Genomic DNA, 253,296 nt, shown 5'->3' with positions numbered 1-253,296 from the left:
GTCACAGAGCAGGTGTTTGCTTAAATCCCATTACACTCCCTACCACCCCCACCTCCATTGTAACCGGAAATATATTTCATTAAAGTCAGCAGGATTTCTCATTTCCTGGATCTCATTCCCTTGACTTTCTTGTTTTAAAAAAAAATTCAGAGTGTCTCTAGAAACAGGTTTGAAACGTCACATCCTTTTTTTTCTCTCTCCAGTGATGCTGCCTGACCTGCTATGCTACTCCAGCACTTTGTGTCTAATATCTGGTATAAACCAGTATCTGCAGTTCTTTGTTTCCTCATTTTTGCCTTAAAGTGCATTGCACTTATTGAAAGATACAGTGGGAATTTTGATCAGGCAGCCGGATTAATCCTTTCATGACAGAAAAAGAAAACAGCAGTGGGGAAACAGGTGCCACCAAGTTCACACCAACCATCAATAACTTGTTCTATTTTATTCCACCTTCTCGTCTACCCCCTAACAAGGGGCAATTTACAGTGGACAATTAACTTGAGGTTCCCTCGCCAAATGTAATCCATGTAGAAATAAGGAACTGCAGACGCTGGTATACAAAAAAAAGACACAAAGTGCTGGAGTAAGCACTCGGGCAGCATCTCTGGAGAACATGGATGGGTGATGTTTCAGGTCGGGATCCTTCTTCAGACTGTCACCTATCCATGTTCTCCAGAGATGCTGGGTTACTTTGTTTTTTTGTAAACCAACACCTGCTGTTCCTTGTGTCTTCAATCTCCAAACCCCACACGTCTTTGGGATGTGGGAAGAAACTAGTGCTCCCGGAGGAAACCCACACAGTCACAGGGAGAACATAAAATATATATTTTTTAATATCTAAAAAAACAACGCATTTTTGCAAACAATTTAAGGTACACAAGAACTGAACTTTAGTGTGAGTCTAATCGTTTAATCTAACATTGTCAACCTATTTACACAGACCATTTTCTACCAGTACCCCACACAGCATGTACATGCATCTCGTCACATCTCATGCTTCACATTCATCTCTTGAATGGAGCATAGTGGGCACGTTGCTAGATTAGTGTTTAGATGCCTAAACCTTTAATCTACAAGCGGAATCAAGGGATATGGGGAGAAAGCAGGAACGAGGTACTGATTTAGGATGATCAACCATGAACATATTGAATGGGCCGAATGGCCTACTCATGCACCTATTTTCTGTGTTTCTAAGCTCAAATCCACCCTCCCCCCCCTGGTTACCCTGTATTACTGATATTTAATTTATTGCATTTGTATTTGTTGTGTTATGAAAATTACCTGTAAAGCTTTACTTTGTTTTACTTTACATTAATTTAGAAATACAGCTCAGAAAAAGGCCCTTCGACCCATCGGGTCCGAGCTGACCAGCGATTACCCCTAACACTAACACTTAGGACAATTTTCTAATTTCCTAAGCCGATTAACCTACAAACTTGTACGTCTTTGAAGTGTGGGAAGAAACTGGAGTACCCTTAGAAAACCCACGCGGTCACAGGGAGAACATACTTATGTCGAACAGGCAGAACCTGTAGTCAGGATCGAACCTGGGTCTCTGGCGCTTTAAGGCAGCAACCAGCACTATTCTGCCATTCTGCAGCAAGTAAGAATTTCATTGTTCTATGCCGGTACATTTGACAATTAAACATTTTTGATTCAATTCAGCCAGGGATGTAAATTTGGAACAAAGCACTGGTATCATTAATCATGACTGCATAATCCATTTGTCCGTCTTGCACAGTAAAACGCTGCTTTTATCCAAATTAGTCTCCATGTGACTCCACACTTTCAGTGCTTTTACTCCAAAACGGACTCTTCAGTTAATGGGTGTGAGCATTGCAAGCAATGTATGCATGCTGGGGATACATTTTTTTTAAATCTTTTGCTTGATTTTAGCAGAGTATTGTTTCACTGACACTAATCCCATTGTAGCTCCCTCAAGTCCTCGTGAGTCACTGGAATGAATTCCTTTGGGTAATTTACCCACATGAAGCTAATCCTGTCTTCATTTAAAGTCCACACACTAACAGCGTTGCCATTAGGAATGGGAATGCTGCCCATTTTATCTCACACCCATTGTCTAATCTTTTGTACTCCAAGATGAACGACAGTTAGCCAACTTGATGGATACGCTCTCCGGGAACTTAAAAACCTTTCTGTACATGCATATGGAGCAACCACTACAACTTATATTTTTACAATGGCATTTCTGTAAATCATCGTTTGATGCCAGAGGAGGTACAGTGCCCTCCATAATGTTTGGGACAAAGACCCATCATTTATTTGCCTCTGTACTACAATTTGAGATTTGTAACAGAAAAATAATCACATGTGGTTAAAGTGCACATTGTCAGATTTTAATAAAGGCCATTTTTATACATTTTGGTTTCTCAATGCCGAAATTACAGCAGTGTTTATACATAGTCCCCCCATTTCAGGGCACCATAATGTTTGGGACACAGCAATGTCATGTAAATGAAAGTAGTCATGTTTAGTACTTTGTTGCATATCCTTTGCATGCAATGACTGCTTGAAGTCTGCGATTCATGGACATCACCCGTTGCTGGGTGTCTTCTTTGGTGATGCTCTGCCAGGCCTGTATTGCAGCCATCGTTAGCTTATGCTTGTTTTGGGGGCTAGTCCCCTTCAGTTTTCTCTTCAACATATTAAAGGCATGCTCAATTGGGTTCAGATCGGGTGATTGACTTGGCCCTTCAAGAATTGACCATTTTTTAGTTTGAAAAACTCCTTTGTTGTTTTAGCAGTATGTTTGGGATCATTGTCTTGCTGTAGAATGAACCGCCGGCCAATGAGTTTTGAGGCATTTGTTTGAACTTGAGCAGATAGGATGTGTCTATACACTTCAGAATTCATTATGCTATTACCATCAGCAGTTGTATCATCAATGAAGATTAGTGAGCCAGTACCTTCAGCGGCCATACATGCCCAGGCCATGACACCCCCACCACCGTGTTTCACAGATGAGGTGGTATGCTTTGGATCTTGGGCAGTTCCTTCTCTCCTCCATACTTTGCTCTTGCCATCACTCTGATATCTTCAACTCATCTGTCCACAAGACCTTTTTCCAGAACTGTGGTTGTTCTTTTAAGTACTTATTGGCAAACTGTAACCCGGCCATCCTATTTTTGTGGCTAACCAGTGGTTTGCATCTTTCAGTGTATCCACTGTATTTCTGTTCATGAAGTCTTCTGCGGACAGTGGTCATTGACAAATCCATACCTGACTCTTGAAGAGTGTTTCTGATCTGTCGGACAGGTGTTTGGGGATATTTCTTTATTATAAAGAGAATTCTGTCATCAGCTGTGGAGGTCTTCCTTGGCCTGCCAGTCCTTTTGCGATTAGTAAGCTCACCAGTGCTCTCTTTCTTCTTAATGATGTTCCTAACAGTTGATTTTGGTAAGCAAGTTTGATTGATGTCTCTAACAGTTTTATTCTTGTTTCTCAGTTTCATAATGGCTTCTTTGACTTTCATTGGCACAACTTTGGTTCTCATGTTGATAAACAGCAATAAAAGTTTCCAAAGGTGATGGAAAGACTGGAGGAAAGACTAGTTACTGAGAGCTCTCTTATACCTGCATTAAGGAGGCATTTAAACACACCTGAGCAATTACAAACACCTGTGAAGCCATGTGTCCCAAACATTATGGTGCCCTGAAATGGGGGGACCATGTATAAACACAGCTGTGATTTCTACGTGGTGAAACCAAAATGGATAAAAATACCTTTTAATAAAATCTGACAATGTGCACTTTAAACACGTGATTTTTTTTCTATTACAAATCTCAAATGTTGGTGTACAGAGGCAAATAAATAAATGATGGGTCTTTGTCCCAAACATTATGGAGGGCACTGTAGTTCAGGCAGGTTCTATAACAGCAGTTAAAGACACTTGGATAGATACATGGATAAGAAAGAAATAGATAGATATGGGCCAAACGCAAGGAAATGGAACTAGCGTAGATGAGTCATCTTGGTCAACAAGGTCCAGTTGGGTAGAAAGGTCTGTTTCTGAGTTGTTTGACTCTATGCCTCTCATACCAATTGAGGGGGGGCCAGTATCGATATTTGTACTGGGACGAATTTTGAATCTTGTGCCTTGGTCTATCATCTATAAGGTGGTACTGCTATGAGTTACTGATTTGAGCCATGTGCCTTGGTCCGCTATCACCTGAGATACAGCTGTGTTAAAGCAAATGCCTAAATCCTTGTTAGTCACTACAATATCAAATATAATGTGTCACTAAGCAATAGAGGTATTCGGGCAAGACATACAAAATCTTTTAAGGAGCATCTTAAAAGCGGAGGAAGATCCAGGTGGAGGTATTTAGGGGTCAGTAAAGGGTGTGTAAGCCAGGCCATTGTTGGAATAGGTGAGTCTAGATTTTACAAATGTGTGAATGGGTTAGAATGCAGACAGGAATTTTAAGATGAGCTCACATTGTCGAACGTGCAAGGGCAGAGCCAGCCAGGTCCCCATTGTGAAGCTCGACGGACATTAACATTACTGGTCGGATTATCCTTGGTTCTGAAAACTACTGTTTACGGTTTTTTTCCCCCAACGAGCCAATGAAATTCACTGGTCAGCACCGGCTACAGCCTACGACAACCTACGACCTCCTGGCAACCCACTACCACTGCGCCTAGGCATGAGAATTCTCGCTATTCTCCACGGCGGCTTCATTCTGGTCTGACCAGAATGAAGCCGTGACTAGTTCCGAGAATGCGGGAACTACTCACGGCCATGAAGGCGACTCCCTGGCAACCACCCGCGAACATGTGGCGACCATGTGGCGACTGCATAGTCTCCTGTAGTCGCCTAAAAAGTCGCCTAAGTGGTCAGGCCCATTACTCAGCAAGAATCTGTCAATCCCTGCATTAACAATACCCAATGACCTGGCATCCACAGCCCATCTGTTTGCAGACATCAACCGATCAATCATCAATGACAACGCACTCGACCCCCTGCAGTGATCAGCGTGCACGGAAGACCTCCAGAGTCCCTGTGGACACTTCATGTTCCTCATCCAGGGACACGCGGGCACAGACGTGATCAGCACTTCAACTCCCCCTCCCATTCCGAATCCGACCTTTCTGTCCTGGGCCTCCTCCATGGCCATAGTGAGCACCACCAGAAATTCGAGGAGCAGTGCCTCATATTTCGCTTGGGCAGTTTATACCCCAGCGGCTTGAAGATTGACATAGAAACATAGAAACATAGAAAGTAGGTGCGAGAGTAGACCACCAGGTCCGTCGAGCCCGCACCGCCATTCGCTCATGGCTGAACACTAAACAGACACACTTACCCACAAACAGTAGACACAAGACACAGAACACAAGACACTACCCTCCCCTTTATACCGCTATCACCCCTCTCCACCCCAAGAACCTCGTGATCTCCTGGGGGAGGCAAAAAAACGGATAAAAACCCAGGTCCAATTCGGGAAAGAAATCCGGGAAATTCCTCTCCGACCCCAATCCAGGCGATCGACACTTGTCCAGGAGATCACTCAGGTCTTACTATACTAACCATACCTAGGTCCATATCCCTGCCCTCTCCCCGTAGCCCCTTATCCCCTTGGCAGCTAAAAAACCATCTATTTTAGTCTTAAATATATTTAACGTTTCTGCTTCCACTGCTCCCTGGGGCAGTGAATTCCATAAATTAACCACCCTCTGGGTGAAGAAGTTCTTCCTCATCTCAGTTTTAAAAGAGCCCCCCCTTATTCTGCAACTATGTCCCCTAGTTCTAGTTTCCCCGATCATTGGGAACATCCTCGGTGCATCCACCCGATCAAGGCCCCTCACGATCTTATATGTTTCAATGAGATCGCCTCTCATTCTTCTAAACTCCAAAGAGTAGAGTTCCAGCCTACTTAACCTTTCCTCATATGTCAATCCCCTCATTGCAGGAATTAATCTTGTAAACCTTCGCTGCACTGCCTCCAGGGCTAGTACATCCTTTCTCCAATTTCCGGTAGCCCTTATTGTCTCCTCCCCTTCTCAGCTCTCCCTCAGCCCACTGGCTCCTCCTCTTCCTTTATTATCCCCCCCCCCCCCCCCCACCCTACATCAGTCTGAAGAAGGGTTTCGGCCCGAAACGTTGCCTATTTCCTTCACTCCATAGATGCTGCTGCACCCGCTGAGTTTCTCCAGCACTTTTGTCTACCAGTGAGGAAAACAGTTGTTTTTGACTGCTGCCATTAAATGTGGTGTTGGTATTCTCACCCACCTGAGCCTGATGTGTCTCAATTTGACTTTAAAGGAACAAAATGTGCAGACGTTGAGAACAACTTGCGGAAAATAGACACAAGGAACTGCAGATGCTGATTTACCAAAGAAAAGACACAAAATGCTGGAGAAACTCAATGGTTCAGGTAGCATCTTCGGACAATACAAATAGATGATATTTTGGGTTGGGACTCTTCAATGGTTTATTTATTATCACGTGTACCATGGTAGAGTGAAATTCCTTTTCAGACATTCTTCACACATTGTGGAGGGGGGGGGGGTGGAATGGGGGATGCTGCAGAGGGAGGAGACAGCTGGAAGAGAGGAGGGACAGGATAAAACATGGTGAGTGATAGGTGGATAGAACTGAGGGGGGGTTTGATAGGTAGATGGTTGGACAAAGGCTAAAGATGAAAAGATATGAGATAAGGATAGAAGAGGTATGAATTGTGTGGCTGATAGACAGTCTTGCACATATTAGCACTGGTGAAAAAGGATCAATTCTTCCAACTCTGTTCACATTCAAAGATCTCTTTCATTTCAATCTTTGCCATTTTGATACCACACTTCAGAGTACTTCAGTTAAGGGCCTGTCCAACTTGGCGATTATTTTCGGCGACTGCCGGCATCATTGACGGACGTATCAGGTCACTGAAAAAGTTGCGGCGTGATGACGTACTGATGCGCGTTGTTTTTTTCAAGTGTGGCTACATTTTGTTTGTTGCCACTGGATTTTGAAATCTTCAAAATCATTTGTCGACCCTGATTTGACGCCGACAGTCGGAATCCTTCTCCAGTTAACAATTTTTTCATCTGATGTCCCTTGCTTTAAATTTCATCAAATATTATTCTGTTTGTTTCCATCAGATCATTTTGTAACTTCTGCTATCAAATTCACTGCAAAGTGTGTGTTATGCCTAGTTTACTCATTTGATATATTTAAAAATTCAATTAATTATCCAAATGGAAATTTCATCTTGGTCACAGTACAATATTCTGGCTCATTTTCCATTCCCAAATTTGATGCAACTATTCTAACAAAAAAAAATGTTTTTTACCATATTGCCAATTTCTTTATTTTCTAAGATTACTTACTCTAACTGCCATTAAAGGGTTGCTGAAGTACCTCTTACTAGTAAACATGTCACAGAATATGCTACAATTTCACTTGCAATGTAGTCAACTCTTGCAAGTAGTCCACTTCGAAGAGTCGGCAGAGCGGCACAGAAGCACTAGAGACCCGAGTTCAATCCCGACCTCAAATGCTGTCTGCATGGAGTCTGCACGATCTCTCTGTGAAACCACGTAGGTTTCCTCCAGCTGCTCTGGTTTCCACCCACATCCTAATGATACCCAGGTTTGTAGGTTAATTGGCTGCTGTAAATTGTCCCTAGTGCTAAGGGAGTGGATATAAAAGCAGAATAACATAAAGCAAGCGTGAACGGGTGACCGATGGTCGGTGTGGACTCCGTGGGTCGAAGGGCCTGTTTCCGTACTGTATCTTTCAATCAAACAACCAGTCCTGTGTACTATTAGAAATTGGTCGGGCAGAATCCTTCTCCCCCACCCCCTCCTCTCCAAACCATTATTGAAAATGATTTGTGTAAGAAGGAACTGCAGATGCTGGTTTAAACCGAAGATAGACACAAAAAGCTGGAGTGATTTACTGCCATTAAACGGCAGATGGGTTTATACTTGATAATCAGACTAATAATGTAATATTAATTCAAATGAACTAAAGAATGAAAAAGTTTATAATTACCCCTTCCTGCTGAGTTAACATGCTGTGCACTATTATGTCATAAAGATATATCACGCCAAAGAATAATAATTAAAGGATCAGTCTGGAGCAGACGTTTACACTTTTGCTGGTTTTGAAGGGATTTTATTTTCTGGCCTGTTCTAACGCTCTAACCTTACTGAAAAAAATTAACAAAAACACTGTTTTATAATTCAGCTCATCTTTTAACTTTATTACCCTTCCCCCACCACTGACTCTGAGTTTTTTAAACTGAGACTCTAGAGGAACAAATATGTCCTCTGAATAATGTTACTATGTCATTGAAGTAAAGACTGCATTTATTCCTCATTCTTCTGAGAAAATACATGCCTGCACTAGTGGACTGTGTTACGGATGAGTCATCAGTCCCTTGCTGTGCTTTTTTTTCCCTGACTGGCAACTCTTAAAAGGTTGAAAAGATTGTTGTACAGTAGTGAATAGTGTCATGCAAACCCACGCGGTCACAGGGAGATCGTGCAAACTCCACACAGACGACCCGAGGTCGGGATCGAACCCGGGTCTCTGGCGCTGTGAGGCAGCAGCTCTACCAGCTGCCTGTGCCACCCACTGCGGAGTAATATAACTCAGTTGTATATAATGCAATTACAGCGAGCATCCAGTTAAACCTTCTCTACAACCTGCACATCTTTTCATTATGTGTCTTAAAGCCGATCACAATATATTGGGGTCTACCAAACGTTAATTATCAAACAAAATAAAAGGTATTAATAAAACCAGCAGTTACTGTAAACCTTTTGAAAAAAAATTCAAGGAATTTATGATTATAATCAGTAACTAGATTATGATCATGAATTGCTTACTGATAGTAGAAACTAAGAACTACATGCTGATTTGTACTAAAGATAGACAAAGTGCTGATTTATACTACACACACACACAAAATGGTGGAGTAACTCAGAGGATCAGGCCAGTAGTTCCCAACCTTTTTTAGTTCATGGCCCCCTTGGGCTCTTTAATTTTTCTGTGCCCCCCCCCCCCTCCCCCCGACATTATTAGCGGGAAAAAGTGGCCCCCTTCATTGAACCTGTGGCCCCCCCAAATATTTCTGTGGCCCCCCTGAAATTTGCCATGGCCCCAGGTTGGGAATCACTGGGTCAGGCAGCATGTATAGAGACGTTTCAGGTCAGGACCCTTCTTCAGGCTGAGCTCGTTTATCCTTTTTCTCCAGAGATGCTGGCCGACCCATTGAGATACTCCAGCACTGTGTGTATCTTTGCTTACTGATAGTGTTGAGAATACAAACACTGGCCATGCATATAGATTAGGCAGTTGCAAACTTATCAATTAGTTTACGATGAAACATCTGACTTTAACCAACTGCCTTGCAGTTCTTGATAAGAAAGGGGAAGTAAAATCACATGATGTTCTGACTCCCATTTATTAGTCTATAATCGCTGTTTAAAAATGAGAACTGTGAATATTATGACAGAAGAGAATTGTGCTTGGCTGTGATAACTTCCAAAGATCATATGCCTCCTATAGTCAGGCAACACAAAAATAATCTGAAGAAGGGTCCTGACCCACAACGTCACACGTCCATGTTCTCCAGAGATGCTTTAGATTTTAGAGATACTGCGTGGAAACAGGCCCTTCGGCCCACCGAGCCCGTACCGACCAGCAATCATCCCATACACCAACACTATCTTACACGCTAGGGAAATTTTACCAAAGCCAATTAACCTACAAACGTGTACATCTTTGGAGTGTAGGAAGAAACCGGAGCACCTGGAGAAAACCCATACAGACACAGGGAGAATGTACAAACTCTGTACAGACAGCACCCGTGGTCAGGATCGAACCAGGGTCTCGAGCTGTAAGGCAGCAACTCTACCGCAGCGCCACTGTGCCGCCCTAAGATGCTGCCTGACCTGCTGAGTTACTCTAGCACTTTATGTCCTTCTTTGTAAACCAGCATCTGCAGTTCCTTGTGTCTACAAGAATAATTACCTGGACGTTTGAAATCCTATGCTGTGGCACCAGGAGAGAAAAATGAGAATAAATTTAAAAATATCGTTACAAACAACATTTAATGAACTATAATAGTAATTGATTGTGGATCAATCTCAGTCGGGATAACGATAGTGGATTTTTTAATGTTGTAATGTAGTCAGAGTTCCATTTCATTTATCACTATCCAGTACTGAGAATTGATTAATTTACAGTACAGTGCAATATTCTTCTTGCCTGTGTCCCAGCTAACTCATTGTGTAAAATACCTGTGAAGAGCAGTCAATTAGAGGAGTGCTGGTGAAAAATATCATCTGCCTCGTCTACACCAGAATTGGTAAGGATCTGAAATCTACAGAAATATTATACATTGATGTTCATTGTACAGGAAAAATTCTATGAATGAAAAAAACTGACATTTATTCCTACAGAACTTTCTTGGGTTTTAGTATTGGATAAATATATTTAATCCAGTGTCAGAGGTTATTGGGAGCAGGAGAATGGGGTTAGGAGGGAGAGATAAATCAGACATGATTGAATGGCGGAATAGATTTGATGGGCCGAATGGCCACATTCTACTCCTATCACCGATATGATCTTTTTATACACATGGTGTGTGGTCACAAATCCCCCTCCTCCATCTCTCCTCCTCCCTTTCCTCTCGTTTCTCCCACCTCCCCCACCCCCCTGCCCCTTCCATTTCCCCTCCCCCCCCCTTCCTTCCTGCTCTCTCACCTCCCTCGCCTTCAAACCTGTGCTCCTGAATTCAATCTGAAACTTTGTCTTCCTCACCCTCTAACATTCACCTTCCCCTACACAGACCCCTTCCCTCTCTGGATACATCTGAATCCATGTCCTTTCTGTTTCTCAACAATACAATTCAATACAATTCAATTTATTGTCATTGTCACAACACGCAAACAATTATTCCAACCTACAAGGTCCATGGCAGTTGCAATCTCAATGTAGACAGGTATCCGGCAAGACTACATCATCGCCCCAAAACTATAGTCAGACTTTCGTACCGCAGTGCGCACCTTGTCTCCCACAAGGCTTCTACCAGGTTGAAACGTATCTGCAAAAATAAACGTCAAAACATTCAACCTACGTCACGTCCACTCCAGAACCAAGGTCAGCCCAACCTCGGGGCTGCTGTATACAATGCCTAGGCTCCAAGTCATTGTTGACCTGTTCATGGAGGTGCACACGGGGTGGGTCCTTACATTCAACATTGGCAAAACAAAAGGCCTACTCCCACATTAACACCACCCTCTGCCAATAAAGGTCAAATGATGAAGCCTGCACAAAACATGGACCACTCTCCCTATAACACGAGTCATACAGCAGACCCTTTGGCCCAACTTGTCCATGCCAACCAAAATACCCCATTTCTGCTAGTCCCACCTGCTTACATTTGGCCCATATGCCTCTGAACCGTTCCTATCCATATACCTGTGCAAATGTATTTTAAATGTTGTAATAGTACCTCCCTCAGCTACCTCCTCTGGCAGCTCATTCCATATACCCATCATCCTCTGTGTGAAAAAGTTGCCTCTCACGTTTCTTTTAAATCTTTCCCCTCTCACCTTACACTTGTGTCCTCTGGTTCATGGTTCCCCCACTCTGGATAAAAGACTGTGATTCACCCCATCTATTCCCCTCATGATTTTATACACCTCTATAAGATCAGCCCTCAGCCTCCTGTGCTCCAAGGAATGAAGTCCTCACCTCCTCAACCTCTGCATACAGCTCAGGCCCTCAGGTCCAGGTAATATCCTCATAAATCTTCTCTGCTTAATGACATCCTTCCTAATGCAGGGGAACCAAAACTGAACACCATATACTCTAAATGTGGCCTTGCCAACATCTTGTACAACATTAACATTACATCTATACTCAATACCCTGACTGATGAAGGTCAATGTACCAAATGTTTTGTTTTTAACCAGACTATTTACCTCAGGGAAAGTGGCCCTATCAGGTCTTGTGAATTTAAACCATGATGATTCTTCAATTTGGGCAGAGAATAAATTATTATCTAATAATAATAATGTACCCAGAGAGAATTGCAATTTTGTGTCGCACATTTATTGCCTCTAACACCATCAGTGGCTCCTGACACGTCTATGTCAGCCAAGTGTGCACATGGAATGTGGAGAGAGGGGGAGAGGGGGGAGGGGGGGAGGGGGAGTGAGGGAGGGGGAGTGAGAGAATGAGAGATAGAGAGAGCTATCAATTGAAAATGGAGAATTCAGTGGGAAGAAGGGTCCTGACCCAAAACATCAATTTTCACTGCTCCATTTGATGTTAACATAAAGATTAACTCAGTTTCTTACTGTGTAAATTCAGCCTGACCGTCTCAGTATTTCCAGTCTCGAGAAAAGAGAGGAGATTGGGCATAAGAATCGGGGCGTGAAGAAATGAAGTGTTTGAATATGAAGAGTTGTTGGACCTAACAATTGCTGACATCTATAAGATTGAAAAATAATGTTTTCTGTTAACCCTCCAGGGCAACAAGAAACTGTAGACTAGTACAATTGGAGAAAGGATCAGTGCTTCTGAGAAAGAGGTCCAGAGCTTATTTATGATATTGGACCTGGAGATGCAATGAGAATACTGATTTCAGGTACATCTTGGGAGGTAGACACAATGCGCTGGAGTAACTCAGTGGGTCAGGCAGCATCTCTGAAGAAAAAGAATGGGTGATGTATCGGGTCAGACCCTTCTTCAGACTGTCTGAAGAAAGGTCCCGATCCGAAACATCACCTATCATTTTTCTCCAGAGATGCTGCCTGACCTGCTCAGTTACTCCAGCGCTTTGTGTCTATCTTTGGTATAAACCAGCATCTGCAGTTCTTTGTTTCCATATGTTGGGGGGTTTTGAAAATACTGGGTGATGCTGCGGTATGAAAGGTGGGATTTCAATTGCAGTTCACGATGGGATAAATCAGAGCCAGGAAGAGAGGGAGAGAAGGAGTGGCTGAGAAAACTGGGGAATTTTGATGAACATATGAGTAAAGAGAAAAAAAGTAATGAAGGTGAAGAAGTAAAACACTCACCAATATCCCTTGAGAAAGAAGAGTAAAACTTCTCCAAGCTGGGCATTGCTGGGAAAGAAATGATCAAAAAGCAACGCACAAGACTAGAACGTCTGGCTTTATTGTGAGAGGGGCTAGGTTTAAAGGATGTGTGTGGGGCAAGTTCTTTACACAGAGAGTGGTGGGTGCCTGGGATGCGCTGCCAGGGGTGGTGGAGGAAGCACCAGTGTGGCATTTAAGAAGCTTTTGGATAGGCACATGGACATGCAGAGAATTGAGGGATATGAATCACATACAGGCAGAGGAGATTAGTTTAACAGCATTGTGTTCGGTCTGGATATTGTGGGCCGAAGGGCCTGTTCCTGTGCTGTATTGTTCCATGTTTTATATATGTGGAAGTGTGCCCCTTCAAAAGCATCTACATTTCCTCAATGTAGATGAGAATACTACATTGAGGAAATATACTTACCTTTTTTTCAATGTCGCTTCAAAATAGTGCAACGTATATCATTCCATCAAAGAGATCGAGTGGGCCCCACAAGGTTCTACAATGGAAAAGATTTCAATAAGCTGTGTCACCTTATAATTTGCAGGTAGACACAAAATGCTGAAGTAACTCAGCGGGACAGGCAGCATCTCTGGAGAGAAGGAATGAAAGTTTTTTGGCATACAGTTCAGTAAAATAAGTGTCAAACAGATTAAGTACAGAATGTATAGAAACAGCCCACTGAGACCATGTGCAAGAGTGCCCAGGTTTTGACGCCAATTTCAAAGTCCCCGCTGCAGGTGGCTATAAATGCCCTTGTGGTCGTCGCCTTAATCTGGATTGTCCCTCTCCTCACCCGCCGACTTCAGCCTTCGTGCCCCAGGGCACCTCCCGCAGCCGACCTTGAGAAGGTAAGTCCCCGAAGATAGACACAAAATGCTGGAATAACTCAGTGGGACAGGCAGCATCTCTGGGGAGAAGGAATGGGTGACGTTTCAGGTCGAGACCCTTATTCATACCCCCGTTCTTCTTATCGGCACCTGTTCTAGCGTCAGCTGTCATCGCCGACTTCGTCCACCCTCCTCACTGGTTCTCGGGGAGAGCAGGGGGCAGGCTCGATGGCTTCCCTCTCCAGGCAGGGTCCAGGCCTGTAGCAGGGTATAGCTGTGGCCCAACGGGTCCTCATGCCACGTGGCCCAACAGGTCCAATTCTACCCGTATGTTATTACATCCCGCAGATAACAAGGATTTTGAAATTGTTAAAGTAATATGCTGCTCATGATAACCATATGGTATTATGGTTGCCATACTTAGCATATGGTAAGGTGCAGAAATATTTAACTGTTTGCTGATTGACAATAGATTGAACTTTACAGCTCTGTTACAGGTTATTCTCCTTGCCAAATTGTTTCTCGACAAATAATATCATAAATGTTCACCAACCACAGAACTTGGCAATATGCAAATAATGGCCTGTTCCCTTTAGAGTAGTTCATATATCCGTCCTAATTGCTAGATTAGAAATGGATAGAAAACCATCGTACACTCACGGGCGATGCAGCGGGTAGTGTTGCTTCCACACAGCGCCAGTGATTTGGGTTCGATCCTGACCATGGCTGCTGTCTGTGTGGAGTTTGTACATTCTCCCCATGACCTCATGGGTTTTCTCCAGGCGCTCTGGTTTCTTCCCACACTCCAAAGATGCACAGGTTTGCAGTAATTGGCTTCGGTAAAGATTGTAAATTGTCCCTAGTCTGTAGGATAGTGCGAGTGTATCGGGATCGCTGGTTGGTGCGGACTCAGTGGGCGTAAGGGCCTGTTTCCGCGCTGTATCTAAACTCAACTAACCTAAACTAAAACACTCATGAACCATGCTTGGGGAAAAAGAGATAGAACAGACGTGATATTTCTGGTCAATGTAAAGCAGCAAAGTACTTGAAAAACCAGTTTCAAGTCAGTGTGATGAATGAATAGGGAAGTTGTCCCTCAGCAAAGTGTAAAGAGGAAGGATGTTTAGTAATAGGATCCACATGTACTGTAAGTTGTAGAATTTTTTTGTTTTGACAAATAAAAAATGAATACATCAAACACTGAATCAACAGGGAAAAATAAATGGAGTTACAAGGAACTGCAGATGCAGTGTTATTAAAATAAAGTGCTGGAGTAACTCAGCCGGTCAGGCACCATCTGTGGAGAACATGACAGGTAATGTTTTGGATCAGGCCCTTTCTTTAGGCTGATTGTAGTGGGGGAAGAGGAAAGCTGGAAGAGAGGTGGGAGTTGGACAAAGATCTTTGGGGGTGGGGGGAGGGAGGGAGAACGCTGGAAGAGAGGTGGGGGAGGACAACTCCAGCCCCCCACTTCTCTTCTACATTTCTCACCACAATCACTGAAGAAGGGTCCCGGCCCCAAACGTCACCTACTCATGTCATCCAGAGATGCTGCCTGACCCGCTGAGTTACACCAGCACCTTGTGTCTATTTTAGGGGGAAAAAGACAAAGCAGCTTTGTGTGTGACAGCTGCAGAAATGATCTTGTGTTGTAACGTTATACAGCATGAAACCATGTGTTATACAGCATGAAACCAAGCCCTTCGGCCCAACTTGTCCATGTCAACCAAGTTAAACCAGTTCCATTTGGCCGTATATGGCTCATATGTCTCTAAACCTTTCCTATCCATGCACCTGTCACAATATGTTTTAATGTTACTATTGTACCTGCCGCAACTACTCCCTCAGGCAGCTTGTTTCATATAACCACTGCTCACTGTGTAAAAAAAGTCGTCTCTTCGGTTCCGATAAATCTTTCCCGTCTCACCTTAAACCTATACCCTCTGTTCTTGATTCTCCTACCCTGAGGAAAAGATTCCATGCATTTACCCTATCCTGCTCATGATTGATAAGATCACCCCTCAGCCTCCTGTGCTGCACAGAATAAAGTCCTAGCCTGCCCAACCACTCCCTGTAGCTCAGACCTTCAAGTCCTGGCAACTTCCTTGTGATGGGATGTGAAAGATTTGATAACATTTGGTAAATATACAATATTTTTAGATGTATTGAGTGCTGATGTAGTGAGAGTTTATACACTATAGATTAACTCACAGAAGATCACCACGTAATTTCTATGTAGAAATTATATTTGGTGATTTTTAACAGATGGACATTTACATTTTATATATAATAATAATTTCTGATATTTTAACAGGCTGTTTATTTTGTGCACTAAAAAGAGGGCGTGAAATAATACCATAAACAAAATTAAATATTTGCTCTGCAATTTCAACAATATATATCTCTGTAACATCAGATTAATCATAGAAACCAGATGCATGTAACTTCCTGGTGTAAATGAGGTGGTTCGTTTTTAAAAACATTAGTACTAGTTTAACTTTTTATTTTGCATAATGGCGATAGAACATTTGTGGACTACAGCTAAATAACTTTGCCAGTCAGTATGACATAGGAGGAGGCCATTTATCCCGTTGAGTCCATGTAGGTCAGCTGATTAAGTTTGCAGAGAACACAGAAACCAATGGAGTTGTGGATCATGAAGAAAGTTGTCAAATGATTCAGCAGGATATGGGGCAGTTGGAAATATAGGTAGGGTTTGGCAGATAAAATTCAATCCTATACACAAAAAAAGACACAAAGTGCTGGAGTAACTCAGTGGGTCAGGCAGCATCTCTGGAGAACATGGATTGGTGACTTTTCAGGTTGGGACCCTTCTTCAGACTGATGTCGAAAAGTGCCAGTTTCAATCCCAACCTCAGATGATGTCTGTGTGGAGTTTGCACGTTCTCCCTGTGACCTCGTGGGTTTCCTCCAGATGCTCCTGTATCTTCCCACATCCCAAAGACGTGCGGGTTTGTAGGTTGATTAGCCTCTGTAAATTGCCTCTGGCGTGTAGGGAGGAGAGGAGAAAGTGGGATAACATAGAACTGGTGAGAACGGGTCGGCATGAACTCGGTGGGCGGAAGGTTTCTTTTTTTTTGTTTATACTTTCTTTTTTTTTTCCACTTAAATTTGTATTGATTTTTCAGAGATATATACAAAACAGTGCAACGCCATCACCATAAATAAAACAAAATAAGAAAAACAGCAATCAAAATAAAAAAATAAGTAGATAAGGGAAAAAAAAAAGAAGTAAATAAATAAAAAATTGGAATAAGACCGTGTGGTTCACTTAACAAATTAAAAAAGAAAAAACATTACATTGATTAGTTATCTGGAGGTTTATATGCTGGTTTTGGTCAATCAATTCAATTGGTTACCTGGAAGATGTTAGGTTGAAGAGAGCAATCAAAACTGACATACACTGTAAGATTGAACCAGAAATTGAATTACTGCCTGCTAGCTGTTTGTGATTAGTTTAGAGGTGCAGCGTGGAAAGAGGCCCTTTGGCCCACTGAGTCTATGCTGACCAATGATCACCCTTACACTGGATCGATCCGACACACGAGGGACTATTTTTTACAGAAGCCAATGAGCCTACAATCCTGCACGTCTTTGGTATGTGGGAGGAAACGGGAGCACCTGGAGAAAACCAACCGTTCACAGGTAGAACGGACAAACTCTGCACAGACAGCACCTGTAGTTAGGATCAAACCTGGGTCAGTGGTGCTGTAAGGCTGCAGTTCTATCGCTGCGACACTGTGCCGCCCCGAGGCATAAATGATTTTACATGATTTTAAAACTGGCCAGAGTTAATGCTTGGTTACAATTCCTGGTATTGGATCACTGTACAAAATTACATCGTGGAGTACAAAGTTCTTTTGATCATGAAAGCGCCAACTATCTTCCATGTTATTATTTTTCCCCTCTTTGGTTCTTTGTACACAGCAGGAAACCAATAGCCACCGTCATTAAAATCCAATCACGTGGGGAGTGGGCTGAACTGGTGACTTCCAATCACACTGATTTTTCTTAAAAATATAAATGCACTTAATCCTGTTTTCACATAGATTTAACTATTCTAGGATTGTACAGATTACATTTTAAAATCTATTCTGAACTAAAGGAACGTATGTGCAAGTGATTTCATTATCTCCGAAACCGAGTGCAAGGTGTTTTATGCGTGACTATCGCACGCCCATTATTTTGTAGTAGGAGGCATGTTTACTTTGTAAACAGGAGGAATGGCAGATACTGCTTTACAAAAAAAACCACACAAACTGCTGGTGTTTAAGAAGGAACTGCAGATGCTGGAAAATCGAAGGTAGACAAAAATGCTGGAGAAACTCAGCGGGTGAGGCAGCATCTATGGAGCGAAGGACGTTTCGGGTCGAGACCCTTCTTCAGACTGATGTGGGGGTGGTGGGGGGGGGGGCAGGAAGAAGAAAGGAAGAGGCGGAAACAGTAGGCTGTGGGAGAGCTGGGAAGGGGAGGGGAAAGAAGGAGAAAGCAGGGACTACCTAAAATTGGAGAAGTCAATGTTCATACCGCTGGGGTGTAAACTGCCCAAGCGAAACACTCCATAGATGCTGCCTCACCCGCTGAGTTTCTCCAACATTTTTGTCTACCCACAACCTGCTGGAGTAACTCAGCAGGTCAAGCAGCATCTCTGGAGAACATGGATAGGTGACGTTTTGGATCGGGACCCTTCTTCAATTCTGACCAGAAACATTGTAAATCTGCGTTGTGTCTGCGGAAGGGTCCCTATCTGAAAGGTTGCTTATCCATGTTCTCTAAAGATGCTGCTTGACTGACTGAGGTATTCCAGCACTTTGTGTCCATGCTAATTTGTGCTGGTTGCTGATTTAAATGATTACAACATGCAATCATCCCATCTGTACTTTTAAAAAGGATGCTTTCCCCTGCTAGTCTGCTCCAGTTAACCTGGACCAATATCATTTAAATGAAGGAATTAACTGTAAAGTTATTCTGATTTGGAAAATAATTACATTGAAAATTCGAAGATTTCATCAGAGTCTCGGCGGAGTGAGTGGGGAGGAGGAAAGATATGCTGGGAAATGCAGGGTGTATCCGTCTTGCGCCAGAGACCCGGGTTCGATCCTGACCTTATAATAATAATGATAATAATGGATGGGATTTATATAGCGCCTTTCTAGAATACTCAAGGCGCTTTACATCGCATTATTCATACACTCCTCAGTCACACTCGGTGGTGGTGAGCTACTTCTGTAGCACAGCTGCCCTGGGGCAGACTGACGGAAGCGTGGCTGCTAATCTGCGCCTACGGCCCCTCCGACCACCACCAATCACTCACACACATTCACGCACAGGCAAAGGTGGGTGAAGTGCCTTGCCCAAGGACACAACGACAGTATGCACTCCAAGCGGGATTCGAACCGGCTACCTTCCGGTCGCCAGCCGAACACTTAGCCCATTGTGCCATCTGTCAAACCTTAGGTGCTATCTGTGTGGAGTTTGCACGTTCCCCCTGTTGTGCATGTGTGGGTTTCCTCTGGGTGCTCCGGTTTTCACCCACACCCCAAAATGGCGCGTGTTTGTTGGGTAATTAGACTGTGTAAATTGTCCCGGGTGTGTAGAGAGTGGATGAGATAGTGGGATAACAGAACTAGTGTGAACGGGTGATCGATGGTCAGCGTGGACTCGCTGGGCCGAAGGGCCTGTTTCCATGCTGTATCTCTAAACTAAAAGGAATGCCATCTAGCTAAACTGAACAAATGCCCCGAGTCAAGCTGTGAAGACAGCGAGATGGTGGTGTGAGGAATTCAGAGACCACACAGGCACTGTACTGTTCAAATAAGCATTTTCACATAGTCCATTTGTCACCTACTACCTTCAGCAACTGCTCAGTCTATCCCAGCCCCAACACTTACACACTGTCATTCACAATAGCCTCCCAACATTCACATCATGCTTGACCCTCACAGAGCCCCACATTATTTGCTCGTAGGTGAGCCACTGAACCATAACACACACTTGCACCTCCTCTAACCTCATCCACTGTATCCGTTGTTCTGGGTGTGGGCTCCTATACATCGTCGAGACCAAGTGCAGACGGGGCAATAGTTTCGCTGAGCACTTATGCATGGCTTATGCCATTCGCCCGGTTGCCAAACATTTCAGTTCCCATTCCCACACTGACCTTTCTGTCTTGGGCCTCCTCCACTGTCAGAACCGGAGGAACACCTCCTCATATTTTGCTTGGGCAGCTTACAACCCAGTGGTATAAATGTTGATTTCTCTCATTTCAAATAACCCCTGCATTTCCTCTCTCCCCCTCCCCCTCCCCCACTCTTGTCATCCTATCAGTTCCACAGTACGCATCCCTTTGGTATCACCTCTTCCCCAGCCAACAATGGCCCATTATGGACTCCACCCTTCCTTGCTCATCTGTTGCCGGCCCTATTTTGTTCTGGCCTTTTCCTACGTCCAGTTGACCCCACCCACACCTTGCCCTCTACTTTCAGTCTGAAGAAGGGTTCCGACCCATTTCTTTTCTCCAGAGATGCTGCCTGACCCGCTGAGCTACTCTGGCACTTTGGTATAAACCAGCATCTGCAGTTCCTTCTGGACCGGACTGAGCTACTACTTGTCCTAACCCAGTGGGGAGGTGCTGATGGCCATATTCCCCTTCCTCCTTGCATGGTAGTTCTGATTCATCCCACAGCTCATATCACTCTACACTCTGAGCTTGAAAGGGTTCAAGATGGAGCCAGAAATGTGGCGACTTTTGTGTACAGATTCAGTGTAATCTTCTATCCTTTCACTCTTGTACTTAAGTATGATTGTGCCAATGTATCGTAAGATTTTTACTGAACTGTATACAACAAACGGTATTTCAGGTACTGTACATTTGACAATAAAGCACCATCAAACCCATTGACTTTGTAAGCTATGCTTTCCATGCCTGCTGTTCTCTGGCAAAAAAAGAATGAAAGGACATGGGCTGCCTTTGAGTAAAGACCACCTGTGAACCTTCTCCTGCATCAGTGGATGGCGGATTGAGAGAGGTTGCAAATATCTCCAGTCCCAGCCTGGAAGGAGCCAGGCACATAGAGGTTCATGACCAAGGCCACTTGTAGTCTGCCTCTGCCCTATTCTGAACCTGCAGTAGTGTTTGGAACAGGTGGCAGATTTCATTGGAGAGATTCTTACTGAAGTCTCATCATTCCTCCCTGTGTAATGTGGCTACCAGCTCAGAGTTTCCCTCGCTCAGTGCGTGAGCTGTGTTGCTGAATGCTCCTGGCTCATTCCCTCAGCCATGTGGGGAAACGCTTGCACTCAGGTCCGAGAGCAACTGGTTTGTGCAGGAGTCAGGCTAAGTCCCCCAGCACCTGCCATACCAATCACCACAGATCTTAACAACGCTGGAGAATTCAACAAAGGGCCAAACACTTGTACCAACAGCCATAGGAATCAATCAACAACCCATCTTAAAGCAATTGAAGATCCCTTTAAAAATAGTGTTGACGGTGGGTTTTCCCTATTATTGAATGTGTTCAGCTGTGCAAGGTTAACGGAGGATGTTAATGGAGCAATAGGTGCCAAAATGGCCTCGCTGATGCTAAATAAGCATTGTATGCTGATTGATGCCATCAAGTGCCATTACGCCTGCTTCTCGTACTGTCTCACCAAGCAGGCATCAGGCTTGACTTGAATCATACATTAACCTCTTTGGAACTGATGCACTACAATGCTGAGAACTGTATTGTCATCAATTGGGCGGGGGAAGGGTGGGGGTGAGGGGGCTGAATGGAAAAAGAAACAGAAGAACACAAGCGGAGCGGCACAGTGACACAGTGGTAGAGTTGCTGCCTTACAGCGCCAGAGACCCGGTTTCAATCCTGTACGGTGTTTGTGCGTTTTCCCTGTGACCGCGTGGGTTTTCTTTGGGTGCTCCGGTTTCCTCCCAAACCCCAAAGACATACAGGTTTGTACATTAAACAGCTTTGGTAAAATTGTAAATTGTCCCTAGTGTGTAGGATCGTGCTAGTGTACGAGGTGATCGCTGTTCGGTGCGCACCCGATGGACCGAAGGGCCTGTTTCCGCACTTTATCTCAACTCTAAAGTATTCTGCGCTCTGTATTATCCCCTTTGCTCTAGCTGTTATACTTGAGTTCAATTTGATTACATTTATATATAGTCTATCTGATCTGTTTGGATAGTAATACAAAGAAAGTTTTTTGCTGTACCTCAGTACATGTGACAATAAGAAACCTAAACTTAAACATGAGCCTACAGATATCAAATGCTGTACTGGTAAAAAATAAACATCCGAATTGCCTTAAAAAGCCCAAAAAGTTGCATCCTTTGTCATTCCATAGTGACCAGCTCACTTCTCCATGGATTGTCACCTTGTCGTGGTGGAGTAGCTTGTGTGTGGACCTGAGATCCTGAGAGCGTTGCCGTCTGGAGCGATGCTCCTGGTAGGGCCCACCCATGGCGGTAAGGTCGAGCGGGAGGTCCCTGACAAAGAGCAATCCAACCAAGACCTCAACGGTGGAACGGGCGGAGGATGATGGCTGACTTTAGTGGAGCATCACAACGGCTGGGAAGGCGGATGAAGGCTGCAGCAGAAAAGGGTCCCCAGTCGTCTTGGACTCCATGCCACTGGATCCTGACCCAGATCTATCGAGAACCGTGTGGAGGCTGTCTGTGCACCAGTCTCCCCACGTTAAACAAAGTCACGCACAGGCGTCCTCCCAAAAGAGGACAGTCACACTCGTTTCGAGTAACCGCCAATGATGATGATGAACCAGCTCAACATGCCTATTGAAAAATATATCATGTAGTTTCTTTCAACATAAAGATCATCTTGCCAACATAATACAATGTAATTTAGTCCTTATTTGGTCCTTATAACGAACATATTTTGTTAAGCTCTTTCAAATAATTAACATTATATTGTGATATTCCGATGTTGAGCATTTTTGTGCATCTGTTGTGCATTTTTGACCGTGGAGTCGATGGTGGCCCCCCATTTAAGGTCCTTGGAGATGATGGTTCCCAGGAGCTTAAAAGACCACAGATGTGACTATGGTGTTGTTGATGGTGAGTGGGGTGAGGGGAGGGGGAGTTCTCCTTAAGCCTGGAAGAGATAACACCAATTTCCCTCAGGCCAAGATGGAGAAACAAGGAACTGCAGATATTGATTTACACCAAAAGACACAATGTGCTGGAGTAACTCGACAGGTCAGGGAATATCTCTGGAGAACATGAACAAGTGATGTTTCAACTCTAGACCCTTCTTCAACCTGAAGGGTCCCAACCCGAAACGTCACCTAGCCATGTTCTCCAGAGATGCTGCCTGACCCACCAAGTTACTCCAGCACTTTGTGCTTTTTTTGTGCATAGGTAATGGGAAAAATTGGTTTATTTCATTAAAAACAACCTGTTTTGCATGAAAACAGTGGCCTGCATTTGTATCTCGATTATTCTGTTTGAATCAGGAAGTTACGCTGATAGGGGCTCAAGTAGAAATTACTGTGTATATTTATATATATATACCTTTCAAATCTGGTAGTTATATGACTCATTGACCTATTTTCTATCACCAGAGCCTTGACTGGTGGTGTCAGCCGGTCTCATTACCAACCCATTGGTAGTTAGATTTATTTTGTTTAGGTAGCTAGTTCATGGGCAAACTGTGAGCTACACCACAAGCTTTCCCTTATTTGTGCTATAAATAAAATGAAGTTTGATTAATTTGTTATCCCAAAACTTCACCTATCCATGTTCTCCAGAGATGATGCTTGACCACTGAATTACTCCAGCACTGCGGGTTTTATTGTAAACCAGCATCTGCAGTTACCTTGCATCTCCAATCTTGTTTTACATAATGCCCAAGAGTATTGTATCTGAGATGTTTATCTAATCTATATCTAAGTGCTATATATATATATAGATATAGATATAGATATAGATATAGATATATAGATATATATATATATATATATAGATATATATATAGATATAGATATATATATAGATATAGATATAGATATATAGATATATATATATATATATATATATATATATATATATATATATATATATATAGATAGATGTATAGTGATACTTGTACTGGACTGTATACAATAATGAATTTAACTGTACCTCAGTATATGTGACAAATACCATGCCATACAATGCAATCTGTTCACTGATTTTTAAGTGGGGAGGTGTTTTTCTGACTGGAGGTCTGTGTTAAGTCGAACTGGGAATCAGTAGGTATGTCAAAGTACAGTAAACCCATGTTATAATGGACCTGAGGGGGGTGGGGGGGGAATGTTATCCACTATTGCCGATTGTCTGCTATAAACAAGTAAGGGATTATCGAGTAATATAGTATCATTGTATAAGTAATAGAAACAAAGAACCACAGATGCTGATTAATACACAAAAGGACACGAAATGCTGGAGTAACTCAACGGGGTGAGGCATCATCTCTGGAGAACATGGGTAGGCGATGTTTCAGGTCGAGACCCTTCATCAGACTCTCGGTCTGAAACTGGGCCTGGAATCCAGGTGAGCTGGCAGCCGGGGGAGAGGCGAGGATCGGCGGATTTGTTGTGGGAGCGGCCCACGGGCGACCGGAGTGCAGGTAGGCAGCAAGCGTTGCCTGGAAGCGGTTGGGGAAGGTGTGAGATGGTGGTGGTGGCAGTAGGTGCGACTGGGGAAGGTGTGAGATGGTGGTGGTGGCAGTAGGTGCGGCTGGGGAAGCAGCGTGGCCTGGCGATGTAGGTTGGGAGCTCTGACCGCTATAACCAAAATCCGTTATAAAGCAGTCCATAACAACGAGAGTTTACTGTATTCCGCCCCTCTACACCACCTCCATTTGGCACCAGCCTTATTCACATGTGGAAATACTCCAGCACTGTGCAGCTGCACTGCCCCCTGTTGAAGCTCCTTTTGTCCACCAAAGTAGAATGAGGAAATTCAATCTAAAAGAAACTGGAGACTCCAGGAATGAAACTCCTCACAACAAGTTGTGTGCATTACAAGAATTGTCATAATTGACATATTCAAATACCTTTGTGCGATTAGTAATGAGATGTTACAGTCGAGTTCATTCTCATTAAATTACAAAAATCCATTTCCAGCTACAAACCAAATAATTTCCTGAACTGCTCTTCATTTGTCCATTTTAGTACAGGTGGTACAGAAAGACAGGTTACCAGTATTTCATTAAAAGAAAAGATACAACATGGAAACCGGCCTTTCAGCCCATCGTCCACGACAACTATTGATCTTACGTGCACACTTTCTCATCCACTCCAGGGACGATTTACAGAGGCATGTTCACCTACAAACCTGCACATCATTGGGATATGGGGGGGAAACTGGAGCACCAGAGAGAGAATGTGCAAACTTCACACAGACAGCAACCGAGATCAGGATCAAAACCTGGTCTCTGGCGCTGTGAGGCAACAGTTCTAACAGCTGCACCGCTGTGCTGCCCCATGCCTAAACAAATAATAACTCTCAATTTGCAAGCAGCAGCATGATCTAAGATGTACAACTGACAAAAAATAATTATTATCCCACAACGCATTAAGCTGCAATGCACTCGCAAAAGAATAACGTGTTGCTCTGGTTTTGAAGCTACAAACAAAAACACATTCCAGTTGTGCTTCACTACTTGTAATGTATATCCATTGAGTTATAAAGTCGCATGCCTTGTATTGCCATAAAAATAGGAAGCAACAGTTGTTATGAAAAATGATCTGCTGTTGATACAAAGGAAATGCACAAAACTTGATTCAGTCAATCCTGGATGAATTGACAAAGAGGATGGTTAAACCTTATGCTGAAAAACACTTTCCATTTATTGCCTTTTATAAATAAATTATTCTCTGAAATCATACTGGAATCTGTATAATTAAAGAATGACACCAGGAAACACAGCATAGAAAACAACCTAAAGAATGATGATGAATTCAAAAATATATTTGTTGTAATTTACTCGCTAAGCTGTTCATTAACAACGTTTCAGCATTTTAAATTGTATGCAAGGAAACATATCAGAAAGTCATTTGCAAGATGCGATAGATTACTGCAGCAGTGTAAATGATATGGGACAATTATTATCTTGTTCCTCCATTGAGCTGCACCAACGATACAGAGATTTTGTTTTCCACACTTTAGTAATTCAACTTTTCCTTTTGCCAACCAGAATTTTCATGGAACAAAAGCAAACACAGATGATTGCTTGTGAGGCAGCCTGCTAGAAAGTCTTTCTGTGCGACTGATCTGATAATCCACTTACATTATTTATGTTGTACTTCATTCCTGTACTTTGGGTGTGGTGAACAAACTTCAGGGTTTTTCCAGTTACAGTATCTCAAATTCTGTCCCTCTGATTGGCCTTGCCTTTCCTTTGTCACCACAGAAAATCCAACTTTTCGGTTGCTGCACAACATAAAGGCAAGTTCTTTTTGAGCCTTAGCTGTTCCATAAACGGGAAACTGTAAAGGTGAGATGTGAAGGTTTTGTGCTGCCCTGAGCAGCTAATTTCATTGACTGAAGCTGGAAGCAATTGTTTGCTTCTCCGAAGACAAGGTGAAGACAAGACCAAGAGAAAGGGAGAGAGAAACATAAATATTAATTACATTTATGACAGCTTGTGAGAATTATTGTAGCACGTTTCAAACTGAATTATAATTAGTCACTGGAAATAATAATCTTTCAACTCAGCAGACCTCGCTGAGGTTTTCTAAGATAATTAACAAAGGTCAAATAATGTTCTTTTTTTATATAATTCTTAAAACCAAGTAATGGAACACATAATGTTATGCTGTTAACATTTTAAAGTGTATCCATTGACTATAATAGATATACTGTCAAACCTTTTTGCAAATTGAAGTAATGAAATGTTTTTTTAAAATCCATTAGGTGGATTAATTTGTTTTCTCAGTTTTACCCTCAGTAGGCATGGGCATGCGTTGTTCGTTTCTATAAGAATTGATGGGGTAAATCTGATATGAAGAGGCACTGCAACCAAATGAAGTCCTAAACTGGAAAAGCTTCTCTGACCAAGGTCATTTTCCTTCTTGTTTCCAAAAATACTTTGATACAAAGGTAATATGAGTACATTATTGAATATTATATGTACGGGGTGTATAGTTTCAAGAAAATACTTCAGGTTGATAGAATTAGATCTGGTTTATATTGCAGATGATGCTGTGTATTGCTGGCAATACATTCTTATTTTCATGTAGCACAAACATTTGCTGTTTGTTTTCAGTTTTTGACTTTAAAAGCTGTACATGAATCTCTTCGACCAGATTAAATATTCATTTGGAATTATTTGTGAGCATTAGTAATGATGATTATCGGGGTGGGAGATTGCAACCTTCACGTGGTCCACCCTGTTTCGACTAATGCAATCAACCTGATGTGCACAAACAAATAGATCAAATAGAACAAGTTGACCTACACCTTTAGGCTGTTTAAGATGATGATTATCAATTTGTCAAGCAAGGGAGCATTCAAAGACAGTTAACGAAATCCAATAAACAGATGAAACAATAAGCAACTGCATTTTGAAACAATATCTCTACACTCCACAGTGGCATCGCACTATATAGGTTCTGACTACAAACTTGTCTTTTTTTTTCCATGAAAGAAGTTTAAAAAGTATATGAAATAACTTATCTCTTTGTAGTATTCCCCATTCCTTAATTTACCCTCTGCATACCAACACTAAGGTCGACATGCCAGCAGGGAGATCACTAGGGATCCCCATCCCTTTAAGGTAATTTTCACGCAGTGCCAAATGACTTCCTCCAATTTTTACACTCTATATATAGAGCTTATTTCCCTTTAAAGCTGGCCTTAGGTCTCTTCTCGGCCAGATGGCAATGAGACAGAAGAACAAAAACTAAAGTTAGCACAAAACAAATTGTTCTTCCTAATGTTTACCATAGAGTCTACTGGAAGAAGATGCCACTCTGGTTGAACCAGACCGTTCTCAAGTTCAAGTTCAAGTGAGTTTATTGTCATGTGTCCCTGTATAGGACAATGAAATTCTTGCTTTGCTTAAGCACACAGAAAATAGTAGGCATTTACTACAAAACAGATAAATGTGTCCATATACCATGATATAAATATATACACACATGAATAAATAAACTGGTAGTGCAAATAACAGAAAGTGGTTGCTAATAATCAGAGTTTTGTCCGAGCCAGGTTTAATAACCTGATGGCTGAGGGGAAGTAGCTATTCCTGAACCTGGTTGTTGCAGTCTTCAGGCTCCTGTACCTTCTACCTGAAGGTAGCAGGGAGATCAGTGTGTGGCCAGGATGGTGTGGGTCTTTGATGATACTGCCAGCCTTTTTGAGGCAGCGACTGCGATAAATCCCCTCGATGGAAGGAAGATCAGAGCCGATGATGGACTGGGCAGTGTTTACTACTTTTTGTAATCTTTTCCTCTCCAGGGCGCTCAAATTTCCGAACCAAGCCACGATGCAACCGGTCAGTATGCTCTCGACTGTGCACCTGTAGAAGTTAGAGAGAGTCTTCCTTGACAATCCGACTCTCCGTAATCTTCTCAGGAAGTAGAGGCGCTGATGAGCTTTTTTGATAATTGCGTTCGTGTTCTCGGACCAGGAAACCCCCACCCCATCCCCCCTTTTCTTCCTTCCTTTCCCGTGCCCCCACCTGAACTCGCACTTGTTTCTCCCCCCTCCATCCCCACCACCCATATTCCTTCCTCTGGCTTCATAATTCACACCTTTAGTTTACCAACAGCCAGCGCTGATGAACACTGGCTGAACTGGAGATGTCTCAAACAACTGCGAACTAGGGTCGTGCGGTCAAGGTGACAATGCACAAACAGGGCTACATCAAGTGCACAACAACCTGTGACTGTGGCACACAGACCCAGCCAATGCAACACCTACTGCAATGCCCATTGCTGGATAATGCATGCACGACTGCAGACTTAACACTCCAATAGCGCAACTGCGTGTACAGCAGTGGCGAGTCACTATATAGCATAGGACATGAAAGAAGAAGCTTTAGTTTAGAAATATAGTGTGCAAACAGGCCATTCGGCCCATTGATTACCTACAAACCCGCACGTCTTTGGAATGTGGGAGGAAACAGGAGCACCCGGAGAAATTTAATACGGTCACAGGAAGAACGTACAAACTCCACACAGACAACACTTTTAGACAGGATCGAACCTGGGCCTCCAGCTTTGTAAGGCAGCAACTGTGCCGCTCCTTCAATGCTTCAGTCCTTTGGTCTCACACCTTTGGTTTTTATCTCTGGCCTTTGTTCGAATTTCCTTGTAACAGTTTTGGTCCCCTAATTTGAGGAAGGACATTCTTGCTATTGAGGGAGTGCAGCGTAGGTTTACAAGGTTAATTCCTGGGATGGCGGGACTGTCAAATGCGGAGAGAATGGAGCGGCTGGGCTTGTACACACTGGAGTTTAGAAGGATGAGAGGATATCTTATTGAAACATATAAGATTGTTAAGGGTTTGGACAAGCTAGAGGCAGGAAACATGTTCCCGATGTTGGGGGAGTCCAGAACCAGGGGCCACAGTTTAAGAATAAGGGGTAAGCCATTTAGAACGGAGATGGGGAAACACTTTTTCTCACAGAGAGTTGCGAGTCTGTGGAATTCTCTGCCTCAGAGGGCGGTGGAGGCTGGTTCTCTGGATACTTTCAAGAGAGAGCTAGATAGGGCTCTTAAAGATAGCGGAGTCAGGGGATATGGGGAGAAGGCAGGAACGGGGTACTGATTGGGGAAGATCAGCCATGATCACATTAAATGGCGGTTCTGGCTCGAAGGGCCGAATGGCCTACTCCTGCACCTATTGTCTATTGAACCATCTGCCTATCAAAATCGTCACTCACCTGTGTCTACCTAGCACCTGCCATGCTTTGTCCTGCCTCTCCTCTCTCCCTGCTTTCTCCCCCCCCCCCCCCCCCCCCCCCCCCCCCCCACTGCCCACAATCAGTCTGTAAATGGGTCCCGACCCGAAAGGTCATCTATCCATATTCTTGAGAGATGCTCTGACCTGCTGAGTTACTCCAGCACGTTGTGTCTTTTTTTGTAGCCCCGCATCTGCTGTTCCTGGTTTCTGCTATTGCAGATAATTGTTTAATTTAGAAATACAACATGGTGACAGGCCATTCGGCCCACTGAGTCCACGCCGACCATCAATCACCCGTTCACATACGTTCTATGTAATTTCTCCTTCTCCCAATTTATAGAGGTCAGTTAACCTACAAAATCGCACGTCTTTGAGATGTGGAAGGTAAACCGGAGCACCCGGAGAAAATCCACACGGTCACAGGGAGAACGTGTAAACTCCACACAGACTGCAGCCTAGGTCACGATCGAACTCGGGTCTCTAGCGCTGCCGCCCTGTGAAGCAGCAGCTCCACCAGCTGTGCCTCTGGATGCCATTGTGATACCGTTCAACTCCAAACCATGGAAACCACACTTTGGAGTTTGCATGTTCTCTCAATGACCATGTGGACTTCTACCTGGTTCCTAATCTGGTTTCCTCTAAAATATCAAAGATATATGTCAATTGGCCAATGTAAATTATACATTGGTGTCCTTGGAAGTCATAGAAAAGAAGCATCCGGAAATTCATGGCATGTGTGGAAAATAATAATTTGCAAGGTATAGGAAATTAAGAGAAGTGAGAAAGGAACTAGTGGGATTGTTTCCAGTGACATTCACAAGGACTTGATGGGTCAAACAACCTCCATCTCCATTTTTATGTGTCAGAACTATTATAACAATGAAGAAAATATAACCTAAACCAGGACAACACAGTGACACAGCTGATTACAGGTTTCTAATGTTTAATTCCTTCTCTCCAAGCGGGTGGCACTGTGGCACAGCTGCTGCCTCGCAGCTCCAGAGACCCAGGTTTGATCCTAGCCTTGAGTGCTATCTGTGTGGAGTTTGCGGGTTCTCCATGTGACCACGTGGGTTTCCCCTGGGTGCTCTAGTTCCCTCCCATATCCCAAAGATGTGTGTGTTTGTAGTTAAGTGGCATCTGTAAATTGATATTTCTATGTTATCCCACTTTACATCCTCTCCCGAATGTGTAGATAGTGGATGCGTAAGTGGGATAACATAGAACTAATGTGAATGGGTGATGAATGGTCAGTGTGGAAGGGTCTGAAGAAGGGTCTCGACCCGAAACGTTGCCTATTTCCTTCCCTCCATAGATGCTGCCTCACCCGCTGAGTTTCTCCAGCATTTTTGTCTACCTTCGATTTTCCAGCATCTGCTATTCCTTCTTAAACACAATGGTCAGTGGTACTTGGTGGGCCGAAGGGCCTGTTTCCATGCTGTATATTTCAATCAATTGGGGAAATTAAAAAATGGTATTTCTGATTAACTATCACATACCCCTCTGACATTTCCACACCCATCTCTCATAGTCATACAGCGTGGAAACAGGGCCTTTGGCCCATGCCGCCCAACATGCTCGCTCTATCTATCTATCTATCTATCTATCTATCTATCTATCTATCTATCTATCTATCTATCTATCTATCTATCTATCACTAAAACTCTCATCTTGTTTGTTTCTATGCGTGCGTGTGTGAGTGCATGCGTGTCTGTTCGTGTGATCCTGGAACTACGCCAAAACGGTACACGATAGCGCTAAAATGTTTGCACCATCTTACTCACAATGGTCCTGTGATGGGTTGTGTCAAGTTTCGTTAAGATTGATGTCATATTTCACAAGTTATTTCACATTCTTAAATTTTTTTAAATCTAAATTTGAGAACAAATCTTCCCTCTGCAGCTATGACTTCACAGTGGGATTGTAACCCCATCAGCTACAATGTTACTATCCTGGGACACTCAGTCCTGCAATATTGCAATCCCTTTTTTTTAAAAATATTCCTGGCAGCAAGTATATTCCTGGCAGCATGGAGGGAGGGTGAATTTTTAAAAAATATTTGAAAGTCATAGCAAACTGAATTTTTTTAAAAGTTTAAAATGAGGGAGGGTGAATAAGGCGAAATAAGCAGCCCCTGCGCAGTTGGGGGCTATGGGTGAGTGGTGGAATATTGCGTTGGGGGAACGGGTTGCATTGGGGGAACGGGTGAGTGGTGGATCTTACGTTGGGGAATGGGTTGCATTGCGGGACCAGGCCTCCCATGTGACAGGGACTCAACGGGTCCCACTTGGTCTATCATATGCTGAGAGAATGGAGCGGCTGGGCTTGTACACTCTGGAGTTTAGAAGGATGAGAGGGTATCTTATTGAAACATATAAAATTCTTAAGAGATTGGACAGGCTAGAATGCAGGAAAAATGTTCCCGATATTGGGGAAATCCTGAACCAGGGGTCACAGTTTAAGAATAAAGGGTAGGCCATTTAGGACTGAGATGAGGAAAAACCTTTCACCCAGAGAGTTATGAATCTGTGGATTTCTCTGCCACGGAAGGCATTGGAGGCCAATTCACTGGATATATTCAAGAGAGAAATAGATATAGCTCTTAGGTCTAACAGAATCAAGGGATATGGGGAGAAAGCAGGAACGGGGGTACTGATTTTGGATGATCAGCCATGACCATATTGAACGGCTCGAAGGGCCGAATGGCCTATTCCTGCACCTATTTTCTATGTTTCTACCCACACTAATCCCATGTGCCTGCGTTTGGCTCGTATCCCTCTAAAACTATCCTATCTTTGTACCTGTCCAAATGTTTCCTAAATGTGGTGATAGTCCCCGCCTCAACTAACTCCTCAGGCAGTTCGTTCCATATACCCATCACACTCAGTGTGAAAAAGTCGCCCCTGAGGTGCCTATTAAATCTTTTCCCCTCTCACCTTAAACGTATAACCTTTCCACCCATGGGCGGAAATCGCTTTTAAAACATGTGGGGTGCACAATGAGGCCTAACATCTAGGACAGGGGTTGGCAACCTACGGCCCACGGGCCGAATCCGGCCCGCAGGAGTATTTTTTTTCCAATTCGTTTTTGCAACCTGGGAACTGCAGCCAGTCCCGGGGCGCCCAGGTCACAAAACATGGGGGTGGGGATTGTCCCCCACCTCCCAAAACATGGGAAGGGGGGGGGGGGAGGTCCCCCGTCTCCCCTCCCTCCCCATCCCCCCCCCTCAGGATTTCCGCACGTCCGACAACTGTAGCCTTGGGGATTTCTTGCATTGCCAGATCTTTTACTTGAAAGTGTTCGCTGAAAGGGTGCCCACCCCATGAGCTGGCAGTCCGTTTCAGAAGTCCGCCATTCTCTGGGGAAAAACAATGACCCTATAAAACCTGACCTACACCTGGCTTTGTGTGGCATCTACAAGAAGCCCCGCTACCTTCGTTCCTGCTTAATTAAAAACCAAACTGTCAACTCAAATCATCCTCCTCATCATCTCACTAAACTCAATCAGATCTGTACAACTTGTAGCTTTCACACTTCAAAGAAGTCTACAAGCTACATTAGATGTGCCCTGTGAACAGGCACAAGGATTGTATTTGTGATTAACCTATGCCTTGCTGTATGCGGTGCATCAAATCAATACTGCCTGTACATGATAATGTTTTTAGCAATCAGCTGGTGTTAAGTGCAGTAGAGATTGCCTTTGTTTTCCTCATTCACCAGCATCAATCCCCATTTGCAGTTGTGGCGTGCACTAGTTGAAGGGAACCTCAACTGTTTAATGCTCATTAGTATCTTTTAAAGGCTTACAGTCCTAGAAATAGAGTAGATAGTGGAAGTTACTGTGGAGCAACTCACCAATATGGAAGACCAAACAACATGGGCGAGGATGGGCTCCTTGGTTTACCACAGAACGAGAAATGTGAACTATTCGCAGATAGATGCACTCTCCAGAGGAGTTCAAAAGGCAGATTGTCAGTGCCAGATCAGCTTCAGTGATCTGGATGCAGTGTTTGATAACCTCACAAATAGTGGAAAGAAGGGTTTAGACCCAAAACATCACCCACTCCTTCCCTCCAGACATGCTGCCAGTCCCACTGAGTTACTCCAGCATTTTGTGTCTATCTTTGGGATACACCTCATCCTGGTATGGCAACTAGTCTGCTTTTAAGTGTCTGGAGCTGCAGAGGGTGGTCATCGCAGCCCATGGGCCTGTCATTTCCTTCCATTCAGTCCATTTTTACGGTGAGTTGCATCAGGAAGGTTAGAGGTATCGTCAAGGATGCCTTTCTCGCTTCTACTTTCTGGGAGAAGGTGCGGGAGCTTGGAAGCTCAGAAATACAGACAGGCACAGCCTCTTCCCTACTGCTATCTAACTCCTGATCAAATCTCCTTTCACACCCCCTCCTGGAGGTCCTGCCATGTACTCTACCTCAGTCACTTATTCTGCGATTGTACTTTAATATTCTTTTGTACTATTTGAATTTTGCATTACAATCTTGCACCGTTCTGCTGTGTGGCATTTGTTGTTGTATCATCACCACACTTACAGTATACTGTTTGCCCTGTGTGCTTCACGTGGACAAGGAATTCGATTGCACGCTGGTGAACATGACATGAAACTAATCTGAATCTGAATAGATATAACCTCATGTAGAGAGCCTTTCTGCATCATCAGTAATCATTCTCATGGTTTACCATAGCTTCGGCTCGTTCTATCTGGGGAAATCTTTATTCAGGCATCCCTGTGACGTGTTTGCACAAACGCAACAAAGGAAGCCAAACATTCAGTTACCTTAAAGGACTTTGAAAGATCCAAACACAAGTTAAATCAAAGCAATAGCTAATAGAAATTATTCACCAGTTAGCTCAAAATTTGTTGATGTTCCCTTTAAACAGTGACGGCAAGATACTTCTTCCTGTTGTTGAACATAACTAGCTGGAGAGGTTTTGTGTAGCATTAGGAAAATGGCAATGCTGGCATCAAATACTAAAAGTCACTCTGTGTCTGAGTTTTTAATTATCTGAATTAATGAATGAATGATGTCTCAAACAAAACCAACATTTGTTACCTGGAAATAGATACAAAATGCTGGAGTAACTCAGCAGGTCAGACAGCATTTCAGGAGGAAAGGAATGGCTGACGTTTCAGGGTCGTAACCCTTCTTCAGACTGTTTCCCTCAAGTAAGTGCTTCTAACGCACACACAGTACAGTATTCTTGCACACCCACACACTCAGTGCTATTGCGTTGTAGTTCCAGGATTCAGATCCAACGAAAATGATGGAAGACCAATCTATTCCCAAGTCAGTATAATGCTTGATTTGAAGTTGAATCTGCAAGCAGCTCTCTCACATACCTGAGGAAGGAATAGGCAGGCGATGTTTCAAGTTGGGACCCTTCTTCAGACTGGCACAGATACTGCCTGACCCATTGAGTTCCTCCGGCACATTGTGCTTTGCTCAAAATTCCAGCATCTGCAGTTTCTAGTGTCTCATTTTACGCATACCAGTTTTCTCTGGGTTTAGGAGATGACAGGTGGATTACTGCAAGCACTTTGTAGATGTTGCAGCCAACATAGTTCATCTAAAATATAAGGCGTGAATATCTGAGACTGAGGTTTGGATTCCTCAGTGGTCTTGAGGGATGTTGAACTTGTTCAGTATTGTTAGAGCTGCACTCATTCAGGCAAAAATAAACTGATGGGTGATTTGTTTCTATCAGAGCCAGGAAGTGCACAAGTCACCTGTCACCTGTCACAGGGTGCCCAGTCTTTGACCTGATCTTGTTTATACACCATTTATGAGGCGGGCCCATTTAAGGTTGATGTCATAGCCTTCTTTTAGGAAGGAGATGAGGAGAAATGTATTTAGTCAGAGGGTAGTGAATCTGTGGAATTCTCTGCCACAGAAGACTGTGGAAGCCAAGTCAGTGGATATTTTTAAGGCAGTGATAGATTCTTGATTAGTACAGGTGTCAGAGGTTATGGGGAGAAGGCAGGAGAATGGGGTTAGGAGGGAGATAGATCAGCCATGAATGAAAGGCAGAGTAGACTTGATGGGCCGAATGGCCTAATTCAACTTCTATTCCTATGACCTTATGAGACTCCCTTGATATCGATGGTGGGAATTCCAGTGTTAATAATGTTGTTGAATGTCGAAAGGAGAAAATTGAAACTGATAAAGAGCCTTAATGCCACTATGAATGAAAAATTTGGTAAGCTGTATATTAAGAAATTCTATATATCAGTATGTAACATAGTTATTAATTGTATGATGTAAACCTAAACGTAACCACAAGTGAATTTCGAATGAGCTGTACAGAGAAAGGAAATTAATTTATTACCCTTCCTTTTCTCTCACACAAGGAAGATAGATCATAATTATCTTTCTTAACTTGCAATCCATGACATGTTAGGCAATTTCTTTGTAAGTATTGTAGGTGCAGTGATAAAGAAGGTACATAATTGCGGTCAAACACGTCTCAAATCTTAAAGACAACCAACCCGAGGGCTTCCTGTTTATTGCGCTATGCTGATTTACCTGAATTAGGATGCACAACTTGCATTTCTGGTTTCCCGCAATGCATTCAATCTAAAGTTGCCAAATTTGAACTTCAAGCATTACCAAACAGGTTGCGGGTGGGCCTTCTTTGTGTAAGATTACAGTGGTCTCTGGAGGTTCTTACTTCAACATGAGAGTGAATTAATGAATCAACTGTGCAACAAATAGTGCCCTGGTGTCATTCGGTTTGGGACTGGATTAGGAATCGATCCTCAATAAAGTGAATGATATTGGAAATATCGATATTGTGTATCCTGTATCAATATTGTGTGAGGCTAGTTTTTAATTGAAATATAGGGAAGCCCATTCACAACTAATAACCCATTCCTTAAAAAGGCACAAAGTACTAGAGTAACTCAGCAGGTCAGGGAGAATCCCTGGAGAACACGGAGAGGCCACGTTTTGGGTCGGAACCCTTCTTCAGACCAGGGCATCCGGTGGCGCTGTTACTAGCTGCCTCTGCCCACGGTCTGGCTGGCTTTTTTAATGTTGTTATGTTTAGAGTGTTTTTTCAGTTTTTTTCAGTATTTTATGTGGGGGGAAGCGGGTAGGGTAAGGGGGGGGAACCGTCCTTCAGTCGCTTCCTGGCGAGGATGCGGCTATTAACCGAGTCGCGTCCTCGCCCCTCCCCCCCCCTGCAGCCTACCAACTGGATTGGCGCGGCCTTTCCTGCCGGGACCAGACCAGAGCTTCAGCAGCTGCGGCGCTGCGCTCGATACATCGCTGAGCAGGCGAGGCCTTACCTGGGATCGCCGCTTGGAGCTCCGGAGTGTTGGGCCGCTACTCCAACATCGCGGAGCTGTGTGTGCGGAGCTCCCAACGAGGGAGGCGCTGACTTTAACATCGCGGAGTGCTGGGACCCTTTGCCGGGGGTCGCCAGCGCGAATCTCCGCCCAGCGCTGCCTGTGGACATCGGGAGCTGCAGACCCCGGTGGAAGGTAGCCGATTCAGAGGTCCAGGCCGCTGAGGATGTTCTCCCGTTCGACGTCGGAGTTCCATCGTTCCTGGTGAGAGGGCCTGAACACCGGGCCGCCTGAGGCGGCGACTACAGGGTGCTCGGGAGACCCCGACCACGGGTGAACATTGGGGAACATCAGCGAGGAGGTTGACTGGACTTTGGTTCCTTCCCTCACAGTGGGGAACTTTGGTGCCGCTGTGGGGATGTTTGTGTTGTGCACTACTGTGTTCTGTGTTTTTGTGGGTTTTTTTTATTTTATTTTTTGTATGACTGTAAGGGAAAGAGAATTTTGTTGTCTCTTAATTGAAGACAATGACAATAAATTAAATCAAATTTTTCTCGAGATACCGCCTGACCCATTGATTTACTCCAGCACTTTGATTTTCTTTGGTATAAACCAGCATCTGCAGTTTCTTGTTATTATATAACTCATTCCTTTCTTGCTTCCCCTCTCCTCTCCCTTCTACTCCCGAAAATACTTTCACTCTCTCGCTCCATCTTCCGGTATCTCTACAGCTCCAGAAATTCAATGTCAGTCTATGCAGGCAGCATGGTCACGGGCAACATGGCCATCTTTCAAGAGATAAGAGTAACATAGAGGCCAGAGACGATTGGCAGGTTTCCTCCCTGAAGGACGTTGGGAACAATTCAGTAGTTTTTGTGGTCATCATGACAGAGACAAGTTGGCGCTTTTGCATAGTTCAGATTATTGACTGAATTCAAATTGCACAGCTGCTAGGGGCAGGATTTAAACTTGCTCTCAGGATTATTCGCCCTGGCTTCTGGAGCAGCGGTTTATATTACTACACCGTCCTCAGCAGGTCCTGGACTCCCACTGGAAGTTGCTGCAAGGTATGTTTTGGTTATCTTTGCAGCCAGCAGGGAGCCGCGTTTTCTCTCCACTGACTGGGTCTCGGACCAGAGGCCGTAGTCTCAGAATAAAAGGATGTAGCTTTAGAAAGGAAATTAGGAATTTCTTTAGTCAGAGGGTGGTGAATCTGTGGAATTTATTGCCACAGATTGCAGTGGAGGCCGTCATTGGGTGTTTAAGGCGGAGATTGACAGATTGGGGTGAAGGCAGGAGAATGGGGTTGAGAGGGAAAGGTGCTGGGCCAGTTATACTCAATATATAAAGCAAACCAACCGCCTACTGCTTGATTATTTTTCTCATTTTGGCCCATGCTCTTACGAACATTCTCAAATGTACCATAGAAACCATAGTCAGGTTGCATCACAGCTTGGTTCGGGAACAGCTTTGCCCAATATGGCAAGGAATTGCAGAGAGTTGCGGATGTAGCCCAGTCCATCACACAGACCAGATTCCAACACCATCGACTCCACCCACGTGAGACACACTGCCTCAGGAAAACAGCCAACATCATCAAAGACTTTTCCTACCCTGGTCATTAATTCTTCTCCCTGTTCCCGTTGGGCAGAAGATACAGAAGTTTGAAAATACACATCACCAGGCTCAGGAACAGCTTCTTCCCCTCTGTTATCAGGCTTCGAGAAGTTAGGGTACTGTCCAATTCACCTCTACCTCATTGTCGACATTGGACTATCTCTGGAACAGTTGCGCTACAATGCTAACTATATTTTGCATTCTATATCTTTTCTTTTGCTGTACCTATTGTACTTGAGTTTGGCTTGATTGTATTTATGTATAGTATCATATGATTTGACTGGATAGCAAGCAAAACAAAGCTTTTTATAGTACATCGTTACATATGACAATAATAAACCTAAACCTATAACTAATATTGGCTGTATACTTCAGTGACATGAGTGGCAAGCTCATTATAGTGGGGTTTTCTTAAATAGGCACCAAATGCTGGAGTAACTCAGTGGGTCAGGCAGCATTTCTCTGGAGAAAATGGATAGGTGACGATCTGAAGGGTCCAGACACGAAACACCACTTATCCATCTTCTCCAGAGATGCTGCCTGACCCGCTAAGTCACTTCAGCATTTTGTGTCTTTCTTTGGTATAAACCAGCATTTGCAGTTCCTTTTTATTACAGCTTTTTTTTAATGCAAGTTATGGGACATCGCTGCAGAAGTTCCTCAAGCAGTGTCCTGGGTTCAATCTCCCTTCCATTACAAGGCCAAAAATGGTGATGTTCGCTAATCATAGCACAATGTGTCAATCCACTTACTGCTCCAAATAAAATGAAGTAGTCTATACAGACAGTATTTGGGTATGGGTTATTTAGTGACAATTAACTTCATGGCACATGAGACCAAGCAAAAACAGTCTCCAACAAAAAAGCCACTATTAGTGACATTATGATAGACGCATCTCCATTGTCAGGTATTCTGTGGTGAGTCACTTACCTCCCGACACCCTGAAGCTTTTCCAATATCTGCAAGGCACAGGTCAGCAGGGTGACTTGTTTAGAATGTGCGCACTGCCCTGACGTCACTGCAGAAACTTAACACCGAGCAGGGCAAAGCAATTCCCTTGATTGGCACTTCATCTGTACGTAAAAATATTTATTCCTAGCATCACTGGCGTGTCCTGGCCACAGTGTATGCCGTTCACAAAATTTATTAGGATTGCTTTTCAAGAATAATTCAATAGCACCTCCCTAACCCTTGACCTTTACCATCATAAAAAGGACAAGAGCAATGAGTTCAGGGAACAAACATCCCCTTTGTAAACAGCCTGATCTTCTGCCACCCAGACGTACTACTGCCTTAAATACAGAACATGCTGGAAAAACTCAGCAGGTCAGGCAGCATGAATCCGGGAATGATTGGGTTCATGCATGAGAAACATTTGACGGTTTTAGGCCTGTACTCGTGGCAACCTAGAAGGCCGAAGGTGGGGGAGGGGTGGATCTCATTGAAACGTACTGTATAGTAACAGGCCTGGATAGAGTGGATGTGGAGAGGATGTTCGACTAGTGGAAGAGTCTAGCACCAGAGAGCAAAGCCTTAGAATAATACTTTTCGAAAGGGGATGAGCAGGAATTTATTTCGTTAGAGGGTCTCAGGATTAAAGAAATCAACACCATTATCCTATATATCAACACTTTCATCAAACAAAATAAAATTTCTTGTCTACATCTAGGTCTATCACTTAAATATCTCATTAATATTTTTAGTAAGTACACAACTGTTCAGCTGACAGGATCCTTGTCTGCTACCCAAGTCGGTCTATCTCGAGGAAGATTTTTTTAATTGCCAAGTAGGACAAGAAAAATGTTTGCAATAACTATCATTGTACTCCAGCAACTTTAGATTGTTTTCAAAAGAATGATATTTCCCAAGAAAGATATCCATAAATTAATATTACTTAAAATGTGTTGAAGTAATTTCTATTCAGGTAAAGTACAAATGAATACTACAACAACACACTGTGGTGGAAACTGCTCAGTTTATTGAGAAATTGGAACATAAAAATAGGAATTGTTGATAATTCATAATCATGCTGCAAAAATGTATGTACTCGATTTAGATTTGTATGTGGCATACATTACAGCCATCTCTAAAACAAATTGTTAGATGGTATTTTCAACGAGCTGCAAAGGGTATCTTTATAAAAATGCATGCTTAAACATTGCATTCTTACTGTGACAGCTTAACAACATCCCAGCATAGTTACCTATCGTTTCTGTGTTGCATACTCATAGATATTCTTATAATAAAATTTAAAAAAATATTCGGCATGTATTAAGCAAATAATTATTATAAGACCATCTGTTATAAATAATTCAGGCAATTCGGTATTTGTGGTAATATTGCTGGCCAGCTCTTACCCTTGTTATTTTTTATTTAAAAATGTATTTCCATTTAAAAAATCTTTTTAAACACAACAGCAAGCAGACGTGGTGGGATTAAGTAATAGGATAGATTAACAATTGCCATCAGGAGTCATACGTCATTTCATTTTGACCTCAGTGGAGTAAGATTGCAAGTGCTTTTTCAATCCTGTCTCTTGTCGCTTAATGTATTTAAATGTAAAAATTGGTGTTGGACAATGAGCTTCCCATTTTGAGAATATATAAAGGAGGAATAGATTTGGGGTTTATTTTTTCCAATGGTAAGCTGATTAAATATTAGAATAGAACTCCATAAATGTAGCTATGGGTTGAAATCAGTATATTCCCTGCAAGGTTTAGTTTCATCTGAAGAATAATTGACACTGACAACTGCACACCATATTAGGCAGAGTCTAAAAATTCTCCAAAAGACTGAGTTCCCTGCTGATTGTTTTATTTTCAGCTGCTAAGAATCTTTACCGATGGCATTAGAGGCTTTTAAATCAATAAATCTGAAAAAAGGCAACAAATGGCTAATTAGCCATTGAGACTTGTTCCCTTACCAACTGTTTTCTCCTACATTTTGATGAAATGTGATTTCAACAATGCAGAAAGGAAATGGCTTCTGGAAATTCTGGAACATTAAAACACTGTCATTATTTGTATTTGAAGTCAAATAAGTATTTTTTAAATATGAGCAACTCCATTTATTGTTACTTACATAACCAAATCAAGGCCATCAGATACATTGATGATATTGAATGTATGGGAATGCCTGCCAGATAGTAATTGCAGCATGGATTTATATGAAGGCATTTACACCCCACAGCTTGCGTTTGAAGAAGAGAAGGGGCTTTTCTGGCTGCGCATGCATTACGAACTTAATTTTCAGAGATGTATGCATTAGGGCTCAAAGCGTCAAAGACTGTCTTACAGCCAAGCTGAGCGGCAACGCTTCAAGAGATATTAAGCTGAAGCCCTTCCTCGTCTATCATTCAGGAACACCACAAGTGACGAAGGGGTTGCCGGTCACCCAGAAATTGAACCAAAAGATCTGGGAGACACAGACATATTTTAACAACAATTTGTTTCTATATTTCGTCCCACAGTGAGGAGATACTATGAAGATACTGTGATGGCATCAAACCCAAAGGCTTGTACCTTCTTGACAATGCCAGAGGGTACTGGGAGAACTTAAATTCACTCTGTACTACACTACCTATGGTACGTGTTCCTCCTGACAAACATCATGTCTCCCCTCCTGCCCATGGATCAATGCATCATAGCCACCTTCATGTAAAACCTCAGCTACATCTTCAGCTAGCTGGTCAAGGAGAATGGTGAGTAACAGCAGTCCATTAAGGACTTCTGGAAGTATTACAACATTAAGCTCATTGACAATATCAGAGTATCCTTCGGGAAAGTCACAACCACCAGTATGACTGTTTAGTGGAAGGCACAACTGGAAACGTCACTGGAAGAGGTGAAGAAACATCACCTCACATGGAAGATGTGACCACCAACTAACTAAACCACCAAGAGAGTCAACCAGGCAGATTCAAGGTCAGTAAGGATACTATGCAGGGCATGGGTAAGAGCTTTCTCACAGGCAGATTACTCACCAATGAAGAAAGTCAGGAATTGGCTCAACAGCAAATTGTAGATGAGGAGGCAGCATCACAACCAAGTATCTGAGAATCCAATATCATAGAAGCTTTCTCAAAGACTGAGGCAGACAGGGAGTGCCATAAGAAGGACTACCCTGGATTAGAGATGCTTGGGGAGAGGAAGGCAGAGAAAAAGTTGTCGACACTCAGCATCTTTACAGGATGAGCCATAGCCGGGTCCATCCAGCTCCTACCAGTGCATCTCTCATGCTGAAAGTCGGAGCAGCAAATGTGCAGCCAGAACAAAGGCAGCAGTGATCAACATAACACAAGCTCTGCAGCATTACTGGCAGGTGTTTATTTTTCCAGTTTAGGAATAGACACAAAGATTTTGCACTGTGGAGGTATGTTCGACTTTGTTAAATTTCACAAGGTTAACAATGATATTTAGTGGATAAAAAGTATTTTTAAATAAGCTGGAACAATAAACACCTGGCAGTAGTTTCAGCATAATGAAGTGCTTTCTAGTACAGAAACAGTACAGAATATCTCTCATTTTAGGTAATAGGTTCAGCAAAAAGGAAATGATTCTTCCCGTGCTTTACCCAATGAAAACTCATAGTTGTAATACAAAAACGGTTGTATTGTTTAAAACAAAGTTACATTAAAGTTAGTAAAATGAATTTCAAGTTAATTAAAATTTCTAATTTAACTGTAATAAATAACTGCTGAAAAAGCTAACATCAGCAAAAAAAAATGTAAATATCACAGAGTCGTTTACAAGATTAATCTGTCCTCCCCACCTTCCTGAATCACCTGTCCAACAGGATTCTGGTTTTGCTGCTTCAGAAAACACTGCTTCTTGCATTCCATCAGTTGTTCAAAATCTCGCCACATTTTAACCTGCTTCATGTTTGGCCCATGGCTCTCTCGCACAGCTTTCTGCTTCTCTCTTAATTTCTACAGGTAAACACAAAACAACCATTACAGCAAAGGTCATTGCAAATGTTCAGAGCAAACAGTCAAATGACACTTTTGAAATACAACATGCAGTTGGTTTTCACATGACAAGTTTCTTTCCCTGAGGTGCAACTATAAGGTAACATGAAACCTTACTTGAAACAATATATAGGTTTCAACAACAAATTTCCTCCTGGAGAAGGGTCCCGACCCAAAACGGAACCTATTCTTTTTCTCCAGAGATGCTGCCTGACCCACTGAGTTACTCCAGCACCTTGTGCCCATCTTTGGTATAAACCAGCATCTGCTTTTCCTTCCTAAACAAATTTCCTGCTCATTTCAATTAGGTGGTGCAGTGCACAGTAAAACATAGCTGTAAAACTAACCTTACTTAAAAATCCAACAAGAAAAATGGAAATATTAACATTAATAGGACCAGGCACTGCAAATTATTTGGCACACTCATTACATGCAAGTCGATGGATTGTTTGAAGTGATGCATGTCGGCAGGGCTAGTGGTAATGATTTAAATTGAACCGGTGGGAGAATAGATGGATATTTAGCAGGTCCATTATTCCCATGGAAGAAGATTACAGAGGATTACAGATGACTGACTCCTTGCTATCTTCCAAGAAGACTTTAACCCTCTTTTATAAGAATTTTAAGCAGAGCAGGCTGGATTATTTACTTAAGTAACCGAAGGATTTAAGTTTCTTTGAAGCCTTATGCCATCATTAAGGATTACAGAGAGTACAGACTTGTTACATTAATGAAAGATCAGCATGTTCTCAAAGTTAGTATGCAGGTATGACAAGTAATTTAGAAGCGTAAATGGGATTATTGCAAGAGGTATGGAGTACAAAAGTAAGGAACGTCTACTGCAACTATGCAGGGCTTCGGTGAATCCATCATGGGAATACAGCATTATATAAGTCTATTTAGGTTAGTTTATTATTGTTACGTGTACAGAGATATATGCTTTTGTTTGCATGCTAGCCTGTAAAAATAAAGACTATACGTGGATGCAATCATGCCCTCCACCGTGTAAATGTAACGGATAAAGGGTTTAGTGCACTTTAATAAATATGCTAGTTTTGGAAGTAGTGCAGAAAAGTTCACAAGATTATCAAAATGAAGGGGTTGTCTGTAAGATTGTATGGACTGGGCCTTTATTCTCTGGAATTTAGAAGAAAGTTGAAACCATAACATTTTGGTACTTGACATGGTAGATGCTGTGAGCGTGTATCCCGGAGGGGGAAAATCTAGAATTGAAAGGCATAATCTCAGGGCAAAGGAACACCCATTTTTAAGACTGAGATCGACAGGAATCCACTAAGACTACAAGAATCAAATGTTATGGGAATCAGCCTCAATGATCAGAACAGTTTAACCTTATAAAATAATATAGCAAGCTTGAGGGACCATGCAGTCCATTTTTCTGTTAACGTAATAAGCAACAGAAATTTCTTGAAGTGGTGTCTCATAGTAGTGTGATTAACATATGAACATGGCACACTTTTTTTTAAACCCTTCTTACACAATGTAACATAATTAAGATAATTCAACAACCTTTCCCTATTTTTCAAGCCTTAATATTTTCAAATGCTTCTTCTACATCAGAGGATCCCAAACTTTCAAATAAGAGGATAATCGCCCTGCCAATACTGCCTTTGCAAAAAGCCCCTTTGCAAATGCTCTGGCAACCAAAGTCAATTGTGCAGGTATGCTCCATTGATAACAGGAATGCCATGTTTGTTGACTGGCCACAAAGTAAGACAGAGAAAAAAGAATGGATAAAGCAATGAAGTCTGCTTTGATGCCATTATTCCGATACAACTTTATAATGCTCCAAACATTGTGGTATTTAAAAAAATATTTTATGGAAAAGATTATTGCTTCTTGTAAACCGCACTCGAGTTGCACTGTGCTTCAAAATCCAGCTGGAGTCAATATAGGTACACTTCCCACTTTGATGATGGCAATCCTTCCCAAACACTTCATGCTGCCTTGGCAAGACCAACAACATAATCAAGGACGAGTCTCACCCCAGACACACCCTCTTCTCCCCTCTCCCATAAGGCAAGGAGTACAGAAGTGTGAAAATGAATACCTCCAGATTCAGGGACAGTTTCTTCTCAGCTGTTATCAGGCAAGTGAACCATCCCATCACCAACTAGAGTGGTCCTGACCTACCATCTACCTCATTGGAGACCCCCGGACTATCTTAAATCAGACTTTATCTTGCACTAAACATTATTCCCTTTATCCTGTATCTGTACCCTGTGGGCAGTTCGATTGTAATTATGTCTAGTCTTTCCGCTGACTGGATAGCATGCAACAAAAAAGCTTTTCACTGTACCTTGATACACGTGACAATAAACTAAACTAGTGTATATAATATTTCTCCTTTTGCACATCACCATTTTTAAAGTGTTGCATACTGTTAAACTTTGTATCATTACATTCATCTCAGCTAAGAGAGAGTATGATAATGCACATTGATATTGTATAGTACGAGACAAGGACATTTACATTCAGGTCCTGGACTTTTCCAGTTGTCTTCAAAGAATCAAGATATAGAATGTTAATTCCAAAAGAATTCCTGGTTTGATAAATCTGAGATTTCTTCACAATACTGAAGAATCATTGATCTGAAACTATAACTGTTTTTTACTCCACAGAATGTTGCCTGACTGGCTGTCCACTTCCAGCACTTCCTGTTTTCATTTGAGATTCCATTTAATACGTGAGAAGATACCAATTAGAATATCAGTGCTCTATCATCCCTTGTTTTCAAAATCATCTATATAATTAAAAGTGTCATCTTGACCACTTCCTGTCTGCGCTGTATATTGATTTTAGACAAAATGCTACCATATATCGCTATGATTTTTGGCCATCTTACTCACAGTCCGCCTCCGCTGAGCAGGCCCCGAGGATTTTTCCCATCGATGAAAAATAAAAAAGTTATGAGTGTTTAAAAAACCTTGAGATCCTCTCGTCTGTCAATCACCGCGATGAAGGTAACACCGCTTCGGGGGGGGGGGGGGGGGGGGGGGGGGGAAGGGGAGGGCTGTAAAGCCCCGGATGTCTGGATGTGACTCAGTCACTCTGCAAGATCGCGAGGGGGAGGCCACAACTCTCATTCTAAGCTGTGAATCAACTGAACTGTGAGTCTGCAATGTACTTGCAATAAATGATTTGTTAGCCCTTAATGACAATGCCATGAATTGTTTGCCCTGCTGCCCTGCCTGTGCTTGAAAGTGCAATGCTTTATTAGGTCCGACTGTGTTTGGAAGGAATTAATACTTTATTAGGTCCGACTATGTTTGGTTCAAAAGTCCCGCTCATTTCGTGACTTCCGCTTAGTGGACAGGTCGCACTGATTGCGTAATTTCCGGGGAGTGCAGAGGCCACGCTGATTGCGTAATTTCCGGTAAGTGCAGAGGTCACGCTGATTGAGGACGTGCTGCTGACTGCGGAAGCCCCAGAGTGAAGAGGCCGCGTTCAGCCGTGTGAGTATTCAAGAAGGTTTACTGCCATATATATGGTGATTCAGAGAGTGTGTGAGAGAGAGTGTGAGGTTTCAGTGACTGAGCTACCAGCCCAAGAACCCATTCGGCTCACAATGTCCATACTAGCCCTCTGGAAACCAGTCCCTTCGGCCCACAACACCATGCCAGTGCTCCAGAAAGCCCCCCCCCCCACTCCCCACTGGCCAGCAATTTTGGAATTGGTGGAGAGGTGGAATATTGTGTTGGAGGACCAGCCCTCCCATGTGAAGCTGGGACACAACGGGTCCCAATTAATCTAGTAAATAATTAAATGTTTCCTCTGTATTTTTGATTGTTTTCTTCGTTCTACAACCAGAGACTGGCAAGAATTTTTTTAAGTTGCTGTGTGCACAATGGACATGCTCCAATGTATGAATTGCAGTAATTGTATATAATGATATGTTTGATATATTGTACTTATCATAATTGTTGGCTATTAATGCCAATCAGTTTTGTCTGTATTCCTGAACTGCAATTTAATTCAGACACTGTTAAGTTTATTGTGTGTTGTATTTATGCTCTATTGATTTGCCCTGTACTGAAAACAGATAAATTTAGCATATATTAATTTTACATTTTGCAATTAATTAACTGGAGGCCATATGACAGGTTTTAACTGGATGAAAGACATTTATAATGGCATTCACTCATCTATGTATAAGCTTACTCATCTATAATTAAATCTCATCGAAGGTGCCTTACTTTTCAAGCTGTTATCCAAAGGACTGAAGCCACATTTTGTACAATTAGGTCATGATTTTACATTTTGTGTGGTAACATCTCAGGCAGTAAACAACACAAATGCTGTATTAAAGTGGATTACTTGCCGCATTAAGTAATCACAACAGGAGATTAGAACATACTATAACTATTCAGTTGGAAGTATACAGATAAAGTATTGTGATCTCTGGAGTATGCACGCACTACATTAATTACCAGGCCTCACTGAATAAATTATATTCAATCAAATTCGTACTTTTAACAAAAAAGAGTAATTTATCACAAATGCAAGTATTGTAGTGGCCGGGTATATTGTATAACAAAATCATCTGAAGAAGGTTATACAAGTCTGTGCATGCACAAATATCCAGTTGAAATTATAGATGCAACTATTATTTTGCAATATTTTAAATTCACCTCCAGAAGAATATTTACCATATCAACCTAAGGAAAAATTATCAGGAAAACAACTATATTATCGTAAAATTGTTCTCCTGCTGCGAAAGAGACTGCCATTCTCAGCCTGTTTATAAAAATGCCACATAAATGCAATAATTGTATCCCATTCCACCGTGTTCACGTTCCAGATATCAAGCGCTCTCTGTAGAAACATTTACTCCCGATCTCCGCGATGATGTGTGAAAGGACGGAAACTATTCTACCAGTGGTAACAACAGGCAGGTCTGTATGCCAAACAGCACAGGGATGGTAGGCCACTTCTTCCGAGTGACCAAAGTATGGAGTCTATCAAACTGGAGGAAGAGTGGTCATGATCTTCACAGGACTAATCGAACAGAAATGCAGGGAGTGGCACCAACCACTAAACATAGCCCTTCTTGACTTCACTAAAGCCTTTATCTCCATTAATCACGAAGAATAGTGGAGCACCCTCCTCAAATCTGGCCACCCACAGAAATTCATCTCAATCTTACTTGCATTTCATGATGTCCTGCAAGACACGATCTTTACCCGCAGACCCACAATGAAACCCCTCTGCAGAATGGTGCCAAGGAAGGAGGCATCATCATCCCAATACCATTCTCAATCTTTCTCATGACATTGCTGCACCTCAAGTCTCAGAAGCTTGCAAAGGAACAAATTTGCAGGACTAATAGGAATAGATTCAACAGTCGTCCAATCCTGTTCCCTAATCATCAATTCAATTGCCCAGTTCATCTCAAGCTGAGATACACTTTGATCCTGAGCAAGCTATTTTACTTTAAGATTATTTCCTTTACCATCTATAGGACAGCGTTACACCAAATTAACCTATGAAAAAAATGATACGTACAAGTACGAAAGTGCAGAACAGTTCAGTTTTGAGATACAGCGTGGAAACAAGCCCTGTGGCCCACCGACCAACAATCGTCAGTACATTAATTCTATCCTAAACACTAGGGTCAATTTACAGAAGATAATTAATCTACAAACAATAGACAATAGGTGCAGGAGTAGGTCATTCAACCCTTCGAGCCATGGCTGATCAGTACCCCGTTCCTGCCTTCTCCCCATATCCCCTGACTCCGCTATCTTTAAGAGCTCTATCTAACTCTCTCTTGAAAGTATCCAGAGAACCGGCCTCCACCGCCCTCTGAGGCAAAGAATTCCACAGACTCGCAACTCTGTGTGAAAAAGTGTTTCCTCATCTCTTCTAAATGGCTTACCCCTTAAACTGTGGCCACTGGATCTGGACTCCCCCAACAACGGGAACATGTTTCCTGCCTCTAGCGTGTCCAAACCCTTAATAATCTTATATGTTTCAATAAGATCCCCTCTCATCCTAAACTCCAGAGTATACAAGCCCAGCCGCTCCATTCTCTCAGCATATGACAGTCCCGCCATCCCGAGAATTAACCTTGTGAACCTATGCCGACTCCTTCAATAGCAAAAATGTCCTTCCTCAAATTAGGGGACCAAAATTGCGCACTATATTCCAGGTGTGGTTTCACTAGGGCCCTATACAACTGCAGCAGGACCTCTTTGCCCCTATACTCAACCCCTCTTGTTATGAAGGCCAACATACCATTCGCTTTCTTCACTGCCTGCTGTACCTGCATGCTTACTTTCATTGACTGATGAACAAGGACCCCCAGATCCCATTGTACTTCCCCTTTTCCCAACTTGACACAATTTAGATAATAATCTGCCTTTCTGTTTTTGCTACCAAAGTGGATAACCTCACATTTATCCTCATTAAACTGCATCTGCCATACATCTGCCCACTCTCCCAACCTGTCCAAGTCGCCCTACATTCTCATAGTATCCCCCTCACAGTTCACACTTGATCCTGTTACTGTTATGACGTCTTTGGAATGTGGGAGGAAACCAGGGCACCCGGAGAAAACCAATGGGGTCACAGGGAGAATGTACAGACAGTACCTATAGTCAAGATCGAACCAGGGTATCTGGAGCTGTAGGGCAGCAACTCTACTGCTGTGCCACTACCTATGTGATAGCATTACACTAAATGATACCAGGATACAAATAATATGTGCAAATTCAAAGTGTAGAATACCTTTTGCAATGCACTCATATCTACAATTTAGGTGAGGAATTATAATCCATGAAGGATTGCTATATAATTTTGAAAAATAAAACGATGCAAATAACTGAAAAAATTACATATTACATTTTAATAAAAATAGGAAAATAATGCGAAAGAAGAAATTTCATTAAAAGAATTGTTGTGAAAGATTAACAAATACTTTGGTAAATCAGCAGAAAATCTTTAAAAATGGGTTTCATGGAACACAAAATACATAGTTGAATCACAAACATAATTTAAAGAATAAACAGAATATTTTGTTACACCTAATAATTATCTTGCATTTTGTTAACCATAATTTTAATCAAGCCACCATTTTAGAATGTTTCTTGCTAATCTAAAACTTAAAATGGTGGCCAGATTAAAATTATAGTTAACAAAATGCAAGATACTTATTAAGAGAAATAAATAATATATGAATATAGAGTAGGAATAGTGTAAAGGCTATTGAGGAACATAAAAGTGTGACAAATAATAATAATAATAATAATAATAAAATGCAAATGATGTACTAAATCCCTAACTGACTAATTAGTTGCGGGTGAATTCAACATGCATACGGAATCAAGAGGTAACCACATTAACTCTAATATCTATGTTCACTTTCATGTTACGCACCTTTCATTGCGGTAATGTAACCTCTTGAACCAATAATGAGGTTCAGTATTTTGCTATCTTAAATGATCTATAAAACATGTCTTTAATCCATCTATCAGATCAGAGCTACACAAGGTGAAGAAAGTGTTCCTCAATAAATATACAACAATTTAAACAGCTTTACAGATGGACTTAATTCATCTAGTACTTAGCTAATTTGCAAAATGATAGAAGTCAAACATGGATCATCAGTGACTGGATTTATGGTACTGGAAACTGACACCATATTATGGCTTTGTACATTGCTTCACACATCAATGACTCTTAGAAACATAGAAAATAGGTGCAGGAGTAGGCCATTTAGCCCTTCGAGCCAGCACCGCCATTCAATATGATCATGGCTAATCATCCAAAATCAGTACCCCGTTCCAGCTTTTTCCCCATATCCATTGATTCCATTAGCCCTATGAGCGATATCTAACGCTCTCTTGAAAACATCCAGTGAATTGGCCTCAACTGTCTTCTGTGGCAGAGAATTCCAAAGATTCACAACTTTCCGGTGAAAATGTGTTTCCTCATCTCAGTCTCCAGCCTGCCCCTTATTCCTAAACTGCGACCCCCTGGTTCTGGGCTCCCCCAACATCAGGAAGATTTTTCCTGCATCTAGCCTGTCCAAACTCTTAAGAATTTTATATGTTTCTATAAGATCGCCTCTCATCCTTCTATGTCTCTTCTAAAAGACAATTTCTGAGATGATTTGCACTGACCATCTCAAGCATATCTTTACTGTCAGAAAGTTTGTGAAGGAACAACCAGAAAATGAATAGTGGAGGAAGGAACTGCAGATGTTGGTTTATACCGAAGATAGCCTCAATGTGCCAGAGTCACTCAGTGGTACAGGCAGCATCTCTCGAGAAAATAGATAACGTTTCGGGTCGGAACCATTCTTCAGTCCATTTGTTATATGTGCTCCAGGACCATCTCTTTAGACCATGTTCTTCAGAGATGCTACCTGATCTGCTGAGTTACTCCAGTACTCTGTGTCTCCCACTTGTTTCTTCCCCTCGAAGGCAACCGTGCAGGGTTATATTATCACATTTTATGAAGAGACAATTGCTTAAAGTTCGGGCCGACAAAGGCATGGAGATGGAAACAGTAGCAGGGCAGTGGCAAGGACATTTCAACAATGTACCTCCTTAAATTATAGGGTCGGTAAAATTACTCAAACCAATGAAAGTGAAGGAGTCATAAATTACAGTGGATGAACTGAATGTAAAGGAACAGAGAGGGAAAGACTGATAACAAGGGATACAAAGCATTACATATTTTAAATTCAATATTTTTAAAGCCTTAAGCAACGATAAATGCTTAAATGAGTAAGATTACAATAGGTTTATTTAGTGCTAAATAGATGGTTGAAGGTAATTAAGTTACCTTCCTTGAAAGGAAGCCTGTGCTTATAATGAATGCTAAAAATTCATGAGTTTGGTTTTAATTACTGGATAAATACAACACATTTATGCAAATCAAAACATTTTGATGGTGAGTTCATGAGAGAGATCCACTTATACAAAAGAACACAAACTGCTGGAGTAATTCAGCCAGTCAGGCAGGATCCACGGAGGACATGGATAGGTGATGTTTTGGGTCAGAACCCGATCCTGACCCAAAACGTCACCCATCCATGTTCCCCAGAGATAGCCACATAATTCAGCGGGACAGGCAGCATTTCTGGATAGAATGAATGGGTGACGTTTCGTGTCGAGACCCTTCTTTAGACTTCCCCAGAGATACTGCCTGACCCACTGAGTTACTCCAGCACGTTGTGTCTCCAGCTAGTTGCGATACAAAAAATGTATCACATTTAAAAAATTCTAAAACTTTTAATTTAGAGCCCGAGTGAAATTCTCCAATATAACTAGAATTAACAAAATAGATGTAATCACCGAATTGTGATTCCCTTAATGAAATATTATACTGTCACTTTTTATTTTAAATAATGGCCGGGATATTCAGTTCCATTTTGCCTTCAGTATACAACTGATTCCTATTTCCCATCCCCAATAATGTAATTTGTTTTTAGATACTTTATCCTACTCGCAGGTTAATCACAAATTGCAAGGCCTTGCCTCAAGTTCCGATTCTTGGATTGGATACATGCCCACTCATTGGATTCTGAGAGAGAATGGAGACAGTCATCAAACCAGCAACGCTTAGAACAATTATTCTCAGAACATTTCTTCTCCAGACATTACTTGAGGAAAAAAATATTTTCTCTCAGACATACATTTGTAAAGATTACCACCTTACACAGTTGTTTTGGTGAATAAGATGTATTTGATGAAAATATTTTTGTAAGGCAATGCTGTCAGAAGAAGAATTGTTCTAAGAATAATACAACTCTGCAGACCTTTGATTCCACTGCACATGCAAACTTGTATTTTTAAATCACGCTTGTGTTTTCTGTAAGTTTAACTCTAACATTGAGAAAGGCGTATTTTCTTTTCCCCGACTATAAAGGCTTTACAAAAAGTTAGATGAGAAATGCCAAACTTGGAATGTAGAACTTTCACTTAAAGGGGCCACAAAGCTAGATACCATTAGGGATGTAAATAATTATTTGGCATTGCGGACAAGGTGTGCATTGGTAATGAGAGGGCTGAAGAAGGGTCCTGACCCCGAAACGTCGTCTATTCATGTTCTCCAGAGATGCTGCCTGACCCGCTGATTTATTCCAGCACTTTGTTTTTTTTAAATGCATTGGTAATGGAGCTTTATTGCATGTAGGACTGAGCCACACCTGACCCCATTTCATCATGATAAGGGGTTTATAAAAAGCAAAGGTTGTGCAATTCCCAGTCCTAATTCATTCCGCATTTATAAAACAAATGCAATAATTTTGTTATTTTATAGTAATCAAGATAAATATTTACCAGACGGGAAATATTTTTTACTTTTACTAAATTTTTGAAGCCAGCATCTCATTGTTGTTAACTGTTTAATCACCTGCCGATAAAACAGCTCACAATGTTCACCATTTTCTTCCTGTTACTTCATGCAGAGAAAATATAGGCCATGGCCCAGTTTGAGCAGATTATAAATATTACATCAAATTTAGAAACACTAGACAAAATAATAGTTTGACCCAATTCCATTTTAACCTCGGAATTTACATATCCCTTTGAATCTATACGAGTATAAACCCAACTTATTTCACAACTAATATTTTGCATTGGTGTTATTTACTATTGATATGAACAGATAGTCACCATTCTAATGTTCAATGAAAATTCTTTCGAGCGATAAGGTAGAGTTTAGTAAGTGATTACTGAAGTATATATGCAAGGTAGACAAAAATGCTGGAGAAACTCAGTGGGTGAGGAGCATCTATGGAGCGAAGGAATAGGTGACGTTTCGGGTCGAGACCCTTCTTCAGACTTTTATAAAAGCATATATACTTCTTCTGAAGTATATATGCAGATCAGTGAACCCCATCTACCGACCTGATTTCCAATGATAAGTACAGATAGATTAGTCATCAGCTTTTCTGCATTGGCACTTAATTGCACCACATTATATTTGCACATGAATTTTGTTAAATAATTGGTTCATAGTTCCATCATAGTTGAGGTGTAATGACACCAACAACATCATGTTTAAGCATGCCCAGCATTTTCTTGAAGGTGAGCTTGTTATGCTTAATATATTTTCAGCTTCTCTGAAGTACAGATTATAAAAAGACTAGATTTGTTTTACTGTGGTTCATCTAGAACAATAAGCTTTGCTGAGGCAGCAAAATACAAAATAAGCAAAATTTCCCAAGAACCCATACGTATTATCTGCCTGAACACACATTCTGTCTGAAGAAGGGTTACGGCCCGAAACGTTGCCCGTTTCCTTCGCTCCATAGATGCTGCCGCACCCGCTGAATTTCTCCAGCACTTTTGTCTACCTTCGATTTTCCAGCATCTGCAGTTCCTTCTAGAACATTTCTTCCCTCCCTGCCCTTAGAAGGAAAATTACTCCAGTCCATTCGTAGGCTTTAAAGAGACTTATTATTGTAAATCTTTAAGTGCAACTTTAAATAGCTTTAAAAAGTTCACAGTGTTACATAGTTCATAACACAATTATGGTATCTGTTTCTTAATACTATAGTTGTAGATTTTAAAGGAACTGTTGCCCATTCTTCAACCTCATGTCGTAATTGAAAACAGGTTTGGCCTCTTTTGTTCTTTCAGCAGCTACAGAGCCCTCCATAATGTTTGGGACAAAGACCCATCATTTATTTATTTGATTCTGTACTCCACAATTTCAGATTTGTAATAGAAAAAAATCACCATGTGGTTAAAGTGCACATTGTCAGATTTGAATAAAGGCAATTCTTATACATTTTGATTTCACCATGTAGAAATTACAGCAGTGTTTATACTTAGTCCACTCATTTCAGGGCATCATAATGTTTGGGACACATTGCTTCACAGGTGTTTGTAATTGCTCAGGTGTGTTTAATGCAGGTATAAGAGCTCTTAGCACCTAGTCTTTCCATCACCTTTGGAAACTTTTATTGCTGTTTATCAACATGAGGACCAAAGTTGTGCCAATGAAAGTCAAAGAAGCCATTATGGGACTGAGAAACAAGAATAAAACTGTTAGAGACATCAGCCAAACCGTAGGCTTACCAAAATCAACTGTTTGGAACATCATTAAGAGGAAAGAGAGCACGGGTGAGCTTACTAATTGCAAAGGGAGTGGCAGGCCAAGGAAGACCTCCACAGCTGATGACAGAAGAATTCTCTCTATAATAAAGAAAAATCCCCAAACACCTGTCTGACAGATCACAAACACTCTTCAGGAGTTAGGTGTGGATTTGTCAATGACCACTGTCTGCTGAAGACCTCATGAGCAGAAATACAGAGGCTACACTGCAAGATGCAAATCACTGGTTAGCTGCAAAAAAGAGGATGGCCAGGTTACAGTTTGCTAAGAGGTACTTAAAAGTGCAACCACAGTTCTGGAAAAAGGTCTTGTTGGCAGATGAGATGAAGATTAACATATCAGAGTGATGGCAAGAGCAAAGTATGGAGGAGAGAAGGAACTGCCCAAGATCCAAAGCGTACCACCTCATCTGTGAAACACGGTAGTGGGGGTGTTATGGCCTGGGCATGTATTGCTATTGAAGGTACTGGCTCATTTAACTTTATTGATGATACAACTGCTGATGGCAGTAGCATAATGAATTCTGAAGTGTATAGACACATCCTATCTGCTCAAGTTCAAACAAATGCCTCAAAACTCATTGGCCGGCGGTTCATTCTACAGCAAGACAATGATCCCAAACATACTGCTAAAGCAACAAAGGAGTTTTCAAAGCTAAAAAATGGTCAATTCCTGAGTGGCCAAGTCAATCACCCGATCTAAACCCAATTGAGCATGCCTTTTATATGCTGAGCAGAAAACTGAAGGGAACTAGCCCCCAAAACAAGCATAAACTAAAGATGGCTGCAATACAGGCCACGACAGAGCATCACCAGAGAAGACACCCAGCAACTGGTGATGTCCATGAATCGCAGACTTCAAGCAGTTATTGCATGCAAAGGGTCATTTCTACATGGTGAAACCAAAATGTATAAAAATGGCCTTTATTAAAATCTGACAATGTGCACTTAGACCACATGTGATTTTCTCTATTACAAATCTTAAATTGTGGAGTAGAGGGGCAAATAAATAAATGATGGGTCTTTGTCCCAAACATTATGGAGGGCACTATATCTTAAACTCGTCAATATTGTTTCAAGCTATTTAATGTGCAGTAAAATGTCAGCAATCTGCTCTTCAGTTATTCAGAAATCCAGATGTTTCGCCATGTGGCACACCACGTGATGATTATCATACTCCCATGAAACTCACGTGTGCTCCCCCGCTCACCAGACCTCTGTACAGCCTTTAAACTTAATGGGTCCCGGTTCCTGCACTCCCATTAAGCTCACAAATTCTCTTTAAATAAACCAAGGTCCCAACTCCCATGCTTTCTCTAAACATACCAGGTTCATTGGAAAATTTATTACAATACTGTGTAATAACTAATTATTGAGAGTGTTAAAATATCATCTAATATTCTGAAAGGTCATTTAGTCCAGCACCGAAATCCCGTGCATGGCACATTACCTACTACATTGACTCTGAAGAAGGATCCTGACCTGAAATGTCACTAATCCATCTCCTCTAGAGACACTTCCTGACCTGCTGAGTTATTCTAGTGCTTTGTGATCTGTGGAAGATGCCAGCATCTGCAATTCCTTGTGTCTGTCAAAGAACTTTCAAATATAATGATCATAGTTATAGATTCTAAGCAGTCATCTATATTACATTAAGGAGTTCCAATAATCTGATTCTCAACCACACGGTAAAAGTAAAATGCACAAGGAGTTGAAGAAAATTTAGTCTGAGGTCCAGAGTGTGTGAATCTGTGCGAGGAAAGCCATGTGGGAATAATGATTGGCTGCCCGAAGCAAACATATCTTAACCCAACTCCTTCCTACACCTTAGAATAAACCCAACGGTGTCAACTATGATTTCTCTAATTCTAGGTAACACTCCCCCACCCTTTTTCCTATGCTCCACCCTGTTGTGTACTCAATTCTACCACTATCCAGCCTCCCTTTCCCCTTCCTCCTGTCCATTTTCACCTATATCCTTCCCTCTGGCTTAACAATTCACTCCTCTCCTGATCTGACCATTTAGTTTCCTTTTAATCTCTAGCTTTTGTCCACACAATTACCAATCTCCCTCCCTCCTCATCTATATCCACCAATCACTTGCCAGGCTTTGTCCCACCTCTCTTCCAGCTTTTTCTCCTCCACTATAATCAGTGTCAAGAAGTGTCCCGACCTGAAACATCAGCAAAACATGTCCCCCAGAGATGTTGACTGACCAAATAAGTTACTCCAACACTTTGTTTTTTTAGGATATTTAAATCCAGTTGACTTTTTTAATTCCTTTATTTAAATATATAACATGCTTATAGCTCCAACTATTTAGCACTTCTGTACAATATTTACCAAAGCAACTTGTACTGCACTATTGTTGTCAATACCAAGCCTGCCCTCATGGGACATGCTGTTCATGCTGCCCCTTAAATTCACAATGGCTGATCTTGCCATTTATCAAGAGATTAGTTACCAATGACAACATCTGCTAAATTTCCCTCTGGTTTCACTGTGCCAGGTCTTCTGGACAGCGGGCAGAATCTGTTGTTATTTCCCAGAAACACCGAGTTAGTTAACACAGATTTTCTGCAGACAATACTTCCAACATGGCCTATTGCATAGGTACTCACCTTCCCTAGATTTTCTTGCTCAAGGATATTACGATTATATTGCTCCCTGAAAGATATAACACATTCATTTTTGTTTATTGTTAATTACTTGTCTGGCACAGCAAACAATTTGTTGCAACACTACAGTATGGTATCAGTAACATACCGAGGAACTGAATGTTCCTATCTGTTTTTATTCGTTGCATTACATGGCTATTTTAAAATTTAAGTTTTTACAACAATTTAAATGCTGGTTGATTGTTCTAGAACGTCAAAATGCATCTTAGCCCCTCCTATTATTTACATGTATAATGTAAAACACTTCCCTTTTTTTGAAATGGTGCAAAGGAGTGCTATTTTGTTTTGGATCACATAATATTATTGAGAGATATTCCATAGGAAATAATATTTTAAAGAAAATAATTGGAATGACTTGCATTCTAAAATGAAGTGCAAATTTGTTATTCAGGGCTAATGCAGCATCAAAGTAGAATCTTTCTGTACTACTCTGATTGCCAGGACTTGAGGGTCTGAGCTAAAGGGAGATGTTGGACAGACTAGGACTTTATTTCTTGGAGCGCAGAAGGATGAGGGGTGATCTTATAGAGGTGTATAAAATCATGAGGGAAATCGATAAGGTAGATGCACAGAGTCTTTTACCCAGAGTAGGAGATTCGAGTACCAGCGGAGATAGGTTTAAGGTTAAAGGGGAAAGATATAATAGGGACCCGAGGGGCAACTTTTTCACACAGATGGTGGTTATATGGAACATGCTGCCAGAGGAGGTAGTTGAGGGAGGTACTATCACAACATTTAACAGACATTTGGACAGGTACATGGATAGGAAAGGTTTAGACGGATATGGGTCAAATGCAAGCAGGTGGGACTGGTGTAGTAGGAATATCATGGTCGGTGTGGGTAAGTTGGGCCAAAGAGCATGTTTCCGTGCTGTATGAATCTAAAAGTACCAGAAAATATTTAAACTAAAAGCTGGCGAATTCCAGAGTTTTGAAAGAGGCAGCTATAGAGGTAGTGAATGCGCTAGTTAACAATGCAAAACCCTAGAGATGCTACGATTATTCTTGTGGCTCAGAGGGTAGCAGGTGAGGTCACACTATTTATGGATGGAGATGAAACAGGAAAGACTGACCTCATGGTCTATCGTCTGTGGTAAACAAAACCCTGAAGTTATAATGAAGGATGTAAACCTTGAGAAAGGCAAGACTTGTAAAAGTAAAATCAGTTTAACTAATGCACTGAAGCTCTTTGACGATGTGATTGCTAGAATAGATAAAGGATTATCTGCAGTCTATTTGGAATTTCAGAAGCCGTTTGATAAGGTTCCACAGAAGAGATTAATAACAAGGTTACAGGGCATGGAGTTAGGGATAATATACTGATGGATTGAGAATTGCTTATCGGACAGAAAGCAAAAAGTAGGATGAATGATTCTTCTTGGGTTGGCAAGGCTGTCATTATAGTACTTGGGTCTTATCTATTCATGATCCAAATCATCAATTTGGCTGGAGGATGGGAGTGCAGGGCAATGTCATATTTCCAAGTTTTCTGATGATACAAAAGTAAGCAGCTTTGAGATTGCAAAGGAGGATGTAATAAGGCTTCAAAGTAATGTAGAAATGCTGAACGAATGGGTAAGAACATGGCAGATGCAATACAATGTGAGAATATTTGAAGTTATCCACTTTGTTTGGTGGACTAAAACTGAAAATCAGTGTGGTTTATTAATAGTAAGAATTGAGAATGTTGATGTTCAAAGTGACCTGGGTATCCATGCATCATTGAAAACTAACAGAGATAAATCAAGTAATAAGGAAAGGAAATAGTATATTGCACTTCATTAGAGGTGGAGATAGTTTGTAACTTACGAAATTCTCACAGGACCTTAAAGAGTAGATGCAGAGTGAAAGTTTAAAGGTGGTGTACGAGGCAACTTTCATTTTGCACAGAGGATGCCTGGAACACGCTCCCGGGGAGGTGGTTGAGGCAGATACAGTTGTGCCATTTAAGAGACTTTTGGATAGATACATGCATATGCATATGCATAGACACATGCATATGAAGGAAATGAGGGGTATAGATTATGTGCAGATAGATAAGGGATGGTCGTGGCATCATGTTCGGCACAGACATTGTGGGCCTGTTCTTGTGCTGTACTGTTCTATGTCAGTTGGCATTAATGGACGAGAAACAAAGCGAGAAACAAAGCTAACATTTCACGCCTCAGACACACTTCCAGGACTGGTGATCATTAAACAGAAGAAAGCACTCCTGGATCTCTTGGGTCATAAGATACACCACACAAATGTCTAAACTGGGCGCATGAGATTGGAAATGGTAGTTTTCAAGGGCAGAAAGGTAACATAATACCAAATCAAATTTCTGTCGACATGAGTCCACACTATGATCTCATTGTCAGGGCTACTGGCATCTTGACTCCTTTTACATCATAAAAACTATTTCTTCTCTGGCCTGAATGCATGGATCTAAAAAAAATATTCACACTAAAATGGCAGGTATCAATAGTGTATTTTAAAAGAGTGTTTCACAGCTCCAATGAATAGTCTTTATTTAAAAAAGAGATTAAACACGACTCTGTTTCTCTGTCACAAATTTTATCAGACCTGCTTAGTGTTTACAGCATTTTCTGTTTCTAATTTAGATTTCCAGCATATGCAGTTTAATTTTTTTATCTATTAATTAATTAATAATACTTTACAAGTTTCTAAATACGAAGCTGTTGCAGAGCCCATAGGTAGAAAAGCAGAAAAGGTTTTCAATGAGGGAAGAGCCTAGAAAGGAGAGCTGCTAATAAAATTTAAGGTGAGAATCTCAAACAGGACAAAGTGAAAAAGCATTGAAACAGAACAGAGGTGGAACATACTCTACCGTCAATGGTGGCTTGGATGGGAAATTTAGTAGATATGCAACTATGCAGAGTCAACTTCCAAGAGTAAAAGTAAAATAATCCATTGGTCGTTATAAAATGGATATCCACAAAAGTGGCTTAAAATGAAAATATGTACATTAAACTTAAATACTTAAACCTGCAGATTTACCTTACAGCTTTTCTTCTTTCTTGTGGATCTGCAGATACGTACAGTTTCATTTCATCAGCAGCACGCTGTATCTGTCTTTCAGTAATCTGGTCAGCAGAAATTAACATGTATTACTGCAATACTGCAAGGTTACTAAAAATCAATATTAAATTACAATAATTTTTTTGTACCCTTCTCAAGCAGTTGGTATAGTGATATCTAGTTTCCTCCTGTCCACATTCTTCTCGGAGCCCTTGAACCTCCTGAAAAGGTTTTCCATTTAAAAATCACTTTTATTTGCAATAAATGTAATCACAAGCTCCATTGTAAGCACTATAAACAATCCATATTACATAATTCATCAATATTTTTGGATGCAATTCACAATTAAAGTAAAAATACAATGACCTTTTAGCCTCTAAAAGTATTTGTAATTTATGTAATTAAGTACCACCCACAAACAATAATTTATTTTATAAAGTAGAGATTTCCTTACAGAATTCATAGAAGCTGTCAATTAAAGCAGAACAAGGGGTCACAGTTTAAGGATAAAGGGGAAATCTTTTAGGACCGAGATGAGGAAAACGTTTTTCACACAGAGAGTGGTGAATCTGTGGAATTCTCTCCCGCAGAAGGTAGTTGAGGCCAGTTCATTGGCTATATTTAAGAGGGAGTTAGATGTGGCCCTTGTGGCTAAAGGGATCAGGGGGTATGGAGAGAAGGTAGGTACAGGATACTGAGTTGGATGATCAGCCATGATCATATTGAATGGCGGTGCAGGCTCGAAGGGCCGAATGGCCTACTCCTGCACCTATTTTCTATGTTTCTATGTTTCTATCCCCTAAGAGCTATTCCGTCAGCTACTTTAAACTGTAGATCAGCTTTGTAAGTGCAATCTTTACTAGAAAGTAAATCTGGGGATTATGTCTTCTGTTCAAAGTCTCCCATCAAGTGATAGACCCAATGGGAAGGAGATTTTAAATGGGTCGTGACCAGGAGCTCTAACGGGCAATGCAATACACAAGGTTGGAAGAGATGCACGTGAACCTCTGTCTCACCAGGAAGTGAGAGTGTACAGGCAATGCTGGGGTCACTAGATGGAAACAGGAGAGATAGTTTAGTTTAGTGATACAGCACGGAAACAGGCCCTTCGGCCCACCGAGTCCGCGCCGACCAGTGATCCCCTCACACGAACACTATCCTACACACGAGGGACAATTTATAATTATACCAAGCCAATTAACCTACAAACCTGCACATCTTTGGAGTGTGGGAAGAAACAGAGATCCTGGAGAAAGCCCACACAGGTCATGGGGAGAACATACAAATTCAATACAGACAAGCATCCGTAGTCAGGATCGAACCCGGGACTCTGGTGCTGAAAGGCAGCAACTCTACCGCTGCACCACCGTGTCGATGTAGGGCCAGGATTAAGGTGTTGGCTATCATTAATCTGTCAAAGCTGGGTCTTGGGTTTACAAATTTCTTGGGATACAGATACACCACCCAAATATCTAGGCAGGGCACATCGAGTTTGTGTTTGAATTTGAGTTTAGGTTATACTCTAGTCACGTGTACCGAGGTACAGTGAAAAGCTATTGTTGCGTGCTAACCAGTTAGCAGAAAGCTATTCCTTTTCCCCAGAAATGCTGAGTTACTCCAGGTTTTTGTGTCTATCTTCAGCAGAAAGACAATACATGATTACAATCGAGCCATCCACAGTGTACTGATACATGATAAAGGGAATAACGCGAATAATGTTTAGTGCAAGAATAACGCAATAATGTCTAGTCCAGTAAAGTCCAATCAAAGATAGTCCAAAGGTCTCTAAGGTAGATAACAGCTCAGACTGCTCTCTAGTTATTGGTTGGATGGTTCAGTTGCCTGATAACAGCTGGGAAGAAACTGGCCCTGAATCTGGAGGCGCGAGTTTTCACACTTCTATACCTGCATACGTGACAATAAAGAACCATTGAAAATGCCAGCAGGAGTTCTGGAGCTAATGGTCTTTTATTCCAAAGAGAGAGAGAAAAAAAAACCCATCTGGGTACTTCTGCATTTTATAATATTAATAAATATATAGATTGTGTTTTCTGAAAACCTTTGGTATTTTGAGATTTTTGCTTTAAAAAAAATCCTCCAAAATTATCTACCTGGCCAAAACAGTTTAAAAAGTGCACGAGCTACTGTATATGTGGAATAAAGCATGACCTTTATTTACCTGTTCGAGTTTAGATCGATTGCTTTCCAAGCCTGCTGCACAGCTGTCATAAAGTGCTTTCTTTTCATCATACTCTTGAGTTAGTTCCTAATGTGAAAGGGCAAACTGTCATGTAAATGAAACAGTGAGCTAGCAGCATGCGACACTCAAACAATGTGTGTCCTTGTCAATCACAAGTCAGGACCTTATATTTTCCGAAATAAATTTACACATCCAAGCTCGTGTAAACCAAACGAAGGTGGCTTCACACCCTTGTACGCACACCGAAATTGTAATACTGCATACCAATTGGTTGGAGTTGATCTGCTGTTCAATATCCATGCTGATTAGATGATGCCAATTATTCTCTAAATAAGTCATTCAAAAACGCTCCTGTAGCTGAATAATGCCAAGGCTGGATGTTGTCTGCCAACTGACACAATGGAAGCTGCTGCAACAACTTAACATTTTGATTTTTGCAGGCAACTGGCCAACAGAAGAATAAGAAGCAACATTTCAACAGTAGTCACTGTTTATTTTTTTAAAGTCCGCCACTTACCTGGCACTTCTGACGCAATGGCCGTAGTTCTTTGATGACTGGGGCCAAAGCAGATTTCTTTTCAGCAATAAGAGTATTAAGTTTCTTTATCTGGAGAAATGTGAGCACAAAAGAAAACAAGATCTCTGCATTATTTATTACTGTGTTTTTCCAATTACTCCCAAGTTTCTAAAAGGTTTAAGTTTAGGTTTATTATTGTTACGTGTACTGAGGTAATGTGAAAAGCTTTGTTGTGTATGCTATCCAATCAAATCAGATGATTGCACATAAATACAATCAAGTGAAACTCAAATACAATAGGTAGAAGGGAAAGATATAGATGGCAGATTTTAAGTTATCAGCATTGTAGCGTAAAGGGGCTGTCCCACTGTACGAGCTAATTCAAGAGTTCTCCCGCGTTTCCCGATTCAAACTCGGAGAATTACCGTAATAGCCGCTCGTAGGTACTCGGGGCTCTCGTGGACATTTTTCAACGTTGAAAAATCTTCACGAGTCTTCACGAGCTTACTGCGTTTCCCGAGTATCTACTGTTAGCATTACGAGCCGCTAAGAGACGTCCCAAGCTCCGACGTACCCGCTACGTACATTCTACGTGCTTACCACGAGTTTGATTTTTTTTTAAACTCCGGAGAGCTCTTGAATTACCTCGTACAGTGGGACAGGCCCTTAACAGTTACAGAGACAAAGTGCAATGTTCACAATGAGGTAGGTTTGAGCTTAGTGAAGGACTGTTTATAAGCCTGATAAGAGGGGAAGAAAATGTTCCTGATTCTGCTACAAACCAGCAAAATTGTCTTTCAAAATAAACATTTACAATGTGGAATTTTACCAATAATGTGCATTTTGCACACAACCTTTTTTCTGTTCTCTTATGAATTGTATGTTCCAGAAATATATTTTATATGGAATCTAGAAAATGGGGATAAAAGAACAGCAATAGTGCCTGCAGTTGCAAATATGGACCAAGTACAAGTGAATACATACCCATTTGATTGGCCTTCTTAAGGAAGGAATATATAGTTAAGATGATAGAGGGGAGAAAGATTTATTTAGATCCTCTTGCACCCATATCATCACCTGGAAATCCAAATCAATTAACGATTAGTGATGTTTAGGTCTGGTTAAGATGTTTAGATCCTCACTACAACATGTCTGGAGAATTGTTTACGGGTCTCTTTAACTAAAGAAAGATATATTTATGAAAAAAGGAATGTAGTGAAGGCCAAATCAATTCCTGGAATGACAAGTTCCGAGGAGATTTGTGTGTTAATATTCTTTGGAGTTTAGAAGAATGAGAGGTCATCTCAGTGAAACATACAAAATTCGTATGGGCTTGATGAGGTGGGGACAGAGTTAATGCTTTCCCTGACCGAAGTGACCAGAACGTGGGGCCACAAATTCAGAGCAACCTTTTTTTCACCCAGCAGGGAATTAAATCTTCAAGATTCGCTGCCAAATAGGGCTGTGGAGGCTCAATCACTTAGAATATTCAACACAGAGATTTTTAACTATTAAGGAAATTGAGGGTACAGGGTTAATGCAGGAAATTGATGCTGAAGTAAAAGATCTTACTGAATAACTGAGCAGGCATGAGGGGCCAAATGGCTTAATCCAGCTTCTGCTTCATATAATGTTCATGACGAATTTAAAAAAGGTGTTTTTACTCATGGCCGAAAACAATAATCATCAATACATTACAAAAAGTTGCCAAATGGCAAAAAACAGTGTTCACGAACCACATACAGATTACCATATATGGTCATCAATCACAGGCTGGCACATTATTGCAAATATGGAGTTTAATCTGCTGTCACTGTCTGAAAGCAAGCTGTTCAACTATCTTTTCTGATTACACATGGCCCCAGTCAATTTGACAGATAAAAATAATATTTTTTAAAAGGGCTCATCTTAACTGAAACGGAAGCATTGTGCAGAATCATATTATTAAATTTAGTTTGATATTCTGAAAAGTTTAGTGCAACAATTTAAAGACATATACACTTGCAACAGTTATACATTTATACATTGCCTGTGATTTAAATGGACATGCAAAAATCAATTCTTGTGCTAGAATAATTATTTTATGCATTCTACATGACCTCCACATTGATGCGAAATATTTTGATAGAACCAAAATTAGAATTTTCAACGTGATTTTATTTTCCTCTCAACTGTGTAACAATAGTATTGCATGATAAATAAGTGCGTGTTTCTTTAAAATTAGAATTCAATAACATTGGCTGACTATTCCTTTTCTTACAGATAGGAACATAAATGTATCACTGTATAATGTGTTAACTGGTAGTCATTTTCACATTCTTCATTCACTGTAATCACCTTGTGTTTAAATTTCTGTGATCTTTGTTCTTTTTTTTCCTCCCCAATTAATAACATTTACTGTGAATGGTGTAATGTACATTAAAAGATGGATAAATGAACAACAATAATCACGAGGACAAGAGAGCATGTGGCTGTGGAGATTTCATCTCAGTAATGAATGGCACCTTATAGAAAGCGTGAGAAAAAAAATATTGCGATGAAAAATAAGCTTTTGCAATATTTTCTAATTATGGTACATGTGATAGAAAAGCATATGGCACGCTTGTTCCTAAATTCTAGACTGATTAATAAAGACTATTTATTAATTGATTACTAATAAATAATTTCAAGCATCCATTGCAACACTTTGATGTAAGATTGATTACTTTAAAACTTGCCTAATTCTTCCACAGGTTCTTATCGCAGTTCTACTTTCAAATAAATATATTTCAGACTGAGGACAGCCAAGTAGTTTTTGCTCGGAGCATAAATATTAATCCAATACCTTCTTTAGTAGGCTACATTATTTATAGACAAATCATGAATGGCACTTCTGTCCAATCTTCTCTCAATGAATTCCACCCAACATTCATTTCATTGGATTGTATCATAGTTGTATAGTAGGTTATTATGGATATATGTTTGTATTGTAGTATGGTGGTGGGTTCTGGCTTGTTTTATTGTAGTGTAATTATTATTTTTTAATAATTGAATAAATGTTTTGATTAAAAAAAACAAAAACATTCATTTCATTACATCAATGGGTATTTTGATACCCATTGATGTAATGTTGTAAGTATTTATTTGTGAAAATGTATTTGAAATCTTAAAATCAAGGACAATTTTAACTGTGATTTAAAAGTAAGCTTTGCCTCTAAAGCCTCAGTCAAATCAAGAAATGTCTATCATCAAGGTGTGGATGCATCTGCTAGCATGGTTTTAGCTACAAATAATTGCATTTGTATAACACTACTACCCACACAAATTATTTTTTAACAATGGCTGCTTTAAAGCGACACAGAGAGGATTGCATTGTGATGTTATTCTCCATTCTATGGAATGTAGCATTTTTAAGTTAGACGCTTGAACTGATCATCCAAAGGCATCAGTTCAAGGGTAATTATAGAATAAATAACGACCTTGCAGATGCCAAAAAATATATTTACAATAAAGATTAACAGCAGCTTTAGAGGTGGCACAGAGGCACAATATTTAGTGCTGCTGCCTCACAGCTCCAGCACCCGAGTCAATCCTGATCACTGTGATGAATGGGTAGAGCTTGCATTGAGAGTGTGGGTTTCTGACAGATGCTCAATATCCTCCCAATCCTAAAGGTGTGCTAATTGTTAGGTTAACGTGCTGCTGTAAATAACTCTTATTGTAAGTAGGTGGCTGGATAATCAGGGTGGAGTTGATGGGCATGTGTGAGAGAACTGGTTAGAGGGCAATGAGGGTGGAATGGGATTGTTCTGAGAGACAGCACAGACTCGATGATGCGAATGGCCATATTCCATATCATGAGAAATTTGGATCACAGAACATAGAACAGTACAGCAGTGAAACAGGCCTTTCGATCCACAATGTCTGTGCCAAACATGATTCCAAGTGCTATCCATAGAAGCTGCCTGATCTGCTGTTAATCCAGCATTTGTGTCTTTTTATGATGCAAAGTTAAACTAATCTTCTTTGCCTGCACATGATTCATAACCCTCATTCCCCTGAAATGTAATAAATGATGAATATTTAATACTAGTGCAAATCCTTTGAACATTAATATCTCTTAATTAACAATGCTCTTGATGACATGCAGAAACATGGTCAGAATATTTCAAGATCAGTTCAGAGGATAGCGACTTTGAAATAAAGTTGCAACTGAAATTGTAGGGATGAGATTACAACATATCAGAGGGCTAATGTTATGACGGACACAATAAATAAATTAAAACAAACCACTTTTCATTGTGTATCTCTAAATCTGAGATGGAGAGAGTGGTGAATAAGAAAATGCTACATAAATGCAAGACAGATCCAGTTCAGAATAAAGTCTAAAACAATACGATAGTCTGGTCTGCAATAAAGCAAGAGCACTCGGCCCTGACATTGAAGAAGCTTGTGCATGAAGCTTAATGGACTTGGTGGTGTAAATGTCCATCTCTGGCACAAACGGGTGCCAGGAGGCTCGTATTGAAGACCTGTTACATGCAGCACAGTTATGCTGTCATGAAGCTGATTGAGCAGCTAATCAAATCCAACTTGTATAATTCTTGCATAATTTACAGAATAAACATTAATTCATACGGTGAATACGTAGAGGCTTAAATACCTTCAACCAAATATAAAATGTTGAAATTATTGTTCTAAGGGGATTTATGCTGTAGTGACCAAACAAAAATGGATGAAATTATATGTACATAAGATATACAGCAATATAAACTAACAATGATACTGTTAGTCAATCAAAACAAGCATTAAAATGCTGAGGTTCAGATCAAAGCAATGATTTTGCTCTGACACCCACAATGAGAACATCGCAGGAAATAGCAAGGCAACTTCTGTATTTAATCACGTGAGAAGACTCCAGAACCTTACGTTAGCATTAATTTCATCCATTGAGCAGAAGGAAATCATTGCTATGTAGATTTTAAAGGGTTAAGAGCAGGCTTGAAACATATGTGGCTATTTTCTCCAGTAACTTTTCTTTATAGAAGGTTATTAATAAAGACTATTTAGATTTGATGAGCAACTATTTTGATGAACAACACATTTTGTACTATAGATATAATGTAATGAATCATATTTCACTGTAATTCAAATCATCATTATTGTTCCCCAGACTGTAAATCCTTAATATATACGTAATCGCAAAATTAATTTCAAATAGGCTTTTAAAAAGATGATCACCATTTCAGACATCTCATCAAGTGTGCGTCCCTTCACTTCATCTAACTCGCTCTTCAAAGCAGATACCCTCTCCAGCTCCTCCTGGGTGTCACTGAAGCCAGTAATACCATGTTTTGCTTCAATTGCTTGCTGCAAAAACAAACAGTTTGACAAAGACTAAGTATGTAAGGAACACAGCTGACAAATTTATATCATAAACGATAAAAGTGCAGGTAAAAATGTAGAAGCAAGCAATTACGGATGCTGGTTTACACAAAAGGACAAAGTGCTGGTGTAACTCAACGGATTAAGCAGCATTTCACGAGATTATGGATAGGTAATGTTTTGGGTTGGGGCTCTTCATAAGAAAGTCATGACCCGAAACATCACCTATCCATGTTCTCCTGTGAGGCCGATTAACCTGCTGAGTTACTCAGCACTTTGTGTCCTATAGTGTAAATCACATATGTTATAACCAAGGATCTTGGCCATTTATTTAAAGGATGCAAAAATTGCAAGCAGTTTGACATAGATGGCATATGCAATATAAAACCATTCATATTCTACCATTCCAGTGGAAATATTATAACCTTTAGGCTTTTTATATAAACTGTGAAAGCACTACTGGAAATACGTAACATCTGTGAAACAGCCTATATGTACCATTTAACAAATTAGATAACAGGATGTATTATTGGAACAGGTAATAAAAGTAAGTAGGTACACAAAAATGCTAGAGAAACTCAGCGGGAGCAGCAGCATCTATGGAGCGAAGGAGATAGGCAACGTTTCGGGCCGAAACCCTTCTTCAGACTGCAGATGCTGGAAAATCGAAGGTACACAAAAATGCTGGAGAAACTCAGCGGATGCAGCAGCATCTATGGAGCGAAGGAGATAGGCAACGTTTCGGGCTGAAACCCTTCTTCAGCGCATCTACAATTTTCAGTTTCAAGTTTTTTGTGAGCCACATTTTACAGGTTAAAGGCTGTTGTGAGGATCAAGTGAGCCTGATTGTTTAATGGAGCTAACATGGGGGTAATTACTAAGCAGATTCAATTCAGCATACCTTGGGTTTTAAAAATATTTCAAATAAAATTCTTCAAAAGAACCCAAGATTACTGTAACAAGGACAAATACGCTAAGTTTGTACTAACCCAATGCTCCTGAAGAGAATACAGCAGCATTAAAAATTAGGTGTAAGAGTTTCTTGCAATATATGAGATATTAACAGTTATTATCGCTTGTATTGGGTATATGTGAATGCATATTCTTTACTCAGAGAGTGGTAGCTGTGTGGAATGAGCTTCCAGTGAAGGTGGTGGAGGCAGGTTCGTTTTTATCATTTAAAAATAAATTGGATAGTTATATGGATGGGAAAGGAATGGAGGGTTATGGTCTGAGCGCAGGTATATGGGACTAGGGGAGATTATGTGTTCGGCACGGACTAGAAGGGTCGAGATGGCCTGTTTCCGTGCTGTAATTGTTATATGGTTATATGGTTATATGGTTATCTCTGATGAAATAATGGGCACATAAAATTATGCTGTTGGCTTTTTAATGTTACTTTTTGAATTTTTCTTTGCCTGTTTGAAATGCGAGTCGTCAGGTTTTTTTTTTAAATCGGTAAACAGAAATAAATAGAACATCAATTCCTTTCGACTATCTTAAATTTTAAAGAGGGCAGAGAATTATGCCAACCAAAATTTATGAATAGGCTTCAAGAAAATATGGTTAAAATATTATACTTAACAATCTGAAACATACTGCATGCTCAAAATATAAAACCTGTAAAATGGGAGCGGATGCTTTTCTAGGTAATCAGTATGCTTTAACTAGAGGCATTGGAACCTGCAGGGTTGACTGAAATGTTTCATGGAAAGTTGTATTGTTTCAGATTCATTATCAGCCATGTCTCAGAATGGTCTGATGTTGAGCAGTGAATGTCCTAAAGCAAGCTTTTCATATTACCAGTTGTTGCTGTATGGCTTCATGCCGCTGTTTAAGAATTTCTTCGGTCCTCTGCAAGACACCATACTCTGCTCTTAATTCTGTCAGTTCTTGACGCTTCTTCTTGTATACTGTACTCTTGCTACGAAGCTTGCTCACGTAGCGCTTGAACTAAAATAATTAATATTAAAAAGTTAACAAGCAATGCTGAAAATAAATTGGGAGGTCTGCTCCCTCCCAGGCCCACAAAATACAGAATTTAAAGGGTGACATTTGTCTCAGAATTGATTATAATCGATGTCTACAGAACAAAGGACAGATTGGCACTGCTAAATATGGCAGTCTCATTTTCTTAGATAACATGGAATAGTCTATAAAAAGTCCTGGGCTGGAAGCCAAAAATAGTGCTGAAACTATCTTGCAGAGCTTCCCCTCCCCCCCCCCCCCCCACCCATTCTCCACCGTATATTCCATTAATTTGGGAACAAAAATGTTTAAACATCTTAAATTAATAATTCATCCAAGAGTTGATCCTTCCTCACCCCCACCAAAAAAGAAGTTTTAAACAAGTTCATTAACCAATAATAATGTAGACAAAATAAATAAAATATGCCACAGAATGGTTGAATGATCTATAATTCATACAGTATATGTTTAAGCAGGTTTAGTACAAAGCTAATTTCTATACACAATCATTATCAGTAGTCCAGAATATCTTCAATATTATTTGTTGAGATTTTGTCACTAAAATATTAATTTAGTAACCTTCCATTTCCAGTATATTAGTCAGTCAGAATGTCATTAATACAAAGAATCCATCTTGCAAACACAATTTATTTAGGAATGTATATTTATTACTTTTATAAGGTGAAATGGACTCAAATTTATAAAATTTGCTAATATTCTGTAACAAAGCATTTGACATTTTCCCAACCACAAATTGTTCAATTTAGACTTGAGGTTAATGATGCAATTTAATCCTAAATAGAATGGAAAATTTCTAACATGCCGTATAAAGTTGTGTAAAGTTTAGATTATGCAAAGCAAATAATCTTTGAAGCATGACATGGTGCCTGTATAAGGAAGTTTTCGTGTTTCGCAAGGACATTGTGGGTCGAAGAGCCTGTTCCTGTTCTGTACTCAATTTGTTTACGTTTCACCCAATGATCTTTTGTTCTTAGAGAAAGATAGATTTTACAAACAGCTCAAATCTGCCTTGAACTTAAACTTATACTCTCTCGTGCAAAAAAAATAATAATTGGACAACTTCACTGGATAACAATTACAGTTCAATTGTGGGGTAATGCGTTAAGATATCAAAAGGGATGTTCAACACAACAATTTATTTCACAACATATTTATCACCAATAATCTGTGTCACTTTCACATTAAAACTAATAGATTTATTTACTGGTGAACTTATCAAGTAGCTGTGGCAAAACACAGTAAGATATTGATATTACAGATGAATGGAAAATAAAGATGACATCACAAATTAAACTATTCCTCTCTGTACATTTTTTCATAACATTCTTGATGAAATGCACCCACACAGAAAAACAATGATCCATAATTTCTATAAGATTTGTTGAACTGTAATGGCACATTTCAGGCATTGGGATGGTTTCCAATGTGAAAATTTCTAGAAATTATAAACGATTAAGCCATTGTTCACACTGAGCAATTATCTCTTGCAACTTTCATGATATTGTCAGCATCCTGTCCAAAGTCATCCAAAATCAATCATAACTATGCTCTGTCATATATCTCACTGTCTCACCCTTGTAAGGGCAATGATGGATGCAAACTTCCTGAATCTATGCTAGTTGTCTCAGCAGCCTCTTAGATTAAAAAAAATAAATGGCATGTGACTTGATTTAAATTCATTGTTGTTAAATTGAAGTAAAATAGTCGCTGCACTCTCTCAATATTGTACTTCTATTAATGTCAACATGGGGATGGGGAGGGTGCGCAACTCTGTAACAGTGCGCAACTCGAGTAATTTAAAGTTTTAGCTAAAGTCTGCTTAGCCCATAAACAAATTAGCAATTCTTCAACAGGAGTAGAACAGAGTAAGGCAAGGCATCATGCCTGTTTTGTTGCCATCTTTCAGCATGCTTAAATTTACTTTGTCCTTATCCTTGGATTAGAACATAGCATGAAGGAGCAGTTCCTTTGATCTACAATGTCTGTACCGACATGATGTCAAGTTAAACTAACTGCGTGCACGCGATCTATATCATTCCATCCATCTGATAGGCTTCCAATTTGTTGGTCAAAATGCTACACTGAATATCTCAATGCTTTATTATTTTCAATCTCAATATCTTGTCTGACCCAGAGCAGAGCTTCAGACTCATATCCCTTCCATCAAAAGGACAGTTTTCCCACATCTCCATTACAATTTATCTGCTATTGAAATCCTGATATTTTCCACATATCTGGACTCCCACAACCTGCTCTGCAACTCATCTTCCATCCACCATAAACTTAAACTCGTCAAAAATGTTGTTGCTACCATGCGTTCAATGCCAAGAACGACACGTCTAGTTGTAATAGCCCTGATTTTTAAATTCCCATTGAGTCTAAATCCCTTCATGTTCTTTCCTTCCCTCAATGTAACCTTCAAATATCTGAATTTTCAGCATCCATTCCGAGTTAGTGCATTCTCCTTCTTGTCACCCAATTTCAGCAACATTCTAAACCCTTCCTTAAGCCCCTCCGTCTACTTTTATCTAATGTTAAATGTGCAAGTAAATCACAAATCATGCAGAGCTAATGTGAAATATTGCTTAATATCATTTATCTAGAATGTGTCATGAGAGTCAAAATGGTTTCACCCAATAATATGAGATGACAGATCCCCAAACAAAAATACATGTCTTCTTTTGAGAGAATTTATCAAGAACATTTTCATGATGGTACAAAACATTTTCTTTGTCAGTTTCTCACTATTGAAAAAAATTATTGTTGGATATAGCTTGAGGAACAAATTCCCTTCTGAGGCTACTCCAACGTGGCCATTTTTTCATGCACAAGTTGCTAAGTCTGGCAGGCTAGCAAACCGTAATAATTTCTCAAAGCTGACCACTAACACCATGGACCTGCATTGTCATCTACTGTAGTGCCTGGAACCTGTCATCTTGTTTGAAATCAGACTTTATTCATTGAAGACCCAACACAGAATCCATCTAAATTACCAGGTTCAATTTGTCCTTTAGACTCATCCTTTGTTGAAGAATCAAAAATTAAGAAACTACAGATGTTGAAATAAAAACAGAGACGGCGAGGGAAAGGATGAGGACTGCAGGGTAGAGAAAAGAAAATGAAATCAAGTGTCTTTCCACAATCCTAATTAATCTTGCTTAAATGGGATCCAGATTTCTAAATTCATGCTGACAAAAACTGGCAATTGCCAATTGCACAGTAAATTCACTCCTAATTACTGCATAATTTCAGTATTAAAAAAAAAAATCCAGCCAATGCAACAAAGAGAAATTCAAATTCTACAGCATATGTTTCAAAGCTGTTCCAGGCAATAAATTTAACCTTACAAAGCCTTATGCGAATGCTTTGATTATACGTCAATTTAAATTCATATAATATAGTTAGATTGTCATTTACATGATCTGAATCACACTGCAAAATTCTTTGATAAGTATAAAAGAGAAAAAAAAATAAAAAATTGTCATCAATTGTAAATCTGGTACCAGCAGCGTGTTTTTTTGGAGAACTAATCAAAAAGCTCCTGAGAAAATAATGATTTGTAGATTTATTAACAAAGATGAGCAACAGAATGATTGAAGCTCGCATGTTAATTACACTTTGATCTTCAAAAGATCCATGGAGCTTATTCAAATACTGTGAAAAGAATGCAACATGTGTGAAATGTATTTGTCATGGGTCACAGCCACCTGTTTTTTGGCAAGCCACAAATGATAATCATAGTTTGGTAACTGGAGCTGTCGCTGGACATACTTAGTAGGTTACAAGCACCCTCCCACCCAACCTCCCTCCTCTGTAGGTTTCAGACTACGCCATAGGTATGCAGCTTCACCTCACGTCAAATCAAAAGAAAAGAATGTTGAAAAGAAAAGATAAGATTATACTACAACATTCATTCGCTGTTAGAAATATAACGAGCAGCAGAATTACTTTTAATTACTGAAAATTGAACACCACCACCAATGTTCACAATAATCACGAACATTAGGTCTAACCGCTGTAATGGAGACTTTAAACAAAAGACCATAAGGGCTATAAATACACACCCATGCAATTCTCCATGGTGAACAACAGTATTAACTTGCGATGTTTTTAGATCAATATGAAACTGGTTTAAGAATATTGTCAGAGCCATATAAAACTGCTCACACATGCACATGCCACTCAGGAATAAAGGCTTCTTATAGTATCGACAGGAGCCAATGAACTGTCAGAAGATGGAAGAAGTATTTGCCACAATAGCATGGATTAAAAATCGCAAGGAAGCTTAACTTTCCTCCATTTTCCCCATTTCACTTCAGAAGCCAGAATTCCATTTTGGCAAATTTCATAAGTTATAAGAGCAGAATTAAGCTATTCAGCCCATCCAGTCGACTCCGCCATTCAATCGTCACTGATCTATCTTTCCCCCTCAACCCCATTCTCCTGCCTTCTTCTCCTCATAACCTTTGACACCATTACTAATCAATCTTTCCCCCTCAACCCCATTCTCCTGCCTTCTTCTCCTCATAACCTTTGACACCATTAGTAATCAATCTCCACTTTAAAAATACACAATGACAGCTTCCACAGCTGTCTGTGGCAATGAATTCCTAAATTCCTCATCACCTTTCTCAAGGTACATCATTTTATTCTGAGGCTGTGCCTCCTGGTCCTAGACACTCCCACCAGTGGAAACATCCTCTCCACAGACACTCTATCCAAGACTTTCACTATTCGGTAAGTTTCAATGAGGAACCCCCTCATCCTTCTGAACTCCAGTGAGTACAGGCCCAGAGCTCCGCAGACCATGGCTTCAGGAAGTGCCAGCGATCGGAGCACTCCTCTCTGGCGACCCCCGGCAAGGGTTCGCCCGCTACACGATGGAAAGTGTCCCGCTGCTGTAGCTCTGGTCCCGAGTCCGGGAAAGGCCGCTCCAATCCATGGTGTTAGGCCTCTCCTTCAAAGAGGCGACCGAAAGCGGTTACCCCCCCCCCCCCTCCCCCCTCACAACGAGAGACACTAAAACAGACATTTGGAGACACTAAAAAAAAAGTCAAAATAACGAACGCGCTGCTGGCAGGGCAGCCGACTCCCAGCGCCCCCACCGACTATATACCCTTTAATAAAATCTGACAATGCACAATCATTCTCATAAAACTCATTGGGTCCCTCTCCAACGCCAAGATGCTTTGCTGCCCATACCCCTCAACCTTCCAAGGTAATGACAATCCTGCTTAATCAATCCCACCTTTGTTTGCTTAACAGTTATGGACCGACACCTAGACCATCCCAAAACACGTAATGCCTTGGTTAAAACTTGGAACAATGCACAATAGTGGAACATAGCGATGTTACTGTTGATGCATGATGTTTTATGATATATTAAAATAACAGGTAATACTTTTTAACCAAATTATTAATCGAGCTTGAGAGTTCGACAGCAGCTTTGTTGCATTCCGCACCTTAAGACAAATACTGAAAAAGTCAGCTAAAGTGCCCTCCATAATGTTTGGGACAAAGACCCATAATTTACTTATTTGCCTCTGTACTCCACAATTTGAGATTTTTAAAAGGATAAAAATCACATGTGATTAAAATACACATTGTCAGATTTTATTAAAGGGTATTTTTATACATTTTAGTTTCACCATGTTGAACTATCAGCTGTGTTTATACAAGGCACCATAATGTTTGGGACACATGGCTTCATAGGTGTTTGTAATTGTTCAGGTGTGTTTAATTGCCTCCTTAATGCTGGTATAAGAGAGCTCTCAGCACCAAGTCTTTCCTCCAGTCTTTCCATCACCTTTGGAAACTTTTATCAACATGAGGACCAAAGTGGTGCCAATGAAAGTCAAAGAAGCCATTATGAGACTGAGAAACAAGAATAAAACTGTTAAGATATCAGCCAAACATTAGACTTACCAAAATCAACTGTTTGGAACATCATTAAGAAGAAAGAGAGCACTGGTAAGCTTACTAATCACAAAGGGACTGGCAAGCCAAGGAAAACCTCAACTGCTGATGACAGAAGAATTCTTTCTATAATAAAGAAAAAAAAACAAACACCTGTCCGACAGATCAGAAACACTTTTCAGAAGTCAGGTGTGGATTTGTCAATGACCAATGTCCGCAGAAGACTTCACGGACAGAAATACAGAGGCTACACTGCAAGATGCAAACCACTGGTGAGCCGCAAAAACAGGATGGCCGGGTTACAGTTTGCCAACAAGTACTTAAAAAAGTAACCACAGACTTGTGGACAGATGAGATGAAGATTAACCTATATCAGAGTGATGGCAAGAGCAAAGTATGGAGGAGAGAAGGAACTGCCCAAGATCCAAAGCATACCACCTCATCTGTGAAACAGTGGTGGGGGTTTTATGGCCTGGGCATGTTTGGCTGCTGAAGGTACTGGCTCACTTATCTTCATTGATGATACAAGTGCTGATGATAGTAACATAATGAATTCTGAAGTGTATATACACATCCTTTCTGTTCAAGTTCAAACAAATGTCTCAAAATTCATTGGCCAGCGGTTCATTCTACAGCAAGACAATGATCCCAAACATACTGTTAAAGCAACAAAGGAGTTTTTCAAAGCCAAAAAATGGTCAATTCTTGAGTGGCCAAGTCTGATCTGAACCCAATTGAACATGCCTTTTATATGCTGAAGAGAAAACTGAAGGAGATTAGCCCCCAAAACAAGCATAAGCTAATGCAATACAGGCCTGGCAGAGCATCACCAGAGAAGCCACCCAGCAACTGGTGATGTCCACAAATCGTAGATTTCAAGCAGTCATTGCATGCAAAGAATATGCAAAAAAATACTAAACATGACTACTTTCATTTACATGACATTGCTGTGTCCCAAACATTATGGTGCCCTGAAATGGTGGGACGGGGACTATGTATAAACACTACTGCAATATCTACATGGTGAAGCCAAAATATATAAAAATGGCCTTTATTAAAATCTGACAATGTGCACTTTAACCACATGTGACTTTTTCTATTACAAATCTCAAAGGCAAGTAGAGTACAGAGGCAAATAAATATACGATGTGTCTTTGTCCCAAACATTATGGAGGGCACTGTATTTAGCAAAAGTACTGTACAAAAGTGGCTTTGAACTAAAACTCTAATCCTTTTATGCAGCAAAAGATTAATTGGTATAAATTTTCTGCAAACACAACCATGGTGTTTACATTAACACTTCCAATGAAATAGGTCCCGATATAATTGAGAAAATTACATTTATTACATTTTATGAGGCAAGGGCAATAATAAGCAAATAATATGCAAACAAGCAATTCAGGTGAATGCAACTCATCAAATTGGAGTCATATATGGTGGCTGCAAAGTGGCAAATTGAGATTTCTGAGTGGTATAAGTACACAGTCACAAATTGCGAAGGCAGATTCTGTTTTCATCTTCATATTTTAATTCTCATTACTGTTATTGGTATTTTCAATATTGATTTCTGCACATTTAACTCCAAATCCATGTCAGTAATACCAGCATGAATTTCCTACCTACGATGATATTTTAAAATAAGCATTCATAAATAACTTTGCTGCAAAAAACAAGTTTTGGAAACACTGCTTTTGCAACCAATTTGCATACATCCTGGGATTCCAATATCTTTAGTAAACTAATAGTATAGGATCATGTACTTATTATTACTTCAGGGCAACTTTGAACAAGGTTAACAATTGCAATATTAGTTTAGTTAGGCGCGGGAAAATCACTTGCTGTTCTGAACAGTTTTTCTGGAAATAAAATGTCCAGTCAATTTTAAAGAAATAGTTCTCAGTTAATAATTATTTGACTTCACTTAACTGACAATTGCATTTTGTTTAAACATTACCTGCTATATACTGTGACAATGCAACTTACAAATGGTTTCAGGCACAATTACCCCATCCGTCAATGATTTTGGTCTCCTTTTCTTTCCTACTGATTCCACATTGCAAACACTAAACAATTCCAAATTTCCTAACCACTCCACAACTGGATAACAAAAACAAAAAAACTAAATAAAGTTATGGACTACTGCTTTAGCTGCTCTTTAGTTTATTATTATTGTCATGTGTACCGAGGTACAGTGGAAAAATTTATTGCGTGCTCTCCAGTCAGACTATACATGATTACAATGAAGTCATCCACGGTGTACAGATAAAGGGTACAACATTTAGTGCAAGATAAAGTCCAATTAAAGCTTTACTATGCGTGGCCTTTTTTCCGACCTCACCTACATAATTTATTTACAAGGCTATGAGTAAATTATCTTAATAAAGTTAGACCCTAGATGAGATGAGAGATTTTTATTGTCGCATGTGACAAGTCATAGTGAGATGCTTTGTTTTACATACCTAGGCATACAAACAACAACTATTAACTGAGTTCTACTTTTAAAAAAATCAATATTGTCACTTCTCACAGGAGGCAAAAGCAGCTCATAATTTCAAGTGTAACAAATAAGCAGAATTACATTTACTCAATCTGCAAGTGGACTTTTGAGATTCATCTATACCAGCAGTGCTCACGGGTTGTTCAGCTCGCTGAGATAAATTATATATTCAGTGCAGCAACTGATCATTAAAGCCTTCTGATTCTTCTACATAATTATCCTTGAAGATTATTAGTAAAATTATAGTCAAGTCAAATGGTATTTGCAAATTTTACATCAACATTATGGATACTTGATATTTTTTCTTTTTCGGTCACAGCAATACGCGAGAGGCCAAGTTTGAACAATAAAGACATCAGTTATCCATAATCAGTATAATATGTTGAGTTCTTATCCACATGCAATGGGAAGAACATCATAAAACCATAAATCATAAAAAGCCACGGAGGAGATTTATGAAAGTGATGCCCGATTTGGACAATTTTGGCTATGAAGATGAAATAGCTCTTCTGGAATTGTTTGTTTGGTAAGAGACTGAAAAGAAACATAACTGAGGTTTACAGGATAATTAGAGGCCTGGATAGAGTAATATTAAGAGCCCAATTTCCTTATCAGAGAGGTCAATGACTATGGGAAACAGATTTAAAGCACTTGCCGAAGTGCTAAAGGAAACTTGGCCTTTTTTCATCTGGAGGTTAGTAAGACTCCAGAACTCACTGCCTGAAATGATAACAGAGGCAGAAACTCTGATAACATTCGGGAAATTAAGACGGATGAGTACTTTATGTGTCCCAGCCTAAGGATTGGAAATGAGATAAGGATGAACAACATTTGTTCAACTTGCTCAACTCAAAGGCTGAATGATTTTGCCGGGATCATAAAAGTCCATGGTCTATCCAGCAAAGTCGCTCATTTCTAGCTTCATTCTAATTAACCCATTTGGTCTCATCTCTTTTATCAAATTCTCTTTGTCCTAACCCTCTCTCCTCCACCTACACTGCAACTTCAAAATAACTTTTTCCCACAATAGCAATGTGTTTTGGACCTTAAACGATAACTCCTCTTCTTTCCACAGATGCTGCCTAACCTCCTGAATGTTCGCAAAATTTAGGATTTTTATTTGCATCTGTAATTTTGTTTATTTTTTGGTTATCATTCCAGGAAATCTGCTCTGCTCAAAAATGAACATGACAGTAAACTAAATCTTAGTAGGCCTACTTTCAACTTCCTCATCAAAATATCTACTATCCCTATCACAAAATTACAGTAGAATTCATTGCAAATGAAGACAGTATTCTGGTTCACCTGCAACTTGTTTGTTAATGAAGCTATCTAAGCCACCTACTAAATGGCAAGTTACACAATACCCACACTCAAGAAAGACTAAAGGGCCTGTCCCACTTTCACGACCTAATTCACAACCTCTGCCGAGTTTGCCCTTGACTCATACTTGCAGCATGGTCGTCACAACGTCGTGATGCTAGTAGGTACTCGTGGCATCAAGTAGGTCGCGGCGTTTTTTCTAGCCTGATGAAAAATGTCTACGAGTAAAAAAAGGTCGTGAATTAGGTCGTGAAAGCGGGACAGGCCCTTAACTGTTTTCCCTTGGCATTGTAAAGTATTATTATTTCCATGTTCCCCATCATTTTGAAGTCTCTATCCCATTATATACACCTGTGGTAACTGGTGCAGTTCGGAGGCTGGATACAGTGGTTGATGGTTTCAGTTACAAAGAGCAAATGAAGTGTGGAAAGCTTAATTCCATTTGTTTGATAGAACCTTGACACCACCCAGAAAAATGTAGTCAGCTTCATCAGTACTCCATTCACGAACATCAATGCCCATCTCTTTCCACCATCATCAGCACTTGTCACTCCACTTTATATCACTTACAGGTGGAACTGCAGCAATTTGACAAGATTTCTTCAGCAAATACTTTGAAAAATGTTATTTTGACTGCTGAGAAAGAAAAGGCTAAAGGTGCACAAGAACATTGCTGCCCCCAAGTTACACATTATGCTGAGATATATCATTAGCCTTTCATTGTCATTGGATAATCCTGGAAAGAATTTACTCATGTTACTATGAGAATATGTTGATACTACAGAAAGCTGACGAGAAAGACCACCACAATGAGGCCTACACAATATTGTCACGTAAATGAACTCAGCAGCAGTGCAATTTTCATCACAGTTAACTTCTTGTTGAATGTAAACTAATACTCTTAATACACACTACCAATTTTGACTTTAGTGATTGGCTTACATGACCAACGATTAATTAGTCAATAAACATATATCAAATTAAAAATATCACATATAACCAATATGCTGTCATTTCTACAACCGATTATACAGAAAAAAAAAAACATTAATAGCCAATAAACCAAAGATACCTTAAATATGCATATTAAACAGTTTCAGTTATCTTACCTCATCACCTTTCAGAACTTCTGTGCCGTCAAAATCACGAGCCTGACTTGATTTCTGAGCCAGTTCCTTCTCCATGCTCAAAAGTTCTTCTCTGCATTCTTGCAACTCTTCAGCCTTTGCTTCTTTTTTTCGGGAAATGATAGAAGCCTGGGTGAAAATTAAATTGTTACATTGGAATTTGATCACTTCTAACAGCATAGGAGTATAATTTCAAAAGCAGACAATGGAAATCAGAAACAATACAAAATATTTATTATATTTTGCAAGCTTGTATTTTCGTTATTCGCTCAAACACAAGTCAAAGTACTGCATACAATTGCTAGAGAAAAGCCTAAAGCTACACATCACTGTACAACATCTGTGTACAGGCTCAAACCCCATGCACAGACTTCTACATGGTTGGTCCCAGTGATTGGCAACCTCCCTCAAGAACCGACTCCAGAATGACATATATAGTTATACCTTGTCCAGACTTGCCTGCCTCTAACATTCCATTACTGTACATTCAAAGAATTATAAATTCTTCAGAAAAGAAATCAATGAGCTTCACGTGAACAAGGAATTTCATGACGATGAACTAATCTGAATCTAGGTTTGTAACAAATCACAACATAAGATGACAAGAAAATAGGAATAAATGTAGGCCACTCTTCTCAAGCCTACCCACTATTTATATTTGATCTGTCTAAAACCTCACCTCTTCATCAGCACTCAAATCACCAATCTTTCAAAAATGTATTGACCCAAGAATTTCCTTTGCATCTCGGTTTTAAATAGCCCACAAGCCCCCAATTTGTAATTCTGTCCCCTCATTCATATTTCCCACACGACTAGAAACGTCTTGATATCATATCTCCTTAGGATATCACATTTCAATAAGATCACCCCTCATCCTTCTAAATGAAAGAAAATATCTATTTTTGATTGCCTCCTGTGCTTCGCTTTAAAAAAAAAAATCATATAAGGAGAACCAAAATTGCTGGCAAAATTACAGATGTCCAGCTAAGAATATTTTCAAAGGAAGAAATGAAAGTCCATTTTTGGTGGGGGTGGTATATAGGGATACATACCGACTGGATGGCATGTTACCAGTATTAAGCTTCATACTAGCAGCTTCTGCAATAGATTACACGTTATTGAGGAATTTAATTCCATACAGTGGTAAACTGTGAGGATTACCATTAGTCATTAATGAAGAATATCACTTTTCTGCCAGAGACAAGTTCCCGGTGTGGTATCAATCCAGAACTTCAGTGGCTCCAGTAGCCAAGCCAATGGGGCTGTATCACATTAATCAACTAACTGCCATACCAAAAATTAGTTCTCCATTTTAGTCCATACAGATACCTACCTAGAAATATATCTAGAGCTCACCTTCTATACTAATGATTACATTTTCATTACCTGTTGGCGGAAGAGGAAAAGTTTGTCATCCATGGGATCATTTCTCATCATCTTCTTTTCAATTAGTTGATTAATTTGTGTATTAATTTCCTGGATCTAAAAAAAAGTAATATCAACAGAGAGATATGCTTTGAGTTTGTAAAAAAGTACTAACAAAATTGAGAGACAGTATAACTTTGCAAGCATATTGCAGTAAAGTTCCAGGTATGGCTATTTCACAACAGCAGCAATATCTTGAAACACTTGGAAGTCAAACAGCATTTGTGGAGAGATAAACAGTTATCACTTCAAGTTAATGTAATAAATATAATAAATGTTTATTGAACTGAAATGTTTGTGAGTAGATCAATATATTGCAGAAAGTTCCTTGAAATGCCACAAGTGGTGAAGTATTCCAATCATAAAATTAAAAAACATGAAAAAATATAAGGTCTAATATTATAAGAAAGTATTCATCATTTAGGTTAATTATGTTTTAATTTGTTTAAGTGTAGGACTAAGGCAAAGGCTTATACCTGCTGTCAAAAAACTTCAAGGATTAAGACCTGCTGTTTTTGACAGTATATTCCTATGCACCATAGAGCCTCACTAATTAGTAGCAGGCTTCAGAGAACTGGTTGTTGATCCTTTCCTCCAACAAATGTATATCAGAGACAAGAGTTTTGAGCTGTGTCATGTGGTGAGGCAAGCACAAGAAGGACCTAGTTCCATTCATTGAATAGAGCTATTACATTTCTTCTTGGTGAGAGTATTATGTAGTTATCTAAAATTGGAGAATTCAATGTTCATACCATTGGTTTGTAAGCTACCCAAGTGAGGTGTTATGTAAAGAAAATATTCCTGACATTTTACCAAATTGTGAGGGCAGAAATTGTCATTTCCCCTTCATTTTTATGTATTATTCTATACAACTTAACAAGCCTAGAATGCTTGCTCTCAAGTTGGACACTATAGTCATCATCCTGTCTAGGAAATGGCTTAGAAAAGGCTACATATTGCACATTTATTATAATCAACATCCAAAGAGACACAAGAACGTTGTCACATCACAGCACCTTAGCTTCAAGTTCGCTGAGATCAGATTGTCCCATTGCAGGTTCCACAACCACTTTTTGTAAAAAATGAACAGTTTTCTTCTTGCTCTCCAATTCCTTAGGAAGCTTGTCAGACACCATATACGTATTAAATTTGATCTCCTCATCCAGCCTTTTCATCAAACCTGAAATGAACATTCAGTTATTACTAGGCATTCATTATTTTAATCACCAAACTAAAACTATGCAGATTAACTGATTGTTTATTTTGAATAGTTTTATTTTTGTTCTATTAAAATAGCACATTGCTCAGGATGGAAACATTTGAAACTTCGTTATTTATAAGCATCGCAATTCAAAAATGCCTAAATCCACCCTCACTTCTGTGGAAAGATTTAAATAATCCTCGAAGTCTCATTGTTCGGCAGATCACCTCAACCTCCTAAAACAGAATGAAATTTTTGTTTCATCATGCAACAACTCTGCCTTCTAGTGGCTGAATGCGAGGTTTCACTTATGGAGAACTATTTATCAGGTACAAATCTTTACAACAAAGTCTGCACTCGCTCAAGGTAGCTCAATACCGCCTTCTTAAGGACAATTAAATGTGAGGCATTACCAGCAATGCCCGTTTCCAATGAAAGAACGTCTATGTGTGTGTCTGTGTCTGTGTGTGGCGCAAGCACATGCAAGCATTCTTCACTGCCTGTGCAGCAGGGCCTTGTCTCCAATCGTTAGGGACCTCCTTGCCACTGAACTAAAACCTTGCTATATCAAAACCATCTAGTAACAAGAGTGCACCAATTAACCCACTTCAGAGGAATTCACAAAAGCCATCATCAATTCCTCAGAATTGGTGCAGAAGCAAGTGATAAACAAACTCAAGGATTTGCCCAAGCAGATAGATAGATATCTTACCACAAGGCAGAGCTGTTTAATGAACAACCTAGTTACTAGCCGATTTTTTGGTACTAATCACAGGCTGTTATCCCTGGCATTTCCATTTGAACACCTTGATTTACATGGTTTGGTCAGCACTTACTTTCAGGCTTTGCATCTGCTGAAGCTTGTCGGAGGTCCTTCAACTGCTGTTGCGCCCTTTGCAGCCTTTGCTCTGCATGGAATAACTGTAAAATTAAAAATACAATGTAAAGTTCAACAGAATAAAAATGGCAAATGATGACAAAAATATTTCCTTTGAATGGATTGTAACCACGTGTGGTTTACTTTCATAACATCAACATGTCAACAGTCTTTCATGTTTCATACATCTCCCCCCAAATGGCCTGTTATAATGAGGGTTTACTGTACAATAAATGTAGTCATTATAATCGTTTTTTTTCAGGGCGAATAAATTATAAGAATTTTGTAGTTTTCCTTCATGATTTACTGATTAAATTAATATGGTAGTACTATTCTAAACCTGTACTAACTCTGTAAACTATTCAGAATAATTCTTCATGGCCTTGCATAACTTGTCATTTCTAATGCATTTCTCACACCTGATTTTTCTGTTCCTGCTTTTGCTGCATTAAAGATTCTTCTCTTTCCTTCTCCACACGAAGCTGCCTAGCCATTTCCAACATCCGCTGGTGATTTGATACTGTGTCCACCTAGTGAAAGCATGCAAACATTGCTTTTTACTATTAACATCTTAAGAAAATATGTTGCTATTAATAAGTAGCTGCATTGACAGAGTGGAATTCACACCATTTACATCAAGTGCATTCATTAAGTATACATCTCCTTGCAGATATTAATTACTCCCGTCTCTGTTTACTCAGATGTGTTATTCAATCTCTCCCCTAAGCATGTTTCTTCAATCCAGATCCATGTTATTTTAACATGTGATAACTACAGCTGAGGAAATAATATCCTTACAATATAACTTAATCATACCCTCTTTTTTAAACGTTCGACCCGCTTAATGAGTTGATCCTTCTCTTCCTCCATTGCATTTATATCCTGCCGATTCAACACAAACATTTATTGCATTTAACTTGCATTTTAAGTTTTAGATATTTTTTATAGGTTGAGTTTCACAATAAATACCAGACATCTCTGGCATTCAGCAACAATTTATACATAACATCTTCTGCATGGTGACACATTAGAAATAATTCTGAAACATAATTCTGTAACGTGATAACATAAATGTATTACACAAAGTTAAACATAAAATGTATTTGCCAGTCTAAGTGGTGACCATTTGAAAAGGATGGACTTGGACTTGCACAGCTCCATTCACAACCTCAGCAGATGCTAGTGTCAATAAATTCTTCTGTAAGAACACCCATGACACTATAAAAAAAAAAGCATCTACTTATGGGATATGGCAAGTACAATAACAACATTTCAAAGACGCTTGGACAGGTCCAGGGATAGGAAAAGTTTAGAGGGATATGGGGCAAATGGGAATAGCTTAGAAGGGGGACCTTGGTCGGCATAGACGAATTGGGCCGAAGGGCCTATTTCTGTGCTATATGACTCTTCCACTTTTATTTTACATTAAATACCTCAGCCTCAAGACTAACAATTTGCCCCTGCTGCAGCACGCAGAGAAAGTACCAAATAAATGAAAATCAGGCAGAGTCAATGTATCTATTTCCACAAAATGCCAAATTTAAAAAACTAGAAAAAAAATGTAATCAAGCACACCAGATGTGAAGAATATCAGCAGTAAAAGATAACGTCAAATCAAGAGTCAAGGAGTCATACAGCTTGGAAACAGACCTTTCGGCCCAACTTGCCCATGCTGACCAAGATGGCTCTATCTACATATTGGTAACTCAATGCACATTAATGCAGGAAATTAACTTTTGGAACACATTTTGACTAACAAATTGGTTTGTGTATCAGTAGAATTTGCAATACCTTGCATGGTTTGGATACTTTGAATATACTCAATGTATTCAAGTTAAAGATTCAAATTCAAACTACGACGGAATCAGGTATGGGGTGAGAGAGAGAAAGTAGTCAAGAATGGATCAGTAACAATCTTATTAAAGGACAAAATAGACTTAAAGGGGCAATTGGCCTAATGCTGCTCTTATTTATTATGCTCTTGTGAGTTCTATTGCCTTTCCGAATGTCCCACCCCGCATCCCAGGAAAGGATCACGAGAGGCAAGTTTCAGTGTCAAATAGGCCTCCACAAGTATAGATATTTATAATTAAATACTTCTAAAAAAAGTGGTTCAAATTTATGGGGTGATAAATACAATTGCTACAATAGATAGACAGATAGGTATAGATGCATGGATAGGAGAGGTTGAGATGGATATGGGACAATAACAGGCAAATAGGACAAACCTAGATGTGGCATCTTGATTGGCGTGGATGATATGTGCCAAAGTTTCTGGGCTATACGACTCTATAACACTACAATATCATATTGGTTTAATAGAACTGATGGATGAATTCATGAAAGAATTTCCCACCCATTTGAAATTCAAAGTTTCTACTATCTTCTGAAACTGTGATTTAAAAATTCTCATACTTGCCTTTGATCCTTGCATGATTTTGTGGGATCCCTATAATATTTCTTATCTGGCATCTTCCACATCTCCAATTTTCATTGCTCCACCTTTAGTAAGTCTGTCCTTAACTGTCCAGCCCCAAGATGTACAATTCCCTTCCTAAACATCTCCACTTTTAATACGATCAAGATAACCTACACGTTTTGGTCACTAGTCCAGTCTACTATTGTAGTTTAAAATTGCTTAGAATTACACTAAGGTTATTAATCACTCCTCTAAAGCACCCAGGTTAAAGGTACTACGTAAATACAAATTGTAGTTGCAAAGATTTTAATTCCACAAACAGGTGAACGCGATTTTCTTTTTAAACAGTTAGGCAAAACACAAGATTTAAATTTTGGCTAAAAGACAACTAAAGGAAAATGTATTACCACAAAACAAGCCACACAAAAAAACAAAAGCAGCAATACTTCCTTATTTACTGTCATGCTAAAACTGTAATTAAAATATTTTAAGTTGAATAAAAATGAAAAGTCAGGAATTTAGAATAAAAGAAATTTTACTGCTACACTAAAAAAAAAATGCATGGAGGAATTTCAATTCTTGTGCATTTAGGCAAATATCCAAGAAATTGTCTTCCCACATCCTGAACTAGGAGCTATTAATGGGCTGGAAGATTCTGGAAAAATAACTTTAAAATGAATTTGTGGGAAATAAACCAAAGGCATTGATATAAATACTTCATATTCAAATCACAAGGAAGTAATTGCAAGCTATGTTGAGTCACTATTTCAGGCGGTTAAAAGAAAAATTTACATTCATATGATCACACCAAGTCACACATAACGTTTGACATATCCATATCCACATGCAAAAAGGTACTTTGAATTGCAGTCATTGGTATAGTATAGAAAATTCCAACAAATCGCAGTTGGAGGAATGAACGTGTTTTCCAAAGAAATCGCCTAATCTCCAATTGATTTCTCCAATGCAGAGTAGAACACACTGAACACCAAATAAGAAGAAATGAAAGTGAATCTCTGCTCCACTTGAAAAGACGTTGGATCCCAGGTTGGTGGGAAGAAAATAAGTGAAAGGGCAGGGTTGCATCTCCTGCAGTTGAATGCAAATACTGTAAGATGGGGATTAGCTAATGAAAATTGAATCACTGACTAGAGTCAAGAAAGGATGGCTGCTTTAAAATGCTGAAAGAGCAGGGGAGTAAAATATGTATCTGGTGGTGTAATCTTGTTAGCAGCAGCAGAAATTGCAACGGTTGATCTGCTGTTTGTAAAGCCTGGTGGGATGAAAGGCAAGAAACAGTGAAACTATCCTCCTCTATCCAGAGGTGTGTACGATGAGATACAGAAATTAAATGAGATGTGGCCAAGAGGTCCCACATCAGATTCAAAAAAATTGTTCTGTGGCTGCAAATGTACAAACATCACTATTTCTGGCCCTTCTTTGACTCTTCCCTTTCTGGATCTTCCCTGTCTCCATCTCAGGGGATACTCTTAGGGCAGTGCAGGGGAGAGAAAAGATTTTGCCTTCCATCACAGTGAGGAGGAGATTCACTGTGATGGATGTTTGCGTGAATTGAATTGTTTGTGTGTCTTGTAGCAATTGTTTTGTTTGTATGGTTGTAGAAACGGTGGTTCATTTGAGCCTCACTGAGGTTCAAATGACATGGAATAAATATTGATTGATTGATTGATATTACAAGCCTAAAGAATCGTGAAGCTATCTCAACTGTACTTCCGAATAGTTCTGAATTACACAAGGACCTCATGCATCCTGTTTAAAACTCTCAGTATTACAAATAGTCCAAAGAAGGGTACCGACCCAAAACGTTATCGATCCTTGTTCTCCAGAGATGCTACCTGACCTGCTGAGTTACTCCAGCAGTGTCATTTTTAGTAAACCAGCATCTGAGGTTCCTTGTATCTCATGTTTAATACATTTGCATGTTGTGGCAGGTTACCCCAAATCACATGACAAAACTTGTGCCTTAGCTGTAATTTATCACTTACCCGTCTTATTTCTGCAGTTGAAAAACCAGAGTTCTTCAGCTGTTCACATTCCTTGTGTAAGGTTTTGAACCCTTCTACTAATTCCTCATACTGCAAACATAAACCAGAATGATTCTTAAACACATTTCTGCCAGCTTCAATATCCCATTAGCCATGATCACAATGAATGGCGGTGCTGGCTCGAAGGGCCGAATGGGCGAATGGCCTCCTCCTTCACCTATTTTCTATGTTTCTATAGATTTAACCAAATCTAGCTTGTTTTATTCTATTAGCGTTTGTAATTAATTATAAAACAAAGGTGAACTAAATATTGTATATGAACAATCAACAGAGTTAAATACAGATTGGAGCAATTGGAGAATATAAATAAATAAGCATCCGTGCTATGTTATAGTAACAATCCATACTCTGAATGACAGGCATAACTACGCACCTGATGATAAGTGTCAGACACCACATCATCCTGCAGAAAGTCGGCAGGGATCTCCACCTTGACGAGGAAGCGTGCCAGATATGCTCTCTTTTTAAGATCATTTGTTCGTTGTAGGAGCCAATGTAAAATGGGATGTATTATAGACTTACTCCCAGTGACCAGACCTGGTCGAAAGGCATTCCTGGAGCAATTAACAATAGCACAATAAGATTTATCAGTCAACCAGCTCTTTGAAGTATACCATCTAACTATCACAACTAGAAATAAGGAACTGCAGATGCTGGTTTACAAAAAGAGGAACAATAGTGCTGGAATAACTCAGCATGTCAGGCAGCATCTCTGGAGAACACGGATAGGCGATGTTTTGGGTCAGGACCGTTCTTCAGACTGATTGGTCTAATTTTGTTTGTAAATCAGCATCCGCAGTTCCTGGTCACAACATTTTAATGCTCCACTGCAAAATCTCCCCAAGGTTTGCCCACTTTGAAATAGTCTCCTCCTCTCCCTGACAAACAGTCTGAAGAAGGGTCCCGACCTGAAATACCACCTATCCAACCATGTTCTCCATGAGATGCTGCCGAACCCCCTGAGTTACTCCAGCACTTTGTGGCTTTCTTTGTGAATTAATTTTGCAATAAGGTTGCAAATAAGATAACATAAAATTACAAGCTGCATTTGAGTATTTTTTTACTTTCCTTTATTTGTCGAAGGTAATTCAAATATTTTATCGTATTAATATTTGCTCTTCATTAAATAATTGGCAAAAGAGACTGTAGATGCTGAATCTGGAGCAAGAAAATGAACTGTTCGAAGAATTCAGTGGGTCAAGCAGAGGTAAAAAGATTGTCTCGAAGCAGGGTCTCAGCCCGAAACAATGAATATTTTGCTTTTGTGCTCCAAAATTATTAAAAATAGTTGTACTTTAAGGGCACATTAGAATTACAAATTAAAACATACATTTTTTAAAATAATATCTTGCTTTAAATTTTAAACAAAGTAGATCTTACTAATGAGAATTATTATTTTTCCAAAATTCTCATGAAGCAAAGTGATCCAACACAGGCTTGCAATCGCCTATATATTGAATATCCTTTGCCAGTTCAGACAAAGACCATGCGGAGAATGTAGGCTGAAATTTGCAGCTCCTGTTACACAGCCAGAATAAACTGGAAGATTTTAGCCAAGTAGCCACTTCAATTATCACACTGGTAGATGTTGACAGCATCCTCTTAATTTCTTTCAACTGCTTGTATACAAGATCTAATCAGTGAGACAAAAATTCCTCTTTTGTTCTTTTCCAAAGATAAGTGAAGAAATAAGTGCACAGTAAAACAACGGAGGAAACTACTGAATACCAATTAGGTAATCAGGAGGAAACATTTGGATGCTTGGTAGAGAATTGGCACTTAAGACGTAGTAAACAGAGCATTCAACTGTAAAAAGCAAATCCAAAACTGCATTCTGATAAAAACTTACATTGAAATAAGTGTGCGTGTGAAGCCGCAGCGCCCCCCCCCCCCCCCCCCCCCACCGTGCGTTGGGGGGGGGAACAGACCCAGCAGGTCTGCACTTGGTCTAGTATACTATTAAAACTCTGTGTGTGTGTGGGTGTATGTCATTATTTTTCATGATTCGTTACTCCGCCAAAACCAGACGCAAAAACGCCGAGATTTTTACCATTTCGGTAGCGATTTTACTTTTACATTCGCTGATCCACTCCTCATTAAATGTAGTCATTTTTCTGTACACATTTTTAATAAAATCCTTCCCCCCACTCACTCATTTTGTCGCATCCTGCTGGCCACCTTCTCATCGCGTCTCCTGCGCGACCATTATGGCTGCTGCCGCCCGGCTCTCCTTATCTCCCCCCCCTCTCCCCCCCCGGCCCGACTCTGTCACGCTGGCTGAAGCCAAAGGTCGGCTGGTCCCCCGCTGCTTTTCGCCGTCCACGCTGGCGGCCCGCAGGCTCACTCGGCATCACGCCCGCCCACTCCACCCTCCCCCCCCTTCCCCTACTCAGGGTCTGAAGCGCCGAGGATACGAGGCCATGGAGCTGACGCTCACTCTGAGGCCGACGGCTGCTGGGCGGCCCCTCCCCTCGCAACCGCGCGTTGTGGGAACAGACCCAATGGGTCTGTGCTTGGTCTAGTATATTCTAAATGCTGAACACACAGCCAGAAGGTTATCTTATGAATTGACAATGCTTCCTCTATGATTGCATGCCCAATTAGTGGATATACGGTAATAAAGAAGAGAGAAGAATAAAAACAGGTGACCTCAGACCTGTCCATTTTTCCCACTGAAGAAAAGGGAAAGAGAACAGCTAAAGAGAAAAATAGTGAAATAAATATTCTTTGCGATAAGAAGGTAAAATACTACCTACAGATCAGAAACATTTCCAGGTGGCTTGTACTTCAGAATTCCCAGAAGGCTAAACATTCGCTTGGCTGTTTGATCTGGTGCTTCCTCTCGTATGTCAATATTGTGCTGCCAGAAAATACAAATATATTGTTAATAATATTTGATGTTAAATTTGGTATTTGCATGTTTAAATTATAGAGAAGTGGGTGAATGGGGACTGAGTGGTGTAAATCATTGGAGATGGGGAGAGTGAAAAGCATTTGGGAGTTTCTATGATTCGCCTTACATACAGTTTTGTACTGTAAAAATGTTATGGGAATTAGATGATTGCTCCTTTAATGGTAAAGACAATGTGTAACTAAATTAAACATGCCAAATAATCCCATATCTAATTCCTGAGTTAATGAGATAATTGATTTAGTGAGGATGCGCCATTAGTTACAGTGCCCCATACCTGGATAATAGCTAGGGGAAACAAAAGCAAAGTATAACGATACTGATTGTAATCCAGCAAAAAGTGTTAAAATGCATTTGTTGATATCAATGAAAATAGGCTGAGGTTATTTGTGGTGGCTCTACAACTGAATACCTTGGCAATATTCAACTGTCCTAACCATGCACAAAGAACAGCCTTATCTAATACAATGGAATCAATGTTTTATACAAGTGAAATGTTTAAAAAAAACATGTTCGTGCAAAGCCTGATACTTCTGACTGCAATGCCTTCCATCAAATGTGTTGAAGGCAAAAGATTCAAAAACACTTAAAAACTATTTAAAGCAAAAGAACAACAAAAATAAAAATGTTTAGAATGAAATCCAAATCTCTTGAGAGTAGTTTTAATTGTTAAGTAAACGATAACGATTTATCTCATATCATCCCTCCAATCACTTGTTTAAAGAATAAGCTCACAAGGTTTAACCTGGTGAAGGATCCAAGATAATATGCCATACTGTAAACACTGAGAAGTCTCAGAAAGTCCCAGTTCATTGCTGAGTAACCACCAGGCAAGAATCCAAAAACAAATTGACATGAGAAATAAAATCCAGGCTACCATTAACTTAATTGTTTTAGCAACCTTCTAAATCATGGACGATTTACAATCAAAGTTGAGGCTGTATGCATGGGTGCTTGCCACAGATCTGAGTGAGGAACAAGACTACAGTTTGAATAAAAAGGATTAGTAAAACCCCTTAGTTCTTAAATATTAACAGGACAATCAGTAAAATTATAATCTTCTGGAATGTTTTGAGGATGCAACTAGGAAAATGGACAAGGGAGAGCCAGTGGATGTAGTGTACCTGGACTTTCAGAAAGCATTTGATAAGGTCCCACATAGGAGATTAGTGGACAAAATTAGGGCACATGGTATTGGGGGTAGAGTGCTGACATGGATAGAAAATTGGTTGGCAGACAAAGAGTAGGGATTAACGGGTCCCTTTCAGAATGGCAGGCAGTGAGTAGTGCGGCACTGCAAGGCTCGGTGCTGGGACCGCAGCTATTTACAATACACATGAATGATTTAGATGAAGGGATTCAAAGTAACATTAGCAAATTTGCAGATGACACAAAGCTGGGTGGCAGTGTGAACTGAGAGGAGGATGCTATGAGAATGCAGGGTGACTTGGACAGGTTGGGTGAGGGCAGAAGCATGGCAGATGCACTTTAATGTGGATAAATGTGAGGTTATACACTTTGGTAGCAAAAACAGGAAGGCAGATTATTATCTAAATGGTGTCAAGTTGGGAAAAGGGGAAGTACAACGGGATCTGAGGGTCCTTGTTCATTAGTCAATGAAAGTAAGCATGCAGGTACAGCAGGCAGTGAAGAAAGCGAATGGCATGTTGGCCTTCATAACAACAGGAGTTGAGTATAGGAGCAAAGAGGTCCTTCTGCAGTTGTATGGGCCCTAGTGAGACCACACCTGGAGTATTGTGTGTAGTTTTGGTCCCCTAATTTGAGGAAGGAAATTCTGGCTATTGAGGAAGTGCAGCGTAGATTTACAAGGTTAATTCCCGGGATGGCGGAACTGTCATATGCTGAAAGAATGGAGCGGCTGGGCTTGTATACTCTGGAGTTTAGAAGGATGAGAGGGAATCTTTATCGAAACATATAAGATTATTAATGGTTTGGACACGCTAGAGGCAGGAAACATGTTCCCGATGTTGGGGGAAATCCAGAACCAGGGGCCACAGTTTAAGAATAAGGGGTAAGCCATTTAGAACGGAGATGAGGAAACACTTCTTCACACAGAGAGTTGTGAGTCTGTGGAATTCTCTGCGTGTTCTCTGAATACTTTCAAGAGAGAGCTAGATAGGGCTCTTAAAGATAGCGGAGTCAGAGGATATCGGGAGAAGGCAGGAACAGGGTACTGAGTAGGGATGATCAACGATGATCACAATGAATGGCGGTACTGGCTCAAAGGGCCAAATGTCCTACTCCTGCACCTATTGTCTATAGTCTATAATTTTCATTGTGGCCAAATTTTGTGGGGCACACATATTTTTGCAGGCTTTTTTGCTGGAACAAAATTACTGTGATAACTAAATCCTTATCAAAATAATGACAATATGAATTCCCTGGCACCCAAAGGTGTTTACAAAAATTACTCTAGATTAATCCAATTTTCAATTTCATATATGAACAAACTTCTGATCCATTTGCTTTTACATGATGTATTACTGCGGATTGACATATTCTGTGAGAAAATGTGATGGAATCCGATATCAATAGTAATTGTAAAACTATATCAAATAATTAGCACATTAGCCATTAAATGTGCTACTATTAAGCAATCCCCAGACTGGCGAGAGCTGTGCAGCCGGGGAGGGGAGGGGAGATAGCAGCTTCCAATACTACCAACAGGTAATGATGAGAAAGATTTAAGGATCCAGGTGGTCTCTCAACATACACCACAGGTGCTTCCCATTCCTCAGCAATACACGTGGTCACCGTGCCTGCTTAAGTGCGGCCCTGAGCATCACATCAGTAGCACTGTCTATAGCACATGTTATATGTTATAATTACCTATTTTAGTGCTAATCCATTAGCACTTGTGTGTCTGGGGAAAGTATCTTGCACCTTAAGCAACATATAAATGCACCAGTTAGGGTATGGCAGCTCCATTATTCATGTTAAACATACCTTTGGATCAATCTCAGCCAGAACCTCATTGAGAACCTGTAGCAACTGCAGTGGCTCTAATGAATCAAAGGTGATCAGGTTGAAATTTTTCTTGAAGGGGTCCTTATTGAGCTGTTCGACAACGAACTTGATCTGTTCACTCATTTTAGTTGGTTCTGAAAGAAAACAAAAGCATGTAATTCATAGGTGGTCAACTCTTTATGTATCAAAATGTAAGTGAACTTTCTAGAGTATGACAGACCTTGAAGAAGCATGCAGATTATTTCATTTTAGATTCCCTCAGCAAACTAATACACGCTAGAAACAGTTCAAATGCACAAATACGAGTATAAAATTTTGAGGGGGAAATAGAATTGATTGGATGACTGGTGCTTAACCTGGCATTAGTTCTGTCTCTCTCACTTTTCCACAGAGGTTGTCAGTAATTTACAAGCAATCTAGACACTGTTAATAATGCAAACAAAACTATCAGATTGTTGTAAAAACCTACGATTCTCACCAATGTCATTCACAAGATGAAATCTGCCATATAAAGATTAAAGTCACACAGAATTAGAACAATAGAATATTGTTAGAATATTGTTATTAGAATAAGGAATAGAAGAACTTGGTCAAATTAGCAATTTACCTCATCCTTGTGATGTCTGTTTAGGAAGGAAAAGCATTCAAGAGTAAATTCACCATCTCATTCATTATGTCAGCACAATCTTTGACAGACTAAGCACCAGTGATTCCTGCATGCTATATGCTTTTGAGACTGGGACTACGTGTATACGTTAATTACTGCAACAAGGCAAGACCTTATGACATTGGATAGAAGATGATTTCACAAAAATCTGAGTGGGGATAAGTAAATAATATTTTAACATCATCAATGACGCCAGCCGTCACCAATTGCAGCTCACTTAGTATTTTTCTATTGGTTTACTTCAACAAGCAACGTTTAACAGTTTCAAACTTATACTAGAATAAAATGTAGGCCAAATTAAATATCCGAGGTCAGAAGGATCTTGACTGGGAAGATAGGTTTGACTTAAAATTGCGAAGTTATTCAACCTTTCGGAATTTTTATTTGCTTGGGTGAATATGACAGGACGACCAAATCTGTCGCGTGTTTACAGATAAACATTCTAAATATGACAAAATAAAATTAACCATCAGATGCTCGCTGGGTGCTTGAGGCCTCCACTACTGGAGCAGGACCGGATATCACGGGTTAGCAGCGCCCACTTTTAATTTACCCACAACATCAACTGTTGTAAGATTAAGTAAATAAATAACAACATACAACTTACAGGGGGGTTTTTGTTCAGGAAAATGTAAAACTCTTTGAACGACACTGCTTGGAAACCGCGAGTTGTTTACCGGAAGTAGCTTTGCTATGAGCGGAAGCGAGCGGTTGCCAGGCAACGAGAGCGCCCAGGCCGGCCGGCGCTCACAGGGCCGTTTAAACGATGCAGTTTAACGGGTTCGCTTGTCCCTGCGCTGTAATATTACTACTGAAGCAACGGGTAAGAAATTAGTGTGTTCCTTTGCAAATAAGGAAGTGAGAAATGTTAGATATAAAGAGGATGGCATATCTATCAGAGTATCAGCACAGAAACAGGCCCTTCGCGCACAATGGTCGTGCAAACAAAACATGATGCCAAAATCAACTAAATCTCCTTTATCTGCACCTGATCCATGTCCCTCCATATCAAAAATTACAGCAGGATCTTGATCAGCTCGGCAATTGTGCTGATGGCTGGTTAATAGAGTTTAATGCAGGTAAGTGTGAGGTGTTGCACTTTGGAAGTCAAATAAGGATAGTACTTTGGGTAGTTGAAGGGTTTCGGCCCGAAACGTTGCCTATTTCCTTCGCTCCATAGATGCTGCTGCACCCGCTGAGTTTCTCCAGCTTTTTTGTGTACCTAAGGATAGTACTTTGGCGGATGTAAGAACGGCAACCAGGTTTTTGTGAACTTATTTATTCCAGAAATAACTCTTTGGTTTACAGGTCCTCACAAACACGTCTGACCACAACGTTGATCAGCTACACAACTATGGCGCGAAAGCAAAACCGCGCGAAAACAGCAGCCCCTCCCGAGTCACGTGACCGCGGCTTCTGAAAGCCGGGTTCGATACCTGCGTGCGCCTGCAGGCGCCGCTACATGACCCCCCCAGAATCCGCGGTACGGAAACGCACGGGTAACCGGACGGTTCGACCGGAACACGTAGTCCGAGGTCACGCGGCGAGCGTAACAGTAGGGGCCGGCAAAACAGAACCAGAGGGACACGACAAACGCGAACGAGGGACGGGCGTAACAGAGGGGACTGGTGAAACATAACCGGGGGTAACAGGTGCAGAGGGCGGCAAAACGGCCGGCGGACGCCCTCTACGCCGCGGAGTGGCCACCGCCACCAGGCTATCCTCGTTGACGTGGGCTGGCTTAAGGCAGCCGACGGAGACGAACTCCTCCCTGCCACCCATGTCCAACGTGAACGTCGAGGTACCAGTCCTCAGCACCCTGTACGGACCTTTGTATATCCGCTGTAACGGCGAGTGGTGAGCATCCCTACGAAGGAAAACATAAGCACAATCCCGTAACATGGTAGGCACATGCACCGCGGACGACCCGTGTCAGGAAGTGGGAACCGGGACCAACGCGCACGCTCGCTCGCGAAGGTCAGCTAGCACCGCTGAAGCCGGGACCTCCTGATCGCGGGTGGCGGGCAGAAAATCCCCAGGTACCCGCAAAACTGAGCCATAAACCAGCTCGGCCGAGGAGGCGTCGAGGTCTTCCTTAGGCGTAGTTCTGATGCCTCGGAGAACCCAGGGCAACTGGTCAACCCAATCGGGGCCGGTGAGCCGGGCCTTCAACGCCGACTTAAGGTGTCTGTGGAACTGCTCGACTAAACCGTTCGACTCCAGATGATACCCGGTGGTCTGGTGCAGCTTTGCGCCGTACAGCTGCGCCATACCACACCACAGGGAGGACGTGAACTGAGCCCCACGATCGGTGGTAATATCGGAAGGGACCCCGAAACGAGCGATCCAATTGGAGACAATAACGCGTGCACAAGCCTCAGCGGAGATATCAGTCAACGGTATTGCCTTTGCCCACCTGGCGAATCTATCTACGATGGTTAGCAAGTGAGTAGCCCCACACGAACACGGCAAGGGACCCACCAGGTCGACATGGCTGCGCAGGAACCTGCCGTCTGGAACAGCGAAATCCTGTACGGGCGGGCGCACATGCCTCTGCATCTTGGAAGTCTGACGGGATACATGCTGCGACCTGTTTTCATAACCCATGCCAGATGAACTTGGACACAACCAGGGCAGAGGTGGCGCGAATGGACGGGTGAGCTAGGCTGTGGATGGGGTTGAATATCCGACGCCTCCAGGCAATCGGGACAATCGGGCGGGCTTGGCCCATCGAGACATCAAAAAGGACCCGCACGCCGGCGGTGCCGCAAGGCACCTCAGCCAACTTGAGGCCCAATTCAGCATTGCGGTAATCCCCCATGCCGGCATCAGCCCGTTGGGCAGCAGCCAGCTCCGCGTAATCCACACCTCGGCTTAAAGCGAAAACCTCAGGGGCTGCTGGATGGGACAACGCGTCGGCCACAACGTTCAGCTTCCCTGCCACATGCCGAATGTCAGAAGTGAACTCGGATATGTAGGCAAGGTGCCGCTGGCGGACCAGGGGTCGGACACCTTATTTAAAACTAACGTGAGTGGCTTGTGGTCCGTGAATGCGGTAAACTCGCGGCCCTCCAGGAAATAACGGAAATGGCGGATCGCAAGGTAAAGCGCGAGCAGCACCCAATCGAAAGCGCTGTACTTGATCTCCGGGGCCCGCAGCTGCCTGCTGAATAACGTCAGCGGCAGCCAGCGGCTACCTACCCGCTGCTCGAGGACAGCACCCACCGCGACGTCAGATGCGTCCGTAGTGAGGGCTGTTAGGGCCGATGCCCTAGGGTGTACCAGCATGGTGGCATTGGCCAACTTAGCCCCCTCGAAAGCTATCCCAGCCTCCTTGGACCAAACCAGGTCCTTAAGCTTGCCTGCTAGACACTGGAACAATGGCCGCATGATGGCGGCTGCTGACGGGCCGAATCGGTGGTAAAAATTGACCATTCCGATGAATTCTTGCAGGCACTTGACGGATAGTGGCCTCGGGAAGTGACGGATTGCGTCGACCTTCTCAGGCAGCGGCTGCTCGCCATGGCAGGTAATGCTGTGACCTAAAAAGGAGATGGAGCGCAATCCGAACTGGCACTTCGCAGGGTTGATCACCAACCCGTGCTTACGCAGCCGTTCGAAGAGCACGTGTTCAGTCTGCGAGCTGCTGGCCACCAGAATATCATCGAGATAGATGAATATGAATGGCAAACCCCGCCCAACATGATCCATTAACCTTTGGAACGCCTGAGCGGCGTTCTTCAAGCCAAAGGGCATTCTAAGCCATTCGAAAGGGCCGAAAGGGGTGATGGTGGCCGCCTTAGCGACGTCATCGGGATGGACCAGAATCTGATTATACCCACGGACAAGGTTGACCTTCGAGAAGAAGGCGGCGCCCTCCAAATGAGCCAAGAAATCTTGGATGTTCGGGACTGGGTACCGATCTGCCGTGGTTACGGCGTTGAGACGCATGTAATCACTGCAAGGTCTCCAACCCCCGGACGCTTTCGGCACCATGTGCAGTGGGGAAGCCCAAGTGCTATCCGACCGCCGGACAATCCCCATGTCCTCCATAAGCTGGAACTCATCTCGTGCGATGCGCAGTTTATCGGGCGGGAGGCGGCGCGCATGGGCGTGAACCAGTGGGCCCTCGGTGGGAATGTGGTGGACCACTCCATGACCGGGTGCGGCCCCGTCGAACCGGGGCGTGAGCAACCCTGGGAATTCAGCGAGAAAGGCTGTGAAAGGTTGCTGGATCTCAGCTACCTCGTCGAGTTGCTGTTGGGGCATGAACAGGTTGTGCGGCTTGGCAGGGCACAGGTCCGACACTGGAACCATTCGCCCGCCTCGCACATCGACAAGCGGGGAGAACACGCGCCCCCAATATCGGCTGGGCGACGTCAGTAATGGTGAACTTCCACCTATACGGGTGGGAGTCAAAATGTAAGTCATGGGTCCGCGTACCGTAAGTGCAAATGTCGCTCCCGTTGACGGCCGAGAGGAGGCGTCCTACCTTACCGACGTGGGTATCTCGGGCAGTCATTGGCAGGATGCTGGCTATGGCACCGGAGTCGACCAGGAAATGGTGGCCGGAGTGGCTATCACGGACGTAGAGGCGTTCATTTGGGCCGATCGTGTTCGCCTCTATGGCCGTCGGCCAAGGCATTTCCCTGAAATGAACAGGGGCTTCGGCATCTTCGGGCTTCCACGTCGTAGCGGAGATGGTAGTAGCATCAACGTCGTCAGCTGTACACCTCCGGCAGCGGCGATGCTTCTTCAGCGCTGGGCTGGTCATGCTCTTTCTCCCGATGTCGTCTCGGTTGCACCTGCGCCGTGGCGGTGGAGCGGATGAAAGCACAAACGTCCCGCTGTCTGTGGGTCCATAACTCATCAACTCTCCTTGCGAGGTGCTGGGGATCACTGAAATCAGCCCCGGCGAGCATCAGAAGGACTTCGTCTGGCATCTGTTCTAAGATCGCCTGTTCGAAAAGCAGACACGGGCGGTGCCCGTCCGTCAGGGCCAGATAGTGGATGGCCGCCGGTCGCCGACACTGTCCATGTGCAGGATCTTCCCCGCCCTGTCTCTACGGCTGAGACCGAAGGTATGGAGCAGCAGGGCCTTCAAACCTTCGTATTTTGCGATCGTTGGCGGGTCTCTGATGTATGGCAACAGCCTCGAGGCACAGTCCTGCGACAGTGCTCCTACCATATGAAAGTACATCGTGTCGTCTGCAATAATGCGTTGTAAATTAAACTGTGCCTCCACGTGGGTGAACCACACCTGAGGTTGGTCTGGTCAAAACGAAGGTAATTTGAAGCCCGGTGAGCCGTGCCTCGTGCCGGCCGATTCTGTGGGAACGTAGTCTTCCTGCATGCTCTTCTTTGTCTAATGACGGCTAGACAGGTCGGGGTCACCAATTTGGCGGATGTTAGAACAGCAACCAAGTTTTTGTGAACTTATTTATTCCAGAAATAACTCTTTGGTTTACAGGTCCTCACAAACATGTCTGACCACAACGGTGGTCAGCAACACAACCGTGGCGGGAAAGCGAAAGTCAAAGACAAGACCGTCAAGCCACCCACAGTGCCCAGTGCTAGATTTGTTTTACTGAGTTTCCATTATTAGATCCTACTTTTAATATTGTTGTACTCCTACTATTGGGAAAGGTAAGTTGGCAATGGAAAAGTGGGTGTCAGCACAGGATCTTGTCAAGCAGAATAGAATAAAATAGAATGCCGTTTATTGTCATTTAAACATACAAGGTTCAAATGAAATTACGTTCCTACAGTCAAAACAGCAAAAAACCAAAACACACAATTAACACAACTCCACACAAACATCCATCACAGTGAATCTCCAAACACCTCCTCACTGTGATGGAAGGCAAAAGTCTTATCTCTTCCCTGTTCTCTGTTCTTTATTCTTCTTCTCCCGCAGTCAAGCAGTCAAACTGCTGCATTAAGCTGATCGAGGCTTTGATGTTAGAGCCCCCGGTGGGTGATGGTAAGTCCCGCGGCCTTTTAAGCCGCGCCGGGCGATGTAAGGCCCCGCTCCGGGTCGATTTAAACTCCTCGATTCAGGCGGGAGAGTTGCCATTGCGGGAGCTCTGAAAAGTGGTCTTCCACCAGGGACCCGCGAGCTCCCGATGTTACCGTCCACAGGGCCTGCAGCCGGAGCCTCCGAAGCTCCGAAGTCAGGTCACAGCCGCGCTCCACCACAGCGCTCCGCACTTTGAAGTCGGCCAGCTCCGCGATGCAGGCTCTGCGACTGGAGCCCAGGTCGATTCCGGTTGGAGGCCGCCGGCTCAACGATGTTAGGCCCCAACGACAACGGAGACTCGACAGAGAAATGTTTGTGTCCCCGTGCAGGGAACAGAGTTCCCCCCCCCCCCCCACATATACACAGCTAAAAATAAAATAAAACTAAAACCAAAAACATACACCTAACAGGACGAAAAGAAAGAAAAGACAAACAGACTGCAGTCAAGCCGCTGCCTCAAGGCGCCGCCTAATTGCTGATGCTGGAGATATGAAATAAAAAAACAGATGGGGCTGCAACTTTGAGGGAAATTGAGTCAAGTTTCCACAAACGCTGCCTAACCTGTTGAGCATTTGTTACTATTATTTTAAATACATTTGGTCCTCTACAATGTTCATGACACTGTTAAATGATACTGACCCAATTCCGCAAGATTTTATGAAAAAACGAGGGAGGGAGGGAAATCAGGTTTTGTGGCTTGCCTAGTGTTGGAGATACAGTGTGGAAACAGGTCCTTTGGCCCTTCGAGTCCATGTCCACCAGCGATCACCCATACACTAATTTACAGAAGCCAATTAATCTACAAACCAGAGATAGACACAAAATGCTGGAGTAACTCAGCGGGACAGGCAGCATCTCCAGATTGAAGGAATGATTGATGTTTCGGGTCAAGGTCCTTCTTCAGACCGAGAGTCAGGGGAAAGGGACACACAGAGATAAGGAAGTGTAAGGTGTGAAAACGAGACATCAAAACAGATGTGGAACAAGGAAAATGTAGAATAGATCATTGTTAGCTAGGAGAAGGTAACAACAAAGCAAACACAGATAAAATGTAATCATGAGGACAGTCAGATTGGTCGAAGAACTGGGAAGGGGGAGGGATGGAGAGAGAGGGAAAGCAAGGGTTACTTGAAGTTAGAGATGAAAATGCTACTTTGTTAACTACTAAACCAGGTTCGCTTCTTAATAAACAGACACCACACAAACTGTTTGGTAGACCAGTTCACAACTTTACTTATTATCGGCCGATGGAAGGGAGGGAGAACTCCAGTCAAGTGACCATTACAGACACTTGACCGTCCTCCGTTCACCTCCTCTGAACAACAGAATTACATTGCCTTAAATAGGGTTTTTTTGTCCCCTTAGCACATTTCACAGACATTAGTCATGGTCAGAGGTACAGGAAAAGGTTTCCACAGAATGCATCACATCAAAGGCCTTTTGTTTACATGTTACAAGATAACATTGGCCATTTGGTCTACGACATTTTATCTTTCCACTTCCCTGTTCCTCTCTCGTCCTTCATAAACATTGGCTATTTGGATAATGCCATTTTATCTTCACAGAGATCACCCTAGCTCTCGCTGCTTCCTCTCTGTCATTTGGTCCCTCATAAACATTGGCCATTTGGTTTATGGCATCTTACTTCAAAGATGTGACTAGCTCTTTCTCTCTGCTTGTCCCTTGGGAGACAATGCTATGGTGTTTATTATCCCACACACTGCAACCTGAGGCAAGCCTAATTTGACACTAAATATAAGCTATAAGCTAGCCCAGAAACCTATTTAATATATTTTTATATTTTAACTAAAATTCAGCTTCATCATTCCATCCTTTTATCAAATTTTTGATAACAACTACAGTCCTTGCTGAGTACATACGAAAGACTCATCAGACAAATTAATAGTACACTAGTAACACAATCATTTCATAGTGGACAATCGTTCCACAAGTCCCTCCAAACATTTTAAATGGCCACCAACCTCCCCCGAACGTGACACTAAGATACTACCATAGGACAGGAAAAGGATCATAAAAATTGCTCAGCCTTTATTCGGCTTCGCTTGGAACTCCCCGTGTGCTGGTGTAACTGGTTCATGCTTCTCTTGTGTGGCACTGCATTTGCAACATAACAATGCCTGTCACAAATATACTGTTTCCTAAAAATACACCAGTGCCTTGGTTGTGGCAAAAACAGGTAGATTTAACTGGCCTTTGCAGACCTCTTACTGTCTGTAGTCAGGTTATCTTTGCTGCGCTTGTCATGTTTGACTTCAATCTTGTTTAAAAGGAGGTGTGTACCATCCTTTAAATGTGGGTTAGTCCACAAGCTTGCCATTCTGAAGAAAGTTCAGTCCATGTGGGCTGGGCCACCCCAGAATAAAGGGAGTATCAATAGCCAATCGTCCTTGTTTCCACAAACTGTTCACAGTCAATCAAATGTATCCAGCGACGATGATCTTCAATCTTTACAGCAGTTCATGTTGTTAGCAACACTTGGTTGTTCTTTTTCAACACAATCTCAATTTCTTCTTGTCCCAGCACCATCATCGTATAGCTTTTATGGCCTTGGTCACTGGCTTCCAGCAAAAACTCCTCCAACCTGGGAATGTAGATCTGGCAAGACATGGGTTAATTGCCGTCCATACATAATTAGTTAATTGCCCAGGGCCTGTAAGTGGCTTCCCCCCACTCTCCAGGGGGTGGACACAGCAGCTTTTCCTGTATCAATCTTGTTCCCAGCTGAGTTTCTCCAGCACTTTTGTCTTCCTTTGATCCTCGTATCTCAGTTCCTTCTTAACACTTCCCTGTGAACTTATTCTTTAATCCAATTATATCCGAAGAGGCTCTCCCCACCTAAATATTCAATTCTCCAAATATGTTCTCTTCCCCAATCTACTTCCCTCAAACCCCCTTTTGTAGGTCATAAGACAATTTTTCATCTACCTTCATTTTCCTCAAACAGCCCATGCTTCAAAATCTTTTTGTTTGCTTGCAAACAGTAATCTTGCTTCATTTGCATTTTAAAAGACAACCTCTGTTATCATATCAAAACAATCTTTCCTAAAAGAACTCACTCAGAATCAGTAATCAATAATACATTTTTTTTTTCTCTGTAATTTTGACATTTCCAATCTCATTTAACACTTTAATCGGGATGAGTCTTTTTTTTAAACTTGGTTCAAAAGATTTATAATCAACCAACACATTTTATCATTCGAGTATAGCTCCGCCCCCCATTCATGCCTGTTTCTTAACAGAGCACACCATAAACTGTCCATTTGCATTTTAAAGGACAAACTTCTTAAAGCGACACACAACTTTGCTCATTGCTTCAAATTTCACACATTCCACATAAAAAACATTGTTTTACAAGCAGTACATATACAAAAACATTGTTTTACAAGCAGTACATATACAAAAACATTGTTTTACCAGCAGTATATAATTTCATCTTCAAAAACGTCTCTTTGTAATTTACTTTACCTTTTTCTGACAAGACTTCTGTTTACCAAAATCCTGGTTACCTAACCCTAATTGGACATTGATCCAGATCATGATTAGTCAGACTCCCCTTGACTTTTCAGTCTCCCTACCTTATCCTCATTTCTCCATCAAATTTTCCTTCATCCCCAATTTTTTTTATAACATAGTTGCCTGTCAGAAAAAGGATTTACCTCCGGGGTAATTTTGTTTTGCAATCCCCATTGACTCTTTCCACCATCCCAGATGCCTGTGGGTGGTGTACACAGTGAAATTGCAGTCGAATATTAAAATGTGCACATTTTTCCTTATTAATAGTGGCAATAAAATGAAGACCATTGTCTGAACTTATGGCAGTAGGTAGGCCAAACCTGGGATTACAACAATGTTACTGTAGTTTCAGCAGTATTATTAGTGGTTGGTAGAGCTTCACTCCACCTGCTAAATAAATCTAAAATCACTAAGCAATATTTATAACACTGGGCCCTTGGCATTTCAACAAAATCAATCTGTATGCATTCAAACGGTCGTGATGGCATTGGCGTCACCGCTGAGGGTATCTTAATTGATTTGCCTGGATTATTTCGTTGGCAAATTTTACATTCAGAGGCCTGCCACCACGTTTCCTTTGTTATCCTATCATTCCCTCCTTACCAGCATGGGTAAGACGAGTAAAAATGTATCGAATACACCAACTTGTCCAAGTGGGGTGTGCTGAATCAATGGCACAGCCCTCTTGTTTCCATAGTTATATGATATATAAGAGGCGTCCCTCTGTAATGTACATACCTCCTTCATGTTTGGCAGGACCGTTCTATTTGCTAGCATCTGTTTACGTGCTGTCACTACGCATTTGGATGTACAGGCTGCTTGCTTGGATACATTATCAGCAACTCATTGCTTTTTGCTATAGGGTCCCCAGCACCAGTGTGTGCAGTACATTTAACAATGACCAGCTGTTCTGGTAGCATCAATGCGTTAAACAAATTACGCACAGAAAGGCATTCCCGTGCTCCCAATCCTGGGGAGCTCTGTAAGGTCAGAACTTCAAGATATAGGGATGTTACTGACGGAACTGTCCCAGGTAAATATGCCATTGCTACTGGTAGGGCATAGGGAGGTGGACATCTCCCAAGATTATCTAACTCCTCATCTTCATTACCAAATAGGGTCGTCGTGCCAGACATGAAGTCTCCTCCAGAGGATTTACCAACACTGGGTTTATTTTTTTCTAACCATCACCTGTTTCTCACCTCCTGTCTGTCTTTTAATTATTTCCACTTGTTCCTCTGCCCACTGGCATTCTAGTTGCAATACGTTCCATCCTTTCATAGTGCTATCCTTGTTTCTTAACTCTATCCCCTTCTTACATACAGTATCCATCCAACGTCGAACTCTATACTCTCCTCATGCTTCTTCACTGCGTCTGCGTCCCATGTTTTAATTCCTTTCTTCCATTCCTTTCCTGCCTTCCTTTCCCATATAAATGTCTCTACATTCCATGTTCCCCTTACTGGCCAGGCTTCATCCCCTAACCGTTTGGTCAACTTGTAACTTAACATTCTAAATTTCTTATTATACTTAGGATTCAAATAACACATATATTGGACTGTTATCCAGAGCATTCCCCATAGATAGATAGAAAGAAAGAGAAAAAGAAAGCAGACTTCTTAATTCCGAATCGTTCCAAATATATCAACCAGGCCGACTCGCTACTCGAGACCCCAGTTTCTCAATTTGGCTGACTTTTTAACTCTTTAATATACGACCCAAGTGTCTCAACGAAGCCGACTCACTAACCAAGACCCCCGTTTCTCAACCTGGCAGACGTTTTATCCCTTAAAATAAGCCCCAAGTGTCTCAACGAAGCAGACCCGCTATCCGTGACCCCCGTTTCTCAACCTGGCAGACTCCTTAACTCTTAAAATAAGCCCCAAGTGTCTCAACGAAGCAGACCCGCTATCCGTGACCCCCGTTTCTCAACCTGGCAGACTTCTTAACTCTTTAATATACAACGCCACTTATTTCTCAATCCGACAACTCTTCGGATGTCTCAATAAGCCAGACGCAAACCTCAACCCCCGTATCTCAACCCGACAAATCACGGATGTCTTAACGAGGCCGATGAGCCCTTAGTAGAGAGAGATAAAAAAGAGAAAACAAAGAGAGATAGAAAGAGAAACCGCTCAAGTCCTTCTTAAAAATACATGCACAATCCTGTCTTAAAAATACATACACAATCTCTTCTCAAAAATACATACATAATTCTGTCTTAAAAATACATACACAATCCCTTCTTAAAAAAAACATATAAAGCCCAACTGGTCTTACCTTTGTCTGTTTCTAAGAACCTCGGCAGGGAACCAATTCAATGTCTGCTGAAGGATCACAGATGTTCCCGGGAGTTTCTAGGGAGTCGGTCTTACAAGGGGGCCGATAGAGCTCAGTTATCTCCCTTCCAATCCCGGCAACCGCTGCAACCTCTTGCACAGTCAGCCGTTGATGTGGTCCCAGCGAGGCCTGCATAACTACGCCAATGAAAATGCTACTTTGTTAACTACTAAACCAGGTTCGCTTCTTAATAAACAGACACCACACAAACTGTTTGGTAGACCAGTTCACAACTTTACTTATTATCGGCCGATGGAAGGGAGGGAGAACTCCAGTCAAGTGACCATTACAGACACTTGACCGTCCTCCGTTCACCTCCTCTGAACAACAGAATTACATTGCCTTAAATAGGGTTTTTTTGTCCCCTTAGCACATTTCACAGACATTAGTCATGGTCAGAGGTACAGGAAAAGGTTTCCACAGAATGCATCACATCAAAGGCCTTTTGTTTACATGTTACAAGATAACATTGGCCATTTGGTTTACGACATTTTATCTTTCCACTTCCCTGTTCCTCTCTCGTCCTTCATAAACATTGGCTATTTGGATAATGCCATTTTATCTTCACAGAGATCACCCTAGCTCTCGCTGCTTCCTCTCTGTCATTTGGTCCCTCATAAACATTGGCCATTTGGTTTATGGCATCTTACTTCAAAGATGTGACTAGCTCTTTCTCTCTGCTTGTCCCTTGGGAGACAATGCTATGGTGTTTATTATCCCACACACTGCAACCTGAGGCAAGCCTAATTTGACACTAAATATAAGCTATAAGCTAGCCCAGAAACCTATTTAATATCTTTTTATATTTTAACTAAAATTCAGCTTCATCATAGAAGTCAATATTCATACCGCTGGGGTGTAAGCTGCCCAAGTGAAATATGAGTTGATGTTCCTCCAATTTGCACTGGGCCTCACTCTGACAATGGAGGAGGCCCAGGACAGAAAGGTTAATGTGGGGGAGTTAAAGTGTTTAGCAACCAGGAAATCAGGTAGGTTTAGGCAGACTGAGCGGAGGTGTTCAGCAAAAACGATTGCCGAGCCTGTGCTTGGTCTCACCAATATATAGGAGTCCACACATGGAACAGCGGATACAGTGAGGGTGGTTTGGGTGGCAAGGAACGAGTTAACCAGGGAGTCTTGTAGCTAACAATGATCTATACTACATTCTCCTTGATATGTATCTCTTTTGATGTCTCGTTTTCACAACTTACACTTCCTTATCTTGGTGTCTCACTTTCCCCTGACTCTCAGTCTGAAGAAGGGTCTCGACCGGAAACGTCACCCATTCCTTCTATCCAGAGATGCTGCCTGTCTTGCTGAGTTTCTCCAGCATTTTGTGTCCATCTTAAAGTAAAGTATCCTTTATTGTCATTCAGACTTTTCAGTCTGAACGAAATGTCATGCCTTGCATTCATAACATAGAATATGATAACAAAACACACAATAAACACAGATTTAACATCCATCACGGTGAGTTCACCGGGTCCTCCTCACTGTAATGGAAGGCAAAAGTCTTAAAGTCCTTGTCTCTTCCCTCCATCTTCGGTGTAAACCAGCATCTGCAGTTCCTTCCTACTCAACATACAAACCGGCACGTCTTTGGAATGTGGGAGGAAACCTAAGGCAGGCGTATGAGAACTCCGTACAGACAGCACCCGTAGTCAGGATCGAACCCGGGTCTGTGGCGCTGTGAGGTAGCAACTCTACCGCTGCATCACAGTGCCGCCCCTTGAGGTATGATTCTGGAAGGTTTAAAACGGCCGATCAAAATTCATAGTCCTCAAGATGTGTAATTCATTGGAGCGGATGTTGATAATTCGATGAGGAACAGAATAGTGGAATCACATGATGAATGGGACCGTACAGTGGGAGGTAGTCACATCCGCAACGTTTAACCGATTCAGATACTTCTTTTAACCAGAGACGGAATGGATAGTTTCTGTGTTTCAGTGTGGGATTCAGTTTGGGATTATGATACTCCCAGGATTTTGATCATCAAAAACAAAACAGTTGGAGTCGTGAACAGGTTTATTCAATGCATAATCATCGCATATATTATCGGGTGAGCTCTAGTTAAAATACGTTATTACTTTTCGGTCGCATACTGTTAGAATTGTGTGGAACTGTGAACATAACGTGTTGCACAATTATTTTCAGTTACGAAATCCAGAAGGAAAAGACCTTCGGCATTAACCAACATTTCATGCCAATCGCCACGGTGTATTTCTATGAAATTTTCATTAAGTAGTTTTGAAAAAAAAATGCTGATGTTAATTGCCAATGGCTTTTGAGATGTTTGCGAGTTAGTCCTATACAGTAATTTTAGTACGGATATGTAGAAATTTATGAGCACGTGTGCTGTAAGCATACTGTGTTATTGCATCGGAACTCCACATTTTTGAGCCATCTCTGAGAAGGAATGATTTTATATTTCAGAGACAGATTGGTTCGTAACTTGGGTAGGATCTTACACATACTGACAGTGGAGGAGCACAATTCTTACGTGGCGGTGGGGTACGAGTGTGTGCAGTGAAGGCGGCGATAATTTTTTTTCAATTTGTCCGAACCCGCTGAGTTACTCCAATACTTTGTATCTTTTTGTAAAGCAGCATCTTCCGTTCCTTGTTTCTACACTTTATTCGATTTTTTATTTCCAAAGTACCCACTTAAATTATAATCATGTACATTTTGTGTAATAAACCTTTTTTTACCATAGGTTTCTTGTATCCGGTTATTAGTGCTGGAGTAACTCAGCGGGTCAGGCAGCATTTCTGCAGAAAAGGAATAGGCGACGTTTCGGGTAGAGACCCTTCATCAGACTAACAGTCTGTGCTGCGTGTTGGCCCGTTTACCCTCCCATGCTGCAATAATCAATGGGAACTGAGTTATTGTGCAACCTTAAGAAAAAAGCAAGTTCTGTTAATGTTTCCAGGAATGAGAAAGGAGGGGGAGAAACGATGGAGCACAATGGGCGGTGGGGAGAGGGATAGTATGCAGAACAGTCAGTACATTTGTGTCTGGGTGGGTGCAGTGCGACGGGGTCAGCATCTGTTAAATAATGGGGAGGGGGGGGGGGGGTGGTGGTACTGATAGACTGTTCACTAAGGGTTTTTGAAGTAATCCACAAACCAATGAGAGGCACCATTGGCATAATGCCACTGTACAGCTGGATTGGGTTGACTGTTGGGGCCATGGCTCATCGATTTCTTCTAAGATTTGGGAATGAAATAGCAGAATCTGGTTCATTAGTGCAGTGTGCTCTGTGGTGGCAGCTGATTCTCAACAGGATCCATTGAGCACTACATTTTTGCAGGTAATGTGGCTTTAGATTTGAATTTTGAAACAGTAATCCATGCCTTCATCACGTCTCGGCTGGATTACTGTAACGCACTTTATTTTGGAGTTAGCCAATCTTCCCTTGCACGTCTCCAGTTGGTTCAGAATGCTGCTGCTCGCCTTTTAACTGGAACACGTAAGAGGGAGCACATAACGCCTATTCTGGCCTCCCTCCACTGGCTGCCTGTGTAATTTAGAGTTCATTTTAAGATTCTTTTATTTGTTTTTAAATCTTTAAATGGTCTCACCCCGCCTTACCTCTCTGAGCTGCTTCATCCCTACGCTCCTGCTCGGTGCCTCAGGTCAGGTCAGCTGATCAGCTGCTCCTGGAGGTACCGAGGTCTAAGCGGAAGCTCAGAGGGGATAGAGCCTTCTCTGTTGCTGCTCCGACATTATGGAACACTCTACCTTTGCACATTAGACAGGCCCCTTCACTGTCCATTTTCAAAACTAGTCTTAAAACCCTTTTCTATTCCTTGGCTTTCGACCCTGCATGAGACTTTGCTCCTGTTTTAGTGTTTCTATTGTTTTTTTTATTGTTTTTACTGTCTTTTAATGTTTTTATTGTTTTGTTTTATGTTTATGATTAGTCATGTACAGCACTTTGTTGCAACAGTGGTTGTTTTTAAAGTGCTCTATAAATAAAGTTCAGTTCAGTTCAGTTTAACAATTATGAAGTAAGTAAGTAAATTTTATTTATATAGCACATTTAAATCAACTCGCGTTGAAACCAAAGTGCTTTACATAAAAGAAATAATTACGTTTCCGTACATCCATAGAAAAATAAAAAATAAGAAAACATGACACAACACGTTATAGAATTCAACATGAACGTCCCCCCACAACAGAATCAAAAATTTCCACTGTGGGGAAAGGCATCAAAAAGTTAAGTCCTCTTCCTCTGTGAATCACCCGAGGTCGGGGTCTATTTGTGGCCTCCGCAGCCAGTCCGATGTTTTCAGGCCCTCTTGCCAGAAAGCTGATACTCCGGCGTCGGGTGAACACTCCTCAGAGTCTTGGAAAATGATGGAGCGGCCGCCCCCTCCCCGATGACTGCGGCATCCGAAGTCGACAGGCCGCGCTGGTTGGAGCTCCGACTGGCGATCTCGGCGAGAGATCCCAGGCTCCGCGGTGTTTTAAATCCATCGCCGCCCGCGACTGGACGCTCCGCAGACCGCAGCTCCTCGATGTAGAGTCGGCGGTCACAGCCCTCCGGAGCTTACCGCAAGGCGACCCGGTAAGGCATCGCCCGCTCCGTGATGGTGTCCCAGCGCTGTGCCGCCGCCGAAGCTGTAGGCCTGGACGGTCCCGACAGGAAACGCCGCTCCAGTCCAATGGTAGGCCGCGAGGAAGGGGAGAAGAAGCAGCTCGGAGGGAAGCATCCTCTCCGACCAGGTAGGGGACTAAGAAATAAAGTTCCCCCCTTCCCCTCCCCCACCCCCCACATAAAAGACCTCCAGCTAACATTTTGTTTTTTAACAGGACAAAAAATAAAAATAAAAAAGGGTGAAAGGGCGGACTGCAGGGAGAGCTGCCATACACAATGGCGTTCCACTCCTGCAGTCCGCCAAGGCAGGAGTTTATGTATTTTAAGGAAACACATTTGCCTACTAACATTTACAAATATTGAGCCAAAGTTGTGTAGCATGGAAATGGGCCCTACGACCCAACTTGTCCATGGTGACCCAAACTAGTCCAGTTTTCCTGCAATTGCCCCCATATATCTCGAAACTTTTCCCATCTATTCCAAATACCTTTTAAGGAATGTAATAGCATAGCTTAAAAGGTTTAATGTTGTAATTCCTCTAAACCTTTCCTTTTCTTGTATCTGTCTAAGTGTTTACCTCTACCACTTCCTCTGGCAGTTTATTCTACATACTCACCACCCTCTAGGTGGAAAAAGATGCCCTTGAATCTCCTTTAAATCTTTCCCAACTCAGCATAAATCTATGCTGGTTAGTTTTAGGCTTCCTTATCCTGGGGAAAAAGGTAGTGAACATTCACCTTAACCATGCCAATTTAGTCCAATATCGAAACTAAAAGTGATTCAACTTCCTTAACTTCAGGCTGGTTTGTGACCATAGACAATAATTTATGCTGCAGTGCTGCTTTTATTTTTGAATTTTATTGCTGTGCAGTTACTTTTAAGTTAGCAAAGCAAACTAAATGGCTACCAGATAACATTAATTGTTGGCTGCATGTCCAATGACTCCAGGGTGTAACCCAAACATAGACTTGCAATATGCATACAATGAACCTGTTTAGCCATGCAAAATCGGTAGATTAGGTCATTGATTGAAGAACCCAATGTCCTGCTCGAGCCATTCTAACTGATTCTCACGTGGCATTCTTGCACGAACCATTGTTATGTGGCAGGGGATGTCAAAATCAGTGGCGTTGTATTGCAGAACCCACTATCATGAGGGCCCCATCCACTATGTGGTAATAAGATGATTGGGTGATAAAGAATTGAACTGAAGAAAAAGAAAGGCGCAACTCTTCTCTATTTGGGACGTACATGAAGAACAATCGAATGCAGTAACCTCCATTCCAATTCTCATTTGGGAACCATTCCTTAACTATTACGCTTTTGGGGCAGAACGTAGTGCAGCGGTAGAATTGCTGCCTTTCAATGCCAGATACCCGGGTTCGATCTTGACCACGGGTGCTGTCTATACGGAGTTTGTACGTTCTCCCCATGACCTGTGTGATTTTCTCCGAGTACTCCGGTTTCCTCCCACACTCCAAAGACTGTACAGGTTTGTAGGTTAATTGGCTTCAGTAAAATTGTAAAATGTCCCTAGATGCACAGTTGGAATTGGGAGTGGAAGCCACAGCATTCTCCTTGTATCTCAGTAGATGCAAGACAAAATTCAAATAACATGCTAACCAATTATTCAAAGATCGTAATGGCTCAGGATCTGGATCACTAGGCTCTTATTCCTCCATTTCTGTTACCAAACTAGGACCACTGCATGTTGAAAGATGTGCAGAGATCCCACATTGATTCCCACATTCCCTTTAACACATCGGAGCCTCTCTTTCCACTCGCTTTTTAATAAACTATGACCCTAGATCCTGCACACACTTTGATCACATCAAGGCTGTGGTTCCGGGGCTGGCCGTAGGAGGCGCGGGGCCCAATTGGGAACAATTTTGGTGAGCCCCAGGTTCCCAGCCAGGGTCTGTAGAATAATAGAAATATAAATAAAGTCTATTATAGTCTTTATATCTCTATGGTAGAATGGAAAGTAATCAAAATGTACGCTTAAAAAGTGCATGCGACTTAATGGACCAAACAGATCTAAGCTACATTTTAATATAAAATTGAATACATGTAAGTCTACAAGTAACAAACAAAATGTGTAGATCATCTCTGAAAAGTACATAGTTACAATACCAATACAAGTTACAATACCACTTGTTTTAGTGACTGTGAAATGAAAAAAAAAAAGTAATTTAATTAACTAGATCCTGAAAAACCAATAACCATTAGCGAAAAACCAGTCCAGGCATTAAATTTTGAGCTTCAGCCCCATCCTACCCTTTGGGCTTCTACCCCATCCTAACTTAGTTGTGTGTTAGTTGTCTGTGCATGATGTGTGTGTTAGTTGTCTATGCGTTATGTGTGTGTGGGAGGGAAGGAGAGAAGGGAGGGAGGGAGGAGAGAAGAGAGGGAGGAAGGAGAGAAGAGAGGGAGGGAAGTAGAGAAAGGAGGGAGGGAAGGAGAGAAGGGAGGGAGAGGGCCGGCGGCAGGAGCGGATGCCGGGGTCTGGGCGGACGGGTGTGAGCTGAGGCCGAGGTTTGTAAACGTTGCTCCAACCCCCGGCCCAGCCCTCCCTGTATTGTTCATCGCGTCTCCCTGGGGAGAGAGAGGGGTGGAGCCGGGGCTGTGTACGTGAAGCACGGCGACTGGAGGGGCGGTAGCGCTGCCCCGGGACCATGATGGAATGACCCACCTCCCCCTTCTCCATTCCCCTTCACACCCTCCCCCCCATCTCCCCCTTTCTTCCCCTTCCACCCCTCTCTCCCCCCTCCACCCGGGGTAGATCTACCCGAGCCGAGAGTAGATTACTCTAGCGCGGGGCCCCCTTAGGCGCGGGGCCCAATTGGGAGCAATTGGTCCAATTGGCTTAAGGCCGGCCATTAAAACCTAAGGGCATAAAGTGTTGGAGTAACTCAGCAGATTGGCCAGCATCTCTGGAGGACATGGACGTTTTGGGTTGGGTCCTTTCTTCAGATTGATGAGCCTGAAAAAAGGTCCTGAACCGAAATGTCCATATTCTCCGGAGATGCTGCCCGACCTGCTGAGTTACCCCAGCACTTTATGTTCTGCGGTGTAAACCACCATCTGCAGTTCCTGGTTTCTCCATGAAAACATACCTGGTTCACTTGAGAATTTATTATATTATCTATAAAATCATAAATACAACTGATTTAAATGTGCTTTTAAATATTAATTTGAATTTAATAGACCAAAAAATCTGTCAATGCAGCACTAAAGTCTCAACAGTGTTGGCTTAAAATTGTTTTACTGTGGACATGACTCATTGGCCTTCGAATGTATTGCAATGCATATGTACATAGCTTAGCATTTCTCTTGGTATTATTAAGCAAATATTATTCTAAGAATATTATCACATAATGACCAGACCAGTTCCATTTGTTGTTGTTATATTCCAGGTGGGTGCTTGTATGGGAGAAAGGCTACCAAGAATTTGACTCTCCCACTGCCTCAGTCACCTCCAAAGTGAAAGGTATTGCCTTTACAAATTCCAGTCTGCTTGAAGAACACCTATGGGATCCAGCTGATTATGTTATTCCTCCACAGGTATAGTTTTCAAATGGCTGGGGGGAAGGGGGGGGGGGGGGGAGGAATACATTGGGGAGGAGCAGGCAAGCTTTTGAACCTGAATATTAACACACAATTTCATTTAATTTCTACAATTTGAGCTTCAAATAGTCCTTTCCAATTATATAATTTCTGATTAGTTGGACACTTGTGAAATAGATTAACTGTCATAATCTTAGATATCCAGATAACAAGAAATACAGCAATTTCTGCATTAACTTTAAACACATTTATGGAGGAAAATGCTGATTAAAGAGGGGCAATTGGGGTGAGAGCCATTTAACACAGGTCTGTCTCCCCCATTAGCTAACTGAACCAAACCCATTTGAAAACTGTCAGCGTGTTCCTGTTCCATAAACCCAGTATGGCTCTGAGGTTGAAATCTTCTCTACTCCTTTTAATGTATCCTCTAAAGTAATTTTGTCAGATATCTTTATTTGACGCTTTTTATTGAAGTTTTTACCTATTTTTTAAAAGCTGCACATTTGATGTAAATACCTTCAATTGTTAGGTGAAGCAAGAAGAAATAAATGTGTATTTTGCTGTACAGCCAAAGAACCCACCTTAAACATAATGCCAATTTAGACAAACAAAACCATAGTTTATAGCTAAGAATCGGTCCGTATCATACAGGGCGGCATGGTGGCGCAGCGGTAGAGCTATTCCCTCACAGCACTAAACACCCAGATTGTGTACCTATCTCTTACACGTAAGCAATACATGCTGTATTTCTACAATATTTGGCCATTCAGGTTGCAAAATGCAGATGGAATGCTCCAAATTTATAAGCAAATTGCAATGGGGTTATTGCCATAATTATAATAGTCAACTTCTGGATTATGTACGTAAGCAGTTGAATGCAAAAATGCAGAAGATGCTGTTGGCAACTTGATAGGAATAATTGTTGCAACTTTCCTGATATCAATCAGAGGAAATAATGTCAACTATTTATACTGTTTTTCTAAAAGGCCATGAAACATTATCTTTAAATTGTGTAAGATATGACTGTTTTTAACACATACGTAACCATATTAACAGCTTGGAACCTCTCAAGCCCCAGATAACTAATATTACATATGTTGACATAAATTCCTTGAATAATGATTTTAAAATTCCATGTTTTTTTACAAGTTGATGTTGCACTTTAGTTTGTTCTCCGCAAATGATTAAAAACAGTTTCAAAAAGGTGGCACAATTGCAGAGCTATTAGAGCCACTGACCAACAGGTTCCATCCAGGACTAAGTGGGGTCCAGGTGAAGATCGAATGTTCTCCCTGTGAATGCGAGGGTTTCCTCCGGGTGTTCTGGTTTCCTCCCACATCCCAAAGATGTGCAGGTCAGTAGGTTAATTGGACACTGTAAATTTCCCCTAAATTGTGTAGCGAGTTATAGAATCTGTGGGGAACTGATGAGGTGATAATATGAGCTGATAATAGAATCTGTGGGTGAATAAACAAATGGAATTAATATAGGGATAAATGTAAGTGGGTGGTTAATGTTTGTTGTGGACTTGATGGAGCTAAAGGTCCTGTTTCACTGCTGTATATCTCTACTGTAAAAGTGCAGCTTTTTATTTCCTGGCTTTCCAGCTGTGGTTTATTCAATATGATTGGTGCTCCTCCAACTTAAAGGCAAAAATGTTGCTGTAACTCTAAATGTTTATGGCCATTGATGATGATAAAGGGGATATTTGTTTCATTGAGACAATTAATATATTATTTATTATCTATCCAGTCAGCTTAGACCGATGTTTTTAACAAACTGTACATCAGAAAATCCAGACAGTTTGTGCTGTGTCAAAAAAATGTGTTTTTCATGAAACATTTGATTTCTCTTTGCCAGTATGTGTTTCCTTTTTGTTTCAATTTGTTGGCAATGATAAACGGAGTACCCTTCTTCTGGTTGCTAAATAAAGACTTCTTCGTCTACTTTGAAATTCTTTAGCTATTTTAGAGAACTTGGTAGGGCAGTCTACATGCATTTAAAGGCATTTGATAAAGCTCCCGGATGATCCAGAAGATTAAAATGCACAGGATTAACAGTGAGTTGATGGAATGGATTTCAAACTAGTTTACTGAAAGGTACTGGATTGTGTTTGAAGGACAGACAATATTCAGGCTGGAGCTTGGTGTTTAGTGGAGTTCCACAGGGATCTGTGCTGGGACCTCTTTTAAAAAAATACTAAAGTGCAGATTACTCCCCAAATGGTGTGCGTTGGGGAGCTGATGAAGCTGTTTTTGAAATGAGGCCCTCCCCCTGACACCACTGGAAGGTGTTGGAATATTCTGTTTCACTGTACCATTGGGGGGGGGGCATTGTGACATCACTGGAAGCTGGTGTTTTTGAAGGTGTTTTGGGCTTTTTTTGAAACAAAAAAGTTTCGGAGATGGGGGTGGAAGGTGTGAATAACCCGGGGGGAGGGGGCGTGGGGGAGTAATCCAGGGGTGGAAGGATGCGGGGGATGTGAATAACCCGTGGGGGGGTATGAATAACCAGGGGGGGAGGGGGCGGAGGGTGTGGTACTCGGCAGCTTGAGAGCCCATTGTGATTATCATCACTGGAAGCTCCTGGAAAAAAGGCTGTCTGAGAAGCCGCGGTTACCGTTGGCAACGCACCATTGTGATGTCATTGTGGCACTCAGCAGCTTGAGAGCCCATTGTGATTGGTGCACTGTGAGTGGCATTTTGACATCATGAGTGGAAAGTCCTGGAAAAACGCTGTGTGTGAGAACTTTTTTTTGCCTTTTTTAAAAACTTGAATCGCCAATAACTTGTGAAATATAGGATGAAATCTTAAGTGAACCTAATTACCGCGTGGAGGGGAAAAATGCAAGTCAGAGTATGAAAACATTTAAGCACTACCGGATAGCGTTTTGACGAAGGTAGAGAAAAACACACACACACACACAATATAGATATAGATCAGCTGCAGAAGTAGATGGAGAAATGGCAAATGGAATTTTATCCAAGCAAGTGTGGGAAGTTGCTTTGGGAGGTTAAATGTAAGGGGAGAAGATACAATTGATGGCAAGATCCTTAACAGCATTGATGTACAGAAGGATCTTGGGGTCCAAGTCCATAACTTCCTGAAAGCAGCATTACAAGAAGATAGAGTGGTACTGGAATGCTCGCCTTCAATGGTTGGGGCATTGAGTACGAGTCAAAAATACATGATTTACAGGACTTTGGTTAGGCAGCAGCTTTGGTCACCCCATTACAGGAAGGATGTGGATGCTTTGGAAGGAGTACAGAAGAGGTTTACCAGAATAATGCCTGGATTAGGGGGTATTCGCTACAGGGAGAGTTTGGACAGACTTAGATTGTTTTCTTTGGAATGCCAGAAGTTGCAGAAGTCCCGATAGAAATGTATAAAATTATGGGAGGCATAGATAGGGTAGACAGTTAGAACATTTTTCCGAGGATATAAATGTCAAGGGCATAGTGAGAACGGCCAGGGACATCGGGCCTCCGTAGAGGCAATTGTGGTGGCCTCAATAGGCCTGACTTTGGGGTGAACATGGGGTGGGGATTGGACATTGTGCCTTCCTCCACAGTGCTATCCACTGTGGGGGGATGATTTTTTTGTCTAATTGTAGTCCTGTAGGTCTGTGTCCAAGATGGCTGCCGTGAAGAGAGAGTGGACGCTGGCGCGCTTTGGCTGCCGCTGCTCTCTTTTCACACTGTGTTTTTGATTTTCTGTTTTTGGATTGAATTCTGTTTTTAATTTGTGTCACTGTGATGTCTTTAATTACTTGTTTTATTCCGATTATATGTTTTATTTCGATTGCTATGTAAGGTGTCCTTGAGATGTATGAAAGGCGCCCATTAAATAAAATTTATTATTATTATTATAGATTTAAGGTGAGAAGGTAAACATTTATAGGAGATGTGCAGTGCTAACGGACTGGTAGTGGAGGCAGAACAATAGTGCCATTGAAGAGACTTTTCGATAGACACATGGATAACGAGGGAATGGGGGGGATATGGATTATGTTCAGGCAGGTAACTAGTAGAACTTTTTTTTCAGTTATAAAACCTGACTAATTTTCCATTGCATTTATTTAATGGAATAAAAATTGAACTTATTCTCTAAAGAGTCTCTGAGCTCAATCTGATTTGACTGTAAACAGAAACACATATTCATGTTGCAGTGAGAGTATATTTCAATACCCATTGAATCACTAACGTTGAACTTGTAGGAAGTAATATTGAAAGTTCAGTTTCACTATTTCCCCCTCGTTCCTGCACTGGTCACGCCCCAAAGCATTGGGAAATTAAAGCATTTTTTGTTGTAGTTATTTGTATCTTCAGTCCTTTGTAATAAAATGTTAATGAAACAAAAAACAACTTTTATTTTAAAACATCCAAATATACAACATGGGATGCATCGCAGTTCCAGTGACTCGGGTGCAATCCAGACTTCTGTGTATGCACTTTCCACATTTTACCTGTAACTGCATGGGTTTCCAGTGGCTGCACCAGTATCCTCCCTCATGGGGACAATGAGTTGTTAATTACCCTCAGTGTGTGGATGAGTGGTCGAGTCTTGGGGAAGGTGATGGGGATGTGGAAGGAATAAAATGTAATGTAGAATTAGTCCAACTGCATCTCAATTGTTGGCACAGACTCAATGGGCTAAAGGTCTTTTGTCGTTTACATACATAATTACGTAATTTACATACATAATTACAGTTAATCAACCATTTTTTCTCTTAACAGGAAGAATCTGCATTTTTTGTTATGACCAATGTCATTGTTACCAGGAATCAGGTGCAAGGCTTGTGTCCTGAGGTAAGAATCCAACAGCTACACCGGATGCTGAATGACTATCTTTTTATTTAAACATACTGTAGATTTGCATCAATCAGCATTTGGAATTCAAATAGATTGTAGCCCATTATCACAGTGTAAGGTTTGACTACCAAGTCGCAAACATTAAATTAATTAATCTTTGTAGTCCCTCAATCCTTTAGTTTGGTTTCATCAACAGAAAGTAATAAGTATACATTAGGCACATTCATTCTTAAGTACAGGAGGATAGGACTATTGCAATCTATGATTGTGCCTATGTATAGTAAGATTTTTACTAAATTGTACACAAAAAAAGGAATTTGATAGTATCAAGGCACAATAAAGTACCATTAACAATAAATATACAAGTTTTCAAAAGACCATTTGAAGTTAGGAATTTAATATTTGATTTAGAGCTTTCATTTTGTGTACATATGGCAAATTTTAATCTCTAGCCTCCTGGTTTGTCATTCTTCTCTTCAATTAACTCTTAAATGATATACACCTCATGTCTTCACACACCTTTACTCCAATTAACAAAAATTCATAAATCTAATTTTACAAATTTCATTTGACAGATGAGGCAATAATTTGCCAACACTATTGAATCTCTCTATCATTTAAGACAATTCAGTTACAGTAGCTTGCATACTGAGTTAATTCCCTTATTTTAACCTTTAAAACCCTCACATAATTCTAAGGACTCTATGCCATATTCTTTCCAAAGCCAAGATACATATCCTGTGGTGTTGTGCCAAACTGTATGATATCTAACGAAGGTTCCGTTCAACTGAAGCCCCATTTATTGTTGAATTTTAATCCTATTCAGCTAATCCCAATGTTTCATTAATTGTTTAGGTTGTAGTTTGTGCCTGTGCATTAGCTTTTAATTGTTACTTGACCCATTGGGTCCCTTCCCCTTGCAGGGGGGGGAGGAGGGGCGAGGGAGGGGGAGAGGGGATGGGGAGAGAGGTGGCCTGACTATCTGGAAACCCGGTACGGGTAGCAGCGGGAGGGAGGGGGTGGGGGAGGGGCGTGACTTCACTTTCTGTGTAGGCCGCGAGGAGAAATGTCTTCAAAAACAAGCTGGAAAGCTCGTGAAAACAGGTGAGCGCCGGAGACCTCCAATGACCTCCGGTGACCTCGGGATCTGCAGAACTTGCTGGTTCTTTCTGCGCCTTTTGAAGAACGGGAGGAGGGTGGTAACATAACATGTGGTAAACAGTGCGCCTGCGTGTTGATAGCAGCTGCTTTAATCCAGAGCCGGGGGGGACTGGGGCATGTGCCAGGTGGGCCATGAGCAAAGGCATTGTGACATCATCAGCTGGCCAGCAGTTAGATTTGAAAAAAAAGTCAGATTGATGAACAATTTTACTAAAAAAACTTGGGAAATAATTAACCAAATTTACAAAGAAGTGGATTTTTGAAATCATAAAGTAAATCTCTACCGGAATATGTAAACATTTTGGAGTCGGGTTTTCGACGTGATGTGAATCAAAGGCGAAAACACGCACGCACGCGCACACACACACACACACACACACACACACACACACACACACACACACACACACGTTTTAACAAGTACTAGACTAAGGGGGACCCGTTACAGATGATGCGATTTTTGAAATCATGAGGTAAATCTCTATCGGAGTGTGTAAATTTCTCACCGTTTCGGCGTCACGTTTTCGTGGAGATGTGAATCAAAGGCGAAATCACACACACACACACACAGTGTTTTAATATGACATCATTATACATTATACATGGAACAATTTTTTCATCTCTATCTCCTCACTACTTACCATTAAGAAAATATCTCAATTTTGTCTTTCTTGGATCTAAAGTAGAGTTCTCCAAATTAAATGTCACCTGTCATAGTTTTATCCTCTCATCTAGTCAATGTCCCTTTGTAACTTTCTGCTCCCATCAACACTACTTACTATGGTTCCTATCTTGTGCCTTTGCAAATTAATTTAAAATATCCTATTTATTTATTTACCGGATCCGACCTTTCTGTCCTGGGTCTCCTCCATGGCCAGAGTGAGGACCACCATGGAGGAGCAACACCTCATATTTCGCTTGGGTAGTTTAAACACCCTAGCGGTATGAACATTGACCTCTAATTTCAGGTAGTCCCTGCTTTCTCCTCCCCTTCTCAGCTCTCCCTCAGGCCACTGGCTCCGCCTCTTCCTTATTTCTTCCCCCCCCCCCCCCCCCCCCACCCTCACATCAGTCTGAAGAAGGGTCTCGACCCGAAACGTTGGCTATTCCTTCGCTCCACAGATGCTGCCTCACCCGCTGAGTTTCTCCAGCATTTTTGTCTACCTTTGATTTTCCAGCATCTGCAGTTCCTTCTTAAACTATTTATTTGTCTAGTCCTTTCAGGTGTACGGGGAAACTCAGACTGATTCCTGGAGAAAACCATTTGTTACATCCCACCTACTCTCTGTCTCCTATTTCCCAACTATACCACCAGATTTCCCCAATTTGTTGCAGTCCCTTTTGCTGATGTGGAACTTTACCTCATGGAAGTATACATAGTCTAAACAAAAAGCCAATCTTGGCATGCACCAATGGTTTATGAATCTCATATGTGCTCAGAAGCTAGTATTATAATGTATCAGTTTACCAATTTTAGACTTTTTCCCAAGGTGATCAGCTCTTTTCATAATGTGGTCATGCAACACTGATCTCATCGGTGCTCTGCGGGTTGTCAGTATTGCTGTGCTGCCATAGTTTTATCTACATACTCAGAGGCTCTATGAGCACTGGTCTATTTGTCTTGGCAGACATTGACAAACAAAGAAACAATGCTTTGAATATTTGACAAACAGTCACACCCAATAACATCCCTATCCCTCTTTGTATAATAATTTACATTGTATAATAATATACAGTAGCAATCTTTCAACACTATAATTTATGTTTGCTGTAAGAAACATGAAAAGGAATTATTGCATGCTCTCAGCTGATCTAGCATTCAGTAGATTAAGGCTGATCACTTCCTTACGTTTTCAATTTATCTCTAAGTTTAAAAAAATATTAATTTTGACAACATGCAACAAATGAGCACTCAAAGCTCTCTGGGATAGTCCCAAATATCAATTTTAACTGGGAGCTTCTGTACCATGTGGACATCAGCAATTTACTGTAATATGATCCTGCCATCACCTCTTCAAATGTAGTCCGTGGTCGCTAAATGTTGGCCTCACTGTAACATCCATATCCTACACAGGTTTACAAAAGAGAATCAATCTAAGCTCTGATGCGATTTGGTTGTGACTCTCTGGCCAGATGAAAAGCAGTTCTTGCCAACAACCCTGTCAAACCATCTTAATATTTTACTTATAACAACAGTAAATGTTGGAAACGCTCTGCAGGTTGGGCAATATTTAAATTCTTTGGAACGAGAAACCGAGTCGTTTCAGAATCCTCCATGTATGCAGTTTAGTTCCAAATACAGAAATGTCTTGATATTTTACAGCCACTTTAAACATATTAGATTGTTATGTAAATTGATTTTAACATCTTAGATTTGGTTACGTAAATGTATTTACTCAAGAAAATTTTTTTGAATAAATTAGTCTTTTTCAGGCTGAATGTCAGTAAGTGCCCCAAGGATCAGTTGTTGGCCCTCAATTATTTACAGTTTATTAATGAACATGATAAAGAAGCAGAGGGAGTAAGGTATCCAGGTTTGTCAATGATACAAGTACAAATGAGAGGGTGTATTATGATTAGGATATTAGGATTCTACAAAGGCAGCAACTCTACCGTTGTGCCATGCCGCCCACAGCTCCTATTTTTGAAAGATTGGGGAATTGAAGTTTTGGGCAAAAAGGCACAGAAGAGAAGATGAGGGTTTGACAGAACTGTCATGATCATATTGAATGGTGAGCTAGGCTTGTGGGGGTGAATCTCCTGCTCACACTTTCCTATGTTTAAATCAATATTGGGCCATATCTTATTTGTGTTCTTTTCACTTATCCCAGTCTTACACTGAGGGCCGATCTCTATGGCTGTCCCACAGCCATGTCCACCAGTGAGATCTGGGAGAGCAGCCCCAACCTAAGTCGTGACCCCACCCTTAAAATCTACCTTTCAGGCTTTGACAAAAGGCAAAGACTGTGATGGAGCTTTTTCTACCTTCAGGGTATCAAGTATTTTTTACAGTTTTTAAATCTCAAACACTAAGATACTTTGAATACATCAAAACGGAATAATTTAAAAATCTATTAAACATTTGTTATGAAATTATATCTTTAATCAAGGACATGTCGGAAATAATTCAACACATTTAACGGTTAAATAACTAAAAGCAAATTACTTTCTCCTCTTCTTTACTTCTCGTGAATTCACAACTCTGGAATTCCTTTCAAAATCCATCTGCTATCTGATCCCAAGTTAGGTCGGACTGAATTGGAGTCCCTCACAATTCAAGACTGGATTCCCTCAGTGAAATTCACATGGAATTGTGCATGGTTCAAGTGTGCATCCAAGTACGTCTCTACCTGCACACTTGTTGCTGAATGCAGAGGTTGGAAGCAATGAGCATTAGCAACTCCAACTAAGGAAGATTCTTCCCATTCTTCCCATTGACCTGTGGAATTTCTGTAAATCTTGGATATTTACCATCATAGGTGAATGTTGTGGCTGAACATGCTGAATGCTTTCAATAAATTTTGCTTTTGCTTTAGATTTTTATATATGCAGTTTTTTGGTGTCGAAGTAATAACAGCAAACTGTCAATATTGCGTAGAATTTCTGCTGGGTCTGAGTTGTGAACTTGTGCTTTGGTAAACCAAATTGAAAAAACAGGACTCTTATGTAAACATCTGTATATAAATTCAGTTTTATATTTACAATATTCACAATACTGTATATGTTAAAACATCATTTTGATCCTAATCTGCGGATTAAACCCAACAGTGTAATTGCAATTTCTTAAATATGCTCTGAATCGATATGTAAATGCTGTAAAAGTATATGCTCTCAGAATACCATTTATTACATTAATTAAAAAATTATTGACAACTTTCCTACATTTTAATCTTCCAGTTACCAAGTCGAGCATCTAGATGCAAATCAGACAGTGATTGTACAGCTGGATATCATGATTCACAGAGCAATGGTATGTTACTGAAGGAGTAATGAAGAGTGAAATGTTGGTCAAAATGCAGGTACATAAGGTACCTGAAAGGTATTTAAAAAAAAAAGTAATTAGGAGGATGAAGAAGGCACAAAGTGGCACAGGTGGGCAGAATAAGGACAATCCCAAATAATTTTCAACTTTGGAAATAAAAATCATATCTGGTTCACTTATCTTCCTCCTGGAGGGATACCTAATTGCAGGAACAGCACCTCGTATTCCACTTGGGTATGAGCTCACGGTATGAACATTGGATTCTCCAATTTTTGCTAAACAAGCTAGGAAGGAAAGCAAATGCAAAGTTGGCATTAATTTCAAGAGGACCAGAATATAAAAGCAAGGATATAACGCTGAGGGTTTATAAGGCACATTTGGAATATTGTGAGCGGTATTGGTCCCCAATCTGAGAAAAGGCTGCGCTGGTATTGGAGGTCCAGCGGAGATTTATGAGAATGATCCTGGGGATGATTGGGTTAAAGTATGAGGAGTGTTTGATGGCTCTGGGCTTGTACTTACTGGAGTTTAGAAGGATGAAGGGCAGATCTCATTGAAACCTATCAAATTATGATAGGCCTAGATAGTGGATGTGGAGAGGGTGTTTTCAATCGTGGGAGAGTCTAGGACCAGAGGTCACAGCCTCAAAATATTAGGACACATGTTTAGAATGGAGATGAGGAGGAATGTCTTTAGTCAGAGGGTGGTAAATCTGTGGAATTCATTGCCACAGACTGCTGTGGAAGCCAAGTCTTTGGAACTTTTAAAGTGGAAATTGAGTGTCAAAAGTTACGGAGAGGAGGCAGGAGAATGGGGTTGAAAGGAAAAGATAGAGCAGCCATGATCGAATGATGGAACAAACCTGATGGCTAAAATGGCCTAATTCTGCTCCTATGCCTGATGATCTTATAAGTTATTGATTCCTTTTTCCATTGATCTCAAGTAGAGCATGTGAAAGATTACCACTCACTGGATGAAAAATAATTATTCTGACTCTTCTGCGGCTCACTCCTTATTTTGAAATTATGATCCTAGTTTGAGGGGACCCACTGAAGGTGGGGGGTGGGGTGGGGACCGAATTGTAGCTGCTTCTACCATCTCAAGCCCTGTTTAAAATCATTGTCTTTCATTGCAATTATCTCCTAAGCGCAAAGGCTCTTTGTTTGATCTCTTATCTTAAGACAACCCCAATACAACAGGAACTGATATAATGAACCTTCTTAACACTCCCTTTATCACAGGTATATTTTTAATAGAAAAAATAGACCAGATCTGAACATAATATTCCAGATGCAGTCTCACAAGGGCCCATATAATGTGAGCAAGACATTTCTACTTTTGTACTCCAATGCTCTTGCAATTAAGATCAATGGTGCAATTGATACAAAGTCTTTCAACGTTGCTTTTTAGTGATGGTTCACAGTGGTACAGCATACCAGCACCTCTAAAAAAATGCACATCATTATTTTGTTTTTCAGCCATGTGGCACATATGTTTATTAATCGTGCAGACTGGCATATTTTTGGTGACAAATAAAGCAATGCCTTTCAATGATTTATGAATGAATCCTAGGTCCCTTTCTACACCTTCAATCGCTTGCCATTAAAAAAACCCCCACTTCTTTGACAAATGAATGAAGAATGCAATTGAAGAGAATGTGATTTTCTTCAACAAATCGCAGTAAAGTCTACCTGTCATGGTTTTGCCCATTTGGTTAACCTGAAAATCTTCTAGGGGAAGCTTCTGAATTCTTCTCTAGATTGTCAGCAGAAAACCTGGATGTACTGTAGTTTAGTTCAGAGGTACAGTGCGGAAACAGGCCCTTCGGCCCACCGGGTCCGTGCCAACCAGCGATCCGCGCATATTAACACTATCCTACACCCACTAGAGACAATTTACATTTATACCAAGCCAAATAACCTACAAACCTGTACTTCTTTGGAGTATGGGAGCAAACCGAAGATCTCGGAGAAAACCCACGCAGGTCACGGGGGAGAACATACAAACTCCGTACAGACAGCACCCGTAGTTGGGATCGAACCTGGGTCTTCTTGCGCTTCATTTGCTTCAAGGCAGCAACTGTACCGCTGCGCCACTGTGCCGCTGTGTGCTGTACTTGAGTTCCTTATCCAAACCATTGATATAGATCGTGAACAGCTGGGTCCCAAGGGTCAATGTCTGCAACACCCACAAGTCACTGCCTCCTAATCCAAAAATGACCAATTCTCTGTCCACAAATTTATCCCAATTCATGTTAGCAAATTATCCCCAGTATTGGGGATAGTATACTGACATGAATTGGGATATGTTCATCTCAGTATAATTTTTGTTGTCTATGGTAGCTTCGTACCATGAAACAACTTGTTTTATGAATAAAGTCCTGTCTAGATGTTAATTGTTGGATCATATTATTTTTCTTTATTCAGGTTTAGTAGTGTATTTGTACATGCCCAGTCCAATTTGGTAAAATTATATTGTTGATGTTGATTGTTGTCAGAGATAGTTTTGGATTTCACTTGGTAAAAATTACTGTCAGTACAGGAGAAATTCACGTTAAAAAAATCACAAGATCTATACAGCAGCTTTGTTCAATGCTAAGCAATGTTGCTTCCCTGCTAACCACAGATTCAGAATATGTTTAATGAAGAAGTTTGTGGGAACATCAGTCTAACAGGATGAATGAAAATTAAAAGAACCCAAGTCCATTTGTTTTTCCAGTCAAAAGTTTTTTAATTAAAGATCATGAACAGCGGCTGAATGGGAGATGCCAGAGAGTAATGGTGGATGGTTGTTTGTCAGGTTGGAGGCCAGTGACTAGTGGGGTGCCACAGGGATCTGTGTTGGGTCCACTGTTGTTTGTCATGTACATCAATGATCTGGATGATGGTGTGGTAAATTGGATTAGTAAATATGCAGATGATACTAAGATAGGTGGGGTTGTGGATAATGAAGTAGATTTTCAAAGTCTACAGAGAGATTTATGCCAGTTGGAAGAGTGGGCTGAAAGATGGCAGATGGAGTTTAATGCTGATAAGTGTGAGGTGCTACATCTTGGCAGGACAAATCAAAATAGGACGTACATGGTAAATGGTAGGGAATTGAAGAATGCAGGTGAACAGAGGGATCTGGGAATAACTGTGCACAGTTCCCTGAAAGTGGAATCTCATGTAGATAGGGTGGTAAAGAAAGCTTTTGGTGTGCTGGCCTTTATAAATCAGAGCATTGAGTATAGAAGTTGGGATGTAATGTTAAAATTGTACAAGGCATTGGTGAGGCCAATTCTGGAGTATGGTGTACAATTTTGGTCGCCTAATTATAGGAAGGATGTCAACAAAATAGAGAGAGTACAGAGGAGATTTACTAGAATGTTGCCTGGGTTTCAGCAACTAAGTTACAGAGAAAGGTTGAACAAGTTAGGGCTTTATTCTTTGGAGCACAGAAGGTTAAGGGGGGACTTGATAGAGGTCTTTAAAATGATGAGAGGGATAGACAGAGTTGACGTGGATAAGCTTTTCCCACTGAGAGTAGGGAAGATTCAAACAAGGGGACATGACTTGAGAATTAAGGGACAGAAGTTTAGGGGTAACATGAGGGGGAACTTCTTTACTCAGAGAGTGGTGGCTGTGTGGAATGAGCTTCCAGTGAAGGTGGTGGAGGCAGGTTAGTTTTTATCATTTAAAAATAAATTGGATAGTTATATGGACGGGAAAGGAATGGAGGGTTATGGTCTGAGCGCAGGTATATGGGACTAGGGGAGAATACGTGTTCGGCACGGACTAGAAGGGTCGAGATGGCCTGTTTCCGTGCTGTAATTGTTATATGGTTATTTAATGTCAATCTCTCGTCACATTTTGTAATTTAAATCACAAGGGCTCTTTGCTTAATATGCGGGGATCGCTGATTGATTTAACCAGCGATCTAAATTTCTAACCAGAAATTAATTGCAAATCCCATTTTCATTGCTTGACAATATAGGAATAGATAGAGCGATACAGTATGGAAACAAGCCCTTCGGCTCAACATGTCCCAGCTACACTAGTCCCACCTGCTAACATTTGATCCATATCCCTCCATACCTGTCCTATCCATGTACCTCTCTGTTTCTTAACTGTTGGGATAGTCCCTGCCTCAGCTACCTCCTCTGGCAGCTTATTCCATAGACCCACCACCCTTTGTATGAAAAAAGTACCACTCAGATTCCTATTGAATCTTTTCCCCTTCACCTTAAATCTATGTCCTCTGGTCCTCAATTCGCCTACTCTAGGCAAGAGACTCTGTGCATCTACCCGATCTATCCTTCTCATGATTTTATACACCTCAATAAGATCACCCCTCATTCTCCTGCACTCCAAAGAATAGTCCTAGCCTACTTAACCTCTCCCTATAGCTCAGATCCTCTAGTCCTGGCAACATCCTTGTAAATCTTCTCTGTACTCTTTTCAGCTTGACAACATCTTTCCTATAACATGGTGCCCAGAACTGAACACAAAACTCTAAATGTGGCCTTACCAACCTCTTAAACAACTGCAACATAATCTTCCTTCATCTATACTCAATACTCTGACTGATGAAGGCCAATATGCCAAACACCTTTTGACCACACTATCTACCTACAGCTCCACCTTCAAGGAACCATGCACCTGCACTCCTAGATCCCTTTGCTCTACAATACTCCCCAAAGCCCTAACAATCATTGTGTAGATCCTGCCCATGTTAGACTTCCCAAAATGCAACACCTCACATTTCTCTCTATTAAATTCCATCAACCATTCCTCAGGCCACCTGGCCAACCAATCAAGATCCTGCCGCAATTTTTCACAACCATCTTCACTATCTGCAAAACCACCCACTTTTGTATCATTGTATTTTGTACCTGGATGTTGCCAGGACTAGAGTGTCTGAGCTATAGGGAGAGGTTGAGTGGGCTGGGCCTGTATTCCTTGGAGTGCAGGAGGATGAGCGGTGATCTTATCAAGGTGTATAAAATCATGAGAGGAATAAATCGGGTAGATGCACATAATCTTTTGCCCAGAGTGGGGGAATCAAGGACCAGAGGACATAGGTTCAAGGTGAAGGGGAAAAGATTTAATAGGAATCTGAGGGGTGACTTTTTCTCACAAAGGGTGGTGGGTGTATGGAATAAGCTGCTAGAAGAGTTAGTTGAGGCTGGTATTAAACCAACGTGTAAGAAACAGACAGGGACAAGTTTGGAGGGAGATGGACCAAACGCAGGCAGGTGGGACTAAGTGTAACTGGAACATGTTGGCCAGTGTAGGGAAGTTGGGCCGACGGGCCTGTTTCCACACCGTACCACTCTATGACTCTATCTGCAAATTTGCTAATCTTGCAGTGTATGTTCTCATGTGAATAATTGATATTAATGACAAAAAGTAACGGGCCCAGCACCGAACCCTGACGCACACCACAGGTCGCAGGCCTCCAGTCCGAGAAACAATCTTTCACCATCACCCTCTGCTTCCTTCCGCCATCACCCTCTGCTTCCTTCCATGATCAATTTTCTATCCATTCAGCTATCTCTCCTTGGATCCCATGTGATCTAACCTTCCAGAGCAGCCTACCATGCGGAACCTTTGTTGAATGCTTTGCTGATGTCCATATAGACAACATCTACAGCACTGCCCGCATTGTCCTTTTTGGTCACGTCTTCAAAAAACTCAATCAGGTTTGTGAGATACGACCTCCCATGTACAAACCCATGCTGACTGCCTAATCAGCCCTTGACCGTCTAAATGCCTGTATATCCCATCCCTCAGAATAGTCTCTAGTAACTTTCCAACTACACATGTTAACCTCTCTAGCCTATAGTTCCCAGCATTTTCCCAGTAGCCTTTCTTGAATAGAGGCACAAATTTGCCACCCTTCAGTCTTCCGGCACCTCTCCTGTATTTAAAGACTCGTAAATTTCAACCAGGTCTCCCGTAATTTCCTCTCTGGTTTCCCACAATGTCCTCGGATATATCTGATCAGGCCCTGGAGATTTGTCTACCTTTATACATGATAGTACCTTCTCAAGACACTTTCATTGACTGCCGCAAGTTCCTCTGTCCTCTTGTCTTTCTCCTCGGTACAGAGGAGAAATACTCATTGATTAAATTGTATAATTTAATTTGTGTCATTGTATAAATTGACAAATTGGCGTGGGGGGATTGCCGTGAGGGAGGAGGATAGGGAGAACAATGGAGGACCCGGCATGGGGGGGGGGGGGGGGGAAACAAAAGGTGAGCCGGCAGGGGTGCTTTGTAACTTTGTCAGTGCCGTTTATGTGGGGGCTATTTGCATACCTTGGGTATTCACGCAAATAATTCCACTGTGCCTTGTCACATGTGATAAAGTATTCCATTCCTTATGGAGTGAAAAATTCAAACTAAAACTAGACTTTTTTTGCAGCATTACCTTTCAGTAGAGTTGCTGCCTTGCAGCACCCCCGGGTTCAATCCTGACTATGGGTACTGTCTGTGCACAGTTTGTATGTTTTCTCCATGACCACGTGGTTTTTCCCCGGTGCTCTGGTTTCCTCCCACGCGCCAAAGATGTGGTTTGTAGGTTAATTGGCTTCGGTAAAGTTATAAATTGTCCCTCGTGTTTAGGATAACGCTAGTCAAGTTTTTCAGAATGTTTTCATTTTATCTAACATTACAGGATTTCATCATCAAAACATAAGGTTCATGCTTACGGCTGAGATTTGGAAATAACTGAGTTGGAATAACTGAAGATTTTAAATCAAATGGGATGTACAAAGTTAATGTGCCTTTTTAATATTTTGTTTTCATTACTTACCAAAAACGAAGTGCCCTCCATAATGTTTGGGACAAAGACCCATCATTTATTTATTTGCTTCTGTACTCCACAATTTGAGATTTGTAATAGAAAAAATCACACGTGGTTAAAGTCCACATTGTAAGATTTTAATAAAGGCCATTTTTATACATTTTGGTTTCACCATGCAGAAATTACAGCAGTGTTTATACATAGTCCCTCCATTTCAGGGCACCATTTTGTTGGGACACGTGGCTTCACAGGTGTTTGTAATTGCTCAGGTGTGTTTAATTGCCACCTTACTGTAGGTATAAGAGAGCTCTCAGCACCTAGTCTTTCCTCTCGTCTTTTCATCACCTTTGGAAGAAGACGACTTCATGAACAGAAATACAGATGCTACATTGCAAGAAGACAACAATACCAACATACTGCTAAAGCAACAAAGGAGTTTTTCCAAGCTAAACAATTGTAAATTCTTAAGTGTCCAAGTCACCCAATCTGAACTCAATTGAGCATGCCTTTTATATGCTGAAGAGAAAACTGATGGGGACTAGCCCCCAAAACAAGCATAAGCTAAAGATTGATGTCCATAAATCGCAGACTTCAAGTGCAACAAAATACTAAACATGACTACTTTCATTTACCTGACATTGCTGTATCACAAACATTATGGTGCCCTGAAAAGGGGGGACTATGTAAAAACACTGCTGTAATTTCTACATGGTGAAACCAAAATGTATAAAAATGGCCTTTAGTAAAATCTGACAATGTGCACTTTAATCACATGTGAATTTTTTTCTATTACAAAGCTCAAATTATGGAGTACAGAGGCAAATAAATAAATGATGGGTCTTTGTCCGAAACATTATGGAGGACACTGTATATAGCGCCAAATTAGGCTGGTTGCAGCCAGTGGTTCTGATGGTGACCACCAATGTTCATTCTGCTTCAATCTGGCCCTTACCCCTTCAGCTGATCTTTTGTGTATAACCCGGACTTGTGCCTGTGCACTGAAGGCCCGGAATGAGCTGAGTTGGTTACGACCTTGTATCCAACACTTGGCTTTGTTGTGGCTTTGTTGTGATGCAGTTATTTTGTGCTGGGAATTCCCGGCAGTACAATGAGCTATGTATCTGTAATCTTGCGCAAGACAGACCTACCCAGTTATATGAATGGGGAATCCCAGATTGGCGGTGAGGAAGAAAAGCCAAATTGAAAGTTTTAAAAACTATTTAAATTAAATTTTCATAATTTATATTCTAAAATGTTAGACACAAAGTGCTGGAGTAACTCCGGGCCTGGCAGCATCTCTGGAAAACATGGATAGATGATGTTTCATGGAAACATAGAAAATAGGTGCAGGAGTAGGCCATTCGGCCCTTCGAGCCTGCACCGAAATTCAATATGATCATGGCTGATCATCCAACTCAGTATCCTGTACCTGCCTTCTCTCCATACCCCCTGATCCCTTTAGCCACAAGGGACACATCTAACTCCCTCTTAAATATAGCCAATGAACTGGCCTCAACTACCTTCTGTGGCAGAGAATTCCAGAGATTCACCACTCTCTGTGTGAAAAATGTTTTTCTCATCTCGGTCCTAAAAGATTTCCCCCTAATCCTTAAACTGTGACCCCTTGTTCTGGACTTCCCCAACATCGGGAACAATCTTCCTGCATCTAGCCTGTCCAACCCCTTAAGAATTTTGTAAGTTTCTATAAGATCCCCCCTCAATCTTCTAAATTCTAGCGAGTACAAGCTGAGTCTATCCAGTCTTTCTTCATATGAAAGTCCTGACATCCCAGGACTTCAGGTCAAGACCTTTCATCAGAAGGCTCCTGACCTGAAATGTCATTTATGCATGTTCTCCACAGATGCTGCCTGACCCACTGAGATATTCCAGCACTTTGTCTCTAATATTGCTTTAAATTGTTTAAAAAATAAATTATGAAAATTAATCGTCTTTTGTTCCTTGTTTTTACGTTTAAAACAATATTTTTAGTTTTAAAATGTCTCCGTGGGCGAGAGACATTTCCAAAGCCAAAAAGATGACAACGATTACAAGAAGATTACAAAGCAAAAAAATGTACGGTCAGCACATTTTAGTGTTAGAGATACAGCGTGGAAACAGGTCCTTCAGCACACTAAGTCCATGTCGACCAGTGATCACCTGTATAATAGTTCTATACTGCACACTTGGGACAATTTACAGAAGCCAATTAGCCTAGAAACTTGCATGTCTTTGGAATTTGGGAGGAAATTGGAGCACCTGGAGAAATCCCACAAGGTCACATGAAGAATATACAAACTCCATCCAGGCGCTGTAAGACAACAACTTTACTGTTGCACCACTGGTGGTGTTCTGTGGGCATTCTCTTGTGAAGCCTTTGTGTCTGATGTCAGTATTGGGATGCCCAGACAATGGACCCATATATTTTTACAAGGATTGTATAGGTGTGGGGAGAGTGCAGGTGGTGATTCTGGGTTGCTGTCTGAACAGAACACTGTTTGACTCGTGAGAAATAAATCTGTTAAGTTTTCAATCGCAAATGTGACTAATTTTGAGTTTTTGATTTTGCTTCAGGCGTTTTAACTGGAAAATGCAGTAAAGGCGTAAAGACGTGTGAAATGTACGGATGGTGCCCTGTGGAGAACGATGCAGTTATTCCCAAGTTGGTGAAATATTGATTTGATGTTGTTTAAGTTAATGTTGCCAATTATTACAAATAAACCTAAAATGATCCAGCTATCTCTCCCCCCACCCTCTTCCCCTACCCCTCTGTCCCTCTTCCACCACTCCCCCTACCCCTCCCTCCCCACTCTTCCACTTCTCTCCCCCTTACCCCACCCCTCTCCCTCTCCCACCCTTCTGTCTCCCCCTCCCTTCCCCCTCTCCCCCACCCCTTCCCCTACCCCTGTCCCTCTTCCACCACTCCCCCTACCCTTCTCCCCCTCCCTCCCTCCCCACTCTTCCACTTCTCCCCCCCCTCTCCCTCCCCACTCTTTCCCCTCTCTCCCCCCACCCCTCCACACTCTTCTCCCTCCCTCCCCTACCCCCTCCCCTCCCCCACACCTCTCTCTCCATCCCTCTCCCCTCCCGTCCCCACCCCTCTCTCCTCCCCCTCTCCTCATCCCTCTCCTCCTCCCACCCCCATCCCTCTCTCCCCCACCCCCCTTCTCCCTCCACACTCTTCCCCCTCCCTCCACACACTTCCCCCTCCCTCCCCTTCCCCCTCTCCCTCCTCCTTTCCCTCCCTTCTCCCCCCTCTCTCCCCCCCTCTCCATCTCCCTCTCTCCTCACCCCTCTCCCTCCTCCCCTCCCACCCCCTCTCTCCCTCCTCTTCACCCCCATCTCCCCCTCACCCCTTCCCCTCTCTTGCACCACTCCCCACTACCCCTCTCCCACATTCCTGCCCTCCCCGCTCTCTTCCCACTCCCCACGCTCCCCCCCCTCCCCATCCCCCTTTCTCTCCCCCTACCCCGCTCTCCTCTCCCTCCCAAATCTCTCCCGTTTCCTCCTCCCCCTTTCCCCTCCCTCCCCTCTCCCCACCCCGTCTTCCTCTCCCCCCCTCCCACCACCTGTGTGTTTGGGGGGTGGTTAGTGTGAGTGTGTTGCCGCAGCCCCCCCCCCCCCCGCAAACGCGCGTTGGGGAAACAGACCCAACGGGTCTGCACTTGGTCTAGTTACAAATAAACCTAAAATGATCCAGCTATCAGTTTTGAGGGAATCTTTCAAAAACTTTGCATTCTTTCCACATATTTTCAACAATAAGGAACCCAAAGCTCTATGCAGTTTCAACTATGCCATACACAACTTTAACAATTCTTTAACCTATGATGCACACTTAGTTTTGGGCAGTTTCGTCTTCTTTGCTACTGAGTGAACTGCACACTGAACTAAAGGTTCAAATTACAAATTGCCAAAGGTGACCTGCAACTGGCTTGCATGCACCATTGTCACTTATGTTTAATAAGAAAGAACTGCAGATGCTGGAAAAATCGTAGACAAAAATGCTGGAGAAACTCAGCGGGTGAGGCAGCATCTATGGAGGGAAGGAATAGGTGACGTTTCGGGTCTGAAGAAGGGTCTCGACCTGAAAAGTCACTTATTCGTTCGCTCCACAGATGCTGCCTCACCCGCTGAGTTTCTGCAGCATTTTTGTCTACTGTCACATGGATATCTACATTACTAAACTACATGAAGTTTGATGTCTTCATAATTGAACCATTTATAAAAAGTAAGCAAAATCAAAAGCAAACGCAACGTGTTGGGGGAACTCAGCAGTTCAGGCAGCATCTGTGGAAGGAATGGACAGATGACATTTTGGGTTGGGACCCTTCTTGAATCAGTCTGAAGAAAGGTCCCAATCCAAAATGTTGCCTATTCATTCACTCCACACATGCTACTGACCCGCTGAGTTCCTTCAACGCTGTGTGCTTTGCTCAAGATTGCAGCATCTGCAGTTCTTTGTGTCCCCAAGCAAAATTAAAAACTGTATGCTGAAAAATTGAAATAAAAAGTGGAAATGCTTGAAATAGTAGATGTGGCACCGGCTGTGGAGAGAGAGAAACAGAGCTAACGTTTCAGTATAAGAAAGAACTGCAGATGCTGGAAAAATCAAAGGTAGACAAAAATGCTGGAGAAACTCAGCGAAGGGTCTCGACCAGAAATGTTACATATTCCTTCTCTCCATAGATGCTGCCTCACCCGCTGAGTTCCTCCAGCATTTTTGTCTACTAACGTTTCAGTTATCAGAACTGGAAAGTATGTGGGGATGTAACAGGATATAAGCAAATACAAGGGCAGCTTTGGCTGGGGTTGGAGCAGAGGAGAGGAATGAATGGTACAAAAGATGATGGGGGTGAAAGAAAGCCAAGATGCCTGCCATATTTCACTATCCAATCTCTACTATCAACAACCATCATAAGAACAATAAACAATATCTCATTACTGACTCCTTTGGAACATAAGTGGCTTTTTAAGCATGAAACCTGATACACCAATTGTCTTTCATTGTTATATATCCTTTTTATTGCCACACACTCTCTGAATTAGATATTACATGAGAATTTTTGTCCCGAAATCTAAGTATTTGTCGTCTATCCTTCAGATCTGCAATGTTCTAACAAACACTTAAGAACAATCAGGCTTGCATCAATCTTGCCCTCTCCTTTTGGGTGATCTTTTATGTTGCCCCTCAAAAGGTTTGGACCTCACACCCAGCAATTAAAGCAAGATTTTAAGTCATTAATATTGCAGGTCCTGGTTACTATCTACCAATGCATTGTGATATTAAACAGGGTCGCTCTAGACCTTAGCCTGTGCCTCGCATTGGGTTCTTGGACAAAGCTTGTAGTCATGCTTTCGAAACCACTGTCTTCCAATGTCCTGTTGATCTCGATGCTGTAGTGATGGGGCGGCAGGCTGCAGAAAGTTACCCTTCATATAGTAAACAGGGCCAACTGTCCTCTTCCATTATTTGCAAATGTAGTTAACGATTGGAGACTTTAAACAATAGTTGGAAATCGTGTGAGTAGTTAGTCCAATAAAAAATATATATTTATAAAAGTAATTTGAAATGTGTTCAACTTTTAAAGATGTATAGTAATTAAAATATAGGTTTACAAAAATCAAAGTAAGCAATTTCTCTTTTCAATATTAATATTGCAAATTAATTTGAAGACTTTTAAACCGTATACATTACCAATATAGCTCCTCAGAATAAACTATGCTGAACAATAAGGGAACTTTAGAAGAAAACAAAGTAAATGTTTCAGGATATTTCTATCAATCATAGACAATAGGTGCAGGAGTAGGCCATTCGGCCCCTCGAGCCAGCACTGTAATTTAATGTGATCATGGTTGATCATCCACAATCAGTACCCCGTTCCTGTCTTCTCCCCATATCCCTTGACTCCGCTATCTTTAAGAGCTCTGTCTAGCTCTCTCTTGAAAGCATCCAGAGAACCAGCCGCCACCGCCCACTGAGGCAGAGAATTCCACAGACTGACAACTCTCTGTGTGAAAATGTTTTTCCTCATCTCCGGTCTAAATGGCTTACCCCTTATTCTTAAACTGTGGCCCCTGTTTCTGGACTCCCCCAACATCGGGAACATGTTTCCTGCCTCCAGCGTGTCCAAACCCTTAATAATCTTATATGTTTCATTAAGATCCCCTCTCATTCTTCTAAATTCCAGAGTATACAAGCCCAGCCGCTCCATTCTCTCAGCATATGACAGTCCCGCCATCCCGGGAATTAACCTTGTAAACTTACGCTGCACTCCCTCAATAGCAAGAATGTCCTTCCTCAAATTAGGGGACCAAAACTACACACAATACTCCAGGTGGTCTCATTAGGGCCCTATACAACTGCAGAAGGACTTCTTTGCTCCTATACTCAACTCCTCTTGTTATGAAGGCCAACATGCCATTCGCTTTCTTAACTGCCTGCTGTACCTGCATGCTTACTTTCATTGACTGATGAACAAGGACCCCCAGATCCCGTTGTACTTCCCATTTTCCCAACTTGACTCCATTTAGATAATAATCTGCCTTCCTGTTTTTGCCACCAAAGTAGATAACCCCACATTTATCAACATTAAAGTGCATCTGCCAACTCACCCAACCTGTCCAAGTCACTCTGTATCCTCATAGCATCCTCTTCACAGTTCACACTGCCACCCAGCTTTGTGTCATCTGCAAATTTGCTAATGTTACTTTTAATCCCTTCATCTAAATTAATGTATGTTGTAAATAATATACAAAAATAATCATATACACGATCTTTCATTTTAGTCCTGCAATTCTTGAAGAAGCTGAAAATTTCACAGTGTTGATCAAGAACAGCATTACCTTCCCTAAATTTCAATTTTCAAAGTAAGTTTTTATCCATTTATATAACACATACTCATAATGTAACAAGTATCTAACAGACATCCCCTTCTCTTACCACAGGAGAAATATATTGTCGAGTGCAAATGCAAGCTACTTAAAAGTTTGTAGGTTCCATCAGAAAAATGATCCAACCTGTCCAATTTTTATCCTGGGAGATATGGTTCGAGATGCAGGAGAAAATTTTCAGGAATTATCTGTTCAGGTTTGTTATATTTATCTCAATCTTGTATTATGTAGATATTTATTAATCCATCTAGTAGGCTGTAATACCATAACCTACTTTGAGCAACTGATATCTTGCAAGATCAAGTTATAATATAACAAAACTGTTTCACACTTGCTAAACAATTACATCCTGTACAAAAAAAGCCAGAATGGTTGACAGAAAAAAGTTTAATTTAAAGATAAAACATGGAAACAGGCCCTTCGGCTTACTGAGTCCATGCCAACCACCGATCACCCGTTTACTAGGTCTATGTTATTCCACTTTCTTATCCATTCACACTCCAGACACACTAGGGTCAGTTTTACAGAGGCCAATTACCTGTGAAAGATTGAAAAGACAAATTCAGACATTTGAAGGGACATGATAGTTTTATTTCTACTCTGTCTACTTGTGTCGTCACTTTCAGGGAACTATAGTCCTGGACACCAAGATCCCTCTGTACATCAATGCTGTTAAGTCATGCCACTAATTGTATATTTCCCCCATATATTTGACCTCCTATAGCGCAACACCTCACACTTGCTTTAATTAAACTCCACCTGTCATTTCTCCTCCCATTTCTATAGTTGATCTACATCAAACTGTGCACTTTGACAGCCTTCCTTATGGCAATCCTGGCATCATCTATGCCTCTCATTTTATAAACCGATCAGAATTTCTTGCTTGCTACTTAATTCTAACTTTTTGCCATTACATTTCATCCCTTTCCTCTTTTGTATCTTCAGTTGATTAATTTCTAATTGTATTTTCCTACTTATTTGGAGCTGCAGAATGTGGTGTGGAAAATGTCCAAACTGCTTGATGCTGGTACCTATTATTTACATGATCACCAGGCTATTGTTGGCAGGGAAATCTCCTGTGTGGTTCCACCACAGTAGATGTCAATCCCTTCTTTGTGTTATCACTAATACTCATCACTGGATATCACAAGGCCCTAGGAAAAACTGGGTCAATCAAAATATTTTCCGGTGGTCTGAGAAGAATGTGGTGAACACAGACCAAGAATAAAATGTGTAGTCTACCTGGCCTATTGACATGAGAATGGTCATTTTTGTCTCCATTTTACCAAAATATGGGCCTCATTCGAATACGTTCTCCCTGTGACCGTGTGGGTTTCCTCCCACACAAGAATGCTATGACAGAGCTCTACAACAACATCAGTGAGCAGCAGAGGGAACATCCAGATGCTTTCTTCATGGCAGCTGGGGATTTCAACCAGGCAAGTCTTACATCTGTTCTGCCTAAATTCTACCAGCATGTGAACATTGCAACCAGGGGAAAAAACAAACTAGACCTGTGTACACCAACATTAAAGATGCATATAAAGCAGCCCCCCTCCCCCATATCGGCAACTCTGACCACCTAGCGGTTATGCTTACACCTGCATACAGACCCAGGGTGAAACAGGACAGGCCAACGGTCAAAGAAGTCAGAACATGGCCACAGGGAGCTACCGCAACACTACAAGACTGTTTCGAAACCACACAGTGTGCCATTTTCAGAGAGGTAGCAACAGATGACAGTGGCATCAACCTCCAAGAATACACAGAATCCATCATCGGATACATCAATAAATGCATTGATGATGTAACGGTGGTCAAAACCGTCAGGAGGCGTGCCAATCAGAAACCTTGGCTAACTGGGGAAGTGTGTTCCCTACTGAGAATCCGGAATGCAATTCAATTCAATTCAATTCAACTTTAATGTCATTGCACAAATACTGAGTATCGGTACAACGAAATGCAGTTTTGCGTCAGTCCGTAGTAGTGCAATATAGAAATTTAAAAAAAAAAAAAAAAAAAAGGATACAGAACAATAGAAAATGCAGAATAATTAAACAATGGGGACGGAGGGACCGGAGGAATCTATCGGCGGGACTCCGAGTTCAGCAATGCGACGGTATGATTGTAGAAGCTGTTCCTCATCCTACTGGTACGAGACCTGAGGCTCCTGTACCGCCTCCCTGATGGGAGGAGGGCAAACAGTCCATGATTGGGGTGGGAGGGGTCTTTAATGATCTTCCCAGCTCGTTTCAGACACCGTTTTCGGTGGAGGGCATCCATGGCAGGGAGCGGGGCGCCGATGATGTGCTGCGCGGTTTTCACCACCCGTTGTAGTGCCTTCCTGTCCGCAACAGTGCAGCTGCTGTACCATACCGTGAAGCAGGCGGTCAGGATGCTCTCGATGGTACACCTGTAGAAGTTGGTCAGGATCTGGGGGGACAGGTGGGCTTTCTTGAGCCTCCTCAGGAAGTAAAGGCGCTGCTGTGCCTTTTTGATCAGCTTGGAGGTGTTGAGGGACCAGGACAAATCCTCCGAGATGTGTACCCCGAGGAATTTGTAGCTGGAGACGCGCTCCACCTCAGTCCCGTTTATGTGGATGGGGGTATGTCTGCCCCCTCTGACCTTCCTGAAGTCGACAATAAGTTCCTTCGTCTTCTTGGAGTTGAGGACGAGGTTATTATTGGCACACCAGGTTGTCAGGTGCTGGACCTCCTCTCGGTAGGCTGACTCATCGTTGTCACTGATCAGTCCTACCACCGTGGTGTCGTCAGCAAACTTAATGATGGCGTTGGATCCGTACTTAGGGATGCAGTCGTGGGTGAAGAGGGAGTAGAGGAGAGGGCTGAGCACACAGCCCTGTGGCACACCGGTGTTCAGTGTTATAGTGGTGGAGTTGAGGTTGTTGACCCTAACAGACTGTGGTCTGTTGGTGAGGAAATCCAGTGTCCAGTTGCAGAGGGAGGTGGAGATGCCAAGCCCGCTGAGTTTGGTGATCAAGCTGGCGGGGATGACAGTGTTGAAAGCGGAGCTGAAATCAATGAACAGCAACCTGATGTAGGAGTTGTTGTTGTCCAGGTGGGTCAGGGCAGAGTGTAGGGCCGCCGCTATGGCGTCCTCTGTAGACCTGTTGGCCCGGTAGGCAAACTGATGGGGGTCCAGTGTGGGGGGGAGGCTGGCTTTGAGGTGAGCCAAGATCAGCCGCTCAAAGCACTTAGCAATGACAGGGGTGAGTGCCACTGGGCGGAAATCGTTGAGGCTCCCTGTGGCTGACTGTTTGGGCACTGGCACGATGGTTGATGTCTTGAGGCAAGTGGGGACAACACCCTGGGCCAGTGACAGATTGAAAATGTCGGTGAAGACTTGGGATAGTTGTCCAGCACATGCCCTAAGCACCCGGCCAGGGATGCCATCGGGGCCGGCAGCTTTGCGCTCATTCACCTTGCTCAGTGCATCTTGTACAGCAGAGGTGGAGAGACTGAGGGGTTGTTCATTTGGGGGTGGAGCAACTTTGATGGCTGGGGTTTTGTTATCACGGTCAAAGCGAGCATAGAAATGGTTTAGCTCGTCAGGAAGGGTGGCGTTGTCTGGGGGAGGGGTGTTAACTTTCTGGTAATCGGCAAGGGATTTGATTCCTTGCCACATGCGCCTGGGGTCAGAATTGTTATGGAAGTGCTCCTCAATCCACCGTTTGTGATTGAGTTTGGCATTCCTAATTCCCATTTTCAGATTGGCCCTAGATGAGCTGTATCCCTCAGCGTCGCCAGATCTGAAAGCGGCATCGCGAGCCTTCAGTAGGAGTCTGACCTCCCTGCTCATCCACGGCTTCTGGTTAGGGAAGGTCTTTATTTCTTTGTGTGTAGTGACATTATCGGTGCAGAATTTTATATAGTTCATAACTGTTGAGGTGTATGAGTTGATGTCCACTTGTGAATTGAAGGTGGACTGGGTAGCAAACAGACTCCAGTCTGTCTGCTGAAACTGCTGCTGTGAAACAGAGACAGCCCCCTCAGGCCAGACCTTGACTGTCCTCGTGGTAGGTTTCACACGTCTGATCAGAGGTGTGTATTTGGGGAGCAGGAACAGAGAGAGGTGGTCAGACTGACCAAGGTGGGGGAGGGGGAGGGCTTTGTAGGCTTCAGTAATATTAGTGTAAACTAAGTCCAGAATATTGTTTCCTCTGGTTGGGCAGGAAACATGCTGATGGAACCTGGGGAGTACAGTTTTGAGGTCGGAGTGGTTGAAATCACCCGCAACAATAAATGCCCCCTCTGGGTGAGCAGATCTGCATTCAAATCTGGGGACAACGCAGCATACAAACTGGCAAGGAGTAACCTACCCTGGGGGATCAGGGAAGCGAAGAGGCTGTATGGGCAAAAACTTAATAGCCACTTCGAAAATGACAAAGACACACGTCGCTTGTGGCAGGGATTTCATACCATCACTGACTACAAGCCCCCCCCGCTGCGGATATGCCAAAACGACCCCTCTCTACCAGATGAACTGAACGAGTTCTACGCACGGTTTGAGGTTAAAAACAGCACCCAGACACGTGCACTACTGCCATCTCCCAGTGACCAGTCGCTTAGGCTGTCCGCAGCCGGAGTTAAAAAGCCCTTTGCCAGCATCAATCCACGCAAAGCTGCAGGGCCGGACAACATTCCTGGATGCGTTTTAAGAGACTGCGCCGAGCAACTGAAAGATGTCTTCACAGACATTTTTAACATCTCACTCAGCCAGGCAGTAGTGCCCAACTGTCTTAAGAGTGCCACCATCGTCCCTGTCCCGAAGAAACCAAACCCAGCCTGCCATAATGACTTTCGGCCAGTGGCTCTAACACCCATAGCAATGAAGTGTTTTGAGCGACTGGTTATGCAGCACATCAAAAAGAGTCTACCTGCCGACCTAGACCCACTGCAGTTCGCCTACAGAGCCAACCGATCCACAGAGGACGCAGTCTCAACAACACTGAACCTCGTACTGTCACACCTTGATCGGAAAAATACTTATGCCAGGATCCTCTTCAGACTTCAGCTCTGCGTTTAACACAATCATTCCGCAGCAGCTGGTGGAGAAGTTAGAGCTATTGGGGGTTGATGCTGGCACATGTAACTGGGTCCTGAACTTTCTATCACAACGGCAGCAGACAGTCAGGGTGGGCAGTAGGACATCAAAAACCATAGCCGTGAGCACTGGCTCGCCCCAAGGCTGTGTCCTAAGCCCCCTGCTGTTTAGTCTGCTTACACACGACTGTACAGCTAGACTCAATAACAACTTCATCAACAAGTTCGCTGATGACACAACAGTGGTGGGTCTCATCAGTGACAATGATGAGTCGGCGTACAGGATGGAGGTGGAGCTGCTCACAGGATGGTGCAAATCCCACAACCTCATTCTCAACGTGGGAAAAACTAAGGAGATGGTGGTTGACTTCAGGAGGGCGGGAAAACAACACCATACACCTCTGCACATCGATGGAGCTGATGTGGAAAGGGTCAGCAGCGTGAAGTTCCTAGGACTCCACCTGTCAGATGACCTGATGTCCACAACCAACACCACAGCACTGGTCAAGAGAGCCCAGCAGCGACTACACCCTCTCCGAAGACTACATAAAGCAGGTCTCCCCACTACACATCTACGAACTTTTTATAGGGGGACAATCGAGAGCACATTAACCAACGGCATCACTTCCTGGTTCGGGAGCTGCAAGGCGTACGAACGGCACCAACTTGACAGGATTGTGAAGACCGCCAGCAGGATTATTGGTGCTCCACTCCCTTTCTTGCTGGACATATACAGGAAGAGATGTATCAACAGAGCCATCTCCATCATCAAAGACCCCTACCACCCATCGCATCACATATTCTCCATCCTGCCATCTGGGAAGAGGTACAGGAGCATTAGCTGCAAAACCAGCAGGATGCTCCTCAGCTTCTTCCCGCAGGTTCAAAAACAGTTTTAATTATTCATTGGAACACAAAACCCAAACCTGATTTAAACAACCCAGTCAGGGATATGGATAAACCGACAAACAATTTAACAATGCTCCAGCCAGCCACGCAATGGGCCGTCGAACCGGAGATTCCAAAACCTGCCCAAAGAGATACAACCCTGAAACCAAAATACACGAAAACTCTAAGGTCAGCCCTTATCCGTCCCAATTCAATATCTGTTAACAAGGAATGGTGAAAATACACAAAGTTCTATGCCATGTGGTCAGGCTTCCTCGGCCCACACCAGCAGTCTGCTCATCAGTCAGGGTCGACGAAGAAGAGAGAGAATCCTGGGAAGCTCTGGTATTTATACTTCAGATGAGTCACCCGTCACCTGACGCAGCTTGGCCAATCGGGTACAGGAGCCTTTAACCCCTCGATTCCAGACTCACAGCCACGAGGCCTGCACTTGGGAGAGAAACAGAGAAAGGTAAGTACATAGCATTCACCAGGAGGGGGAAGCGCCTAACACCCCCACCCAAAGATACTGAATAAGTTTCTGAAAATGAACTATAAAACACCACCAAATTTCAGCAACTATTCAGTAGCACAGACATCACTGGCGCAACAATGCATCAGCCAATACATTATCTTTGCCACGGATATGCCTGATCTCCAAGTTGTAATCTTGCAGCTGCAAACTCCAGCTCATTAACCGCCGGTTCTTATTCCGCATATTCTGCAAGAATGCCAACGGATTATGATCCGTGAGTACGATGACAGGGACATTCGAGGAGCCAACATAAACCTCGAAATGAGTCAGAGACATTACAACCGCAAGGGTTTCTTTCTCAATGGTGGAGTACCACTTCTGATGACGATTAAACTTCTTAGAGAAGTACGAAACTGGATGCTCCACCCCATCTGAATCATCCTGTAGAAGAACTCCACCAACGCCACGATCACTAGCATCTACTGCCAGCTTAAATGGACGCTCAAAATCAGGTGCCGCAAGCACAGGTGCGCGCACCAGAAGACTTTTGGTATGTTCAAAGGCTTGTTGACACTCTGCGGACCACACAAAAGCTACCTTCGGACTCAGCAAATCCGTCAAAGGGGCAGCCACCGCAGAGAAGTTTGGACAGAATCCTCTATAGTACCCAACCATAGCCAGATACCTACGGAGTTCAGTCCTAGAGGTTGGAGCAGGAAATGCGACGATATGCCCCACCTTTTCCTTGAGAGTGCGAACCTGACCCCAGCCCACTACTTTACCCAGATACGTTACCGTGGCCTGGCCAAACTCACACTTCCCCAGTTGATGGGTCGGAGTTGATGATCCCGGACGAGCCCCCATTTTGTTACGACTCCCGAATGCAAGTACTTCAGAGCCGCGTAACACAAGTCAAAAACCAGGTTCAGGTTCAAAAACAGTTTTAATTATTCATTGGAACACAAAACCCAAACCTGATTTAAACAACCCAGTCAGGGATATGGATAAACCGACAAACAATTTAACAATGCTCCAGCCAGCCACGCAATGGGCCGTCGAACCGGAGATTCCAAAACCTGCCCAAAGAGATACAACCCTGAAACCAAAATACACGAAAACTCTAAGGTCAGCCCTTATCCGTCCCAATTCAATATCTGTTAACAAGGAATGGTGAAAATACACAAAGTTCTATGCCATGTGGTCAGGCTTCCTCGGCCCACACCAGCAGTCTGCTCATCAGTCAGGGTCGACGAAGAAGAGAGAGAATCCTGGGAAGCTCTGGTATTTATACTTCAGATGAGTCACCCGTCACCTGACGCAGCTTGGCCAATCGGGTACAGGAGCCTTTAACCCCTCGATTCCAGACTCACAGCCACGAGGCCTGCACTTGGGAGAGAAACAGAGAAAGGTAAGTACATAGCATTCACCAGGAGGGGGAAGCGCCTAACACTATAAGACTGTTAAACGGACTTTGCCCCCTGCCAAAGTATCGCGCACCAACCACCAACCTGGACAGAGCCACTGTCGTGCCGCTGCCGATCGGAACGCCTGTTGATGTTTAGTTGAGAGTAGTGTTAAACTTGTTCATGATATGTATTTTTATTTCTATTTATTTTTTACTGCACACTGAATGGACACTGGTTTGAGTAACGTTTTTTTGTTTCCTCTGGGTATGTGAGTACTCAAGAAAATAACAATAAAGATATACAATACAATACAATACATCCCAAAGATGCCGCGACGTCAACCGCCTCAACTTCTCCACTCCCCTGTCTCACTCCAATCTTTCCCCCTCTGAACGCACTGCCATCGAATCACTCCGCAAAAACCCAGACTGGGTCATCAAACCAGCCGACAAGGGAGGTGCCGTGGTAGTCTGGCGCGCCGACCTCTACAAAGCTGAGGCCACGCGCCAACTCACGGACACCTCCTCCTACTTACCCTTGGACCATGACCCCACTGACGAGCACCAGGCCACCATTTCTAGCACCATCACCGACTTCATCAATTCCCACGCCCTACCTGACCAAGCCTCCAAACTCATCGTTCCCCAGCTCCGCACGGCCCGTTTTTACCTTCTCCCAAAATTCCACAAACCCGGCTCTCCCGGCAGACCCATTGTCTCTGCGTGTTCGTGCCCCACCGAACTCATCTCCACATACCTTGACTCCATCCTATCCCCCTTGGTCAAATCCCTCCCCACCTATGTTCTAGACACCTCAGACACTCTCTGCCGCCTCCACGCATTCCACTCTCTGGGCCCTCACCCCCTCATCTTCACCATGGATGTCCGGTCACTCTACACCTCCATCCCCCACCACGATGGCCTCAGAGCCCTCCGGTTCTTCCTCGACCAGAGGAGCAACCTATACCCAGCCACTGACACTCTCCTCCGCTTAGGTCCTCACCCTCAATAACTTTACATTTGACTCCTCCCATTTCCTCCAAACACAAGGCGTAGCTATGGGCACACGCATGGGCCCGAGCTACGCCTGCCTCTTTGTCGGGTACGTTGAACAATCCTTGTTCGAGGCGTACCAGGGCCCCATCCCCGACCTCTACCTCCGCTACATTGACGACTGCTTTGGTGCCACCTCCTGCACCCACACACAACTGACTGACTTCATCCACTTCACCACCAACTTCCATCCGGCACTCCAATACACCTGGACGATTTCCGACACTTCCCTACCATTCCTTGACCTCACCATCTCCATCGCAGGGGACAGACTCCTGACCGGCATACATTACAAACCCACTGACTCACATGGCTATCTGGACTACACGTCTTCCCACCCTGCCCCCTGCAAAGACTCCATCCCCTACTCCCAATTCCTCCGCCTACGCCGCATCTGTTCCCAGGACGAGACATTTCATACCAGGGCATCGGAAATGTCCTCGTTCTTCAGGGAACGGGGATTCCCCTCCGCCACCATAGATGAGGCTCACACCAGGGTCTCATCCATACCCCGCAACACTGCTCTCTCTCCCCATCCCCGCACACGCAACAAGGGCAGAGTCCCTCTGGTCCTCACCTTTCACCCCACCAGCCGGCAAATACAACACATAATCCTCAGCCATTTCCGCCACCTCCAACGTGACCCCACCACTCGCCACATCTTCCCATCTCCCCCAATGTCTGCCTTCCGCAAAGACCGCTCCCTCCGCAACTCCCTCGTCAATTCTTCCCTTCCCTCCCGCACCACCCCCTCCCCGGGCACTTTCCGTTGCAACCGCAAGAAATGCAACACCTGTCCCTTCACCTCCCCCCTCGACTCCATTCAAGGTCCCAAGCAGTCGTTCCAGGTGCGACAAAGGTTCACCTGTATCTCCTCCAACCTCATCTACTGCATCCGCTGCTCTAGATGTCAGCTCATTTACATCGGTGAGACCAAGCGTAGGTTGGGCGATCGTTTCGCCGAACACCTCCGCTCAGTCCGCAATAACCTACCTGACCTCCCGGTGGCTCAGCACTTCAACTCCCCCTCCCATTCCCAATCCGACCTCTCTGTCCTGGGTCTCCTCCATTGCCAGAGTGAACAACAGCGGAAATTGGAGGAACAGCACCTCATATTCCGTCTGGGGTCCTTGCGTCCTTATGGCATTAACATTGAATTCTCCCAATTTGGCTAGCCCGTGCCGTCTCCTCCCCTTCCTTAACCCTCTAGCTGTCTCCTCCCACCCTCCCATCCGCCCGCCCTCGGGCTCCTCCTCCTCCTCCCCTTTTCCTTCTTTCTTTCCCCACCCCCCATCAGTCTGAAGAAGGGTTTCGGCCCGAAACGTCGCCTATTTCCTTCGCTCCATAGATGCTGCTGCACCCGCTGAGTTTCCCCAGCAATTGTGTGTACCTTCGATATTCCAGCATCTGCAGTTCCCTTTTGAACACATCCCAAAGATGTGCTGGTTTGTAGGTTAATTGATCTATGTAAATTGCCCCTAATGATGAAAAAGAGGGATAACATAGAACTGGTGTGAATGGGTGATTATTGATGGTCGGTGTGAATGAAGGATCTGTTTCCATGCTGTATCTCTAAACTAAAACTAAAATCAGAGCTTTAGGTGATCTTCGGATATCAATTATGCAAGGGGTTGAGTTAGCTAATAATAGCAAAAAAACTTTCCTTTTAATTTAGCAAAATTTGTACTTCGAATCTCATTTCTTTTTCAGGGTGGAGTGATGGGTATTTTAATAAAGTGGAATTGTAACCTGGATCGACCAGCATCTGAATGTTTCCCAGTGTACAAATTTCGCCGGCTTGACAAAGGTACAAATGAAGCACTGTCGCCTGGTTATAATTTTAGGTATGTATAAGACTTCAAAATATTTGTCAAATAAGAGATCAAACATTAGTCGTTACTTTTTCTGTTTTCAATGAGAACAAAGACCTAGCCTCTTCACCTGCTTTACCGGGTGGCAGAGCAGTTGCTTACAGCAGGGTGGCGCATCAGTAGAGTTGTTGCTTACAGTGCCGGAGACTCGGGTTCGATCCAGACTACGGGTACCGTTTGTACGGAGTTTGTACATTCTCCCCGTGACCGCGTGGGTTTTCTCCGAGATCTTAGTTTTCTCCCACCATCCAAAGACATACAGGTTTGTAAGTTAATTGGCTTGGTATAAGTGTAAATTGTCCCTAATGTAAGTGTGCTGGGATCTTTGGTAGGTGCGGACTCGGTGGGCCAAAGGGCCTGTTTCCGCACTTTATCTCTAAACTAAGCTTTGGGATGTTGGAGGAAACTGGAATACCCAGAGGAAACCCACGTGGTCACCGAGAAAACGTACTAAAATGAGGCCAACATTTTGATAATTTTGTAAGATGGAGACAAAAATGCCCATTCACAAATACACATATACTGCCTTCTCCTCATTGTGAGCTGCATATTAACTTTCAGTGAATTGTGTGCAAAGACTCAAGTCTCTCTGAACATTGACTTTTCCCTATCACCCATTGACGCACTTTGTTTTGGGAGAACCATTGAGGTTCAAGTCTTTCCAGAGTTTATGCTGCTCAAGTGATTTTTTTTTTGTATGGCATGGTTTAAACCAATATTTGAATTTTATTATATTTAAAGTTAAGATGTGGTTTCCTAACTTGAACAATAATATAAAACAGATTTGCTAAATACAACATAAATGAAAAAGGAAAACAAACAAGAACATTATACAAAGCATACGGTATACGATTCATCATTGACGTTTTTGGTAAGGTGAGTGATTTTTGTCTGTATCTATTCATTCTTGAGATGTGGTGGTTGTGCCTGACAAGACCAGCATATTGTCCATTCTAATTGGTGTTGAATTGGTGAACTGTCATCCTGAACATGCTGAGTAGTTACAATAACAGTGCTGTTAAGTAAATGATTCTATGATTTTGGCCCAGTGACAAAAGACCAATAATAATTTTTCAAGTTGCTATTCCGTCCAAGAGGAGGGAGGGATGATATATGTGGACTTTGTTCCAATTGTATTAATCTAGGCAAGTGACAAGTATTCTACCACCATCTTGCCTTGTCATTTTCTAACAAGTCTAACTTCTGACATTGTGTGTTACTGGTTGAATTACATTATTGGAGGCTATAATGATAACTACCAAGAAGAAATAAGTACAGTTATGAGGGAAAACTGTACGGTGCAGCGCACTTCACAGCGCCAGGGACCTGGGTTCAATCCTATCCTCGGGTGCTGTCTGTGTGGAGTTTGCATGTTCTCCCTGTGACTGTGTGGGTTTCCTCCCACATCCCAAAGATGTGCAGGTTTGTAGATTAATTGGCCTCTGTAAATTGACCCTGGTGTGTAAGGAGTGGATGAGAAAGTGCGATAACTTACAACTGTGAATTTATCAGCCTTGTGAATGTAGACCAGGTCTTGCTATAGGCACAGATCTTAAGCCAAGTCCCAGACTTTCTCATTTTACCGCAATGTACACGTCCAAAACATTTTTCACTTTCAATGGCTCAATGCCAGTGGTTTAGCCACAACCTTTGGCAATATCGGCATAATGTGGCACATTATATTTATTTAAAATGGGATGACTTAATACCAAATTGTAGAAGTATTTAATAACCAGATTAATCTGGTGACATAAAATAAAATTGTCTCAATAATTTGCAGAGGCAGTTAACGTTCCTGGTTGCCTTTGTCTTTACTCCTATTTGTGGGGTATCCCTTATGTGTACAACACACAATAAATTACTGTGTCCTAATAAATGTACATATATCAGCTGCTGCTATTAAACATTCCAATGTCCTTGAAAGGTTGTAAAAAATTATTCATTGTAAATTGCTTTAGGATGTCTTGGAAAGGGTATGAAAGGTATAAAAACATTATTCAAAGAGAACATTCACAAAACACGATCCATTTCTAGTGATGTTGAATTCTGTTTTGAGGGCAAGATCATAACAAGTTTAAAATTGTTGAACAGTTTTTGGCTAAAATTTGATGAGGCACAGAATGGATTCTGGTTTTTAAACTCGCAGCTGGACATTTCCACACCAGTCGTATTAAAAAGTGACATCCACTGATGCAAGGGAAGAACTAATTGGATTGTGATCTGGTCAGTGGTGTTTGTTCCAAAATTCACTTGAGCTGAACCCAAAGAAAAATGCTATTTTAAACAGTACTTAAAAATACATGGAATACTTGGAGCAGAAATGAATATTTTGGCCCAACTATGGCAGCAGTTACAATTCCAAACTCTAGGTCATTGATGTGAATAAGTGGGTCCAGCACTTGGGATCACGACTGTCCACCTTTTTCACTCTTTATTTCTACTCTTTGCTTTATTCCTACTCTGACTTAAAGTCAGATGGTTATCTATTTTGCTACTTTCCACCTGAAATGTATTTTCTAACCCTACTCAGTAGTTTAGAAAATCTAGAAAAAATAGAATAAATTGCATTACTATAATTTCTGTAAAACCGATTCAAAAAACAATGCTGGCTATTCATTATCATTTTTTCAATTTCTAGTTTTTCTATTATCTCCTCTAGTAGGATTATATTAAAAAAAAAATTATATTACATTGTCTCAGGCATGACACCTTTTATCCAGTAATTTATCAAATATCTATAGTGATGTTTTCTCTCTCATCTCTTAAAATGAGTGATCCATCCGAATCAGGGATGTTTTCTTTATTTATTCCCCCTTTCTTGATTTCAAATTTATTATTTATCATTATTTGTGTTATCCAATGATATATCCACGCGTTATCTCTTCAGTAAACGATTTAATATTTCTGCCATTTCCTAATCCTGCCAAGCTTTTATTTTGTTGGTGCAATAGTGAAATATTTTGCTATTTTATACTCCTTCCTTACTTTAATTTAATTTCATGATTCCTACAAATTCCTTTTTTTTGATGGGTCGTGTTCTGCATTCTTCTGGTGTCTGTGTAGTTAATGTATGCATCTTTTCTTGCCTTCAATTATTCTCATATTCCTTTATTCATCTACTATGCCATGAGTGTTTAGATTATTTTATTTATATTTTCCCTCTACTCTGTTGGGCACCATTTTAAATTTTGTTGTGGTTGCTTTACCAATATTAGTCCCAACTTCCAAATTAATGTTTCTCTGATCTATTAATTTGTTCTCCATGGTCACTGCGGCCTAAGCAATCACTATTACTTTAGATAAGTGAATTTATGAATAAACATTTAGAAATGTTAGCTAAGTGTCAAAAAATGAGCCTATTAGATCATTACATTTTTGACAATTAATGTTAGTGCAGTTTTGAACTGTTATAACTCTCAAAGTGAAAGTAGTGAACTTGCTAGAAGGTAATGAATCTGCTGAAAATTAAACAATTCAGGCTGAGGCCAAAAGGATGATTTTTTTTCTTCAAGTGATTATATTCCATCTTCATATTGTTTATAACAGAAATATATAATCCCTGCTTCCAATATTGATAAATACTGCTTTAAAACTATTATTCTCCACAGGCTGGAAAATTTAACATTATCCCAACATTGATAAATGTAGGATCTGGCTTGGCCTTACTGGGAATGGTAAGTTATTTTGTGTTTTAAAAATAGACATATGAAATAGTTAAGGTGTGTGAATTTGTGCATTATTTACAGCAAATATTTTTATAGATCATGTTGTTGCTTTGATAGTTTTTTGTTGAGGAAATTGTGGAAAACAAATCAAACTAGCACTGATCATATCTAAAACCTTCAGCTAAAGCAACCAGGTTGTTTTATTTGGAACCTGGTCCTTCATTTTATAGTGCACACAGCTCCACTTGCAGCACATTAAATGTGACTGCTATTATTTTATCTTTATGTATATGGCACATGGAGATATTAATCATCAATGCTTTACTGCTCTCAACTGATTCCTACAATCCCACAGTAATTAGCTACCAAAGTCAAACCCATTCTTGATCCTTCAAGTTATACTTTATGCTCTTCTGTTAAAGTTATATAGCAGCACTCCCACTTTACCTTATTCATTTTTATGACCATCCTAACCATATAGTAGTTTTATTAGCCACTGTAAACTGTTCTGAGTGGTATACTGGATATTATAATCTGAAAGGAGTTAATGAGAATGACGGAAGAATAATATTGGGATTATGTAGCCTTAGTGGACTAAAGAGCCTGTATTTGCATTATATTACCCAAAATTTGCAAACAATTAAAATGAGGCAGCTGTACAGCGTATCAGTGAAATGTATTGAATTTTATGTTTATAAAAGTCAGATATTATATGAATCTGTTTTAGATCGAAATATCTTTGAAGTCGCAACATAATTAAAATGTTCCCTTTCAGGCAACAATTGTGTGTGATATAATTGCCCTGAACATCTTAAAAAAAAAACATCATTATGAAGAACTGAAGTTCAAATCTATTAAAGACGGTGAATTGGTAAGCCAATAAAATAAAATTCCCTCCTCAAATAATAACTTTAAAAATTAAGTATTTTTAATCAGTAGAAATCAAATTATTTTGCAGTAATTAACTTCAACTGGATCAGGCTGAATAGGGGTCCAGACCTGAAATGTTGTCTGTGCATTCCCTTCGATATGTTGCCTTATCTGTTGAGTTACTCCAATACAGTTTTGCCCAAGATTCTGGCCTCTGCAGTCTCTCAACTACAATTTAAACTATTTGATAGTGTTCCTGCTGAATAGTGTGATTTGCAAATGTAAACTTAATGAACCAATTCTTTGTGATATGTTGCTTAGTGATTTTTGACACTAATAGACAATTATTTTTTTATCATAATTATTTTTTATCATAAACATATTAAATACCAAATTCAATTGAAAATATAGTAAATCTTGACAGTTGTTCTCTATTACATTTAGCACCTTTATTAAATGTCTATTTCCAAGAATAAACTATTTTAAAAATGGAGTCATATTTCAAGCTATTTTCCCCCTGAATCTGACCACATGATAGTGTGATATAAATAAGAAATTACCAAACTAGTTTAAGAATGTGTTATATTTAAGAAAATCCAGGAAGTATTACTTTTTCTTCTCTCCCCGTGTTGAAAATCAATAGGCTCTGTTGGAAGAAGGGTCCTAACCCAAAACATCACCTGCCAATTTTCAACAGAGGCTGCCTTACTCCAGCATTTTGTGTCCATCAATAGGCTCGGCTGGAATGATACAAAATCACAGGAATCCAAACTGGCTTTTGGCACATGAATTGGTGTAAAAAAAAAAAATCACATTTTCTATTTGGCCTTTGACAAACATGTCCACTTCAAGGCTATATGTTTTTATAAATGTTTAATCTTAAAAGGGAAAAAATATTCTAATTGCTATTATTAACTAATGAATTTTGATGTTGAAATAAAAATAGCAGTTATTGACATGCAGAAAGTTACTGCGAACAGCAAACAGATTTTATCTGGTGAAAACAATCATTTGAGAACTGTTGTCGATGTGGATCAGTTTATCCTTTGATATGGACATTAAAGTGTTGAATGGAAAAACCCGAAAGCCAGAATTTTCTTTCTACCCCGAACTCGAACACTTGTTCTCAAAGTTGAATGTAGAGAAGCTGGACTAATAATGCAATATAGTATTCTAAAGTAATTTGGCAGCTTAAGCACAATTCTGTTACCAAGAGCTTCAAATCATCATGTTTTATACGGACACTTTCCAGGAGTGGACAAAGCCTACAGTAATCAGTTTCCTTTATTTGTTTAACAACTTTGTTTTTTTGCTCCTTACTTGCGCAATCAATCAATCATTGGAAATTTATAATTTCCCAAATATATTGATTGGAACATCATTAAAGGCCGCTGCTGTTGAAGAACACAAACAAGCACCATCAGCTTCTCAGGTTTTCATTGCTAAAGATTACAGTTTAAAAGTTGTTTTATAGGTGGTTACAGTAAAAACAATTATGTATATTGCTCAAGTGGACAGGTTAGTTGAATGGTTTGCTTTTGTGTTGTAATTTCTATTTTCTTTAAAAAGAATTCACTAAACTCTAATTGTCTGCCCGTCAATATTTGAAAAACATGTTTTGGAAGCTGCAGATTTATTTTGAAATATTACAAAATATCAAAAACCATAATAAAAGTATTTGTGGCTGAAAACATCAATTTATTAAGTAAATAATAACATTTTCTTACAACTACTAAATCTATTTTAATTAATAAAACTGAAGATATTCCTTATCGACATTAAACAATTATTTATCTGCAGTCCATCACACAATTTCCCATGTTTATATAATTTCATTATGCAACTTAATTAAATCGAAGTAACAGTGCCCCCCAAGCTCCAAAAACAACATCCATATTGCAAGACATTAAGGTAAGGTTTAATTAAAATTGATCTATACGTATAAATTGAAAGCCTTTGAGAATGAAATATCAAATATGTTGGAAACACCTAGTATGCAAGAATAATACTGATATTAAATATGGTTGTTTTCATAAATACACAATACAGATAATATTTGGCCATCTGTATAAAACATCAGCATACATAGTTTTAGTAAATATACATATTTGGCAAAATACCAGAAATATTGCAGCAATATCATAACTAACTTTTCCATGAACACTTAAAAACTGTACATATCTTTGTTCTCAAAATGTTAAAAGATATTTCATCAACAACTTGCACTTAGACAGTGACTTGAAATCAATAAATTGCCTCAAGGATATTGGATATAAGCTAACAGTCGCAAATAAGGACATATTAGGATAAGTGGCTAAAAGAGGTAGGTTTTATAGAGTATCTTAAAGCAGTGGATAGGTTTCACCCAAACTTACATTTCAAACAGTTAGATAGCAAAATATTTTTCTACATTATGCTCACTATTCATCATTCATTGATATGGTAATAGACTTCGTTTTTAATTAAATATAATGCACACTGCATCAAATTCATATGACCATCTACACAGAAGCATCATTCTCCCTGTGCATGTATTTCAAGGTTTCAAGGTCAGTTTATTGTCACATGTACCAAATAAGGCACAGTGAAACTTACAACATTGAATCTAATATTGTGTATTATGGAAAGATCTGTGCCCACACTACAACATACTGAACAGAATTCACACTGAGAAATTCACCACAAAAATAGAGCCTCTGTTTCATGCATATTAATGATGCATATTGTACATCATAGAACAGGTACTTGGCCTCTAGGAAAACATTATTAAGAAATTATAGCACTTTGTTTTGCATTTGTTTACTTGCAACAATTATATATTTCCTGAAAAGGGGGAAGGTTCGATAATTGAAATGCGTACAGGAAACACACAACCAAGAAGTGGCAACATTTACAGCCAGCTTTATAACATTAAATGTTTTTTAACCATGGGTAAAATAAGAGTGAAATATGTGTTATATTAATAGCCACACCCTATAAAAGTGAATAATTTTGAAAATAAGAAGCAACTCAGTTCTACCATGGATCTAGCATTTCCATGGAGAATGTTATTTATGATAATTAGTATTAAAACTTGTCTTCACTATACTTTTTAATAAGCTAAATAATGTTTAGTAAACTACATAGCCGATACAAACTAATGAAATAGTACAAAATTAAACGGCCAATAATGTGCATTATTCTTGATATTATTATAATTAATTTAATTGTCATATTACATTGTAAATACTATTTAAAAAGTTAAAAGCAGACTTTTACATTAAGCAAATACTGTAAACATTTTGCAATATGCATTCTGATTGATATCATGATGTGAAAAATCACTAAATATCTACAACTTCCTCTTGAAGGTGAAATTCTGGGCCCCAAATGCCTTTAGGAAACGTACCACAAATTTAAAATTGTATACTTATTAAAATGTTAAAACCAATCCAACATCTGTACTCGCACATCAACTACCTCCATGCCTTAAAAATGAATACATCAGTATCTTAAGCAATTGTGTGTTTCAAAGAATTTCCATGCAAAAGCACAAAATACATGAAACTTACTGAGTTGATTATGCAACTGGCAACTTACATCTTAGGAAATATCATACTGATGTATACATTTGGCTCCTAACATCACAGCAGCTGATTATTTTTTTGGGAACCCAATGAAACATGCGTATGTCCTTTATTGCATATAATCTCATGGCAAAACTTCATCCTCTCCAACTTCTGGTAGTTCAGAATTCTTCATACTATCTCCACTACTTTGTTTTCTGTTGAAATAAAATATACATCCTGTTCAGCATGGAACAAACGCATCAATTGGGATCTGATCTCTATTTTAAATACATTTTGTTAATTTTTGATCCCAAAGTAAATAATCTAATAAAGTGCAGAATTACCAAGTAGTCTTCTATGAAAGCTAACAGATAATGTTTTAAATTGCATTTTATAAATTGTAAATTGCATCCATGTATTGCCTGAAATATTATACAATGTTTTATTTGCATGCTTTGTATGATATCTCCCATATACCACCATTTACAACAGGGGTCTCCAAACTATGGCCCGCTGGCCACAGCCGGCCCGCAGCAAGCTCTTAACACGTTCCGTGCGGCGGGCTATTTAGCGGGTTCTGTGGTAGCGCGGGAACTTACACGTCAGTCTGCTGTAGGTTATCAAGTTGAGGGTTTGTGTGCAGCTGTTGACAGGTTACCATTAGTTGTACGTGACTAATACCCAGGGGTGCAGTGCTGCCGGAGCTCACCGGAGTGCCACTCCGGCACCTCTGTAAAAAAACCCCAAAATAAACAGGGAATTTTAACTAGCGGGTGTGAGGTCATGGTAACCTGGTTAAAAGAGGGGGAAGGGGAAGTCCCATCACTACTGAGGTTCCCTGTAGGAGGGGAGGAGCACTGGGACCCAGCAGAGTCAGACCACGTGTTGTGTGCATCGTGGAGGTTGTGGGCCTGGTGCTGACCCTGGAACTCTGGTGAGGTGACGGTTCTGGCCCGCTGGTGGCGAGGCGAGGAACGGTGGAGTCGCTGGTGGAGGCCCGTGGGGGGCTGGAGTAGATACGGGCAGCAGCATCGGTGGCCCCAGGAAGACAGTGAAGGTCAGTGACAGCGGCCTGTGAGTGAGTGGTGGGTGAGTGAATGGGTGGGTGGGTGAGTGGTTGACATTTTTTTATTTTTTCCGTAAAAATATGCCAAATATATAATGTGGCCCTCATGCTGAAACGTTTGGAGGCCCCTGATTTAGAACAATATTCGACGTGTAATTGACATACGAACTATAATCCAGTGAATTAACCCAAAGTACTTAATGGAAGCTTTGCATACAACATTTGAAACAGTGCAACAAATAAACATTTGACCAAAAGCAGATGTTTTCTGTGCAATAATAAAGAAATAACAGAAAGACGTGAGAAGAGAATTCCAGAGGTTAAGGCATTAGGGCAAATAGGGGATTGAAGAAATCAGGCATACACCAGAGGTCAAAAAAGACAGGGATCTTGGAGAGTTGTCAGGCCAGTTAACATTAGAGATGGAAAGGTATATAATAGACAGACTCAAACACAAAAACTTGAAATTTCAAAACGAGGCAATGTAATCAGGGATTATGTGCAGTATTTTTTAACTATGGGTAAAATAACGTGTTACATTAATAGCAACACTCTATAAAAGTAAAAATGAGTTGGATGATTTTAAAATTAGCTTAGAAATGGTGGATGATTTTAAAATTAGCTGTAATAGCTTAGATTTGCCAGAATATTGGAACACTTGAGGCAAAAGAAAAAGGTCCGTATCAGAACTTCAATGGCAGATTGACTGAAAAGCGTCAGAGTTGGATGATGTCGTAGAGATGGATGTTAATGGTGATTCACCCATTACATATATTTTTAATTAAAGTTTGATTATATAGTTTGATCACTTTGTTGTTCTATTTAAAATAATACCCAAGTCTAAAGAATGTGGAGCTCCTATGATGTATAGAGGGATATTGTGATAACAGCCTGGACTTACTGCAATATCTTATAAGATCATAAGACATGGGGCCGGAATTCAGCCATTCGGCTCATCGAGATTACTTCGTCATTTGATCGTGACTGATCTATTTTTCACTCCCAACCCCATTCTCATCATTACCTTTGATGCCCTTACTAATCAACATCCAATCAATCTCTCCTTTAAAAATACCCAGTGACTTGGGCTCCACCTCCATCTGTGACAATAAATTCCACAGATTCACCACTACCTAAAGAAATTCCTCTACATCGCCAATCTATAATTATATTGAATGCTATTCTATAATGATTTTTCTTCAAATACAAATAAAATAAGATAAAGCAAAAATGATCAGTAAAACGAAATAAGATAGTTTGCAATGAAATGGCAAATTAATACATTTTTGGATATTACAGATAATTTACTGCATTTTGTTGAAAGCCCATTTATTTTTGTCAAATTCCAAGTTTTTACTCCTTTTATTTAAATCACGCTCTATATCAGTTTGTTACCTAGAAATATATAAAATATACAATGTCCAATCTATACATCCTATTTCAGCCAATTAATTCTAGCCAATGTTTGTCCACAAGCTGAAAAAATAAGTTTAATTATATTTACTGATAGTGTTGTCATTTATCTTAAATGCCCTTTTACTTTGTTCATTATGCAATCTAATCTTGAAGTTTACAGGTTCTACAAGTCATCTTCCTTGAGAATTCAACATCAACTCTGTCCAACATTTCTCAGAATTGTTCCCCTTAATATTACACTACCTTTTATTATTTTGTATTGATTTTTTATGAAGCAAGGATTTACAAAACAACTTGGCTTGGTTAGAGTATTAATGGAGATTACTTGGTACACACAACCTAAAAGAAAACCATTGTAGACAATGTGACAAGGCGTGTTGCACAATACAATTGAGATCATCACCAAAAATGAATTAAAGAGTTACAGGTTAAACATCTGACACTTTGTACAGCTGCTTCATCTCTTTGTATGATAATGTAGATAAATAAACCTTCCCCACATGACCAAACTATTACACTTTGTAGACAGAATACATTTATTGAACAGAAATTCAAATTCACTTCACTTCATGCAGGGTTTGAATTTGCCAGTAACACTGAAGATAGATTTGTACATAGATCGAAGTGTAAATTCTACAATATAGGACAAGAATATGTGACAGACAACATGCGATAAGAACACAAAATACAACTATACTCTTGATGTCTTGCAAACTCATTTCATTTGTGTACCATAGTAATTTTTTCTCTTCACGTTAAATTATGACATTTTGAACATTCAACTGAACAATGTTTTTCACTGGCACCATTTCTCTCCCACCCTCTGCCATTGTACTGCAATTGTATTTAGTGTTTGTACATAAACGTTTTGTATGTTATGGGTAAACATTGTGGCGAACAGTAAAACTGAACATACTGGCAGTGGCAGAATTGAGAGTGATGGACAGATAAATCACATTGCAGTGATCCCTATCGCAAATATAGTGAAATGATAAGTAAAATAATTTCTAAAGATACAGCATGGAAACAGGTCCTTCGGCCCACTGAGTCCATGCCGACCATCGATCACCATTCACACTAGTTCTATGTTATCCCACTTTCGCATCCACTCCCTACAGTCGAGGGATAATTTAGAGGCCAATTAACCTACAAACTCACTGTCTTTGGGATGTGAGAGGAAACTGGAGCACCTGGTCCTTTCCATATACAAAGGGGGAAAATAACAGTTAAAACACACTGATCGATACTTAAACACTGAATAACATCGACAGGCTGTGATCAAGTACCATGCTGAGAAGTGACACAGGCATACACACATAAAAATGGGACCTTGTTAAAAAAAAATATTTGATAAACAAGACAACTGGCATCACATGGCAAAAAAACCCCATCCGTCATTTGACATCTAATCTCTTACTTAATAAAATACAACTCACAAAACCTTTACTTGTCTTTGATGTTGATTAGAAAACAAATTTACCAAATAAAATGAAGGAAGAAATGGAAATGACGAAAGTTTCTTTTAGAAAAGGTACATTAGAGAGAATTAATTTCTCCTGGTTTCATTGCAAAATTAAGAATTCTTTTTGGGAACTCTGCTCAACAATGAATTTATATTGTACTCACTAAGTGCAGCAAGTTACAAGAATGGTGAATTTGACTAAATGACAGATATGACTTAACTGGGATATTTCTTTATTGATTACTGGCAAAATACAAACTTGTGCATGCAAGCAATAAGCACCATGCTATTAATACTGTGGCGGTGATAGGATATTTGTTGAATACCTCTCAAATTTGCAAGCTTGCTTAGGAAGCATCATGCAGGCAAACAAAAGCAGTATATTACTTAATCTCCAGAAATAACTGCCCTCTTAAATAATGTGTGATCCATTCCAATAGAAGGATAATAAATATTTCTATGTTGATGTAATTAAAAGGTTGCATCGTTTGGAGTGTTTTCGGCCACTGTTGTCTAGCAAATAGGCAGCTAACCAGTATGGGTACCAGTGGTAACATTTAGCCATAATGCACTAATTTAATTGTGAACACAGTATAACGTATACATATAAAGTATGGGTAAATATTCTTCATGTAGATTTACTTTAAAAGTCAGTAACTACCATTATTCAGTTTTGTTTTAGATTAGAGATACAGCATGGAAACAAGCCCTTCGGCCCACTAAGTCCACGTTACCATTGATCACCCACTCACACGAGTTCTGTTATTTCACATTCTCATCCACTCCCTACACATTAAGGGTAATTGTACAGAGTCCAATTAACCTGCAAATCCGCACGTCTTTGGGATGTGGGAGGAAACCAGAGTACCAGGAGGAAACCCATGCGGTTATAGGGAGAACTTGAAAACTCCACTGACTGCACCTGAACTCAAGATCGAATCAGAGTCTCTAGCGCTGTAAGGAAGCAGCTCTACCAGCTGCGCCACTGTGCCACCCTGTTATCAAGCAAAAGGAGATTATTGATTTTTTTTTGGCCTTTGCTAATAAATGCATTAATCAGTAATTAGAATATTGGCATTTAATAGTCCATTACCCATTAACATCGATAATAAAGTACAGTATATGAGACAGTTCAGTAGCATATATACTTCTTAACTCATATTTTGCTATGTTTTAATTATACTGACTTAGGGGCTAACAGGCTCTTTGGTCTCAAAGCTAAATCTATATACAATCATAACACTGGGTTCTGTTGAGACCTTTAGTTAGGGACTTGTATGTAAATTAATACAAAATCTGATTTAAACTTTGTGCCTGGTACAATGTGCTCCACTGTACACATTTAAGCTGTTGTGAAATACAAAGTGTGACAGGCATTGACAGTCAATGTCAAATGCAAATATTGTGTATATAATATTTTTTTTATATAAGAGAATACAGCATGTGACTATTTGAATTTTAAATGAAGAGAATTCTTTACTTAACCCGTAAAAAATCCAAAAGGAAAATAATGATCCACTTGAATACCTTTTAAGGTCTTGGTTCACACATTATGGCAGAAAACATGTTGCAATTAAAAGTTACTGGTTGCATGAAATAACTCGTAGACTTGTATACTCAAATTGTGTTTACCTTTGACTACTATGCAAGTAGCAGTATTTCACATTTCCTGCCTTGTTTCTTCTGGAAATTAGGGGAAAGTTTACACAAGAATAAACAAGCATTTGACAACTATACTTTCATTTCTATGTTGAATTTGTGAACAATATTCAACACTCCTGTGACAGCAATAATCAAGGATGTTAAACCACAATATTTTTGATTATATCAATATTTTCTTGAGAAAGCGCAGAGTGCTGGAGTGGCTCAGCAGGTCCGATGAGCTACTCCAGCACGCCGTATATTCTTTTGTAAGCCGATGTCTACAGTTTCTTGTGTCTATAATATATATATATTTGTGTGATTGAGCTTCAAAGGAATTGTTTCAATTATATGTAATAACAGCTAACCACCCGATCAAAGACCAGAGAAATAGGGAATCTCACCACACAAGGTGCTGTTTTATGAGCCTTAAATTACACATGACTTTAACAAAAGGTACAAAGAATATTTTTGCAATAAGAAAGCAAATATATGCTAACACCACATACAAACTAGGATTATAATGCCTACAAACCCGGAATTTAAATGGCGCTGTGCTGCTGATTGTACCCTAATTGAAGGAGGAGTTGCGAATGAAAACAAGGTCACCTTAAAAAGGCTTGAACTCTAAAAAATCTGCACAATCACATATTTTCAGTCTTGATGACTGCAAGCTACATAAAACAGTATTAAACATGATTTTCTATTTCAACAGATATTACAAAATTCATTACACATATGAAATACAAAAGCTATCTTAATTTCTGCAGTTCCTGGAAATAAAATTGAATACAGAGAACAGTTGTAAGAATTTGTAGTTGGGACATCAACAATGTTCCTAGCATGCTCATCATTCTGCTTACAGTGCTGAGTGTTTCCATATTGAAGTTATAACTTGGGTGCATTCGACATTCGTTCCCAAATGATTTGCAAAGAGTAATACACATGGTCAGTACTTGAATAGCAAGTCTATTTCGACAGATCTGTTAGAGAACAGAATCTTATTGCTGACTATTATTTTGCAGACAAGTCTAAAGAGCAGCTCTAATACTCCCTGCTTCATCCATCAGCTTCTATTTCACTCTTCCCTCTCACCTTTATAGACCGGTTATCCTCCCTCCACATCCCCAGCACTGTTTGCTGTGTCTCCACCCAATGTGACAACCATCCCTTTGCCTCCACAGATGCTGCTTGACCCGTTGAGTTCCAGTAGTTAGTTTTTTTGTTGTGCAGAGGTCCATGACAAGCAGAGGGATGTTGCCATTGTCTTGAGCAGTAGCCTGGAATACATTGTATCTGGATGCAAGGCCACCTTCTAACCACTTTTTTGAGGTTAGAAATATGGTTGCAGCAGATGATATATTTCAATTACATTTTCCTTAATTAGCTTTTGTTGTTGTTGAACTTCAGAAAGGAAATTTGATCCCTCAACATTCTTCCCTGATATAACCTCCTACTTAAGAGCCCTACTCTCCCTTTTTTCTCCAAGAAGAAATCCCAGCAATCCATCTTATGTGGAAGCAACTGGTTTGGCGTACGTGCATGACAATCATACTCAACTTACCTAGAAACTTAAAACAATAAATAAGAGTACTGTCTACTTACACAAGGAGGCTTCCTGACACAGACATAGGTCGTTCCTCTCTCTTGTTTCCCTCAAAAGGATTTCCAAAGGAACGTTTTCGTAGCATTGTTTTGACGAGAATCTGTAGAAAAAGCAACAATTTTGTAACATTCTGCAATCTATAACAAACTGAAATTCAGTTACTTCAACTAGTAGTTATGCTCTGGGAAGCATAATTAAGCATGTTCCTCTACATAACTCAGCTGTCGATTTACATGATGGGTAATTTACTTTTGGTGTTTACGTTTAAACAGTACTAACAATATAGCAAAACTTTAGCAATACAATGTAGAAAAAAATACCATTAAAGTCTGTGAATTTATTTCCAAGCGTCATTAATTTACTTTCCAATCCACAATTTTCTACTTTAATTACATGATGCAGCTGTAGTCCCTGTTGAAAGGAATTGCATAAAGCACGCAAGTTTGAAACAATCACACAATATTATTGAATTTCTTGAATAAAAAAGTATGAAATTGATCTAGGGCAATAACAACTATCTTCTGCGAACGTGTTGGCTGATGTTTAAATACCTAAATTATTCAGTGAAACTAAGGATTGTACAGTTCTTTGGAACTTTCATCTTTGGAAATGTTGCCAATTTAGGAATAATAGTCCACAGGGCAAAGCCTTGCAAGTGACAATGATTATAAACGAAGCATGAATCCACATTTGGCCAATGGATTAGTGGTACACTAAAGTGAAGAATTTATATTAGTACATCCCAGGAAGCACTGAACTTTACAAAGGGCATTTTGGAGATTTACACAACAGTTGGATTAGTAAATAAAGATGTTTCTAAGACTTGAAGTAGACTCTTACCAAGCAAATACAATACAGGCACTATCTGCATCGACAATATTTATTGGACATGTAATGATTTACCTTGTGACTTGTTAAATTAATGTAATAATCTCTTACCACTGTAGCTAGACTTGGAATATGTTTGACTGAATTCTCAACCTCTTCTTCAGTTACTTCAACTAGTACACAATTCTCATCCTCTGTAGGAAGTGCTTCAGCACCATGTCTTGTCACCCATGGATGCAACTGCAAGTTAACGGAAACAACCACTAAAATATATTCTTCAGTGTACTCTTACACATTCACTGTAATGTCACAGTATTCATTTATCACCTTTTCTTATACAAACATAAAATATGGAATTGGAAATAGTTTAGCTTTTACAATTATACAAATCTGACTTTACAGCAATGCTTGTGGGCTGGAAGTAGTGTTTTTTCCCTGGTTAAACCAGCTTACCTGCTTCACATCCCATGAATGCCAATACTCCACATTGTATTAACAATTATCTCTCTCCTCCATGTTCCCTATTCTCCAAAACACCATAATACCCAAACATCAAAAGTCTGTGCTGCCCTTTTTTTGCGTTTTCCCAAGCATACCTTCACTAATATTGGATATAGACTGCTTCACAGGTAGGGGTCTGTGAAGCAGGAGGCCATGAATGCCGCAATGTTTACTGGTCCCTTTCAATTAGCCCAAGCATTCTTTGAAAACATCTACTTGTTTTTCTAAGCAGGGTTTGAAACGCTGTGCTGCTAATTTAGCTGATAACTAAATTTTAGCTGACATAGTCTGTTTAACCCTTACATTACAATCCCAACATTGTGGCATTTGGGATGTACAAAGCACAAGACCGCCATCAATCATTGGAGCCTGTGGCAGCAGGCAAAGCCCTACCTCCAGGTGGCAAGGTTTTCAATATCCCTGAAAATCTCAGATATTCTGAAACATCCAAACCCTATTAAAAGTGAAATAAATAATTTACTAACATTTAAACATGAGGAAGAATTTCTTAAGCCAGTGGGTGGTGAATCCGTAGGATTCATTGCCACAGACGGCTTTTGGGGCCAAGTCATAGGGTATTTTTAAAGCGGTGAGTGATAAGTCCTTGATTTATAAGGCCATCAAAGGTTATGGGGAGAAGGCAGGAGAATGGGGTTGAAAGGGAAAAATAGATCAGCCATGGTCAAATGGTGGAGCAGACTCAATGGACCAAATGGCCTAATTCAGCTCTAACGCCACCCATCCATGTTCTCTAGAGATGCTGAATGACCTGCTGAGTTCCTCCAGCACTTCATGTCCATAAATATAAAACAGATTATTTGATCCCAGTAGCCAGACAATTCTCAATCCAATGAATGAGTTTATGGCCATAAATTCTCCTGTTCTGAAGAATCTCCATGGACAGTCCAGGAGTTAGAAAATGATCAGCTGACCTTGGTCAGCCAGTTCAGGACCTGTTCATTCATAAATTAATCCTAATATTTACTGGCAATTCAGCTAAGAGGTGCACAAGTTCCTTGTGAAACTACTGAAAAAAAAGCAAAATCCAAAATTCATCCCCACTTGAAATTACAAAATGACAATCTTGATTATACATTTCATATTGATCCTCACTTTGACTTTTTCCTCCAATGAGCAATGTGGACATGCTGGGATACGTTTCCATCATCTTCATTATGTGAATATCTTTCTCAACATGAAAATTCTGTGCACAGCGTATAGATTAACTGATAGATTAACAGATTTCTTCCATTTTACATCTTATATGGAGAGGAATGTGCTGATAAAACAATGAATCTCCAGAATGATTGAAAATAAAATATTATCTATTTTACCTTGATTTGTGAAACTGTGATTCTTGTTTCTGGGTTTTTATCTAACATTTTAAAAATTAGACTCTTCACCTCTTCAGACAGTTCTGGCCTAGTTTGAAAAATAGAAAAATAACACTTAAATATTTATATTAAGAGAAACCACTTTCCCCCTCAAATTATTACATTTGTCAACTCACAGAAGGTTGCAAATAAAAAATTACTGAATGAGAATAAGAAGTTTGATCAAGAAAGAAATAATAAAATACACAGAAAAAGCTAGAAAAAAAGTTAAATTGTATTAAAAAAGTATAAATTTGTCAAATACTTACTGTTCAGAAAATTCCACAGGGTAGTTTTTAATTTTGTTATGCAAACTTAATATCTGATCATCCATAAAGGGGCACTGTCATAAAAACAGAACTTTTATCATTTTCACATCCATTCTCTTACAGCCAAAGATTATGGCCATTAATATAAAGGTGTTAAATTACACAGCTTTATTGTAACTACTGCATTCATTATTTTTACTTACTTGCCCCACAACAAAGCAGTATAGTGTGACACCCATCGCCCAAACATCCAAAGCCTAATTAGAGAAATCATAATCAATCGGAATCCAAATGCATTACAACATGCTACAGCTGTGAAGTTAATATCGGAAGGAAATGTCTTGAAAACATTCACTGCACATAAAATATAACAATGAACATTTAAATGTAGAATTTACTAAAGGTCCAAGGTTGATTTTCGCAACAATGAAAATTTCAAAGGAACCGTGTTTCCATTGTAGAATTTTCACCAGTATTTTTTCCCTTCATTTTGTATTGTTACTACATGGTTAATACAGTGTTATCTTTTCTCCTCAAGACAATTAGATTTTTCCACAAAATCAAGGATAAAATTTGTATTTTGTGCATCTTTATGAAATTGTAGGACCCATTTAAGCTTAAGTCAGTGTATTATAGCCATGTCTAATATTTCTAGTTCTTATCTGTATGTACGCTTGTTGGTGGGAATTGATAAGTAGGGGGGTGTGTCTACTTCGGGGGAGACTAGCGCAGACTCATAGATTGGGAATTAGTTCTGCCTCAAGGAATTTGAACAGGTACTTTGGACCTGTCTTCACTAAGGAGGACACCAACAATCTTCCTGATATAGTAGTAGCCAGAGGATCTGGGGTGACGGAGGATCTGAAGAAAATCCACATTAGGCAGGAAATGGTGTTGGATAGACTGAAGGCTGATAAATCTCCAGGGCCTGATGTGGTCTGCATCCCAGGGTACTTAAGAAAGTGGCTCTAGAAATCGGATTGTGGATTGGAGGGTGGCTAATGTTATCCCACTTTTTAAGAAAGGCGGGAGAGAGAAAACAGGGAATTATAGACCAGTTAGCCTGACATCGGTGGTGGGGAAGATGCTGGAGTCAATTATAAAAGATGAGATAGCCGAACATTTGGATGGCAGTAACAGGATCGGTCCGATTCAGCATGAATTTACGAAGGGGAAATCATGCTTGACTAATCTTCTGGAATTTTTTGAGGATGTAACTAGGAAAATGGACAAGGGAGAGCCAGTGGATGTAGTGTACCTGGACCTCCAGAAAGCATTTGATAAGGTCCCACATAGGAGATTAGTCGGCAAAATTAGGGCACATGGTATTGGGGGTAGAGTGCTGACATGGATAGAGAAGTGGTTGGCAGACAGGAAACAAAGAGTAGGGATTAACGGGTCCCTTTCAGAATGGCAGGCAGTGACTAGTGGGGTACCGCAAGGCTCGGTGCTGGGACCTCAGCTATTTACAATATACATCAATGATTTGGATGAAGGGATTCAAAGTAACATTAGCAAATTTGTAAATGATACAAAGCTGGGTGGCAGTGTGAACTGTGAGGAGGATGCTAGGAGGATGCAGGGGGACTGGGACAGGTTGGGAGAGTGGGCAGATGCATGGCAGATGAAGTTTAATGCGGATAAATGTGAGGTTATCCACTTTGGTAGCAAAAACAGGAAGGCAGATTACTATCTAAATGGCGTCAAGTTGGGAAAAGGGGAAGTACAACTGGATCTGGGGATCCTTGTACATCAGTCTATGAAAGTAAGCATGCAGGTACAGCAGGCAGTGAAGAAAGCGAATGGCATGTTGGCCTTTATAACAAGAGGAATCGAATATAGGAGCAAAGAGGTCCTCCTGCAGTTGTACAGAGCCCTAGTGAGACCACACCTGGAGTATTGTGTGCAGTTATGGTCCCCTAATTTGAGGAAGGACATTCTTGCTATTGAGGGAGTGCAGCATAGGTTTACATGGCTAATTCCCAGGATGGCGGGACTGTCATATGCTGAGAGAATGGAGCAACTGGGCTTGTACACTCTGGAGTTTAGAAGGATGAGAGGGTATCTCATTGAAACATATAAGGTTGTTAAGGGTTTGGACACGCTAAAGGCAGGAAACATGTTCCCGATGTTGGGGGAGTCCAGAACCAGGAGCACCATTTTAAGAATAAGGAGTAAGCCATTTAGAACGGAGACGAGGAAACACATTTTCTCACGGAGAGTGGTGAGTGTGGAATTCTCTGCCTCGGAGGGCGGTGGAGGCAGGTTCTCTGGATGCTTTCAAGAGAGAACAAGATAGGGCTCTTAAAAATAGCAGAGTCACTGGATATGGGGAGAAGACAGGAACGGGGTACTGATTGGGGATGATCAGCCATGATCACATTGAATGACGGTGCTGGCTCAAAGGGCCAAATGACCTACTCCTGCATCTATTGTCTATTGAATGGTGAGTACAACAGTTTTTTACTTAATATAATGGCAGTTCTATACCTTCTCAAAAAGTCCAACTTTGAAAGCTATTACCTCTTGGGATGTGGTGGAGACATAGCTTACACACTCGCCGCACTCACAGATAGCAGATAGTAAAAAACGAATCCTCCAGTCATTGTCTCTTGATTAATTAGTCTTTATTGAAGTAGTACAAAACAAAGAAGTAATTCATAACTTTTCCCTCTTATTAACTTTTTCTTCTTCAGACAGTACGGTCGTGACCGTGCTGTCGTTACCATGGTAAAAAACTGTTGTACTCATCATCCCTCGAGGCAAAACTAACTCCCAATTTATGAGTCTGCGCTAGTCTCCCCTGAAGTAGACACACCCCTCTACGTATCAAATCCCACCTACAAGCATACCTACAGATAAGAACTAGAAATATTAGACATGGCTATAATATACTGACTTAAGTAGGTATGTTGCAAAGCCTACCTGAAGCGTCGCTGAAAATCTGTCGCTGCGGGTGTGCGCGATTTTGGCGCCGTTTAGAGGGGGGCGGGTTTAAAACGCGATTTTCTCTAGGCTGTTCCAATCGAAGATGTTCAGCCTAGATAATTATTAACGAAAAATCGCTAGAAGACCCCGTCGCAAAAGCTATTATTAGTTTTAAAGGCCTCGTATAATAGTTATAGTAGTTTAAAAATCAATCTCTAAACCCGCGACCACCAGCAACCATCAGGGTCTCATAAAGCAAATAACTGAAGGTAAGCTGTATATTTTTACATTAAAAAGGGCTTCTTAAGATCCCTTTATACAAAGTTTAATATTGCGAGTAGCTCATTTTGGGCCCATTATATCCCGCAGTATTTTTCTGGGCATTTGGGCGCACAAATCTACCGCAATGTGAACATTCTAAACCAGCGCGTTCACAGGATCCCACTAGAAAGCTGATTTAAAATGGACTTTAATTTGCAGCAATTGAACACTAAATTCCTTCCATTTGGCCTATAAATTAATGTAAATGAGATTTTAAAATCATGTTTTATTGTGAATTATTTATGAATATTATTTGGACACTTAGGCTATTTAAAAATGTTAATCATTTATTAAGAAATGGATAGATGTTTAGATCTAGTAATTGAAGTTTGAAATTAGCTACACTTGGGTAACTAACTAATTATATGCTTTAATTTCAGGTCATCCAAGTAAGATTATTTTATATTTGTTTCAGAATGGTTCAATCTACGATAACTGAAAATTTCATTCAGTTCTCTTAATTTTTAAGAAGGTTATGGGCTTTTGACTGCACACGATCACAGCTTTTTTGTTATGTCCATAGAAAATCAATAGGGAACAAGATGCTAATTTCCGAGTATGAAAATGACCATAACTTATTAAATACTTGAGATATGAAAGTGAATTAGGTGTCAAATTAAACTTCTTTTTATGCTTTATCTGATGGGATAAATTATAGACTTGATTTTTTAAATCTCAAAATTTTGTAACATTGCTAACTTAAGCTTAAATGGCTCCTACAGAAATAATGTATAACCTTTTCTATAATGATATATTGTTTTAAATGTATTTTAAACATTTTTAAGCATTGCGAAAGGAAAGGGCGACCACTAAAATAGATGGGTTACAAATCATGACTATGATCTGAGAATAGGATATGTAAAATTGTAATACTTTTTACAAAAACCGACTCAATGAGAAAATTAAAATTCAGTTCCAACATGAAATTTCAATCTAAATAGCAACAATTTAGGAATTTCAGATAAAAGTATGTTGAAGGATATTTTTTGTTTGCAGAGAAAGTGAAATTTACTTTTTTGTTACCTTGCCATGAAAATTCCTCCTGGATTCTAAAATGGTCTCTGGGGCCATAAACGCAGGAGTACCCACACTGCTGGTTAGAAGAGCATCTGTTCCTTCAAACTGATTGCTAACACCAAAGTCAGCTATTTTGATGCGTCCATCTTCTCCAACCAAGAGATTGGAAGGTTTAATGTCACGATGAATGATCTTTTGATAGTGCACTGCAGAAACACACAAAATTTAACTGCAGAACATACTTCATTTAAATTTATCTCAATTATTTTCATTGTGTTAATTATCTGGGCAGCAGCATGTCTCAGGGCAAGAGGGACAGGGTAATGCTCCCCTATGTGGTAATGAAATATCAAGCAGCAGCAAACCTCAGTGTCAAATTTACTGAGCATATTACAAACGCCAATTGAGGAAAACTATTATTAGAATAAAGTTCTGGAAACATTCAGGTCAGATAGCTTTTGTGAAGAGATAAACAGTTAATGTCTCAGGTCAGTGATCCTTCAGAGAAAATTACAGGGTTTTAAAGTCAGAGAAAGGAGGAAGGAAAGAGAAGAGGTATGGGCAAGGGTAAAAACATATTTTGGTAAATTCTGACCTCAAAAATTTCAGGTAATCTCACATTCTGACAGCCATAATCTTACTCTTATGGTAATTTCTGATAACTATACTCTGACACCTATTTCTACTTCCTCCAAATTCTCCCTTTTATTATTCATCAATCCCCCTTTCTTCCTGTGAAAATATTTTTATTTTTCCCTGCCTTTTGTTTTATCTCAACCTTGCTTTCTGTTCTCTCCTTACCTCACTTCTCTGTTTCTTAAAAATCCCTTTATGTCCATCCCCATTTCTGATATCTTAGGCCATTTAACTGGAAAAGGTTATTTAGTTCATCCAGCTCGAAATGTTGCAGAATTGTTGAATAACTGTGCTTTGCCTAATATTAAAGCGTGATTTTGGGGAGGATTGCTTCCACTGTTTCTAGTTTCCAATCTCACCATCCCTCAGGAAGGAAGAGTTATTTTGGACAACTTTCATATATCTCTCAATTACAGACAGCAAAAGCTCAGGGGAAAGTTTAGCAGCTAACATCCAACATGTTGGCTGACGGTGTTAATTTCCCTTTTTTATTCCCTCTGACTAGATTTGCACATGACAGAGCAAATCTAGTCAGAGAGAATAAAAAAGGGAAATTAACACTGTCAGCCAACATTTCATCTTTGATCCCCTCTTCCTCTTCTGAGGCATGCAAAGGAGTAGATCACGCACTTACAGAATTCAATTCCCATAGTCAAATCCTGAAAGTAGAATCGTGCTTGTTCTTCTGTCAAGGGTTTATCAGTTGGAACTTCCATCACAGGGCTGAAAAAACACGTTATCAATTGAAAACAAGTAGGTGCGTCTCGAGTGCCAACATTAATAAGAGCTGCTAACAAATGGAGACAATACATTTTTAATGTTTGCAATGAAATGAGGAGAAGTTAGACATTTGTCAATTGGCCAGATGGATAAAAACAGGATGAGGAAATCATTAACCATCAATTACATTTCTGGATTCCGCACACAAGTTGAAGAACCATACTGATTCAAGTCAGGATGTGACAAAAAAACTGGAGTAACTCAGCGGGCAGGCAACATCTCTGGAGTGAAGGAATGGTTGATGTTTCGGGTCGAGACCCTTCTTCAGACTGGTTAGGGATAACGGAAATAAGAGATATAGATGATGTGGAGAGATAAAAAACAATGAATAAAAGATATGCAAAAAAAGGAACTATGATAAAGGAAACAGGCCATAGTTAGCTGTTTGTTGGGTGAAAACAAGAAGCTAGTGCGACTTGGGTGGGGGAGGGATAGAGAGGGAATGTCGAGGCTACCTGAAGTGAGGGAAATCAATATTCATACCACTAGGCTGTAAGCTGCCCAAGCGAAATATGAGATGCTGTTCCTCCAATTTGCATTTAGCCTCACTCTGACAATGGAGGAGACCTAGGACACAAAGGTCTGTGTGGGAATGGGAAGGAGAATTAAAGTGTTTGACAACCGGGAGATCAGGTAGGTTCAGGCGGGCTGAGCGAAGGTGTTCAGCGAAACGATCGTCCAGTCTACGTTTAGTTTCGCCGATGTATAAGAGTCCACATCTTGAACAATGGATACAGTAGATGAGGTTGGAGGAAGTGCTTGTGAACCTCTGCCTAACCTAAAAGAACTGTTGGGGTCCCTGGACAGAGTCAAGGGAGGAGGTATAGGGTCAGGTGTTTATTCTTCTGCAGGGGAAGTTTACTGTATATCGTGTTGTTACTTGCAAGCAAAGCACCAAGGCAAATTCCTTGTACGTATACATACTTGGCTAATAAAATTAATTCAATTCAATTAAATTACAGCACTATTTGGATTTGTCAGAAACTTTAAAGAATAAAAGATACTTACCCTTGTTTCACTAATTCAAAGACTGAAAAAGAAATAACAGTTTGTATTTTATGTGCCTTAGTCACATAAAATCATGCTATCGCTATATTTTTATGTTGGTACCTTATTTTTTTGTGATTTACATCAGCAATGTATATTTGTCAAATTCATTTTCACTTGTTTACAAATATATTTTTATATCCATAATAAAACATTTGCAAAGAATCCACAGCCCAGATTTATAAATTCAATTGGCGGCATTATTTTATGAGTGTCCAACTTGAACTCAACTCAGCCACATTTATAGATTCACTTCATTTAGGTGAAGTCAAGTAAAACTACCAACCAGTGACTAGTACTTGCTCTGAAAGTGTGTTCCTCTGCCAGTTTCAGAAACAATGTGCTTTTTAAGCATATCTGCCACACTTAAATACTTGAAAATTATAATCACTGTGGCCGGATGTTGGACTAAACATTGTCAATTCTTTGATTTGAAAATATGGTCTGTATTTTATGAAATTTTCCACTACCGCAGGATGGCTGAAAAAATGCACGTCAAGTATTGCAAGGGTAGACATCAGCATTTCCTCAGGTCTGATTCTTTCTCATCCCCATTACTGACCAAGACAAATGCGCCTTGCCCACCATAATATTTAACTGTTTCAATACTAATTCAATATTTAAACTAGTGGTCTTAATCTTTTAACAAGCCAAATATTTAAAAGGAAACACACATACATACACAGAACAAATTATGAGACAATGTCCACTTTACACTTTTTCTGAATTTTATTAAATTCCACACATGAAAAGGATTGGTGTTTTTTTCTGAGACAATAAAAATAATTTTTCCAGCATTATGAAATTTCATTGCACGTGTCAATATTTTTACTTAAGGCTGAATGGAAGTAATTATATCAATTTCAATGACAACCTATTGTGACACTGCGCTCTTAAGAGACAATGGTGTCTGATTACTGCAGGGAACCTAGATAGAAAGTTTGTTTTCCCTAGACTGTAATTCCCCCAAGACAGATTTATTTACTTATTGTCTATTTCCAACGTATCTTTCAAATGGTTCTCTCGTTTCCCCATAGAAATCGCATTAAAACATCTGGTGATGGTTTCAGAGACTCCTTCCAATTATATGCTCTGGCTATAGCCTGCTACTGTCGTGGGTCATTATACTATTTTTATCCATCTCTGATAATCAGTGATGTGCAAAAACCATTAAAACAGCCATGATTTATTTTAACAAAATTTATAAAGATGAAAAAGCAATTAGAAATAAAGTGTTAATAGTTAATTAAAAATATTGATAAACACTTTTACCCAAGATTATCAACCCAATTGCATTGACTAATGGTCACAAGATTTATATCGACCATGGCTGAGGATTAGAATGCAAAGTACATCGTAACCATTCTTAATTCATGGAGACAAATAACTGTTGATGCTAGTCTACCAAAGAAAATTCATGGACATTTGCTACTTACTAGATTTTTCAGATTGGATTATTTGTATGCTACTCTGGAACACATATTTTTTGAACTAATGGAAGGTTTTCATTAGAACGTACCCATATACAAATGGTCTTCACTGGGGTCATCAAGTACCTGCAATGGAGGAGCAATTTCATTGAAACATGCCTTTACTTAAACCATGTTAAGAAAGCACATGGTAGGAACACACAGCTACAATTAAGAGAATATTCAAATCGTGGACCTGACTATAAAACATTTTGATCAGCAATTATTATCATTTTTAGCAATAAAATATTATGGTTATTAGTGGACCCACTTGAATTTGTTTGTATAATATGGTGATTTGCTACAATTTTCTGCTATTTCAAAGGAAAGTTTAAAATTGGCTACTTATTAAAGTTGTGAAACTGAAGTTGTAAGATCTGTTGCAGACAAATTTCCATCCCTAAAGAAATTGGTACCAATCTCAGAGCTTCAAGATCATTGTTATCAGACAAAATTGTTTTTTTTAAGCATACATTTATCGATGCTAGTTTCTGACAGATTGCTAATAAGAGAATATAATTTCCCAGTGATGCATTAGCTACTCGTTTTCACCCTACAAACAGCTACCAATGTCCTGTTTCTTTTATCATCGTTACTTTTTTGCATATCTTTTATTCATTGTTCTTTATCTCTCCACATCATCGTTTATACCTCTCATTTCCCTTATCCCTAACCAGTCTGAAGAAGGGTCTTGACCCAAAACGTCACCCATTCCTTCTCTCCAGAGATGCTGCCTGTTCCGCTGATTTACTCCAGCTTTTTGTGTCTATTTTCGGTTTAAACCAGCATCTGCAGTTCCTTCCTATACATATAATTTCCCAGGCTGCCTTTGAAAGGCTCAAGTTTATATTCTTGGTTTTATTAGCCTTACCATTTAACATAATCAGTACATCTATTGAAAGAAAGTTATAGCTGAAAATCTGAATAATATTCAATGATATATGTAAGAAAATATAACTGTCCAGAAAAGAAACAAAAAAACCCCAAAACTAAACTGGACAAAAAGGCGATAAAAGCTAAATCTGACATTAACTGCATCATTTTATTCCTGCTCATTTATACGTTTTGTTTGTAATGTTCCCATCCACAAACAATATGAAGCCTCACTACACTACAAAATGTTATAACTTGTTCAAACTGTATTACAGCAAAGTCAGATTGGGTTAGATTTTGGCAGTAAAGGCTTTCTCTCACTTTCAGGATTATCTGGTTCAGACCTGGGATTATATTGCTGACTTGATGCATCTCAGATTGTAATAATCTGAGCAGAGGGCAGGCACACTGGAGAAGACATCATAAAAATACCCTGAAGGCTTTGATAGTTCTCAGGGTCTCAGAGTGTTTCTAAATACAACTTAAAAGTAAATTACTTTTTTTTTAAAAATCAGTTAAAGTGCTTAAATCTTTCCAATAATTTGTGTAAAATAAAAACAGTAAAAAAATGATCTTGCCATCTTACTTTTCATGTTCTCCAGTAAACTCAAATTTCTGCAAACTTATAATTGAATATAATTTTACCTCTTTGACCTGGAGGGGTCTCCAAGCTGCTTGGTTTTGATTTGACCGGCATAAAACCATATAAAGATAATATATTTAAAGACTTTAATAGCTTTATTTTTGAAGGAGCTAAAGTGCTAAAACTCGGTAAAATTGGCTGCGACCCTTACAATTTAATTTTTTAAAAGGAAAAATAGTGCTTGCAATACAATAAAGCATTTTGGAAATAGCTAAGGTAACAAATTATGTTGATGCAGATTTAAAAATAATCTGATAACTAATATTGTCTCCTCCAAACAGATAGCAGATAAGAGAAAAGTAAAAAACCTACTTCAATTAGTTTGACCACATTTGGATGATCCAACTTTTTCAAAATGGCAATTTCTTGGTACACACAATCCAAAGGTCCTTTAAGTTGCACTGAGGTTTGTGGAACTGCTTTGGCGCCTCTAGGTGGAGGACGACCTAATGACCAGTAAAGAACTATTATTTACTTGGTAGCTCTGTGCCCATTTAAGTAGAAACAAGGAATTGCAAATGCTTGTTTATACAAAAGGTCATAAAGTGCTAGAGTAACCCAGCGGGTGTGGCAGCATCTGTGGAGAACATGGATAGGGGACATTTCAGGTCGGGACCCTTCTTCATTCTGAAGAAAAGTCCTGACCCAAAACATCCCCTATCCATGTTTTCCGGGGATGCTGCCTGGCCCACTGAGTTTCTCCAACACTGTGCCCTTCTACTCATTTAAGTATCTGTGCATTAGTCATCCTTTCTCTCCATTTGTATTGCATCCTCAAATGAACAACAGCTTCTTAATAAAAAACTGCCATTCACCCAAAGTCCAATGCTAGTATAAATGCTATAACAAGTACAGTGCCCTCCATAATGTTTGGGACAAAGACCCATCATTTATTTATTTGCCTCTGTACTCCACAATTTGAGATTTGTAATAGAAAAAAAAATCACGTATGGTTAAAGTGCACATTGTCAGATTTTAATAAAGGACATTTTTATACATTTTGGTTTCACCATGTAGAAATTACAGCTGTGTTTATACATAGTCCCCCCATTTCAGGGCACCATAAGGTTTGGGACACAGCAATGTCATGTAAATTAAAGTAGTCATGTTTAGTATTTTGTTGCATATCCTTTGCATGCAATGATTACTTGAAGTCTGCGATTCATGGACAATACCATGAATGTGATAGGTGTCTTCTCTGGTGATGCTCTACCAGGCCTGCATTACAGCCATCTTTAGCTTATGCTTGTTTTGGGGGCTAGTCCCCTTCAGTTTTCTCTTCAGCATATAAAAGGCATGCTCAATTGGGTTCAGATCAGGTGATTGACTTGGCCACTCAAGAATTGACAATTGTTTAGCTTTGGAAAAGTCCTTTGTTGCTTTAGCAGTATGTTTGGGATCATTGCCTTGCTGTAGAATGAACCGCCAGCCAATGAGTTTTGAGGCATTTGTTTGAACTTGAGCAGATAGGATGTGTCTATACACTTCAGAATTCATTATGCTACTACCATCAGCAGTTGTATCATCAATGAAGATAAGTGAGCCACTACCTTCAGCAGTCATACATGCCCAGGCCATAACACCTCCACCACCGTGTTTCACAGAGGAGGTGGTATGCTTTGGATTTCTAATTTCTATAACTACAGAAATATTGGCACATTATAAACGCAGGATACTTACGGGGAAATCCAGCTTGTTTAATTAACTTCTTTTTAGAAAGGACTTTCATTGCCTAACAAGAAAATTATCAGCAAAGTTTTTAATTCACATTTAAGCTTAAAATACTAGACAAGTCAAAGATGTCAAAACTGAGAGATTTATTTATTTACATAACCTAGGCACCCATGTATCTAAAATATTAAAACTAGAATAAATCATTTATTTTACAAAAAAATATCTTTAATAAACTTTAAAACAGACATGACTAAAACACATAATCAAAACCATTAAACTGAACAAACTAACCATTTCATTCTGCATACAATTCAATATTGTCAGAATCAAATAGAGAATTCTTAGTACAAAAAATATTTTTGGGACAATTTAGTGGTTTAGAGGGGCAATATCTGCAAAGTTGCTGCATGTCAGTTCGTGCAATCATAATTTTCCTTCTTGGATGCTGCACCAAAGACATGCAGGTTTATCGGTTAATTGGCTTCTGTAAGTTGCCCCTAGTGTGTAGGATGAAAAACTGGGATAACATGGAACTAGTGTACAGGTGATCATTGGTTGGCGCTGACACAGTGGGCCGAAGGGCCTGTTTCCATGCTTTATCTCTAAACTAAGAAATGCCAAAGCATTTGACCATTTACTCTGCTGCCGAACTCAGTGGCAGGGTACGAATGTTTTGAGCCGAGGAACAAGGTGTACTTCATTGCTACCCTCAGCTTTACGTCAGCAGCATCTTGTGTTCTAGTCCAGCATTATTCACCTGAAAATGGTCAGCAAACTAAACTGAAAAGTTTTTTTTTTTTAATTTAAGTAATATTAATGTTTTAGTTAATCTTTCAATTAATTTGCCCCAGTTAAATGTTTAAAATAATTTTTTTAACTTAAAAAAAATTATTTAAATCTATTTCCATTTTTTAAATTGTGCATTATGGGCAGGGCTACAGATTATGCCTCCCAAGGGTTTATTGCCACTTGCAGACGGCTCCATTCTGCGAGGCCTTGCTCTCCATTACACTCCAAGTGCTGCAAGGCTGTTGCAGATATAGGGATTGCTTGGAGGTGCTGAGTTAAACACTATCTAAGATAACATTAAATGGCTCTTATATTTATAATAGAATTACACTCCTTGTTTGGGTTGTCTATCAACTTAAAAGCAGTAACGGGAAAGATCAAATTCTTGATTTAGTATACCCAATAGGAAGAATGTTTGACTTTTTCCAACACGTACATAGTAGGTATTATCATCTTCATTATATGCCAGTTTGACAACGCCATAGGAACCCTGCACAAAAAAAATATTTTCAGAAATCAATTACATGTAGTTCATCAATTGAAAGCATGCTATCTTCAAAACCTGCCCAAATCATGTAGAAAATTAATGCTATAATATATATATATTTTGATGCTCACCTTTCCAATTTCATCTTTTAACTTGTACTGGTTTAACTGGACACAATCCTAGTCATGAAAGTAAACAAACAAAGAATAAAATATTATTAGGACTTGACCTTCAGTGTCACAATAATTCTGTACCTTTCGCAATTGTTTATTATTTAATTTACTTTACTTCAATTGTTTATTATTTGCAAATGCACAATTAAATAAATCTTTTGCCAGCAATCTAATTTTTCACAAATTCCTCAAAATGCAAATATTTACAGCGTTGAATAAGATTTCAAAATTATTCAGAGAAAACTATTAGCGGAATACATAAAATTTAAAATAAAAAAAGGTGTAAAACTGTTCATCTAAACTAATCTGACCCGAGGGCATCATAGTGCAACTGCAGTGCCAGGAAAGACTGTTTTGCATTGTTTTTTCAATCGAAATTGTGGATGTTTGTCACCAAGATAACCTCTGTAGCAGTACCAGATTCTGTCATAATGCCTTCCACCGGAAATCAGAACCAGTGCCCGATTACTTGTATAATCCAGTGTGATTAACGGATTAGCAACAATTAACAAACATTAATTTCCCTCTTCTTTGGTACAGTTGTGGAGCTGGTATAGCTACTGCTTCAAAATACAGTGATTGTGTTCCTAACCTCCTCCAGTGCTGTGTGCAGTTTGCATGTTCTCCATGTGACCTCACGGGTTACCTCCAGTGGATCCGGTTTCCTCTAATGAGGGTTACTAGATGAATTAGCCACTGTAAATTGCCCATAGTATGTAACTAAGTGATAAAATCTATTAATATTGGCTTATTATTGTAATTTGTACCAATATACAGATAAAAATGTTTGTTATACAGGCAAATCATACCATGCATGAGTGCATCAGGTAATGAGAATATAGTGTTACAGCTAAAGAGAAAGTGTTGATTAAAAATGGTGCGAGAGCCACAAGGTGGACTGAAATATTGGGAGCATGTGGGAGGTTCAATAATCTGATAACAGCGGAGAAGAAACTGCTTTTGAATCTGGAGGAAGTTGATGGGAAGGTGGGAAGGATAAAATGTGATCAATGTAGGAACAGTGTAATTGAATGATTGATGGTGAGCATGGATTCAGCGAGCCACAATGCCTGTTGTCTGCTATATGATTGTATGACAATGAAGAAAAATTGTCCTACCTCAGTCATCATCCTATCACAAACATTCCCTCTCTATTCACATGATAAAACCACAACACAAAACTATACAACCAGCTGTCATTCTGGTTATCAATCAGCTTAGTTGATTAATCCAAACAGTGATATTTGTGCGCACACATACACACGCACACGTGCGAGTATGCATATGTATGTCAGTTCAGTTTATTGTCACATGTACCGAGGTACAGTGAAAAGCTTTGTTGTGTGCTATCCAGTTAGCGGAAAGACAATACATGATTACAATCGAGCCATTAACAGTGTATAGATACATGATAAGGAAATAACGTTTAGTGCAAGGTAAATCCAGCAAAGTCCGAACAAGCATAGTTCGAGGATCACTAATGTATATGTGTATATCTGAAGTACCGTCTGGACGGATCTCTCTTTGACCTTCGATGACTGAACGCCAAAACCAAGATGCACGAACAGCTCATTCTCAAAGCCCTTTTTGCGGATGACTGCGCCCTCATGACTCACGAGGGGTCTGACTTACAGTTCATTGTGACCAAATTTGCAGAAGCAGCACAGGCTTTTGGTCTCACAATCAGCCTCAGCAAAATCCACCAAGCGGCTCCAGACTCTGCAGCACCGCCCCCAAGTGTCCACACTGACAGCACACAGCTGAAAGCCGTTGATGCCTTCAAATACTTGGGAAGTGTAATATCATCTGATGGCTCCCTGGACAAGGAAATCTTAACGAGCATCAGCAAAGCCACTTGGACGAATGCGTGCACGAGTGTTGAACAATCACAACATCAAGCTGTCAACTAAACTCAAAGTCTACAAAGCAGTTGTGCTTTCCAGCCTGCTCTATGGCTGTGAAACGTGAACCTTGTATAGGAATCACATCCGTCAACTTGAGAAGTTCCATATGCGTTCCTAATGGTCCATTCATGGGCATTCGCTGGCAGGACAAAGTGCCCAACCTAGAAGTATTGGATAGATCCAGCTTCACAAGCATTGAGGCAATGATCATCAAAGCACAGCTCCAATGGACTGGGCACGTCATCAGGATGGATGTAACCCGCATGCCTCGACAGGTCTTCTACGGCATTCTTTCCCAGGGACAAAGGAACCATGGGCGTCCCAGGAAGCGGTACAAAGATTGCGTCAAGGACCATCTCCACTATTGTGGTCTTGCACCCAAGCAACTGGAAGCAGTCCGATCAGCAGCCAGCAGCTTTGAGGAGCGCCGCCTAGAGCGACTTACCAAAGGCAGGGAGAGGAGGAAGGCTGCTGTCCAGAACCTGCCAGCGATGACCTTCATCTGCCCCACTGCCCTCGAGTGCGCGGTTCACAAATTGGACTCGTGAGCCATGTCAGAACTCACCAGAATTGAGACTGCATATTGACACTGAACTTTTCTTTCTCGTTTATTATATTGTTTATAGTGTACTATGTTTACATATTCTGTTGTGTTACTGCAAGTAAGATTTTAAATGTTCTATCTGGGACATGACAATAAAACACTGTTGACGCTTGAAATTCGAGAATATTAATTTGACTTCAATGCACATTACTCAATAAGTGAGTTCGGTATTCCGAAAAACGCAAGATATCATGAGATTTGTCAAAGGTAATTCGCCATAAAGAAAAAGTGAACCAAGCGCTGGCTGAAAAAACTGCGTATAAATTCTTAACTTTATTCATAATTTATGTGTAAAAATATATTTAATCTGAGGAACGGGGGTGCCAGGTAGCGGAAGAGCGGGGTGTAACAGCAAGAGAGAGGGGGGCAGATGCGCGTGGGAGACAGGAGAGAACGCGCACACAGACCTGTGCCTCATCCACAGCCAGGATCGAACCTGGGTCCCTGGCACCGCAAGCGCTGCCGAACTGCCACTGGACCACCCTGTCTCTATCCCTCCCCACCCCCCCACCGAGTGTCCCATCGCCTCTGGAGACGTCCGGGCGACCCAGGACTGACGGGACACCAGCGGACACAGGCCCACAGCCAGCGCAGAGAAGAAACGCCAACTCCAGCCACCGGCGCCGGCGAAAGACGCGCACCAGCCATCAACGGGGAAACACACAAAGCGTTGCAGCAACTCATCTAGACAGGCAGCATCCCCGGAGAAAAGGAATGGGTGACGTTTCGGGTCGAGACCCTTCTACAGAGATGTTGCCTGACCCGTCGAGACACCACAGCACCCAGTGTGTATCCTCGCCGATGACTGGCGCTCGGCCCCTGCCGGCACCAGGAGGGCAAACCGACAGCCACTGGACAAGGAGAGAGGAGCAGCCGCCGAACGCCCCTCCCCCCCGGATCCGGAGCAGAGCTGAGCTGGAGCCAGCGCCTCTCCCCCTCGCCGGCTGCAAGCCCGTCCCGACACCTCCAGCCGCCCCCGCACAGGGACGGGACACCAGGGAGGGGACGGGGACGGCAACGGCCCAGCAGCAACTCAACGCCGGAGTCCCAGGCCCAACCCAGACCATGGAACCCGACCCCACACAGCAGCACAATCTCATTCACTCACCGAAGAATAAAGCAATAAAAACAACAAAATCATCGTAGCTTTGTACAAAGGAACAATAAATACAACTAATTCATAGTTTGAAAGCAGGATTTTCTTACCTAGAAGAATCAAAGCTGGAAAATACATATGAAATGAAGGTCTGTATGCTCTACTACCAACAATGTTTATGGCGAGTGACCTATGACCTGGGCATGCACAGTCGGAATACCGAACTGGCTTATTCCAACGGTGCTTGAAACAATATGTATGTGATGATGTTGATGAGATGAAGGACGAAATAATTCTTTCTAATTTTGTACAAGAAATAAGTTAAACTTTGGGAGATATAACGTATCACCAAACAAGACTAACTATCTGAAGGACTGCCGAGCACATTCTCATGGAGCATATTGCATTTTATGAAAGGAAAATTAATTTACTTTATTCATAAAGCAAAACACATACATTTTAAATTATCGCAACCCTTCTTGATCTCAGGAATCTCCCTCCTAAATTTCAGAAACAATGTTACAAAGATGACATATATCAACCTGTAGTTCTTTGCAAATCCTTTTTAATGTTCTCAAGAAATACTGGAGACCAATATACATTGAGGTTTATTTTGTATCATAGTTCCCTCAGGAAAATGAAATAAATACTGAGATTGGTGTAGATTAATGATAAATTACAAATTAAAATTATACACAAATATTTGAAATTTTCTTTTAGTAAATGACTAATTGGCATTAAATGTAAATGACATTAATTTAGTTTTACAAATTCTACTCCCCTTATTTGGTTACCAAAGTATTCTTGCTACCTTAGATAAACATGAAATGCTTGAGTAACTCGGCTGGTCAGGCAGCATCTCAGGAGAAAATGGATAGATGATATTTCAGATTGGGACACTTCTTCAGACTCTAGGGATGCTGATTTACTCCAGCAAGTTGTGTCTATCTTTGGTATAAACTAGCACCTGCAGTTCCTTTTTAATCTTGCTACCATGTTCTGCTTTCTGCATATCTTTGTAGGATCTATGTAATTAAAATTAAATCTCAAACTACTGTGTAGAAATACATCTGGAAAAAAATCCTTCAGTTTGCACATTCTATTTCACTATTTTACCAAGGAGGTAAAACGGGGGAGCCCGACAACGGCAACTTACTTTCACCGACGCCGTGGGGGCTCCAGTGACGGGAGCCGGTCAAGTGAGACTCTTCACCCGCGAATCAGGACTGGTGGCTTACTACGAGGTACTGGAGCGCAGCCCCAACCGCACCGCGAACGCAGCAACCCCCTCCGGTCAAAAACAACAGCGGCAGTATGCTAAGACCCGACGACGGCAACTTACTTTCACCGACCACCCGTTCACTTCGGCCACGACAGGGTCCGCGCTGACTGTCGTTGTCCACCGGGGCGCCCCGAACTTGGCCGTTACACAGAGACGACGTGACAACTTTTAACATCATCAAGGGAGGATGTTTATTATTCCCTCCCATGTCTTATTTAGTTTTATCATTCATCGCGATTTTACCTTCTTTTTTAAACTAGTAAAGCGGAGTTTTTAATCTTTTTAAATCTTTTATCGCGCAAGGAAATCTCTGTGCTACCAACTGATTTTATTGTGACTTTCTTTTAAACTAGTAAAACTTTTAACTGTTTTTAACCTTGAGGATTTTCCTGCCACCAATTGCAATATATACCATAGAATACTGTAACCTCGCTCGTGCCATATTAGATTTCTAAAATCGAAGATTGAATTAGTACCATGCTTGGATCTGGAAGAATACGAAACACATGAACACCAGTGTTGTATTTGGTTCTGTTGATTGCCTTCTCCCAACTTGGATTGAGGATTTTACATGAATGTGACTGGTCCGTCAAAAATTAGTGTCCAGAAAAAGTACGTAAATACGTTTAGTAGAAATGGGTCGAAACACTCAGCTACCCCCTTTCTAGGCTACCCCAGAGGTTGCCTACCATTGTTCATTATTGTCAATTTACTGGCTGGGGAACCTCAACCCTGGCCCAAAAGGTCAGCACCGTGGACGTAAACCAAAGTACCCGTGTGTTTTGTGCTCATTTGCTGTTAAAGATTCTGGCATTCAGTGCTCGATGTGCACAAGTTGGTTTCACCTGAACTGCTCCAATGTGTCAAATGACACTTTTGGTTTTCACTCCAAAAATCCAAATGCCATCTGGTTATGCCCATTGTGCGGTGTCATCAACCTTGCTAGCTCAATCTTTGACTCATCGAGCGACCTTACAAATATGCTCAACTTGAGCAATTCATTTGAAAGTCTCACATCTGAGTGATGACCCTGATTGTAACTTATGGAATCATGAGAATTTAAGATCATCCAGCCCAATTTGAGCTAGCCACTTACCGAAAATAACACTTTAAAAAACTGCTTCTGGGTGGCCTTGTGGAACGACATCCAAAGCAACACCAACATCCAAGCAGAAAAAAACCCTCTGCTGAAATGCGCGAAGACAAAGGATGGCTGGACCGTTGTTGGGAAAGATGGTAAATGTAATACTCCTGATGATGACAATCCTCCATACTCACCCTACACCAATTATCACACCCGTCAACATGTTAATGGACAAAGAAATGCATATAATGGTGATGCTCAAAAGGAGGTTCAAGGTACCAACAAAGATATTGATCGAAATGAGATCAGCAATGAACACAGGATCAAAATCGCTGTTATAAATTGCCGCAGTATAAGAGGAAAATGTGCTGTGATGAATTCATTTATTGAGACTGAAAACCCTGATATTCTTATCGGGCCTGAATCTTGGCTGGACCGTCCAATTAAGTCAGCTGATGATGAAGATGCCCTCCAAAAGAATCTCGATACTATGGTTGAGTGGTCACAACAATGGGGCATGCAGTTCAACCCTGCGTGTCACCAGAAAGAGGAATCCAGGCGAAACATCTTACAACATACTTGGTGCCACCCTTGAAGAATCCAAACAAACCAAGTATCTTGGCATCAAATTGCAGAATGATCTGCGTTGGAATGGTCAGACTCATCATGCAACGGTGAAAGCAACAGGTGTCCTAAACTTCCTGAGGCGCAACTTTCATCATTGTTCAACTTCTGTCAAGGAGAAGCTATATTTCACCCTCGTTAGACCTCATTTGGACTACGCAGTTGCAGCATGGGACCCATACACAAATAAAAACATTTCTTCCATCGAACGTGTCCAAAGACAGGCAGCTCGATTTGTTACTAACACCTATGAGAGAGAAGCGAGTGTCACCAAACTTCTGAATTCTCTGGGGTGGAACCCTCTCCAAGACAGACGTGAAGCTCACCGTTTGACCTGTTTTTACAAAATGTTAAATGGTCAGCTAGACATAGATTACAAGACCTACACCAAACCCAAACCAATTAAGAGCAGGCGAGGGCATTCGATCCAATTTGTGATCCCAGCTACAAAGACAGATGTGTACAGCAATTCGTTCTTCCCACGCACAATTAAAGCATGGAATAATCTCCACCCAACTATAGTTACCCAACCAGATGCAACTAAATTTAAAGTAGCTCTTTCTTCCCAATAACCCTTTCTGGCTTAATCCCTCCCTTCACCACCTCCAGTTTAAATTCCATTTGGAATATTTTGGAGGACCAAGAAACCAAGAACCCTTCCCCAAGGTTTGTACTTTGAAAATGGTACTTTTAATAAAGGTTATTACACTGCCTCGATCTAGTGACCACTGTAGATGTAGTCAGTTCAGTTTCCCATCTCATCATATTTCTTTAGACAAGAACCATATTCGATAAAAAGGACACCAAAAGATCCAGTTCCAGGTTGTGCTGGGTTAAATATATCTAAAGCATCGATGTTGACCTAACTGATGGCTTTTCTCAGTGGAGAAGAGCAAAATTAATGTTAGGACCATGAGACATAGGTGCAGAATTAGGCCATTTAGCCCATCACGTCTACTCTGCCTTTCAATCATGGCTGATCTATTTCCCCCCTTCAACCCCATTCTCTGCCTTCTCCCCATAACTTTTGACACCCTTACTGATCAAGAACCTATCATCTCTGCTTTAAAAATATCCAATGTCTTGGCCTCCACAGTCATCTGTGGCAATGAATTCCATAGATTCACCACCCTCTGGCCAAAGAAATACCTCATCTCCTTTCTATACACCCTCTTATTCTGAGGCTGTGTCCTCTTCTGGTCTCTCCCATTACTAGAAACATCCTTTGGCTGACTTGAAGGGCCGAATGGCCTACTCCTGCACCTATTGTCTATTGTCTTTCCACGCCCTATCTATCCAGGCCTTTCATTATTCGATAGATTTCAATGAGATCACCCAATTATTCGCTTCAGAGTTCCTGCTTAGGATTGTTAAATAAGAATTAATGTAAGAATCAAAGGTTTAAACAACAAAGCAGCCAATAACAGGACTTTACTAAACAATGTTAGTTCTTGCAACTGAAGAAATGTAGCTTATTGCCAGTGATGTCATGACCCAAAGCATATATGGTTTCTCAAAAATGGGATAAAAATGGAAAAGGAAGTCCAAAATATGATATCAATTTTATTCATTTTAATTGACGCCTGAAATAATGCAAATTTGGAGGAAAGAAATGGAAAAAAAAGTGGGAAGAGGGAAAGACATTCAAAATAGTTGGTTCAAAGCTGAAAAGGACAGGGCAAGAGGTAACATGTTCATGGTGTATAAAACAGAGGAACAGAAGATTTCAAGCTCTCCAGGGGAAATAACAACTGTGGTGTGACACCTCTCATTGTTCCTGTTCCCAAAGTACTCTCCACTCATCAGACGTGTTAAACCCACAGTGAGGACAGTTACAGTTTGGTCAGAGGGAGCGGACTCCACACTTCAGCAGCGTTTTGGAAACACTGGCTGGAATGTGTTTGCAGCTCAGGCCACCCTTGACTCCCACACGGACATTGACTCATATACCTCCTCCGTTTTGATCTTCATCAACTCCACCGTTAAGTGTCACCTCCCTCAAACGGATTACCACATTCCCGAATCAGAAGCCATGGATGAACAGAGGTCAGGCTACTGCTGAAGGCACATGACACCGCTTTCAGGTCAGGCGATGCTCGAGCCTACAGTTTATCCAGGGCTAACCTGAAGAGGGGCATCAAGAAGGCCAAGCACAGCTACAAGCTAAGGATCGAGAAGCGCTTCAAGAACAACTCCGACCCCCGATGTACGTGGCAAGGCATCCAGGCCATCACGGACTGCAAACCCACCAACACCATCCCCACATCCAGCAACGCCTCCTTCCTTGAGGAGCTTAATCACTTTTATGGCCGCTTTAACAAGGACAATCAAGAGATGGCCATCAAGGCTGTGCTCCCTGCTGATCAACAGCCCCTCACACTCACCCCCATCGACGTGTATGTGGCACTGAGCAGGATTAATGCACGAAAGGCTGCTGGCCCTGACGGCGTCCTCAGGGCCTGTGCTGTGCAGCTGTCAGACGTCTGGACTGACATCTTCAACCTGTCACTTGCCCAAGCAGCTGTCCCCACGTGCCTTAAAACTACCTCCATCGTGCCAAAACACTTCACTGCGGCGAGCCTCAACGACTGCTGCCCAGTTGCACTTACTCCCATCATCACTAAGTACTTCGAGAGGCTGGTCCTGGCTCACCTCAAAGGCTGCCTACCTCCCACACTGGACCCCTATCTCTTCGCCTACTGCAAGAACAGGAGTACAAAGGATGCCATCTCCACGGCACTTCACTCCGCCCTCTCCACCTCGACAACAGAGACACACGTGAGAATGCTGTTCATCGATTTTAGCTCAGCATTTAACACCATTCTCCCCTCCAAACTGATCACCAAACTCATCGGCCTGGGCATCGACCCCTCCCTCTGCAACTGGATATTGGACTTTCTAACCAACAGACCCCAGTCTGTTAGGTTAGACAACCACACCTCTTCAACCCTCACCCTGAACACAGGGCTGTGTGCTGAGCCCTCTCCTCTACTCCCTCTTCACCTACGACTGCATACCTGTACATGGTACTAACACCATCATCAAGTATGCAGATGATACAACGGTGATTGGCCTCATCGGCGACAACGATGAGTCGGTCTATAGGGAGGAAGTCCAGCTCCTAGCAGCATGGTGCGCTGACAACAACCTGGCCCCTAACACCAAGGTGCTCATTGTGGACTACAGAAGGTCTAGGGGTGGCACGCACACACCCATCCATATTAACGGGACGGAGGTGGAGCGTGTTTCCAGCTTCAGGTTTCTGGGGGTCAACATCTCTGATGACCTCTCTTGGACCCACAATACCTCAACACTGATCAAAAAGACTCACCAGCGTCTCTTCTTCCCGAGGAGACTAAAGAAGGTCCATCTGTCTCCTCAGATTCTGGTGAACTTCTACCGCTACGCCATCGAGAGCATCTTTACCAACTGTATCACAGTATGGTATGGCAACTGCTCGGTCTCCGACCAGAAAGCACTGCAGAGGGTGGTGAAAATTGCCCAACGCATCACCGGTTCCTCACTCCCCTCCATTGAGTCTGTCCAGAGCAAGCGATGTCTGCGAAGGGCGCGCAGCATCGTCAAGGACTGCTCTCACCCCACCCCACAGACGGTTTACCCTCCGCTCATCTGGGAGGCGCTACAGGTCTCTCTGTTGCCGGACCAGCAGGTTCAGGAACAGCATCTTCCCTGCGGCTGTTCCCCTACTTAACTCTGCACCTTGGTGATTACCAGTCATTCCCCCCCCCCCCCCCTCCCGGACACTCCTTCCCCCAGTGACTGGTCTCCCACCAACCCCCCCCCCCCCCCTGAAAATTGCACTACTGCTACTGTATATACATATATATATGTTACTGCTCCTTTATTCTGTGTTCGCACTTCTGGGTGAGATGCTAACTGCATTTCGTTGTCTGTACTTGTACACTGCACAATGACAATAAAGTTTGATCTGAATCTGAAATACAACAATTAAGTTGAAAATAAACAGTTGAGTGCAGAGAGAAAAAGATTTCATGCTAATGGTTGATGACCTTTCATGAGAAAACACTTTAATTACAAAATTGACATTCTAAATGCATGACAATGTTCTTTTTTTAGAAATGTCAATGGGAATCTGGATGATTTAAATACAATGGATGAGGTGAAATTGAATTGAATTTCCTTTATTGTCAATACAAGGATTACAACACAACATGTTTGAGAGTTCTTTGATTTCTTCCTCCACCCCACATAATATTCTCGTCACAGAATGCCTCCAGCTGTTAACTGTAATTAGATTTTTCTCCACTTTTCCCATTTGCATTAACCTCTTACACAAATTGTATGTATTATCAGCTTCATGTATAAACTATTCTGGATCCTATTAATTCCTGTTGAACTACTCCTTTACATTTATAATACTAATCCTTCACTTATGATCCCGAGTCTGACCTTCTCACTAATTTAGTAAGTGGATATATTTCACCATTCTAATGTTCATCCCTTATCCTCAAACCATTTCATTATTTTGTGTATTAACTGCACCCCTCTTGTGCCCTTTATTGTCCCTTAGTAATTTAAATTAATCAATTATCTGCCCATCATTCTAAATAATCTACATTTCACTCTGTAACACAGAAGAAACTTAAATTAAATAAAAATATATAAGCTCTGAAAACACTAAATTGATAATACTTGAAGCATGCTTTTGTATCTATTCAGTTATTAACTCACCTTTCAAAATGATTTAAAACATGGCAATCTTATTGGTTTGTCGCTGTTGCATTTTCCCTTTAAGGAGGAACCAGTCCAAAATGTGGGAGAAATCAGTTCTGTGACCAAATTTACTTAAAAAAAACCCATTCCTGTCGTCACAATAGGAGCATCCAGACTTAACATAAAATTGCATTCATGGTATGAAATTTGGGTGCAATGTAAATGAAGATAGCTGTGTTTTTGAGACCACTCCTTTAAAGCATTCTCACTGCAGTATACAAATAAGGATAGAAATCTCACCAATTACAGTCCTAGTGGAAGAAGATCCTTCCTACAGTAGAGCGAAGGAAAGGAAATCTGAGAAAACATTACAAAATTTAAAAAATCAATAAAATGCCAAAGCTAATACTAAAAGCAACAGAACTAATGAATACACAATGGAAGATAAACTGAAAAGAAACGGTGAAAAAAATTATAATCCAACAGAAAGCAAAAAGGGTATAAAATTATGAACTAGGTATGTGCAAGAGAAATGAAAATAGCAGAAAAGACTGAAATTAGGAAGAGAGCAGTCAGTTCAGACATTCAAGCTTGTTCTGCTATTCAGTCACAAGAACTTATGGCTCAACTACATATGAGAATATTCTTTGAAAATGTATGGCAATGCTTTCAATCTCTGCCTTGGTAACTTTAAATGATCCCGTTTCCAAAATATTTATGGAGATAGATTGCCACTTGTTGTGGGGAAAAATTCTTCCTCTTTAATTCCTGCATGGTCTGGTGCTAATTTGAAGATCCTTGTCCTGGTTCCACAACAAGAGAAAGACATTTCCTGTGTATTGGATCCTGCTATCATTTTAAACACAGGGATTAGTTCAATAGGCCCAGTCTTAGTCATGTGTGTGACCAAAAATATGTAAAATTGTGGAAAACATCTCTTGTAATTCTGAAAGCGTAACAGCTATATTTTTTCAGTTTAACAAGTGACATTTTTATGTTACTAGACCAAGTGCGACCCGTTGGGCCCAGTTCCCCCAACGCAATATTCCACCACTGACCCGTTCCCCCAATGCAACCCGTTCTCCCAATGCAATATTCCACCACTCACCCATAGCCCCCAACTGCGCAAGCGCGGCTCATCCCCCTCATCCCCCAGCACTCCCTCCCCCTCCATCTTCCTACCCCTCTCCTCCTACCCACACCCATTCCCTCCCTGTCCTTTCCCCAAGCCTGTCACTCCCTCCCTCCATAACCCCTCTCCCCTCCCTACCCCCTCCTCTCCATCTATCTCCCTGCTCCCCCACTCCTCACCTCGTGGGACCCTCCCTCTCCTTTCCCCTACCCTCAGTCCCTCCCTAACCCCTTTTCCCTCCTTACCCCCCTCATCTCCATCAATCTCCCCACTTCTCACCTATCCCTCTCCCCCACTAAACACAATTTTAAAATAAAATTTCGCCACCCCACCTCCCCCAATCTGTCCCTCACCTCTCCCTCCCCCTACCCTCAGTCGGCGCTGAGGGTAGGGGACATGAAACCTCTCCCCATTCCACCCCCCCACAATGACAACCCCCACATCGGCGCTCGCCTCCCCCCAATCCCATCCCAAGGGGCGGGAGATGAGGGGGATGTGGGGGAGAGGAAAAAACCTGTTTCCGTGTAACTCGCTGCGATTATCAGACACCATTGAAGAACACAATCTGTCAGTTTCATCATAGGTGGTCATTGAAATTAAGAAGCAATTGCTTCTATGTACAATTGTGCAATGATCCTTTATTTAACAATGTAACACATAGCCTTTGGTATTCTCACAAAGTAAATTTATAGATATTAAAAAGTCCTTGTTTTTTGCAAATCCTGCAGGTAAAATACATTTGCTATTGAGAGTCTGAAATTCTATGGCCCCTAACCCCTCTTTTCCTCATAGACACAATTGTTTTTATAAAACAATTTTCTATAATGCGAGGTTTGTTAGGAACACAACTAACAAATTATAGCAAAACTACGTGTACATACTACCCTGGGAGAAATAAACTCAAAAAAGTGAAAGAATAGAATCAGAATAGTACTTTATTTGCAAAGTATGTTTTGCAACATACGAGGAATTTCATCTGCCAAGTCAGTCATACAAATAAAAAGCAACAGAAAACACAAAATACATTTTACCATGAACATCCACCACAGTGATTCCTACACATTCCTCACTGTGATGGAAGGTGAAATAAAGTTCAAGTCCCTTTCCATATTTCCAGTTTCCGTATGTGGAATTTTAACTGTAGCACTTGATCTTGGACCCTCGCACTTAATCACTCCTTTTGTACTGAACTAAACTTGTTCTGAAGTCCATTGCTGTCATGTATAAACTTATGGGAGCCCTAGTATTCATCAGTTGTCACATCATTATGATGGCAAATTGGCCAAGCCAAGCCTATTAAAGCATTCTCATAGAAAGCAAAACCAAAAAGAAAACAGGTATCTTAATTATTTTGTTAAAGATTTTACAAAGCATGAAATAAAATGAACGCAGTAGGCTGAAGCGGATATCAGATAAGCACTTCTTTTAAAAAAAACAATCCATTTGTTTAATGATGTGCATGGAGGAGTTATAAAACCTAATGTTATGTATGTGTATTAAAGACCAGAGTGTCGGAAGCAATAACTAAGGCATGTTACACAATTACAGACTCATCTATCATTAACTAAAATATGAGTTTGACATTTTCAGGTATTTAAGAGAAAGACTAATTTGGAGATATAGTGACTAGTATTTGAGTGCAAAGAACAGGAAAACATTCAAAACAGAGTAGTCTTTTTCAGTTCTGAAGAAAAGTCAGCAACTTGAAATCGTAGATCTATTTTTATCAACCGATATTGCACATTTTCTGAGTCTCCATCATTTCCCCCTTTTATGTCAGATTGGCAACATCTTGCAATTTCTTACTTTTCAGCTATCAAGTCGCAATATTCACATATGTCAGGAATTTGGTGCTTTGGATATGCATATGGTGCCATTGTGTAATGCATGTTATGGAAAGTTGGCAACATACCTCGGGTTATCTTTTTCTGGCTAGATTGTTGGCAATCACTGCCTACTTAGCATTCCACCCTCTGTATCTTGCTATTTAAAAAGTCAGAGACATTTGTCATTTACATCTGCAGCCTATTGCAAACAGCTTTGGAAGGTGGATGGGGGATTTTGAAGGTGGCGCATGTTTATCAAGTAACAGAGTGGTGGGCACTGCTATTTCTCTGCTTAATGTTTCTTTACTATTAATTTGTCTGTGGTGTTCCTGCTGGGTTCTCTGCACAAGCTGAAACTGTGGCACAAACTCTACAGTTAGGGAAGACATGCCTGAAATGCTTAGAGGGGAAGAGAAGAGCTCATATTTGCTGGCAACATTAATCAGGAATCCATGCTCCCACCTGCAGATTTCCAAAGTATAATTTATCTGGAAGCTAAAGTTTTCTGTCAGTGGAGAAATAAATCTGTGAGAGAGGAAGATTGTACAAAAAACAAAATACTGCAAAAGATGTAAATTTAAAATAACAGGAATTGCTGGAGAGATTCAGTGGGACAGACAGCAAACACCAAATTTGTACTGTCACCAGTTCCCTCAAACAAGAAGATCATTGTCAAGGTGCTATTTTAAAGAAGGTGAGCATTGCCTTATTTCCCAGCCAGCATTAATTTATTTACCAGTGTCACCAAAGTGGAGATTTTTCTTTATCTTTACTTTGATGACACTGGTAAAGAAACTAACATGCCTAGGAAATAAGGCAATGCTCACCTTCTTTAAAATAGCACCTTGGGATCCTTTACTTCGATCTGAAAAGGGGATTTATTGAAAGATCTCATTAAACAATAAGCATCACTGACAGTCCAGTTCTGGACTGTCAGTCTAGATTGTGCTCATGTTTCTGATGCAGGACTTCGGCTTTCTAACATAAACAAATGCACGTGTTGATGACAGATGACACTTGGTGCTGTAAATTAGATCAAATAACTGATCCAATGATCATATCTTTACTGCAATTCTTGTAGATGGATATCAATTTTATGAATTATATTTTTTTGGCATTGCAACCATTTTTTTCTAATCTAGGTCTTAAGCATTCAGCCCAATATTATAAAGATAATTGCTTTGACGACTAAATCATAACTCATATACATATATTGGATGAATTGTTAAATCACTGTGTCCTCCACATATTTAATGTTATTCGCTATTTCTCTGCTTATTGTTTCTTTATTGTGAATTTATCTGTGGTGTTCCTGCTGGGTTCTCTGCACAAGCTGAAACTGTGGCACATAAAAAAAGCGTTTTATGCATGAAACCAAATATTTTTTGTAGTTGCTATGGAGAACATATATTAAATATCTGTATCAGGAGCTAAAGGGCAGTTCAAATCTCTAAATGTCTGTTTCTATGGTTACACATTTGGTTGTCACAGAAACCAAACTACCATCTAAACGATTTAACACAGGCAAAAGTAATACTAAATCACTTCAACCATTAACAGTGTGCATACTCAAGAGTTATTTGTTAAAGAGATGACCATATAGTTCCATTGGTGTACCACATTACATGCAGCTAAAGAAACAAGGGATGGCAGTGACAAATGCATCACAAAGCCCATAACTACATAACTTGAGTCTTAATGGTCATGACCCGATACACCACCCATCCATGTTACTCCAGCACTTAGTATGTTTTTGTAAACAAGCATCTGCAGTTCCTTGGTTCTCCGAAATTGCTGTTGTGTATGATCAGTCCAATTTTACAATTAATCCCACCAATAAGTGCATATTGTTGCAGAATTGGTTTTCCGCATGTTAAAATATTTTTCCAGCCGAGCAAATTAATTATTTAATTATCAACTTTAAGCCGTTCAGTTGACTGTAGCTGTCCAACAGCTCCATTGATCCATATTCGATTTCCAGCAAACTTCAATATATTACATTTGATTAATTCATCCAAACCTTTGATGCAGCTTGGTCCCCAGTACCCTACTGGTTACAACTCTGTAAATGATCTGTTTATTCCTGATCATTTTTCTGTTCAGTACTTATTACAAACTCAAGGTCCAGATAAAAGACAAGACATTACATAGAATAAATTGCATACAAAGGCACAATACATGATTTAAGATCAAGAATACCAAAAATCAGTGTCCTACAACGAGACAACTTTACCAATGTCTCCACAGCTGGGATTGGTAGCATGTAGTGCTAAACCTTATGTTAGATGAGGCTAAGATAATTTCATTTTCAGAGTCATTAATCCAGCAAATAAATTTATACATAAGATCTCTTAAGACAGTTTGTAAAGTATTGACTCCTGCAGCCACAAACATTTCACTTGCACTACACCATCTAGGTCTCTTAAGTAATATTCTCACGGCATAATTATAAGCTACTTTAAGTCTCTGTAAGCTTGCTTTTCTGTAGTTTGACCACAGGTGTGTAGTATAGAGTGGTGTACAACATGCTCTGAACAGAGACACCTTCACTCCATCTGTACACGCACTAGACTTACGTAAGAGAATATTTGCTTGTGCATACATCATAAGGCTTTGCCTATAAATATCCTAATCATCTGTCATTTGTTCTGTAAGAAAATGTCCAAGATATTTTACCTTATTACAGACACTAAGATTATTATCAGACAATTTAAAATCAAGACATTTTAGACATTTATCCTCTTTGGTTCTACAGATCATGACAGCACTCTTACCAGCATTATATTTAATATCATGTTCCACACCATACACAGAACATATAGTAAGGAGCTGCTGGAGACCAGCGCTAGATGGACTAAAGACCACAAGATCTGCATACATAATATGGTTCACTAGAGTATTACCAATCATGCACCTAATATTACAGGCTTTCAATTGCTTGGACAGATCATCAATATAGAGATTAAAAACTGGGGACAAAATTCCCCCTTGTCTGACACCATTGCTAACCCCAAATGGAGCTGAGACCCTATTGCCCATTTTACTTGCATAGTCTAGTGGGCATACCAGTAAGCCAGAATTTTCACAATGTATTTAGGCACCCCTCTTTGATTCAATTTAACAAACAAGTTTCTATGATTGACATGATCAAAGGCGTTGGAAGCATCAATAAAGCACATAAGAATCGATGAATTTTTACCTCTATATTTGTTTACAATTTCCTTTATATACACGTCAGTGCCATGATTAGAATTCTTTCTAGGACTTTTGACAGTATGCTGGCTAAGGCTATGGGCCTGTAATTATTTAGGCTGCCTACTTTACCAGCTTTGTCCTTAATGACTGGCACTAACAGAACAGACTACATTTAGTCTGGTAACAAGCCATGAATCATAAACCCAATAAAACAAATAGCAAGGAGAGGAGCTATCCTCATACTGGCATATTTAAGATGTTCAGCAGAAATATGATCTAAGCCACTTGCTTTGTTGTCAGACAGCTTGTTCATAGCTTGATACACCTCATGTGACATAATCACCATTGAATCATTACTCTCAATATTGTCCACCCTATACAAATCACTTTGGACACAGTTGAATTGAGTACTAGAATGCTGTCGCCATAACTCCGTGATATTAGCTGTTCCTTTATCAAGTTTGCATATTAGCCGCAACCCCATGCGTTATCATTTTCTCTTGTGTAACACTTTATCAAAGGCCACATACACATCTACTGATTCATCCTTAATTATTCTGCTAATCACAACATCAAAATAACAACAGGTTTGTCAAATATGATTTCTCTTTCAGAAGTCCACAGACTCTGCTCAAACATATGATAAATTTCAAGTGTGCTTCTCCACTTCCTTACTAATAATTGATGCCAGGCTTATTGGCCTATAGTTTATCCTTTCTACATTCCCATCTGTGGGATTCAAGAGACATTTATTTCTCACGTACCAATTGGTACAGTGAAATGTGTGTACGCCATACAGCCATATGAATAATAAAGAGCACGGAACACGATAGTCTTTAACACAGACATCCCCACACAGCAGGATCAACGTTTCCCACTGTGAGGGAAGGTTACAAAATTCAGTCATCCTCCTCTGTTGTCCTCCCATGGTCGGGGGGCTCCCGAACCCGCCGCTGTCGCCGCTACAGGCGGCCCGATATTCAGGCTCGCTCGCTGGGGTGTTGGAAGTCTGACGTCGGGACTGGACGACATCCTCAGCGGCTTGGTCATCCGAATCAGCCACTTCCTACCGGAGTCTGCGGCTCCCGAAGTCCACAGGCTGCGCTGTGCGGAGATTCAACGCTGGCGGCCCTCGGTAAAAGGACTCCTCGATGTTGAAGTCAGCGCCGCCCACGCTGGAAGCTCTACAAACCACAGCTCCGCGATGTTGAAGCAGCAGGCCCAACACTCCGGAGCTTCAACGGCGATCCAGGTAAGCAATTGCCCGCTCCTTGATGTATCCAGCGCTGCGCCGCCGCTGCTGAAGCTCTGGTCCGGGTCCCCGGCAGGAAAGGCCGCTCCAATCCAGGTGGTATGCCGCGAGGATGGGGTCGAGGACGCGACTCGGAGAATAGTCACATCCTCGCCAGGAAGTGACTGGGAAACAGTTTCCCCCTTATCCTTCCCCCCCCAACCCCCGTTAGAAAAGCATACTTTTAAAACTGGCTAAAAAAAGACAGAAAAACACAGACTGTAGACAGAGGCTGCCATCTATTATGGACGTAATTTTAGATGACAATCAGAGCATCCGCCATCTCCAAGGCTACCTCTTTCAAAATCTTGGGATTCAAACCATCAGTTCCAAGGGATTTATTGGCTTACAGTGAGATTCATTTTTAATTGTTGCCAATTTCTCATAGTTCCTTATTTGCTCAACACCTATAGTTCACCACTATTTCCTGGATTTTTCTACCACAAATGCAGATACAAAACGTGTTTAATGTTTTTGTAATTTCTTTATTCCCCAATATAATTTCTTATCTTGCATCTATAAAAGGTCCAGCGATAATAATTGTTAATTAATATTCACAGCCTTTCACCGCTTTTTTTGTTTCTCACATTATATGCTTTCCTTTTCCTCATCTATTCCTTGATCCTCTTTTGCTGAAACCTGAATTTCTTTGCAACATTTTAAGCCTAATCTCTTCAGAATCATCACTTTGTCGCTTACACATGTGGCTGTGGTTTATAATCTCCTGGGGGCTTGAAATCAGAATTGAAGACAATCATCTTCTAAATAACATTGTGTCTCTCCTTTTCCAACTTCTTCCGAGTCCTGAACTCACAAGCATTCAGCCTCTAATACTATCAATATCAGCAATGACTGGTCTAGTTCTCCTGTGGAGTTTATGCGCCTAAAAGGTAAATATATTTGTTGCAAGCTATGCACTAATTATTTAAATGTCAGCCGTTGCTTGCTGGCTATTTTCAGAGTGTACTGAATAAGCAAGTTCGGGATTCTAAAAAACGCAAGGAATCATGGGATTTGTCAAAGGTCACTCGCGATAAAGATAAAGCGAACGAAGAGCTGTCTGCTTAAACTGTATTTAAATTCTTATCTTTATTCATGGTTTATGTGTAAAAATATATTTAATCTGAGGAACGGGGGTGCCAGGTAACGGGAGAGCTGGGGCAGATGCAAGTGAGGGACGGGGAGAGACTGGTTCTCGGCATCTGCGGGCACACAGACCTGTGCCTCATCCGCAGCCAGGATCGAACCCGGGTCCCCGGTGCTGCCGAACTGTCACTGGACCCCCCCCCGGACCAACGGGACAGTGGTCCAGAGCAGCGGCAGCCCACAGCCAGCGCGGAGAAGCGCCAACTCCAGCCAAACCCCATTCCAACTCCAGAGGAACCCACTCCCCAATGGGCCGGGATCCGCCAGCCGCATCCCCTGCCTCACCCAGCGGCTGCGGGCCAAGCACCAGCCATCAACGGGAACACACACAAAACGCTGCAGCAACTAAACAAGACAGGCAGCATCCCCGGAGAAAATGAACGGGTGACGTTTCGGGTCGAGATCCTTCTCCAGCACCTCGTGTGCATCCCCACCGATGACCGGCACTCGGCCCCCACCCATACCGAGGGGGCCAACTGACAGCCACTGGAAAAGGCGAGAGGCGCAGCCAAGGTCACCGGCCCGCCAAGGTCGCTCTGTGACCTGTGACGATGCCGAGGGATTTGGGTCCCATTCACTGTGGGGGAGGGCAGGTGCGATTCTTCTCAGACCCAGAGCTACGACCTCAGTCGGTGCAGCGACAGGAATCCCTGAGCAGCAGTTCCCGCAATAGAGCGGCAGTCAAAGGGATAGATGGCAGGAGAGAAGAGGCAGGGACTGGGGAACGGGGAGAGGGGCTTTCCCCGGACAGGGATGGGACACTCGTGAAGGGACGGGACGGTAATGAGACTCCGTTCACAAATCTGCCTCCTGTGTGATGCAGGAGAGGGGTGCGTGGTTCGCCCCAGTATAATAACCCTGTGTAACCCAGGAGGGCAGCCCAAGTGAGAATCAAATATATTTAATTTGATTTGATTTAAAATGATTTAATTAAATCATTACACCCGGGCTGAGGGGGACCGGACCGTGATTCATTAGATTGTCACTGCTGAGATTTCTGCATGGTCCATGCAGAAGGGAGAACCAGTGTCACTAACTCCAGTAGCAATTCAACAGCACTTGCAGCGTGGGAGACCCAGTTCGATCCAATGTTTATCTCCAGTGACCTATGGCATGGGCATGCACAGTCGGAATACCGAACTCGCTAACTATTTCAAATCTTTTATAAAATTCTCCCATGTTAAGATCACTCTTGCCTGAAATCCTCTTTAGTTAATGGATGGTTTTATTTATTCTACAAAACAAAATTTAAAATGAGCTGTTCCCTCAGCTAATTTGTAAAGATAAAAAAGAGTATTCAGCTGTTTTCACAGCGACATCACCCACATAAAAACAAAACAATGTAGCTTTTGACAAATAAATTAATACTGTCAATAGACCCAAACTTATATTAAAAAAATCTAAATTTCTGGGAAATAGGATTCAACATTACAATGTCATCGTGGACAGTGATAAATCATGCTCGAGGAATACACTGTCCTGTCCTTAAAGAAGTGAAATAAAGGTTATTAAATAGTGAATAATGCATTTGAATGTTTTTCATGCCCGTGCACAGGACTATATGGGTGTGTGAATAACAGGACACAGTGGCTATGCGTGGATGTGGCTTATGTAAGTGTAGGAATAATTACGCTGATGTGTGTGGGTGGTTGAATAATTAGATTTGCTTCGTGAGTGACTATACGTGAATTTGTACCTAAGTGGATTGATGAGAAATTGGATGAGTGACTGCAAAACACAGGACATAATGACGACGAGTGGAGAGCAGAATTAGTATCTGCAAGCTAAAGACCATCTCCATTGTAATCAAATTTAGCTCACTTAAAAATGTAGGTTTGCTGGACTTGTCCAACAGCATTACTCTGATTTATCTAACTGCTGTAACATAAAAACATTGACTAATTATTTAGAGAGCTTGTTTCATTGCACTTATTTCTAATGCACTGATCCTTAACTACATGGGGATGTAATTGTTTACTCCAGAATGATTTCTCCTTCTCTTGTTCCCCTCTTCCAGCAGGGAGATCGTGCAGAACCTGATGTTCAGTTCAAAGAACAAATTAAATGAAGATTGAAGTTATAATCACTGTAGTCTTCTTCCAACCTTGTTTCTTTTCTTTAGAATCGAACAGTTAAACAAACAATTAGGAGATACCAAGACAAAGGGATTTTCAAACATGACTCTGCAAACCCTAGGAACTTGTAAAGAAATGTTAAGTATAAATATTTCTGGCAGCACTAAACCATTGTTCATTTAACACAATTAATTATGCAAGACTGCATGTAGTAATGATGATATAGTTGGATAGGGAAGAGATGACTGGTTAATTACAGGCACAAGTGACTGCAGATGTTGGAATCTTGAGCAAAAAAACAAAAGGCTGGAGGAACTCAGAGGGTCAGGCAGTGTCTGTGGAGGAAATGGCCAAATTACATTTCAGACAGAAATCCTTCATACAAATTGTTGGTTAATTCTCTTGGCAATCAAATGGTGCCCATCCTCTCTCTCTGTTGAACAAGAGATTGCTTTTATGCACATTATTTATCCCCTACTTACAAACAGTATATGTGAACTTTTGTAGTGAGTCCTAGCAGACACCAACTCACTGGCTGGTACAATATTGTTAATAAATACTGTAATTATGCAAAGCTCAATTTTAACTGTGAACTGGAGTAGAATTTAATTTACAGAAAGGATTTAACATTTTAGAAACGTCACAAAAGAACAAAGAAATACATGATAAATGGTGGATAGACAAAAATGCTGGAGAAACTCAGTGGGTGAAGTAGCATCTATGGAGCGAAGGAAATAGGCGACGTTTCGGGTCGAGACCCTTCTTCAGACTGATGTGGGGGGGCAGGCAGAAGAAAGGAAGAGGCGGAGACAGTGGGCTGTGGGTGAGCTGGGAAGGGGAGGGGAAAGAAGGAGAAAGCAGGAACTACCTGAAATTGAAGAAGTCAATGTTCATACCACTGGGGTGTAAACTACCCAAGCGAAATATGAGGTGTTGCTCCTTCAATTTACAGTGGGCTTCACTCTGGCCATGGAGGAGGCCCAGGACAGAAAGGTCCGACCCTTCGATTTTCCAGCATCTGCAGTTATCTTTTCAACAGGACTGCTATTGCCATATCTCTTTACCAACAATCAATTGGGGAAATGCATAGTTTAGTTCACCGGGAGGTGGGGAAATATAACTATTTATTCAATGTTAATAAAAACTTAATTTGTTCTATTTTTTGGCTTGGTTACCACAAAAAATTAGTACTGTACTGAAAACAGCATAGCCAGGGCTCAAAATTAACGGTTGCCCGGGTGCCAATGGCCACCTAAAGACCCACCGGGCAACCTAAAAGCCCGGTCATTTTGCCCTGCTTGACACTGCAGATACTGGTTTATTCCGAAGATAGACACAAAAAACTGGAGTAACTCAGCAGGTCAAGCAGCATCTCTGGAGAAAAGGAATAAGTGACGTTTTCGGGTCGGTGGCAGCGATGGCTGTTGTGCAGGGTGATGGAGGGTCGGAGCGAATGACGGGCCCGCACAGCAGCAGCTCCACCTCCACCTGCACCCCGACCGCCCACATAGTGGCTGCTGCGTGCTACTCTGCCAACAACAATAACCGCTTTCAAAACTAACCCTCCCGCACGCCGAGGCCGGGAGGAGGCCCCCTTCCTCCATTTGAAGCACCTGCACCGCTCAGCTCCGCACCTTCCTGTTGGCTGGCAGAGGGGGGAAGGCGGTGGCGAGGAGATCCCAACTGCCTCCCCCTTTGGCAGTGGCACTTGGCAGTGGACAGGGATGTCCAAGGCAGCTGGACGATGTTGCCAGTGTTGTCTGAGAAGCGCTTACCTCCTCTGCCCCTTCCCCCCTCTCTCCCTCTCTCTCTCATGCCCCCCCTCTATCCCACTTATCCTGGGACCCCTCCTCTTAATCCCGCACCAATCCCCATTCACGCCTCTATTCAGTCCTCACTTACATCCCCTGTGCTCCCCTCCCCATCTACCCCCCCCTCCGATCGATTCATCCTGCACCGATCACCCTATCCACCTCACATTGATCCTCCTGCCACTCCCCATCCATCCTACACTCGTCCCTCAATTCATCCTGTACTGACCCCTCTTTCCATCCATCCTGTACTCCCCCCCCCATTCATCCTGTACTGACCCCCCTCCATTTATCCTGCAACGATCCCCCCATCCATCCTGTAGTGATCTCCCATTGCGCCCCCCATTTATCCTGTACTGATCCTCCCCATCCATCCCATACTGATCCCCCCCCAGTCAATCCCCACTGACTTCCCCGCGCTCTCCTCACAATCTTACCTACTCCAACCAACACGCACTAATTCCCCTGCCTCAATCCATCCATCCCGCACCGATTGCCATCTCAACTCCCTCCCATCTATCCATCCCGCACTGATTCACCCCCCCCCCCCCGATCCTATTGCGCTGGAAATGTCTTCAGAGCGAACATTGACTACGTTTGATAACGGAATGCAATCAAATATGTTTTAATTCCCGATGTTATTATTTGTTGGATTAATTAAATTGTGAACACGTGAAACATTAAAACTGCAGTCTTTCATATACATCACAAATTTGGTCAGGAGATATTTCAGTTGAAATTTTAACTTTAATTCTGAAGTGGGAATGGTGGAAACAGCTTTTATCAAAAACATTTTTTTTAAATCTGGTGCGTACAAACTGGGTATCTTCATTGCTGTTCACAACACATACATCTAATCTGAATGTCCGGTAATGAGGCGTTTGACATCTTTAAACATATTGCCAAAAGAACAATTGCTGCAGTTATGTCCTTTGGCCATCTCTTGTCAGTTAGAGTAAGGTTTAACCAGTCAGATGGGTATAGTCGGTTTTCACAGCTATTATCATAAAATGCCTTTAGAAATTTCCTTGCAACCTGAATATTTTGTTGTGGATAAATTATGTGGGAAGCGAGAGTGTTTATGTACCAATAGCAATAACGACCCATGCTATGGCCATGTCATGATAATTTTCGGTCCTTCACAGAAAATATGCTTGCATCAATCTGTAGTGTGCATGGTTAAGCATATATGTTACCATGGTCCAGGATTTATTGACACAGGTTGATCATACGCTGAATAATCCAACCACATTTTTGTTTGGAAGTGGAAAGAAATAATAGAAATTGCATTCATTGCAACGTGTAAAAAGAGTTGAGATACAGTATTATAATTTTGCTGCATGTCATTGTGGTATATATCATGTCTTGATTGGTGACTATGTTTAATTTGTGACTTTAATTGAAGTAGAAATAATATGTGGATGCTTGATTGAGCATAATTCCGACTGGTAACTATGCACTTCGGCCGAGCACATTATCGCACGCGTCATGCAAGCCCTTAAATGACCACCTAAACTGTCATTTGGCAACCTAAAAAGCTGCCTAGGTTGCCCGGCTGACAACAGAGAAAAAAAGTTAAGTGAGAGCCCTGATAGCAAAAAGTTACTCGAATAGATTGAATTTCTAATTCTAAATACATTACTGGTTGCTCCACCCTGTAGCAGTTCAGGTGCCGGAATTAGCCCACACAAAATTCACTTCCCAAAAATGAGATACAAAATAAAAGTTGACCTCACGGAATTCAGAATTTATCAGAAAAAAGAAATGAACAATTTTATTTCAACTCGCATTTCTTAATGCACACGCAGATGATGCGACCACCTTATGTAAACACCATGATATAAATCTTTGCTAGGAAGTTAATTGCATTTTTAACAATGCTACGATCAGATACTGGAACGTATCTTTACTTGTGGAAATGCAGTTACGGCTTCGTTGGGTGGGGGAGCAAGAAGGAAGAGTGGGTCTTTGAGGATGGAGAAAAACTTGAAGGAAAATGGGTTGTGTTGAGAGTGGTAGAAAAATGAAGAATGAGCTATAGTAATGTATCAGCAGATGGGGGAAAACAGAGCATGGATCATTTAAACTATTGAAAATTATCAAGCTGAATTTCTTGCTACCATCCTCATCTATTTTGAATTTCACATCTTACCAACAATGTTACCCATCCCTCGGCAAAGGCCTTGCATCTCCCAGTCAGTGATGGTCATCAACCCCTACAAAAATGGGCTTCAATTTTTCTTTCCGACACCGTCAGAATTCTCACTTCAAAAAGAGTAATTGGAGTATGTATTTTATTCTCAACAAAGTATAAATTAAACTTAATTTTGTTGTATGAAGTTTGAGAGCAGCAGTCGGAAGGTCAAAACCAATTAAATGATTAATTTCATGTGTGGGAGTTTTCTGATTTCAAAACAGAGTATGGTGGAGGAGGCCTCTAATTTTATGACAACCAGCTGATAAATCTCAACGGCATAAACATAATTATCTACCAGGGAACATTGTATGATGAAGTATTTGGGATGTGTGCAAAAGTAAGTGTTCCAGCATCAAAACAAGTTTTCCAACGGTACAGTTTGAGTCACAGATAGACACAAAATGCTGGAGTAAATCAGCGTTCAGGCTGCATCTCTGGATAGTACTGTGATGTTTCGGGTCGAGACCCTTCTTCAGACTGAAGTCAGGGGAGAGGGAGATGCAGAGATAAGGAAATATAAGGTGTGAAAATAAGACAAAAGGGATGGAGATCAAGGTAAATGTAGAATAGATCATTGTTAGATGGGAGAAGGTAACAACAAAGCAAACAGAGATAAAATGTAATCGGAGAGTCAGACTGGTCGGAGAACTGGGAAGGGGAGGGATGTAGAGAGAGGGAAAGCAAGGGTTACTTGATGTTAGAGAAGTTAATATTTATACTGCTGGGGTGTAAGCTGCCCAAGCGAAATATGAGGTGATGTTTTTCCAATTTGCGTTGGCCCTCACTCTGACAATGGAGGCGGCCCAGGACAGAAAGGTCAGTGTGGGAATGGGAGGGGGAAGTTAAAAGTGTTTAGATCAGGTAGGTTTAGGCGGACTGAGCGGAGGTGTTCAGCGAAATGATCGCCGAGTCTGCGCTTGGACCCGCCAATGTGTAGGAGTTCACGCCTGGAACAGCTAATACAGTAGATGAGGTTGGAGGAGGTGCAGGTGAACCTCTGCCTCAATATTATATACAAGTGATGAATCATTTTAACTACTACAAAAAAAAATAATTATGATGTTGTTAAACATTATGAATTAAATAATTTCTATTTCAATCCTTCAATGTAAATATTTGCACAATGCACCCATCATCTGAACAGGAATATTTCTTAAATTTCCTGATGTTAGAATTTCTAATATATTGGTGATAGAAATGTTCTGAGAAACCTAATTTTTCAATATGAACTCAATTTAAATTATGAACAGATATTTACTTCATGTAAATATAGTATAAAATACTGTTTTGATACATTAATATATCAAGGAAGTTGAACCAACCTGCAGATCTGTAATTGAAACTCTGTGAGATTCAACTGTAGGCCGTCGAGGCAATCGAGGCGAGGAATGTGGCGATGCAAGTGGAGAACATGGTAAAGAAGGATATATATAACGTCCGTTAATGGTTGAGCAGCTTCCAGTTGACTGGGTTAAATTAGATCTTTCTTGAAGAGATAGCTTCCGATTGGACATATTAAGCCTGACTCTAGGTACTCGGACATCTTCTGATTGAGCTCTTTCTAATCGTCCAGAAGCACAGAATGGTCTGATCTCCTCATTACCTTCCTGCATAGGTTCATCTTCCAGCATTTCTTCTCCATTTTCTCCTAGCTCACTGCCAGTGACATTCTGATCACATTCAGTTATAATAATGAAAGACTCCATGCCTAAGTCAATGTTTAGGGATGATAAACTACTACTAATGTCTGGCTGATTGATGTTGTTACCATATTGTTCATCTTTCCTAATAGGCCTCTCAGCAGCAGATCTGCTTGAGACACATGATGACATGGTGCCTCTGCTAGTTTCATCCAAATGGACAGGTCACGTGACCTTGGGCTGCCTAAAGAAATGATAAGTTGGTTAGGAAAAATATTTAAATCACATTAACTATTAATGAATTATATAATGAGAACTACTACTAATGACAGTGTAAACATTTTATAATGTAAATTCAACCGGATAGTAAGGAAATATTCCATTCAGTTATTCAACAAAAAAGCCATGCAAAAAAGGGGAAAATAAAGTGTACAGAATATTTATAGGATCATGGAATATTTTGATAATAATTGTGGAAATCCTTTTTCACCGACATTTAGGGCTTGAAAATGGTCAAAGGTAGGATTCATCCACATAACAGCATACAGCAGTGAAGCTAAATAAGTACTTTTCAGATCTTAATTCTTTAAGTTTAAGTTAATGTTAAAAAAAAAAAATGGTTAAGACTAAAATTGTAACCATAATAAAGATAACCATATTAGCATAGATAAATTTGGAACCTTGAAATGTACAGGGCCACCAGCCCATGTGATACCTGCTGAGTTATCACATAGGATATGTTTTTTTCCCTTGGCCTTAACTTTAATATTTCGTTTAAATCAAAGAATGTGTTTTTTTTCATTGTGCCAGCATCTCATAAATACAAGAAAAACACAAAAGGAAAGACACTTGGACAGGTACATGGATGAGAATATGGGCCAAACGCAGCCAAATGCGACAAGCTTAGATGGAACATCTTGCTCAGCATGGATGAGTTGGGCCGAAGGATCTGTTTCCATGCTGTATGGCTCTATGAAACACTTGTTTCATCGCTACGGTATCAGACCGGACAATTCATGGCAGGTTACATTAGTTGAAGCATAGCTCATCATGAAGTCATTCCAGCCCTAAAACAATGGATATTCCCTGAAGAACTCCCACAACTAATTTCAACCATGTTCACATGTTTCATCAATGATCTTCATCCCCAGGTGTGCAGAACTGGGTATATTCACTGAGGATTGCACAATATTGAATTCCATCCATTTACAATTCCTGAACAAATAGCCATTTAACTTTTCATACAGAAAGGGACAACATTGGGCAGTGGATGATAACTTTCATACTGTATGGAATGCTATTTCCAACAAGGGAAAATCCATCTTTGATATGGAACAGCTTTACCATCTCCACATTCCCTTCAATCAACATGTTGGAGATCGCTAGTAACCAGAAATTCTGCTGGACCAGCACATAAATACTATTGCTGCTAAAGCTGGCGACAGGCAATGTATCTTGCAGCATGACTCGCCTTCTACCATCCCAAATTATTTCCACTCTAGAAGGCATATGTCAGCAGCATGATTTACTAATACTACTTACCTGGATAAATGCAGCTTAAATAACTCAAGAATCACATCCAGGACAAAGCAGCCCACTGGACTGACATGCTAGTCCCCTTGCCACTATCACATTATTAGCGGCTGTGTGCATGATGCACAAAATGCATCGGGCTATTCTAACAGCATTAGGCAAATCCATAATCTCTATCAATTTGGAGGGCAAGGAGAGGACAAATAGGTGGTAGTGTTCCTCTGCATCTATTTTCCCAATTCATACTTGGAAATATATTCTCCTTCAGTACAGGGTTTAAATCTTTGAACAGCTCACCTGAGTACCTGTACCAGACAATCTCCAGCTCACTATCACATTTATCTATAGTGCAATTGGAGATGGGCAATAATTTCAGGAATGGGCACACCCAGATCCTGGAACTGAGTTTTTAAAATTCAAGGGCAGACTCGTAGAGACCATTTCTGAAATCTGTGCCTGCATATTACTTGCCCAAATTAAAAATTAATTCTCCAATGGCAATTACCAAACATTATACGGGAAGTTTAAACAAATACAATTTGTATGCTTTAAAACACCTCCATGCTCCATTTAAACTTTAAAATGTAATGACTCTTGCTGTCAGGGAGATTTCTACAACACCTAAAGTTATAAATAATAATTTATTAGGCCATGCAAATCATGTGGTCTTAATATTTTACAAGGACAACTCATTGATTTTTCAAGTTGACCTCAATTTTAATTCCATTTGTTCTCCGTTGGGAGAGTCGTAAAGTAGGATGAACAATGGGATTGAACAAAGTGGATCTCAACTCCCTTCAGAAAAATCTGCCCGTTCACTGAGCTCATTGGCCTCTAGAACATTAAACCGTTCAGATTAACAGCACCTTCTCACTGAAACTAACGTGGAAGCCAGAAACCAGCAGAATTAAAATATCACTTCGAATGGTAATGATAAACAAGTTCAAATCCAGTTCAATTCATACGTCACTTTACTTCGAGATTTTTAATTTGACAATTTAAACACCGTTCATCCATAAAATATTGGAAAATGAAGCAACCTTATATTGGCATTGAACATGGCAAATACCAACCTAGAGTTTGCCATTGTGCAAAAGACCAAAAGATCTGGTAAACCAAACAGAGATTGCAGCTGGAATACTTTACATTTATACAATTTCCTGGGCGACAGGTTTGGCCTTGATAGAGAGACCAGAGGAAAATCCCAGGCCTAAAACAAAGACCCCTCCCTCTTTCCCTCCGCCGCGTCTCCGCTACCACTTGACAATTAACATGCCTCGTTTGTCCTTAAGTAGCACACGTTCCAAAATTGGGGTACAATCACTGGTATTTTCTCCGCCCACAGTCTTTTTATCCAACAATAAAAGCTTGAATGAAGATGCTGCTGGGCTTCCCAAACGGGGAGAAAGGTGATTCGTAACTACATCAAGTCCTTGCTTGATGCGTTTCCAGCTATCTCGGTTATCCACCACAACCCGGCACAACTGCAGGGAATGCCAGACACCACGACAAACGTCGGGTCTTGAAGCATCAGCCTGACAATACCTTCATGACAGAGCTTGTGACCGCCTGTCCAGGGACGACAGCAACATGTCGCTCGCGCCCGCCTGCCCGCCACCGCCAACACAAGCTCGAGCCCCGCGTCCGCCCGATCAACAGCGCATGCTCACAGGTCGGCCCCCCGCCCCCGGTGGCTTGATCGATACTCGCTGCCGCCAATTGGCCGGTCGAGAGGGAGGGAACGACGTAAGATAAACAAAAGTGCAACCGAAAGAGCCATTGCTGAAACAAAATTGTCAGAAATACCAAACAAGCCAGGGAAGGAGAGAGTTCACGTTTCGGACTGAAGATACATGGCATGGGGTACTGAGGAGGGAGATAGATCAGCCATGATTGAATGACGGAGAAGACTTGAGGGGCCGAATGATCTAATCCTACCCCTATCCCTTATAAACCTATTAGCAATGTTACAAAATTTTGAGATTTCAAAAATCAAGTCTGTAATTTATCCCATCAAATAAAGCATAAACAGAAGTTTAATTTGACACCTAATTCACTTTCATATCTGCAGTATTAAAAAAGTGATGGCCATTTTCATACTCGGAAATTAGCATCTTGTTCCCTATAGTGGGGTTGCATGTAAGGTCACTGGGTCATAGGGCTTGATGCACGGAGCCGCTCAATCCATCTGGAGGACATCCGTAACTTCCGGTATATGTTATTAATGCAAGGAACTCGTAAATTCCTATCTGTTAAAAACCACCAAAATGTTGAATTTTTGCGCTGAAAAAAAATTATGTAAGTCGGGGTAAGTGTGAGACATGTACCCAACTTTAGAATTCCAAAAGTGATGCGAATGAAGGTAAAGAGAAGCGAAAGCTGAAGGGACAACAGCAGCTAAAGTGCTTAGTAAACATTTGCTGTGCAGATATCGGAATTGAAAATATCGGGAATTATCGCGTTGGCTCACTGCATTTCATCAACAATAGGGTGATTTCACGAAAGGTCACTGGAGCGTAGTTCCGCACCCACGTGACCGAAATTTTTAACTGGAGTACATGCGTCACTTCCGGTACATGTTAGTGAATGGGAAAACACGCACTTTCACACCCGTTAAAAACATCGAAAACGGCCCGTTTTTGAGCTGCAATTAACTGTACCGGTCGGGGTGACCGTGAGGCACAGCTACCTAAATTTACAGTCCAAAAAAAAGATAGAAACTAAGGTAAATTCAAGAGGGAGCTGAAGGTGTCAAAACAGCGGAAGTGCTAGCGGACATTTGCCGTGGAGATTTAAAGATCGAAAATATCGGGAATTATCGCGTTTGCTCGCTGCATTTCATCAAAAGTAAGGCATTATTGACTTTTTATCTTTATTCATTTGTTATATAAAAAGTATTAAAAGTGAAAAATCCGTCAGTAAAATTGCAAAATCGCCCATGGTTCTCAGGTGGGTTTTAACATGCAAAATGAAAACGCTTCTGAAGCTCCATTTACCATTTAAATAATCGTAAACTATCAATGCGTTTTGAAATAAATTTTACTGAGATGCAAGCTAAGGAATGGGAACGCCATGCACGTGCAACAAGAAGAGAGTATTAAAGCAGATTTGGTTGCAGCTCAAGCACCTATAGCTCTGCAAGTTGATGGCGTTCTTGTGCACATTGGCTATCCTGCTCACAGAGGGTGCCCAATCAGGATTGTTGACGTAATTCCATGCTGCAGGCTTGTCTGTTATTAGATGATAAATAAATAAATAAATAAATAGTTTGGGTGATTGTGCAGGCTTTAAACAAGAAACATTGAGAAATATATTTTGGCAAATAATAAAATGTCCTGCTTTTGTCCAACTAACAGCTGACAATTATCCCATTTATCAATTTATTTCAAAACGCATTGATAGTTTACGATTATTTAAATGGTAAATGGAGCTTCAGAAGCATTTTCATTTTGCATGTTAAAACCCACCTGAGAACCATGGGCGATTTTGCAATTTTACTGACGGATTTTTCACTTTTAATACTTTTCATATAACAAATGAATAAAGATAAAAAGTCAATAATGCCTTACTTTTGATGAAATGCAGCCAGCAAACGCGATAATTCCCGATATTTTCGAACTTTAAATCTCCACGGCAAATGTCCGCTAGCACTTCCGCTGTATTTACACCTTCAGCTCCCTCTTGAATTTACCTTAGTTTCTATCTTTTTTTTTTACTGTACATTTAGGTAACTGTGCCTCACGGTCACCCCGACCGGTACAGTTAATTGCAGCTCAAAAACGGACCGTTTTCGATGTTTTTAACGGGTGTGAAAGTGCGTGTTTTCCCATTCACTAACATGTACCGGAAGTGACGCATGTACTCCAGTTAAAAATTTCGGTCACGTGGGTGCGGAACTACGCTCCAGTGACCTTTCGTGAAATCACCCTATAAAGCATTATTTGTGTTTTTTTCTTGATTCCTTTGGTATCTAAAAAGTCTCAGAAGGGATAAATCTGGCTGTAAATTTTTCTTCAGATGAGTTTTCATTTTGTATGTAAAAACCCACTTGAGAACCATGGGCGATTAAAAAAATTTACAGCCAGATTTATCACTTCTGAAACTTTTTAGATGCCAAAGGAATCAAGAAAAAACACAAATAATGCCCTAGTTGATGAAATGCAGTGAGCAAACGGCCAATGTTCGCTAAGCACTCCGTCTGTTATTGTCCCTTCAGCTCTCGCTTCTATCTATCGTCATTTCTCCTCACTTTTGGAATTCTGAAGTAGGCTAAATGTCTCACACGCTTATCCCGATTTCCATAATTATTTATAGTGCAAAAATTGACAATTTCAGCGGGTTTTAACGGGCCTGCTACGCTGGAAACAATGGTAAGTGCCTACCTGCAATTCATCGCGTGTACTCCATTTGGAATAGCGTAGCAACAGTACGGGTCATGGGTCGTGACCCGACTGCCATGAAACCTCCCTATTGCTTTTCCATTGACTTAACACAAAAGCTGTGATCGAGGACAGTCAAAGGCCCATAACTTTTCAGAAAGAAATTTTCAGTTATTATAGATTGAAGCATTCTGAAACAAATATGAAACAATCTTACTTAGATGACTTGAAATTAAAGCATATAATTAGTTAGTTACCTAATTATAGCTAATTACAACATTCAATTACTAGATCTAAACATTTATCAATTTCTTAATAGATTAACATTTTTAAATAGCCTAAGTGTCCAAATAACATTCACACAAGAATTCACAATATAACATATTTTTAAAATCTCATTGTCATGGATTTATAGGCCAAATGGAAGGAATTTAATGTTTAATACCTGTAACTTAATGGCCATTTAAATCATCTTGCAAGTGGGTTTTTCTGGAACGCGATCAATTGGAACGTTGCGGTTGCTGTAAATTTAAACCCGTATCGGCATGAAAAATACTGCCGGTTCGTATGGGGGGGGGGGAAAATCACCGTTTCGCAACTTAAAATGTGAATTAAAGGCATCTTAAGGAGCACTTTTATACATAAAATAAACGGCTTTCGTTTACCCTTCCCGTACGTGAAATCCGTCCCCGTTGTCGGCGGCTTTAGAAGCTGTTTTTAAAATTACTCCAGTGCTGAACTTGTCGGGCGATTTAAAAAAAAAAAAAAAATACACAGAACGCCCGGCGAAATGATTCTTCAGCAAAAGCTTGCACTCCAACCAAATATAATCCAGGACAAGGTAGGAAAAAAAACGCGTTTTATCCCCCCCCCCCCCCCCCCCCTCAAAGGCACCAAAATCGCGCACACGGCCAGTGGCAGAATTGCAGCGCCGCTGAAGGTAAGTATTGTAACATACCTAAACCTATGACACAAAAAGTTGGAGTAACTCAGCGGGACAGGCAGAATCTCTGGAGAGAAGGGACGGGTGTCGTTTCAGGTCCAGACCCTTCTTCAGACAATAGACGATGATGTCGAGAGATAAAGAACAATGCATGAAAGATATACCAAAAAGCAACATTACTTTCCTAATGTTAAAAAATATTTAATGTTTTTGAGCCATAACATTAAGACGTAGACACAAAGAACTACAGATGCTGTTTTTTTTTTTAAAAGACACAACATTCTGGAGTAACTCAGGGGGTCAGGCAGCATCTCTGGAGGACATGAATAGGTTGACATGATTATAGTAAAATTACTATAGGCTACTCAGCAACACAGGAAAGGTCAAATTAATTCAACAGTAACTTTTGTTGCAATGCTGCAAGATCTGTAGTGAGCCCAAACAGCTCCGCTATTTCTTGTAGCCAACACGCTAATGTCACTACTTTTATATTATAAAAATGTTTTCAAATTTTCTATTTCAATGAGTAATAATTAAAGATAAATTGCTATTTACTTATTATTCCGTAGAGGGGTGGGAATAATCTGCAAGCAGCACCCAAGAACTTGTATGAACAGAATTTATGGATAGAATGGAGACTGGCTCAGATTTTGTGGCATTACCAAATGAAATAGACAGCAACTTAAGTAATTTTGCATGTGCAGCTTAAGCCGGAAACCTGAAAGTTGCTCTGTGATCTGAAACTTCTTCAGATGCTCATGTGCAGCCTTCTTCGACAGAAGGAAGACAAAACATACAGGCATTAACACAGATATCAAAGGCTCTCCTCACAACTCAAGCCCTCTGGTTCTGATAACATTCTTTGTGAATCTTTTCTGAATCCTTTCCAGCTTCATGGCATCCTTCCTATGGATGGGTGACCAGAACTGCATGCAATACTCTAAGTCTTGTTAACAAAAGGATTTCAGTATTTAACAGCTATTTTGAGAATAGAATCAAATGGCAACATCCCTAGGCTTTATTCACATTTCAGTGTTAATGTCTCAAAATACAATGCTACACCAAACTATTTATTTTCCCTGACACCATAAATATGTCTTGTAACACGATTGCCATAGCAGGATATCCTGCAAAGTGATCGCCCTTCCATTGAAAGATCTCATGAGCTTATAGTTATAGATACTTTAAATGAATTGACATTGTGTACCAAATTTAATAAAATTGTTAAAATGACAATACTTTTGCATCACATCATTACAATGAAGTTAATTTATTGTGAATTTGAGAACAGTGAAAGCATTGTGGAGTGAAAGAGGTTTGACATATCTCTGCTAAAATTAAATGATTGACATTGGAGTGGAATGAACTGTACAAAAATGACCAAACTGACAACTCAAATCATAAAGCAACTAATGTTCAGGACTATCACAATTCTCATATACACTTTAAAAAAACATTTCATGCTACAAAAAATCCTGAGAACCAAAGCTTTTACAACAATTGCACATTAGGCTGTTAATCTATAGTTGTTACAATCATATCATACAATTTATTTAAACATTTTAACACTTGATTACATTTTGTGCCTTTCATTTTCAATGGTTTCACATAGCAACATTGGACTCAAAATAGAATAGAGATCATTGAATTGATCCAGTCAATCTGACCTGGAGATACACGGCTTAGGTGACTGGATTCATTTAAAGCATTAAATATGTGTTTGTTGTAGTTAATCACACTGTTGAGCAATAAGTAAATATAATATTTGCTATAATTTGCAGGTATTGTTTGCTTCAAGCCCTGCAGTAAGCCCAGATAGGCCCCTATTTATTTTAGCTGACACAGCACAACCTATTGGCCAACACAGTGCCATCATTGCTCAGGATCTTTTTCAAATTTTTAGTAATAAGTTAACAGTTTTCTTCTACCTTATGAAACTTCATTTCAAAATTTCATAGCAAAATAGTTCAATCATATTAAGCCAAACTGAAATGTAATATTTGCTATGAAAGAAGTGCCACTCCATAGGTTGGCAACTCTTGGTGCAACTGACGGAACATCATAGCACATTTATTCCTTTCTTTCGTCTTGCCAAGAGTGTTGAACAGTCTTGCCTGCAAATAAAGAACTTCTCTAATCCGCTCATTGGAATCTGCCTTCTCAAAATACCCCTTGGCTTCATTCAGATTTTGAATTGTTGATTCAAAAGCTTCAAAAGAAATAAAAATAGAAAGCACATCAGTCATCAACAAGCAACATTATTGGATGCTACCACAATATTTCAGCCATTATAAATATGTCAATTTCAATACAGGCACTTAAAAAAAATCCTCAAAATGTAACTTCTTGCAAATTGCAGGATCTTTAAATATTTAACCTTCAGCTAAATTACAAGAATGGTGCAAATTCAATCTATTACCTTCTTGAAAATTTTAATTTATCAGTAGATTTTACATTAAATGATGAAGTCTATGTTTGCATCCAGAAAGACATAGGGTGGCTTTATATTCAGGAGACAAAGGTGTTTGGTGATGATCATCATCAACAAGCATAAGCAAGTTAATTCAATTATCGCTTCGGAATCCTCCATCAACATCATGGGGACCATGAATGAGCAAGAACTCAGCTACATAGTACACATAACTACATAGTTAAATACTGTAGCTACAAGCACTGGTTAAATGCTGGTTATCATGTAGCAATACTCAACCCAATACACCAATAATGACCATAGATGAAATACCATAGGGTTAAGACTAACTCCAAAAGTATAACTTTGATAATCAAAAATGTGAACCAAGAACAGATTTTGCATCTAACACATCAGAATGTGAGATTTAAAGCAATACGTAGTCATTCTACATAGAGGTGTACGATTTAAAATGCATTATTCCAACAATGTTTAAAATGGTCTGTTTAATAAGGATCAATGATAAACATGTCCATCTGAAAAATTACACAATTTAAGAACAAATGTAAATACAAAAGATTCATCGCAAAATTTTACTTTTGTTTATAAATATTATTGCAGATCGTAATGTATAAAGTGAAAGTCATAAAACTTTAAATATTTACCCTCGGCTTTTTCTTGAATAGAGCAAGAAGCTACAGAAGCAACCTGACATTTTGCCAACAGCAGCATCGCACGTCCTCTGTCCAAGACTGTTCCATTAGCCAGAATGGGTTCAATAGTCATATGCAGCACATTCAAAGCTTGGTCTGGAATTCCAAGCATCAGCTAGAAAAAAAATGTTTTTCCTTGAACATTCCACATTTTAAACTGTCATAGCTGCAAATGAACAACTATTATTATTCCATGGAGACACAAGACAATGCAAATGTTGGAATCTTGACTAAAAAACAAAGAGCTGAAGGAATTCAGCAGGCCAGACAGCATCTGTGGAGGGGAAAAAAGGCAGACGATGTTTCGGGCTAGGACCTTTCTTCAGTCTGAATCAAAACGTTGTCGGGTCCTTTTCCCTCTACAGATACTGCCTGGCCTGCCGAGTTCCTCCAGCATTTTGTTTTTTGTTTATTATTCCTAAAATTAGTTCCAACTGATTACATTCACTTCCTGTATCAGCATATGATCAGCATGCATGAAAATGTTTTCCTTTCTCCTCCATTTCCAACATAATACGCAATTTACTTTACATTTATGATCTGACATTTTATTCTATCAGGACAGACTTCAACAAAATTAACGATTTTTAACCCAGATTAACCTACCTGCTACCAAAACAAGTGACACGTTTCCAACTTCTTCTTCAAGTTTACTTCCAATGTCTGTTGCTCCCTATCCATCAGTCTTGATCTGATCATACCTGTTCATCTTGATGGTACTTATCTATTATCACTAGTTATCTACTATAGGCAGTCCATTCTTAACCCCAACAACCTGAGCCATCACTGCAAGGGCTGGCCTATTTCTCTAATTTCATTTAGTTTTAGCTTGAGGAGAAAATATTAGTGAAAACTTCGATTTGGAGTGAAAAGTAGGAAAAGTTTACTCAACTTCTGACACACAAATATGATAGGAAATAAGTGAAATAAATAAGTTTAGCTGAACAAATGGGAATTTTGAACAGAAATGTCACCCATGTTGGTAGCTATGTCCTTTTAATTTTTGAGTTTGTTGAGACAATAAACCTCTGAAAAGTTGCTTTCTTGAAAAAGTGGAATATCAGAAGAGAAATTATTAGAGCATTGAAAACTAACATATTAAGGAAACACTTCTGACTGAAGAAATATTCACATAAGCATATAATAATAATTTAGTTGAAATATCAATTTCTCCACAGACCAATCAGGAATGGTAAACTAAGATTTATATTACAAATAGCAGAATTGAAAATATCCTGGATTTAAATTGTCTTCAAGATAACAAAAATCTCAAGATACCAGCAAACGAAAATAGGCCAAAGCAGATAATAATGAAATAATCAACAGATTGTGCAGAGTATATGGAGCTATCATTCTGATTTAAGGTTCTCAAACAGAAAAAATAACTTTCACTCCACATATTTGAGTACTTCCAGCATTTTACGTTTTTCATCAGGTACTTACACTGAATTAAATTGCCACCCAACAAAATCATATCTCACATGCAAGTCAATGGTGAATGCAATGTTTTTTCTTAAAATAACCACATAACCTGCATTCAGAAAATAAATCTCTGCATTTCCTTTCTGGATAAACATCAAATAATTGGTCTTTAATTTTGGATACCATTAGCCTCGCCTGAAGGCAAGGATTAAAACAAAATAACATAGCCCTGACATGGGGCACAAAATTTAAAATTCAGGATATTTTGGAGAATCTATGTTTATACTGGTGGTATACAATTTAAACAGCATCGCTTTCATCCAACTTCAGTCGTGGCTTCCATTGCACTTTTAAAACCTCCAGCTCTCTGAATGATTTAAAAAAATGCAAGCTTCGACTGACGTTTGGTGAAAAAGTAGTGGTTTAAAAATAGTGTCATCACTGCAGTACAGTGTGCTGTTGTTTTGAAATGATGTTATGTTTCTATGACTGTGCTGCACTTATTGAGAAACTGCTTCAGAGTGAATCACAATGGTCTTGTGGAGCATCATATTCCATAATTTTGTCAGGAATATCTATAGTAAAGGCATGATTTAATTTTATCCGGGTCACAAATTGCTGGTGTTCAAATGTTTAATGCACGAAGTAATCAAACCGTGTAAATTTAAATCCAAACAAAAATATGCATTCCTTGATCCATATGAAACATATCTGGTAAGGTCTACACTTTATACTTGTGACAGAACTTACCTGTGAAAATGCCAAATGCAAGATGGCTTCTGATGTTAGAGGCTCCAAATGATATTCACGACTCAAAGCCAATGCTTTTAGGAGTAAAGGAACTGCCACTGCATGACATGAGGAACGCCAGAAAAGCTCAGCCTCCAAAATAAGAACCCTACAATTATACAATTGCATACATTTTACAAAATTCACTAAGGAAGCTAATTTTCATATCTAATTTTCCAGTTGAGATATAGCCAATTTTACATTTTCCTTCTTTTCTAAATCAATTTCAGCAGTTACTTTCCTAAAATAATGCAAAGTGCATCAAGACTGCAGCCCTTGCATTTCAATCCAATGTTATAGAAAGGGCAGCCCGCTATAACTTTGATAACTGTAATACCATAATATCTGTCCATATTAGCATTTGTTTTTGTACCATGAAAAAGTCCTTTGGGTTACTTTGCATCTTGCATTACTTCTGCCTGTATAAATATCACTTAGGATTATTCTCAATCTAATATATCAAGAAATCAACAATGATCCTAATAGTAGAATTGGGCATGACATTTCACAACATCAAAATGCATTTATTGCTGAGAGCTGGGGAAAATTGAGGTCAGTTCAGCACACATGTTCCTCATTTCCGTAAAAGACATACTTGCCGATTTTTCCTCCATATATTATTTTCAAAGCAACTGATTAAAAAGATTAAATTTAAGATTGCCATTGAGAAATCTGTTGACACAAAAATTGATCCAACAAATGGAATGGCTTGGGAATAGCCAAAGCATCAATAAAGAAACAAATCAGGTTTTACAAAGGAGAGAAAGATTGGCATATCACCTCTTCCTGGTTAAGTGAATTAAGAAGAGCTGAATGTCCTTCCTCAATATCATCCACAAGTTTGGTAAGGAGCAATCTAATTTTATCCAGGTTAGCAATTGCTGGTGGCCAAATGTTTAGGTAGCCATACCACACAAAAGAAGAATCTCATGGATATAACATCAGGTTTATGCTCAATCTGGCCATTTTCAGGGTACCATTTAAGATCCAGAGTTGAATGAGATTCTAACAAAGATAAAGTGCCCTCCATAATGTTTGGGACAAAGACCCATCATTTATTTATTTGCCTCTGTACTCCACATTTTAAGATTTATAATAGAAATAAAAATTACATGTGATTAAGTGTACATGGTCAGGTTTTATTAAAGGGTATTTATATCATTTTGGCCCCCCCCCCCCCCATCCCCCCCCATTTCAGGGCACCATAATGTTTGGGACACAGGAGTTTGTATTTGCTCAGGTGTGTATATTTGCCTCCTTAATGCAGGTATAAGAGCTCTCAGCAACTAGTCTTTTCTCCGGTCTTTCCATCACCTTTGGAAACCTTTATTGCTGTTTATCAACATGAGGACCAAAGTTGTGCCAATGAAAATCAAAGAAGCCATTATGAGACTGAGAAACAAGAATAAAATTGTTGGAGACATCAGCCAAACCATAGGCTTACCAAAATCAACTGTTTAGAACATCATTAAGAAGAAAGAGAGCACTGGTGAGCTTACTAATCGCAAAGGGACTGGCAGGCCAAGGAAGGCCTCCACAGCTGATGACAGAAGAATTCTCCCTATAATAAAGACAAATCCCCAAACACCTGTCCGACAGATCAGAAACACTCTTCAGGTGTGGATTTGTCAATGACCACTGTCTGTAGAAGACTTCATGAATAGAATTACAGATGCTACACTGCAAGATGCACACCATTGGTTAGCCGCAAAAATAGGATGGCCAGGATACAGCTTGCCAAGAAGTACTTAAAAGAGCAACCACAGTTCTGGAAAAAGGTATTGTGGATAGATGACACAAAGATTAACTTATATCAGAGTGATGGCAAGAGCAAAGTAAGGAGGAGACAAAGAAACTGCCCAAGATCCAAAGCATACCACCTCATCTGTGAAACACACTGGTGGGGGTGTTGTGGCCTGGGCATGTATGGCTGCTGAAGGTACTGGATCACCTATCTTCATTGATAATACAAGTGCTGAGGGTAGTAACATAATGAATTCTGAAGTGTATAGACACATCCTATCTGCTCAAGTACAAACAAATGCCTCAAAACTCATTGGCCGGCAGTTCATTCTACAGAAGACAATGATCCCAAACATACTGCTAAAGCACCAAAGGAGTTTTTCAAAGCCAAAAAATGGTAAATTATTGAGTGGCCAAGTCAATTACCTGATCTGAACCCAATTGAGCATGCCTTTTGTATACTGAAGAGAAAATTGAAGGGGATTAGCCCCCAAAACAGCATAAGCTAAAAATGACTGCAATACAGGCCTGGCAGAGCATCACCAGAGAGGACACCCAGCAACTGATATCCACAAATCGCAGACATCAAGCAGTCATTGCATGCAAAGAATATGCAACAAAATATTTAACATGACTACTTTCATTTACATGACATTGCTGTGTCCCAAATATTATGGTGTCCTGAAATGGGGGGGGGGGGGGGGGGGGGGAGGAGGGGTATGTATAAACACTGCTGTAATCTCTACATGTTGAAACCAAAATGTATAAAAAATACCTTTTATTAAAATCTGACAATGTGCACATTAACCACATGTGATTTTATCTATTACAAATCCCAAATTGTGGAGTACAGAGGCAAATAAATAAATGATGGGTCTTTGTCCCAAACATTATGGAGGACACTGTTTAATAACTTTGTTACCAATGGGCAGCAATGATAAAATGCTTTCTTATTTGGGGCATCAGTGATAATCTGGGAGCTCACATCACAAAAATTATTTTTTTGAATTGTTAGCTCCGGATAATGTACTTTCAGATTTTCATTGTTCATCTTGTTTCAGTATATTAATACTATTAATGCATTAATCACTTTTTTACACCATAGAGAGCCAACCTTTCTATAGACAGACTTAGAAAACTGCAAAGGAAAATGGATTTTATTGACCTATCATACCTTCATGACATTTTGAATAAGTATTCATCACCAACTTACTTGATCAACATTTCTGTCGACTTCTTTTTTTGACAATGGATTAATAATTTTTGCAGAAATCTATAAGATTCTGTGATCTGATTCTGTGCTTTCAAAACAAGTGCTTTCCTGTAAGGGCCAAGGGAAACAAGTGGATCTTTTAAAACAGTACTCTGATATTTGATGTATCATATAGACAACACAATCTGGTTTATATAGCATTTTTTTTTGTTCTAGGAGTCATACGAGATACTTCTTTATATGCAATGTGACACAAAAGCACTGATTATGGTAACTGAAACCATTTGTACTTTTACCAGTGTACTGAAAATCAAATTCCGTACATGTTTAGTTTCAAATGAATAATGTAAACCATGCATATAATCTGTTTTCACAAGCACCATGATTAACAGCAAGATATCAAACCGCAGAACAAATGTAAACATATTTAAACACAAGAGGGCCGTAGTAGTTTAGAATGAGCCAACATTTCTAGTCTTCATAATGAAAGTCAACGGAAACATATCCAAAATCAGATCATTTAAAATATTTTTACTGCTCAGATTATTTATTTACATTTTAATTTGCATATATCGTGGAGATCATGGTCAAAGACAAGATTTTCTCCCTTCTCTTAGTCCTTAAGTAGTATCTTCATTTTTGTTAAAATAAATTATCAATATGAACCATGAACTTTTATTTTCAAGAATAACTCTTGATGTAGCATCTTATCCAATGCCTTGTGGTAAACCACAGGTTTCCCCTTTATCCACATCCAATTAATTGGCTAAGCACAAATTCCCATCTCAAACCGACATTGAGTTGCCGGATTACTTTTGGGTTTTTTCTGCGTGCCCTGCTATATACTCTTTGAGGAGTGTTTCTAACAAATTACGCTATGTAGATGTTAAACTCACTATTTTGCAGTTTCAGATTCCTAATTTCTATTACAAAGATAATTCCCCTTTCATCCCTTCTGATGTCTCATTTTCACACCTTACACTTCTTTGTCTCTGTGTCTCCCTCTCCCCCGAAGGGTCTCGACCCGCAACATCACCCATTCCATCTATCCAGAGATGCTGCCGGTCTTGTTGAGTTACTCCAACATTTTGTGTACCTTCGATATAAGCCAGCATCAGCAGTTCCTTCCCACACACCATCATAGACAAATATAAGTGTTTAGTTGCAGAAAGAAATGGTGGGGGCAAGATGGATAGAACAATGGATATACCTTATAGAGCAAGGCCAAAGTTGCTGTGGTGTTGATGAAGCCACTTGGTCAATAAAGTAATAAGGGCAGTGAGAAAGTGAAACAAAAAGGCAGGTAAAACTGGTGAAACACAGAAAAGAATTGCAGGAAATGACCAGCAGATCAAGTAATATCAATGTAGAGAAAAACTTATTATAGATGTACAATCTATTGCAGAACTAACTAATTTGATGCAAATAGAGAAAGCAAGTTACCCAAAAGTTGTCAAGTTTGATTGTAGAGTGTGGAAGGCTGTGTGTTCAGATAGAAAATGTGTTCCTTTGGCTTACATTGGATGTTTTTAGAAAAATGCAAAACAGCTCAGACAGATAGAACAGAATGTGAGTGGGATGGAGAAATAAAAGGTGCCAGGAATTTGGAATCTTGGGATCAACATACCAAACACATGCTCCGTAAATAACTTACCCAATCGGTGTTTTGTTTCTGCGATGTGGTGGAGACCAATCCTCAAGCATTGAATCCATTAACTTAAATTCAGAGTACAAGTGAATCGTTGCTTCACCTGCAAGAACTGTTTGGATTGCTGAATGGTAGGAGAGGCGAAAGTGCTGCATCTTCAGCAATTGCATGGGAAAATGCCTCAAAAATGATTGGATGGTGGAATGAAAAAAAAACCAGGAAGAGCTGCAGATGCTGGTTTATACCAAAGATAGATACAAAGTACTGGAGTAATTCAACTGGTCAAACAACATCTCTGGAGAAAATGGATGGGTGACTTTTCGGGTTGGGACTCAATCAGAACCCAAAATGTCACCCATCTTTTTTCTCCACAAATGCTGCCTGACCCTTTGAGTTACTCCAGCACTGTGCCTATCTTAAGCCTCCAGTGGTCCTTTAGGAATACTGGAAAGGGTAGGGGAAGGGCATGGACATTGAATCTTATTGAACTATAGTTCACCAATATCTGATCTGGGCACTTCCTACAGGTCTCGCCAGCCTTTCACAGCTTTTATACATCCTTTCATTTTAATTCTCAACATAATCTTTCAACACATCACTAACCATCCTAAAAGGATGATGCTCTTAAGTGAATCAAAAAGAGGTACCTTGGAATTAACTCACTTGAACAGAGACTAAAGTAGTGTATCAGCAAATGCAGGAGATTTTAAATACCAAAGACTTTACAAACTAAGATAATTACATACCAGCTGATGTCTAACAGTACAATACCCATTCCTGTCTAGGGATAAAACTGGAGAGGGCATTCAAAACTCCAATAACATTTTCAAAAACTACCAGGTTTCCTCAATTTTAATGAAAAACATTTTTTTAAAGGCACAAGACAATCAAATTGATTTAATTGTGCAAGAAATTAATCAAAAAAATCAGATGTGAGAAGATCAAATATTTTACACCATTCCATTTTAAATTATGGTCCTTTCAACAAACATATTGAACAATTTACATCTTTAAGTGCAAAATGTTTTGGTATAAAGTTAATAATATTCATCTTGTTCTGAACTAGTTTGGCAAGACTATTGCCTGCACTTACCTATAAAGTCCTTCTGGCCCATTAAGTGCAGCTATTCCAGGAACGAGGGAGTCAGCTATATGGTACTTCCCATCACACATAGCTCGATTAAACTGTATATTTTGATCAAATAGCATCCATAGCTTTCAGGAACAAGAATAAAACATTAAAAGGCGCCATACGTGAATAATGCCATTACATGTATTTAGAAATCCTAATGCAGCAATTATTAACCAGCATTAAATTTAGTGATTTATACAAATTTGTTACACATCCACTTATTGAACCCTACATGACTTCGTAAAATTCCTAAAACTAAATTTCTTAGTTCATAATCATACAGCATATTTAAAATAAATCCTTATCTTTGCTGAACGTACATGTACAGCCTGTTAGATCATGTACTGCCAAGGCTCCCGTACCAAGGCATTGTCAAAGTGGTTTCAACTAGATTCTCCTAAACATTTCAAAGATGTACAGAAAAAACCCCTGGATCTGGTAAATTCAAAATCAAATATGTCTTCATTTTTTTTACCAAATGCCTTTCAACTAGTCTTATTTAACATACAAATAGCAAATTTCACAGACTTCTTGGTCAAATCCATTGAAATATGCAACATACAAGAAGAAAGTGGAGTTGCCACAATCTGAGTTTTGATACCCTCATCAACAAAAGTAAGACTCAGTGCTATCTCTCAATCACAAACCAGTGTGGCTGGGAATCCGAGCATTGATGGATTGATGTTTAATTATTAGGAGGGTTCCTGTCTCACTCTCTTCTTGGCTTCCGTTTCTAATATGTTGAGGAAGGGGAGGGAAGTGGAAATGTAGCAGATTATGGTCATAAACCCATAATCTAACTGTGATGCCAACAGTCTAATTCCACCCAGACGAATGGCTAAAACCGCAGCAAGAATTTTATGCAAGTATTCGAAAAGCAGATCATACATTTGTCAATCTCCAGACATTACATAAGCAGCAATCTGCAGGATTATCCAGATATCAATTAAGGACAACTCTATTTTCCATAATTATAGATTCATTGATTAAAAGAAACTGGATATCTATTTTTTAAATATTTGTACAGTAAAAGTATTTAGTAAAATAATTCTCCTTGTACACAATGGAGCAACAAAATTATGTATATTTACATCACGTGTGAAATGAAAAATAAGTTAAGAAATATCAAAATGTTTTTATTTGCATTAAACAGCAGACAGAAAATTGTTGTATACCTTTGCATGCTGGCTGTGGGGAGGAAATCGATCTTTTAAGTGTTTCAGGATTTCAGACGCGGCCAAGTAATAGCCCTACGTCCAAAAGAAAACATGCATTACGCACAATCAAGTATATACCCAAAATTGAATTATCACAGCATTTTTGATGTTAGAGTCTGTCAATAATTTCATTAATAGAGGAACTATTCAGTATCAGTTCCGGTGGATTGGAGGGTAGCTAATGTTGTCCCACTCTTTAAGAAGGGCGGCAGAGAGAAAGCAGGGAATTATAGACCAGTTAGCCTGACATCGGTGGTGGGGAAGATGCTGGAGTCAATAATAAAAGATGAAATAGCAGCACATTTGGATAGCAGTAGCAAGATTGGTCCGAGTCAGCATGGATTTACGAAGTGGAAATCATGCTTGACTAATCTTCTGGAAATTTTTGAGCATGTATCCAGGATAATGGACAAGGGAGAGCCAATGGATTTTGTGTACCTGGACTTTCAGAAAGCATTTGATAAGGTCCCACATAGGAGATTAGTGGGCAAAATTAGAGCACATGGTATTGGGGGTAGGGTGCTGACATGGATGGAAAATTGGTTGGCAGACAGGAAACAAAGGGTAGGATTTAACGGGTCCCTTTCAGAATGGCAGACAGTGACTAGTGGGATACCGCAAGGCTGGGTGCTGGGACCGCAGCTATTTACAATATATATTAATGATTTGGATGAAGGGATTAAAGGTAACTAGCAAATTCTCTGCCTCAGAGGGCGGTGGAGGCTGGTTCTCTGGATGCTTTCAAGAGAGAGTTAGATAGAGCTCTTAGGGATAGCGGAGTTAAGGGATATGGAGAGAAGGCAGGAACTGGGTACCGATTGTGGATGATCAGCCATGATCACATTGAATGGCGGTGCTGGCTCGAAGGGCTGAATGGCCTTCTCCTGCACCTATTGTCTATAACTGATTTGAAAGGGATTTACTGATCTGAAAAGTACAAATCAGATCTGATAAATTTATTCGTCTCAATGTTTCCTTAGATGATCAGTTTTAATAAATGTTCTTAATCAAATAGTGAACATTTGATTCAATATGAATCAAATACAAATATGAAAAGTCGGTAAATTGGAACAAGAGCAATTTCTACAATTCTACTGGGTATTGACATTCTAAATTGCAATGAACAGAATATACAAGGTGTCCCAATATATACACAAGGATTTCTGGATTGTATATATGCAACAGGTCAAATTCAGTGCGGATAGGGGACAAGTCATCCTCTGCGATAATCCTCAACACGGGGGCTCCGCAAGGATGTGTTCCCAACCCCCTTCGTTACTCCTTGTATACCCATGACTGTGCAGCCATGTACAAAACTAATTCAATTTTCAAATTCGCAGACAACTCCAACTGATCCGCAATTCCGTGTCCCTCACCATCTTCCAGTCCCGCCTCAAGACCCATCTCTTCACCTCTGCCTATCCTTAGCCCCACGTCCCCCTCCCTTTTCATCTGTGCATTAATTGCCTCATATTGTGTTTTGAATTGTATTCTGTCTTTACTTTGTGTACTAGTCATGTCTCTACTATTTATTTCATTCCCCTTACATGTTTTTCCTCTACCTGCTAAATTTTTCTAAGGTGTCCTTGAGACTCTTGAAAGGCGCCCATAAATAAAATTTATTATTATTATTATTATTGTGGGCCGGATATCAAATAATAATGAGACGAAGTATAGGAAGGAGATCGAGAACCTCATGTGCTGGTGTCGAGCCAAAAACCTTTTTCTCAATGTCAGCAAGACAAAGGAGATAGTGATCAACTTCAGGAAGTGAAGCGGAACACATACCCCAGTTTGCATACAGTGCCGAAGTAGAGATGGTTGAAAACTTTAAATTCCGAAGAGCCAATATCACCAACCACTTCTCCAGGACCACCGAATATTGAAGCAATGACCAAGAAAGCACACCAACGCTTTAACTTCCTTAGAAGGCTTAGGAAGTTTGGTATGCTCTCTACAACCTTCAACAAACTTCAACAGATACACCACAGAAAGCATTTTATCAGGATGCATCACAGCTTGGTTTGAAAACAACACCATCCAAGACCGCAACAAATTGCAGCGAATTGTGGACGCAGCCCAGACCATCGCACAAACCAACCTCCCTTCTATTCATTCCATTTATACCTCACGCTGCCTCAGCAAGGCCAGCAGCATAATCAAAGATGAGTCGCACCCTGGCCACTCCCTTTTCTCCCCTCTCCCATCAGGCAACAGGTATACAAGTGTGAAAACACACAACTCCAGCTTCAGGGACAGTTTCTTCCCAGCTGTTATCAGGGAACTGAATCATCCTACCACAACCAGAAAGCAGTACTGAACTACTATCTACCTCTTGGGTGACGCTTGGACTATCCATGATTAGACTTCGCTGGCTTTAATTTGCAATACGTTGTTCCCTTAGCAGGGCCGGCCTTAAGCCAATTGGACCAATTGCTCCCAACTGGGCCCCGCACTAGAATAATCTACTCTCAGCTCAGGTAGATCTACCCCAGGTGGAGGGGGGAAGAGTAGAGGGATAGAGGGGAAAGAAAGGGGTGGACGGGGAGGGGGGTGTGAGGAATATGGAGAAGGGGGAGGTGGGTTGTTCCCTCATGGTCCCGGGGCAGCGCTCCCGCCCCTCCAGTTGCCGTGCTTCACGCACACAGCCCCGGCTCCACCCCTCTCTCCCCGGGGAGATGCGGTGAACAATACAGGGAGGGCCGGGCTGGGGATTAGAGCAATGTTTACAAACCTCGGCCTCAGCTCACACCCGTCCTCCCAGACCCCGGCATCCGCTCCTGCCGCCGGCCCACTCCCTCCCTTCCCTCCCTCTCATCCCTTCTTCCCTTCTCTCCATCCCTCCCTCCTCTTTTTCCCTTCTCTCCTTCCCTCCCTTCTTTTTCTACTTCCCTCCCTTTCTTCTCTCCTTCCCTCCCACACACGTAACGCAAAGACAACTAACACACACACATCAAGCACAGACAACTAACACACACACACACACACACACACAACTAAGTTAGGATGGGGTAGAAGCCCAAAGGGTAGGATGTGGCTGAAGCCCAAAATTTAATGCCTGGACTAGTTTTTCGCCAATGGTTATTGGTTTTTCAGGATCTAGTTAATTAAATTACTTTTTTTTTTTCATTTCACAGTCACTAAAACAAGTGGTATTGTAACTATGTACTTTTCAGAAGTGATCTACACATTTTGTTTGTTACTTGTAGGCTTACATGTGTGTAATTTTATATTAAAATGCAGCTTAGGTCTGTTTGGTCCATTAACTCGCAGGCACTTTTTAAGTGCACATGTTGATTATTTTCCATTCTACCATAGAGATATAAAGTCTATTAGAGACTTTATTTATATTTCTATGATTCTACAGACCCTGGCTGGGAACCTGGGGCTCACCAAAATTGTTCCCAATTGGGCTCCGCACCTCCTAAGTCCGGCCCCGTCCCTTAGTATGTATCTATACACTCTAAATCGCTTGAGTGTAATCATGTGATCGTCTTTTTGCTGACTGGATAGCACGCAACGAAAGCTTTTCACTGTACCTCTGTACACGTGACAATAAACTAAACTGAACTGATTTGCACCAGCTTCCAGCATGTGCAGTTGCTTGTGTCTCCCACTTAAATTGTTTGATATGTATATCTAGGTGATAATACCCCCAAAAAGTACAGACAAAACTCCATCAGAGCAAACTCACCTGTTCTGCATGAAGTTCTGCCAAGTGGCAAAGTACCACAGCCATTGCCTCAGTGTTATTTTGATGGGTATCCATGTTTACAGACTCCAAACTGTGCATGTATAGAAGAAGCTGTGTTTGTTGCAGTGCCATTGTGCTGCAACAATGAAAATGAAACAACCATTACTGCAATTAGTTTTTTTTTTAAAATAAATCATGGCAGAACATTTTTAGCAAATCTGTTGTGTGCTACAAGAGACAAGGAAGCATGCAACTGCAGAACCAGAGTGCAAATTCAGCATCAACCCTGCTCTGGATTAATACTAAACACAGAAATGGGGACAAGTAAAAAGTGCTCTGTGATTCACTATGAAAAGATATGAATATTAAAAAGAGAACTGTTGTGAAAGTCCCTCTCCCCTTGGCCAACAAATTACTTTTCTGATACTCACAAGAGAGCACGTACAGACACCTTGTGTTTTCCGCATGTTTGATTTATGAGTTTTAAAAATAGCGTGCTTGTTCCTTTAACACAAAAGCTTGATTTACACACTGATTTCCGAATAACGCGCTCAAACTTACTGCTGACAGCATAGGCATGTATAGGTTTAATTTACACATTTATTAATTACCCACCATTTTTCAAGCACGTAACCCCTGCGTAAAATGCAAGGTGCCTGTATTTGACTAAACAAGGCAATTCTTCGTTTATCATTAATAGGAAGCTGGAAAACAGCTCCTTCCAAGTTAGACAGGATCCAGTAGCACATCGTCTTTAGCCTTGCTTGGTTGTGGAACAGTAGCAGTAACTTGAAGACACCCATTTTTAATTTATATATTATATTTTATTTACTATATATATTTTATATATTTTACACACACTTACTCTCGCAGGCCAATAAGATATTATGTACCTTTGTCCATACATTTTCCAAATCGCAGTTTTCTGTGCTATGCATACATCAATAAGCTCTGAAAGTCCATGTTTCCAATGCAACATGTCAGAATCTTTCATAGCATCCATTAGCTTGTTTGCCGACCTTCCAGAAAAGGCCCGTTGTTGAACTAGCGATTGGATGCCCAAAGAAGCCAGGTACTGCAAAAAACAAACAAAAATTTTTAAATGGGCAGATCATTTTGTTTGTTCTTGATCCGTGGCAAGCACTAACAAACCATTGTTTATTGACAATGCTTAGTTATCCAGAGGGACGAGAATGTCCACTTAGGTCAGACCCGATACAAAGTGCAGGTTCTCTTTGCCGTTTATGCAGTTTGGTTTCCCACCACCTACAAATACCAGATTTATCATGCAGATGGTTGAATGGTAGTATACAAATAAAGAGCAGGAGTTGGCCTCTCAAGTCATTTAATAAGATCATGGTTGATATGATTATACCCTCAACTCTGAATGATTGTTTATTCACAGTAACATTTGACCCTCCTGCTTAGCAATGATCTTATTGTCTAATTTGTCTTTTGTAAATAATGCATTAGGCCATCCTGCTACCACTGCATCTCATGGTAGACAAAAATGCTGGAGACTCAGCGGGTGCGGCAGCATCTATGGAGCGAAGGAAAGAGGCAACGTTCGAGTCTGAAGAAGGGTTTCGGCTCGAAACGTTGCCTCTTTCCTTCACTCCATAGATGCTGCCGCACCCGCTGAGTTTCTCCAGCATTTTTGTCTAACTTCAATTCTCCAGCATCTGCAGTTCCTTCTTAATCACCATCTCATCTCTCACCATCAACATAATATGCCTCTATTTCTACTGGCAAAATTGACAATTTCATATTTTCTCACATTATAATCATTTTATCCAGACCTTTTGCCGACTCATTTAACCAAAACCCTTTTTTCCCCTTTTAGTACTTTGCTATCTGTTTTGTGTCATAAGATCATAAATGATAGGAGCAGAATTAGGCCATTCGGCCCACCAAGTCTACTCCGCCATTCAATCATGGCTGATCTATATCACCCTCCTAACCCCATTCTCCTGCCTTCTCACCATAACCCTGGCACCTGTACTAATCAAGAATCTATCTCTGCCTTAAAAAATATCCATTGACTTGGCCTCCACAGCCTCCTGCGGCAAAGAATTCCACAGATTCACCACCCTCTGATTAAAGAAATTCCTCCTCATCTCCCTAAAGGAATGTCCTTTAATTCTGAGGCTATGACCTCTAGTCCTAGACTCTCCCACTGGTGGAAACAACCTCTCCACATCCACTCTGTCCAAGCCTTTCACTATTCGGTACGATTCAACCAGCAAATTTAGCAACTGTATCTTCACTCCTTTCAACATAATTTGTATAAAGTGGAAAATATGGAAGCCCCAGCATTAATCCCTCCAGCACTCTATTTGTTAAATTTTACTGACTAAAAGATACCCATTAGCCAGCCAAGTTTCACTCTGTGCCAAAATGTTTCCTCCTACATCATGACATATTTTTTCTAATTAAAAACTCAAATTGCAGATTTGCCAGCACAATACAAACATTTTAAAATGTGGGTTTAGATTCATTACATGGTTCCAGTAAAGGACTATATTTTTTAATTAAAATTATACCTTAAAACAAATTGTATTAACCTTCTTCATAACATTTTTTTTTTTTTATGATACAAATAATATTTACTTACAGGTAAACCAAGCTGCCCAGCTTTTGTCATCGAATGTTCAATAAGAACTGCATTGTCTGATCCCTTCATCTGTTCCAGTATGTAAAGCCAACTCTAGAATCAAAGTCACAACAGGCATCAAACTTGCATTGCACTTAAGATAAACATTATATAAATTGACAACTTAGCACATAACTGCTATTTATTCAGTTAATAGATCATGCAATACTGAAGGCTATGTCAAAGAACACTTTCTTCTTCCACCACTACCCTACCGCTTACCAGGCAATGCTGTAGGCAAACATGATCACTGGATTCTTGAGCAATGCGAATAGCTTCCTGCAGAGCATATTGGGCCTGCTCACTAGATAAACACACAAGTATAAAGATAAGGAAGGAAAGCACATATTATTTGGGTGATATTAAATGTCTCACATCGTTTAGTTTCATTCAGATACAGCGTGGAAATAGACCCTGCGGCCCACTGAGTCCACGTCAACCTTTGATTACTCACATACCAGTTCCACATTATCCTACTTTTGCATCCCGGACACTAAGGGCAATTTACAGAAGCCAATTAACCTACACGCTATCGGAATGTGGGAGGAAACCGAAGAACCCGGAGAAAACCCACATGGTCACAGGAAGAACGTGCAAACTCCCGCAAGCATCCATAGACAGGATCGAATTCGGGTCTCTTGCGCTATGTGTCAGCAGCTCTACCGTTGCACCATCCCATCTCCATTGTACTGGAAAATCACAATAATTTGCTCGGTAGCTTGCAACCCAACGGTACGAACATTTGTTTCTCTAAATTTTAGCAACACCCAACCCCCCCACTTTTCCTTCTCCTGCGCCACTAACCCCCTCCATCCTGGTGCCCACAAACTATCCCGTCCCTTCTAAAGATGTTCTCCATAGATGCTGCGTAACCCGCTGAGTTACTCCAGTACTTTGGTGTCTTTTTTAAAACCTAACAATCGCAGTTCCTTGTTTCTTCAGTAATTTAGAAGTATTACAACATTGCTTGTCAACTGATATTAAAACATTTCCACTATGCATTACAACTACATTCAAAGTAGAATGGAAAATACTCACTGATGGCCAAACCTACAGTTTAGAGCAGCAAGATTTAGAGCTGCATATCTTAAACTTCTTCCAAACCCATCCTCTCCACTGCTTTTGCTGTCACTGCCAGTAAGAATTAACCGATCAAAATAGTGAAGGAGGCTATGCATTGCACTGAAGTAGTCCTGTACCCTGAGACTATTTAAGTAGCTCAAATAATGCTGAAATCACAAAATAAAGATATTAAAACTTGATAGTTATTGTTTTAATTTTCAACAAAACATTTGATAAACTTCATGCTAATTTCCACGTTTTTATTTGCTAGAAACATGATCTTTAATTCTTCGTTGTGTAATTTATCAAAGTGGGGTGTGTGACAAGCATCGAATTAAAATGCTACAGCCACAAACTAGAATTAACTTCAGTTTAAATTAATGCCAGAAAGGAGAATAAATTTTGGGAAGAAAATAAACTAGTTTGGGAAGAAAATAAACTAGAATAGTTAATCAAAATTAACTTTTGTGCAGAAAGCAAAGGAATTAGCAACAAATCATGGGAAGAGAAACCTAACCAATCTATTGAAAGGTTATAATTAATAATACAAACTGTTCTTGGAGTTAAGAAATAGATTAAGTTACTCTGCATAATAATGAATGAAATGTTACTGTTACAGAATTTTGAAACCATATTCGCACAGCTTAGTTTAATCATCAGCATTATGCTCCTACTATTCAAACGTTAATCTGAGATAACATTCATTTTCTCAGCAATAACAGCAATAGTTGATGGAACCTTTGTGAACTCTTCCAGAAAAATATAACATTTGAATACTTACAGCTTCTGAAAAATCTGGATTAAATTTGAGGAGGTTATTCAATTCTTTCTGGAGAGCCGCTGGTGAAAGAGCCTTATTTTCATTATTTTTCAACAATGATGCCTACAAAATATTAAGACCATTTTTCATTATTTCTGTCAAGCAAAGTAAGTAAACCCAGCAACTGATAGTATGAGAATTAATTATATTGTAGCGGCACCAAACGTGGTGAATAAGGCCAGACATCAGGCAGGTTCAAACAGTTGTTTTATTCAGGTGTTACATGTTAAGTTGGTCCGCTAACGTAATTATCATTGCTGCTGTAGCTGAGCGAGGTTGTTCTCTTGGGCTCAGCTACCTGGTGTTGACTACCTGGGCCTCAAGGTGAGATAAGCTTAAGTAGCAGGACACTCCCCCTAGGCAGTGATGTCAATTGCCAGCCCTCGTAGCTAATGATGAGGGTTCGACCATAAATGGTCTGTGTATTAGCCGACGCCACAGGATCCCCCCCAGAACCGGAGGAAGGAATAGAATGGTCGAGGGCGGCTCCTGCCGTGTGGGTCGGGAACACTCCGGGCGTGGGTTGGGACGGAGGGGCCCGCGGGCGCAGTCGACGCTCCACGTGGGCGATCCTGAGGAGACCAATGCATCTCCTCGACCAGCTAAGGGACCGCGTCCTGAGAAATACGGCCCCCAGCAACTGCTGGGAGATGTCGGCAACAATGAAGAAAAAAACGAAATAAAATAAATAAACTGATTGCTGTACCTGGCGTGGTGATGCAGTGTAAACCAAGTGAAAAGAAACAACACAAACTACAGTGAGCAATCACGTACAAAGTGGTAAGTTCAAATTGTCCAGTGTCCATTGTGCAGGATGGGAATCTGTGCTGGAAAACCAGAGGTTGCAGTGACAGCCTCCGACCTGAATGAGGCGCTGTGGACGGCGGTCCGGCTGCAGTGACAGCATCCGGCCGGAAGGTGGCACTGTGGAAGGCGGTCAGGCTGCAGCGACGGCAGTCGATCTGACGGTGGCGCTGTTGCTGTTACATGTTAAGTTGGTCCGCTAACGTAATTATCTTTGCTGCTGTAGCTGAGAAAGGTTATTCTCTCGGGCTCAGCTACCTGTTGACTACCTGGGTCTCAAGGTGAGATAAGCTTAAGTAGCAGGACACTCCCCCTAGGCCGTGACGTCATGTGCCTGCCCTCGTAGCTACTGACGAGGGTTCGACCATAAGTGGTCTGTGTATTAGCTGAAGCCACAATATTATTTTACATAAGCAGGACATAATTCTATAATTCTGGAAGATTTATACATCAAAAAGAACAATCACGGTCCTGCATCACGCATTATTAACTTGTATAAAGAGATTCCAAAAAAAGTTAGCTGGAGACCAGAAAAATCCAAAGCTTGTTGCCTGGTCTGTGGCACTGACACATCCAGGATATCTATTTTCAATCATGAACAGTTAAAGGCAAAAATAAATGCATCTTCAGAGGAGAAAAAGGACAAAGTACTATACCTGTTGAGCAAGGAAATATTCAGCTTGTTTCTGAGATAAAGGTCCTCTGTCACTAACTTCATCATCTCTGTTGAATAACATCAGAAGTTGTGTTATGTATTTTTGCAAAAAAAACTACTTTTTTCAACAAAGTCGAGGTTTTTAGTTAAATTTTCTCCTATATCAATAGTTCCAGCTATTGAAGTTGACTTTTATATGCCCATAGCAGTAAGGAAAATAGTTATAATCCACTTCTTTTAAAACACATAGTATTCCATCGCATGATAACAATTATTAGCAGAACCAAATGGCAAGGCAGAAATGGTTCCAAAAAAAAAAACCCGTAATATCATTTTGGGTCACAGTGCCCTCCATAATGTTTGGGACAAAGAACCACCATTTATTTATTTGCCTCTGTACTCCACAATTTGAGATTTGTAATCAAAAAAAACACGTGGTTATAGTGAACATTGTCAGGTTTTAATAAAGACAATTTTTATACATTTTGGTTTCACCGTGTAGAAATTACAGCAGTGTTTATACATTTCCCCCCCTCCCCATTTCAGGGCACCATAATATTTGGGACACAGCAATGTCATGTAAATGAAAGTAATCATGTTTAGTATTTTGTTGCATATCCTTTGCATGCAATTACTGCTTGAAGTCTGCAATTCGTGGACATCACCAGTTGCTGGGTGTCTTCTCTGGTGATGCCCTGCCAGGCCTGGATTGCAGCTTGCGCTTGTTTTGGGAGCTAGTCCCCTTCAGTTTTCTCTTCAGCATATAAAAGGAATGCTCAATTCGGTTCAGATCGGCTTGGCCACTCAAAAATTGACCTTTTTTTAGCTTTGTAAAACTCCTTTGTTGCTTTAGCAGTATGTTGGGGATCATTGTCTGGCTGTAGAGTAAACCGCAGTTTTAAGACATTTGTTTGAACTTGAGCAGATAGGATGTCTATACACGTCATAATTCATTATGCTACTGAGGAAATATTATACAATAAAATTGCTCAAATGATAAGTTCTTAAGGAACTTGTGTTACGTTGCAAGAGAAGAGCTTGGAGTTGGGGCTTTCAGAAATACATGTCTCCACAAAGAAATAACGAACAAAGAGCACACACAGGAGAACAGATGGCTTATCATAACATGGAAATGTTGATCTGAATAGGCATATCTTTATTTATTGCTTTGAAGCAATAATCATGCTGTCAGAAGTTGTATTTGGTTTAGGTTGGCATTTATAATGGAGGTTGTTAATGGGATCTTTCTCCATGACATGGGCACCATCTTTCTTCTTTTGTGGCACATCTTCTGAGCTCGGCTGAGTCATGAAGGCGATTTATGGTAGTGGGTTGTAGGAATCAAGGGTAGATACTAGTCTGTGAGATGGTTTGTGCTGTTTAAATGTATTTATGTTGGGATAAGAGATATGGCATAGGTGATGGTTGTGTGACCTTTGCAAAAGGATTTCTTATGTTATAGAAGACTGAGAATGTAACTCTGTTTTGATCTAAGCCAAACGATTGGGGTTTGCATATAGTAATCTTCAAATTGCTGTGTGGAATGCTATTGATAAGAAGTTGTAAAGAGGCCTTACATTCCTTTCCTCCAGAGATAGAAGGGGGAGGTTGTAATACAAAATGAAATTAGACCCGAGCTTGGGAAGAAGCAATCAAGTGTGACAATTAATGGCCTTTATGTGTCTGTAGTTGGGAATTGTGTGATTAGAACTTTGTCTTTACCACTTTGTAAGAATGAGGCAAACTCATATTTAATCTTTGTAATCCATAAGTAACTGTATTTTAACTATGTGGTTGTAAGGCAATTAATTGTGAAGTGTATTATGTTTAATTACGATTGTAAGTATTAGACTTTGTTTAAATCGGAAGTTTTAGAAATAACTTTATTTTCCAAAAGTGAAAATATGTTTTGTGTGTATGTGTTGTGTGATTGCTGTATTATGTGTATATTCTGAGAAGTATTCTCTGAGAATTAGTTTTATATCTGTGGTTTTACTTTATTGAAATAAAATGATTTTGAGCAAAGAGGTTGAAGAAACCACAGAGGGGAAGAAGGTTGTAAAGGGGCCGGAAAAGGGAAAATCATGTGACTATACGTGTTGTCAATCAATGGAAAGGATTTAGTTGATTGGTTAATGCAAATAAGTTAAATGTATGGTAAACCATAATGATTGGTTAATAGTTTGCTACTCCTTTTGTACCATCCTTGTCTTTTACCTATATAATGTGTTACATTTATGCCAAAGTCAGTAGTTCTTTCGACCTGCTCCAGAGTTTCTAACTCTGTGTTGGAAGGTTTAAAGAATTATCCAGCGCTGTCAGAATAAAGAATTGATTTTAGCAGCAATGGTTTGACTCACGTTTTCTTGAATTAGACTGGCAAAACAACTCATTTTAACACTACTACCATCAGCAGTTGTATCATCAATGAAGATAAGCAGGCCAGTACCTTCAGCAGCCAGGCCATAACACCCCCACCACCGTGTTTCACAGATGAGGTGGTACGCTTTGGATCTTGGGCAGTTCCTCCTCTCCTCCATACTTTGCTCTTGCCATCACTCTGATATAAGTTAATCTTCATCTCATCTGTCCACAAGACCTTTTTTTCAGAACTATGGTTGCTCTTTTAAGTATTTCTTGGCAAACTGTAACCTGACCATCCTATTTTTGCGGCTAACCAGTGGTTTGCGTCTTGCAGTGAAGCCTCTGTATTTCTGTTCATGAAGTCTTCTGCGGACAGTGGTCATTGACAAATCCACACCTGACTCCTGAAGAGTGTTTCTGATCTGATGGACAGGTGTTTGGGGATTTTTCTTTATTACGGAGAGAATTCTTCTGTCATCAGCTGTGGAGGTCTTCCTCGGCCTGCCAGTCCCTTTGCGATTAGTGAGCTCACCAGTGCTCTCTTTCTTCTTAATGGTGTTCCAAAACGGTTGATTTTGGTAAGCCTAAGGTTTGGCTGATGTCTCCAACAGTTTTATTCTTGTTTCTCAGTCTCATAATGGCTTATTTGACTTTCAATAAAAGTTTCCAACGGTGATGAAAAGACTGGAGGAAAGAGTAGGTGCTGAGAGCTCTCTTATACCTGCATTAAGGAGGCAATTAAACACAACTGAGCAATTACAAACAACTGTGAAGCCACGTGTCCCAAACATTATGGTGCCCTGAAATGGGGGGGACTATGTATAAACACTGCTGTAATTTCTACATGGTGAAACCAAAATGTATAGAAAATACCCTTTAATAAAATCTGACAATGTGGACTTAACCACATGTGATTTTTTTCAATTACAAATCTCAAATTGTGGAGGTCAGAGGCAAATAAATAAATGATGGGTCTTTCTCCCAAACATTATGGAGGGCACTGTATATCTAACTACAGAGCGAGATGAAATATTATAGCTTAACAGCAACATCAGATGCTAACTTTTATTTGCAATGATCCAATTTCAAAGAATTGGACAATGATACTTATACAAAACAAGGAGGAGGAACTCAGCAAGTCTGACAGCATCTGTGGAGGGAATGGACAAATGAAGTTTCTGATGGGGAAACTTGCAGATGACAGTGACATTTTTTTACCATTCACATTTGTCACAATTTTGCGATTTCCTTTAAGGTATCGTAACTATACACCAAGTTAAATAATGAAGAGTCATGGAGATTGAGGGACAAATTAAATCCACAGACCAGAATAGAGAAGAGAAAAGATAGACATAATAAAGAGCTTGCGATCAGAGCTCTATCCATTCCAGGAAAGTAAAGTGGAAGAACAAAACCAGTCAGCAGATATGGGAAATACATAAGTAATTCAGTCCACAGTGTGCCAGCAATTCTGGGATATTGACCAGAAGCAGAAAAGCCGAGTAGCATGAAAATATGAGAATGTAGTAAATTTATCATATTGATTAGCTTTAAAAATTGTACTGATAAGAGAGGAATTAGAGCAGCCAGCGACTGCGAGTAATTACATATATTCATGAACAAACATTATTTTAAAAACTCTTACACGAATCGAGATTAAAGTAAAATTCATCAGACCACTAAATCCTTTTACATTAAATTATTAAAACAAAATCAGAGTGTATCTGGGACACTAATACATTTCAATTAATTCATTTTGATATCATGGACAATAATTTAATCATTGATGAGCACTTCAATCTACATGTCTTTCAGCAATCCTTTTCTGTAGGTTTATACTTCCTTTATAATATTTCTCCACATTACGTTTTTTTATTAGGAAGCACATTTAAATCAATCTTAGCAAACCGTTTAAAAAGTCTTCCATAAAAGGATGTAGATCATATTTGATCAGCAATTAACTTTATAAAATGTGCCAAAAGGAACATTTCAAATCACAGAAAGTTGTGAGAAACAATGATAGCACAAGGTTCAAGTAATCAGAGTGAATAAGAACTATAACGATCCAAGGGAATAAAGGACAAGTTATTTAAATTAAATCTTTGTAAAATTTAAATCTTTGTATTTTTATAGGAAATAAAATATAAATAAGTTGTCATTTATTTCCTTGAAAGTTTGCATGATTTCTCATCTATTATTTCTAAATTGTAAAATAAAAGATCCCAAATCAGTTTTAAAATACTTTTAAACAGAAAATTGCTTTTCGGGATATCAGAGGTCAATGGACCAGCAGGGAAAAAAAGTAGCTCTTATTCAAATATTGTTCCAAAATTAGATGCTGCAGGGACAACAATCAGGAGGCCAAATAACCAAGATGGTTCAGGTAAAGAAACATTCTCATAATAATCAGAAGACAATGGATTCCTTTTGCTCAAGTACCTTTCCATCAGCATGAAGTATGTAAATACCTAGTGGTATTTTTTTTCATGGATCCACTTGAATGGCCCTTTTTAAAAAAACCTCATAGGACTATTGCAACTCACTTCTCCTTGGCATCAGCTCCACCTACATCAACCGACTCCAACTGGTCCAGAACGCAGCCGCCCGACTCATCACCCATACCAAATCCTGGCATCACATCACTCCAGTCCTCAAACAACTTCACTAGCTTCCCATCTCCCACCGGATCACCTACAAAATCCTGATCCTCACCTACAAAGCCCTCCACCATCTGGCCCCCCCATATCTCATTGACCTCCTCTCCCCCTACCAACCCTCACGGTCCCTCAGATCCACATCAGCCGGTCTCCTCTCCATCCACAAGTCCAACCTCCGCAGTTTTGGGGACAGAGCCTTCTCCAGGGCAGCTCCCAGGCTCTGGAACTCCCTCCCCCAACTGATCCGCAATTCCGTGTCCCTCACCATCTTCCAGTCCCGCCTCAAGACCCATCTCTTCACCTCTGCCTATCCTTAGCCCCACGTCCCCGTCCCTTTTCATCTGTGCATTAATTGCCTCATACTGTGTTTTGTATTGAATTCTGTCTTTACTTTGTGTACTAGTCATATCTCTACTATTTATTTCATTCCCCTTACATGTTTTTCCTCTACATGCTCAATTTTTGTAAGGTGTCCTTGAGACTCTTGAAAGGCGCCCATAAATAAAATTTATTATTATTATTATTATTCACTCATACAATTAATCAATAAACCCTTCATTGTTTCCCTCTAAATCACCTGAACATCTTCCCATGGAAATATTGATAAGCAATGATTCACAAAGATTGGAAACCATGTCAAAATGTTGTAATATTTAAAAAATATTTGTACTGACAGAGAAAAAAAAAAAAAGAAGAAAAAAAACAGGATTAAGAATGCTTTTCTTTTTTTGTTTAAATCACACAAGTTTCATTTAATTTAAGCAATTAGAAATAAACGTTAACACGATATGATCTTACCTCAATGGAAATTCCAATTCCTCTTTTTCCATTTTTCCTTCAAGATCTAAAGAGGTTAATTCCATATCTGTATCATCTATTTCTGTTGTTCTTGATGACATCTTTTCATAGCTTTGGTAATATTGTTGTAAAGCTGTGTAAAGCTTATAAACCTGACTAAAGGACAGTTTGTTGTAAGCTAGGATCATGTGCCGCAAGAACAGACCTGCAAGAACATTAAGGGTTGGTTACCCACTGACAAGAATACAAACTGTAGCATTGGATTGAAATTATTACTATAGAATATAATTTCTAATTATTAAATGCAGTGATTTACTTTCATACTACATGAAAATTAACACTAAATTGGTAATAATATTTCTAGATCTAAATTGGAAGATGTGGATTCAGCTTTCAGCCCAACTGTCCTAGCAGGCTGTGATGAGAATTTAAATAATTGAATGCTCCCACATCCCAATGAGATGCAGATTTGTACCTTTATTGGCCTCTGTAAAATTGCCCCTAATGTCTAGGGAATGGATGCGAAAGTGGGATAACAGAAAATTAGTGTGAAGATTTGATCGATGGTCGGCAATGGACTTGGTGGATCAAAGAGCCTGTTTCCATGCTGTATCTCTAAACTACACTAAAAGGTTTTGAGGGACAAGATATCTCAAGCAAAAGGGAAACTGTTACAATCTAAAGCACAATGAAATGGAATGCTCTGTGTGCCACTAGAACTATGATTATATGGTTATAAATGGAGGAAACAGATTATCCTACTGTGCAACAACTATTTCCTTGAATGAAAACTTTATTTCAATCATCTGTCTTTATTGGACATCAACATTTTCCAACAATGCCTGGCTTTTCCATAAAATGTACAGGGGATATCTAGGGACAAATAAAACAGGAAAAGTACAATAAAAATGATGAGATGTCCACATAAATCAGCAATGATCCAATTACAATGTGGTAATACAACAAATCCAGTACACAAAGTATACAACAGAAGAATCATGGTGCTATATACATAGTCAGGTAGAATTATTTGGCTTTCTTTTGCAACTGAAGACATGAAAAAGTGAATGGATGAGCTTCAACATAACGCTTCAGCTAGTATAATTTTATTAAAAACAGGAATAGCAATACTTAAAGGACAACAATGGATATGTGCGAACTTGTCAACCAATAATTTCTCCCCACAATGGAAAATTGTTGAAGATGCGTATCAAAAACCTGCATTACACAGGCTTCTTGAACGCCAGCATTTAGACTTGATAAAGTGGCCGTCAAGTTATGAAATATTTCAGCCAACTATCAAAGATTTATACAAACCTATGACACTTGTCTTATGAACAGCTGGTTCTGTACCACTGAAAACATGCTGGAGGGAAAAAAAGAAATTTTCCATGTCCTTCAACTCTCCTTCAGCCATCAGCTTCACTCTGAGAAAGGGAAATTATGAAAGTATTATTCAAATACATTTTGTAATAAAGATATCCATAATTTTCAATGTATTTTAAATGACCTTTTAGTAGATTTTAATAGCTAATATTGCAATTTTTTTCACCTTATTCCAATTTAAAGATGACTATGTGCTTTTGAAATAAAAATAGTTGAACCAATAAACTGGAATATCATGACTTCCCTACCAGAGTTTTTCAAAAGTAAAAATTAAAGGATACAGGCACAACTGGTACAGCCAGTGTTTATATTCCATCCCTACCAATCCTTCAGGAGGCTTTGATGAGTCACTATCTTGAACTGTTGCAGTCCTTGTGGACATTGTGGGCCAAAATGTCTGTTGCTGTGTGATCAGATCTGTGTGTACGAAAGAACTGCAGATGCTAGTTTAAATCGAAGGTAGACACAAAATGCTGTAGTAACTCCGCGGATGAGGCAGCATCTCTGGACAGAAGGAATGGGCGACGTTTCAGGTCGAGACCCTTCTTCAGATCTATGTTCTGTGTGGTGCAAGTACTGCTGATAATAATGGAGCTCTAGGATAAATATCCAAAGTAGCAACAATATATTTCCAAGTCACAACAGTTTGCTACTTCCAAAGTTCCCTACCACATAGGAGGCCATTTCAGCCTGTTGAGTTGATATCAGTTCAAATGGCAATCCTATTCTCCCACTAATTTTCCCTATCACATATATTCTCTCTATTTTCCCGTAGACATAAAATGATGGAGTAACTCAGTGGGACAGGCAGCATATCTGTAAAGAAGGAATGGGTGACGTTTCAGGTCGAGACCCTTCTTCGGACTGAACTCTCTATTTTCCCAACAACTTCCCTGAAAATTCTAACACCAACACACTTGAGGTAATTTACAATGTCTAATCGAGCCTTGAACCTGCACAATTGTGAGATGTAGCAGGAAACCCGAGAATTCAAAAGAAATCCACACTCTTTTGCATTCTTCACTTGTCCAGTATTGGTCGCTTGCCTTGAAGATAATAGTGGGTTACTCAAAGCAATGAGGTTACTTATTGTGGCATAATTCAGTTTGGTGACTTCAAAGACTTTGAGCTTTAGGGCTATCCAGGTTTGAGCTTCTATAACTTTTATACGTAATCCCATTTAATGTAACTGATACACCACAAAATGCATCTTTGCCTTTCTCTCGACCATGAGTGGCAGTCACTCCCACCAATGCATGAAACAAGTATATTAATCAGGAGAATGTCACATACAGTTTTTGTTTGTTTGCTTTGTTCCCCCAACATCTATTCCCGATTGACAGCTATGTGCTATTGGGCAGCCCTACTCAGTTGTGGATATTAAAGTTCCTCTGCCAGTGTATATTGTTTTCCTTGAAAATAAAACAAAAATGTGCAAATCTGAAATAAAAACAGAAAATACACATAGGAAGACAGGCAGCAACTGAGGAGGAAAAAAATGATATCTCAGGTCAATGAATTTTAAGAGATATTAACTCCATTTCATTTTCCACTGATACTGCCAGTCCTGCTGGATATTTCTACTATTTTGTTTTTATTTCACTATATATGTTACTATTAGCAATGTTTCTTCCCAATGTTCAACATTCAGGAGTACTGATTCAATGGGAGTCAGAGTGTAAGTGATGCTTGCAGAAGCATTTATTGCCATTGTTTGACTCAATTTCAGGAGCCATCATTGAATCAGGCATTAACTTTGAGAACTCCTAGATGACAATATCTATCACGGCACCTCCAACATCACATTTTCCAAACACATCGCCTCTGATTATTTAACTAGATTTTCACAAATGGCTTTGGTCATGTTTCTACAATTCAGATTATTCATTGTTCCATGTAGTCACAATATCCTTAAGCTCTTTAGAACTTGCACAAATACACGTTATAGATCCATTTACCTTGTACTGACAGCACTTGCTAATTTAGGGCAGCATTCTCCAATAGTCTTCAACAATTGAAATAATGTCATGTCTGGACCCTATGGCGAAAATGTAATATTGTTTAATATGTTTAAGAGACAGAAAATAAATAGATGGCGAATTAATGTATTACCAGGAAGTACTCTCACCTGCAACAACGGTAAATTCAATTTGTTCATGTGTAGACGCCTCGTTTCAACCTCAGGTGTCCCTTGTCCCTTGCAAGTGGCCATTTCGTGCAACAAAACCAGGATTGAGATCTTGTGAGGGGTAACCCAGTCTTTGATTCCAAAAATGTTTGCATGAACTACACCATTCGCCATCATAGGGTTGAAAAACATGCTCTCGTGAACACTGGCCATAATAGCAGCTGGGACCAAATACTGAAGTGAGGAAACGACGCAATCAAGTCCAATTCAAGGCCTTGTGGAAAAGAAACACAGAAAATAACTTCTATTCCTCAAACGCATTGCTCACTAATAAACAAGCGACATTCACGTTGTAAAATTCTAACGTACAGCCAATATAAAGCACATATCTCGCGATTTATAAAATCGCTGGATAAAGACAAATCTGCCGCGCTACCAGGCAAACGCCACACACCAGCGACAAGCTCGCCAATCAATGCATGAGCGAACCGATGACTCGATGTGCTCGGGAAGCTGCTTCAGACCAAAGATTAGAGAGCAGAGGAGGCATACCGGAAGGTACACAAAAATGCTTGAGAAACTCAGCGGGTGCAGCAGCATCTATGGAGCGAAGGAAATAGGCGACGTTTCGGGCCGAAACCCTTCTTCAAACATAGGCATACCGGAAGTCGTGTTTGGCATAAACAAATGGCGACCGTGACGTTCCGTACTACACGTCAGCCCATTGGATTTCGGAGGAGTGGTCTATCTTGCTCTGCTATAAGATCTTTGCTTCAGACCGGGGAACTCGAGCCAGATGCAGCGATGTACATGTGTACCAGGCGCTCCAAAGCATACATTGACCTTAATACTTAAGGCTCCCTACCTGAAACATCGTCCATTCCTTCACAGATGCTGCCTGACCCGCTGAGTTTCCTCCAGCACTGTTACACTCAAGATTCCAGCATCTGCATAGAACAGTACAACACAGTCCCCTCGGCCATACATAATGCTTAGATAAACTAATCTCCTCTCTAAAAGGAGATTAAAAGCCTCTAAAAGGAGATTAAAAGCCTCTGAAACGTCACTATCGTTTCTGCCTCCACCACCACCCCTGGCAGAATGTTCTAGATACCCACCACCCTGTGTAAAATAACATGCCCCGCACCTCCCCTTTGAAGTTTGCCCCTCTCATTTTTGATTGATACAGCATGGAACCAGGCCCTTCAGCCCACCAAGTCCATGCTGACCATCAATCACCCGTTCACACTTGTTCTATGTTATCCCACTTTCACATCCATTCCCTACACAATAGAGGTGATTTACCACGGCCAAACCAAAGCACCAGGAGGAAACCCACGTGGTCACAAGGAGAATGTGTAAACTCCACACAGACAGCACTCAAAGCCATGATCCAACCCGGGTCTCTGATGCTGAGGCAACAGTTCTACCTGCTCCATCATTTTAAAGCTATGCCCTCTAGTCTTTGACTACAGTTTCTTGTGTCTTCTTAATACTCAAGGTTCAGCTAAATAGAAAAGGGAATTTTAAAAAGAACTGCAGATGTTGGAAATCTGAACAATAGAAAATGTTGCAAACACCAGTCAGCCAGAGAGCATCTGTGTAGAGAGAGAATCTTTATCAGAACTGGGACAGAGAAAAAACAATTTACTGGTACATAGATTAATGTGGGTAGTTAGAAGGAGAGAGAGAGAGAGAGAAAACAAAGGTAAGTGTAATATCCCGAAAAGCAATAAAGCTGTAGGAAATGCCCAGCAGATCATGCAGTTTCAATGGAGAGAGAAAGACTAAATTAATATTACGGATGGACAACCAACCACATGATTGGGAAACAGAGAAAATGAGTTATCTGAAAATGTAGAGTTTGTTATTGACTAGAAGCATGGGAGTGTAAAATGGGAGGTTCAGAGACCACATAATGTTTATACAGAGCAGTTTTCAGATTGCAGTGGTCTTAAAAATGAGAGCTTTGGTGAGTAGAGTATTTTAGGAGAACCCCAAAATTCGCTTTTGGTACAACAGTAGGTTCAAATCATCTGGTGGGTCGTGAGTCTTTGGCAGTTTTGTAGCTTCCAGGCTATTAGTGGAGGTGACATATGACAGTGCAGCTTGGCTGAATGGAATGCTCTTTCTGCACAACATGAAAACTCATAGATGCTTCTAATATTCCTGACATGTGCAAGAAGAATCTCTTATCGCAGTAGCTTGAGCTGAGCAATTCAAAGCTGGGTTGCCAGAGTAAGACACAAACAATCTCCCAGATGTACTAGGGAACAGAGGATCTAGGGTGACGGAGGAACTGAAGGAAATTCACATTAGTCAAGAAATGGTGTTGGGTAGACTGATGGGACCGAAGGCTGATAAATCACCAGGGCCTGATGGTCTGCATCCCAGGGTACTCAAGGAGGTGGCTCTAGAAGTTGTGGGCACATTGGCGATGTTCTATAGATGCTGGATCAGTTCCTGTGGATTAGAGGGTAGCTAATGCTAATCCCACTTTTTAAGAAAGGAGTGTAGCGGCAGATTTTTATATCGTTCAAGAGATTGCTCCCTCTAGCCACTTAAGAGACAACATGTATTTAGGAGAATGTCGTATTATGCATGTGAGCTCTCCATCAGACTTTCAGAGCTTCGAAAGATAAATCTTCATAACACAGCGATGAAGAGGTGGGGCCTCGTGGACAGTGCCTCCTGCGAGTGTGGGGACCCAACACAGACAGTGGAGCACATAGTCACCAGTTGCCCCAAACACTGGCCACCGAATGGTGAACGAGGTCTGATTAACCTGGACGATGACACATTGGCCTGGCTCGCCTCAACGGAGCTGCAGGTCTAAAAGACATACGACAGAAGAAGAAGGAGATAACACAGCCTTTTGATTAATGATTTCTTTATTGTTGAAGAAAAACAGTAAGCTATTCATCCAAGGTACACAAAATTGCTGGAGAAACTCAGCGGGTGCAGCAGCATCTATGGAGCGAAGGAAATAGGTGACGTTTCGGGCCGAAACCCTTCTTCATCCAACCTTCTTTTCTAACTCGTACACTTTAATCTCCGTCAAACTCAAGCATATCGCTTTTAAACGTTAGAAAACTCCTCATGTCTCGGCAAAACTCCACGGTCGAAGGGTATTCCTTCTTGCCATGTCGAGCTCTAAAACTAAACTATCTAGAAAACAGCTTCTGCACAAGAAGCCCAGCAGCAAACACGTCACCGACTGCGTAATAAATCCCACCCACATAATCACGGGCAGACTAAAATTTAAAGGCAAATGCCATAATTAATGACACAAAATTAAGCCGAATGGCCACTAAATACCGGCCCCGAATTGTTCAGAGTATACAACGAGGTAATTACTAATAAACATCAAAAAAGTCGCCATGATTGATACAAATACATCGATAGATGCTCCTGAACACATCATCAGTGATGTAACCTAGGGTCATTGGGTGTTTCGGGTCTTTCAACATCAGACACCCTCACCCAGGCGACCCAGCCGTGGTTGATCAGACCACGACTTGTGTTCAGGTGGCATTCGCTCCTCCCCATGGACCTCCTCTCCTGATCCAGAGCCATCTTGATGCCTTCTCCGCTGCCTCTGTGGTGTTCTTGATGGCCCTTCTCCTTGCCACTCCGTTGATGCCCAGTGCATTCAAGGCTTTGTAGAGCGATTGCCCTGCAAAACCTCTGCAGCCAACCTCGATGGGCATACACCTTGCCTTCTAGCCCTGCTTACGGCAGTCTATGACCAGCTCTTCATACTTGGCCATCTTCCTCTCGTGGGCCTCCTCCAGACGGTCCTCCCACGGCACTGTCAGTTCCAACAAGACGACGTTTTTGGTCGCCTCCGAGACCAGGAGGATATCTGGCCTCAGGGTGGTCATGGCAATGTGCTGTGGAAACATCAGCTGTTTCACCAGGTCTACGGAAAGCTGCCAGTCCTGCGCAGTGGCCAGGATTCCTGACTGATTCCTGGCTGCTGTGGTTCTTGGCAGCTGCACTCCGGCCTTCACGAAGGTGATCATCTGGGTGGTGGGGCGTTCTCGTCCGCAGCTGCTGATTCCCATGCTGATGGCTTCTGCAATGGGTTTGAGAACCTGGTCGTGACGCCATGTGTACCGGCCCTGCCCAAGAGACTTTGGGCAACAGCTCAGGATGTGTTCCAACGTCCCCTTGCCTGAGCATTGCGGGCAATCTGGAGATTCCGCTTTGCTCCAGATGAAGAGGTTCGATGGGCTGGGCAGGACATCATACACTGCCTGGACCAGGAACTTGATGTGCTGTGGTCCAGCCTGCCAGAGCTCCGTCCATGTGACTTTTCGGTCCATGGCCTGCTCCCACCATGTCCAGGCTCCCTGCTGCCTCAATCCAACTGCTCTGGTACACCTCTCCTCCTCCACCACTGCCCTCACTTCCTCCTGGACCAGCCTGCGCCTCTCCTTCCCCTTGGCCTTGTCAAACTGGGAGATGGGAAGATTCCCAGGCCTGCTTTTCCCCGAGTCACTGCTCCCACCAGGACTCTGTGGCGTATCTGGTACTCTGCTTGCAGCACGGCTTCGCCGGCTCTCCAGTTCCTCCCAGTTTTCACCTCCACCCCTGCTTGAGCCACCTTGGGGTCGCTGGAGTCCCTGTACATCATCACCTCTCTGGCCCGAGTCACCTTGAACTCCTCCTCCAGGAACTTCAGGGGCAGCTGGAGCTTGGTGTTATTTCCGTAAAGGGCGATGCTGCTAAGGCTCCTGGGCAGTCCCAGCCACCTTCTGAGAAAGCTGCTGACTTTCCTCTCCAATCTCTCTACGATGGATATTGGGACTTCGTAGACAAGCAGTGGCCAGAGTATCCTTGGCAGGATACCATGCTGGTAAATCCATGCCTTGAACTTGCCGGGAAGCCCCGACTGGCCCACTGCTCTCAACCAGCTCTCCAGCTCCTGACAGGTTGCCTGGACAGATGCTGTATCCTTCAGGCTGCTGTTAAACACCTTGCCAAGACTCTTCA

At 40.8% G+C, this 253,296-nt stretch overlaps 4 protein-coding genes and 1 long non-coding RNA gene across 15 annotated transcripts; 1 reads left to right on the top strand and 4 right to left on the bottom strand.

Annotated features, from left to right (window-relative positions):
• Window positions 1–40,715: 40,715 nt before the first annotated feature.
• On the bottom strand, window positions 40,716–97,697 carry ift81 (intraflagellar transport 81). Of its 2 annotated transcripts, none has more exons than XM_033043268.1 (19): window positions 97,610–97,697; window positions 96,315–96,469; window positions 93,193–93,296; window positions 90,810–90,990; window positions 90,377–90,466; window positions 86,768–86,833; window positions 86,371–86,481; window positions 85,911–85,995; window positions 84,890–85,053; window positions 83,835–83,930; window positions 82,431–82,577; window positions 71,400–71,549; window positions 69,453–69,581; window positions 64,233–64,322; window positions 63,695–63,781; window positions 61,665–61,736; window positions 61,495–61,580; window positions 58,439–58,484; window positions 40,716–43,686 (listed from the first exon to the last, which is right to left on the bottom strand). In XM_033043268.1, exons 2-19 carry the CDS (start codon window positions 96,456–96,458, stop codon window positions 43,504–43,506), a joined length of 2,031 nt encoding a protein of 676 aa, XP_032899159.1. In that variant the 5' UTR covers window positions 96,459–96,469; window positions 97,610–97,697; the 3' UTR covers window positions 40,716–43,503. The 2 variants fall into 2 exon arrangements, with proteins under 2 accessions (XP_032899159.1, XP_032899160.1); XM_033043269.1 differs by lacking the exon at window positions 97,610–97,697 and adding an exon at window positions 97,181–97,465.
• A 12,867-nt stretch (window positions 97,698–110,564) lies between these two features.
• Window positions 110,565–157,068, top strand: p2rx4 (purinergic receptor P2X 4). Of its 2 annotated transcripts, none has more exons than XM_033043267.1 (12): window positions 110,565–110,767; window positions 116,915–117,062; window positions 121,802–121,873; window positions 126,935–127,007; window positions 136,380–136,467; window positions 140,592–140,672; window positions 140,751–140,892; window positions 151,291–151,424; window positions 152,234–152,327; window positions 155,060–155,125; window positions 155,892–155,987; window positions 156,630–157,068. In XM_033043267.1, exons 1-12 carry the CDS (start codon window positions 110,748–110,750, stop codon window positions 156,651–156,653), a joined length of 1,038 nt encoding a protein of 345 aa, XP_032899158.1. In that variant the 5' UTR covers window positions 110,565–110,747; the 3' UTR covers window positions 156,654–157,068. The 2 variants fall into 2 exon arrangements, with proteins under 2 accessions (XP_032899158.1, XP_032899157.1); XM_033043266.1 differs by having other exon boundaries at window positions 110,568–110,957.
• On the bottom strand, window positions 118,433–126,128 carry LOC116987326. The gene is made up of 3 exons (XR_004415695.1): window positions 125,026–126,128; window positions 121,531–121,627; window positions 118,433–118,522 (listed from the first exon to the last, which is right to left on the bottom strand). It is a non-coding gene; the product is annotated as an uncharacterized LOC116987326 (long non-coding RNA).
• A 200-nt stretch (window positions 157,069–157,268) lies between the features above and the next one.
• Window positions 157,269–213,332, bottom strand: camkk2 (calcium/calmodulin dependent protein kinase kinase 2). Of its 7 annotated transcripts, none has more exons than XR_004415693.1 (18): window positions 213,214–213,332; window positions 209,818–210,379; window positions 182,492–182,539; window positions 182,310–182,363; window positions 181,091–181,142; window positions 179,723–179,856; window positions 177,945–177,981; window positions 176,387–176,408; window positions 175,233–175,321; window positions 173,969–174,168; window positions 169,900–169,953; window positions 169,697–169,770; window positions 169,389–169,476; window positions 167,665–167,793; window positions 166,725–166,825; window positions 165,111–165,161; window positions 159,566–159,749; window positions 157,269–157,380 (listed from the first exon to the last, which is right to left on the bottom strand). XR_004415693.1 is itself a non-coding variant. In XM_033043260.1 (17 exons), exons 2-17 carry the CDS (start codon window positions 210,325–210,327, stop codon window positions 159,677–159,679), a joined length of 1,716 nt encoding a protein of 571 aa, XP_032899151.1. In that variant the 5' UTR covers window positions 210,328–210,379; window positions 213,214–213,332; the 3' UTR covers window positions 157,664–159,676. The 7 variants fall into 7 exon arrangements, 5 of the variants coding, with proteins under 5 accessions (XP_032899151.1, XP_032899153.1, XP_032899156.1 ...); XR_004415694.1 differs by having other exon boundaries at window positions 157,269–157,377; XM_033043260.1 differs by lacking the exon at window positions 157,269–157,380 and having other exon boundaries at window positions 157,664–159,749.
• Window positions 213,333–218,183: 4,851 nt separating this feature from the next.
• Window positions 218,184–249,199, bottom strand: anapc5 (anaphase promoting complex subunit 5). Of its 3 annotated transcripts, none has more exons than XM_033043258.1 (18): window positions 249,009–249,199; window positions 248,299–248,572; window positions 248,129–248,208; window positions 246,102–246,211; window positions 244,785–244,989; window positions 238,967–239,033; window positions 237,468–237,569; window positions 236,663–236,853; window positions 235,847–235,928; window positions 235,586–235,678; window positions 233,865–234,046; window positions 232,972–233,107; window positions 229,236–229,310; window positions 228,022–228,143; window positions 225,281–225,388; window positions 222,286–222,433; window positions 220,066–220,228; window positions 218,184–219,199 (listed from the first exon to the last, which is right to left on the bottom strand). In XM_033043258.1, exons 2-18 carry the CDS (start codon window positions 248,509–248,511, stop codon window positions 218,994–218,996), a joined length of 2,283 nt encoding a protein of 760 aa, XP_032899149.1. In that variant the 5' UTR covers window positions 248,512–248,572; window positions 249,009–249,199; the 3' UTR covers window positions 218,184–218,993. The 3 variants fall into 3 exon arrangements, with proteins under 3 accessions (XP_032899149.1, XP_032899150.1, XP_032899148.1); XM_033043259.1 differs by lacking the exon at window positions 249,009–249,199 and adding an exon at window positions 248,753–248,836; XM_033043257.1 differs by lacking the exon at window positions 249,009–249,199 and having other exon boundaries at window positions 248,299–248,814.
• Between the last annotated feature and the right edge of the window lie 4,097 nt (window positions 249,200–253,296).

This window comes from Amblyraja radiata, chromosome 25 (genome assembly GCF_010909765.2).
Source record: "Amblyraja radiata isolate CabotCenter1 chromosome 25, sAmbRad1.1.pri, whole genome shotgun sequence".
NCBI classification, from domain to species: Eukaryota; Metazoa; Chordata; class Chondrichthyes; order Rajiformes; family Rajidae; genus Amblyraja; species Amblyraja radiata.
The sequence above is the reverse complement of the archived record's forward strand: the minus strand, read 5'-3'. Positions and strand labels throughout refer to the sequence as shown.

Coding starts and splice junctions, on each gene's coding strand:
- ift81 (XM_033043268.1), bottom strand. CDS start 96,458: ATGAGTGAACAGATCAAGTTCGTTGTCGAACAGCTCAATAAGGACCCC. Junction 93,297..96,314: donor TGGCTGAGATTGATCCAAAG/GTATGTTTAACA, acceptor ATTTTCTGGCAG/CACAATATTGACATACGAGA. Junction 90,991..93,192: donor CCTGGAAATGTTTCTGATCT/GTAGGTAGTATT, acceptor TAATTGCTCCAG/GAATGCCTTTCGACCAGGTC.
- p2rx4 (XM_033043266.1), top strand. CDS start 110,824: ATGGATAGTTTCTGTGTTTCAGTGTGGGATTCAGTTTGGGATTATGAT. Junction 127,008..136,379: donor TCATGATTCACAGAGCAATG/GTATGTTACTGA, acceptor ATTTTGCTTCAG/GCGTTTTAACTGGAAAATGC. Junction 136,468..140,591: donor AACGATGCAGTTATTCCCAA/GTTGGTGAAATA, acceptor CTTTCATTTTAG/TCCTGCAATTCTTGAAGAAG.
- camkk2 (XM_033043260.1), bottom strand. CDS start 210,327: ATGTCATCATGTGTCTCAAGCAGATCTGCTGCTGAGAGGCCTATTAGG. Junction 181,143..182,309: donor AAGATGATAATACCTACTAT/GTACGTGTTGGA, acceptor TTTTCTTGTTAG/GCAATGAAAGTCCTTTCTAA. Junction 177,982..179,722: donor ATGTGGTCAAACTAATTGAA/GTAGGTTTTTTA, acceptor CCTCCATTGCAG/GTACTTGATGACCCCAGTGA.
- anapc5 (XM_033043258.1), bottom strand. CDS start 248,511: ATGGCCAGTGTTCACGAGAGCATGTTTTTCAACCCTATGATGGCGAAT. Junction 235,679..235,846: donor TTTGCCTACAGCATTGCCTG/GTAAGCGGTAGG, acceptor CTTTGATTCTAG/AGTTGGCTTTACATACTGGA. Junction 220,229..222,285: donor TGCATTTGGCATTTTCACAG/GTAAGTTCTGTC, acceptor TTTTTTTTCTAG/CTGATGCTTGGAATTCCAGA.